This window comes from Mustela erminea, chromosome X, assembly GCF_009829155.1.
Source record: "Mustela erminea isolate mMusErm1 chromosome X, mMusErm1.Pri, whole genome shotgun sequence".
NCBI lineage: Eukaryota > Metazoa > Chordata > Mammalia > Carnivora > Mustelidae > Mustela > Mustela erminea.
Window position 1 is genome coordinate 12,100,157 of NC_045635.1, and position 288,358 is coordinate 12,388,514.

The following is a 288,358-nucleotide window of genomic DNA, read 5'->3' on the forward strand; positions in this document are numbered from 1 at the left end:
TTTGACCATTTTGATGAATGAAAAACACAGTTTTGAATTCTGAAGAATAATTTGCTGATACCTATCACACACCAATAATTATGCTTAAAAATAAAGCAAGCTGTACTTTGTTATTGTTTTATCATATGTGAACCCTAACTGATTGATAAGTAATGATTAGTTATCTATAGCTATGTACAGATTACCCAACGCTTAGTGCCTTACACCAACACACATTTATGACCTCACAGTTTCTGGGGGTCAGGAATCTGGGCGTGGCTTAGCTGGATCCTCTGCTTTAGGGTCTCACTGACTGCTGTCATCTCAGGGCCCCAACCAGAAGGGATCTATTTTTCAAGCTCAAGAGCGAGTGGTTGATGGCAGGATTCAGTTCCTCATGAGTTGCTGGGCAGAGCCCTCCGTTCCTCACGTGGCCTGCCTTGGTTCCTTGCCATGTGAGCCTCTCCATAGAGCATATCATACATGGTGATTGGCCTCATCAGGGGGAGCAAGCAGATGGACAGGAGAGGGTGCTAGCAAGAGAACGTGCCCAAGTCACGGCATTTTATGAACTCATCTTGAAAGTGAGATCGCATCACTTTTACTATATTCTGCTAGTTGCTAGGTCCAACCTTCACTCAAAGGGAGGGGATTACACAAAAGTATGCATGCGGGAGACGGGAATCGTTGGATGCTGTATCAGAAGCAAAACACACTAGTGTGAGCTACTAACAGAATGGGTATATAGAGGACGCAAGAAAATTTAAGCCCGAAGTTTTTATTGCTTTATTCTTTTTTTAAAATGCTTTATTCTTTTTTTTTTAATTTTTTTTTTTTATAAACATATATTTTTATCCCCAGGGGTATACAGGTCTATGAATTGCCAGGTTTACACACTTCACAGCACTCACCAAAGCACATACGCTCCCCAATGTCCATAACCCCAGCCCCCTTCTCCCAAAATGCTTTATTCTTTATAAGCATTAATTTACTGTCTGCTTGGTGCCAAGCATCACAATACACTCTTGCCAGCCCAGAAAGGAATAAAACTTTGGTAGTGACTGAAGAAGCTTAAAGATTAGTGAAAGAAATAAGCACAGAGAAAAAAAATCATTAAGGAAAATTTTGTAATGTAAGTACTTCAATATTGTTTTTGGAGTATGGTAGTAGAGTAGATTTCAGGAAATTTACTGAGAGTTGCTGAAAGTTGTTTGGGGAAGTGAGTGATGAGGAAAAATTTCCTAAGCAGAGAGTGGTGAGAGGAAGAAGAGCTTGTGTAAAGGAAGAAATATTGCTTATTTGAGATTAATGAAATCCAAATTTTGCTGATCATATAAATACATAGAAAAAAAGTCATTAAGAATCTGGAAGAGAAATTATTCTAACTATCCCCCAAGTCTCAACCTCAGTGCCAAGGGAAGCAGAGGTGGTTTAATTCCCAGAGTGGGTAGAGATGACTTTGTGAAGATAAACTTTGGCAACCGCTCTGGTCTCATGAGAGATTAGTTGTGCTGGATTTTTCTGAATCCATGACTGGTTCTTGATGAGACTTTGAAGCATGCACGTTTTGTCATTTGGGACCTAGTTGGAACCCCTCTCCTGCTCTGTGGTATTTCTCTAACCCCAGGAACTTGGTCAGTTCTGGGTGGCTTCTTGACCTGGTTCCACCAGGCCAATCTTGACTGGCAGTTTGCCCACTGGACTCCCTAGAAAGGCCTCCCTCCTCTTACTCATCGGAACCTACTTAACATGTTTCCTCTCCAGAGGGAAGTATAAGAGGAGACTTGGGGTCAGCATCCAGACCGGCAAAGAAGGTGATACCCATGTCACCTGATCTTAAGGCCAGTATCTAAAGTAGCAGCAGGAATTACCCATAGTGATTTGGGTGAGAGATGTGCTTGACTGTAGAGTATATAACTGACCCTTGAACAACTGGGTTTGAGCTGTGCGGGTCTACACTTATATGTAGGTTTTTTCCGATAAATGCAGTATATCATGTAAATTTATTTTCTCTTCCTTGTGATTTCCTTCCTCCCTTCTTTCTGTTTCCGCTTCCCCTTCCCCTTCCTTCCTTCCTTCAGGAAGAGAGAGAGAGAGAGTGAGCTGGAGGGAGAAGGAGAAAGACTCTGAAGCAGACATACCACCCTGAATGCGGAGCCCAACATGGGCTCAGTCTCACAACCAGGAGATCATGACCTGAGCCAAAACCAAGAGTTGACTGCTTAACTGACTGAGCTGCCCAGTGATTTTCTTAATAACATTTTCTTTTCTCCAGCTCATGTTATTTTGAGAATATAGTATATAATATATATAACCTATACCAATATAGGTGGGGCCACCCAGACACCCCTTCCTTGTGATTTTCTTAACATTTTCTTTTCTCTAGCTTACTTTATTATAAGAATATAGTATATAATACATATAACATACACTATAGGTGGGGCGCCTGGGTGACTCAGTCTCTTAAGCATTTGACTCTTGATTTCAGCTCAGGTCATGAACTCAGGGTCAGCATCTCAGGGTCATGAGCTCAAGCCCCACATCAAGCCCTGCATCGAACCCCTCACGGGGCTCCACACTGGGCATGGAGGCTGCTTAGGATTCTCTCTCTCCCTCTCCTCTCCTCCCCCAACTCTCACACTCTTTCTTTAAAAAATAAAAAACAAAGAAAAGAAAAACCTAAAAATATAGGTGTTAATTGATTGTTGATATTATCAGTAAGGCTTCCGGTCAGTATTAGCTGACTAATAGTATTAGGCTATTAGCAGTCAGAAGTTATATGCTGATTTTTGACTGCACCCCTAACTCCCATGTTGTTCAAGGGGCAACAATAATTGCGTTGTTTTGCTCTTATTTTTTGCTTTTGCTGTCACCTCAATTATATTTGTACAAATACACCTCTTTTCTTGTGACAGGAGCATGTTTATTTCTGAGTTTAATTGTTTTGAGCGTCATTCAATTTCATATTCTGCAAAATAATAATTCTGGGAGTCATTATCTAATGATTGATGAATCCTCTACTCTGTCAAGTCATTATTTCATATTTAGGTTTTTGGTTCTTTTTAAAGGTTGGGTTATATATATAAAAAAAATTCTGTCTACTAGAGAGAAACTGTACATCAGAGAGGGTGACAGAGCTGACATATGAACCTAAAACCTGTGTTCTTTACACCAAGCCCAGCAAAAGAGCAGTAGATGAAATTATTGTTTGGAATCTTTGGGAAATATGCAATATCAGCAGAACTTCTGGGTGGTGAGAGTTGGGCAAATGGTCTCTCTCTTTTCCAATAAGGAGGAGCACTCTTCAAACTATAGGTTGATTACCTTGTTGACAATCCTTGGAATGAGTTAGATTCATAAAATAAGCTAGAAGAACTTATGAAAAGGAATGACATTGACCTTCTGCACAGCTATCAACATTCCTTTCTGTAGCTTTTTGAATTTGCCATTTTGTGACACCAGTGTCCCCTTGCCTACTCAATGGTCATGAAGATACACCAGTATCTCCTTGCCTCCTCAATGGCCATAAAGATACACCAGTATCCCCTTTGCCTACTCAGAGGTAATGAAGATACACCAGTATCCCCTTGCCTATTCAACAGTCATGAAGACCCTCTTCCATATCAGTCACAACATAGTTCTCAGAAGGCATCTTATTTTATATATGAATATAAAAGAAGGCCTTAAATTTCAGTGTTTTTAGGAACTAGGATGGGTTAACCCCAGCCTCTGATTGTTAACATCTTTTTTGCCCCTAAATCTCTAAGGGTCATAGATTTATTTTTAAACCCTGAGTCACAACAGCTACATGTGTGGAATTACACCATAAGTATGTGCTTACATATCTCTTTCCTACTAAATTTGGAACTCTGTGAAAGTTGGAGTTCTGGGCCTTCATCTATGTATACATTTATTTAATACATTCATCTGTATATTGAAATATATATATATATATATATATATATATATATAGCAATGCCTGGCACCTAGCAAACTGTGAGAAATGCTTGTCCGCATGAAGTCATTCATTCATTCATTTAGATTATTCAATCTCCCTGAACTTTACTTTCTTTATTCTTATTAGGATAACAGTACAAATAAATCACCTGGAAAATTGTCAGACACATAGTGGGTATTCAATAATAATGTGATAGTCTTTCCTCCTACTTAAAGATGCAATCATGAAACACAAAGAAGTAGATATCATTTAGAGCAGTCAAGTGTTCTGGGACCATGTTCTTATCTGTCCTAAACTCATCCATGTTACCTTCCAGGTTATCAGCCTATACTTAGTAGGAGAGCAGAAGAAAAAAGCCTTCCTGGTCATTGTGCTTTCTCCCTCTTGTGTGCAGACTGTGAGTCCTGTTCCTTTTGCTATGTGAACACAGCTATAAATAACAGCAAATCATCCAGACATGATTTGATCTGGTCCAGGTACCTTTTTTATTCATCCTTGATTAAACATCCTGCCTTTTAATTTTTGTATGTGACCTTTTTTATCTGAATTCATCAATGACTTTATCATTCATTTTCCACTTTGATCATGAGAGCTCAGAAATATTTAATGCTGACAAAATAGAAACATGATAAAATATCACACATCATTAACATAGTCAAATTAGTACATGTCATTTGAAATCTTACCTGTGCATTAAAGAACTTCATTTTGGCCATGTCTATTTTTAAAAGAGGCCAAACTCATTAACAGAAGGTCTTTGAAAAGTTTTTTTTTTTTATAATGGTCCTCCTTATCAGGATGCTGAGGGCCTAAATCTTGAACCTGATGAAAGAAGTTCAGGTCCATAGTTTCTTATCTGCAGTCCTGAACATTCCTAAATTCTGACAAGCAACAGTTTTTTGTGACATATTTGGTGACAAAGTTTGGGCTAAACTGAAGAAAGATTAGTTATAGTCTCTATCCTATTGTGTGAATGTTCACGTGTCATGGCAAAAATGTCAGCATTTGCTTCTTGTGTGCTATCCCAAGCCCATTGCAAATATTATTTAATATATAGTTTACATTCTCTATGACCTTCTTAAGATCTGAAAAGTCTGGATCTTGAAATATATTTAATCCCAAGAATTTCTTTGGAGGAAGGGATTATGGGCTGGTAGTTACCAAACTTGGTCCCTGGGGTGTTAGTGTATGTATATAAACACTTGTGTGGAATTAAGTTCCATCATCTTTGATTATGATAGTTTCAAAGAATGTTCAAAATAGTTTTTACCTACCAAAATATTTATGGATGAAATAATGTAGCATCTGGGGCTTGTTCCAAATAATATGGGAAAGAGGAAGTGGATGTCAAGAACTTTGAAGGGTCTTAGGTTTTACCCTAGTTGTAGGCTTACAAATTAGTCTGTCACAGTTTTATGGAAGCTGGCAGAAGACATGAAACCCTTGGGCCAGAGGTAAAAGACTTTATTATTCACCAAATAGCAAGCAGTGTGGCTTTCCTGTTCACATCAGATCCCTCTTGCTTTCCAAGTCTCACGGGGCAAAGTGAAGCGGTCCAGGTGGATGTTGTGCAAGCAGTGGGTTTGCATCACAGCTGGGGACCTCTGACTTTAGAGAGCCTGAATCTTTTATAATGGGAAGTAAGTATACCTGTCTGACCTTGCCCCAGAGGGAGATGCTATCTCTGTTTTACTGGTCTGCCCTCTGCTCTGAAGAGAGACACTATCTTTATTGTCCAATACTGTTTACAAGCATCCTTGAAGAGAGTCTGTAACAAGGCAGTTAGCACCTCTGGTCACAAAATATGCAGAAACACAAGAGACCCGTGGAGAACTGTCCCCCAACAGTGGTGGTGGTAAGGGGGAGATGAAAAAAAAAATTAACTGAGTTGATAATTATTAAAACTAGATGATGGATTCATTGAGGTGCAGTTTACTCTTATATATTTTTTTAAATTTTCCATGAATAACAAGTTAAAAAATAGCCACTGTAAGTGAAATGGTATGTGACACTCTCCGTATAAATCACCGTAGAAATGACGAAGAATGACTGTGTTAACTCTGCACTCTGCCTGAGCAAATGCCTAAGGTCTGTTCAGTACATGTTCTTGGAGGCTAATTAAATTATTGGTTTGCTAGAGTACTGATGAGTTCAGTATGAATAAATGAAATCTCTATAGGTTAAGTAACCACCAACTATGAAATTTGGGAATGTTGGAGAATGGTAGAAAATGATTTTTCAGAAACACCATATACATATCACACATATATGTGGATATACACGTCACAATATGCATATTAACATACATATTACTTGTATCTCAGCAAAAAAGAAGTAAAGGAAGCTTCATTTATCTGCAAGGCCTTTTATTTGCATAAATCATAATCAGACTGTCAAGAAAAATCTTGAAAATCATGCTAATGTAGGTGTTTTTAGCAAATATATGTTTTAAATATATATATACTTTAGTAAAACATAAATACATTCCTGTTCTAAAAACAGAGGTGTCTAGACTAAAAAATGAATGTCTTATTCCCCCACAGAGCAAGCACCGTGCCCTCTGCATTTTCCCATTTGCCTCTAGAGAGGTAATTACTGTTAACAGTTTGGTGCGTATTCTTTCAAGCTAGTCTTTATAAATTTACATACATTAATATGTAAAAGTACAAATATAGTTTTAAAAAACATAAATGGGATTATACTGTGCATACTTTAATATATCCTGCTTTTTTCACATGAAAGTTTCTTGGAGATATTTCAGTTTCGATATATATAACACTATTTCCGTTTTTGAAATGGTTGCATAGCATTCCATAGAGTGGCTGTATCATATCTGAAATATCCAATCTAAGATCATCTTTCATGCTGCTAAAAATTTTTCATTGTAATTATGAACACATAATCACTATTGCATTCTTAACCAGTATGTTTCACAGTCTAGTTCCCGCCCTCCAAAGTCTGTATAATCTAAGACAACTTTAATACCAACATGTAGCAAGAAGACAATTTCTGTACATGTCAAGAGTTTTAAGACTCTTTTAATTTTTCTTGTTAACAGTGTTATGTTTTAATGTTTCTTGTTACAGTGTTATGTTAGTTTCAGATGTGCAATACAGTGATTCAGCAATTCCGCACATCACCCAGTGCTCATCCAACAACTGCACGCGCTAATCCCCATCACCTCCTCGGGCCATTACCCACCCATCCTCCTACGGCTGGTAGCCATCAGTTTGTTCTCCAGAGTTAAGAGTCTCTTTCTTGGTTTGCATCTCTCTCGCTCTCATTCTTTTCCTTTGCTTGTTTGTTTTGTTTTTGAAATTCCACAGATGAGTAAAATAATATGGTAATTGTCTTTCCCTGCCTGACTTATTTTGCTCAGCATTATAGACTCTACCTCCATCCATGTCATTACAAATGGCAAGATTCCATTGATTTTTGATGACTAAACAATGTCCTACCATATATGCATACCACTTCTTTGTCCATTCATCTATTGATGGACACTTGAGCGGCTTCCACAATTTGGCTATTGTAAATGATGCTGCTACACACATAGGGAAATAGGCACCAAGTGCCCCCAGATATGAGACCCTGAGAAAGACACATCACTTATGTAGTATTTCAGCCAGATATGCATTACTTGGACCAAATCACGAGAAAATATTAGACAAACCCATATCAAGGGATATTCTATAAAATATGGCCTATACTCTTTACAAATACTGAGTTAAATAAAAATATTTATGATCTTGGGGCACCTGGGTGGCTCAGTTGGTTAAACATCTGCCTTTGGCTCAGGTCTTGATCCCAGGGTTCTGGGAGTGAGCCCTATGTCAGACTCCCTGCTCAGTGGAGAGTCGCTTCTCCCTTTCCCACTGCCCCCTTGCCCCCTGCTTATGCTCTCTCTGTCTCTCACTCTCTCTCAAACAAAAAAATTAAAAATTGGGTTGCCTGGGTGGCTCAGTTGTTAGGCAGCTGCCTTCAGCTTGGGTCATGATCCCAGGGTCCTGGGATCAAGCCCCATATCAGGCTCCCTGCTCCACAGGAGGCCTGCTTCTCCCTCTCCCACTCCCTCTGCTTGTGTTCCCCTCTCACTGTCTCTCCCTCTGCCAAATTAATAACTAAAATCTTTTTCAAAAAAATTTTAAAAATAAAAAAATTAAACAAATATTTATGATCTTGATGAACACTGAGAAGTGTATAGAATCATTGAATCATCATATTGTACACTTTAATATAATGCTCTATGTTAATTATCTTTCAATAAAAAATAAAAATTAAAAAATACTGAAAAACTTTTGATGGAATACAAAACTAAAAATAAAAAGCTTAGGAATTGTTCCAGATTGGAGGAGACTAAATATACATGACAACTAAGTGCAGTGTGTGATACTGGACTGTATCCTGTACTAAAAAGTTGCCGTAAAGCACATTGTTGAAACAATCAGTAAAATTAGAACATGGACTATAGATAATATACTGCATCAGCAGGGCGCCTGGGTGGCTCAGTGGGTTAAGCCTCTGCCTTCAGCTCAGGTCATGATCTCAGGGTCCTGGGATCGAGCCCCACATCGGGCTCTCTGCTCAGTGGGGAGCCTGCTTCTCCCTCTCCCTCTGCCTACTGCTTCCCCTGCTTGTGCTCAGTCTCTGTCAAATAAATAAATAAAATCTTTTAAAAAACATACTGCATCAATGCTAAATTTTCCAGTTTCAACAACTGTAGTGTGGTTATATAAGATTATATGTTGGAACTGTGTTAGGATACATAGGAAATCCACACTGGAGGATTGAGGGGTAAATGTGCACGTTATCTGCAAAAGGTTCAGGAAGAAAAGGGGGGTAGAGGGAGAGAGATTATGAAAAAGCAAATGTGACAAATTATTTAAAATTAGTGAATATGGATACAGATAATGGGTACATAGAAATTCTTTTAGTATTTTTTTGCAACTTTTCTTTAAATTTGAAATTACTTCAAACTAAAAATTGAAGAACGTGTCTTGGTTTCCAGAGTATACAGAGACCCGAAGTAGGTGAGTCACATGTTCAAGTGATGGTCATGCTGCCTGTTCAATCTCTTGCCTGCTTGTGAGCTCTGGTTCTAAGAGTTTAGGGACTAGGTCCTTCCTTCCTTCCTTTTTATTCTTTTTTTCTTTCTTTCTTTCTTTCTTTCTTTCTTTCTTTCTCTTTCTCTCTCTCTCTTTCTTTCTTTCAGATTTTATTTATTTATTAGAGAGAGAGGGCACGAGTTGGGGCATAGGGCAGAGGGTTAGGAAGAAGCAGGCCCCCTGCCGAGCAGGGAGCCGGATGCGGGGCTCCATCTCAGGACCCAGGGATCATGACCTGAGCCAAAGGCAGACGCTCAACTGGCTGAGCCATCCAGGTGCCCCAGGAATAATTCTTTTTCAATAGATTTTCTTGAGATATTTATTCCATATATCTCATAATTAGGAACTGTCAAAACACTTTAGTTTCAGAAAAACAAATAGCTGAATAGCTGTTCATTTTCAGAGGCAAGAGAGGAACTTGTATTTTAAAGAGTATGTTATTATTTTTGGGGTGCCTGGGTGGTTCAGTGGGTTAAGCCTCTGCCTTCGGCTCAGGTCATGATCTCAGGGTCCTGGGATCGAGCCCCGCGTCGGGCTCTCTGCTCAGCAGGGAGCCTGTTTCCTCCTCTCTCTCTCTCTCTCTGCCGGCCTCTCTGCCTACTTGTGATATCTGCCTGTCAAATAAATAAATAAAACCTTAAAAAAAAAGTATGTTATTATTTTTAATAAAACAGTGTCTTGCATCAACCTATTGTACTAATTCTTTGCCTGAGGCATTTCACGAACTGTGCTTGTACAGATAAAATTGCTTTCAATTTTAATCCTTTACTTTTTGTAACGCTAGTGGAGTTAGCAGTGGGTCATAGCTTTAAGTTTAGAGATGCATAAAAAGAAATTATTTTAGCAGTTTTATTGAGATATAATTCACATACGTACATTTTATCCATTTAAATTGTACAGTTCAATTTTTATTTATTTGCCAGAGAGTGTGTGTGTGTGTGTGTGTGTGTGTGTGAGAGAGAGAGAGAGAGAGAGAGAAAGAGAGAGTCGAGTACAAGCAAGGGAGTAGCAGGCAGAAGGAGAAGCAGGCTCCCTGCTGAGCAAGGAGCCTGGTATGGGACTTGATCCCAGGACCCTGGGATCATGACCTGAGCCAAAGGCAGGTGCTTAACTGACTGAGCCACCCGGGGTCCCTACAGTACAATTTAAAAAATATATTCACAGAGGTGCAACTGCCACCACAGTATTTCAGAATATCTTCATTATCTCTTAGAGGAACAATGTGCCCATTAGCAGTCACTCCCCGTTCCCTCCTCCTCTCATCCCCCAGCAGCCACTAATCTATTTTCTGTGTCCATGGATTTGCCTATTGGGGACATTTCATATCAATGGAATCATACAATTGTGATCCCTTGTGACTGGTTCTTTCACTTAGCATCATATTTGAAAGGTTCATCCATATTACAGCATGTATTCATACTTCCTTTTTTAAATTGCTAAATAATATTTTATTATATTGATGTACCCCATTTTGTTTATCCATTCATCATTTGTCTCTTCATGGACATCAGGGTCGTTTCTATTTTTAGCAACTTAGAACAATTCTGCTATGAATATTTGTGTGGATGTATGCTTGAATTTCTCTTACCCATGTATCTAAGCGTGCAGTTGCTGGGCCATGTGGTAACTCTGCGTTCAACATTCCAAGGGACTACGCAACTGTTTTCTAAAATGGCCGCACTATTTTACATGCCCTCCAGCAAGATATGAGGGTTCCAATTTCTTCACTTGTTATTGTCTATCTTTTTTATTATAACCATCCTAATGGGTGTGAAGTGGAATCTCATTGTAATTTGGATTTGCATTTCCCTAATGACTAATGATTTTGAACATATTTTCATGTGTTATTCGGCCATTTTTACGTCTTCTTTGGAGAAATGTCTATTTAGATCCTTTGCCAGTTTTTTAATAGGGTTATTTGTCTTTTTATAAATGAGTTGTAAGACTTCTTTGTATATTCCAAATACAGGTTTCTCATTGGCTATAAAATTAACAACAGCGGGGCGCCTGGGTGGCTCAGTGGGTTAAAGCCTCTGCCTTTGGCTCAGGTCATGATCCTGGGGTCCCGGGATAGAGCCCCGTGTTGGGCTCTCTGCTCTGCAGGGAGCCTGCTTCCTCCTCTCTCTCTCTCTGCCTGCCTCTCTGCCTACTTGAGATCTCTCTCTCTCTCTCTCAAATAAATAAAATCTTAAAAAAAAATTTAACAACAGCACTTTATACAGGTTGACTGTATTTGGCTGCTTTTTTCACTTAAAATCTCTTGGGTATATTTTACTTTCACTATGTGTGGGCAAGTCTCAATTTTTATTTTATTTTATTTTTTATTTTAAAATTTTGAGAGAGAGAGAGTGCGCACACATGCACACGAGCAGTAGGGGAGGGGCAGAAGGAAAGAGAATCTTAAGCAGACTATGCACTGAGCATGGAGCCCAAAGCAGGGCTTCATCTCACAATCCTGAGATGGTGACCCTGAGATCATGACCCAAGCCAAAACCAAGAGTCGGGCCTCTGACTGCGCCACCCAGGTGCCCTGCAAGTCTCAATTTTTTAAAAAACTGAATAGCCTTCCACATTTAAAATATGCCCTAGTAATTGCCACCTGAATGAGGTCTTCTGTCTGTATATTCTTATAGGACATATTGTGAAGCACACTCTTCTCTTGTCCTCATTTTGGAGGTATTGGTTAAATCCACCCTACTAGATGTATGCTCAGATTGAGGAACATGTGTTCTTGCATCTTTTTATTTTTGTTTATTTTTTTTTAAAGATTTTTATTTATTTATTTGACAGACAGAGATCACAAGTACACAGAGGCAGGCAGAAAGAGAGGAGGAAGCAGGCTCCCCACTGAGCAGAGAGCCTGACACGGGGCTCAATCCCAGGACTCCAGGATCATGACCTGAGCTGAAGGCAGAGGCTTTAACCCACTGAGCCACCCGGGCGCCCCATGTTCTGCATCTTTTTAAATGTATGTGTGGTTCTGCACCACAGCACTTAGCATATACCACTCTTCTGATTGGTAAATTTAGAGTAGATGACTTCCACTGGCTCATTATTAACTCTCAAAGGAGAAGATTTTACCCCTTTGCATCTGGATTCTAATGCTACAGAATACATAATCTTCAAAATGAAAGAGACCTCATGGATTCTCTACTCCAGTGGAACTCGAAGTGTGATCCATGGTGCCGGTCCACAATCTCTTACTGGACCATAATGATCAAGTATAGGAATGGAGAATAAGTGTTTAGAAACTTTTATTCTACTTGATATCACAGTGAAAATCAAGTATGGGGTATTGTGTTGGACAAAAATATGAGACCATGATAGATAGGAAATTTTTTAAAGTTCTGCCAAATGACAACTGAGAAATAATTCTGTAGTCTAATCTGTCACCCACAGCCGAAATCCCTTTTGCTTTCAATCAGCTAGAATTTGCTTAATCTGTTTAGTTTATTAATTCAAGAGAGATTTATTTAGCCCTCATAACACGTTGTGAGCTAGTTGAGCTTGCATGTCCGTATCCCGGTTTTTCACTTACTAGGTATGTGAACATGGGAGGGTTCTTAATCTGTCTGGGTCTTATTTTCCCAATTTCTACTTCAATAAAATGGGAGAAAAACAACCTTATACTCATAGGGTTGTTTTGAGGAAAATATGAATGTGTGTGTGTGTGTGTGTGTGTGTGTGTGTGTGTGTGTATTATATATATTACTTATAACAGTCCCTGGTACATGATAATCATTCAATAAATGTAAGTGAAGTTATAGATGATGTTAACGATGTAATCATTAGAAGTTGATGGTTTGAATTGAGGTAGTATCAGTGGGAATGGAAAAAATTAGATGGATCTGGAGAGTGTCCTCAGGACTTGCACACTGATAGGCCAGGGAGAAATGGTAAGAATGAGAGTCAGGACCAGGATGACATCTTGCCAACCGTTCTCTGAAATGGGGAGCCTAAAGGGGGAGAGTTTGAGTTGGGGGTGGGCCACGGTGGGGGAATTATGATTTCAAGTTTGGCCACATTGAGTTTCAGGTGACTCTGGAGTTTTCCAGGGAAGCCCTCCACTGGTCTTTGCAGATAGAGACATAGATTTCAGAAAAGAGAGAGTTACCCTGGGAGTAAGGTCTCACAACATGTAAATGGCAATTAGAACACTAGGAGTCATTGAAACAGCAAAGGATACCATGTAAAAAGAGAACAGAGTAGACCCAGGACAGAGCCTGGTGGAACATCAGTGCCCATCAGTGCAGGTTAGATGTGAGGAAGACCACAGAGGAGGCTTAGAAGAGTGGCCAGAGGGGTCTGAGAAGTGCCAAGAAAGTATAATATTGGAGAAACCAAGGAAAGATTACTTTTAAAAGGAGGATGTAGTCAATAGTGTCATGCAAGAGAAATTGCAAAGAGTCTTTATCTACAGTGACATTACAAAGATTTGTTTGGGTGGCCTCACAGGGCCAAAGCCGGACTGGATGGACTGACAGGAGGGAAGGCTATGGAGGGCAGGTCACAAGCGCATCCTGCTCTCAGAAGGCCAGGCTTCAAAGGGCCTGGGAGAAGGAGGCAGGAGTTTGGTGGAATGTGAAGCCAAGGAAGTTTACTTTACGTCCGTGATGGGAAAAACCTATGCACGATCACCAAGGAGAAGATGGGCTGGGTCAAGGTGAAGGTGAGAAAGGACATAATTAATGAAGGCGGGAAAGGAATCAAGAGCATCCGTGGATGGCATCAGCTTCGAACATCAGTTCCCTTTCCCACAAGTTATTTCTTTTGTCTACAACTCCACAAATTAGAACTGTATTTCTTTTTTAAAAACTTTTTTAAAGATTTTATTTTTATTTATTTGACAGACAGAGGTTACAATTAGGCAGAGAGGCAGGCAGTGTTTGGGGGCTGGGGGGAAGCAGGTTCCCCGCAGAGCAGAGAGCCCAATGCAGGGCTCGATTCCAGGACCCTGAGATCACGACCTGAGCCGAAGATGGAAGCTCAACCCACTGAGCCACCCAGGCGCCTCCAGAACTGTATTTCTTATACTGAAGGGAAATATGTTTTCTTGTAACGCTTATCTGTGAGTCTTACTTCTGTTTCCTCAACTTGTACACAATTGCAATTCTGTTTCCTCTTCAGTTTCTTTTATAAACATCCATAGTTCCTTCAGGCATTTTTCATACGATTTGATTTCAAGGTTTCCTTTGAGTAATGTTCAGCTTAAAATGTCAAACCTGGAACGGCCAAAAAAATTTTCCAGATGTGATACCAAGCTCACTGTTGATGTTTTCTTTCTTGATCTGGATGCTATAATTTATTATTGCTCTGTAAATTACAGTTTTTAAAAAAAGATTTTATTTATTTATTTGACAGACAGAAATCACAAGTAGGCAGAGAGGCAGGCAGAGAGAGAGAGAGGGAAGCAGGCTCCCCCCGAGCAGCGAGCCCGATGTGGGGCTCGATCCCAGGACCCTGGGATCATGACCTGAGCCGAAGGCAGAGGCTTTAATCCACTGAGCCACCCAGGTGCCCCTGTAAATTACATTTTGAGCTTGAAAAAAAATCACATTATACCAACATTGCTTACTTTGCTTCTAAACAATTAAAACCCAAGTCTTTTTTCCAAGAAGTGCTTTTAAGCTAGTTCTCCTGTGTTAAAAGCTAAGTATGGGTCTCAAGTTTCTTTCTGATACTTTTTTTTCTTTAAAGATTTTACTTATTTGACAGAGAGTGACACAGTGAGAGAGGGAACACAAGCTGGGGGAGTAAGAGAGGGAGAAGCAGGCCTCTCACTGAGGAGGGAGCCCAATGCCGGGCTCGATCCCAGGACCCCGGGATCACAACTCGAACCGAAGGCAGACACCCAACGACTGAGTCACCCAGGCATCCCTCTTTTAGCCACTTTTGACTTCTTATTCTAAGCTGTCATCCTATCGGATTGGATATGAATTCTGACATACAACATATATACTCTTTCTTAGTGCGGTCAGCTTCAACATGCACGAGTCTGTTGTGGGAGGCAGTGTTCTAAGGTGATTCCCATGATCCCCATCCCCTGGAGTCCACAGCTGGGTGTACTCCTCTCCCTTGAGCATGGGTATGGCAAAGGTGAAGGGATTTTGCAGATGGAATGAGGGTACCCAAGCAGTTGTCTCTGAGTTCATCAAAAGGGAGAAAATCCACGGTGGTCTTGCTCTAACCAGGAGAGCCCTCTAAAAGGGGGTCCAGGCCTTGCCCTAAAGAGGAGACTAGAAGCAGGTGAGATGTTCTCCTCCTTGCCTTGAAGAAGCAAATACCCGTATTGTGAACAACTATGGAAAGGGATGCCCTCTAGGAGTTGAGCGCCTCTGTCCTCCAACAATAAGGACCTGAATTCTACCAGCAACCCAAGTGAGCCTGGAAGAAGTCCTTGAGTCTCCGGTGAAACCCCTTTTCCTACCAACAGTCTGATTGCAGGGGACCCAGCTAAGGACCCATGAAAACTGTGGGATAAAAAAATGTATGTTGTTCTAAGCCACTAAGTTTGTGTTCATTTGTTCTGCATTGTACAAAATAGATGCCCTTGTCTTTAGCATTTTACCCCCAAGGTCTTGGGTAAGAGAGTTGGACTACACAGGGAGAGAGCACCATCTGTCAAGACTCCCTCCTCCGCTCCTCACCTGTGGCTTCCGTAGCATCCCTATGCTCCTTGCCCCCAGGTTTATGCGCTATGCTGGTGAGGGGTAGAAAACATCATCAGAGCGGACCACATGTCAGCTTCTGAGCCAAGAAAAGTGCTTCCATGAAAACAGAGAACACACTGAAAGCCAGTATTGTTTGCGCTGCATCCTGCTGCAGTGCTTATTAACAGCTCTGCTGATTCACTCTGTGACAAAGCATCTGAGTCAGACATTAGTGGATCGTGTCTGTTGTTGTGATAGTGCCATTTGCCTCAGAATAAAAAATGTCTGTTAATATTCTGGGCACACTTGAGACTCTTGACTAACAGGCCAATCCTGCCCTCTCATTAGTACTTTGTGGGTGTCAGGACCTTCATTAAGATTCCCACTTCCTTTAATGTGGTCACCTTGGCATGTGTTTTGAATGACCTTGGTGGCTTAGGGGAGACTGGTTTTTCCAAACAGTAGGCAAGAATGCAGAAAGTAATTGGATTTGGCATACTTTATAGCATCTTATTGGATTGCTCATAGAAGAGCCCCTTTAAAAAGGCTTTATTGAAATCGGAACAAAGAGGAAGATTTGGCTGGAGACACTGATGAGCTTCTGTGAGATGCAATGACTAATGCTGCATGTCAACACCATCCTTCCATGCAGAGGGGTATTACGACATCAGTGTGTATAGACTTCTTAATGCTGAGGGGGGAGGGGAAGTAAAGCCACCTCACCCTATTCCAGAACGTTAGTAAGAATATGGTGGGAATCTAGAAAGCTGAGAGGATTCTATGTTGGTCGATGGACAAATGAGCAGAAAACTTCAGTTCCTGGGGGGATTCTGGATCTCAGAGATGCCCTGACTGACGGCAGGCCAGGGCTGTTTTAGTTTCTTTTTTCTCTTCTGCCAAAATGTTTAATGGGGTAGTCAAGACTCACATGTAGATGCTCATCTACGGAGCACAGGACCCCAAATTCAGAAATTACCACATTGTGACCTTTTCCAATTCTAAGCCTTTAAAGGAAAGGGACACCCAATAAATGTTTCATTACTATCACTTGTAAGAACTTGATGAATTGATCAGAAAGCCATGGGCTACCTCTTCTTGTTTAGGGGAATGAGTGGTATTTCAAAGTTTGAGAACAGTATCCTGTAGGGAATTACCTAATCACAGAATAATTTGCTTTTAATCTGAGTCAGTTTTGTTTCATAGAAAACCCTTTTCCTTCTCAGTCATAAGCAAATACATGTTCATGAAACCAGTATGAAAAACATAGAAAAGTATTTAAATGCAAGTAAAAAATACTTGTGGGCCAATGTTACCCTGTGTACCAGTCATTGCTTCTCCTTTCCTTCCAGGCACATGTTGCATCGTATTTCCCTACCCCCTTGAAGTTAGGCACTGTCATGTGACTTGCATTGGCCGATGAAAATGTGAGTGTAAGTTAATGTGTCACTGATGTGTAAGGGCATTTAATTGCCAGTGTCTAAATCCCCACCTCTCTCTACCCCTGCCTCAGTGATCATGGAAGCCCACGTTGGTATGGCCCATGTAACATTGAGGTTTTGGATAGAGGGCAGCTATCTGAAAGAGTCACCTAGAACTACAAACAGAACCTGGATGATGAAGAGTAAACCTTTGCTGTTTAAAGCCCCTGAAATAGCAAAGTTATTTGTTACTGCAGCAAGACCTAGCCTATCCTATCTGAAATGATATCCATAATGCCACAATTGAGAGATAATTTTTGTTAATATTAAAAATTTTCAAGGATATTTTAAATGTGTGATTTTATACAGTTGGGATATTAATGTTTTTATAGTCTAACTTTTACCATTAAACATATTATGGAAAGACATTTCTTGCTTTCTAATGCTTCCAGCACACCACATTTTTTCCTTCTTAGCACTTACCGCTTTGTGAAATTATCTTTATTCACTTACCTATTTACTTGGCTTTTGCTCTTTTCTCTTTTTCTCCTTTGGAATGTACATTCCAAGAGGGCAGGGATCAGAGATCCTTCTGGTCTTGTTCATCTTTGTTTTCCCCAGTATCTTGGCCTATAACAGGTGCCTAATACACATTTGTTGAAAGAATAATGAATGAATATTCCATATGAATTTGCCCTAAGTTATCTAACAGCTTCCTAATTGCTGGGCATTTTCACTGTTTTTGTTTTTTCCCTTTGAAGACCAAACTTTTACAGAAAGCTTTCTGTTCAACCTTCCTGTGGGAAAGATGTGATTAAGAGCATGATTGCTCAAAGGTTGCTACCGCACAAAAAAAACGGGATTGAATTGTCATTGAAGCAATTGATTCTGCCAATAATTGGCAAGAGCCTCAGATATCAATAAATCGAATACATAGAGAGAAGGCTGGAAAGCAAGATCTTTCCAATTTGCCCATGGATGTTCAGTTAATTATTTACTCTGAGCAGTAATTTCAAATTCTTCAAAAAGCACTATATGTGTTCAAAAGGATATTCCTCTAGAGGTGGTGAAGTACCACATTCTAATGAGGAAGCCAGCCTGGCTAAGCTAGCAGATGGAAGTAAGAGGCCAAATCCATTTAAAGAACTTAGTTTCCTACTGTTCATTCCATGGTGCCCAAGCTTCCTGATAGTAATGAAATTATCTTCAAGTGAAAGACCAAGACTTAGAAGAGAAATTGAGCACGGAAAATCAATACTAAGTTTCAGTGGTTCCTGACCAGAACATTAAGCTTCTTTTTATAGCACAGAGAGAGACAGATCCCAGTGACTCAGTCCTACCTCCCCAGTTGGTGAGCAACATGACAAACAGTACTAGATTTGGGTTTTTTTAGAAACTATTAAAAAAATCATTCAAGTCTGAGAGGTGAGCCCTTTTTTCCAATAGTGTCAATACTAACCTGAGATTTTCATCTTTAATTGAGTTGGCATTTTAATTAGTATTAACTTGGTCTGTGAGAATGAAGATGAAAAGAATTATTTGGGCTGCAGCCTTTTGAAAAGAGAACACTTGTCAATAACATTGGAGAATGCTGGCAGAGGGGAAGGTGAGAAATGATCCCCTGGCCTTTTCTCATGGTGTGTGCTTTGAATCTGATGTTGTTATATATAAAAGAGAAACGAATGTAGTATAGTTTAGAAAAGGTTTCGGGGCACCTGGGTGGCTCATCATTAAGCATCTGCCTTCGGCTCAGGTCATGATCCCAGGGTCCTGGGATCCAGTCCCACATCAGGCTCCCTGCTTGGCAGGAAGCCTGCTTCTTCCTTCCCACTCCCCTGCTTGTGTTCCCTCTCTCGCTGTGTCTCTCTGTCAAATGAATAAATAAAATCTTTAAAAATAAAAATAAAAATAAAAGGTTTTATTTCAGTCCATCTTGTAAGAATATGATCTTGATCTTTTTTCTTCCTCAAAATTGCTAAAATGAGTTTTATAGCTTATACATATGTATATATTATTTACATACATATATTAGTATGAATATATATACTTGTATTTATGTGACTCTATAGCAGAGGTTGGTAACCTGCAGCCTGAGGGTCAAACACAGCCTGCTTCCTGTTTTTGCAATAAAGTTTTGTTGAAACGTGACCATGTATTTTGTGCTACAATGACAGGGTTGAGTAGTTTTGTTTTTGTTTTTAAAGATTTTACTTATTTATTTGTCAGAAAGAGAGAGAGCACAAGCAGGCAGAGCAGCAGGCAGAGGCAGAGGCAGAGAAAGAGAAGCAGGCTCCTGGCTGAGCAAGGAGCCAGATATGGGACCCGATCCCAGGACTCTGGGATCATGACCCGAGCCGAAGGCAGCGGCTTAACCGACTGAGCCACCCAGGTGTCCCATGGGTTGAGTACTTTTGACAGAGACTGTATGGGCCTTTATAGAAAAACGTTTACTGATCCCCATTCTAAAGCTGGATCTTTGTATTTGGCACATGTTTCAATCAGAAGAGAATAAATATTCCCATAAGAATACCTATTTATGGAGCATATGCTATGCAAGGAAGGTGCTTGTTGACAAGGAGGTTAAAATGTGCAGAAGAATGTATAGAAACTCAAGAAGAGGCTCTTAGAATGTTATTAGAGACCTCTAAACAAAAGGAAAGAAAAAGCATTCTCATATATCAACGTAGAATTAATTAAAACTTTATCAAAAAGCCTATGAAAATGCATCTATCAGAAGATTCAGTGTAATTCAATGTAAGAAATTAAGCCGTTATTATGTGGCAGGCATTGTACCATGCTACAGTGATTATAAGATGGATAACTAATGAGCCTACCATATGAAGAACAAAGAAGTAGGGGCACCTGGGTGGCCCAGTGTGTTAAGCATCCAAATCTTGGTTTCAGCTCAGGTCATGATCTCAGAGTTGTGAGATCGAACCCCACATTGGGTTCTGTGCTCAGCATGGAGTCTCTTTCTCCCTCTGTCCCTTGCCCTGCTTGTGCTCTCTCTCTTTCTCTCAAATAAATAAATAAAGGGGCACCTGGCTCAGTGGGTTAAGCCTCTGCCTTTGGCTCAGGTCATGATCTTGGGGTCCTGGGATCAAGTCCCGCATCGGGCTCTCTGCTCAGGAAGGAGCCTGTTTCCCCCCCACACACACTCTCTGCCTGCTGCTCTGCCTGCTTGTGATCTCTCTCTGTCAAATGAATTAAAAAAAAAATCTTTTTAAAAATAAAATAAAATAAATAAAATTTTTTTAAAAATTTAAAAGAATTAAGAAATATTTTTGTTGGGTTTCATTTTCCAGAGCTGTTGCTAGCTAGAGCAGAGTCAGAGAGAAAAACATGGACCAAATGATATAAAACTGCTCAGCCTTGGGAAGGGTGTAGGTTTTATTCAGACTGTGACAGGGATGGCCCCTGGAGGATTATGAGCAGGAGACTGACATGGTTTGATTTGGTTTTACAGAGTTCTTTAAGGTTACTCTGTGGAGAACAGCCCAGGGAGCTATAGGAAGAGAAAGTGGAGAAACCAGTTAGGAGACTCTGGCAGTTGGGGGGCATTGATAGGCGTGGACAGTGCTGGTGGCAGTGGCAGGAGTGAGAAGTGGTCAAATGTGGGATCTGCTTTGAAGGTGGAGTTGCCATGGTCCATTGAAGAATGGATTTTGGAGATGAGGAAAATGGAAGAGGCAGTCATGGATTGCTCCAAGGGTCTGGTCTGAACAGCTGGATGTATGAAGTAGTTATGTATACATAGACACATCCCAGCCATGTCACTGAGCTAACTGACTTACATGAAAACTACTTACTAAAGAATTTAAATAGGGGTGCCTGGCCAGCTCAGTTGGTTAAGCATCCAACTCCTGATCTCGGCTCAGTTCTTGATCTCACAGTCAAGAGTTTGAGCCCCACACTGGGCTCCATGATGGGTGTGGAGCCTACTTAAAAAAAATAAATAAATAAAAAGAATTTAAATAATATTATACACAGATTTTTCAATAAAGGTTAAAATTTCCTCCACTACTTGGCTTTTATTTTATGAAACAATAGTATCTGAAGAAAAGCTTGGTCCTTAGGCCTTTCTTTTAATTTAATTTAACCTCTTCCTATCATAGAAATGCAGGGGGAGGTTCAGAGGTTCATCCTAGGTCTCGGTGTCGATGTTTCTGAGAAGAGGCAGTAGAACCCCCTATTTGTATTTCCTGTACAAATTTGCCATAAATTACCTTGACTTTTACAAAAGTACCATTTTCTTTTTGTGTCTATAAAATGATATTTGAAGCTCAGCATGAGAAACCAACTTTGGGGAGTTGTTTTAAAGTAGTGACTTAACAGTTTAAAATTTTTCTCAATTCATATATACATACTTTTTAAGCTTTTCCATAGCTCCATGCTTGTCGAGGTTATGCATTCAGTTATGCTCCCCTCCCCCCCAAGTAAAATCTGATCAATCCTACTTTGATTAAATTTTACTTTCTCTTCTGCTTTTATTTATTCTAAACGGAAAACATGTACTGAATTACTTTTTTTCCCTTTACAATACAATGATGTATTTTATCAAAGTTGTTTTCAAGTTTTTATTAATTAATTTATTTATTACTATTAATTTATACTTAAATTCCAGTTAGTTAACATACAGTGTAATATTAGTTTCTGGTGGACAATTTAGTGAGTCAACACTTACATACAATACCTAGTGCTCATCACAAGTGCCCTCCCCAACCCTCATCTCCTATTTCACCCATCCCCCCATCCCCCTGCCCTGCTGGTAACCATTTTCAATGATGTGCTTGGAGCTAGAGAGTATTATGCGAAGTGAATTACTTTAAAATTCTCTATATAAATTTTTTTCCTCTATAGACTACCTTTAGCCTTGAGTTTATAATTTTTAGCACACAAATGCACAAAATATACCTGAATATATTACATTTTCTTTCCTCAGAGATGAAGGGAAGAAGTTTAAACTATGAGGGTCTTTTTTTTTTTTTATTGCTAAAGTGAACATAATGTATTCTTATTAATAATTTTCTTGTCACTCAGCACATCTTGTGATACTTAACAGTCTTTAATAGTGTTTTTTATTTTGTGAATTTCTAATATTTTCACTATATTCTGTAACGTGTGGTTTTTGTGTAACAACTTAGAAAAATCTACCTCTTTGTAATGTTTCCTATCACGTATAAAGTGATTCACATGATACATTGTAAAAAGGCAGCAGTGATGGTTACATTGATTTAAAAAATTTTCACTTGAAGAAACTATGAATCTCTTCTCATCTCTATGACATTTTAGGTTGTTCTAGACTGGAATGAATATTATTTGGCACTAAAAGTGAAATGTTATGTCCTTGGATAAGACCCTGTCTCTTTAATTGTGGCCCATAGGAAGATGACCCTTCCCAAATTAACACAATTCATAGTGCACTAAGTTAAGGTATAACATATAAACATTTGTATAAGTAAATTCTCCTCAGTTCTAAAAGAGTTAGATAAATGTGCCATGTACCATCTTTTTTTCTGAGATGTCTTCTCTTATAAATTAGCCTGCAGTCACTGTCCAAAGCTCAGCCCCCATTGTTCTTAAACAAGAATAATCACCCTTGTTGCCCAAATCAGCAACAAGTATATTTCAGAGATGAAGCAATTTAACAATAGTCTCCGTTTTTTGTTATTTTGGTATTTTTTTCAGATTGCTTATTTCATGAGCCCTGACACCTACCTATGCTTCACTGGTCCCTACTTTGATCATCTCATTCTTATTTGGTTTTAATTTTTGAATTCTTACCCCACAACCCCATCAAACTCCCCCTGCCACACACATATACCCCAATGCACAGTTTTGACATTTCCCCCTTACTCAGGCAAGGCTGCTATCTAGACTCTAGAGACAGGACTACAAGCATTTGCATCTGTTGGGATAAGCCCAGAGGAGTTAGATTACCATGATCCTATCTTTATATTAAAATCTACCATCATAGCCTCTGATTGCTCATAAACAAACCGGGATATTTTTATGTCTAACCCCTTTCTTTCTGCCATTTCCCTTCAGAGACTCAGTTGGGCCACCTGTTTGCATTCCCTCCATGGTCTGTCTCTCTTTATTTGGGCCTTATTTTTTCCTATAACTATACCAAACAAGTCATTCTTTTGCACATAATTGTGTATTTAAAATAATAGCAGTTTTGTGAGAATATTGCATTATCAGTTTCTCTCTGAAATATGGAGAAATTGGGAGAAACATAGGGAACATGTTAGGTTTTTTATTAAACGCTTTCTAACTAATTAACTAATTCACTAAAGGTTATTTGATCCTAATGACTAATGAAGATTTTTTATGGTGTTAATTAGCTAAAAGGTTATTTAAAGTTATTTCAGATCAGCCCTAAATAAATATACCTAGAGGTACCTGGGTGGTGCAGTTGGTTAAGTATCCGACTCTTGGTTTCAGCTCAGGTCATGATCTCAGGGTCATGTGATCAAGGCCTGTATTGGGCTCTGTGCTCAGACTCTCTCCCCTCTCCCCTTGGGCCTCCCCCACTCTCTCACTCTCTCTCTCTAAAATAAATACAAATAAATCTTAAAAAAATATATAAAATAAATATACCTAAAGCAATTGATCTGAGGGTCCCCAAGCGGTTTGTCTGAGTTTACAAGTATCCAAGAGAATGCTTGACTTCCCCAAAGCACTTCTGGAAAATTGGCAAATGGAACATGGGAGCCAAAAGCCAAATGAGAGGTAACAGCTGGCTTCCAATCTTAGGAACAAAAGGAAACCCACAAGAAGCAGAAAGTCAAAGGACTCATTCCCAACTCTTGGCAAGAAAATGAAACAAGTGATTCCTAGGGTTGGTAGAGTCTTTGATCATGATCTGTCTTATATCAGAGTTCTTTGAGGTTTCCCTATTTCATAAAGTAAGGCTCATGGAATTTGGGAGCTGGAAGGAACTTGGAGAGCGTGTGTTAGGCAAAGCCATACCTTTGTGTTATTATTCACTACTAGAAGTGGGGAGAGACATCTCAAAAAACTTAAGGTTACACATTATGTTTAAAGGAGTTCAAAATTTGTTGCTTGATTTTTACTTCACTGTCCTCAGAATCTTGATTTTAGATCTCTGAATCATGCCCTCCAATGCCTTAAACTCAGTGAAAACAAACTCATTACTCTCTGGCTCTCCCTGATCTTTACACACACATGGAGAGTATGAAATTTAAATTAGACCAGATTCTGAAGGAGAGAACGGAGTTTGATCGTTTGGGAGGGAAACGAAGGTACTATGGCTGAGATGGCTACTTGTCAGTCAATAGTCAGTCTTTCCTTTCAAATGAAGAGAATCGACTCCTTGCATTTAGCCCTTCACATGGCCTCCCAGAATGAAGACTACATTTGTCCCAGCCTCCCTAATTGCTAATTGTGTTCATGTGATAAAGCTCTGGCCAATGAGATGGCCAGAAAGACAGAAACTTAGGCAACCCATCCATAAAAGGAAAGAGGCATGCTTTTCTCCATTCCCCTACCCACCTTTCTTCATCTTATTGATTAGAATGTGATTATAGCATCAGATCACCTTAGACCATGATGATAAGGACAGCACAGAGTGTCAGAGATGATAGCTCGAAGAGGACTGTTGTTGGGTGACCTCATGGAATAGATCTGCTACACTGTCCTTGGATCTCCTACCTACCTTTGGACTATTTCATGCGAAGGGAAAAAACTCCTATTGTGTAAGCCACTACATGCATCCAGGCCTATCTACTAACTAATACAGGCATTTTAGACATAGGGAATAATAGGAACAAAAGCCTAGAACTATGAAAACAGGAGCCAGATGAAAAGAAGAGTGGGAATTCTAAGTTCTTCCTCGATACTTTTTGTACTGCCCAGGGTGATTTCTTAATAATCCAAATCTGATCAGGCCATTCTCCTGTTTATAGCCTTTTGGTCACTTCTCACTCCATAGCATGGATTCTGAAAAGGGGGAAAATGGGTTTTCCTCCGAAGAAAAGCACAAAGGTACCCAAAGATCAAACCCTGGACCATAAAACAAATCCCCATAAATAGAAAATGACAATTATGGTAGTTGGGGAAAATAGTACGTTTAAGAATTATAAAACTCCTGCCCTAGATATTTTGAGTTGGAACAGTTCAAGATAGTTTGTGCATTCCAACCTTCTCTTTCCAAACAGTACTGTTTGTTTTTCATTTGATGGTCTGTTTGGCCATCCTCTGTCCTTCTTTATGTCAGAATGCCTTCACTGCTGACTCTTTCATCAAGTTTATTGCAAGTCTGCCGTATGCTGGGCACTGTTCTATGTCCCGGAAATACCGTGGTGAGCAAAACAGACGTTGTCTTGCCATCACAGAACTTTCAGTCAGAAGGGCATGACAAACAGGACACAAATAATTACATAGCCACTTCATTGATTACATTTGGGGTGAATCCTTCAAAGGTGAAGTTGTGAGAGCATGTCTAATGCTCATTTTTACTTTTTCATTCTCAAATGAACTGTTGTACAGGGTTCTCTTATATCTCCTTATAAAACCGATTTGGAAACTGGTTATTGTCATGAGGGGCTCCTCTGGTTTCCTTCTCTCTACAAACCTCATCTTCTGCACTACACACAGGATTTGGTACCAGCTCACTTCACAGAAGCCCTAGGTTGCTTTTGGAGGGCAGGATATAAAGGCCCCACTGCATGGAATGGGACATTGAAAAAATAAATGTTGGTTTCATAGGAGGTCTCCAATGCCTCCTATCTATCCAAAGGATAGACTTCTGTCCCACTCATCTTTAGAAATAGCCAAACCACTTAGGTCAGAATACTGAGAAAAGGAATTTTTCATGAGTCTGAGTATACATTTATTAATCTCTAACTTGATGTTAATCTCATCAGTAGTTATATATATACACATATATGTATATATATACACTTGATATATATAAATACTTGATATATATAAAAATATATAAATATTTGATATAAATAAATACACACACACACACACACACACACACACAGTACCTCACCTAGCACTCTCAAAATCTTCAGCAAACTAAAAAGGTCAACCAGAGACAACCAGAAAACATAGTTTTTAAGTAGTAAAAAAACTAAAACAAATATAAAATCAAGTGGTGAAAATATACCAGACATTACATTAAAGCAGCTCTCACACACGGTTTTGGATGGACAATTTTTATAAGACCATCTTCCTAATAATCATATTTCATGACTCACGAAGAATTAGATCTAAAAATTGTATGAAATCCCAAACTGAAAGGCTCTTCTTTCTGAAATGAGAATTCACAGTGCGGTTGCAATCAGGGTGCTAGCGGGGGCCACTGGACACAGCAGACTGCAGCAGCACGTTTACATACTCCACAAATCATCCCATTGTACGTCATTCCCAGTAATTGGTTGTACTAATTCTCAGGCATTCCTAGAAAATATCCAGAATCTTTTCAAAGCAAAGCAAAACTGGAAAATAACTGAGTTCTGATTCACTAATATGCATACTCAATTCCAGTTGGATCTAGGGATAAGGTGTGCAGATTATTTGCATGAAATAAATGTCCCATCTCAATGTCCTATGTCTTTATCCCTAAGTGACATTCATATTGATGGACACTTTCATTTCAAGGAGCAAGGAGATTTGTTTTCAGTGCAGGAGATTAGAATCTCTTATCTTTTCCCTAATGCTGCTACACCCCTTTCCCTCCCCGCACTCTTAGCTTATGACCTCTCATACTTAATTGGGAAAACTGAAGTCATTAGACAGAAAGCCATCTTCTCCATATTTGCCATTCTTCACCCAGCTAAGATGGGTGTCTTCTTATGTCTTCTTCTTTCAAAGATGATCTGCCTCCATCCCCAAGGACTGCTTCCTCCATTATGCTTTCTCTTTTATACATCATTTTTCCTTCTCTACTGGATTTCTACCATAAGCATACAAATCCACCCTAGCATCCCCAACTTCCCCAAACTAAAATCTTTTCGACCCTGTATCTCTGTTTACTCCTCCAACATTTTTGTTGCAGGGGCTGTCTCTGTGCTGTCTTCACTCCCCACCTCCCATTCTCTTCCCAGCTTACTCCAAACTAGCTGCCAAACTACTCCCCACCCCCAACCAAATTGCTATTGTCAATGTCACCATTGGTCATAATTTATGAAATCTTATAGTTATTGTTTGGTCTTCATTTTACTAGATTTCTCAGTAGCATTTTAAAGAGTTGAATACTGCTCTATTCTAGAAATACTTTGTCTTTTGGCTTCTGTGAACTCTAGTGAGTCTCAAAGTGTAGTCCCTGGACCAGCAGCAATAGCATTATTTGAGAACTTGTTAGAAATGAAAATTCTTAAATCTTAACCCAGACCAGCTGAATTAGAAGCTCTGGGGGTAGGGCTCAGCAACCTGTGTTTTAATGAGTACTCCAGGTGATTCTGATCCAAGGTAAAGTTTGAGAACCACGGCTCTATTGATTTTCTACATACCTCAACTATAATTTTTTCTTGTTGTCTTTTTTTATTATATCAATTAGCTTTTGTTGCATAACAACAACACTCCAAAACGTAGTGCCTTAAAACCACCATGATTTATTTAGCTTATGAATAGATCTCCAGTTGCTTTGTGTATTTCCTTAGGTCAGGCTCCCCAGAAGTTGGTTATCAGGTGAGGATTTGAATACAAGTGGTTTATTTGGGAGAATACCAGGAAGTACTGGAAGGGGTATAGGAAAGTAAGATAGGAAAGGAGGGGAGTTATATGACGTATATTAATGAGCAGGTTATCCCATGAACATCCAGGCTCTATCCCTCAGGGGACTCCCCATCCAAGGTGAAGAAATTGGGATACTTATCCATAAGATCCCATTCTCCACTGGTTGAGGGCTGCTGCTCACAGCTTTAACTCCCTTGTTCTCCCCCACCTAACTGGTGTGAGGGACAAGCTTGCTCTTGTGGATTGAGAAGGCCCCAAAGCAGAAAGTCTAGGTCCTTGCACAAAGAGACCATCTGCACGGGATGACAACCAATGGATGTGCGTGGCGTACCATGAGAACTGCTCAAGAAATCCTTGTTTGGAACTCAGCAGTCTCAAAACCTGGGAAGCTTCCCCTGACCCAAAGGCAGAATTACAGTCTCTCTTCCCTGCTTCCCTATCCTCTTAAGTGCATTCTGCTAAGTTTCTGTTCCCTTGTCTGCCCCCTTGGACTTGACTTATCAGGTCCTTGAAAGTAGTGATGGCATTCAGAACACACTACCACAAAATACCGTGGTTTGGCACACTGAATATTTTAAATCAAAAGAATTTGAGAAATGTCAGGACTCTCTGACCTCCCCCTTCTACTCTGAGGTGGGTAATACGACTCTCAGGTGATGGCAGGACACCAAGAGGAGTTTGAATGAAGAGGCCTTGCTAAGGTTCCCCCAGTTCATGCCCTTTTGTCCTATTACATTTTCTCACAACTTTCCACTCATCAAACCTAGTATAAAAGCACTCAACTTTAACTGTTTCTTCCTGTCTTCATTTCCTTATGAAGGTTCTCATGTCATATAAAACTTTTATTACATGAATTTGTGTGCTTTTCTTTCATTAATCTGTCCTTTGTCAGTCCCGTTTATAGGGCCCGAGACAGAGAATCGAGGAGGGTAGTAGCAAGAAGAATTTTTCCTTTTTCTACAGTGAATTACACACACTCATTTTTTTTTCACCCTTTATTCCTATCTCAGTGCCTGGGACAGAGATAATACATTGATTGGATGCATGAATGGGTGCCTTATCTTTTTATCCCTTAAAAGACCTGACTTGGGGAGAGTCAAAAAATATGTATTGGGGCGCCTGGGTGGCTCAGTGGGTTAAGCCGCTGCCTTCAGCTCAGGTCATGATCTCAGGGTCCTGGGATCGAGTCCCGCATTGGGCTCTCTGCTAAGCAGGGAGCCTGCTTCCTCCTCTCTCTCTCTCTCTCTGCCTGCCTCTCTGCCTACTTGTGATCTCTCTCTGTCAAAAAAAAAAAAAATATGTATTGATTGATGGGGCGCCTGGGTGGCTCAGTGGGTTAAGCCTCTACCTTCGGCTCAGGTCATGATCCCAGGGTCCTGGGGTCGAGCCCCGCATGCAGGCTCTCTGCTCAGCAGGGAGCCTGCTTCCCCCATCCCTTTCTGTGCCTGTCTTTGCCTACTTGTGATCTCTCTCTCTCTGTCAAATAAATAAATAAAATCTTTTAAAAAAATATATTGAATTGAACTAAAGAGACCTTGCGATTGATGTGAGTATAAATTGAACCATTATTATCTTTAAACTAATTCTACTATGTCATAAATAATGCCTGAAATATTAAAAATTCCCTTTTAAAAAATAGCCTTATCTAAAAAATTGCATTAAATGAGTAGACGTAAGGTGACTCTTGCTCAAGTTTCCAGGAAAACAAATATTCTGTTCTTCCTTGGCACCGAAGAGCAGTATTATTAGACTCTCCTTTTTCAACATGTAGACTTGGTTGTGCAATTTAAATTTGTTATGTATTTGCCTTACAAAAAGTCATGAGAAAGTTTAAATATAAATAAGACCTCCTTCCTTCAAAACATTTGTATGTGTGTGGTCTTCTGGCAGTAATATTTTTTAGTTCGATTCTCTTATTTTTAATGAAGTGCATTTTGATGATTGAAGGGAACTCCACTAGTGCATTTAACTTTGAAGGAATATGCAGTCAATGTCATGTTGAAGGAGTTATATTGAGTAGAAAATGAAATTTTCCATGAATAAGCAGTCATTCTTCATGGAAAAAAGGTAATACACTATATTCTTCCATTTTAAAAGTAGAAAAATGGGCTATTATTTGTATTTAGATACTACTCTTTCCAGTGAAAAGAATGCTGGGTTGGATGACAGATCTATGTGGTCCATGGATGACAGATCTTGGCCTTTTTCCTTGCAAGCCTTGGGAGTTGTCCTGACACAGAAATCCCCAGACCCAAGCTTCCTCTCCTGTAATATGAGGAATTGGAAAAAGGGTCTCAATTAGCTTTGAAACTTTGTGATTCAGTATTCCATTTCACCACTGTAGCTCTGACTACAACATGGAAATACTAAGTTTTATTACACTTCTACTAATACCTCAGCTTTCCTCTTTTAAAAATGATACTTTGGGGTATAATTATAAATAAAAGGCATCACTAGGTAAATGGTTTCATACTATTGCTGTCAATGATTGAATGTGGCTTGCCCTCAGGAATAAACATCCTTTAATAATCATCCTTTGATGGAAAATGTCTAAGACCCAGGTAGCTGTTGTTCTCATCTGCCCATGATCCTTCCATATTCCCCTTCCTGTTCAGCATTCTCTTCCCTTTGGAGAATTTCCCTTCCCCTTGGGGAATTTCTCCTCCCCATTCCATGCATTCTAGTAGGATTTTCAGTTACAGTGCCTTGTTTTCCCTTGCCACAGGAACGGGCATTTGACACAGTGGCTGCAATGATTGGTCCAAGGGATAACCATGTGACCCAAGCTAGGCCAATTAGAGTTGTTGTTGTGTTTTAGAATTCTTTAGATTCAAACTGCATGTGCATGGGAGATGTCTCTTCCTTTTTTATTTTGCATTGGGATGTGTGTCAGGGACTATTGAAAGGTGTTCAATTTACCATATACAGCAGGACTATTTCTAATAGAGAATGAGAACAATTTACAAGTAGAAGCAGAGATCAGTAGAGGTGAGGGATAGATGGAAAGCTAGAGGCCATTGAGTTCCTCATTCTAGCCCTTAATTCTGGACTTCTTCCAAACTCTTCTCATCTGCCTGTTGGATCATGTTCCTTTTCATTTCCTCATCCCTGGTTCTTTGACTTTGTAACTCTCAACCCTTGCTTTATATTCCCTGGCTCTGACAGCTCACCTTGGTATTGGCTTTTTTATCTCCTCATTCAGTTCTGTGAGCTATCTTCAGAACTTTCTTGCTTGATGAGCTAATAAATCCCTTTCTTTGTTTATGACAGTTTGATTTAGATTTTAGTTTTTTGTAACAAAGGCAGTTTTGACTAATAACCAATATGGATGCATAAATGGTCTAGAATGATTCATTCTAGACCTAGAATCTAGAATGATTCATGAGGGGCACCTGGGTGGATCAGTCGTTAGCATCTCCCTTAGGCTCAGGTCATGATCCCAGGGTTCTGGTATCGAGCCCCACATCGGACTTTCTGCTCACTGGGAAGCCCACTTCCTTTCCCCCTGCTTTTGTTCTTCCCTCGCTGTCTCTCTCTCTCTGTCAAATAAACAATAAAATCTTAAAAAAAAAAAAAAGAATGATTCATGAATAAGTATTGTTATAAAAGAAACAACAGGCCCATGTGCTAAGCTCATGTCACCAAACTAAAACTTAATATTTAACCTAACTGCAGTTTCAGCCTCTTTCCGGAATGTCCTCTTAAACCAGTAAATCTGGAATTTCCTGGTGATGTAATCCACCTGCCACCTGGTAGACCCCTTCCATCCCCCAAAGAAAGAAGAGGTAACCAAATCTTTCCTTATTCTCTACCCGCTTCTGCCTATAACTCTTCCATTTTGTTTACCTCTTCAGTGTTCTTTCTATCTAGTAGACCATAGTGAGTCACTATTCAGTGATCCATGAATCACTGAATAAAGCCAATAAGATCTTTAAAGTTTACTCATTTGAATTTTGTTTTGTGACAGTCTCTCTCTTTTTTTTAAGTTTTTTTTTTTAATTTATCAGAAAATTAGAGGGGGAGAGAGCGAGCACAGGTAGACAGAATGGCAGGCAGAGGTAGAGGGAGAAGCAGGCTCCCTGCTGAGCAAGGAGCCTGATGTGGGACTCGATCCCAGGATGCTGGGATCATGACCTGAGCCGAAGGCAGCTGCCCAACCAACTGAGCCACCCAGGCGTCCCTTGTGACAGTCTCTTGATGTTGTTGATACCCTCAATTCCTAAGTTCCATGGTCTTTTAAGTCATCTTTTGAACCCAACTAGAATGAGCAATTATCCACATAGACATTCGAAGTCCCCTTAGGTTTTCTATTTACCTATCAAATGGAGCTGTTCCACCCATTCAAACAGGGCCCAACTAGGGCATTCTACTCCTCTTTCTAGACTTCCAGACTCTTCTCATTTGCCTGATGGGACCTGTTCCTCATGTTTCATCATCCCTGCTTCCTGAGTTCTTGCTTTGGGTATCCTGGCTTTGACAAACTATCCTGGACAAGTTTCTCTAGACTGACACTGACATTACCTCACTTACTGGACTCATAATAGATAAGAAACATTCTCCTTTCCATCAGCCATCAGATAAAGAAGGGCCTTCAAGCAGTAGAAGGGACGGTACCTTACTGGGTTCACTTTACTGGCTTAAATTAAAACTACTTATCAGACCCAGGAACTTTCTCTGTCCTTTCAGAATATATTAAGTAATCCTTATGATCACACCATGAGACCATTTATCTACTCTCTTCTGCTGTCTTTTTGCCCAAGAACTCAGCCTGGCTTCTGATTCCTTCAACGTCTTTAATCTCTCTGTTCCCATGTTGAGGGTGGTCTTATTCCTGGTCCATAAATAGCCTGACTCAGGGCCAGAGTAAAAACGGACAGTTAGATGGGGAGATAAACAATGAGGAAAAAGTAGAGAGGAAGTGAGCCTGGCTGTAAAATGTGTACGTGTTAAGACATGACACCTGTTGCTTGGGGACGGAGGGAAGGCTCTTGATTCTTAATTATGGAATTTTTTCCAGTGTAGAAGCTTTTTAAAGAGAGTGATAAAAACTGAATAAAAGATCACAAACAATACACCCGAAACTAATGTAATGCTGTGTGTCAACTATACCTCAATTAAGGGAAAAAAAAAAAGATCTCCAACACATTCAGCAGAGTTGAAAGATCCTAAATTGGTCTTTCAGTTTTCTTTGAGGTAAAAAGAAAACAAAATTTAAAAAACCTTTGTTATAGAACTATGTGGAAGGTGGTGGTTTGCAAATGTTCCTTTCTTCTCCCAAATTAGTTCAGATGTTAATCCATTGATCCATTGGTTAAAAACAAATAACCTTTCACTTTCCAAACAGAAGGTATTAGTAATTTGAGATTGTCATATTAGTTCTTTTGCTCTTCCAAATTCTCCCAAGGCTCCTCCTGGCTCTTCCTAAATTAAGCAGAACAGTGCCAATCTGGTGGCTATATTATGTTTTTGTAAACTTGCTAGTCCACACACTTTGCTAAAGCTTCTCAAGTTTAAGGATATTGGGGTACCTGGGTGGGTGTCTGCCTTTGGCTCAAGTCAGGATTCCAGGACAGAACCCCTGCATCGGGCTCCCTGCTCCGAGGGAAGCCCGCTTCTCCCTCTTCCACTTGCCCTCCTTGAGTTCCCTATCTAGCTGTTTCTGTCTCTGTCAAATAAATAAATATGACTAAATTAAAAATGTTTAAGGATATTGCTTATTATTGAAGGGGAGCAAAACATACCACCCCAAAATATACCTTTTGGCATAAGGATTATTTTACGCTGAATATTTTAAAGAAAGAGCTGACATAGGAAAAGCTCCGAAAGCAGAGCCGTCACCCTTTTGTAAAAGACTTTGACATTTGTGAGGCAAATCCTCATTTGTAAGGGTGTCTTCCTCTCTGTATCAGGAAGGGAAGGATGACTTTAAATCTCTGGAAACTCTTATCAATAGAGAAGGCCGGGGCTTCAATTTGTATAACAACCAAACCCTTGTTTGCTTTACTTTGCCTGATAACCTCACTGACAGCCTCCCTCACCCCCCAAGTCTCCTTTGTCTTTAGCTGGAGATATTTAAAGGTGGCAGCTTGGGACATTTTAGGGAGACACTCAGTTTTCCTGGGTGTTTCCCTTGTATACAGGAAGTGTATATGTTGTTAAACTTTTGTTTGTTTTTCTATTAATTTGTCTTTTTATTACGGGGTATCTTAGCCACGAACCTAGAAGGGTGAAAGAAAAATGATTTTTCCTTCCCCACATTAGTCAAAAAAGAAAATAAAATTCTTAAATGTTGGCTAGATTCCCAGCAAGTGATATATAAGAGACACTCAGGAGAATCAGTAAGCCAATTATGAATATTTCAAAATGAAGCTTAAACAAAAATCTGTGCTAGAAAATAGCATGATTATTTGAGTACAGAGAATTCTCATATAAACCATAGTAATTTAAGGAACTAATTTTATGGATATTCTGAAACATGCAGAACTTATCATTTGCGAAGTTGTCTTTTATACTCACAATTCCTCTGTATAATGTCTTGAGAAAGCCGTTATGAAATTTCCAGCTGGAATCCCCATGGCTCCAGCAGTTGTTCTGGGAACTTTTTATTTTCCATCTTAATGATGCCCATGGAACTGTTAAGGAGGAATTTCCTCTGCCTTTCAAGATCCTTCTGGGTGGACTATTGATATGAAACACATGAGCAGGAGAAGATAAAATTTACTTCCGTAAGTGTGGGGAATCCACACAGCAATGAAATTCTAAAGACACCGAGGTGATGGAGAGGCTTATCTGGGCCAAAGAGAGGGGGTAAGAGATTGGGGATTGTAAGGGGAGGAAGACTATTGGCAGGAAGGTGAAAAGAGATGTTTGGAAAACAAAGGTTGCCCTATTATGCAGATGAGTTCCCTAGGTGAATGGGAGTCTCCTCTGTGCAGAGCTGTTTTCTTGGTCCGAGCAGACAGTTGAGAGGGAGGTTAAGAGCTTTTCCTGACTCTGCTGGATTTTGATTGCTTTTAATTCAAAATGATCTTCATGCCAAAGTGGCCCATCTTGGGGTGCCCTGCCCTTAGCCCCAACAGTACAGTGAGGGGAAAAAACCTTTTCTTCTGCTTGACACTTCAGAAAATACTTTTGTTCTTATATCATATATGTTTTCTCACATTTTATCTTTTTCTTCTAATTTATCTTTAGAGATTAAGGCTTTTTTGAGGCTTTTTATTTTATTTTAATTTTAAGATTTTATTTATTTATTTATTTGACAGAGAGATTACAAGTAGGCAGAGAGGGACGCAGAGAGAGAGGAGGAAGCAGGCTCCCCGCTAGGCAGAGAGCCCAAAGCAGGGCCCCATCCCAGGACTCTGAGATCATGACCTGAGCCGAAGGCAGAGGCTTAACCCAGTGAGCCACCCAGAGGCTTTTTTAATTAAAAGATAATATATTATTAAAGGGAATGTTATTGGGGCGCCTGGATGGCTCGGTGGGTTAAAGCCTCTGCCTTCGGCTCAGGTCATGATTCCGGGGTCCTGGGATTGAGTTCCGCATTGGGGGGGGGGTGTCTCTGCTCAGCGGGGAGCCTGCTTCCTCCTTTCTCTCTGCCTGCTTGTGATCTCTGTCTGTTAAATAAATAAATAAAATCTTTAAAAAAAAACTATTAAAAAAAAAAGGAATGTTATTGAAAAATTTAAAAACTCCTTATAAATCACCATAGTAACAAAACTGTCTGGTTCTCCTTTGTGAATTTTGTTTTTGTCTTCTTATTTACATACACATATTTTACACAGTCCTTTAGAATGCACATGGGGAAAAAAAAGAGGAAGAAAAAAGAATGCACTTGAAATTTGCATGTCTGCCCTTTTTACTTAACCTTCTATTGTAAATTTTCAAAATAATACAGTTAATATGCAGATCTATAGTGAACATTTTTTAATTCCTGTTGTTAGACATTTTGGATGTTGGTAATTTTACTCTTCTAGATATGTTTAGTAGAAGCTCTTAAAGATTTGGAGCCAGCCCAGAGGGAGGGAGGGCTAGAATCCAGCATCCTGGATATTTCTGCCAAACTAACACTACTTCTCACCTGCATCTTTCCTCTAAATATTTTAGACAATGTCTTTTTACCTATTTGTGATCATCCACAGTCATTTTGTACAGGCTACTGTTACAGATCATGGCCATGCTCACTGTTAATATTTACTGGATTGTAGTGGTTTTTCAAACGGGGCTCTGAATCCCCCAGGTCCAACCGGAGCAGCTTGGTTTTGTTAGAGTCTAGTATCAAACAACAGTTTGAATACAGCTAGACTAGATCAGGGAAGGACAGTGTGGGAACAAGTCCATCAAGTCGGCAGCACTGAAGTGTTTGAAGGTTCAAAGACCTTGGTGGTAAGTTAGGGTGTGCATCGCAAATGCAAACTTGGATGTCTGTGACCGGCATGGTCTTCCTAAACACCCAACGCCCTGAGGAGATTTTATGTCTCAGAGTCTCAGAGACAGGGAGCATCTGAGTTGGAGAAAAAACATGCTTACTAGTCTCCCATTTTGGCTTTCCTCCTGGCTGTTCTCCAAAGTGCAGGCAGATGGATCTTACTGAAGACAGGACACAATATATTGCTATATATAAGAGTCACAATATCCGGGGGCACCTGGGTGGCTCAGTCGGTTAAGTGCCTGCCTTCTCCTTGGGTCATGATCTCAGGGTCCTGAGATCGAGCCTCACATCTGGCTCCCTGCTCAGCGGGGAGTCTGCTTCTCCCTCTCCCTCTGCCTTACCCCTCTCCCTTCTCATGCTCTCACTCATTCTCTCTGTCTCTCTCAAATAAGTAAATAATTTTTTTAAAAAAAGAGTCACAATATCCAAAGAACTAGTTCTAACCCTGAATTTTCCCTTGTAAATCTGAATTTTGGAAAAATCTCTTCTAGAAAAGAAAAGGAAAGGCTCCTGCTGCCCTCAGTTGACCAGACCTGAGCAAAGATTTGGGAGAAAAGTGCACAGTTTTATAAATTATCACGAAGTGAATACCCTCATGTAACCACATCCAGGTCAAGAAACAGAACATTAAACAATATCAAGAAAAGGGAAAAGACAACCCACAGAATGGTGAAAAATATTTGCGAATCACTTATCTGATGAGGAAGTTATATGTAGAATATATAAAGATATACATATATATCTTTATGTGTAAAGAATATATAAAGAGCACTACAACTAAATAATAAAAAGACAGCACAATTAAAATATGGGCAAAGGAGGGGCGCCTGGGTGGCTCAGTGGGTTAAGGCCTCTGCCTTCGGCTCAGGTCATGATCCCAGGGTCCTGGGATCAAGCCCCACATCAGGCTCTCTGCTCAGCAGGGAGCCTGCTTCCTCCTTTCTCTCCCATCCTGCCTCTCTGCCTACTTGTGATCTCTCTCTGTCAAATAAATAAATAAAATCTTTGAAAAAAAAAATATGGGCAAAGGATTTATATAGACATTTCTCCAAAAAAGATATACAAATGGCTGATAATCACATAAAAGATGCTTACCAGCATTAGTCATTAGGTGAGTGCATGTCAAACCACAGTGACATACTATTTCACTCCCGCTGGGATGGCTATAATAATAATTTAAAAAATGGATAATAATAAATATTGGTAAGGATGTGGGGAAATTGGAGCCCCCATATGGGGTTGGTGGGAATGTAAAATGGTATAGCCACTTTGGAAAAAGAGTTTGAGTTTAAACTTTGGAAAAGTCTAAAGTAAGTTACCATGTGACTCTTCAATTCCACTCTTAGGCATATGTCCATGAGAAATGAAAACGTGTATCCACATAAATGTTTATAGCAGCATCATGTCTAATAACTAAGAAGTGAAAAGAACCCAAATGACTATTATCAGATGAATGGATAAATAAAATATGGTATATGTGTAGAATAGACTATTATCCAGCAATAAAAAGAAATGAAGTGCAGGTATATGCTACAACAGGGATGAACCTTGACAACAGTTGTTATTGTCAACAACAACATCACTGTCCATTGTTTTTTTATTGAAGCCATTATACTTTGTGGAAGGAGCCAGTCACAAAATATGACATATTATAATGACACTTACATAGAATGTCCCGAATAGAAAACATAAATAGACACACAAAGTAGAATAGTGGTTGCTTAGGGTTGGGTGGGAGGGGTGTTTGGGAATGAGGAGTGACAGCTAGTAGGTACCAGATTTCTTTTAGGGGAAAAGAAAATGTTTCAAAATGAGATGGTGATGGTGGCTGCACAGCCCTCTGAAAATGCTAAAAAATCCTGAATTATACACTCTACGTATATGAATTGTGTGGTACATAAATTATATCTCCTAAAGCTGTCAAATGAGAAAAAGAAAAAAAAAAGGGAAATAGAACACTGCCAGCATCCAAGAAGCTCTTCTGTCTTAGATTAGGTTTCCTAGAAACAGAACCTAAGATGGTGATTCTTGTGTGAGCAGTTTCCTGAAAGGGTGCTCTTAGGAGAAAATGAGTGGGGAAAGCAGGTAAACACTAAATGTGGTGTCAGCTGAGGACCAGCATTTACATGATCAAACAAGGACCTCTGAAACATGAGTAGCACCACAGTGTGGTCCCATATGCCATATCGTAGCAAAGGACTTGCCTTTTTAAAAATAGATCCATGGGGCACCTGGGTGGCTCGGTCGGTTAAGCAACTACCTTTGGCTCAGGTCAGATCCCAGGGGCCTGGGTTCGAGTCCCTCATCGGGCTCCCTGTTTAGCGGGGAGCCTGCTTCTCCCTCTCTTTCTGCTCCAACCCTTCTGCTTGTGCTCTCTCTCTCGGTCAAATAAATAGATAAAATCTTAAAAAAAAAATAGGGGTGCCTGGGTGGCTCAGTGGGTTAAGCCGCTGCCTTCGGCTCAGATCATGATCTCAGGGTCCTGGGATCGAGTCCCACATCGGGCTCTCTGCTCGGCAGGGAGCCTGCTTCCCTCTCTCTCTCTCTCTCTCTCTCTGCCTGCCTCTCCATCTACTTGTGATTTCTCTCTGTCAAATAAATAAATAAAATCTTTAAAAAAAATTAAAATAAAATAAAAAGGTAAATAAATAAAAATAGATGCATGTCCGTGACAATTATCGGCTGTCTCTCCTTCATGAGTGTCTGTCTGTCTGTGTGTGTCTGTGTAAAACGTCCTGCGTAAGTCAGCTTCCTTTTGACCAAAACCTTCTAGAAAGGGGAGGCTGTGATGTATTTGCAGCTGATAGTCGTAACTGCTGGAGGACTGATGCCCCAGCCAATACCTAGGATCTGGGAGGGGTACTAACACTGTCCACTCCGTCCCATCAGGCCCCCTCCCATTATTAGAGTCTTGACCCTCTGAACATTCTGCTTTGGCTGGATTGTTACTTCAGCACATGACTTAGGGACAATCTGATTTATCTCATTGTTTTACTTCTTAGAAAACTCTGTGCTTCATGCTGGGGCTATTGTGTGCCTGTTCTGTGTCAAACTATGTATCAGATAAACTCTAGTCTTCATTGGAAATGAATAACACTGGCCTATTTACTTAGCATTAACACAAGTAATTTCAGACATGATTGCCTTTAAGAAAACCAAGAGAGCCCCCAAAGCAGAGAGCATGAGGATAAGAAAAGAGAAAAGCACATTCTCACAGAAGAATGTTGAAATCTAGATACGGTCTCCCACTTCTGTCACCAGTGTTCCTTGCTGACAATTTCTCTGTGGCAGTAGCAATATTCACAAGGAAACTGGGGGTTATGAGAAGCCAAGAGGGTTTTTTTGATGGTGAACTGGTTAATGTTCCTGAGCTCATGAACAATCCCCAAAAGAGAACTGGCTCCAGGAAAGTTGGAAAAACAATTTTACTTAAACTAAAGGAGAAAACCAAGGTTAGAGCATGTATTTTGCTTTCTCTTGCTGTAACAAAATACCACAAACATAGGAACTTAAAATAAGCCACGTGTATTATCTCAGTTCCCAAGGGTCAGTAGTCCAGGTCCTACCTAGTTTCTCTGCTCAGCGTCTCACTGGGCTGCCATCAAGGTGTCAGTTGGTGCAGAACTCCTTGGGAAGAGAAACACCTGGAGTTTGTGGTCCTATTCCAAGCTCTTGTATTGTTGGCAGAATTCAGATCCTTGTGGTGGTAGGACTGAGATGCTCAGCTTCTTACTAGCAGCTGGAGACTGGCTTCAGTTCCTAAAGGCCTCCCACAGTTCCATGTCCCCTGGCCCTCTCCATAGGCAAGTCACAAGGTTACTGCTTCCTCAAGGCCTGCAAGAGAGTCTCTCTCTCCACTCTGCTAAGTTGGAGACTTCTCTAACAAAAAGTAGTCATAAGAGTGACATCCCAACACATTTGTCATATTCAGTTTAGTAGAAGCAAGTGACAGTTCCCAGTCATACTCCATGGGGTGGTGGTAGAGGGATTATACAAGGGTGTGACTCACTAGGAGTCACGTTAGGTTGTTTGGACACAGATGGAAAACACTAAGTTTCTTCAGCTCATTTAAAACTTTCTCTAAACATTATTATCTTAAAAAGAATATAATCAGGGGCATCTGGGTGGCTCAGTGGTTAAGTATCTGCCTTCCACTCAGGTCATGATCACAGGGTTCCTGGATCAAGCCCGTCATCAGGCTCCCTGCTCAGTGGGGAGTCTGCTTCTCCTTCTGCTTCTCCCTCTGGCTCATGCTCGCTCTTTCTTACTCTCTCTGTCAGATAAATAAATAAAATATTTAAAATAATTTAATCATTTTACATTTTACCTTAAAAATAAAAAGCTTTTCCTTTCTTTCTTTCTTTCTTTTTTTTTTTTTTGTAAAAAGGTAATTGAATATGGCTTCTCATCTCACTCTGAATAACCGTGGACTAGAAGGAGCCCCGACATGGTCTAGCTTCCTGGTACTTTCTGCTCCCTCTACCTGAAAGGACTCTTACATCAGATACCAGTATGTCATGATTTCAGGTGCATAGTAGGTGCCCAGTAAATACCGGTTGACTAAATGAACAAATGCATGAAAAGGAATATTTTTCATGCATATAATAGGTACCTGCCTTTTTTTTTTTTTTTTTTTTTGTACCAAAGATACCTTAAGTTTGTGGTCTCAGTTTACCTTCCCTGGTGATGGAGGATCCAGGAGGAAGTCCATAGTCCCTTGAGTGCAAAAGTGGCAGTTGTGTCAAGTCATATCTTGGTTGTAGTTTGTGGCATGCACAATCAGATTCAAGGTCAGGTACCAACTCTTCTAAAAAAAAAAAAAAATTAAGTAACATTTGGTTAACAAAAGCATAAGCAATATAAGTGCCCAGAGTGTTACCTTTCTGAGTCACCACTTCTTGGATTTAGAACTCTGTGTGGTTTATATCAGGCTGATTGCTGTTGGAATGTAATATGCACGTATGAGTATACTCCTACTGGGCCCAACTGAAAATATAGATGAGCCTCTGAGACCAGTGAGCACATCTCCAAGTTATTACTCAAAGCAAAATATATTTGAATTCAATTAATTTTTTGCTCCTGCAGAAAGGATGGCTGGCCTGAGTGAAAGAAAAAAAAATTATCATCAGGCTCTTTCAGTGACCATATCCAAGGGTTTTATTATTCATAGTATCTCACTATGAGTGAAACAAAGTAATGGGACATTCAACTATTGATTCGGATGAGTTACTCCTTGGTAAGAAAAATTTGCATTTCCATAATTGTGATGGTTAATTGTATGTGTCAGTTTGGGCCACAGGGTGCCCAGATATTTGGGTGTATCTGTGAAGAGATTTCTTGAGATTAACGTCTGAATTGACAGACTGACTGAAACAGATTATGCTTCATATATGAGTGGGCCTCATCTAATCAGATGAAGGTCTGAATAGAGCAAAGAGGCTGACTCTCACACAAGTAAGAGGGGACTCTGATTGTTTTGAGCTGGGAAGTTCCTTCTAGCCTTTGGACTTGAATTAAAACATCCAGTTTTTTTTGCTCTCGAGAATGCCAGCTTTCAGACTGCAGTTTACATCACCAGCACTACTAGTTCTCAGGCCTTCAAACTCAGACTGGAACTAGACATTGGTCTCCAGTTTGCCAGCTATAGGTCTTAGGACTTCTCAGCCTCTATAATCACATGAGCCAATTCCTTGTAATACATCTTTCTTTGAGTCGGTTTCCCTGAAGATTCCCAACTAATACAGTCATATAAGGCTTTTGAGATTTATTACTGCTTAAAATATGATAACAAATGTGTTTGGTAATTATTCACTCTTCCGAGATTGACTCCTCGTAAAATCGTACCCTGCTTCATAAATTTCCTTCCAGTGGCTATTCCAAACTTTACAATTCTTCTCATGCCCTCAGACTAATTTTGATCAATTTCAGACAATGAACCAGGGCCCAGTTTCAATGAAAACCATGTCTTAGCCCACTTGACGTCCCTTGTCTCAAGGTCACAGCACCTGTCTGATAGCCCTTTTCATACAGCTTATGTTCATTCATTCTCTCTCTCTCTCTCTCCCTCCTCCCCACTCCCACTCCCAATGACTCCTTTTGTTTTTTCAGGCCTGGGAGTGGGAAACTGGGCCCAAATGTTCAGTTCTGGTTGCTACAGCATCCCTTGTGTGATTTTCCTGCTCCTCACTTACATCCTTATGTACGGCCTGTCTTTTTAACTCTTTATTTTGGAAAAATTATAGACTCACAAGAACTTGCAGAAATAGCACAGAGAGACTCTGTGTACCTCCCCCCAGCTTCCCCCAAAGATAACATCTTGCAAAGGAAAGAGTATCAAAATAAGGAAATTTACATTGGTATCATACTATTGACTGGACTATAGACCTTACTGGGAGTACATCAGTTTTCAAAGTACTGATTTTTTTTTTTTAATATAGTCCTACAAAATTCTATCATATTTGTAGATTCTCATGAAATCCCCACAACAACCAAGATATGAATGGTTCCATCTCTATGCAAACTCCTTATTAAACCTTTCTCAAACTACCCAGTTTAAGCATGCATTCTGTTTTCTGCCATCAGCCCTACTGAGGGACGCTTGAAAGATTTTCAGCATTCTGAGAATGGAAAAGATCTGTCCTTTTGTTTGTGGGAGAAGGCCACGAAAGCAGCAAGCCTCTGAGAGAGGAAGGTGGCAGCTGCAAAATAAAAATGGCAGTTGGGCCCCTCTTGGCAAAGAATATCTGAAATAGTTTCCAGAGTAGGGATAATTCAAAGGTTTTATTTTGTGACAGTTTTCTCAAGTCTAACCATGTATCAGAATCACCCATAGAGCATTAAAAAATATTAATCAATCAACCAAACAAAAAACAAAGCAAAAACAGAGATTTGGGCCCCATCCCCAGAGGTTTGCATCATTTTGTCTGAGGGGGAGTTCAAGAATTGAAAGTTTTTACAAGATCCTCAGCTGAGTGCGGCCAAGGTTAAGGGCCACTGTTTTTTGACATCAGGGTTTTGCATCTTAATTAGAAAATCCACTCCTACTCAAGATTATGCTTTTTAAAAAGACAACTTTGAGTTTTCTGTATGTTTGTTTTCATTTTTATTAAATTTAAATCTTTAATATATCTTAGATTTATTTTGTTGTGGGGAGTGAGAAAGGAATTCATTTTATTTCCCCCCTCCACAGGTATCTTGTTGTTCTAATATTTATTTATTTATTTATTTTTAAAGATTTATGTATTTATTTATTTGACAGACAGAGATCACAAGTAGGCAGAGAGGCAGGCAGAGAGAGGGAGAGGAGGAAGCAGGCTCCCTGCAAGAGGGGCCCAATTGCCATTTTTATTTTGCGACGAGGGGCTCCATCCTAGGACCCTGGGATCACCACCTGAGCCGAAGGCAGAGGCTTTAACCCACTAAGCCACCCAGGCGCCCTGTTCTAATATTTATTGACTAATACATAGTCTCTCTGCTGATATAAAATGTTACTTCTATGATTTAGTAAATCCCTGAATTATTTTACTCTATTTCCATATTCTATTTTGTATATGTGCTGCCGAAGCGAGCACTCCATATTCTATTTTGTTACCTTGATCTATCTTTCTAAGTGCCAGAATCAAACATTTTCATTATAGTCATTTTATCATGCTTTGATTTCTGATAGAAGTAGTAGAGAATTGATATTTTTAAGATATTGAGTCTTTCTATTGCAAAAAAACATATATTTTTAAGTTGACTCCAATTCTTTCTCCTTTTTTGTGCTTTACAGTAGAGTTTTAAAGTTTTCTTCATATAGACTCTGTAGTATGTATAAGTTAAAACTATATTTAAAGAAATGGATCAGGGCACCTGGGTGGCTCAGTCAGTTAAGTATCTGCCTTTGGCTCAGGTCATGATCTCAGGGTCCTGGGATTGAGTCCCCCATCGGGCTCCCTGCTCCTCAGGGAGCCTGCTTCTCCCTCGTCCTCTGCCTGTCCCCTCTGCTCCTGCTCTCTCTCTCTCTCTCAAATAAATAAATAAAATTTTAATTAAAAAATAAAGAAATGGATCAGCTCCCCATCCACTAAAATTAATTTTGAGCCAGAGTAAAAAGCCTGTGTAACTTACCCTTGATCATAAATGATGGAAATGAGTTCTGTCTTGTGTAATTTCTTATGGGAATACAACACTCAGTTATTATCTGGGATTATTAGCAAATGTATGCTACATTATCAAGAATTCTGATATATCATACATGGAATAGTAATTTTCAAAACCTAAAATCCATAAAATACTAAACAGCTGACACAGTAAAATTTAAAAAAAAATTTTTTTTGAAGACTGAGAAGCTACATGTCTTTATAATGAACACCGTACATGGTAGATGTTAATGGAAAGTTTAGATAAGAAAATGCCAGATAAAAATGACTTTTCAGAAAGCAGAGACTCCCTGCTCAGGTCAGAGACTCAGGATAAAAACTATTCATTTTTATTAGCTTTTTCCCTGAAAGATAAAAGTTCTATCACTAGGATGGCCAACCGTGAGATACATAGAAATTTGGATTTCTGAAATAAATGATGGGATGAATCCATCTCAAGGTCTGAAGGCTCCAATGTTTTCTAAAGTTTTAAATTTTCAAGACAAACTGATTTAAATCCATTTGCTGACAGTCTTCTTCCATATCCAAAGCTATACAAAAGGAAATTCTAGACTAACTACTTTTTGTCAGCTACGTCTTTTAATTAGTTAAATGGACACTATTTATGCTTTCACAAAGAAATTAACATTTTCAAGTAAATGGTAAAAAATCTGGAATAAATTTTAGAAATGCTACTTAAGGGGAAGGCTGCCCTCAGCTCAGGTCATGATCCCGGGATCCCGGGATCCTGGGATGGAGCCCCACATTGGGCTCCCTGTCCAGCAGAGAGCCTGCTTCTCCCTCTGCCTCTGCTGCTTCCCCTGCTTGTGCTCTTTCTCTCTGTGTGTCAAAAATATAAAGAAAATCCTTTTTAAAAAAATGCTACTTATGGATATTCATATGGCAAGCAGTGGGAATATTATAAATTGTAAAGAAACAGCCATAACTGAGAAATGCTTTTTATATAATATGGTCAGGAAAAATTAAGAAATTCACAGCTACTATGTGTGAGCATATGTGTGTATATATTTTATGAATGTGTCTAAATATATATATATGTCCATTTATGCATATGTGCATATTTGTGTACAGTGTCTGTAATTAGGTTAGGTCATTCTTCTAATAAATAGCCCAGAGTGAATCTTGGGTTGAAATTTCTGGGGCTACCTCACCAGCAAATATTGGCTTACCTAACTATAGAAACTTAATTTTAAACAACTTCCGTTATGAATAAAACACTACTGAAGCCATATTTGTTTTTTCTTCCCTTGACTTGTAAGTTACTTACAAAAAGTGGATGGGTTCATTGTATCTAAATATGCTTTCTTTGAAGAAAGGGTATTTTATCCCCATTATAAATAAATCAAAAAGTAGCCCTCCCTTTAAAAGAAACAATGCAGTTCTCTGTTTACTTTTAAATACCTCATTGTAGAGTGCTGGAAACTGGTCAGTGTGATTTCGAAACCAAAGGCAGACCACTGAAACCTTGCTGCTACTCTTAGGCAATGTCTGTGTCCCACTAGCAGCTAGAGACAGTCATTGTTCACACTTTCTGGGCAAACACAATCAACTGATGTGTGCCAGACAGTATCAGTGTAATACTGAAGTGTTTGTTGGAGAAGAAAATTTTTTCCTTTACCTTTCTAGGTTCTTTGTCTGGTAAACTGATGTGAAACTGATTAACAGGAGAAAAACCAATTGTGTATGTATGGGAGCCCCATAAGAGCATGAGACCCAAGGACAAGTCAGTCAGTTCAGGCTTAGAATGAGGCTTAGTCATCTGAGCTAAAGAATGGCATGGGAGGGCGCCTGGGTGGCTCAGTGGGTTAAGCCGCTGCCTTCGGCTCAGGTCATGATCTCAGGGTCCTGGGATCGAGTCCCGCATCGGGCTCTCTGCTCAGTGGGGAGCCTGCTTCCCTCTCTCTCTCTCTCTGCCTGCCTCTCCGACTACTTGTGATTTCTCTCTGTCAAATAAATAAATAAAATCTTTAAAAAAAAAAAAAAAGAATGGCATGGGAGCCTGGGGCTTCAAAGGGGGGGAGGATAATTCACAGATTGATAAGAAGAGCAGATGTTTGTTAATTAGATGTTTGCCCTGCCATACAGATCTTTCAGATAAAAAAAAAAAAAAGTTATCTCTGGTTGTAACTCTCTTTCCGGGCCAGGCCCCCTATCTAAATTCTTTTAGGTAGTTAAGGGAGAGGTAAAGATTTCTTGAGTCTTCTGTGTGTCGATTGCCTTAAACTCAATATAATCCATGTGCCAAACTGGCATGTTTTAGGGTTACATATGTTGAAAAGCAAGAATTCCTATCTCTTCAAAGGTCCTTCTAGCTGGACCAAGAAATAAACTGACATGGGACAGATAACAGGAGAAAAATCCAATTTAATAGGTATAGGTATGGGGAATCCACATAGATGGAAATTCCAAAGACAGGCAAAATGAGGTATGTACATCATTCTGAACTAAGGAGAAGGGGGTCGGGGTCTGGGATTTCAGAGGAAAGGAAGGCACTTCACAGGGTGATGAGAGCAGATGTTTGGTAATTAGGTGTTTGCCCTATCATACAGATGGGTCACTCTGATAAAATTTATCTCTCTTAATGACCCTTATTCTGGAAAAGACCCCCAGTCTGCTGCTTCTCTGTGGTAAAGAGAGGACAAAAGTTTCTCTTGAGCCTGTAGGGTCTCAAGGGCCTTCAGCTCAAAGTAACACACATGTCAAAGCGGCACATTCTGGGGAGGATCTGTCCCGAACCCCTATATACATTTTGTTGTCCCTCACATTCAAACCAGAACCCTTTTGTTTTCTATATGAATAGCAAAGTGAATTCCTAAGAAGAGTTTAATTTAGTACTTTAACAGTATGTACTTGCATTTTGACCACAAACTATGTTATTTATAACTATGCAAATAGTATATAATTATGACTTGATTTTAAATTCTCAATACTATCAGGGCGCCTGGGTGGCTCAGTGGGTTAAAGCGTCTGCTTTTGGCTCAGGTCATGGTCCCAGGGTCCTGGGATTGAGCCCCACATCGGGCTCTCTGCTCAGCAGGGAACCTGCTTCCTCCTCTCTCTCTCTCTCTCTCTCTCTCTCTCTCTCTCTGCGCCTACCTGTGATCTCTATCTGTCAAACAAATAAATTAAAAAAATATTTAAAAAATAAAAAAAAATTCTCAATATTATCATAACGGGAAAAACCATTTATTGAGATCACCTTTATGGATCGAGTATTTTTATATCTCTGGTAAGAAGATAAAAATAACCTTTCATATTTCTAGCTAAGCAACTGTAATCTGTTATTTTATTTCTGCCAGTTTGGGGGCATTCCATAAGTCTAACATAATTTAAAGAGCTTTCCTTCTTTTTGTTGAGGTGGACTAGACTCAAGAGATAAAAGAATATAGGAAACATTTCTGTGGAGCTATCCATAGGAATAGAGGTCATTTAAGTTTTCTTATCATCAAACATTTTGTGGCTTGAAGGTGTTATAAATGTGGAATGGGAAGTTAATTTTTCTTCCTGGTGTGTAAGAGTAGGACTAGCTACACAATTTGTGAAAATGCAGGGTCCCTTGTTCAAAAATTAAGAATTTAAAGACAGAACATTAAACCAGTGAGGGGTGCAGAATTTGCCACCCACAAATATGCCTCTTTGGCATAAGGATTATCTTCAGCTGAATATTTTCAGTAAACAAAAAAATACAGGAAAAGCCCTGCAACTGAGTAAAAGTTACCCGTTTGTAAGATACATTTACCTTCATAGGGTAAATTTCCATTTGTAAGCGTATCTCTCTGCCTGTACCAGGAAAAGGAAGATGACCAAATCTCTCGAAACTTTTTTTTTCTTTTTAAAGATTTTATTTATTTGACAGAAAGAGAGAGACAGTGAGAGAGGGAATACAAGCAGGGGGAGTGGGAGAGGGAGAAGCAGGGGGAGTGGGAGAGGGAGAAGCAGGCTTCCCAATGAGCAGGGAGCCAGATGGGGGCCCACCCCAGGACCCTGGGATCATGACGTGAGCCAAAGGCAGATGCTTAAGGACTGAGCCACCCAGGTACCTCTAGATAGTCTTCAATGGAGAAGGCAAGGATTTAGATCTGCATAATGACCTTACCCTTGTCCACTGTCCTTTGCCTGGTCACCTCATGAGACCAGCTTCCCCCTCCCTTTGTCTGTAGCTGGAGGTGATGTTTAAAGTGGTATTTGAGCCATTCTGGGGAGTTACTGAGTTTTTCTGGGTCTCTCCCATATATACAGGAAGTATATATGGTATTAAACTTCTGTTTGTTTTTCTCTTGTTAATCTGTCTTTTATTATAGGGGATCTCAGCAAAGAACCTGGAGGGTAGAGAGAAAATTATTTTTTCTCCTCCATATCAAACATGAGGTCCTTCTATGCATAAGTTGTGTGTGACCGCATTGCTCTACAAATTATAAAAATGGGAATAATCCAGGAATGATCTGAACAGGGTAACTTTTTTTTTTTTGAGGATGACTTTTAGCTAAGACTTTGATTAAACTCGTGGCTGCAAGACTGTGAACAAAGACTGGCATTGGGTAGAATGATTTGGGAATGTTTAACATGCTTCTCAGACAGATAAATGCCTATCAAACACCTACCTTCAGAGGCAGGTCTCAAGACTGGAGTGAAATAAATGTAATGATAGAAACACTTGGAAATGATAAAAGCAGGCTATATTTTTATATCATTTAGTGGCTAATTTACATTCACATATGCTATTTAATTCACATAGTAATAAGATGAAATAGGATAGAAATGTTTCTCAAGACTAACATTGTAGAACCAGAACATAAGAAGATCGCCTTCTCTTCTAACAACAAGGATAGACAAACAATAGCCATGGGCCAGATCCAGCCTGCTCCCTGTTTTTATAAATAAAGTTTTATTGGAAATAAATGTCCATTTATTTATATAGTATATGTGGCTGTTTTCACAGTACAATGAGTACTTGTGATAGAGATATATGCCTGCAAAGCATTAAAATATGTATTTTCTTTTCCTTTGTAGAAAAAGTTTGATGACTGTTCCCAGATAGAACTACAACATAAAAATGTGGGAATTAAAACTAAAATGTGGGAATCTGGACTGGTCAAATTGCTTTTTTTAATCCCCTAAGTTGTGCTTTTGCTGTCAAGCTGAATGTACTTTATAATTAACAGGTGCGCATTGATGGACATTTAAGGCTTTACCATTTTTTAAGTATAAATAATACTATAGTGACTGCTCTTTTTTTTTTTTTTTTTCATTTGACAGAGAAAGAGAAAGCACAAGCAGGGGGAGCAGCAGGCAGAGGGTGAGGGAGAAGCAGGCTCCCCACTGGGCAAAGAGCCCTATGCAGGGCTTGATGCAGGGCTACGTCCCAGGACCCCCAGGATCAAGGTCCTAGCTGAAGGTAGATGCTTAATAGACTGAGCTGCCCAGGCACCCCTATAGTGACTATTCTTGAATAACAACTTTTAACACTTGTAAGGCTCTTATTTCCCCCACAGAATTATTCAGGAAGAGTAATGTATGGGTCAAATAGTATTCACTTTGTAACACTCTTGAGTAGTTGAGTAGTCTTATACAAGTTGACTAAGTTGTACAGTTCAGCAAAATTCTTTGGGGTGGCCATAGAGAACAGGTTCACCAGGTCACTCCATGGTGGTGTATGTGGATCCCTGGATCCTACTTTTCTAGGCATTATCTAGCTTCTTTATTGTTGCTGGTGATTGTGAAGCCGTAGAGCATTGTCCTACTGATTCACATTTCTCTGGTTACTAATGGGTTTATACATCTCTTCCTATTGTTTTTTGGCCCTTGGTTTTTGATTTTTATAAGTTGTTTCCTTTTTATAATTCATTTTTAGGAGTTTCTTGAAAATTCAACTATTCCTTTCTTCTCAGTGTTCGATATTGCACATATCTTCCATTTTGCCATTTGGTCATTGATGCTGTTCTTCACTGAACAGATACCTTAAATGAAATTAATCAACTTGTTTTGTCTTATGGCTTATGATTTTGAGGTTTTATTTAAGAAGCTCTCTACTCTTCATTCACAAAGATTTCCTCTTACTTTTTCATCTACTGAGTTTATAGTTGAACATTTCATGTTTGTTTATCAATCTTTGTATGTATATTAGTACTGTTCTATTTTTCTTCATCAGTGAGCCACTTTTTCCCAGTGTCATCTATTAAACAGCTTTCCTCTTCCCATTCACTTGTGGTGCCATCTTTATTTATTTATTTTTTTAAAGATTTTCTTTATTTATTTGACAGAGGAAGAGCAGGAGAGTACAAGCAGAGGGAGTGGCAGAGGAGGATAAGCAGACTCCCCACTGAGCAGGGAGCCCAAGGGGCTTGATCCTAGGACCCTGGGATCATGACCTGAGCTGAAGGCAGTTGCTTAACCAACGGAGTCATGCAGGCACCCTGTGGCACCACGTTTATTGGATATTGTCTTTATATAAGCCTCTGTTGACTATTAAATTCCATCCTTAGCCCATTTTCCTTCTAAATTTCTACCTTGGGAATCTTAGCTACTTCCACAGTTTTGCCAACCCTTTAGTATCCTGATGCATTAATATCTGTATCTCTAACTTTATCCTTCCTTCAAATTTCACACTCTTGTATTTATACCTGCCTGCCGGCTAATTCCCCTGCATGTACCATAGGGACCACAAACTCAAAGTATTATAAAACAAACTCATGATCATCTGTACTACAAACCTGCTCCTGTGTTCTCTGCTTCAGTGGTTGACATCACCATCACCCATAAACCCATTCTGGCTGATAGCCTTGATTCTTCCCTTACTCTGATCCCCAGTGTCCCATGAATCGCCACATCCTGCTGCTTTTATTTCTTGATTCCACACCCTCCTCTCTGAATCTATGATGGCTGCGCTAGGTCAGGCACCAATCATCTCTTGCCTGGACCACAAATACATCCTAATAAAGCTCTCTGCCTCCAATCTACCCTTAATTCTATTTGCCAGGCAAGTCGTTGTAAGAGGAAAATGTAGTTCATGCCACTCCCCTGCTTAAACCCTGAAATGGCTCCAGAAAACCAGCAAGTAAAGGACCGATTCATTGAGATGGCTTTCATAGTTGTCCTTGATCTAGCCCCTGCCTACTGCTTTAGGTTCTGCTTTTTGCTTCTCCTTGCCTTACATTTAACACTCCCACAACACCAAATTGTTTATAGTTTTCTCCACATGGCATTGCACTGACTTCCCCTTCTATGTCCTTATTTCGGCTGTTCTCTGGAGTGAAGCCTCGTCCTCTGCTGGTCAGCACTTGATGATTCCTCAGAAGCCTTCTCTAACTAACGCTCTCCCCCAGTCAAGTTTAGGTTCCCTTTGGCCTCCTGCTGCTTTATGAACTTACATCAATCATTAACTTACTGCCCATATTAGCAACTATGTTATATGTATCTGCATGTAAAACCCAACTGAACCCCCACAGGTAATGCCTTAGTTCTGGCTTTCCTTATTTCTGAACATTATTACTCACTGGTTTTCTAATTTTCCCTCCCATCTCCAGTTTCAGTTTTTACTTCCAATGTATACCCCTGTCATGGGTTGAAATGTGCCCCCCCAATTCATGTCCATCTGGAACCTCAGAATGTGACCTTATTTGGAAATACAGTTGAGGATCTTGAGATAACCTCATACTAGATTTGAAGCGGGCCCTAAGTCTAATGACTGGTATCCTTGTAAGAAGAGAAGAGAGCACAAAAACAGAGGGAAAGATGCTGTGAGACAGAGGCAGAAGGTGGAGTGATGTGTCCACAAGCCAAGGAACACTTGGAGCCATTGGGAGCTAGAAGAAGCCCAGAAGGGTTCTTTCCTCAAGCTTCTGCAGTGAGTGTGGCCCTACTGGTACCTTGGTTTTGGACTTGTGGCCTTCAGGAACTGTGAGAGAATAGATGTGTGTTGTTTTAAAATATGAAGTTTAGACGAATTTTTTTATGGCAGTCCTAGGGAACTAATACAACCCCCAACACACACAAAATTGATCCACACTGCAACAAGGGTATTTTCTTTCTTTTTTCTTATTTCCCTCCTTCCTTTTATATTTTTCTTTCCTGTGTTTTTATTTTTTATTATGGCAAGTTAAAAACATATACAAAAGAAGACAGCATGTCTAATGAACTCCATGTACCCACTGCCTCAACTTAAGCAACGATCAGACTCATTGCCAATCTTGTTTCATTTCTACTTCCATCAACTTCCCCAATTGCTGCCCTTATTTTGAGGAAGATTACAGACATTGTATCATTTCATTTATGAATATTTGAGAATATCTCTCTAAAAGGTGGAGACTCTTTGTTTTGTTTTGTTTTAAGTGAGCCACAATAAAGGGTGGTCTTTCCGAGTTTCCTACTTTTATTCTTCTTAAAAGACTTAATGTCTCCTCCGTTTAAAAAGCAGTCGAATTAGCTTGACATCAAGGAGACTTGGGTTTTGTTTTTGAGTCTGAAATGGCCCTGTTTATCTTTCCAACCCTATTGTCCAGTATCCTCCCTGTTCGTGCTGCGTCCTAGATAGACCAAAGTAGTAGGTGAAACTGAAGTAACCATATTTGTAGATCAAAACCAGCTGAACCTTGGCAAGTTCCTCTCATTCAGACTAATTTAAGGGACACCAGGCTCTTCTTTCATCCTGCTTCTGTGGGCCCACACTTTGGATTTTGGATTTATCCCATAGTAATGTAATTGTCTACCTGCCTGTCTCTTCACCTAGCACGTAAACAAACTCCTTGATGGCGGAAGGGGACTTTTTTGGTGTGTGTCTCCAGATTTCTAGCACAAGGTCAATACTCGGTATCATTAAACAAATCAATGGCTCTCTCTGCCAATCTTCCACAGGTGGTTTTTTTCCTGAGGCCATCTCTGAAGTTGCATAATTCTGACAATTCAATGTGCCCTCTTCTTTTTGTCAATGAAACCTAGTATGGGCTCTTGGGGCTACTGCTTTTCTTTCCAGTGCTGCTGCCAGCCTGCCCTGCAGCAGAGCTCTGATAATGTGTTCTGTGCTAGGGGCTAAAATCTAGTGTCTTCATTTACTAGATTAGAGGACATAAGGAAAAGTGAAGTCAAATTACGCCAAAGAAGCAATAATTCTTCTAATATTAATTTACTAGTCCACAGGAAAAAAAAATCCAATTTGTACATAATTGCCCCTCGCTTTAAAGGTTAATTTAAAGCTGAGCTTTCAGTAATGCAAAAGGAATCATCTCTTAGTTTATCCATTTGTTTTAGCAAACCACTGTAAGACTTAGAGTTTTAAAACAACCATTTTATTTTGATAATGATTTTATGGGTCAGGAATCCAGCAAGGGCTTAGCAGGACAACTCCATTGTACTTTGTGTGTCCAGCCAATGAGGCAGGAAGGAGTGGAGGTGGGGAAGGGGGATGTAGGAGAGAGAACCCCCTCCCAAGAGAGCTTCTTCATTCACACATCTGGTATGTGATACGTTGGGGCTCATTGGTCCCCCTTTTTATATAGTATCTTATCCTTTGGAGTTTCTCCACGTGGCTGGGGATTATCAGAGCATGACAGGCTCAGCGTGGTCATACTTCATACATGGTAGCTAGCTTTCGAGAGAGAACCAAGCTGCCAAGTGTCTTAAAGGCTTAAGTCTGGAATGGGTACAGCATCATTTCTTCTATATTCTGTTATTATGTTGGTAAAGGACTTCCAGCCCAGTGCATATCCGGGAGGGCCGGGGTGGGGGGGGCAAAATGGACTCTGTTTCTAGATGGGAGTGGTGGAAAGAATGCTTGTCCATTGTGAATTTGACGGTCATCTGTCAGGTGCTGTTTGGATATATGAGGCCTGAATCACATTTCTAAAGCCATTATGAGCCCCTGATGAAACCCTGCTGAGCTTATATTTGTTGGCTATGTAATTGCCTTATTTTGGCTTAAGATCCTTGCTGAGTTCACACAAATATTGAGCATTTTGAAAATAATAACTAATGAAAATTATATCACCTTTTATTTGATTGAAAATGCCAGTTTTTTAGTTGTACAAAACCCATATTTCCTCTTAATACATCCAAATATTCACTGGAAGAAGGCTAGAAAATAATTATTTAGTAGAAGTGTTGATTTGAGAATTAGTAGGATGAAATCTTACAAAAAGCAAAATTTAGCAAAAACCAGGTTCTTCTTGGGAGATATATATATTCGTATATATCATATATACATGTATATATATTTTTCTTTTAACTCAGGGGCACCAGGGGATGCTATGGTAAGTCTGTTTCATCTGTGAGTTATCTTAATATATACCTTAGGTCTGTAGGTAAGCCTTAGGAGTATTTGCTATCATATATGACCAAGATAAAAGTGATTGTTTAATCTTGGCATTTTTACATCTCTGGGTAAAAGCAAAGACCCCTTGAAGCTAAGGCAAGTCCACATTTATATTGGAACCTGGGAGACTTAAGGAGACCTACCATGCCTGTCTATTGTTCTGATATTTAACATTTAGAATATTATTTAATACTAAAAGCCTTTTTTCTTTTCTTTTTTAAGATTTTATGTATTTGGGGTGCCCGGGTGGCTCAGTCGGTTGGGTGTCCACCTTCAGCTCAGGTCATGGCCCGGGGTCCTGGTATTGAGCCCCATGTGGGGCTTCCTGCTCAGTTGGGAGTCTGCTTCTCCCTCTCCCTCTGCCCTTCTCCCCCCCACTCATGTTCTTTCTCTCCCATGCTCTGCTCCCTCTCTCAAATAAATAAATTTTTTTTTAAATCTTTGAGAAAAAAAAGAATTCATTTATTTAATTGACAGAGAGAGAGTCAGCACAAGCAGGGGGAGCAGCAGAGGGAGAGGGAGAAGCTGGCTCCCTGCTAAGCAGGGAGCCTGATGCAGGGCTTGATCCTAGGACCCCGGGATCATGACCTGAGCTGAAGGCAGATGCTCAACCGCTCAACTGTCTGAGCCACCCAGGGACCCCTAAAAACCTTCTCTTGTTTATGATTATTTTTTGACAATTGCAATCTCATTGTAGGCTCATTGCTCCCAGTTAGTCCTGTGATTATAACAGCATGTCTCAGTTTTCAGGATTATAGTCCACAGAGGGTAGAATGGTGTTAGAACTTTCAATACCAAATCACATGTATTTCCAGTTTGTTTTTTGTTTTGTTTATTTTTAGTCTGCAAGACCTTTAATAAATCAGTATCTATTTCTACTACAGAGGAAAAGATAAGATTTTCCCCCCTGTCTTTTCATTTTCTACCATATGTTAATTTAATGTAATGGATGCACTACCTTCAAAATGAACACATTCAACCAAGTGTAGGTTGAACCAAAGTTAATTTCATTTCCCAATTTCTTAAAAGCTTTCCCAACACACCTTGAAGCAGTTGGAAAAAAAGAGGAAGATTGAAAAATTGAGGACTGAGAATCACTGAGTTAAGGCTACCTATTAGATAAGGCAAATGTTCTATGTTAGAAAGCTTTATAGATCACTTATCTTTTCTTGAAGACAGCAAATGGACACAGGCTGCTCCTCTGATGTCAGCCAGCTAACAGGCACATCTGTATATCTTTATCAGAAATGGGCCCAAGCAACTGTTTGGCAGGACAATATGTATGTATTGATGGTGAATCAGCAGCATGGTATTGAAAAACAATTTCTTTTCTTTTTCTTTAAAGCAGAAGATGCAAATAATCCCTTAACAAAAGACAAGCAACAGGGGCGCCTGGGTGACTCAGTGGGTTAAGCCTCTGCCTTCGGCTCAGGTCGTGATCTCAGGGTCCTGGGATCAAGTCCCGCATCGGGCTCTCTGCTCAGCCAGGAGCCTGCTTCCTCCTCTCTTTCTGCCTGACCCTCTGCCTACTTGTGATCTCTGTCTGTCAAATAAATAAATAAAATATTAAAAAAAAAAAAAAAGACAAGCAACACCTTGGTGTTTATCAGTAGTAACACGAAATTTCCTGTTGGGATCCTTTGCTTATAATCAGACTAAATGCTTTCTCTTTAGAACCTTTGTGTTTTATGTGTGTTGAGGAGAAATGAGAACACTCAACAGGAAGAAACTATGCTACCCATTGAGGGAAGGGGGAAAATCTAAAGAAATTTGAAGAAGAATTGTATATATTTCTAATAGGTAACCAGTCTGAAAAATGAATCTGCCTTAATTTGTGAGTTGACACATTTCAAAACTAGAGCAACTGAAGATTTTGGCTCTAAGATATAAGACTATCACATTGAGAGATGTAGAAAAAATTTTTAACAGCAAAATACGTGTTTTAGGAGAAGAAGAATAACTTGATAAATTATTGTTAATAGTTCTGTAAACTTCAAATTTCGCTAGAGTATTTTGCTTGTTTAGTACAACAGTCAAATGTCAGATGGAAGCTAGACAAACGTCACAGAACTAAAAATAATCCGGTTTCTCTCTACCTGCTTTCTCCAGTATTCTACAACAGCTACACCTGTTAGAGCCTATTTCATTGCATGGCTGGGAAGACTGGCGTTTAGCAATGATCTGAGAAGAAAGGAATTAATGAAGAAAAGCAGAGCAGCCATTGAAAAGGAAATAAAAGATAAATAACAGCAGCAGAGCAACTATGCAGGCTGTCTGAGGACACATGCTTTTTTAAGACACAGTTAAGGGACTCACATGCGCACCCAGGTACACAAGTCATTATGTGCCATTAGGTCTGTTTCTTGATAACATGATGCTACACTGAGGCTTGCAGAAAAAGGGTCCTGGCGGGGAAAGGGCATGATCTAGCTGGTGTAGAAGGCAAAAATCTTCAGGAGGAAAAAAAAAAAAAAAATAGGAGAATCTGGTTAAGGTGGCAAAACTCAGCCTACCAGTCTCGTCTCTCTGCAGTTACTTACTGAGACTTACATGAGTCAGCGATTTTGACTGCCACTACATACTTTTGGTAGGTTACATACTAGTGGTATGTAATCCAAATAGGGATAATTCCTATTCCTGGGAAATATTGTCTTAGGTGGCTGACTGGCGATTTTTATTCAGCACGATGATTGGATCACCCACTAGGAAAATTGAATTACTTTCAGAAGATGTTCAGCACTCGTTATTGAACCCTTGTACTCACAAGCTTTTCTGTTACTGAATTTAAAGGCACACGCTATGATATGTGTCAGGGCAGCTTTGCTAGATCCAAAGCAAGTTAATTACACCTACTTCCAACACGTGCCAATTGCTACCTCTGGTGTTGGCCAACTGCCTTTGAAACCCTAAGTGTTTACTCGAAGAGGAGTTGCTAATCTAGCCTCTGGTCTATCTCTCTATTTCTTATCCCACTTTTAAACATTTCAGTGTGGCTCTAGCCGTGAAGGACTATGGTGGGCCCACCTGCACTTTCCCTCATTCAGTTCGTTTCTTAGGTACTTAATACATGCCGGCCACTTTTCTGCATGCTTTACAAATATTTGCTCTTTTAATCCTTATAAGGACCTTCAGGCGGGGTGTCTCTCTATTTCCATTTTACACGTGGGGTGACTAAAGCACAGAGAGGTTGAGTAACTTGTTCAAGGTCACACTGCTAGTAAGTCATGAAGGCAGGATTTGAACTCAGGAAGTCTCGTTCTAGAATCCGAGCCTAAACTCTGTGTCCATTCTCCTTTTCTTGTCTCTTCATTCCTTTACTCACTTTCTCACAGCCACACTTGACAGAGCCAGTCTGCCTTTCATAACGCTGTCGTTAGTTTAGTATTTTAGTTAGTTTCATCTGCATGACGGCTCTTGGCTTCTGGCCAGACTGGGAGGGTGGAGGTAAGATGGGCGCATTGCAGTGGGAGAGATGTGCACTCAAAGTGACCTTCTGGAAGAGCCACAGTCATGTGGTCATCGCAGCATGCTTTCCTTTCTAGATTTCTCTTCCATGTGGAGTCAGAGGCCTGGATCCAGATCCTCACGCCACCACTTACCAACTCTGTGACCTTGTGTTTGTTGCTTATCTCTTCAAGCCACAAACTCCTTTTCTACAAAATGGAAACAAATTGTAGTGCTTACCACATAGGGTTGTCTTGGGGATTGAAGGGGACAATGCACATAAACTGTGTACAATATGCCTGGCACATAATAATTGCTCACTAAACATAAGCTAGGATTGCGAGTATTGTGACGGCTACATCAGTGTGGGGCATGACCTGTCACAGAACACCCAAACATTGGAGAGTAGGTGTGTTTAGTTTTCAGCTTACGCCACTCTCAGGCCAAATTTTCTAGAAAAATTTGGTAGCTTATTGATAAGGAAAATGGAAGGCATGTAATGTTAGGAGAAGGAATACTCTGCCTCTATATTTTATTTTAATATTATTTTTTAAATATTTTATTTATTTGAGAGATTGAGAGCGAAAGTACAAGTGGTTTGAAGGGCAGAGGGAGAAGCAGACTCCCCGCTGAACAGGGAGCCTATGCTGGACTCCATGACCTGAGCCAAAGCAGACGCATAACCGACTAGCTGCCCAGACACCCTGCCTCTCTCTAACATGTTGACTTGGGGAGTAAGGAATAATATCTGAAATTGGCATTGCAAAATGAGTCTCAAAAGTGCCTGACACATTAGGTACTTGACAAATGTTATCTTCTACTTACGTCATAGAACCCAAACTCCTTGCTTGTCACTCCTTTTTGGTTTTCTTAGAGATTTTATTTATTTATTTGTTTGTCAGAGAGAGAGAGTGGGAGAGAGAATAAGCAGTGGGAGCTGCAGGTAGACGGGGACGGAGAAGCAGGCTCCCCGCTGAGTAAGGAGCCCCATGTGGGACTTGATCCCAGGACCCCAGGATCATGACCTGAGCCAAAGGCAGAGGCTTTAACCCACTGAGCCACCCAGGTGTCCCTCTGCTTGTCACTCTTAATTCTCACATCCCCAAACCGTGGTTCTAGTCAAGCCACAGTAACTGCATTCTTGTCCTCACTCTCTGCCTTTGGTCACCTTATTATTCCTACCTGGAACGCCCTCAACTCTTCTCTCCATGCTTCCAAGTCCTACACATACTCCAAGGGCCAGGTCAAGCATGGCCCCTCCGTGAAGTATTTCTGAGCCACACAAACCTGCTTAGGCAGTGAGGTGAATTGAGAGAAGGCACTATGTGAGCAGAAACTGAATGTACAACCTTCCACAGCCCCCAAGGTCAATTGTCCTTTCAAGAAGAACAGATGACAGGCGGTCGACAGTGAACACAGAGGAGCTTAAGGCAGGCTGACTCGAAGGTAGACCTTATCCTCCCTCTGGAGACACTCGGCTGTAGCTTTTCACTGTGTCCTTCAGTCTTTGGATTCGGTGGCAGAAAAGCGAAGGGAGGCAGCTTGGAATTAGACTGGGATTCAGTTAGTACCGAATTTGATGACGGAGTCACGGGATTGGAGTGAGTCTACCCGACACCATCTAGAATAAGTTCATTGCCAGGAGCTGGGTTCTAAGTCCACAGTCATAAACCAAAGTAGGTTCTCCCAAGAATACTTTTACTCATGGGAATCTGGAACTGGAACTGAAATTCTATGCCTATTGCTAATGAATAAAAGTACTGTAGATATAAAATAAATTTTATTTTATATATATTTATATATATCTACAATAAATATATTGTAGATATAAAATAAAATATGTTTGGAAAAATTATCTAAAACTTGGACATAAGGCAAAGGGATGACTGTGTGTCCTTGACATATGGAAGCTTCTCCCAACAGGCTCATCCCAGGATCATTTCATTCCAGAGGGAAGCAAAAAGCATACCTTTATTTGATTTGCCGTTTACTCTTGACTCGAACCTTGCCACTGAGATGTCATGTGATAACTTGAACTTTTTTTTTTCATCTGGCTGAGAGGTAAATCATTTCTGTCCAATAAAATACATAACCCCAAAGACTACATTTTTGTTGCCTGTAGGACATTCCTTTTACATCTAATTTAGTACTCTTACTCCCTCATTCCTTCTTTCGGTGCCTGTATATACGGAGTCTCTCGAATTCTCCTTCGAACCAGCTTTACTACTTTGCTGTTCTCTGATTTCATGAGATAAATAAGCCTGTGATTCGTGCTCACTTGATATTTGCAGGAGAGTCACGTTTTCCACATTTAAAATATTATACTTTGAGAAACCCTGACACTGACTTTCCTAAGTCAGAATCTTTATGGAGAAATATTGGGCCTTTGAGAAAGAATCTTAAAAATAACACTCAGTGCGAAAGTCTTTCCGACTGCTTTTAGCAAATCTGGAAGAACCAGAGGTAAATAGCAAGAACACTTCGTTGCTGATGAGAGACAGTGAGTCTAGGCAGGGCTGCCGGGAATGACCCGGACTTGGTAATCAGGAAGGGGCACGGGGGATACAATAATGCATAACAAAGATCTCCACTCGCTGATTCGCCTGCCTGCGGGCTGTTTTTTCCTCCTTAGTTTGGGTTCAGTTAATGCTAACAGTCTGTGTCAGTTTTGAATTTAAAATAAACGATTATTCGATAATTCTTCTAACTTAACAGAAACCCAGAAAAATGATTAAAATGAAAACAGTAGAGCCCTTTTGTGCTCTTTTCAGTAGAGCTTGTAATTTTTAACCACCCTCTTGATCGCTTTTATTGTTTGCCCCGCGGCCGCGGGCAGGCAGAAAGGTCCAAAACTTACTTGAGATACTACTTTCTTTTGCTCTGAGAGATTTGACAGTTTAGGGCTGTATTTTGCCTTGCAGACCCCGGGAAGAGACATTGGTGTGTCGGAGATGCGTTGGGGTTTGGGGCCTGGGAAGAGTATCACGTGGTGATGGAAAGTTCAAGCTCACTGGGTCAACTGTCGGGGTTCCGATCCCAGCCTCTCTAGTCGGCAGGCCCTTCTCCTATAAAATGGGTGTAATAACAGGACTTGTAAGACAGTGTCCCATGAGGCGCTTGGCATAGCAGGTGGCAAACAGCGAGCTTCTAGTAAGTGGCAGCTGGTCTCATGTTAGCGGGAGGGGCGTGCACCTGTGCAGAGCTTCCCCGCCTGTCCATGGCTCCCTCATCACTGGGTTACGACGACTTGAACCACCACTTCCTCTTTCTCCTCCTCACCCAGTGGCGCCACAGTCTTATAACTTGAGATTTGAATATCTATTTGCGTGTAGCCAGTGAAGTTTTTGCCACCTTATTTGAAAACAAAACAAAAAAAGAGGAAAATTGAAAAAGCAAAACATTTCATATTTCTGAAGGAGAGAGTTGATGAAGTTACATTATTTCCTAGGAGTGTATCTGTATTCTTGTTCTTCTCTCTCTCTCTCTTTTTCTTTTCTTCCCTTGTGGATGGCAGTGCTTCCCCCACCTTCCTTCCTGGCATTGTTGGACTTTCCTGGACCCTGAGGTCCAGGCAGGAGGAGGTCTCCGCTCTGCCTCCTCCCCCGCAGCAGCCGTCCGGGTACAGCTTGGTGCTGTAATGTCGCAAGAGATAGGAAGGAAAACATCCACATCAGTCACGCTTTGTGCTGTGTTCCCAAGCCCGGTTTTAAGTATGACAGCCTAATTACAAGGCTTCCTACACAAGAGACGTAGGCAACCGAGATCCGCGCCTGCTTTCCTGCCCTTGCATTGTACTGCAGTTCTTGCCTGGGGAAGTTGCAGAATGTATTTATCTGAGACTAATTTTTCAAGGATCTTGGGAAAATTTCACCCCAAATTGTCCAAAATTGTCTAAGATAATCTACTCGTAATGACGACGCTAAGGACCATAGGCGGCTTCTCTTTAGAAGAAATGTTGCTTAGGGGGAGTACTGTGCTAAGGTCAACAGCTGGGTGAGGGCGCCCAGGGCTGAGTTCACTGGAGAAGCCCTAGCCCGCCGGGGCAAAAACTAGTTAAAGCCACAAGCCCAGTATAAGCCCACAATGTGATTCAGCTGGGGAGGCCGGAAAGTGGAAAAAACTGGGCGATGATTTTGTGTTTTCTCTAGTTGAAGTTTAGCGGTCATCTACTTGGGCTGTTGTATAGAATTTTCTGGCATCAAAATGGAGGAAATTAAGGTGAAATGATCTTTAAGATCCCTTACAGTGGTAAGTTTGGATGCTGCTGTGTTTTCTTCTTTTTCTCAACACTTTTTTTTTTCCCTAAGTATAATTTACCTCTAATGAAACGCACAGATAGGAAGTATAGTGTTCGATGGGTTTTTAACAAAGATGTACCCCCGTATACCTCCTGCCCCATTCAAGACATAGAACATTTCCACATCCCATGAAGTTCTTTGTCATCCTTTACGATCAAAGTCCCCTCTCCATAGGTAACCACTGTTCTGATTTCTCTGAACACAGATCCTAGGTCTTCATAGAAATGGACCTCTGTGTTATGTACTTACTTATATCTGGCTTCTGTCATTTAACATAATGTTTTCGAGATTCATCCACGTGGTTGTGTGTATCAGTGGTTCATCCTGCTTTGTTGCTGAGTTAAAATCCATTATACACATAGACCACAAACCGTTTACTCACTCTCTTGTTGTTGGATGTTTGAGTTTTGGCTAGTATGAATAAAGCAGAATAAATATTCTTGCGAAGATTTTCAGGGGACATATGGTTTTGTTTCCTCTTGAGTAAATACCGAAGTGTGGAATTGCTTGGTCATAGGACAGGTGGATTTTAACTTTATAAGGAACTACCAAAAGTTTTCCGTATTATACTCCCACCAGCCCTATATGAGAATTCCATGTGCTCCACAGCCTGGCCAGTCTGGTTTTCTTTTCATCAGATGCATTCATTTTCCTTGAGTATGTTCCTAAGGAAACCAAAGAGATGATCCCGGTTACTAGCAACGGTTCACTTAAAAAGCTACTCTAAGTTAATAGGATTACCCAAACACAGACCACATGGATCACATGCAGAGGTGACTTTTTTTTTTTTTTTTTAAGATTTTATTTTCTTATTTGACAGAGAGAGATCACAAGTAGACAGAGAGGCAGGCAGAGAGAGAGGAGGAAGCAGGCTCCCCGCTGAGCAGAGAGCCCGATGCGGGACTTGATCCCAGGACCCTGAGATCATGACCTGAGCCGAAGGCAGTGGCCTAACCCACTGAGCCACCCAGGTGCCCCGAGAGGTGACTTTTGATTAAGGATTAACCATCCGGTGCCTTGGTGGCTCAGTCGGTTGGGTATCTGACTCCTGATCTTGCACTGGTGGGTTTGGACCCTGCTTTGGACTCCATGATGGGCCCAAAAAGATTAGCCATAAATCATCATAAAGTAACTTAAAGTTACCATGTGATTTTCAAAGAGCTATGGAGGGAAAAGCATACATGATAGTTTATCATTTCCTCATAACTCCTTAAAATGGTTAAGAAAACTCTGGTTTCTGCTGTTTTTACATTTAAAACTTTGGCAGTTTGTCATGGCAATGGGCAGACAGGAGGAAATTAGTGATTTGCTCGTTCATCAAATGTTGAAGTACTTTTGGAAAAAGAATCCTTGGCAAGCTGCTAGTTTGTGTTAGGGATTCTAAGAATAAAGATGTAGGGCTGGATGGACAAAATAAGTGAAGGGGATTAAGAGGTACAACCTTCCAGTTATAAAATAAATAAGACACAGAAATATAATGAATAATATTGTAACGATTTTGCAAAGCAACAGATGGTAACTAGGCTTATTGTGGTGACCATTTATTTCCTAATGTATGTAAATATTGAATCACTATGTTGTACACTTAGAACTAATACAATATTTTGTGTCAGTTATTCTTCAATAAAAAAGAAGGGTTGGCCAAAATATCATGGATCTAGTATGTATGAAAAATGTTCCACTGGGTGACTCTCTTATATGCTGAGTGGAGAGGTATTATGTGTAGTAGATTAATACTTTGCCATCCTTTATTAAATGTTTACTGTACACTGGGCACTGAACTAAGTATTTTAATATACTGATTCATTTATTCCTTGCAACAACTTAACATACAATAGGCAACATTAATATCCCAATATTATGGAAGAGATAACTGAAGTTCATAGAGGTTAAATAAGTTACCTAAATATACAACTATTACTCAATAGAGCTAGAATTTGAACCCAACAGTACCATGCCTCAGCTAGACTTTGGTGAAAAAGATGAACTGGAGTTCAAAAAGTACGTGCGTGTGTGTGTGTGTGTGTGTGTGTGTGGTACAGGATGACAGGATCTTTCAAACATAAAAATAAACTTTATTAGGATAAAATTCTATAGGAGAAGTGGACTGGAAATATGAGATTGAGGAGAAAAGGAAATACTGTAAAATGTCTGTATTTTAAAAAATGGATGATGGTGGGTATCAAATGGTATTAGATTCTGTTGGACACTTTATTTATTCAAAAGATTTTTTAAGGGACGCCTGGGTGGCTCAGTTGGTTAAGCAGCTGCCTTCAGCTCAGGTCATGATCCCAGCGTCCTGGGATCGAGTCCCATATCGGGCTCCCTGCTCGGCAGGGAGCCTGCTTCTCCCTCTGCCTCTGCCTGCCATTCTGTCTGCCTGTGCTCGCTCACTCTCCCTCTCTCCCTCTGATAAATAAATAAAATCTTTAAAAAAAAAAGATTTTTTTAAAAAGATTTTATTCATTTGAAAGAAAGAGAGAGCACGAGCAGGGAGGAGGGGCAGAGGGAGAGGGAGAAGCAGACTGCCGCAGAGTGGGGAGCCCGACTCCAGGCTCCATCCCAGCACCCTGGGATCAGGACCCGAGCTGAAGGCAGACCCTTAACCAACTGAGCCACCCAGGCGCCCCTTAAAGATTTTACTTTTAAGTAATCTCTACACCCAATGTGGGGCTTGAACTCACAACCCTGAGATCAAGAGTTGCACACTCTTCTAGCTGAGCCAGCCAGGTACCCCTGTTGGGTACTTTTAAATGTTCATATTTAGAATGCATTGGTAAGATTCAGATATTACAGATATTTAATTTACGATGAAAAATTTGAGATGTCAACTTAAAAATGGGTGAGGAAGTTAATTGGGTTTTTAAGCTTCTTTTAAGTGACAGGGCAGTTAAATTTTGAGCACTATGACTTGTGAAGGGCAGGGGTCATGACTGCTTAGTCACTTTTTAACCCTTGCACTCTCCACAGTGCCCAGAACATATGAAATCAAAGTCCTCAATCTGTGTTTGAACTTTCCAACCTTCCAGCCTTATCTCTTCTGCTCGGAAAATAGCATTCTGAAAGAGTCACCCAATGCCGACAAACTGAAAGAATTCTAGTGACGATAATTGTGATCATGGTTATTTTATAGCTGAGAAACCCTTCTATAGTCATCAGCTCATTATAATCCCAGATGGGGAGTGTGGCATTTCCTTACTTTTTTTTTTCCTTTTAAAAATTGAGATATAACTGGCATATAACATTATATTAGTGTCAGGAGTATAACATAATGATTCGTTATTTGTATATATTGTGAAATGATCACCATAAGTTTAGTTAATATCCATCACCACGCAGTTACCATTTGTGTGTGTGTGTGTGTGTGATAAGAATTTTTAAGATCTATTCTTTTAATTAGCAGTAATCGCACCTCAGATAAACCTCATTGGCTACGATACGACCACTGCACAAAGCTTTTTTAGCCACTTTTAAATACGCGATATAGTATTGTTAACTGTCGTCAACCATGTTGTACATGACATCATGGACTTATTTATATTATCCCTGCAAGTTTGTACCTTTTGATTCCCTTCACCCATTTTGCCCACCCGGGGTAGGTGGTTGACTCTGGCAACCACCAATCTGTTCTCTGTATCTGTGAGCTTGAGGTTTTTTTTGATTATACATATAAATGAGATCATATGTTTTTTTTTTTTCTTTCTCCTGACTCATTTCACTTAGCATTTTGCCTTCTAGTTCCATCCATGTTGTTGCAAATGGCAAGATTTCATTCTTTTAATGGCTGGATAACATTCATATCTATATCTCTATATCTCTATATCTCAGATCTTCTTTATCCATTTATCCATCAGTGGACACTTGAAGAGAAAACCGCAGGCCCAAGACAGCATCCCTTAGGCTGAGTCCCCAAATAGGGTTTAATACCTAATCTAATTGCAGTTTCAACCTGCCCCCAAAATGTAGTCATAACTGGTCAGTTAGGAATTTTCTGCTCAGCACCAGTGAGTCTGCCACATGGGCCCTCTCTATCTCCCAAAGAAACATGAAGTAGTCTGCATGATAAAACCCTCTTCTCTTGTCTCTGAGGGACAGCGACCTTGCCTAGAACAGTCCTTTTCTTTTACTAGTAACTTTCTTAGTAGTGTGCCCCCCCACCCCCTTTTAATAAAAGCCTTCCGTTTTGTACAGCTCATCGAAGCTCCCCTCTGCTTTGCTAGGTGGGATGATGTCTTATTTATGAATCATTTATTTTATTTTTTTAAAAGATTTTATTTATTCATTTGAGAGAGAGAGAGAGAGAGAGCGCATGAGAGGGAGAAGTCAAGGGAGAAGCAGACTCCCTGTGGAGCTGGGAGCCTGATACAGGACTCGATCCCAAAACTCTGGGATCATGACCTGAAGTGAAGGCAGTCGCTTAACCAACTGAGCCACCCAGGTGCCCCTTTATGAATCATTTAATAATGCCACTTAGATCTTCAAATTTATTCCATTGAATTTTTTTTTTTTTAACAACACTTAGGTTGCTTCCATGTCTTAGCTATTGTAGATAATGCTGCAGTGAACTTGGAGGTACAGATCTCTTTTCAAGTTCACGTTTTTGTTTCCTTCCGATTAAATACCTGCAAGTGGACTTGCTGGATCCTGGGGTAGTTCTGTTTACATTCCCTTTCTTTGGGTTGCAATTGGCCGTAGACTTTCATCAGGTTGAGATATTTGTCTCCAACAAGCGGCATAGGGCTGGAATGCTACAGTGTCTTGTGTAGAACTGACAATTCAGTGAAGGAAGAAAGACAGGGGAGGGAGGGAGACGAAGAGACTTTCCAGCTCAAGTATGCTTTAGTGCCAAGACTTACGGGGTTCAGCATGAGGTCATCAGTTTCTATCCATACTGGGGAAAGAGGCAATTTCTCTGTGGTTCATCCATCCATCCATTCACTCAATAAATATCTATGAATCATCTACTTTGTGCCAGATCCTGGGATAGAGAGGTAAATAATACACTCTAAAAGAGGGAAACAGGTCAAAAAATAAATGCATGTAAGTGGGAGGAGCGTGTGTTTGCCTTACAGTCTCCCAGCCCTAAGATAAATGCTTGGCCCTTTTCATCGGGAGGGAGCATACAGGGTCAGAGCCTTCCCCTTCCTCATCTGCCCAAATGAATCACGAAGGGCCCCTGCATTCTATACAGGATATGCTGGCTGATCTTATAGGCGAAGGAATGGGATAAAACTTGATTGGATTAATGTGAGCCAGACTCCTGGACTTTTTCCATTTGCTTTAAAAGGTCAACTAGTCTAATGTGGGGATGGATGAGCTTTGGGTTTTGCAAGGGTGAAGGGAAGATTCAGATAATATCCAAGGGTGAACAAAATGACCTAGCTCTGTTTTATCTTCAAAGAGGCCATATAACTGGGGTCAGCAATCATAAGGGGTGGGCATAATATGTCTGCCAGCCACACACAACTGTTTAGTGAACAATTTGAATTCTAATGACATTCAAACTGGTCAGGGCAACTGTTCTTCCCAGTTCATGCCGATCCCCCCGGTGTGGTTATTAATAGCTTTCCCTTTTGCTTTCAAAAGTGTCCTAGGTTAGAAGATAAATTATGTGGCCATGGTAGTAACTCAAGAAGAGAAAGTCAAGCCCCATCTGCATTCCCCATGGAAAAGTATGACCAAAATATGGTTGTTATTAAAATCTTTCGTGTTAACATTTTGCTGGTGTAGGAAGTTATAAATCTGCTGGAAAGAATACGGTTCAACAAACATTATTTCTGCAGGGCTTGTGTTAAGAGAATAAGAGAGACAGAAAAATGAATAGGACAAAGGCCTCTTCTGAAAGAGTTTATGACCCGATAGAGGTGACACATAAAAAAATAACATATGTCTGAAACAGTAAAGTCTTACGTCCCTGAAACTAGGATGCTAGAGCACAAAGGGGCCTGGGGCTAATTTTATCACCTCATTTTATAGAGGAGGAGGTTGTTTGCCCAGGTTCACATAACCCCGGGGTGCTGAGACTAGGGGCTTTGCCTGGAACTATCCCTGTTTATGTGTATCCTCCTGGCATAGCTACTAACAGCATACCCTCTTGATCTCAAGTTCCCCTGCTATACGGGGCTGGGCCTCCCAACTCAGACCATTGTGGTCTCCATTGTGGCACTGCTGACATGTGGTACCATGTAACTCTTCCTTGTGGGGGGCAGGAAGCTGAGTCCTATGCACTGAAGGATGTTCAAGAGCTTCCCACTAGAGACAAGTAGCAGCCCCACTCCTGGCTGTGACAGCCAAATCACCTCCAGGCATTGCCAGATGTCCACTGGGAAGCATAATCACCCTGGTTGAGAACTTTGGCCCTAGACAATGACTTTGACAGTAGTTGGCCAGACTTTACCAGGCTGCCACATAACTCCAAAATATCACCAACCAAGAATACTTTCATTCACTTCCCCCTGTTTTTGAACTCTTAATATGACGATCTCAAGAACACTATTTCAATGGGAAAATATTCATTTCCAAAAGGTGTCAGGCAGAATTATTGTTTATCGTGTAAATTAATATTTTCTGTGGACAGAATACCCACTAAGAAAGGGTATTAAATCTGAAATGTTGGTCCATGGCTTCATGACAGGTTACAAACTGTATGGATTACTATTTTAACCTGTTGCCCAAGTGGAAAACAAAAAAGAGAGAGGATATTAAAATTATTTCTGTAATACTTAGAACCCACTTTTTTTTTTTAAGTTTTAATTTAAATTCCAGTTAGTTGAGGGGAGAGGGAAGGGAAAAAAATAAATTCTAGTTAGTCAACATACAGTGTAATATTAGTTTTGAGCATGCAATATAGTGATTCAACACTTCCATATGTCAGCCTATACTTACCACACAACAAGTGCGCTCCTTAATCCCTGTCATGTATTTCACCCATCCCCAACGCGCCTCCCTTCTGGTTACCTCTAGAACCTACTTTTTTTTTTTTTTTTAAAATATTTATTTATTTATTTATTGGAGGGAGAGAGAGAGAGAGAGAGAAAGAGAGCACGAGAGGGGTAAGGGTCAGAGGGAGAAGCAGACTCCCCGCTGGGCAGGGAGCCTGATGTGGGACTCGATCCCTAGATGCCAGGATCATGACCTGAGCCGAAGGCAGATGCTCAACCAACTGAGCCACCCAGGTGCCCCTAGAACCTACTTTTAAAGTGATATTTCTGAGTGTGCTTTGTTGTTTGTTGTTGTTGTTGTTAAAGAGGAAGAGAGAATGCTGGCCCAGACTGTGAAACTGGTATTCTTCTCACAGCCCCCACCTTCCATACTTCCTTCTTTCTTCTTTCCAACTTGGCATTACTATATTACACTGTGCTGTCATGAAAAAGACCTACCTATTCCCAAATAAGAATAATTATTGATTCAAGCAATATATACTTAGTGGTTCCATGCCAGCCTGCTCCGGTGCGGGAGATGCATTGGTGATCCCTGGTCTTGGCTCTTGAGATGCCCGTGGTCTAATGGGAACTCACTTGCACCCAGGTGGACACCCCTGATAACATTTAGTTCACAGTGTTCTCCAACTTGAGCATACATCAGCATCACCTGCCGGGGTTGTTTCTGATTCGGTAGGGCTAGAGTAGGGGCCAGACAACTTCTTCAGTGGTGCTGATACTGCTGGTCTGAAAATGAGAACTACTGGTTTCATCTTGGAGATTTATGCATTGGGACGGAGGAGCATTCAGGCAGCGAGGTAACACAGCTTCATTGACTTCAGCTCCCTGCACTTGCCCCGTCTTTGCCCCTTTCCTTCCTCCTCTCATTCCCCATTTCACTTCATTTACCCAGTATCCTCATGCTTCCTTGACCCTCCTCTATCAGACTTTGCTCTTAAGGAAGAAGTTTATATGAAACGCTAGCATGACATTAAGGTGACGTCTTACCTCTTCCAACGTAATTGGTATTCGGACGTGGAATGGGACACAACATCTATGTCAACTTTTTAGGACTGATTTAGGCAAATCTCCTCTATATATGCATTGTTCCTGCACCAGATCTATCGGCATAAGTGTTGCACACATATCGTCTCTGCCGTATGGTGTAACCTGTACACAAACATCACACAAACCATCTGTATGATGAAAGTGTAATTCTTAAGGCACCTTTAAGCCCTGATCTTTTATGATGATTTAAGCAAATCCAGGGTCTAGGTAAACCTTACTAAAATGTCCCCAATTGTACTTTATTTTGTTGAGACACCACCATTACCGCTTTCTTCTCAGTTAGCCAAAGAACAAAACAGGTATCCACACTCCTATTTACTGAGGTTATGAAAATTAATCTGAACAGGGCATTATGTGCAGAATTAAAATTTTTAAATGACACCTTCAACTTGAGAGCTGTTATTAAACTTAAGCCCTCTCACATTCAAAGTAACCATTAGTTATTAAACAATAGGAAAAACCACTTCCTTTGAACAGTTTTGATGGTAGCTTTCTCTTCACCTCCACATTGCTGGGGTTCATCTTTTATGAATGAAGGGAGAGAACCTATGATTACTTCTAGTGTGTGAAGTCAAGGGAAATTCAACATGAACACTCAACCACCCAATGAGTTTGTAACAGGTCATGTGCCTGTTCATCTGGGTTAATGTCACATGCAATTAATGACTGAATATTCTTAATTGATAATTGATCTAGTTAACTTTTTAGCTGAGTGGTTGGGCCTGAATCCCAATGAGAGCAGTGAGTGGAAAAGAACATGTGTGAGTGTTACAACCAGAGAATTTGAGGAATAAGAACGTGGTGCAGACAGAAACTGGCTTGCTCTTTCCCAATGCCCTACCTCCATCCTAAGGAGGTGTAGAGATGAGCCTTAGTGATGAAGGGACAGGAAAGGAAACAGTTTCCATGTGGTCTACAGGTTATACCTTGGGCAAAATATTCTTATATTGCTCTCCATTTTCCCTTCATATTTTAAAGAGTCCCATCCACTCATCCTCTTAATTAGACCAGTGTAGAAACCTGGCACATAATAATGATGCAGATTTAGCAGCCTGATGAAAGCAATACTGGGTACAGTTCCAGACATATTATTGGTAGTCTTTTCATTCTTTGAAACCGTTTCCAAAGTTACCAAATATTTAAATGAGGGTGAACTGTATAATCAGAATGAGTTGAAGCATCCTAGAACAAATAATGATAATTGTATGAGCTGCTAATTATAAAACTTCACAATGTATTCCCTCTGTGACAAGTATATTTTACCCCTTTGGTTCATCAGAATATTACATCAAAACACTGTGATAGAGCACCTGGGTAGCTCAGTGGGTTAAGCCTCTGCCTTTGGCTCAGGTCATGATCTCAGGATCCTGGGATTGAGCCCCATGTTGGGCTCCCTGCTCAGCAGGGAGTCTGCTTCTCCCTCTTCCTCTTCCCCTCTCCCCTACTCATGCTCTCTCTCTCTCTCTCAAATAAATAAATAAATAAAATCTTAAAAAAAAAAAAAACCACTGTGATAGATGGTGATGCTGAAAGCGTAATGAGTATACTAATTAGGAATGTGTTTGGCTGTAACAAAACTCAACTTGTATATGATGGACAAATTGTGAAGTTTTGTTCTTTTCTTTTCTTTTTCCTTTCTTAAAGATTTAGTTTATTTATTCAAGAAGGAGAGAACCAGAGAGAGAGTACAAGTCAAGGAGAGGGGCAGAGGGAGAAGTAGGCTTCCATTGAGCAGAGAGCCCAATGTGGGGCTTGATCCCAGGATGCTGGGATCATGACCTGAGCCAAAGGCAGATGCTTAATGACTGAGCCACCCAGGTTCCCCTTTTTTCAGACATAATATATTATCTTTACAGCAACCCTGCTGTATTAAAGAAAAAATAATATATTATTATATTATATATTAAATTTTTATAATATATTTATATAATATGTATAATATGTTATCTTTACAGCAACCCTGCTGTATTAAAGAAAAAAACTAAGCCCAGAGTAGTTAAGTAACCTGCCTAAGGACACAATGTTAAAATAATAGCTTTTCCTAGAATTTTTCAAATCACTAAAAGATATAGCTTTGCTGGGCACCTGGGTGGTTCAGTGGATTAAAGCCTCTGCCTTTGGCTCAGGTCATGATCCCAGGGTCCTGAGATCGAGCCCCACGTCGGGCTCTCTGCTCAGCGAGGAACCTGCTTCCTCCTCTCTCTGCCTGCCTCTCTGCCTACCTATGATCTCTTTCTCTGTCAAAAAAAAATTAAATAAATAAAAAGATATAGCATTGCTTGAGAATATCAGAACTTTTAAAGTAATCCAGAAAACTCAGGATCAATTTCTGTGTGGCCTGATAAAAACCTCAGATGTGTAAATTCCTAAGCGGAACAGAGGCCCCAGGGCAAGGTTTTTGTTTAGTCAGGGGGTACCCATCGGATGTATATTTTGCGCTTGTTACAAGTGGATACGTGAAGGTAAAGATTGCTTAGGGATAGGTAGGGCTGGTTGGGTATGGGGATCATGTGTGTCCTCTTGTGGTAGATACTATAGATTGTCTCAACACCCCTTTTCAATGGCTTCCACCCTTGCCTTCTTTTGTTTTAAAGGCTATAAAGCTTGAAACCTTATATTCATTTTCGAATGAGATATAAGTGGTCATCTACTGGTGGCTTTTCTGGAAAAGTTTTGCTTTCTGAATGCAAGGGGAGACTGTCAGCTGCCACTGTCCTCTTTCCTTTCTCTCTGCTTGGAATATAAACTTGACATGTAGAGTTGCACCAGACATCTTACAACCATGATGACAAAAGCCAATGTAACTTATTTCATCCATGGAGTAGAAAGAACTGGGTGTCTGATGATGTCATTCACCCAAGATTATATACTTTTGAACAGTTTGTCACGAGAAAATAAACTATTTGCTTCGGCAACTATAAGCTGAATTTCAGCTACTTACTGTTAAATGCATTCCCAAGTGACACCCCCTCCCTGGTATATGCCTCACTAACCCCCATAATGTTTTAATATGATAGCCTGATGGACCAAAGGGGAAAATACGGTACCTGTTAGCAGAGTGATAGAAAGTGAAGCCTTATAATACATGTAATCGACTTTGTAAATTGTGAAATGTAAGTCATGCTTGCAAATTGTGAAACATAAGTTTGTATTTGTCTACAGTGGTATAAGAAGAATAAATGTATACAGACAAGAAGAAAACCAAAACACAACCTGGAGATTAGGCTGTTGTTAGCCTGTATTCATTCCTTTTACTCATTTCCCCAAAACTTCATGGGAGGAGTCTATTTCCTTTCCCTACTAATGTTGGGCTTGGCTATGAGACTTGCTTTGGCCAATGGGATATGGGCAGAAGTGACAGCCATAATCTAGGTCTTAAGATGTGTTTCCTTCTGCTTGCACTGTTGCGCTTCTGCCATAGCCATAAGAAGAGCAGGCCTTGGCTAAGCTGCTAGCCTAAGGAGGGCAAGAGACGTGTGAAGCAGAGATGAACTGAACGCACGTCCTGGAGCCGTGCCCAGCCAAGATCAGCCGAACTCTAGCTGGGATGGAGTCATCTGATGGTTTGACAGGGGCTGGAGGATCCACTTCTAAGGTGGCTTTCTCATGAGCCTCTTGCCATGTAGACCTTTCCACAAGGCTGCTGAATGTCCTCATGGCATGGCAGCTGGGCTCCCTAGAGCAAGTAATCAAAGAAAGCAGTGTTTCTGATGACCCAGCTTAAAAGATCACACTCTGCCAGTTTCACAATATCCAGTTAGTTACATGGGTCAGTTCTATTCACTGAAAGTCATCTTGGAGGCTGGCTACCACACTTTCTAATAAATGTTTTTGGTTTTTTTAAAAAAAATTTTATTTAATTATTTGACAGACAGAGATCACAAGCTGACAGAGAGGCAAGCAGAGGGGGTGGGGTGGGGGGAAGCAGGCTTCCCGATGAGCCGAGAGCCTGATGATGTGGGGCTCGATCCCAGGACTCTGGGATCATGACCTGAGTTGAAGGCAGAGGCTTAACCAACTGAGCCGCCCAGGCGTCCCTCTACTATATGTTTTCAATGCAATCTCTGACTGCTCCAGGCATCTTCTCAAAATGGATTTATAATTAACAACAGTGAAAAGGCAAAGAAACTGCACTGAAACTAACATAGTCTGCTAGAATTTCCAAGTTTCCTCTTACAGATCCTTCAGTATATCATATCAACACTACTTTTCATTTTCAGTCAGGTATCATCAGATTAAGCACAACTGAGTTATTATAGTGCACAATCAGATTGCAGGTGCACAACCAAAAGGGAGTGAGCAAGAGAAATGAATTTGGCTAAGAAATCATGCACATGCCTTCCCAGAAGATCGGGGGTGGGCTTTTTTGCGATATACTTGCTGACTTTGCAAAAGCAGCACCAAATAATTGCTATTTCATGGAGAACTCCCTGCCTACAATTAGAAACAGCCCTAGCTGGGTGACACTGCGAATTGAGAAAAAAAAAATCAATTGGGGATTTTAAAGACAAGCAGAAGAATGAGAGAGTGAATTCAGTAGAGTTTTATTGACAACGTATAGCTTATAGAGCTTTCTCTATAACCCCTGACAAGTCTTTTTTGCATCCAAGGTTTATTTGAGCACTTAAAGGGGGGTAAGAGAATAAATCCATAACACAGTAGCTGGTTCTGTCAGAGACTGATCTCCTTCTTTCTCAGAAGTGCTTAGCAGCCGAGGAGGAGTGATTATCAAACAGACTGCTAGATTTGGGGACAGCCTCAGGACTCTCTGTGCCTTCTAACAATTAGGGAGAGAGAGAAGATCAGCCTGGACTGTAATCTTCCTTGCACAAACCAGGAAGAACTGAATGGGCTTCTGGGCAGTGTTAGAGCTACTGGGACAATGAGAAAAGTCAGATTACACTGGATTTCCTTAGCGTCTCTAGGCTAGGACATGAGTAATGGTTCTCCAAAAAAGGAAAAATATCACCGTATCTTTGCATTGAAAGTTCTGCTTGTTGATGAATATATATGCGTATATTCTTAAACTTGTCTTGGAAAATATGACTTAATAAATAACTATAATGTATAGATTATGTATAGACCATATGTAGTATTCTCTGTATAACACATATCATATGAATATATAAAACTATTTTTTTCTTTCACATGGGAAGCCATGGGAGGAATAAAACCATTCGTAGAGAATGGGGAGGCTACAATGAGGAGAAGCCATTGTCTCATTCCCCAATTTAGCCTCTGCTTGGGCAGTAGGCGGTTGGTGTGGGGTGGGGGGAGAGAGAGAGAGAGGGAGGTGTTACTGTATCTGGAAGCAGGATCTTTGCAGATAGCCTTGACCTAAGGATATTGACAGTGTCACTGGGATGAAATCAAGGTGTCAGCAAGGCTAGACTCCCTCAGGAGGCTCTAGGGCTGGTCCGATCCTTGCCTTTTCTGGCTTCTGGTGGCGGCTGGCTTCCATGGTTTGTGGCTCTGTCACTCCAGTCTCTGCCTCTATGGCTACATTGCCTTCTCTTCTTTTGTCTGTCAAGTTTCCCTCTACTTTCCTCTTATACGGACACATATGACTGCATTTAGTGCCCACCCTGGTAATCCTGGATAATCTCTCCATCTCAGGATTCTTAACCACATCTTCAAAGATCTTATTTCTCTATAAGGTAACATTTATAGGTTTCAGAGATTAGAACCTGATATATTTGGTGGGGGGGACATTTTCAGCCTACCACACCCAATATCTTGTTCCACCCCTACTTCTTCCAGGGTTCAGCAGAGCCCTATACCCTATTTACCTATTTATCACACACACACACACACACACACACACACACACACACATACCTACATGCCCACATGCACGCACCTCTCTCTCTCTCTTTTTTTTCTTAATAAAGCTTGGTAAACCAAATCTTTAGCAACTTAAAGCTTATTAGCCTGGAGGGCTCTGTGTCTGCATTCTACCTGTAGTAGCAGTGTTAGTGGTGAAGTAGGTTTTTATGGATACTTCTAATGCAGCAAAAAAGAAAAAAAAAGGCGGGGGAAACAAAGGGGAAAGTTAACTTTCTATATAGAAAGAGGTTGCATACTGTTATTTTGCCCTGTGACTAAATCATATGGTATAGTCAAGAATCTGTTATAAAAAATGAGTAGAGAAATACCTTACCAGAGAGGAGGCTAATGATTGCTGGTCCCCAAAGGTAAGCCTTGACTGAAACTCTTGGTTGGAGTTCTATAAGCCAAAAGTGTAAATGCTTCCGAGGAGTCTGGGAGATGCTGAGTTTTCTTCTCCTCACACCTGTCTGTCCAGGAGATGTACTTCTTTTCAGTCAATAAAGAAACTTTCTGAAACTTTTACTTTGAAGCTCAGAAATTAAATGTATACTGTGTATCTCGGGCTCACTCTCTGCACATTTCATGTGGCTCTTTAGCTACATGGTTTAAAGACTTTGTATTGCCCAGTGAGTTTTATTAACACACACCTGACATATCCAGCCAGGGGAGCAGCACTCACTGAAATCAATGCGCTTTAGAAGTACAAGAAAAGATAAAGAAAAATATTTAACTATAGAGAAACAAAGAGAAGTTTATTTTAGGGAAAAAGTTAAAACTAGAAGAGACCTGAGGTTATGTACTTCACAGATGAAGAAACTGAAGCCCAGAGAAATTGCAAGATGTATCAGTCAATGATGGCTGCATAACGAACAAGTATAGGCTCTTAGCAGCTTGCAGTAAACATGTATTTAGCTAATGCATTTCTGGGCATTCACTTATTCAGAGTTTGGCTGATGGAGGTTTCTTGTGGCCAGAGTGGTTCTGTTTTCACATTTTAGGTCACTGGGTTTACTCCAAATAACTCTCCCCTTCCTTGAACCAGTAGCCACCTTGAGGAGGTTTTCCTTTGGTCATGGTAGAGGTGCAAGAAAGCGAGTAGATGCACAGGAGGTTTTTAAGGCCCAGACTTGGAACTGAAAGACTGTTATTTCTAACCCCATGTTATTGGCCAACTTCAGTCACACAGCCAAGCCCAAAGTCATGGGGCAGGGAAATATTCTCTGGCCATGATAAGGCCCTGCCAAGGGTATGGACTGAGGAAGTGATGGAGAGATAGAGCCAACCATTTAATCATCCATGCAAAATTTGCCTGTGGTCAAAGAGCTGCACAATGGCTCATTCAAGACACTAGATTTTAGGTCTCCTGACCCACCCCTGACCCATCCAGGGCTTTTTCCAGTAACCAGGAAGGCACTCAGTGGAGCGTACAATAGATATATTTAAAATATCTCTCTGGAAATGTAAGTTATCAAAATGATACAACACTGCTCAACTGGTTACATTTATATTATGTTTTTTTTCTATTTTCTGTTCACATCATTAAAAGCCATTCATATGTTCCCGTAATCACTATCTGCGAAGGCATATGACATTGATGCATGTTCAGCATGGTACTGTTTTCATTCGTTGCCAACCCAAGTTTCTCCAGCCTGTGGGTATTAAAGTGGTCACGTTAGGAAGAAAAGTTCAGATTTCACTGGTTTTGCAAAATCCTTTCTGGTGGCTCAGGAGACGCCTTCTCATCTGCCCCTCAAGCCCCTCAAGAACATCTGCGGCTTGGTGCTACTCATCATCAAAGCCAGCCTCTCGGGGACACACAGGTGCCCCAGAGCTGTGACTCGTCAAGTTGCTGACGTGACACTGTGTTCCCTGCAGTCTTCTTCCACATCCTCAGTAGAGCGACAGTACAGTACGTCCCGGACCTTTCAGACTTTCTCATGCAGATGGGTTCCTAAGTTTTTGCTGTGATCCTGTTTCTCCAGAGAGCTCAGACATGAGTATACAGAGCCAGACCAGGGACCTGTGTTCAAAGGACCATTTTTGACTCTTCCCTAAGGTGAAACAGAGCAACTTTCTCTTCATTCAGCCAAGGGTGTTTATGCAAATCAGTTTATAGATATATATTCACCAGACATATCTGAGTCATAGTTAAGGCCTAAACTCAGATTGTTTTCACATATTTTGTTTGAAGAATGAGCCCACAGATTATCATAAAAAAATTATCGCCCCAAATGGAATTCAGCAAAGGCGTGAGTCCATCATTTCCATTAGGAAACGGAAATTAATGATAAATAGCTGGTTTTAGTGACTCGCTTTGTAATTCTCTTATTTTTTTCTCCCTTAGAGATTATTACTTGACATTTTTAAGTGGTATCTAAGATGCAATTTATAGAAAACTTCTCAGTTTCATGGGGCATAGCTAAGTTGAATTGGAACTGGCAAACCCATTTAATTTTGCTGAGAATGCATTTAGAAATGGAGTCTTTCTGCTAAATGCTTGTAAATATTCCCAAAGGTCATTTTTTTTTTCTTTGTTGAGATAAACTCTCAACATGGCCCTAAAGATGTAGATGAAATGGGGATTTAAATCTCAGCTTTCTGTTTCAGTTGAGAGATCTGAGCCTTCTTTCCCTTTGGCTAGAAAAACGAAATGGAAAGTGCACATTAGCAAATGCTTTCCTCCTTCAGTACCACTTCACCATGAGGGATCTGGTTTAGCCCTTCTCAAACATTTTAAGCCAAAAAACACTTTTGAGGCTCATCTATCTCAATGGTATACTTTTACGCTGAACTCTTGAAAATTACTATCTTCTCTATATATCCACCAAAGAGATAAAAGCAAAAAAAAATTGTTTTTATTTTCTAAATATAAAACCATCTATTAAATATGGCTTTACAAACTGTACATGCCTCCCAGGTATTCTGATTCGCCCATGTGGAAAAGTACTTAAGTCCTGTCCCAGACTACCAGTGAAGCAGTTACTGTCTATACCTCACCTATATCTACCTGGGTCTTACCATTTTAGTGGACAGGTCTGATGTCTAGCTGACAAAATCTCATCTCTTTCCCTGAGAATTGTCTCTGGCCACTGAAGCCCTCTCTAACAACACAAGGCAGGCCAAGAAATTAAAACCCCCCAACTCCCCTAGCAGTCTGAATTGGTGTGTAAATACCCCGGCTCCCGTGCCCCTTCAGTAAGATCATTCTGAGCCATGTGTTTTACACTGGGTCCCAGACTTCCCAGTGTGTTTGGTAGTGTATGTTTTATTTCTTCTTTCCCTTCCCTGACACACCTCCCCACCCATCTGCCTGAACTTCCTTAATTATCTCACAAATAAATTATTTGCCCTAAAATTCATGTCTCCGGGCCTGCTTCTGGGGAAATGAAACCAATCGGATAAGACCAAGAAACACATTACAGCCTGATAACAGCATCAGGTACAATACTCTGGACCCTGGAAATACAAATATATGTATGATATAGTCCCTACTCTTGGGTTCTTTAGAGTCAGTTTGGGCGAAGATGTGCTGAAGCATGTAAGCACAGTGTCCTCTGATATGTATTAATAGAGGTGCTACATAGGATTAATGGGCAGTTTCATCACTTTTCAGCTCTGGACCTTAGTTTCACCATCTGAAAAATGGGGCATTGTGAGGATTAAATGGGGCATTGTGAGGATTAAATGAAACAGTGTATATAAAATGCGTAGGAACAGCACCTGGCAATTAAATATTGAATTTCTAAGTCATGCACTGAGGTACTCTGGAACACTGCAGGAAATTCACTATGAGTGCAGCAGGATATTCTATTTATGTGTTTGTCTGTTTGTTTCCAACTTTATTGAGGATTAATTGCCAAAAGTAATTGTATATATTTAAAGTGTACAGTGTGATGATTTGATATACATATACATATACATTGTAGCATGATTACAGAGATCAAGAGAATTAACACATTCGTCACCTCACATAGTTAACTCTTTCCTGTATGTTTGTGTGTGAGTGGTGAGAATATCTATTCTCCACAACTTTCAAGTCTACAGTACCATTTATTAACTAGAGTCATCAGGCTGTATATTAGATCCTCCAAACCTACTCGTAACTGGAAGTTTGTACCCTTTGACCAACATCCCTCCATTTCCCCCATCCCAAGGCCCCTGGCAACTACCTTTCTATTCTCTGTTTCTATGAAATTAGCCTCTCTCTCTCTCTCTCTCTCTTTTTTTTTTGTTCTACATATAAATGGTACCGTTTAGTATTTGTCTTTCACTACCTGGCTTATTTCACTTAGCAGAATAGCTCTCAGTTTCATCCATTTTGTCACAACTAGCAGGCTTTCCCTCTGTTTTACGGCCATATTTTGTTGTATGTATGTGTATGTGTGTTGGTGTGCATATGTAGTGTGGATATACATTATATATAATCACATTTTCTGTATCCATTTTCCTGTGAAAGGACTTTTAGATTGTTTCCAAAGCTTCATTCTTGTGAATAATGCTGCAGTAAACATGGCAGTGCAGATATCTCTTTGAAATACTGATTTTTTTTTCCTTTGGATACAAACCCAAGAGTGAGATCAGCAGGATATTTTACATTTTTGAGGGAAACTTGGGGCTATACAACATCTTTTGGACACTATGCAAACGACAAGCTTGAGGTTAGATCTGGTGACATTACTTTTGATAACATGATGTCTTTGCAAACCTGGTGTTCAGCAGTTGTTGTGGTAAAAACCAAATACCAAATGAAAATCAATGCAGAACAGAAAGTGGGGGAGGTGGTAGCTGATCTGATTCCAAGGTTTGAGAAATTGTACAGTGCCCACTAGGTGCCCACATCCCGCTGGGAAGTAACTGTGGTTATTGAAGACTGAAATTTTTGAAAATTATTTATATGCATTATTTTTTTTCCAATGGCTGCTAAATTGTTAGGATATAAATATTCAATAAGTTACTTGGACTTAGTTACTTAACAAATGGAATTGTTAGGTGTTTCTTTTGGCCTAGAAATCCCATGAAAGAAACTACAAAGACACAGAGTACTGTGAACTGAGGAAGTTTTGGAATCTCCAGTTTATTATATTTTAGCTACTTATATAGCTACTTAAAAATTGAAATTCATTAAAAAATATTTCGCACATGCAACTTTGACTATATCAGTCTACTACTTAAAAGTCTCTGTGTCCTTACGTGGTTACCAAGAATATACGAAATTTCTCAGACCTTTATTGTAGACGTCCCATGTTCCCAACCCAGCCACCCAACATGCCTTTCAGGTTTAGTCTTCTATCACTATCATCTGACTAAAGCAATATATTCACCATTCCCGGAGTTATGACTTGCTCTCTCTACCACCTTCTTGGCCCAAGATGCACTCTCCTTCTTCAAGAATCTTCAAAACCCAAAATAAATTCTACCTCTGCCATTGAAGAAATGTGTCTTTCTCCTCTGTCAGATGTCATTTCTCCTGCTTGAGACATCTGCAGACTTATCGTACAACTTTTGCAAACATTTATCTCATTCCCCCCTCCTTTCTTTTCTCCCTATTAAATGGGAAGTTCTCATGTGGTAAGGATCGTTTCTTACATGGGCTTCTATACACTGCAGTGTTAACTACCTCGAATGGATTGTTCGAATGGGTTGGTGAACGAAAGCAGGGATGCATGGGTAGATGAATGGCTAGATAACAAGCTGATGGAGGACACGTAGCTAATGGATGGGTAGATGAAGACGTACACGGATGAGTGAGTGGGTGTGCGAATAAATGTTACAGCAGTTTGAAAACCCATTTTTTAAAAAAGATTTTATTTATTTATTTGACAGAGAGAAATCACAAGTAGATGGAGAGGCAGGCAGAGAGAGAGAGAGGGAAGCAGGCTCCCTGCTGAGCAGAGAGCCCGATGCGGGACTCGATCCCAGGACCCTGAGATCATGACCTGAGCCGAAGGCAGCAGCCCAACCCACTGAGCCACCCAGGCGCCCCTGAAAACCCATTTTTCCTGATATTTTAGTCCCTCATAGTTGTAAATTAATGTTAATTGGTTACCTCCAATTAACAATCCTTTTACCATTCCATGCCTTATTAGAACTCTTACATCCCTTCTCGTCTTATCATGAATTAGAACAAAATCTCCTAGTAACCAATAAGATCTGCTTCTCCCAGTCAGTTTTACACATCAAATCATTCTCCCTATCAAATCATTTGATTTGTCTGTCCAAAAAAATAAGTATATTGATTATGACATCGAATTTTTATTATATATAATGTATTTTGTATTCTATAGTCACATAAAGACAGCGTGCTTATAGCAAAAAATCAAGTATCCCCATAAAATGTGGGAATTAGCTAATTGTATACAAATATGGCTCAAGAGACTATAATGGAGTGGAGTATGAAGATCAAACACAAAATTTGACAGTGACCCTGAGAAAGGGAACTACTGTTCATTGAGCACTGCTGTATGTCATTTAATTTTCACAACTACTTTCTGAATTAGAGATGATTATTCCTATTTTCTAAGTGATAAAATAGAAATATACAGAAGTTGTGAATCTAGCCGAAGGTGGCACATTTCTTATATGGGGAAAGCAGTACTAAGAGCTGCACAGTTGTTACCACTTGAACACGGCTCAGACACACACTTTTTGCTCTCGCCACATCGGGGTGCATACGTGGACACACGGCAGTGAGAGCTAGGAATAAAGCTTTAAACAGAGAAAAATTGGCCTAGGTTTGTCCTCCACTCCCCAATCTGCAGATCCTAATGACATCAACTGCTTGAACCCAGGAGCCATAACAATTATAGTTGTCTACTTCCCATTTCAGAGAATGAAGGAGTAAAAAGGAGAGGAAACTCAGGAGAGAGGAACTCCTTGTACTGAACATACTCCTTGCAGCTGAACAACACATTTTGTCTGGAAGGAAGACCTGAGAAGTGCTTCTCCCTGGCTACCATAGTTCTTCGGATGAAATGTCTCCTAGGAGAACACCGTGGACTGGAGATGGAAGAAGAGAAACAGGTAAGCTCACAGCAGACCTGATTTCTGACTGACCCCCACTCAACCATCTCTTAACCTCTCTGGGTCTCAGTTTCCTTAGCTAAGAAAGGGAGAGGGGGTTCTATGTGAAATCTAAGGAATATTTGATTCCAGATAGCATGAGTTCTTATCTAGAAATCCCATGGAACTAACATGGTATTAAAAGCATGGACTGCAGGGCAGATGGCCTGAGTTTGAAATCTGGCTTTAGCACTGATCTTAGGTAAATAGTAAAATCTCTCTGCTGGACGCCTTGGTGGCTCAATCATAAAGCGTCTGTCTTTGGCTCAGATCATGATTCCAGGGTGCTGGGATCCAGCCCTGCATCGGGCTCCCTGCTCCCTGCTCGGCGGGAAGCCTGCTTCTTCTCCGTCTCCCATTCCCCCTGCTTGTGTTCCCTCTCTCTCTGTCTCTCTCTCATCAAACAAATAAATAAAATCTTAAAAATTAAAAAAGAAAATTAAGAAATAAAAATCTCTCTGGACTTTGGTTCCCTCCTCTTTAAGATGGGACTAATAATGGTACATACCTACCTAATGAGGGTGAAAATCAAAAGAGAAGGAGGCATTTATTGACACAGGGAATAGGCAACAGAGGCTAGTAATGACTCCCGTCCCCTTGCTGCACATCTCCCCATGCACAAATACTCTTGAAAGGACCCCAAGCTTAGAGTGAGAATTTCAGGGGCAAATGGTCCAGGTTAGGCTGGGCTGCAGCTGCGTCTAAGAACATTAGCCCTGCTTTTAGAATATCCTCATTTTTGAGAAAGGGTAGAGAGCATTTTTCTTCCCAGAGTACAGTGTGTGTTGCTTCTGGGCTGTCTCTTCTCATTCATTCTCTGATCTGATTGTTTGCACCTCAATGATTTTTTAATTGAAGGTCTTCAAAAATTGTTAATTGAGTTCTGCTCCTCTGACCATTCGAAGTCACTGAGTCTCAAACAAACACTGAGTCTCTTCTGGGCTTTAGAAGCCCATAAACATCATCATGTGCTACAACCTGCTCAGAGCTATTAACTTTCTATTCTTTAATTTTTTGGATGCTTGACAACCAGCCTTCCTTTGCTACGGCCTTAATGAGGCATCACCCGGAAGGCAGCCTCACAGCAGGGGTTGGGGCGGGGGGGGGGGGGTGTCTGGCCAATCTCTTTTTAAAGGCAAGGCTCCCATATTTTAAAAATTGATTCCAGTGATGATACAGACCCCAAAGAGAAAGACTGTTGCCAATCATAACCATCAAACGTGGAGCTTCCAAGTGAACGAAGAGGATTGTATGTTTGGATGATTGGAATGATGTCTTTTTCATCGCTGTAGAACGGCAGGGCTATTCCTTCTGAAAGGACATCCTCATTGTTGGCAAAAGGATACAGAAGTGGAATTAGGGCAGGGATGAGGGTGTGTGAGGGGGGAAATAAAAAACAACACATCAAGTCTTGCTCTGATCTTACAAGTAGCCTCTTTGCCATGGGATCAGAAATGGCAAATGTTCATGGTTGTTCAGAGTCAACCAGGGGGCGCCTGGCTGTCTCAGTCAGTAGAGCCTGTGACTCTTGATCTCGGGGTTGTAAGTCTGAGCCCCATGTTGAGTCTAGAGTTTACTTAAAAATAAAATCTTAAAAAAAAAAATAGTCATCCGGAAGCATAGCAGTGCCTTCAGAAAAATGGTGCATAATTTGCTTTATGTTTTCATAAAGATGTTTCATTTCATTTACTGAAAGAGGGAGCACAGTTGAGGTCCTTTCATGCCTGGGAACCAGTGAGCAGAATCCCTTCTCTCTATTCTACACGTTAAATTACTTTGATATTAAAGAAATGTGCCTGAAGTCATGAGACAGGAACTGAGCATCCTGTTTATGTCCCTAGAGGCAAAACAAAACAAAACAAAAAGAAAAGAAAAAGAGGAAAACAAAAAATACAGGACGCCATTGCTGAGGAAGAAATAGAGACCACAGCTGCTGGACTCTGTGTTTTTTCCCATTTGTTTTTCAGCTCCCTAATTTTTTATCCCTAGTTTCTACTCACTTGTATTTCAGCAGACTTTTTCCTTCTTCCTGTCTGTCAATTTCACCTCCTAGGAGAACCTCGAAGTCTCTTCAGTTCTACCCTTTGTCCCCTGAGAGGCATGCTTAAGTACCCAGTTATCAGAACACACTTCCTAGCCCATGTAAGTTCAGGCAACTTGCTTCCCCTCCTCTTAGCTTGTGCCCTCATCTGTAAAAAGCATCCAAATCACTATCAGCTCTATTACATATCTTCTGTCCTCACTCCTTCCCATAAATCCAGGATCACTCATTAACTAGCAACTTAAGGAATTTAAGGATTATTATTAATTATTATTAATTGAGTAAAGTAAGGAAAAGGAAAGGAAAACTGGCTAAAAGAAACAAAAAGGTGAATGCTGGTATAGTAGCTTTCGAGTTAGGGGGATTAATTGTCAGTGAAGTATGAGAAGGCACTCTCTAGAATTTTTGCATAAGGGTCTAGAATAATCATTTGAGCTCATATAACTCATATAGAAAAATAGGGATGTAGGCAAAGCCATATCTAGTCTCTCTGACCCCATGATAGAGAGCCCCTTTATTACATCTACTTGGAAAAGAATTTGGACTAAAAATGGATCGCAGTCTTTCAGCTTCTGTAGGACAGAAGCAGAATTTAAAATGCATTAATACAGCTGTGGGGAGGAATGGGAAAGGATGACAGAGAGAGAAGGTAGTAAAAAAAAAAGCAAATCAGTCCCTTTCCCCACTGCGTTAAAGAGGTGTTTTCCTAGGCTGACCATCCGCTGGCCAATCTGAAGTCAGTTCCATCCCAAATCATGGGCGCTCCATGGCACTTCAATCTTGGGCCCCCAGATTGATATAGACCAAAAGAAAGGCATATCTGAAAGGCCGGAATGATGCTGCCAACCTTCTGGAAAGCTCCAGTGTATGCCTCAAGCCAAGGCCTCAAAGACATGTGCAGAGTTACTTGGTTGGCATTATTAATCCTGTCAATCCTAGATTATGTTTTAGACATTGTACAAGCTTTTAACAGTGGAGGATTTAAAACCTAAAGAAAACAGACACAAGCATAACACGAGCTGCCTCGTACCCTGCATCTATCATTATCATCTTGCGGCCGGTCCTGTTTCATTTTTACCCCAAACCACTTCTCCACTTCCCATATGATTTTGAAGCAAATCCAGGCTCTCATATCATTCCATCCCTAAGTATTTGAGTAAATTTCTTTGAAACAGAAGTTCACAAACTCTGGCCCATGGATCAACTTCCTGTTTTATCAGTGAGGTTTACTGGAATGCAGCCATGCCCATTCACTTACCTCTTGTCTGTTGCCATTTCCCAGAGACCCTATGGGACATAAAGCCCAAAATATTTACTATTTGCCCTCTAAGAAAAAGTTTGATAAGCTGCTCCATCCCTGCTCTAAAAGACATGGACTTTTAAAAAACATAACTAGAATACTATTATCACACCTCAAAAATTACCAGTAATTTACTATGCAGTAACTTGAAATTGTTTAGGAATTTATACCTTACTAAGTGCCTTCCTATTTGTTACTTCATTTGAATCTGCAACAACTCTCTGAGATAGAGCTGGAAGACTATAATGCCACCTAAATCCCTTTTCTATATGAAGAAACATGGAAGCATAGAGAATTTAAGTGATCTCATCAAAGCCATGCAGCTAATAAGCAGTTTGAATAAGCCTCTGCCTCTGATACATTGTGGTAGGTCAAGGGGAAGTTTGAATTCTGCAGTATGTGACTGATAAACTCCTGTGTACTTCTCAGTTCTATTTCATGAGCACGTGACTTGAAGAACCTGGGGTGGCATATATATTTCAGACATGACTTGGAGTTAATTTAAGGCGAACCTCCTCCAAGCAGTAAAAATAACCGAGTTTTTATACTGGGTGATGAGTTCCCATAGAACCACTCTGTGTTTGAAGAGCTACAGTGGCGTCTGGAGAAAAATCTATGGGTAATCCTGTTTCCTTGCATCTTCCTTAGAGAAGAACATGGTGTATCATTTTACAGGCCAAAGAAAAAGGGTGAAATGTGAGGGGTGGAAATTTACTTTAGTTATGCGAGTACCCAGAGTCCCAACTTTTTCTGTCCCATAAAGCTGGCTGGAAACATAATAAAAACTAGTCTTTCTCATGAGAAACCTGATGGCATTTTTATTGGTTTGCCTTTGAGATAATACTCCACCTTTGGGAAGAAAATCCAAGGGAGCTTGTAATAGTGGGAAATAATCATATAAAGTCCAACTGTATTTCAGAAACAATAAGAAAATTAGTTACCATTTTCACATGACCTGAAACTCTCTATAATCGAAGGTCATCACCCAAGCAGTGTCCGGATTATTTAAAATGAAAGCTTGTTTATGTTTACAAATTAGCTTTAAGAAATTGAAAATGTTGTCCTCATTAGGCAGTTGGCTCCCTGAGAGTAGGGACCATTGCAGGGCCTTGAACTGGGTCTGGTGGGGTAGGGCGCTTCATGTAAGTGGTGTTGAATGGCTACATGGTATCAACGTCATTACTTCACATCTGAGCACAGTCACACTTCTGGTCACCAAAAGGAACCTTTCCCCCAAATAATAACTCTACAGTGGAGAATCCTGATAGGTACCACCTTAACTAAGTGATCAAGGTTAACATCACCACTGATAAGTCATGTAGATAGAACATAGCCTGTGGTAGGCTGAATAATGGCCCCCAATGATATCCAGGTTCCGATCCCTGGATCCTGTGACTGTGTTATATGGCAAACCTTATGTGACAAAAGGGACCTTGCAGTTGCAGTTGAGATGGGGAAATTATCCTGGATTATCTGGGTGAGCCCAATGTAATCTTAAGAGTCCTTATAGGGGCACTGAGTGGCTCAGTTGGTTGTGTCTGCCTTTGGCTCAGATCATGATCCTGGGATCCTGGGATCAACTCCTGCATTGGGCTCCCTGCTCATGGGGAGTCTGCTTCTCCTCTTCCTCTGCCTGCCGCTTCTTCTGCTTGCCTTATAAGAGGGAGGCAGAGAGAGATCTGGCTATGGAAGAAGAGAACGCAACATGATGACAGAAGTAGAGACTGGAGTGCTGTACCACTCCAGTCCACTGCCAAAGAATGCTGGGAGCCTCCAGAGGCTGGCAGAAACAAGGAACAATTCTCCCTGGAGCCTTCCAAAGGAAGCAGGCCTGCCAACATTGATTTTAGCCCTGTAAGACTCATTTCAGACTTCTGGCCTTCAGAATGATAAGAGGATAAATTTCTGTCACTTTTAGCCACTAAATTCATGGTAATTTGTTACAGCAGCAACAAAGACATACTCTCAGATACAATGTGATGAGAAGAGCACCTACACTCTGTGGTTTCTCTTTCCTGTCTTATAATGAAAAGACATCAGACAAACCCAAATGGAGGCATGCTCTACCCAATACCTGACTCGTGAGTGCTCTTCTAAAGTGTCAAGGTCATGAGAAACAAGAAAGGTGGAGAAAGTGTCATAGAAAAGAGGAAACTAAAGAATCTTAAGTACTGAATAGAGTGTGACATCTTGAACTGGATCCTGGAACAGAGAATGACAGTGATAGACTGGTGCGATCTGAATAAAGTCTGTAGTTCAGATAGTCTTACTGTACCCATGTTAATTTCTTAGTTTTGTAGACACTGACAATAGAGGAAACTGGGGGAAGGGTATATGAGAACTCTTCATACCATTATTGCAAATTTCTGTAAACCTAAAGTTATTTCAAAATAAAATGTTTAAAAAGGAATCCTGCCCGGTAATATTTATCTCATCAGATCTGTTATGGGGGGGGGGATAATACAGGGTTGTGTTTTAGGGATTTGGGGGCTATACTGATTGGATTCTCCTGGAAGAAAGGAAGACATAGCTGGAAAGAGAGATGGCTGAGGGTAGAAGGAAGCTGCCACTGAAGGAAGCTGCCACTGTCCACTGCATTGGGTGCCACTGGGTGGTACTAATACCTCAGGTCATCCTGGAGTTATAGGTAAGGGGAAAATGCCCCTGTATCTAACGGAGGGAGAATTAATGGCACAGAACAGTTCAGTGGCAAATAATGCTCACTGAATTAATTTGATTTGCCCAAGCTCACAGCAAAGAGGGGAATGGAATATTAGTTGTCTAATTTCCAGGTACATGGTGGCTAGATAAGAAAGATCAGCTCATTCACAATATTTTAAAAATCCATCTATTTCATCCAGAAAAGAAGCTTTGGTGTTACTGAATAACAAGTGGATTTTAGTCTCCATAACTTTCCTAGGTTCAATCGTACTTTTTCCCCCCCTCATACTCTGCCTCACCACTCAAGGTTCAATTCAGGTTTCTAGCACTTGCCTTCTCTGGTATTTCTTTTCTGTTTTGTTTTGTTTTATCTTTTTGGTGTTTTTCTTTTCTCACCTTCTTCCTCCATTCTACTTACCAGGTATTACCTATTGCTGCATAACAAATGACTGTAACACAGTGGAGTAAAAGGAAAGGCATTTATTAACTGACAGTCTCCATGTGTCAGGAATTTGGCTGTAGCTTCACTGGGTGGTTCTGGCTCTAAGCATCTCTGGAGGTTGCAGTCAAGATGGCAGCCAGGGCTGCAGTCATCTGAAGGCTCGACTGGGGCTGGAGGATCCAATTCCAAGACACACATAGCCGTAAACAGGAGGCCTCTGTTCTTCACCCAATGCACCTATCTATAGGGCCATTTGTCCTCACGACACAGTGGCTGACTTCCTTCAGAGCAAGTGATTCGGAGAGTGTGCACAGAGGAAGCTGCAACATCCTTTGTCTTCTAATTTTGGAAGGGATGCACTATCATTGCTGCCTCGTTCAGTTTGTTAGAGGCCAGTCCCTTAGTGCAGCTCACACTCATGGGAAGGGAAATTAATCTTCACCTCTTGAGGGAAAAAGTACCAAGAAGTGATAGATATATTTTCAAACTACCACACCAGGTGCCCTCTTAGATGTGACTCCGACTGGAAGTTTGATTTTCTACCCTAGGCTTTCTCTGGGAAACCGCATTTCCTCCCACAGTTTCATGTGGCTCAAAGTGAAACTTGGCTTTCTTTCAGAAGACTCCCCCCATTGCTCTTCCGAGTTTCCAAGCCCCATGAAAAGTCACAGAATGCTAAGAAAAGAGAAAGGAACTTGAAACAATCCCAACCTTTCACGATCTGGTTATAGTCACCTGTCTCTTTTGTTCTTGCTGCCGCACTAAAATGTGACATCTCTGATTCTTCTCAAGCAAGGGTTGCTGCAACGTTCAGCAGCTTCTCCGTGGTGCTGCCACTGAATGACATTGAAGTTATGTTCAGTATCCACTGACTTTCACCACATGACCTTGTCCTTGAACCCTGACTTTACTTGATTCTTGGCAAGTCCTTTTCTATACATTGTACTACTCGACATTCAGTGTGCTAGTTCTCAGGAAGTCCTCTTAATTATTTACCTCTTTGACTTCAGACTCCAGTTCTCATTCCTTACTTTCCCTTGTTCAGCTAGTGAACTCAGTATACTTAAACCAGATTTAGCATTTTTCTCCACAGTAGCTTCTTCCTTGCCTTTGCTCTTTACTCTAGGAGTCATGAGCCTATCGAGAAAAATTCACCGCCTTTGGCTTCTTTATTGCCTATTTTCCCTATATTTGTAATGACCTTCTTGCCCCTGTATTGTGTCAAAAAGAGCTCATCTGCCGCTCAGTCTGGGAGGGTTTCCAGCCATTATCAGGGACATCAAAAAGCCTCAGTTCCATAGCTCTTCATTAGCTTCAGATTGGTCCAATTGCTGGCTCCGTTTTGAATTTGAGATTTCAGTTTCCTCTCTGTCCCCACTTCCTGCCCTGGTTTCTTAAATTAACGCTTTCTGCCATATCTCCCTAACATTTAGATCATCACTTCTCAGACTATTACAATGTCCACATGAAAACCTGAGGATCTTGTTAAAATGCAGATTCTGATCCAGGAGGGCTGGGGCGGTGCCTGAGGCTCTGTATTTCTAACGAGCTCCTGGGTGATACCAATACTGCTGGCTCCAGGGCCACACTCAGTAGCAAGGGCTCATAGCAACCCTCTCCTAAATGTGCTTCCTCACTCACCTTCTTCCTCCACAAAGGGGGAAAACACAAGTGCTGTCCGATTGCCAGGCTTTCTGGATCTCACACCACCAGCATCACTAGTCTCCAGCATAGGACAGTGCTCAAATCCCCTGCAGAGGTCATGAAAAATACTGATTCTTGTGTTTCACCTCTAGAGATTCTGACTCAGTAGGTCTTGGGTAGAGTCTCAGAATCTATATTTTTAAGAAGCACCCCAGGCAGTCTTCATCATTTTTTAAGAACCAGTGTCTTACAGACTACCAAACTGAAGTCTTAAATACAGTCTTCCCCAGCAGATCCAATCTCCTTTATTTCTCATAAATGAGTCCCCTCCAAACCTTTGTTCCAGGCAGGCTGTCTCTTAAAAAGACCCAAAGCATTCCTTCCTCTTTACTCTGGCTCCACCTGTAAATTCTACCTACTCTAGAATTACTCTGTCTTATCTGTGTATTGTCACAGATTGTCATTCCACCAAGAATGCCAACTCCTGGAAGACAAACCGCTACGCGCACAGCTGGTAGGAAGAGACTGTCTCCACTCTCTTTAGCCTTGTCAAGTCCAAGTGTCCTCCCAAATTCTACCAAATCACTGCCTCCACCCCCATATTCAAGTCCCATGGGAAACGCATTTTTCTGGAAGAATGGAAAATGTGACTCTCTCGACTGAAATAGAAGTGACACCCTGTCCTGACACATAAGAAAGGATGCTGAGTCACACTTCAGTCCTATCTGGAAACAAGTCCCTGGGGACAGGGACTTTGTCTTATGTTTGTTCTGTGTTATTTTCATAAATCAAAAGCATCTCATGTTCACCATTAAATGAAATGCTAAGCAAATGTCTGAGTATGCCTGGTGATCTGCCAGAAGGTGACACATAATGGTAGGGTTGGAGAGAGTCATTACAGCTAATTAGTTGAAATGACATCAGAATTTTCTAATTAGCTTTTGTAAACATCCTTGTGCCAGGAAAACATGAGGTGTTGTACCTCAGTACATCTTTACTGCTCAAATATGATTAGAACAGCCTACAGTGCCATGGAACATGTAAGGCTAACACCAGCTGGGAGAAATCAGAATCTACCAGCATCCGCTTAACTTACTTGGGAAGAAACACTTCTGGCTCAATTGGAATTAAGAAGTAAGGACGAGGGACGCCTGGGTGGCTCAGTTGGTTAAGCAGCTGCCTTCGGCTCAGGTCATGATCCCAGCATCCTGGGATCGAGTCCCACATCGGGCTCCTTGCTCAGCGGGGAGCCTGCTTCTCCCTCTGCCTCTGCCTGCCATTCTGTCTGCCTGTGCTCTCTCTCTCTGATAAATAAAATCTTTAAAAAAAAAAAAAATCCTTAAAAAAAAAAAAAAAGAAGTAAGGACGACTCAGCATCCTGGGATGTCTAAAGACAGAGAAACAACATCCAGGAGTCCTCCTTTTTAAAAAGATTTTATTTATTTATTTATTTATTTGACACAGAGAGATAAAGCTAGAGAGCACACAGAGGGGGCATGGGATGCAGAGGGGGAGAGAGGAGCAGACTTTCCAGGGAGCAGGGATCCTGGTGCGGGGCTTGATCCCAGGCCTGCGGGATCATGACTTAAGCTGAAGGCAGATGCTTAACTGACTGAGCCACCCAGTTGCCCCTCTAGGAGTCCTCTTTCTCAACCAAAAATATGCTCTCTGGACCAAGCCTAACAAGAATACATGATCTATCATGACGTCACCCAAACCTGCCTCTAGCTCGTTCATCAACCCCTCTCTTCCAATCCAGGTGACTTTCCCAGACCTAAAGCTGTCCCCTGCCCACTGCCATGCTCTTTCTCTTATGCCTCTGTTCTAGGCACATACTATTTTCTTTGTTCAAGAGGACTTGCCACACAGTAACTCAACCTTTAAGATCAAATGTCACCTCTGGAGAAAAGGTAGTGGCTTCATTCTGGGAAGGGAATGGGTTCTGAATTGCTGCCACTTTTTTTTTTTTTTTAAAGATGGAGTTTATTTCTGTTAAAACAATACTCAAGGAATTTTTCAGAAGGTCAAAAGGCCCAAAGATAGCTGGTTTAATATAATATTATAGCCAGGTGCCAGTTTTGAAATCTTCAGGACAACTCCGGGTGGTCTGACAACTCACTGATTCTCCCAGTCCACAAGTGGCGAATTCTTCTGAGTTTTGGTGTAATTCACACGAGGCTGTCCCTCCAGTTATGATGACCAAAAACAATGCTAGAAGCAGTCATCGTCATTGAGAGGAAGAAAGGTAAATGACAAGAGAAGAAAGCCACCATAGCAATTTCAAGAAGCAAAGTTATTAATTCAGTATAAAACAAACAGAAGCATTTGCAAAATCTATATGAAAACCCTTCTTGCATTATTCTTTGAAACCAGGTCCTGTGACTATGAGCCAGAGTAGCCGGGATCATGACAGATCTTGTAAGAACCTGTATCTTCATATTCTTTTTCTCAGGCTCTTGCATGGTGCATGAAAACTGGCAGACGTGGGATCAATGCCTTTCAAGTTAATGGAGGAGCTGCTGACTCACCTGTATGAGTAGGCCCTTCTGCCAATTAATGCAAGGTCGATCCCTCTTCTGACTTTATTGGGCTTTTCCAGAGTAAACACACAACACTAATCTCTCTCAATCACAACAATAACAACAGCTTTATAGTAAGAGCAGCTAATATTAATTGAGCACTTCCTATGTGCCAACCGCTGTGAAATCTTAACATGGATATTTTCAGTGAACGTCCCAAATTATCCCCTCTTTTCAGATTAGGAGCTTGAAGTTGAAGACACCAAGTCCTTTAATTTGCCTATGTCATTTGCCAGGGCAGTAGGTGAAGAAGGCCAGATGGAAGCCCCGAAGCCATAGAGAGAGCATTATGAAGGTATAGTGCTAACAAGTAATCAACACTACCAGGCTCGTGGTTATTGACTCGTTACCGGTGATACTGAGCAGCTCTTCCCACTCCAGGCATGCGCAGTCAGACTCTCTACGGCCGGCTGAGGGGACCACAAGCCCTTCGGATTTTGTGGAAGAGCGTGGCGGGCATCTCAGTGTTGTCACAGGCCGTTGGAAATTACCATGACAACAAGCTTGGAGGCTTTTTGGGTGGCCTCTGGCCTGGTGCTAAGTAAGTGCAAGCTTCTCGACTCCTTACGGATCCCAAAAAGCCAAACCTTCAATGGCAGGACCCGTCAGTAACTGGCTTCCTGTGATATTCCCGGGAGAGGAGCCTCCTCCGAAGTCTTGAAGATAAACCCTCATCACGTCTGTGTGAGTTGTTGGCTAAAGGTCCAAACTCAAAACTCGTTACCTCCTCGGCAGAGCCTTTTCTGGCCCCCAGGCCACTCTGAGTTCTATCTTAGCATTCCCCCATTCCTTGGTATTCTCTCCGTAAGCCCTTTTCAGTTCATTTCCCACTCAGGGCTTAAGAGGACAGTCGCTAGAAAATATGGCAGGCAGTCGATAAAAAATTGCGAGGAACTGCATCAAAATGCCAGTTGATGTAAATTTTAGGTCCAGTGAGAAAAATCCCATTTTTCTGGAAAAGACTACTGATCTTTGAGATTTGAGAATGCAGCCGGCTCCCGATTTTATTTCTCCCTGGTAAAGGGAACAATAACGGCCTGTGGGGAAAAGCGTGTGTGTGTGTGTGTGTGTGTGTGTGTGTGTATTCTGCTTCGGCCCTCCCAGATGTCAGTTACTGAAGGTTTAAGGCACAAATCCCTTGGCCCATTTTTTTCCCTCAGCAGCCGGCCGCCTTCAAAGGGCCCTGGGGAAGGCCGGTCGACAGCTCCCACATGGGCATTCCGCGGGCGTCCGTGTGCATTTAATTCAGATACAGAGCGCATTTTATAGCAACTTGAACATGCCATTCTAACGTACTGGAAGAGATGAGAAATGGGGCTGTGAGTTCTCTCTGGGTTCACGGGCTCAGCATGAGCAAGGTTTGCAGTGCCTTTCAGAGGGGGCCACATCCGAAATGAGAGGCCCAGGACATCTGCGGGATGGAGTCTGCGGGCCGGTTCCCGTCTGGGAAGAGCCGGCTGCCGGGCAGTGATGGAAGCGTCCAGCAGGGGGCTGGCATTCTCTGTCTATAAGTAGCCCCGGTTCCCCCGCAGAGCCCCGGCTCAGCGCCGCTGCTGTTTGCTGGTGAAGTCAGTGACGTGCACAGCATCCTGCCCAGAGGATTGGAGGGCTTCTCAGTGCAGTTTTTTTTCTACCCACTTTAAACCTTCAGGTTCGAAATATCAGGAAGGATAGGGCATGCCGTATGAAAAGAGCCGGCCAAAAGTTCCTAGTAAACTGCGGCCAGAGAGACTCAGCCTCGAATGGAGGTAGAAGGAGTTGATACAGAGTGGGTTTAATTCCGGCTGACTTTTTGTTGTCGTTTGGTTGCGACTTACTGAATTTAGACATGTATTCCGTTGGCCATGTGAGGACCAGAGCAAGACCAGCATCCAAATAGCGCCAGACCCTTCCGAATGCCACAGTGCATGTGTCCTCAGAGTATCTGTGTCAAGGAAGATAAAGAGCCCAGCCTCGATTTTAGCCTCATCTTTGCCCAACTACAAAATCAGAGTTAAGCAACAGCACCTGAGAGTCCTTTTCAGGTGGCAAGGAACCCAGAGGATGGCTCTGAATGATTGCTTGCTTTTGAACTTGGAAGTGGAGCACTTCTTGTACTGCAACGTCTCCAATCACAGTGCAGATCTACCCGTGAACGACGACTGGTTCCACCCAGGGGTCTTCTATGTCATCCCGGCCGTCTATGGGGTCATCATCCTGATAGGCCTCATCGGCAACGTCACGCTGATCAAGATCTTCTGTACGGTGAAGGCCATGCGGAACGTGCCCAACCTGTTCATCTCCAGTCTGGCCTTGGGAGACCTGCTCCTCCTGGTAACGTGCGCTCCTGTGGACGCCAGCCGGTACCTGGCCGACAGGTGGCTGTTCGGCAGGATCGGCTGCAAACTGATCCCGTTCATACAGCTCACCTCGGTGGGGGTGTCTGTCTTCACGCTCACGGCTCTCTCGGCGGACAGGTGAGTTCTGGAAGAAAGTCACCTTCTCTCTGAGGGTAGCAGATGCCTTGGGAAATGAGCCACCCGCTTGGGGCAGGCAGAGCTGTTTGCACAAAGGGAAGTTTCACTCAAACTCAGATTCCCTTCCAGGCACATTGTTCTGGGGATTCCTTCTTGAGTTTGACATGTCGGCTTAAGAAAGGAAAGTGAGGGGGTCGTGGGACAAAAGGGAACAAATGAAAAAAAAAAATCTCTGAGCGTAAGATTGACATGTATTTTCTGGAGGCAAATCAGTTTAGCATTGCTTTTTCCTACCCTCTCCCTCCCTGCAAAATTAATTGGTGAGAAAAAAAAAAAAATCACACCTAATAGCGTTTAAACCCCAGGCAAACATTTCTTAGAAGTAATTCAAAGGCTTCAGAGAACAGAAAAGTCCCACTGAATTTCTTCCTCAAAATATTCTTTCAGAAATAAACAAGAGGAGAAAATAAGCAGCATTTCTTTGAAATTTAGTTTCCTCAGACCATTTAACTTTTCTCATAGCTGATTCTGTATTTGGCTCTCTGTAACCAGAAAGCTGGTTTTTGTAAGTGTCCCTTCAGTGAAATCAAGCATTATGTGGATTTTTTTTCCCCCTTGAGAAAGTTCCATTCAAGTTTGATTTTGAATTTTAATATCTTTATTGATGTACTTGCACATACAGTGCCTTTGGGGAGGGGGGTCGGTAGGGGAGAGAGTCCAGCATTTCTTTCTGGGCAACACTCATATCTGTGAACTGCATTTCTTGTGTGAACGTGTTGGTTAAAAATTCACATTTATTCATTCTTAAAGATTCACAATCATTCCACGAACATGTACCAAGCATCTATTTTGTAAAAAAACACTTGCTTGAGTGAGCCAGTTGGGAAATATCTGCAGGTTGTTGGCCCACATTGCTGCCCAGATCTAACATGTTTCTGAGCTCTAGAAACTGGACCCAGTAATGTCTAGACTCCAGAAACATCACGGGGCATACGGTCAAATTAAGAAAAACTAGAACAATAACGAGAGACTCTTAAGCTTTGATTTGAAAATGCTCTGTATGTGATGCTGTGAAAGATGTATGAGGATCTGAGCATGTACCAGGAAAGGCATAGAAGCAGCTCTTGAAAGTTGATGCTCTGAAGAAAACTCCCACATTTTAACACAGACGGTAGTGGATTTTCATTTTATAGAGGAGCAAACAGTCCCCCGGTGATCTGGCTTTGTCAAGTAACGGCCGAATAAAGATAGTGTTATCAGTATTTATAGACACATGTTTATACTTAGCTGCCTGAAGTACACTGTTCATTTTCAAAGATGGAAAAACGAGAGCCCTGAGGCAAGGTCTGCACATCGTACCGGCCGGAGGGGCTTCCTCCATTCCCAGCTTTGGCCCACCAGGTACTCGTGGCCACAGGCAGCCTCGCCGGTTGCCCCGGGCCAGGCGGACTCTGGAGCAGGCAGAAGGTCCATAGCTCATTCCACAGATGCTAAGGGCATCTCAGGATAGCGGTGAATTTTCCTGATGGGGGGGGGTAAGATTCTGGACTCTGGACTGGTGGGTACAGTGGTGTAGAGGGTGTTTACTGGCTTCTTGGGGCTGGGTGGGGGACAGAGAGGAAGGCGAGGCTGCGGAATGTAAAGAGGCAGCTGCAGGGGACCCCTTCCCGAGTTGCCGAGCAGACCGAGTTCCCTGTGGGCAGAAAGGCTCTTTCCAAAGCCCGGGTACAGCATTTGCCAGCTGCCGTGTGTTCTCAGCAAGTTTAGAGTTCCTGCGTGTCCTTCCCCTACTAGAAGCTTCCCTGTATCTAACCTTCTGTGCTTTGCTGAGGTTTCAAAAAGCTGACGAGTCCCGTGAATCACAGGTAGTGCGTGTAATCCATTTCAACCAGAGTTAAGTACTGAGCTAGTTAAATCATGTAAACCTGTACTTATCTGTTGAATCTCATTTTTAAAAGCTATCAGGGTCTTACAGTAACCTCACGAGGATGGCAGGGCAATCACAGAGACACACATACTCCATTTTTCTCAACAAGTTACTATCTATATACAGTAAAGTGAACAAGTGTGTAGCTCAATGGGGTTTTTACTTATGTCTTCGTATCCACATAACCGCCACCCAGATGGAGATACAGTCCACTTCCGGCCCCCCAGGAGTTTCTTCTGCGCCTCGTTCCAGTGAATGCCCACCCCCAGAGAGGAGCAGTCACTCTTCGGAGTTCAGTTAACACAGATTATTTTTGCCCGTTCTTTAACTGCTTATAAAGGGCATCATGGTTCTTATGCTTATCATGTCTGAGAGAGTCACCCGTGTGGGTGCGCACGACAATGGTTTCTTCTTAACTCTTGTGTGGTATCCTGCTGTAGGAATATGCCTCCGTTTCTGTATCCATTCGAATACTGATGGACCTTGGGTTGTTTCCATAATAACCCACTCTGGGTGTTCTTATTCTTGACTTTTGCGGAACATACGTGTTTATTTCTCTTGGGTTTGAGCCAGGGAATGGACCTGCTGCATCACAGGGGGCACGTATTTGTTTAGTAAGCATCGTCAAAGAGTTTCCTAAAGTGCTAGCCTGTATTTGACGGGGCGGGAGAAGGGTGAACCAGCAGACCCTCCAGACTGGATGATCAGCCCCCACCCTCAATCTACAGGCTCAGGGGTGCCGAGGTGGGAAGGGCAGTGGGGTCAGGCCTCCCTGCCCCCCGTAGGCTCACCTGCAGTGCCGGGACTCATCCCCACCTCCCCGCTGCAGTCCTCCCTCGCCCCAGACCAACTTGAATCTTTGTTAGTATGACGGGAATAACAGTTTTATGGAAAAGTTGATGCTGCTGCCAGCGTGTCAGAGGGAGACTTCAAGGCAGTCCCAGAAACCAGAACGCTGGGTTTCACACAGTTGGCTAATTGCAGATTTACATTCAAGGCCTTCACTTCTGGTCCCTGCCCTCCGTCTCCCTCCGTGCTTTCTTCCCCTGGACACGCACCGATGTCCCCATACCGCACACTGAATTCCTGGCTCTGCTTCCTTTGCTGATGCTGTGTCCCGCCCACTCTCCAGACCCCTTTCTCCTTCCCTGCATAGAAGACGCTACGCCCCATGTGACCTACAGGCTGGGAATGAGCATCAATTGTCCTGCATTTTAGGCTATTTGATGCCATTACTCCCCATTGAAAGGAGTCGGATTGAGTCACTTAGCTCTCTGACCTTAAGTTGAATCATCTGTAAAGAGAGTTGAGCTCGATTATTTCTAAGGTCCCTCCAAATTTTTTCTTATCTATCATCTTGCCTATCTTTCAGAATATGGTTCAATCTTCCTCCTTAAAACCCTAAGTTGGAGCATTCTAGCCCCAAGTTCCTAGCACTCCCCCAAACATAAAGCTTATTATCTGAGACATGAATTACCTTATGACTTCTTTCATTTTGCTCTTCGGAAGTATTTCACTCATTTGTCTCTTTTTAGCCTTTCATATATTCACTGCATTAACTTTTCAAGTAGGTTATTAATGCTGAGGGCAGGGGCGCCTGGGTGGCTCTGTCGGGTAAGCGTCTGCCTTCAGCTCAGGTCATGATTCCAGGGTCCTGAGATCAAGCGCCACATCGAGCTCCCTCTTCAGTGGGGGGCCTGCTTCTCTCTCTCCCTCTGCCTGCTGTTCCCCCTGCTTGTGTGCACCCACTCTCTCTGTCAAATACAATCTTTAAAAAAAAAAAAAAAGGATGCTGAGGGTGGAAATTTCTTATATATTCTTCTGTCTTCCACATGATTCTATCTCCTCACATGATTCCTTGGCACCAAGTGCGTGATCTGTAAACACTGGTGGATTAATTACTTTTAATCATACTTTCTTCTTCTCATTCTCAAAGCATACTTTTCTGCTCATTCTTCTTCTCCTTTTTCAGAATTCATCGGAAAGCATATTCTTTAAAATGTCTCATACAGTCACCAGCTTATCTCTTCCTCTCTATGAAGCTCACCCTGTTTGAGTCAATGTGAGAAAAACCCTTCCGTGAATGCATTCAGGGGATGACGATGTGTGGATGGACGGACAGATGAAAAGACAGGTGGTTGGATGAGTGGATGGGTAGAAGGATGGACAATGATTGGATGGATGGATATACTTTCTATATACTGGTCTTTCCTATGAGATGCCCATTTCCGTACTAGGTGCCTCAGTGTTACGTAAATGGAATTTAAGACCAAAATTGGGCCCTCACCTGGAGAAGGGTTGGGAGAATTTGTGTCTTCTTTTCCAATAAATGTAAAGTTTAAAACTAGATGTAATGTTGACAGCCTATAGTGCCCAAGTTATACTGTGCCTGCTTCAGGTTCTGCTGGAATGGAACTGGCCGAATGAATCTTAAAGGCAGACGGCTAGAGGACTTACACTAGAATTGTGATCCTTCCTTGATTTCATGGAAAAGGCTATTCATACATCTTCCCCTACCTTGTGATTGGCAGTGTATAAAGAAAGAGGAAAAAGTTGCATTTACGTAAACTTCATAGATTCTTTGAATTAATGGCAAGGAATTTATGAGCTAATGGACTTTCGGCCTTTCCTGCCATCTCAGGCTTCATGGTCCAGCATCTTAGCCCCTAACCAAGTAACACTAAAAATTCTGTTCTCCAGTCACACCAGCCATGTGTCAAAGGCTCAGTAACCTCATGTGACTCTACTGGACAGTACACATACAGGACATTTCCATCATGGCAGAGAGTTCTGTTGGACAGAACTAGTTGAACTAGCTGCATGGGCTATTCCTGTCTGTCAAATATCTTCTATTAGAAGATACCAAAAATAAAGAGGGGAGAAACCAGGCAGCCTAACACAATCCCAGTCACAGACTTGGGGGATTGGGGCATCCCACTGATGAGGGTTTGAGACCTTCTGAAGAATACATGTGCAGTTCAACTTCCAGGTCTGCTTTACGAACTTCTCTCTGATCCTTCCATTTTCTTGTGCTGGGTCCTCTTCCATCTGCCAGTCTGTCTTTCCCAAGGCTTGCCAGAACACGCTGTTGCAGCTAAAATCCTTTTTTTTTAATTTTTAGAGAGAGAGAGACAGAGCACAGGTGTGTGATCGGGGTGGGGGTGGGGCAGCGAGGGGGGCTGAATTTTTTTTTTTAAAGATTTTATTTATTTGTTAGAGAGAGAAAGAGAGAGCAGGAGCATGGGCAGACAGAGTAGTAGGCAGAAGCAGAGGGAGAAGCAGGCTCCCCGCCGAGCAAGGAGCCTGATGCGGGACTCGATCCCAGGACGCTGGCATCATGACCTGAGCCGAAGGCGGACACTTAACTGACTGAGCCACCCAGGCGTCCCAGGAGAGAGGATCTTAAGCAGGCTCCAGACCCAGCATGGAGCCCAACAATAGGGGGCTTGATCCCACAACCCTGAGATCATGGAGCAGAAATCAAGGGTTGGACACTTAACCGACTGAACCACTCAGGCGCCCCTCTAGCTAAACCCTTCTCGTTGCTTCCACATGTGCCTTCTGACTTCGCCCCTCTCTGACTTTATTTCCCTCTCCTTAAGAGCTGGCTTCCATTCCCTCCCTCTATCCAAATCCTGTGAGTCATTGAAGGCACAGTTCAGGTCTCTTCTCCTCCATGAAGCATTCCCTGACCTTTTGCTTTCACTGATTTTTCCCATTCTCAAGATGTTTTTGCCTGTACTATATAACACCCAATCTGTCCCGCATTGTATTACTGGGTCCTTTGTGTAGATGTGTTTTCTATGTCCTTAATCATGTGGGAAGCTCCTTGGGGTCTATGCCTTCTATGACACCTGGGCCTACCTTACATCTAGTAAGAGGACGATAACCACAGCTTGGTTGATGTTTGAGCAGTGACAGGTAGAAGTCATCTTAAAATTCAAACCCTTGTTTGACAGAGACCAAAAGATGGAATTTGGCCTTGTCACAGCAGATTCAGAGTACAGTCAGACTGTAATCCTGCTCTCCTCATTTTAAGTCCTAGTGCGTTCAGGGGAACTGGAAGCTTTTCTTTACGCACCATCAAAACACAGAGTCTGATTCCATTTCCCTGGACAGTGGGAGCTTCTGATTCCAAACCCTACTGTTCTGAGGGAGGATAACCTGAGTAGCCCCAAAGTGGTGCCCTCTTAAGGAGGTCACCCCAGTGATGCCGGAGGCTCCTCTAATGTTCTAGAGGCCCAGCTTCATTGATTTCAAGGAGATGGGCACTTTCGCACAAGAGAGGACAATTTAATTTCTTGTAAAGCATCTTTTCCAGAAAGTCCCTCTGTTGGAGGGGCTTACATGAGTCACCAGTTCGTCACTTCTCGATAGTATGATTGTTCTGAGGCATATTGCCTCTCTGGAAGGAAACTCATCTTGTGTTTCTTCAGGGTGATGGATCTGCCACGGCTGCTGACAGACTCTGGGGTGCCCAGAGGGCAGGTGCAGCGGAAGTGGAGTTTCCCGGCAAGGCTCTTTCAACTGGAGCGCTGTGGACAGAAGGGCAGAAAAGGATTTTGACCTTGTCTCTCACACATTATCTTCGAAAGTGTTAAACTTACGTGTGATTAATTAAGTATCATTCCTGGCAACTTAATATGCATGGAGGCAGAAAGGAAAAAAAGCACAAACTTGATCGTGAAACATACTGAACAGCCTGAAATGGCTTCCTGGTGAGTTTTTTGAACTGTGCTTGTCAATAACATCCTTTGAAAAATAGACTAAATTAGCATTTTTGCACTTGTAAATCCTCCTGGTGTGTAGGGTTTGCATAAATTCTCTCTTAATTAAAACACATGTTCTGCAGAATAAAAGAAAAAAAAAATTCTCCATTCCTCTCTTTCTACCTCCCAGTCATGGAACAAGGGATTTTGTTTCTTATAGTCATCTTTGAAATTCTGCTGATTAGTGTCTGATATTTGCTGCTACCTGAAATGATCTGATTTGTCTAGGAACCTCTAAGAGGCTGCTAGTTCATTTTACACAGTAAATATCACTTTCTATAGGGGTGTCTTGGTGGCTGAGTCAGTTAAGAGCCTGACGCTTGATTTCGGCTCCGGTCATGATCTCAGGGTCATGAGATTGAGCCCAACATTGGGGTCTTGTATGGGCTTGGAGTCGGCTTGGGATTCTCTCTCCCTCTCCCCCTGCTCCTCTATGCCCTCTAAAAAAATAAATAAATATCACTTTCTAAGGAAGGTCTTCATTGGCCATTCATTCTAAAGGAATGACCAACACTGCTCCATCATCCAGTTTCTTTTTTCAGGATGATTGGGTGTAACTTACATACAGTAAACTTTTAGGTGTACATTTTTCTGAATTTTGACAAACTTATGCAGTAGGTAACCACCACCACTAGAGTCTGGATGCAGAACATCCACCACCCCAGATACTATCATGTGCTTGTGTGGTCTATCCCCTTCCTTCACCCTCAGCTCCCAAAACCCACTGATCTTTTCCAAAATAGCGTATGAACGACATTATACAGTGTATAGTTGATTAAGTCTGGCTTCTTTCAGCTCCCATTGTTGTGTGTATCAGGAACCCATTCCTACTTGTTGCTGGTAGTGTTCCACTGCGTGGGTATACCAGTTGGCTTATCTCTCCTTCAGTCAGCTGGCATTAGGGTTGTTTTTGAGTTTGGGTGATTATAAACAAAGTTGTCATCAATGTTCACATAGGATTTTGTATGGATGAATGTCTTCATTTTTCTTAGGTAAATATCATCCAGTATTGTTTTCTTGAGAATTCTTTTGTTCATTTATTTGCTCACTTGTTTATTTTCTGTCTTCTACCACTAGAAATAGAACCCTCCCCAAAGCGGGAGGCTATCTCATTCAGTAGCATATTCTCTGATACTAAAACCATTCCTAACCTGCAGTAGAGGCTTGGTAAGTGTTCAATACATGAGTGGATGGAAACATGAAGGAAGGAGTAAAGAAATGAATGAATTCTGGTAGGTCCTACTGAGAGAACCTGAAAGGCTGGATTATGGTTTGTGAATCATGTTCACCTCCTTTTTTTTTTTTGAAGATTTTATTTATTTGTTTGACAGACAGCAGGAGAGCACAGGTAAGGGGAGCAGCAGTCAGAGGGAGAGAGAGAGAAGCAGGCTCCCTGATGAGCAGGGAGCCTGATGCGGGGCTCAATCCCAGGACCCTGGGGTCATGACCTGAGCCAAAGGCAGACGCTGAATAACTGAGCCACACAGGTGCCCCGGAGGATGCTTTTTAAGAAAAAACAAGTAAAATTATGAATGCAAAGTTGGGTAGAAATGTGGCTGTTTTAAAAGATCTAGAAAAATATGAGATTTCGAAATCACGGTGTTAAAAATGTAAATAAGTTGATAAATTCTACAAACATCACAAAATCCAGAAAAATAACATAATATCTATTATTCATTGCCTGACACGCTTGACCATACTTGTTTTCTTACGTATTTTGGCTTCATCCTCATTTGTCTCCTCTTAAAATGGCAATGGATTGGTGATGTCCTTTTCTATAGAGATAAGAGAAAGACGAGTCAGACTTGTAGCATGGTTGATTAAAATGGGCTTATTATTAAGAAGTTAGAAAGTTTCTTTCAGCTCCATAAGTCATTACTGGTTATGTCATATATGTTTAGTATTATTTAGGATTATTGTTTTAAGATTATTTGAGAAACCCACTATCAAATTTCTTTCCTATATGGGCTATACAGTTTCACAGTATTTAAAATTTTGTGCCTTGAGTAATCTTAAGGGCTTGTTTAATTAACATCCATTAACCTGTTTGCCACGAATGCCATTGCATTATAAGTTTTAAGTTTTCCTCATCAATGTTGGTATTTTGAGGATATGCGTAACATGAGTCACTTCACACAAATGTCTTTGCTCTTTGTAACTTGGCTACAGGTTTCTGTCCTATAAACACAGACACTCTGGTAAATTTGACTTTGCTGATATATTTGGATTTAGATCTACCATGTTATATATATTATTTGATTGTTACTGGTCTCACCTGTCTCATTATCCTTTCTCCCTTTCTTCTTGCCTTCTTTTAAATTTGTGAAGTCTTTTAATTATTCTACACCTCCCATGAATTTATTTATATAATCTCTACCCTAGAGTTTACAAACATGTATCCTTCACTTATTAGAATTTGCTGTAAAGTAGTACTTTCCCACTTCCAGGACAATTCAAAGATGGCCATGCAAGGACACTTTAATTTTAATTCCCTCCTGCCTTTTGTGGGAGGTAGGGTGGAAGGAGCTATGGTTATTTTATATTTTAATTCTCTTTGTATTTTAAAACCCACAACTCATTATGTTTATTGTTTTCACACACTTTACATTTACTCACATATTTACCTTTAGATTTAAATTTATTCCTGTATTTACCTTTCCTGCTGTTCCCTCTTTCCTCCTGCAGCTCTGACTTCACCTGAGATCATTTTACTTCTGCCCAAAGAATGCCCTTCAGTATTTTACTAAGTGGAAATCTAACGGGGATACATTTTCTGGTTTGGTGTATGAAAATGCCTTTCTTTGATGTCAGCTGGGGAGGAGATTTTCACTGGGCATAGAATTCTAGGCCAGTAGTTCTGAGCCTTCACACTTTGACACTGCGTTTATTGTACGTGGATAGATGTCGGTTTTGTTGGTTAGAATTACTGACTTGCCGCTCTTTGAATGATTTTAAGATTTTTTTATCTTTGGTTTTCAGCAGCGTTACCATGATGCACTTAGCTGTGGTTTTCTTTGTATTTTTCCTGCTTGGGAGTCATAGCCTTTCTTAAATCTGTGATTTGCAGATTTTAGTCAGTGTTGTCAAGTTCTCAACCATTACAACTTCAAATATTGCTTCTGTCACATTCTCTTTTTCCTCTCCTTTTTTATGCTGTCTACATATTAACAGACTACTACAGGTGAACTTTACGCTTTTCAAATTTTCTTCCTCCTTTGCTTGTTTTTTGCTTTTACTGAGGCAGAAAATGTCATCCTAGGGTCAGGCCTCTGTTTCTAGAAACTGTTTTAAACACAATCTCCTTCAGCATGTCCCATAAATTTCCTATGTTTTACTGTGTTTTCCTTTCTTCTTTTCTCATTGTTCTTCACTGTGGCCATTTTCACTCATGAATCCTCTATTCAGCTGTGTCTAGTCTTTCCATCTGGTTCCATCTTGTCATCTTAATTTCTTGAACGAGTCCCAGTATATTTTAAAATCCCTCTCTGGTTAATTCTAACCCGCAGAAGCTCTACAAGCCGGGTTCTATTACAAATTTTCTTCTCTTGTTTATTGGCCATTTTGTTTTGCCTCCTGGTATACAAGGCAACTTTGTTTGACTACTTGATTTTGTAGATGAAGAACTGTAAATAATTTGAGGCTCTGGATATTATCATCTTCCAGAAAAGATTGGCTTTTGCTTCTTGCCGATAATCAGAGGTGGCAGCATATCTGACCCAATCAGGGACTGAGCAGATTGGAGGCCGGGCTTTGGTCTTTGCAAGATTTAGTTCACCCCTCCTACTAAGGTGTCCCCCTTTGGGAATCCGAACTGAGAGCTTGGAGCGTTTACCTGGCCTCCTGTCCTTGGCCTTGAACTCCATTGACTGTCCTCCTTCCTCCTAAAAATGCTGGAAGCTCTGCTCAACTTTATTTCTCTGCTGCTGTTGGCCACTTGGTAAATGCCTTACAGGGAAAATGGTACTAATGGCTTCATCTCTTTATGCGTCCCTTCTTTCCAGGATTCTGGCCCCTCACATCCTTACTGCTTCGGTATTTCTCTGATGTTTTCAAAGAGATCTTCTAACTTTTCATTGTAGGACAGTTACTCAGCAACAAGCTGCTTTGCCATCATCAGAAGTGGAAAATCCCATCACAGTATTCTGCTGCCCTCGAAGCTATTCATATCCCAGTTCCTCTAAAGAAGGGTGCAGAACTCCCCAGTCGGGCCTGTGGGACCAGCACCCACAGCCTCACATTGTCTTAGCAGTTTAGATTCAGAAAAGTGAGCTCTGGCTAACTTCAAAGTGATTAAGTCGCGACTCTCGGCTGAGGCCCGCCGCACTGGACACTGCCAAGTGGTGGAGGTACCTCAAAGCCTCTGGAACCTTTCAACAAGCCAGGACTCTTAGGCCCAATAAGCAAGAGCTAGAGCCGACATTGAGTTATGCAGTGATTGATAACAGCTAAAATTTCACGGCAAGGAAAGAGCCAAAATGTTCCTGAGGTACATTTCTTTAAACTTTGCTTCTTTATTACTTTTTTCTTTTTTTTTGTATTGTACTCAGACCAATTGACCAGTGCGAATAGCTAAAGGTACACAGCAAAGAAGCAGGAAGAAAATGTGAAGTGCAGCACAGAAAGAAAGTTATTTCCAGTGTGAGAAGAACGTATTATGACAATAATAATATGTCCATGTGACTCACTTATTTCTTTATGCTGTCTACATATAAATAGAATGACTACAGGTCGACTTCAAGCTTTTCAAGGTTTCTTTTTTCCCCCTTTGGTGGTGTTTTTTGTTTGTTGTGTTTTGCTTAATTATCAGACAGTTTCATCATGGCAGGGTTGGGCCTCTGAGAAATATGTTAGACACAATTAAAAAACAATACAAAATTATGTAAGAACAAAATTACAGTAGTTTCTCCTTGAGAGCCTATGGGAAATGCTTATTTCTTTTTAAATAAATGACAATCAAAACAGATTTTTAAGAATTTCATTATTATTTATTCTTTTCCCCTTCTACTTTATTTATTTTTTTAAAAGATTTATTTAGGGGCACCTGGGTGGCTCAGTGGGTTAAACCTCTGCCTTCGGCTCAGGTCATGATCTCAGGGTCCTGGGATCGAGCCCTGCATCAGGCTCTCTGCTCAGCAGGGAGCCTGCTTCCCCCCACAGCCCCCCGCCCCGCGCCTGCCTCTCTGCCTACTTGTGATCTCTCTGTCAAATAAATAAATTAAATTAAATTAAAGATTTCTTTATTTATTGGAGAAAGAGAGAGAGCACATGTGTGTGCATGTGTAGTCAAGCCAGGAGACGGGCAGCAGGAGAAGGAGAGAAGCAGACTCCCTGTCGAGTGCAGAGCCCGATGTGGGACTTGATCCATGACCTTAGATCATGACCTGAGTTGAAATCAAGAGTCAGATTCTCAACTGACTAAGCCATGCAGTAGAAGCCTCCCCTTCTACTTTAAATGATCACAAGCACTACAGAAGAATAGAAAAATCAGAATTTGACATCTTTTCTTTCCTAGGTCTTTCAGCAGAGGTACAATTGAAGGTTGAAATGATGGTTGGAGGGAGACAAGTACCACAGGATGAAGATAAGCATAGTAAATATTTAAAGTATTCTTGACTGCTGCTTTAAAAAGACCTGAGACTGAAGAGCTATAGTCAAATATAACTAACTAGGGGATCCAGAGACGTAGGTTAAAGTCTTGGTTCTCAGCTAACCAACCGTGGGGACCTCTGTGGGCACTAGTTTCCTATTCTGTAATATGAAGGGAATGGGACTTAATGACTCCTAAGTTTTAAATTCCATATTTCTACAGAAAACAGGTTTGTCATTAAACATGTACTCACATATCTGCACCATGGTAAAAGCACTTCGCAGACTGACCCCGCATCGTCTGTTCTAAGAGCGCCTCATGAAGGGGAATGTAATATGTTAAGTATCATTCTGTTCTTTCAGGGCTCTACCTGGGCCTAGCTTGCTTCCCCAAACAGATTTTAAGTCCCTCGTGGTCAAGGATTTTTATGTCCATAGTGCCAAGGAGAGCCCGACGTACTAAATTAGCACTTACCTGTGCCGATAAATTGACGAAGCATCCTGGACAATGAGCGTTTAGCACTGGAAGACCCACGGCAAAGGTCAGTGGCCTGTTGTCTTATTATCACCAACTAATAAGCCTAACAGGCAGTGCGCTGTGTAAATGAAGACAGATTGTCCTCCATTAAAGAAGGAAACAGCAATTTTCGTATAAACAGGCAGAGAACAATAGAAATGCTAGCCGTGTTCACGCATTCAGTGCACACAGGCTGGGGACCAGTAAACATTTTTTGTCAAGGGGCCCTATAGTATTTTCAGCTTTGTGGGCCAGAAGGTCTCTGTTGCAAGCACGCGACACTGCCTTTATACCATGAAAGCAGCTCTAGATGTTATCTAAGAAAATGGGCATAGCTGTGTTGCTGTGAAACCTCACCAACCGACCCTGAAGTTTGAATTTCATGTACTTTCCACATGTCACAAAATGTGATTCTTCTTTTGATCATTTCCCAACCATTTAAAATATAAAAACTAGTCTTAGCCCAGGGTACCTGGGTGGCTCAGTCGTTAAGCATCTGCCTTCGGCTCAGGTCATGATCCAGGGGTCCTGGGATCAAGGCCCACGACGGGCTCCCTGCTCAGCTCATTGGTTCTCCCTCTCCCACTCCCCCTGCTTGTGTTCCCTCTCTCGCTGTGTCTATCTCTGTCAAATAAATAAATAAATAAAATCTTTAAAACAAAAACAGAAACTACTCTTAGCTTGTGGGCCATATGAAAATGGGCAGAGGGACAGAGTTGGCCCATAGATCCTTGGTTTGCTCTCCTGATGTAGAAGTGTGTGCATGCTTGCTGACGTGGTCATTAAGCAGTGAGTCTTTACTATACGTTTTCTGAGTAGAGTTGACACACAATGTTACATTAGTTTCAGGCATACAGCTTCGTGATTTGACATGTTTCTACATTATACTATGTTCACCACAAGGACAGCTGCATACCCGTCCCATTATAACACTATTACAGTATCAAAGTAGAACCTAGGGGAATCCATGACCCCTGTCCAGTTAGCCAGGATGGACTACCCTAGGGGATCTGAAAAAAACAATACGAGATGAATCACACAGCTCTGTGGTGCTTTAAAGTATGAGGCACTGTCAAGTCATGCGCATTTGCTTTCGAATCAAAAACTTGAGAGTCTTCAAGTCTTTAAGATATGTGTCTTTTCCAGCATGTCCACTGGATACTAACTAAATGAAGAAAAGTAGAGAGGTTTTTTAGGTAGAGAGTTCTAACTCCGGGCTTACCCAGATCCCAGCTCGCTTGGTGGGTGGGCATGGTGAGGGGTGGGGGGGGCGGGGGCAGAGGGTTCCTGTTGCTCCTGGCAGAAGGGAAGATGTGACCAGATGCTGCACTTCTCCCAACCTCCTCCAGATGGTTTCACCGTCATGCACAGTGCTGCCTCCTCTAAATTCTTCTCTTGTAAGCAAGGCCCTTTAAAATGATGTAAAAGGAGAATTGTTCTCAGGGAGAATCATTTCCTCAGTACATCCAGGGATGTGTCTGGGCTTGAAATGGTTAGAGAAATAGGAAGTGTTTGGGTCATGGCAAATGTCTTGGGAGAAGGCTGTTAGCACTTTAATACTAAAATTTTTAACTGAAAAACGTCATTCAGATGCACTGTCTAGACCATTTTCTTTGATGATAGCTTTGCTGACTCAAAGCAAACTTTTTCAATTGGTTCTTAGTTAAGATGCCCCCAAGTTGCCTGGGGACAAACTTCCACATTTTTCTTCCCTCCCGCCTTCCCTCCCCTCCTCCTTCCTTCCTTCCTAAGTGTATTGTGGTAAAATATACATAACATAAAGCTGACTATTTTGATCACTTTTAAGTGCTCAGTTCTGTGGCATTCTGTGGTACATTCACATGGTTGTATAACCATCGCCACCATGCACCCCCAGGATTTTTTTCATCTTCCCAATCTAAAACTTCCTATTAAATAATCACTGTCCTTTCTTTCATTGTATTTTTTTCTTTGTTCTTTCTTTTATTATTAATTTTTGGAGGTCACATTTAGTGTAGCACTATTCATAGTGAGGACAAGTTCAAAAGCACTAAATTTGAAATGACATCTGAGTTGGGAGTCCTGGCTCTTCTCAACTGTGTGACTTTGGGCAAACCACTCTACGGTCTCAGTTTTCTGATCTTATGGGGACAAGGATATTTACTTTTAATATATCACAGATTCCTGTGATATATTAAATATAATTTTTATAATGATGAAATGAGGTAATGTTTTGACTTCTTTATGAAATGTTAGAATTCCTAGTCAAAAAAGTGAGTGTACCATTAGCAGGATTTTGTTATTTCTGTTCATAACGGAGCTGAGAGTATGTTGTTGAAATCTCAACCAGCTGTTCAGGGGACAGTCATTTCTTTTCATGGAATGCGATAGCCTTTTATTTAGATCATGCTTCCTAGTTTCCAAAGTGCTTTTGAAACACCTTATTTAGCTCCTCGTTATAGCAAGTAAGGTTGATACCATTATTTAGGAAATGGAGATCTGAAAGTCTCATGGGTTAAGGACTGGGCCCAGGACCTCTGTTGAAACCTGCACTCTGCCACCTGCTGGCTGCGTGAGCTCCGGTGACCTAGTTCATCTTGCGCAGCAGATTCTCCATCTGTAAGAAGATGATGACCACCGTAGTACCTACTTCCTTGCACCATTATAAGGGATTCAGAAAGTTAATTCCTGAAAAGTGTTAAGAGCTATATCAGGCACATAGTCTAATACAAGTTTTTGTTAAATAAATAGTATAAAATAGTTAAATAAATAGTATAAAATAAAATAAACTGAGACAGCATGCTTCTGCAAAAATAGCAAATTATGGAAGTGGGTGTAGAAGCCAGGGCTCCCAGTCTCCCTCCGGTCCCTCCATCTCACTGTCTGGGGCTCCTTTACCACCCAGGGGTACCTCGCGAACACCATCAGAATCAACCCTCTGGGCCAGAGGACCCAAAAAGCTACAAAGTTAGGTCAACATTTCACCCTGTATGAAGCCTCTCATAAAAGGTTATTTAAATATAGAGCCATTAAATTTTTTAAAAAAAATTTTATTTATTTATTTGACAGAGAGAAATCACAAGTAGGCAGAGAGGCAGGCAGAGAGAGAGGGGGAAGCAGGCTCCCCGCTGAGCAGAGAGCCCGATGTGGGGCTCGATCCCAGGACCCTGAGATCATGACCTGAGCTGAAGGCAGAGGCTTAACCCACTGAGCCACCCAGGCTGCCCCGAGCCATTAAATTTTTATACTTAGATACAATGACTCATATCCCATGATGCTATTTTTGAGCTTTAATAATAATTCCTATTTTGAAAAAAAAAAAGATAATGCATTTTATTGAGATAATTTAGAAATTCTATTTTTATCCCCCCAAATTTGAAATATATTAAAAAACCAACATTCTCTCTGATATTTCATTTTCTGTGTATGCATTTGGTAAACTGCTGGGACCGGGAGAAGATTCTGCATCGTGGTTGCTGTTGGTGGCCCACCCATATCCCTCGCACTCCCTGGAGGTCCCTTACAGACCTGGACTTGCTGTTTTTCCCGGACCAAGAGCGATACCTGGCCATGGGAGGGTTTGAAGCAGGCGGGAGTGCTCCAGAATGAACAATGGAGGACCATTCTCAACCAAAGAGAGAGGGGAGTCTGGGAGAAACACCTCGGCCTCCTCATGCCTTGGTGGCACAGTTCTGGAATGGGCTTGCCAGTCTCTCACGGTGTCCCCAGCAGGCCTGTACTCCAGCTGCCCAGAATGGCACCCTTCATTGGCTTCTAGTCCCTTCCATTCCCTCCCTGTGCTTCCTGGGATCCCCCCTCAAACAAACTACTTCCCCCTAAATCCTTGTCTCGGGGCCTGTTGGGCCGTGAATGACCATTTTTGAAGACAGTTTTTTGCCCCGAGTCTATTTTACCTTCTGCCCTGGAGCACGGGTGACTTTTCTCTTTTCCCTGTTCTCTCGCTTCTCTGTTACTCGGTTGAGCTAATGCAGGCCATGTCTAACTACAACTCGCAAGTGGGATTTATAAACGTTCTTCAAACTTTTGGGCTTATAAATTGCCGAAACAGTCTAACAAGTTATAAATATATGTTCTTCCCTCCCTAACATTTGTTAAGGAATGGCCTACGAACAGCTTGTGCCAGGATGTGTGTGCGGCGACTGAAGTCGCACTAGGTGACTGCTCTCCTTTGTCATTTGAAACATACCCCCGGCAACTGTAATGTTTCATCCTGCTTAGACCCCTCTGACAGATTCCCTTAGAGGATTAGCACGGAGCTTTGGAATTAGGTCATCCTGCTGAAACTCATTTGGGCCCTAAGCGTCAATATTTTCCCAGCTCCTTCTGCCACGGCACCATGAGATGTCCAACAATTATTTGCAGCTCTCTTTCCGTTTTAGAACTCAGCCTCTGCATCCCTCGTAGCCCAAAACCAGTACCTGCACTTCTGAACTTGCCCCGTGTCAGCCCCCCTTTCTCTAGCCCCGTGCCAGCCTCTGGATTTCAGAGTTTCCCTGATGCCACTTTCACCTTGGCTCCCAAGTCTCATTTGGATGGCCTCTGACTTTATGAAAGAGCTCAGACCTCACTCTAGGCCCAGGCCACAGCGAACCTGAGGGTGGGCACATGGCAGTGAGAGAGGCCGGAGAGTCCGTGTAACAGACTCAAGGAAGAAAGGAATTTTGTGTCTGTCTCGAACCACCATGTTTTCACCATGGATGGAGCAGGTGGGGAATGGACATTCTAATCATTTTTTTGCTCTCCTTTAATTTCAATACCAGCCAAAGGGCAGAATTTGCCACTTCAAAATGTGCCCTTTTGGCGTTAGGTTTATTTTAGGCTGATTATTTTTTAAAAAACAGCGGACACAGGACAGGCTCTGAAAATCTTAATCAAAGTTACCCTTTTGTAAGAGACACTGACATTTATAAGGGAACTCTCATCTGTGAGGACTGCAAAGTGGGGTTCATGCCCTTCAGCAGAGGCACAACCTGCTTTAACAGGTAAGGGAGGAAGGTATCAAAACTTCTATTTATACTGATTTTTATTTAATAACAAAGATGAATTAAACATTAGAAATATGTACTCTTGAAATTGAGGTTCACTGTCTCCCTGAGTCCACATCAGAGGACCTCTTATCCCGTGCAGCTCAGGCAGCAGGAGTACAAGGCGCAGCATGGAGAAGGGTCAGCCATGGCACCTTCTTCTCCCCCGCACTTTCGGGTTTTGAAGAGGCTTCCCAGATTGCTGGGTTTTGGCATGATCTACTTTTAATTATAATAACATCCCCACATGGATAAGCAGCTTTAAAATATTCCCGCAAAACAAAACAGAGCAAAACAAAACCCCACAGATTGTCAATGATACTAAAATTGCAAGCCCAAGACAACAATATGAATATAACAAAGAAGCTAGTTCCCTCCTTCCTGGTACAGGCACTAATCAGATATGACACATTCAATCACATTAGAATTACAATAAAGTTTTTCTGATGACAAACAGGTTGACAGTTAATAAAACAGAATAAATTATATAACCCATTATTTTTTCTTTTTCTATGTAAGTAGGTTTCACACCCAGCATGATGGAGCCCAGCACGGGGCTTGAACTCACAACCCTGAGATCAAGACCTGAGCTGAGCCACCCAGGTGCCTCTAACACATTATTTTGAATTTGTTATTTTACTGTTAGTTTATCTCTTTTTCTAGTTTATCTTTTTAAAATTCTGTATTTTAGCATGTTTTCTCCCTTGTTTATGAACTTCTGTATAATAGCCACCCAAATTCAACAAATAACATTTCCTAGGCTTTATTCTTGGCTATCCAGTGTGTGTGGTATGTATGTGTGTGTGTGCATGCGTGTGCACACACATTTGTTTGTTTTGCTTTATTTTGTTGAACTCTGGAAAGTAAGGTGCAAATATCCTGAGTATTTCAGTGTGCACTCCCTAAGAACACAGACAGTCTTCTGCAGAGCCCCAGTACCATTATCACACCTAACGAAATTAACAATGAATTCCTTAATATGATCTATGTATTAAAGAATATTACATAAGTAATATCATACATACATACATAACATTACATAAGTAATATGTAATCACATTTCCCCCACTTTCAAAAAAAAAGAAGATATTACTTTTTTTAAAAAATCCAGGATCAAATTAAGGCATAAGCATTGCATTTGTTTGTTATATTTCTTTTCTTCGAGTCCTATGGAGATATAAGTGACACATAACATTGTATACGTTTAAGATGCATAATTCGCTGTATGTACATATTGTGAAAAGGATTACTTGTTATATCTCTTTTATTTCCTTTAAGGTGTTAACAGTAGCTCCCCTATATTCTTCTAGAAAATGATGTTGACTATTTTGATGACTCTAAGCGACTTATCTTGTAGAAGGTGCTAGAATTGGATTTGTCTGATTATTTCCTTATATATAGATTCAGGTTAAAAATTTGGGGCAAGATGACTGCATAGGCAATGTTGTGTTCCTCCCGTTGCATTTTATGAGGAGGCACATGATCTCAGATGGTCCCATTATCGGTGATGCTAAATTTAATCAAGGCCATATTATGAATTTCATGGGCCCTTGGCACTTTTACCTTCACGGGACCATATTTTATAATTATCTCAGCATAAAGATAAATAGAATCCAAGATGGATTATATTCATCTTTTTTTCTTTTACTTCCAAAAGAAATTGAAACACCCAAGTATCTTGGGCCATAGGCCTTGTGCCTACTCTAACTAGTAGAGAAGTTCACCCAGGGTTTGGCCACCTGGTGAAAGGACTGACTTCTGGATCTCCCCAACACAGAGGTACATTTTCCTCTTTGCAATTAGATAGTAGTCTATGGGGAGACTCTTTGAGTCTATGTGAATATCCTGTTCCCCTGAAACCTCTCCTTCAGTGGTTTTATCATTTTTGCCAGAATCAGTTATTACATTGAAGACTACAGTTATTATCTCCTGTGGAGGGATGAGAATACTGCAATACAGAGTCTATGATTTGTCCAAGACCGTAAATCTACTTGGTAGTATCACCATTAGGAACCAGATCTCTGCTCCCAAGTCCACATTAGAGGCCAGAGAAAACCAGAGTATATCAAGAAGGGTGAAAAAAAAGAGCACTGGAGCTATTTGGCCTGGAGAGAACAGAAAAGGATAACTATAATGTGTTATACACTTAAAGATAATGGTTGGCTGTGCACCAAGGACCAGCAAGTTCTGCACTGGCAGAGTAATAGCTCAAAGGGAAATAAGATGCCATCGCTCTGGATTATGGTCATTTTACAAGTCAGCTAATAATCGCCTCACATTTCTTCAGAAAACTTCCTGATGTTATTCTCAGGACAAAATAAAGCTGATGTTTAATAGCCTCATCAAATCTGATTAGGTGTTAGCATTCTAATTTAAATGCTGACAATGTGCCAATGACTTAGACCATTTGATTCCTTTACTTTTCTCTTGCCCTCAGTCCGCTCCTCAGGAGATTTTAAAATATTGTTGTTCAACAATTCCTACAGACTTCAGTAGGTAATTATGGACAAATGAGGGCTGAAATGCTGCATTCTTAAAAATAAACACACTGCCCATATTTGAATAAAAGACATACGCTTCTGTGGGCAAAGGTTTCTAACCCTGGCTGTGGGAGTCCACTCCCGCTACTTGCCAAAAATGTCTTTGAGACTTTAATCTTATGACACAGGAAGTTTCTGACCTTTCTGATGTTTGCATAAGAAAAATGAAGCACGGATGTTTTTAGGAGTGGAAGCAACTGTCTCGAGCCCCATGGTATCAGAGGAATGAATCTGTCAGTCTGTAGAAGAATGATTCTTACTCAATATGTAAAAGTGAATCTACTCTTATTTTTGAGAAGTTGGGCATAAGAGACACACCTGCAAGTCACAGATTATTAATTAATTAGCAAGTATGCACTGAGCCTCTACTTTTAATTAAATGGTACGTAGAACAAGGAACCTGGAGCATTTTTAGTGACACAGGAAGAAGAGGAACAGATGTTTAAGCTTCTAAACTCAGGACATTTATTAGGAGGTCAGGTAGAAAAGACATACCCATGGAAAGCTAGCAAAGAATTTAAGATGGTGCCTAGTAAACATAAAATGAAAAAACATCCATAATCCTGTCATAAAATTAGACAGGTTAGGAGAAAGAACAGGAATTATGGAGGCCTAGATTGGGCAGCAAAAGCTTCATCAAGATGATACTTATCAGCTAGAATCTGGAAGGATAGGATTCCGATGAATGAAGACTCTGGGACTGGGCAGAAAGAAAGGAGGAAGGCAGGAGAGTGATGGACAATTTAGGAACAGACCATAGACTAGTCCATCTCTTGGGTACAATTAAGGTTGACAGCTCATTCTTTCAGAGGGCAGCAAGTGGGGGATAATGCATGCAAAATGATGCTGGAAATAAATCTGATGATAACTTTAAATGTCCATCATGTCTAACTGTTCTAGATAAGGCTCTTGTGTTGACAAAGAACAGAAGCCACTCAAACTGACTCAAGTGAAAAGGAAATGGAAGAGTTTAAGACTGTAACAGGAGACCTCTTGTACATTCATAAGCAGTTCATGGGTCAGGAACCAGAGGTCCTCCATTTGACTTAGAGCCACATCATCTCAGCTTCTTTTTTCTTTTCTTTTTTTGGAGGAGGGAGAGGAGCACAGTGAGAGGGAGGGAGGAAGTCTCAAACGGACTCCACGCTGAGTGCAGAGCCCAACACAAGACTCGATCTCACAATCCTGAGATCATGACCTGAGCCGAAACCAAAAGTCAGACGCTCAACTGACTGTGCCACCCAGGTGCCCCTTGGGAGAGAAAGAATCTTAGGCAGACTCCACACTCAGGGAGGAGCCTTATTTGGGGCTCAACCTCACAACCTGGAGATCATGTCCTGAGTTGAAATCAAGAGTTGGACGCTTAACCGACTGAGGCACCCGGGCGCCCCATCAGCTTCTTTCAAGTATGCCTCATTCTTTCTCTTTCTCTCAATCTACCTACTCTGCTTATTTATCTTGCACATGGTTAAAATATGCCCACTCCCTTTCTTGACATCAAAATCTTTTATTTCCAGCATCTGTTATTGACCAACTATATCCTCTCTCTCTTTTTTTTTCCCCTTCAGTTTAAATGCTTAAGAGAAAGAGAGGCTCTTTAGTAGCTGGTCAGGCAGTTCACTGGCTGGTTTAGATGAAGTATCCACCCCAGTCCAACCAGCCATCACTCCTAAACAATAACCACCACCCCTGCTCCCGCCCCCACCCCAGTGGTGTCTCCCTGCATTGGGTGCTCTGGGGAGAGCTATCTAAACCAGAGAAGAAGCAGACTGACATGTCCCAAGCTCTGTAGAACCGTAAGACTTCCAGGGAACATTTGGTGTGTTCCATACCCATTTGGGAAACTTCTGGTTTGTTTCTCTGCTTCAAAGAAGGATTTACCCGGAGCTTTCTTCCGAAAGAGCTATGATATCCTGAAAGGAGTTGGTCGTCAACTGAATGCTGACTCTACCACTTCTGAAAGTGAGCCTCAGCTTGTCACCTGCACAATGGGGGTCATGGCATCCATCTGTTGTCTGAAACATAAATGAGATAATGTGGATGCTCTTCTTTGCTTGGCATAAAGCAAGAGCTTAGTAAATGGGATTTATTTAATTACTTTTGATATTTTATGAATATGCCATTAACAGAAAATTGTTTGCAGTGCATCTTTTCTTGTTTTTTAATTGCACAAGTGATACAGAAATGTGTCTGGATATTTAAAAGCAATTCCTAGATACCTTATTATTTCACTGTAAATATATTCATGGTAATATTTTAGGGTGTGCTTCTTATAAATAATGTCTTTTTATTTTAATTAAGATTTTACTTATTTATTTGACAGACAGAGATCACAAGTAGGCAGAGAGGCAGGCAGAGAGAGAGCGGGAAGCAGGCTCCCTGCTGAGCACAGAGCCTGGTACGGGGCTCGATCCCAGGACCCTGGGATCATGACCTGAGCCAACGGCAGAGGCTTAGCCCACTGAGCCACCCAGGCATCCCAACAAATAATGTCTTTTTAAAAAACACAGAATCATAATACCATTACCACACCCAGTACATTAAAAATAACTTTTTGATATTACCAGTAGTAAATCTCTATTTGATTTTCCTCAATAATCTCAAAGATATCTTTTTATATGGTTGTTTGGTTTGAATCAAAATCCAACAGGAGCCTACACATTGCACTTAATATGTATTACACATCCCAGTAGGTCTATAAACATCCTCCTTCCTTTTAAAAAATTCTTTTTCTCCTTTTTTATGGCATGTATTTGTTGGGGGAAAAAAATGGAGTCATTTCTGTAGAATTTTCCAGTTTGGGATTTGACGGTATCTTCATCATTTAGCAGATTCTTTTATCCCCATATTTTCTGAAAACTGGTACACAGATATAGAGGCTTATTTAGATTCAAATTATTTTTCTGGCAAAACTAGAAAAGTAATGTTTTTTATGCTATCTTTTTTTAAAAATAATTTTTATTTATTTATTTTTTTGACAGAGCGAGTGAGCACAAGCAGGTGGAGTAGCAGGTAAAGGGAGAGGGAGAAGCAGGCTCCCCACAGAGCAAGGAGCCTGATGTGGGGCCCATTCCAGGACCCCGGGATCATGACCTGAGCCGAAGGCAGACACTTAACAACTGAGCCACCCAGGTGTCCCTATACTATCTTTTATGTTTTAAAAGTTGTGAATTTGAAATGGCAGCTCAACAGTTCCCATGGCATTTGCACTTGGGAGTACAAGATTCCCAAGAGAAAAGGAGGTAAGCCATTCACTCTGGTTTCTGCCTCATGCAGAAGTGAGTCACTCATGCAGGAGTCAATCACCTTCACTTGGAGACTTAATAGTACTTATGACTGCTTTCTGCCAGAAAATGCAGATAGAAGTCATAATTACTACTTTATCTATAATTGATTTATCAGCGATAGCTTTAGTCATGTACATCTTTGGCTGAAGATGTTGACATACCTTTAATTAAAGATAAATTCCTTGCCTACATTCTAAACTAGGAACAAAAAGGTTTGAGATGACTAGTGAGTAGAGAAAGTGCCAAAAGAAAATAAAACTTCCTCTGAAATTTTTATGTTTTTTCTGTAATTGTTTTAAATGAACTAATACAGGGGCACCTGGGTGGCTCAGTTGATTAAGCAACTGCCTTCGGCTCTGGTCATGATCCTGGAGTTCCAGAATCGAGTCCTGCATCAGGCTCCCTGCTCAGCAGGGAGTCTGCTTCTCCCTCTGACCCTCCCCCATCTCAGGCTCTCTTTCTCATTCTCTTTCAAAATAATAACATCTTTTTAAAAATGAACTAATATAGTCTGTGAATGGAAAAAGCAAACTGAGGTACACTGAAGCAGGACTATAGTATTGTTTTGGAGTGCTGGGGGTGCCCATGAAATAAGAGCCCTCTCTTCTCTACCTGAGCTGGGAACGGAGAGCTAGATAAAGAAATCGAGAACAATAAAAATAATTGCTTCTATGCCTGATAAATCTATTTGGAGACTGTGACTTAGGTCCACAGCAATAATGAATTGCAAACACCTGATCTCCTATATTACATGTGCCACTGCCCTAGTCAGGGACAATTAGACAACCATGGGCCTCTCTGAGCCCAGTATACAGGCCAGGTTATTTTTCTCAAACTAACCTTAATAACTCACTCCCCGTTCCCTGGAGGGAGGCAGAGAGTGAGTGAGGAATCAGGGTGCAGCAAAGAGTGGTAACCCAATGGAAGTTTAATCAACACAGAAGCAAGTAGAAACAAGTGTTCCCCCATCACTAAAGTCCATCACATAAAAGAGTATCAGTGGTAGAACCAGTTTTAACACAGCATTTTCATCAGTGAACAGTCTCTCACTTAGTGGGTCCCAACTCACAACTTCCTCACGATCACGGCTCACGTTCGAACAAACATTCGTGGAGTGTGCGCAGATCACAGTACTAGCAGATGCCAAGATGGAAGACACTCTGCCCACCAGAGGCTCATTCTCTAGTGGGTTCTCTGACAAGTGCACACAAGACTGGTGTTGTGTGCTAGGTGTTGGTGCTAGGTGTTGTTCGGGGAGTTGTGGCAGACATTGAGATGCTCTGCTCAGACCTCCCTTGAAGAAAAGATTCACTATCCCGCTGCAGGGACTGTGGTGAGCTGACAGCCTCCAGCTTCTGCTTTCAAGCTATGGTCATGGTCTTCTTGGTCAGTTCCTGCCCAGTGACTAAACCACATAGTAACTAAGGTCGCACTCTTGGGGTGGCCCCAGCCCATGACTAAGCAAAGTGGTGATCTAAAGGCCTGGCCATTTCCTCCGCTGGGCAATCTCTGTTACCAAGCTCCCCATTAGGCTGGTATAGGGTGACCAGCTGTCCTGGTTTGCTGGGACTGAGAGATTTCCCAAGATGTAGGACTTTCAGTGCTAAAATTGGGAAATTTCCAGGCAAATTAGGATGGTTGGTCACTTTCCCTGGTGTAGACCTTGTCGGGTCTGCATCAGAGCCTGAAAGCTCTCTACCATCCAGTATTACTTCCTTCCCTTTGCCTTTCACAGGTATTACTCCCCAATAAATTTTTGTCCCCCTGGTTCCATCTCAGTGTCTGCTTCCCTGAGCACTCAGTTTAAAACGGGGCACATATAGCACAGAACCCAGGAGGGACCTAAATACTCCAAGAGAAGATGAGACTGAAAGGCGAGCAGGCGAAGATTAATTTGACAATTACAGGGATGCTCCTGGTATAAGTTTTTCTGTGGGCTGTTTGTTCTGCACCCTTTGAAAAAGCGAAGAGGGATATGTAAATACTCGGTGACTTCAGGTTTCCTAAACTGCATTTGAATACTCAAAATGAAGGCTTTGCTGAAAACCAAACAAAAACAAACAAATCCCCCAACCTTCTTGCCCCTGTGTCCTTCTTTATATTTTTTAAAGATTTTTATTTACTTTTTTAGAGAGAAAGAGAGAGCGCAAGCAGGGGGAGAGCATAAGGAGAGGAGAGGGAATCTCAAGCAGACTCCATGCTGAGTATAGAAACTGACTCGGGGTTTGATCCCTTGACTCTGAGATCATGACCTGAGCCAAAACCAAGGGTCAGATGCTTAACCCACTGAGCCACCCAGGTGCCAGGTGCCTGCTGTGTCCTTCGTTAAACATGCTTGTTAGTAATTTCTATGATTTAAGAAGAGAAATGAAAGGAGCGGGGCATGTGGGTGGCTCAGTGGGTTAAGCCTCTGCCTTCGGCTCAGGTCATGATCCTGGGGTCCTGGGATGGAGCCCCGCACTGGGCTCCTTGCTAAGCAGGGAACCTGCTTCCCCCCTGCTTGTGTGCACACTCTCTCTTACAAATAAATAAATAAAACCTTAAAAAAAAAAAAGAAAAGGAGCTTCAGTTTTCCTGAGAAGCATTCTTAAACTCAGGAGGGACTGTGGGAAGAAAGGGGAACACATCCTTCAGAGCCAGGACTAGGATAAGGAGAGCAAGGTACTCGGGTATAACATTAAACGAGGCACTCGCTGTCATGGTTGTATGAATACAGAGTCAGCACCTGCATGAACCTGAGAGTGAGCACACCCTTAAATTCTGCACCCAGCTGCCTGGCTTGCTTCACCCGAGTCCCAGCCCCGGCATCCACAATAATATTAGGCAACTGATACATGACATTGGCTCTTTTCTGCCCCAGGTACAAAGCCATCGTCCGACCAATGGATATCCAGGCCTCTCACGCTCTGATGAAGATCTGCCTCAAAGCCGCATTGATCTGGATTATCTCCATGCTTCTAGCCATCCCAGAGGCTGTGTTTTCTGATCTACATCCCTTCCATGAGGAAAGCACCAACCAGACCTTCATTAGCTGTGCCCCATACCCACACTCTAATGAGCTGCACCCCAAAATTCACTCCATGGCTTCCTTCCTGGTCTTCTACATCATTCCACTGTCGATTATCTCTGTCTACTACTACTTCATTGCTAGAAATCTGATCCAGAGTGCTTACAATCTGCCTGTGGAAGGGAATATACATGTCAAGAAGCAGGTGAGTGTTTAGGGTTGATTCACTTCCTCTTCGGGGCTTTGGTCCCCTTTGCACTCCACTGACAACCACATTATTTAGGTGGTCACGTCACCTGATTCTGTAATTAGAGGAGGTGGGTGGTGGTAAATGGAAACTCCTCCATCCCAGGACCCCAGGATCATGACCTGAGCCGAAGGCAGAGGCTTAACCCACTGAGCCACCCACATGCCCCGCTCCTTTCATTTCTCTTCTTAAATCATAGAAATTACTAACATAGAAGCCCAGGAATTCAGGTGTTCTTTATAATCTTGTTTTCTTACTAAAGACCTACGCTAGGGAGGTGTTGAGAATCTGGAAGAGTTGAAGTGTGGGCTTCTTTTTGAGAAACAACTGAATAAATATTGTTTAACAAAATAAAATATTGAACTCCTAGGGATGTGACTTCTTTAAACTCCAGTCAAGTTCTTTGGATAGGAAGACGGTTGCCACATGGGAACGAAGCAGAGAGAATAGGAAAATGAGGCCGGTTGAAGAAACCGAAGTAGTTTGGTTAAGATAGGCTCACATCGATCTGGGTTCAAATCCAAACTTAATGACTAACTTGCTTACACACTCTGGCCCTCAGTTCTCCCACCCACGATATAGGGTGATAAGCCCTGGGCTGTGAGGCTGTGTGACCTGGAGCGCAGAATGCAGACTGCCCTCCGTACGTGTTAGACTCCCTCCCCATTCCCCGTAACACCGCATAATGTCACACTTGAGGTATGAATAGCAGAAGCCAGGGGTTCCAGCTTTCTCCACTTTGTCAGTTCTTGCTTTCTTGTCAAAATGTAGATCATGTGGTATTTATGATAGAAAAAGCAGAAAGACTCCCCATCTGTTTAAACGTACAGCTGACTCGGTGGCTTTACCCTTTAAAGTACCCCTCTTTTCCCTCCTCCGTTATGAGGAGAGAGTGGCAGTTCTCAGTGAAACTGTCTCTCTACATTTGAAAGACCTCTCAATACTGAACATCCATTGTACCTCAAATGCTTAAATAAGAAAGATGTTTCCCCTTGTAGTAATTAGCAGAGGGCGCTGGGAACAGAAAGTTCTAAGAACCTTCCTGTATCGTATAGCCCAGAAATAACTTGAGATTAAAAAAAATAATAATAGGGAAAAAAAATAATAACAGGAAGTTATTTTGGCTTGGCCAATGAGAAAGAACAAAGCTGGCTGCTTTTTTGAGCATCAGAGGAAGTAAGAAATGATTAACTGTGGAGCCAAGAAAGACATGAAATCATATGGCTGGTAAAGTGCACCAGGGCTCTCCTGAGGAAAAAGAGGTCACTTACTAAAATTTCATTGTGCAATCCATTCAAGCATGTAATCAACTTTGTTTAAAGATCTGTTCTCAGCGGCACATTCTAACGATATTCTACTTCATGGGTTTCTGCTTCCTGGCTTTTCCATCTCTGCGTTTCTGACTTTCCCCCCTTCTCTCCGTCTGTCTCTGTTGCTCTTCTCTCGTTTTGCTGGATTTTCTCCTGTCCTCTTTCTCCCATTGAACTCTTTTTCTGTGCCTTTGTGAGCTCATCTATTCCCCCGATTCTTTTTCCCTGTTTTTTTTTGTTTTTTGTTTTTTGTTTTTTCCCTATGGCTGCATCTTTGTCTCTCTGCATGCATCCCACACTGTCCCTTGGTCCCTCTGTCTCCGTGTGTGTGACTCTCTCCTTAGATTGAATCCCGGAAGCGCCTCGCCAAAACAGTGCTGGTGTTCGTGGGCCTCTTTGCCTTCTGCTGGCTCCCCAACCACATCATCTACCTGTACCGCTCCTACCACTACTCCGAGGTGGACACCTCCATGCTCCACTTCATCACCAGCATCTGCGCCCGCCTCCTGGCCTTCACCAACTCCTGTGTGAACCCTTTCGCCCTCTACCTGCTGAGCAAGAGTTTCAGGAAACAATTCAACACCCAGCTCCTCTGCTGCCGGCCTGGGCTGATGACCCGCTCTCACAGCACTGGCAGAAGTACCACGTGCATGACCTCCTTTAAGAGCACCAACCCCTCTGTGGCCACCTTCAGCCTCATCAACGGAAACATCTGTCATGAAGGGTACGTCTAGGCTGATCCTTGACCCTGGCACTCGGGGGCCCCGCTTTTGCTTTATGGCTAGTAAAGAACCCCTCACATCTGTTGTCTCTGTACCCTCCAAAGAGCCTTCGAAAGGCTATGAATTTGTAGGCAAGTTGCAGAGAAGCCCAAATGGATTGCTGTGGTGTTTGAAAGGCCCATCAAGGCTTATATTTTCCATTTCAACTTCTGAATGTTCTTCTGATGTTGAGCCAACTGTCCCTTTTTAGAAAAGGGAATAAGAAATTATCTTTTTTTAAAAAGATTTTATTTATTTATTTGACAGACAGAGATCACAAGTAGGCAGAGAGGCAGGCAGAGAGAGAGAGGAGGAAGCAGGCTCCCCGCTGAGCATAGAGCCCGATGTGGGGCTCGATCCCAGGACCCCGAGATCATGACCTGAGGCAAAGGCAGAGGCTTTAACCCACTAAGCCACCCAGGCGCCCGAGAAATTATTATCTTAAGCAACAAGCCCTGATACGAGTATGGCGAATTAAGTCATAGAAACTATATGAACCGCCAGATTTATATAGCAGAACAATTATATATTAAATGTTCACTTTTAAAAGTGAAGTGAAAGACTTCACCTTATCGTTTCTTGAAGCAGAAACTAGTGCTTTAAAAATAGGATTTGAGTAATTTTTCAGGAATATTTATAATCACAAACCAAGGAACTGTTTTTTTACACACCTAACATGAAAGCCAACCCTGTGAAAAAGTCCCGTGTAGGAGGGACCATTCCCAAACTGGTAACACTGGAAGCCAGTTTAAAACAAATCCCTGAGTGTCGACTGTTTTTAAAAGATGTTACTAGGGACATCGGAGAAACACTCAACACATCATTTTAAGGCAAAAACACAGCCAAACACGTAGACACATATACCAAGATCCGCACGAGGCTATGGATTGATATCTCAGACTCTGAATTCTAACTCAGAGCCATGCTATAGTTAGTTCTACCATAAAAGAGAAGTCCTTGTAGGGAAGAATTTGATCATGCTTTCAATTCGTCATTTACAAGTACATGAAGTATAATATTCACTTTTGGTATACAGGTTTTCAGCCAAATGTATTTACTTAGATTTGGCTGTCCTTGTCCGCTACACTGAAGCAGTAATTTCTTATGTAAAAAAAAAGGGGGGATCACATCTCAGTGGAAACAGAAACATGTTTACATTTAACATATGCTTACCTAAAATCTGTGGGAGGAAATGAATAAAAGGTATGTAATATATATTTCTGTTTGAATATGTCTAAGTAATTTACAGAGGGCTTAGCTTTCAGAAAGAGTTATAAAACACTACAGATACATTAAGTTTCTAGTTAAGAGGAGCATTTATGAAAAGGTCATGTGCAGAAAAATACTGGACTGAAATCTTACTATTTTTCTGAGCAAAGAGATTTGACGATCTTACTTTGGAAACCCTGAACCAAGTTTTTCTTGACTCCAGGAAAGGGCTGATTCTGACAGGTGGCAAACATGTTAACCCACATTCTGCAAAAATGTGCCCCAAGGTGTATCCCTCACATCCAAAGATGACTTTCGTTCTGGTTTTCTCTGTCCAAGTGAGAAGGAACTGTCAGTTGGACTGAGACCTCTTCACTTCTGTACCCACCTGCTTTCCTGGTCCTCCATAACAACACTGGACAGTTTGAAAAGAACCAAGATTCTTAGCTGGGCATCCCAACTCTGTCTCTAGCTATGAGTTTACCTATCAGTTTCCCTTGTCTCGACTCATGTTTTCATCTCTAGCACGAGAGGTCAGTATTAAAGCCCCTCTGTTGCCAACATCCTTGGGTCTTGTTGTTGGTTCTAGTTCTGTCTCTAAAGCCTTTATACAGCCCTCCTGCTCACAGCTGCCCCGCTTCTGTTACCTTTGCAACAACGCGTCTTGGGAAATCCTTCAGCCCGCATGCACAGACCTGTTTCCGTTAGTGGAACGGAAGGAGACCGACTATTCCATCCTTTCCAGGGGCTCACTGGAACCATTTGTGTGAAAAACCTCCCATTAGCTTATTACATTTTGGGATTAAAGCTGAAAGACACATAAGAAAGCATATTGGTCGGTCTCCTCCCTGCACAGAGGGTAGTCTTCCTGCCCACCCCTCCGTTCCCCCATCATCGTGAACAAGCGCTCCACGATTTTACCCTTGGATTTCTTCAAAACTGTATGTTTGAAGCCACTTCATACCTACTAGTTAGCGGCTGCAGTGTCTAGCATTCTGGGTGCATAGTGTGACTTGTTCAAGCGTCTCTGATCGACCTGCTTTCAAAGACATTTTGGGAGTAGGACTCGTCTTAATGTCTCCTTCAGGGAACACCGCGGCATCGATTGCGCCGGTCTCCTCCCTGGCTTCTGCACAGACAGCAAGGAGACTGAAGTGTCCGTCAAGTTCTGTGTCCCGGGGCTAATCTCACCACCTCTCTGGGACCTGAAATGAAAGGGTCGGAGAAGGCCTCTGCCCGCCGGTGAGCCAGGACTGCTAAAACGTCTGTGAATCCACTGATGGAGAGACCCAAACCTTTTTATTGCGAGGGACTGAGCCGGGCCCTTCTCTGGAGACAGCAACTTCTTATTCCACCTCAAGAACCTGAAATTATGGTGAGAGACACCCTGGCCCCCAAGTGATATCACCTCCCTGTTAGGCCAGAGCATGGGCCGGGGCTGGAGCTAAGACATTTCACGCCTGGCTTCCAAAGATAATCAGGTTTAGCGCTTATGTCTTTGGCGAGGAAAAAAAAAAATCAATTTTTGCTGTGGAAAACCATCTGTGTTTATTCAATTGACAGACACTACCTTTCAATCTATCTTAAATTGAGCCTCCCTGAGGCAGGCAGCTCAACAGTGATAGATTAAGCAATAAACAAGGCAGCCTTCCCACCAACGGCTGCTGCCGGCAGGGAAGGCGCTGCGGCTGTTAGGAGCGATATTCCACAGCGAGACGATGCGTCCCGCTTGGTGCAGATGAGGCCCCTCCCTGCTGGCGATCTGATGAGTCCCCATAAATGTGGACGGCTAAACCCTCTTCCTCTGGCTGCCCTCAACTCCCCGCACTGCACCTGGCTTTCTGCCTCATTTATGAGCCCTGGGTTTCCCTCTTGGCCACACAAACAATTTGGTTTCATCCTGAAGGATGGAGAACCCTTAAATGAAGAATCAGTTTAGAGGCTGCTTCGGATGACCCAAACTCAGCTTGTTACGAAAACGTACACTGAACAGAAATAAATGAACTTGGCCATGGGACACGGGCACACTGAAGTTATAGTTTTCATTTATTTTCATTCATTTCAGTAGTAGTACACTCTACTACCAAAGTAGAGGTGGTGAGTGGTTTCAGAGTCTATCCTGTACCCGATGTCTTCTAGAAATAGAGTGTAGCTTTGTTTGGGGACTACACGTTGAATGACATCTTCAATCTGTGGACTAAAAGGTGGCTAAGTCACTTTCCTAAAAGCCGGATAGAAATGATCACCCCGGGACCGGGACCGTATGAGAGCTGAATGAGCTGAGCGGTACTCACTTCTGTGGTGGTGAGTCTGGGGGGGGGGGGGTGGGGTTGGCGGTGGCAAACTTTCTTGCCATTTCTGCCCTTCACATCCAGGACCCAGAGGAGCTGTTGTTAGACGCGGCTCTGAAGTAAGCCTGAGTTGCTGGGAGGACTGGAGCACATTTTGCACGTTGTCTCAAGTTCAGCTCAATCTTCATAAGATGGATTAACAGCTGAAAACAAATCAGTCACTCTCCTGGGGCCAGGTTTTGTGTCCGCTGTTCAAAGAAACCAAGCCCTAACAAGCTCAAGTTTATTCTGCCTGCGACGGTCATTCCTCTTGGCCCCCACCCTGACAGAGCCCCCAGCCCCCAACCCCCAACACAAACACAATCACTTTTAATATCAAACCACCTCTCACCATAACTTTGTTCTTCAAAGACACCCTTTTGTTGGGTAGGGGCCGAGTGTGAATGCCAGCGGAATAGACCCAGCACAGTCAACAAACCGCGCACAGGAACAGACCTTTCTGAAACCACATTAGAAGTGTACTCAGTGGAATTTATCTGGTTTTTTAGAAGTTTAAGAGCCCCTGGTTAAAATATTGCAAGTCCATGATTGTTAATCCAAGCCTTCCCTGCTCACCAAAGAGTTGCTTAATATCCTTCACTATGGAAATCTGTAAATGGCATTTACTAGTGACCATCTAGATTAGATGAAAAGACCCAGGGACGATGAGGCTACAGATGTTGAAGCATATTCCACCTACAAAAGGGTGATTTCACATGGTCCGCCGTCATGTGATTGCATCTGTGTTCACGGCCATTCTGTGATACCGAAGACCAGCGCCGATGACACTGAAACGGAAGTCTAAGAGACCAAGGGCGGGAGCCTGGGGAGTAAAAACACAAGCCACAGCACACATCGGATCTGTGTGGCACCTCAGTGGAGCTCTGTGGCTCGAGAAGTGCTGGAAAGGAGGAGGCTCGACTTCACCAGGCCCCAGTGATGTGCCGAATGCGGTGCTGAGCCCATTCCCATTCTCGCTCCCGAGTACCCTGGAGAGGGTTCAGATGACGAAGCTGAGGCTCAGGGAGATCCCGTCACCCTCCCGAGGTCACAGGGCACAGCGGAATGGCAGAGTATTAACGGGGCCCTGGATCTCTCTTAAGACCCTGTCCGCTCCACTGCTCAGCACCGCTTCCCAAATCCAGCCCATGCGAGAAATTAAGCTCACAGTAACTCACAGCCCCATTCCTTACTCTAGCTTTGTCCAGAGGCACGAGCTACCCAGGAGGCTGATTCAGGGATGCACACAAAGGCAGGGAAGGTGCTTCTGAGCATGAAGTGAAGGATTCGCTGCAGGCAGAGGCTGAAACGTAGCCCGGAGCAGGTGGGCGAGAAGTCTGTCCGTTCGGTTTGCCCCCGAGACACAATGCAGTTGCAACTGGAAGCCCTGGGAAGAATTTCCCACTTGGTTCGGTGACTAACCAAGGAGAAAAAAAACCTTGGCAAACAGCCGTATACAGAGACCCAAGGGAGAACAGTCAATCCAGACATCCTTCTTTGAATTCGGATTCTTTGGAGAACAGGTATCAGGAAGGGTAGAACCCCTTCCCCATTCCCACCCTCCCCTCCCAAACAGTAAGATATGACAGCAGATGGTCTTCTGGAAGCCTGGAGACCCAGGCTATAAGATTAGCCTTTAACAGAAAATAGCTCCTGGACTAAGTTATGAGCTCAGGTATGCACTTAGGCATCTGAGTGCCTAGCCCTAGGTGCCCTGTTAAAAACATAGATACCATCGTCTCTCTGCCCGTTCTGAGCTCACATTCTAGAAGAGAAGATTATTTCCTTTTTTCCTCCAAATTTAAAATTCATTCCCAGAGCCATATAATGACATGGCAGGACTCGCATAATTTTATGGTCTTTTAAAAGGATCATTTTAATGGACAGTAAAACTTCACACATTCAACACCTCATTAATTCCCAGATGAGCTTGAAATTTTGGTATACCTCGGGATTTCAGTGTTCAAGGTACATTATATAATTTAGGACTGTTGTGAATCCGTATTTTTTCATCACTTTGCTAAAGTTTTAGCCAGTACTATTGATATATCGATACTGATAATGTATAACATTATGAAAGTAAAAGTGATAAAAAAAAAAATCCACCCTCACGCCCATAACCTGGGGTTAACAGATTCAAACACAACCTTTCTTGCATCCAAGTCAGCAGAATTTTGGGTAATAAAATTTGTTGAAAAGGCCTGAGTTGTAAAAATACATGGCACAAACTTCTTTATGTCATTTTCTGTTTTGTTTTAAATATTAGGCTCATATTTTGTAAATTATAATTGTACTTGTTACTATTAACTGTAAATATTTATTGCATCAAAAATGTGCTCTGTGTTAAATAAGTCAGAACAAGTTCCAGGTGTGGTACTTTGTATAAATAATGTCATGGCTTGGCTTTGCCTAGACTCCTTAGACTAATGAATTATTTATAAGAAATTCACAATATTAATATGAATGATTCAGGTTCTTTTAAATGTGCAAACTTAACTGTGTGACCATGTGAAATTCTCTGAAGTGTGCTCAATGACTGTACTCTAGTTTTTCTGAGACATGTTTCCAGTGCTTCTATTACATTGTATGTGATCTGTGTGACATTAAGTCAAATCAGTGTAGCTGAATATTTAAGTCATAAAAGATAAGAAATGTGTTTTATTTCTTAATATAATAAAGCATAATTTATTAAATGGACAGATGCATGTATTCAGTGTTCAATAAAAATAAAGCTCTTGCATGGATATAGTCAGTGGCCATCTGCTCCCGGGCTCTTCTGTTCCAGAACCGTCTACATTAGAATCATCCAGGCTGCTTGTTGCAAAATGCAGATTCTCCAATTCCCAACTGATGGAACATCTGGGGGTTTGGCCTAAAAATCTGCATTTTAAAACAAGTTCCCCAGGTGATTCCTCAAAACGCAGGTGTTTTGTTTCATTAAACTTTTAAGATATATATTTAACTTTTGAATAAGTAAGCTTTTCTCATGATTCAAAATCAAAAGCATAAGAAAGCAAATTCAGGGAAAAGTCCTAAGGCTACTCACCGTTCCCAGCCGCCATCAGCACTCCCCCTCCATGGGTGACCACTGTGGCTACGCTGTGAGATGTGTATGCTACTGGCCACTTCTTATGCACCTGCCAGTAAATACAATACATGTTTTCCTGTAGCCCAGCACCATTTTACAGACATAGTAGCACATTATATGCATTGTTTTGCCCCTTGTTTGCTTAACTACACACTCTATCTATCTTGGAGAGCTATCCACATCATTATACAACATTCTTCCCCATTCTTTCTTCTATCTGCATAGCATCTCCTACTTTTTTATTCAGTCCCCCTTTGACGAACACTTAGGTTGTTTCCAGTATTTAGCTATGATGAACCGGGCTGCAAAGAATACCACGTAATCATACACATGTAGGAAAACATCTTAAATGTGGAATTGCAGAAATAAAGACCATATACTTGTATTATTTGACGGATACTCCAAATCGCTCTTTTTAGGCCTTAAATACCAAAGTTTGAGAACCTCTGCTTTCTGGGATAACCCTAGCCGTCAGAGGGCAGGAAAGCACGAAAGAGAGAACACAGTTGATTGCAAATGGGGGCTGTTGAAGCGCCCTGCATTCCAGGTGAGGAAAGCACGCCTATCAGATACAGTGAACAAGTTCCTCGAGGGGCACACTGACAGCCATGCCAAGGAGGCCCCAGAGTGCAGGGGTGCCTATGATCACGACCACAGGGTCATCTTGGGAGAAGGCTCTCCGGATGGATCCCCCACCGTTAAATTGTAAGTGCTGTCTGAACGTGTCAATGTTTTAAATAGCTAAAAGAGGTGACTCGTGATTGTGCCTAAAGGAGACCCTGCATCTCTCGCTTTCCTGGGTTACATGGGAAGATGAGCAGACGAGTATCTCTGAGACACCTGGGGTATAAAAATCCAGTTGGCATTTAAGGTTGGTCCATGTTAATAGCTGAGAGCTCTATCCAAAGCCCAGGTGAATTTTCTTATCAGAAACTCTGACTTCTTTGTAAGCACACTGCCTGCCATGTCAGAAAAGTGGCTTCATTGATGCATAGATTGTAATACTGAGAATTTAACGTTCTCCTTAGAGTTTTGGATTATTGAAGGTGGAAGATACCCCAGAGAATGCCCAGACATAACTTCACATCTCACCAACGAGGAAGTTAAAGAGAGCATCGTGATTTGGGTTTCCACATGGTCATCAGACTTCAGAGAAATGAAAACAACAGGCTTGGAGCTGGCATGGATGAGGAGAGGTTCATCACGCCCTTCTGCTAGAGGGAAGGGAAATCTATGCACGGCTATCTGGGAACACATCAGGCAGAGAACCTTCCTTCCTGTTCACTGGGCTCAATATTGAAAAACTTTGGCTTCTAATATAAGAGATATCAGATAACATCTTATTAAGAAAATGACACAAAGTAGGCATCTTGTCCCCTGAATATGGACTGAACTATGTTCAATATTATAAAAATCAGAGAAGTCAAGCATTTTATCTAGGTCACTTGATATTTATGACATTTATGTTTCCGGGGGTCCCTTCGCACCTTCTGTGACAGCCCAGTGCCCCTCCATGTCCCTCAGAGGGACTGGACTAGCTCTGACTCCCCAGTGTGCTGCTTGCTAGAACAGTCTGTGTTCGTGGGTCCACTCCTGAGGAGTTTTCCAGGATATTGCTGCTTAAAGTATTGTCTGTGGACCGGCAGTGTTGACATCACCTGTTAAAAAATGCAGGCTCGGGGCGCCTGGGGGGCTCAGTGGGTTAAAGCCTCTGCCTTCGGCTCAGGTCATGATCTCAGGGTCCTGGGATCGAGTCCCCCATCAGTCTCTCTGCTCAGCAGGGAGCCTGCTTCCCCCTCTCTCTCTGCCTGCCTTTCTGCCTACTTGTGATCTCTGTCAAATAAATAAATAAATAATCTTTTTTTAAAAATGCAGGCTCTTGGGACACCTGGGTGGCTCAGTGCGGTAAGTGTCGGACTCTTGATTTCGGCTCAGCTCGTGAAATCAGACGTGTAGGATCAAGCCCTGCATCAGGCTCCGTGCTCGGTACATTCTGCTTGAAATTCTCTCTCTCTCTCCATCTGCCCCTCCCCCCACAAGTGTTGGCTCACTCTCTCTCTCTCTTTCTCAAATAAATAAATAAAATCTTTTAAACAAATGCAGGCTCTTGGATCCTGCCTCAGCCTTCTGCATTTTAATTTTGACAGATTCCCCAAGTGAATCCTATGCATATTCAGACAAGTGCCACTGTTAGTTGACCTCATTGGTAGACCACAAGAAAGGAAAAATAATCAGTTGTGTGATGAGTCCTTAAACTTTTCTTAAAAAATTATTTATTTATTTGACAGAGAGAGAAGAGAGGGAGAGAGGGAACACGAGCAGGAGAAGTGGGAGAGGGAGAAGCAGGCTGAGCAGGGAGCCCGACGCAGGGCTCGATCCCACGACTGGGCTGAAGGCAGACGCTTAATGACTGAGCCCCCAGGCACCTGTGTGATGAGTTCTGCGATGACTCCAGGCCTGTAAGACCTAGATAACCTCCTTGCCCTGGAGAGCAAGGAGGGGACACTGGGGGATTTGGCCACTCTGTATGGACGGAGTTTGGCCCAGATGACTAAAGTGGTAAACAGGCCACATGAGGAAAGAGATTCCAGAAGGTTGGAGGAAATGTGTGGACACCACCAGATGGCATAACAAAAGTATCAAGAAGAGGTTGTTAAAAGCTCCACTGGACCTGCCCTCTCAGAAGCAGAATGGAGACTGCAGGCAAAATCTTGCTTGCTGTCCCTTTAAAGCAGAAGGGTATGGTTCTCTTTGGACAGATGAAAAAGGAAAATCTCTTACAAGTGGAGGGTGAAAACCAGTTAGGTCCTACCTGAATGTTGTGAAGGGAACAAAGGGGCATCAACCCCCTAGTGGTCTCTAGCTCTCATGGTGTCTTAAAGTTTCTGCCTTGTTGCACAGTTTAAGAGAATACAGAAAACGGGTCACTCCAAATTGTGCAGGTGCCTAATAATCAAAGCCAGTCCCACTTACATGCTAACTGGTCATTTATATTCAAAACTAAAATCGCTCTCTCGCAGTACCCTTCCCCTCTTTTTGTGTTCCCTTTGCCTTGTAATGGCTGTCAAAATTCTCCCGTTCATCTAAACTCAAAACACGCTTAAGATTCTCTCTCCATCTCCCTTTGCCTCTCCCCTCCTCTAGCTCTCCTGCTCTTTAAGAAGAAAGAAAGAAAGACAGAAAGAAAGAAAGAAAGAAAGAAAGATCGATCCTGATGCCCAGCATCCTGCCTGAACAACTGCATCAGAATCTCCAGGAGGGGAGAACCAGGCAGTCCTAGTCAGAGCTCCCCAAGGGATTGCAGTGAGCAGACAACGTTAAAGACCACGTCAACTGAGATGTCCTCTTACATCTCGGCTGGCCTGAATCCAACCCATTCCTCAAAGCTCAGCTCAGTCTGTGAAGCCTTCCTGCTCGCCTGTGCTCAATCGGCACTTTCTGCGGGGGTCCTAGCTTTAATCCTAAGCTGCCTTGAATCATATTTACTTGTGTGAATGCTGGTCTCTCCCCCTAGATCAGGGACTGGCAAACATTTTCTGAAAAGGGCCAGGTAGCAAATGTTTTAGGCCTTGTGAGATCTACAGTCTCTGTCAAGACTGCTCAACCCTCTCTTTGTAGCATCAAATCAGCCATAGATAACATGTAAATGAATGAACGTGGCTGTGTTCTAACAAATCTGTATTTGCAAAAGCCGACGGTGGGCTCGATTTGGCTTGAAAGCTACAGCTGCAGACTTCCCAGCACAAGACTGAAATAGCGCTTTAGGGGCTGGAATCGTTCAGTCTCTCTCAGTTTCTCCTGCTCTCCCTCCCTGCCTCTCTAGCCCTAGTGTCTATCACAGTGCCTGAATCAGTGCCTGAATCAGTGACAGACACCCACAAAATTCCGTTTGTCGGGGTCTATGTGCTCAGTCTCTCACAACCAAGCCCAAGCCTGCATAAGGCAAAATGAGGCAGGAGGAGTCAAAGTTGTTGATTCTGCCTTTTAGGCAAATGTTAACATTTACCTTACTTATTATCATTCCCAGCGGAACTGTCCAATAGTCTCCATCTGCAGTGCACAGAGGCACTCATCAACAGGGAAAGTGTGGGAGTGCTTGGGTGGCTCAGTGGGTTAAAGCCTCTGCCTTCCGCTCAGGTGATGATCCCAGGGTCCTGGGATCGAGCCCCGAATCGGGCTTCCTGCTCAGTGGGAAGCCTGCTTCCTCCTCTCTCTCTGCTTGCCTCTGCCTGCTTGTGATCTCTCTCTGTCAAATAAATAAATAAAATCTTTAAAACAAAACAAAACAAAAAACAGTGAAAATGCGTTCCTGGGCCAGGACTACCTTTCCAGCTGCACACGGCATCCCTCCTACCATGCTCTAGGCTGGTCAGCACCTTTGAGAAGATTCATGAGGTGCGAGCATCTGAACACAGGTCAGTGTTTGTAAGAGGTAGCTGTCCAGTCTGCAAGCCCAGACTGTAAGAAAGCGCCCTGATCAGCAGCACCAAGTAATGTTGACAGAACTCATCAGTATTGAACAACCGCGCCTGGTCTGGCCACTAGTGACAGCAACCAGAGCTCCCTGGCCCGCAACCACAGACAGGTGAGCCTTTGAGAGCTCCTGAAGGTACATCCCTGTAAGTGCTCACACTTGTTTTAAGGTGTCTCAGGCCGTTTGGGCTACTATAACAAATATACCATTGACCAGTAGCTTATGAACAACAGTGATGTATTTCCCCCAGTTCTGAAGGGTTGGAAGTCCAGGATCAAGGGGCCCGCAGATTTGGGGTTTGGTGAGAGCTCACTTCCTGGTTCAGAGACGGCTCCTTCTTGCTGGTCGCACACAGCGGAAGGGGTCCGAGGACCTTCCGCAGGGCGCTTGAAGGACAGCGCCGCTCGCATCCCTGAGGGCTCCGCCCTCACGGCCCAAACCCCGCCCAAAGGCCCCAACTCCTAATACCATCACCGTGGGGGCTAAAACTAGAACACATGAATTTGGGAGAGACACACTCAGTCCACGGCTTAGGGGTTCATTTTAATAAGGAAATATGCCTTGTATCTCCTAATTCACGTTTCTTCTCCCTGCTCTAAAGTGTATCTGTGGGGCGCCTGGGGGACTCAGTCAGTTAAAGCGTCTGCGGTTGGCTCAAGTCATGACCCCAGGGTACTGGGATCGAGCCCCGCATCGGGCTCCCTGTTCGGCGGGAAGCCTGCTTCTGCCTCTCTCTCTGCTGCTCCCCCTGCTTGTGCGCTCTCTCTCTCTCTCTCAAATAAATAAATAAAATCTTTACAGTAAATAAATAAACATTAAATGTATCTCAGGCAATGAGAAGAAAAGGCTGTGTACAAACTGCTGCATTGGCGCACACTACCAGAGCAATAAGAATTCTAAAATAAATGAAGAGTGTGAATAAAGAAAAAAGAGATAATATCTGGCAATCAGGTGATCATCTCCATATGCAGTGTCACAGCACGTCTAAAGAACAGGGGCTCCAAAATCCTGAGGCTCTGACCCTTCCCTGTAGAAAGTTAAGAGAGTCAAAGTCACAGCCAAAGTTCTCTGGCTGGTGAGAGCACATCACCTGCCCTAGGACTCTTATCTTAAGCTATAGCTTCTTCAGGTCTCATAACTCTGGGGCAAGGAACTATTTTCTGCAAAATTTACAGCTGGGAAACTGCTCAGGACTTTGAACGGATGTGGCATTTCCCAGAAAGCCTTTAATCAAGGAGACAGGAGCTGAAATGAGGATCCCTATGTAGGAGGACTTGGGGAGACTAACATTCCAGAATATAGACAACGCACAGAGACTGGCATGCGGCTGCATGAAGACCTACAGGGTCCCAGGCAGGCGTGTGCAGCTACGTATCCTGATACCCTACAGCACTGTCAGGAACACTAGACCCTTGGTCTAAGGAGGGCAGCAGAGGGGGTCAGCAGAGGGGGGAGTGTGAGCCTCTAACAGTCTTCAAGGGGAGGATCTGGCCAGAAGAGTGGGGTCCTGTGGAGTTCTGCCCTGGCTGTCGGTCATGGGAAGTCTCGATCTGGCTAACCTCAACTTCTAATTCTGTAATCCCAGGAGATAAAGGTCTTGATCTGAGAGGGAGAGCCCCACGTTTCCTGAGAGTAAAGTCCCAGGATTAGCCAGGTGTCAAGGTGATGGAATTTAAGGAGCAATGAGGGAATTACCCCCACGCTAATGGAGGAGACACCACAGAGCCTACCCTCACCCCCACCTCGCAACCTGAGAGGCCCAGGTTGAGGCAGAGTTGTCAGGCCGAAGAAGCCCCTCATTTCTGCCTGCAGGGCCTCAGAAAGAGGAAGCCCTTAATCTAGGGGGACTGGGCCCCAATCCTACAGAGGGAGGAAACCCGAGAACTAACAAGAGCCAATGCGAGGACTAGTGATACGAGCTAATTCCCGCCAGGGGAGAGGGTCACACATTCCCAGCGCCCTGTTCTTTGTAGCAGGAAGCTGAGCGCTCAGCCCAGGAGCTCCTTGTTCCTGTCCAGAGGCCTTGGTAGAAAGGCAGCGGTGACAGTCATGACGAGGGACAGTTCTAGCCCTAACTGGAATTCAGGTGAGGACCCTAAATACTACAGAGAGGACCTCTACCCAAAAGAGGTGGGGGGTGCCCGGAGTCCCACGCCTGCTGCCAGGTCTGGGAGTCCATAGCAATGGTAGTCACATGTGGTGCACTCCGACTTGCTCTTCTAGGGACTCAAGAGATTGGTGGACTCAAGTGGGTACAGGAAGGAGTCCTCGGCTCGGGTTGATATCACTGGGTTGCCGTGGTACCGCCCCTGCTGACAGCCCTCAGGAACCCCTAGGGCACTTGGCCGGATGTGGCTTACTCTGACTTCCGCTTTGAAAGTTCTGGAAGGTGAGGAACTTAGCCTGACAGACGCGAGCTCGAGTTAGTGGAGAGGGAAATTTCAGGACTGCTCAGGTATCAGGGTAAGGGCATTGGATGTGGACTGAAGGAACCACTGCCTAGCACCAAGGAAGCCCCACGAAGTCCCGCGCTGGCCTCAGCATGGGGAGCCTCGGCAAAATTATTTGGCTTTTCTGTTGGGCGCACCACGGAGGAGAGGGCCTAGGGCGAAGTGGGGGTGGCAACAGTTCTGCTACAGGAAGACTCATGGGCCCTAATTGGAGTCCTGGTAGGACCTTGAGTGCTAATGAGGGGACCTTTCCCTCATAACGGGGGAGGGGCCATCCGCCACTAGAGCAACAGGCAGGGATAAATGCAGTGCGTCCGTGCTCCCTGTCGAGCGACGGAGGGAGGTGAGGACTTGAGTGTGAGGCCGAGAGACCCAGACGTAGGAGGAGGCCCAGGTTTTGATACATCAGTGGGGTCCCAAACAGTCCTGCCCCTGCTGTCAGCCCTCGGAGGCCCCATACAGCCTTGGCTATACCAAGGCTCACCCTGACTTCTACGTTTGGGAACTCGGGAGGGGAGGACCTTGTTCTGAAGGGCATGAACTCTAATAAGTGGAGTGCACAGTTCCAGGACTGGTCAGGTATGAAGGTGGAGATCCTGAATATGTACTGACACAACCACCCAGTGCCCTTGCCCCCCAGCTCTGAGAGGTCCCAGCAGAGCCGGGAGTGGGGGCTGACCTGCTTGAAATGTCCCAGGGAGAGGAAGGCCTCATCTACGTGGCCCCAGTTCAGCAGGAGGACACCAACACCCTAGTAGGATTCCAGATTGAGGCCCCTGAGTGCTAATGAGAGGACCTCCCCCCAAAAGAGGGGGCAGCCCAGAAAGCAACTCATGCTTTCAGCTCCAGGAGGCTCAAGGCAGTTATATCCAGATGGGGTGTGGCCCAGCTTCCTCTCCAGTGACTCAGAGAAGACCTTGATCTGAGTCTGGGTGACTCAGCTCAGTAGAATGGGGATTCAGAAGTCCAACCCTGAGCCACACAGTGGAGAGCTATGGGATCCCACAGAGTCCCCATCCTCTTCTCATCCTTTGTAGGACCCAAGCAGCATTGGTGGGATGTAATTCACCCTGAACTTCCAACTCTGAGGTCCCATTTAAGCAAAGACCTTGGGTGAACGGCATGGGCTCAGGTCCACTGAAGGGGGAGCCCCAGGATGGGTCAGGTGTCAAGGTGAGGATATCGAGGGAGGCAGTGGGAACCAGTCAAGCCCCCAATGGGGAGGGATGCACCAAGCCTCACCCCTGGGAGGCCCAGGGCAGAGCTGACAGATTCAGGTGCTCCCTGAGTTCAGTTTGCAGCGTTTCAATAAATGAGAGCCTTGGTTTAAGGACTGGTTGCCCCAGTTTAGCAGAGAGAGGAATCCCAGGCCCTGTTGGGAATGAAGGTAAAAATCCAGTGGTTGCCCCAGTTTAGCAGAGAGAGGAGTCCCAGGCCCTGTTGGGAATGAAGGTAAAAATCCAGTGGGAGAAACCACTCCAGAACAGAGAGGCTGCAGAAAGTCTTCCTGTGGTGTCAACGGGGAAAGCCATGCGCAGAGCTGTTAGGGCGAGATGAGACTTAGGGGGCAGTGGCGCTGGATCAGAGACGGTCTTGCTCCCAGCTGGGGCTGGCAGACTGCAGCCCAAGACAAGCTGACTTCCTCCACCGGGCCCTCAGGAGACAGACTGACTGACAGGACAGAAGCGCTGTGGGGTCCTACGGCAGCACCCTCAAGGACACCTCCAGTGGAGCAAATTTAAAGCCACAAAGACATCTCCCTGCTGAAGCGACTCACACCCTTTTATCCTCCTCCTCCAGGTGCCCACCCCAGGCGCCTTCCTGTCACAGTCCTGCCTGCTGTTCCTAACCACAGTCATGCCTCGAGGTCAGAAGAGCAGGCTCGGTGCCCGTGAGAAATGCCGGCAGGCCCGAGGTGAGAGCCAGGGTCTCGGGGGAGCTCAGGCTACTGCAGCAGTGGAAGAAGAGTCTCCCTCGTCCCCCATGCCTGTTCGCGAGGATGCGCCCCCAAGTCCCCCTGCAACGGGCCCTCCCCGAAAGTCTCCGAGGGCCCGATCCACCGGCAGTCCTGACGCAAACATTTCAGGCTCAAGTTCTGACGAAGGTGCCAAGAGCCAAGGGGAGGAAGGTCCAAGCTTCCCCCAGTTCCTGCCTTCCCCTGGGAGCTCTCACAGAGATCCTCTGACCGAGAAGGCAGGCGTGCTGGTGCATTTTCTCCTGTACAAGTATAAAGTGAAGGAGCCCATCACAGAGGCAGAAATGCTGAAGGTTATCACCAAACAGTACAAGGAGCGATTCCCTGAGATCCTCAGGAAAACCACTGAGCGCCTTCAGCTGGTCTTTGGCCTTGAGCTGAAGGAGGTTGACCCCAGCAGCCACACTTACGCCCTTGTTAGCAAAGTGGGCCTTCCCACCGAAGGGCGTCTGAGTGATGGCGTGGGCTTTCCCAAGAATGGGCTCCTGATGCCTCTCTTGGGTGTGATCTTCATGAATGGCAACCACGCCTCGGAGGAGGAGATGTGGGAATTCCTGAATGTGTTGGGGGGTCTACGCTGGGAGGAGACACCTCCTCTTTGGGGAGCCCAGGAAGCTCATCACCGAAGATCTGGTGCAGGAAAAGTACCTGGAGTACCGCCAGGTGCCCGACAGCGATCCACCTCGCTATGAGTTCCTGTGGGGTTCAAGAGCCCACGCGGAAACCAGCAAGATGAAAGTCCTGGAGTTTTTGGCCAAAGTCAGTGATACTATCCCCAGTGCCTTCCACAGCCGGTATGAAGAAGCGTTGAGAGATGAGGAAGAACGAGCCCAGGCCAGCCTGGCGGCCAAGGCTACCCCCGATGCCCCAGCCAGTGCCTGCTCCAAGGCCACATCCAGCAGCCCCCTTCAGCCTCAGTGAAGTCAAAGCCAAGGCCTTCACCTTGCCCTTGGAAAGGGCTGCCAACCTCCTAATGTAGCAGGGAGTCGGGTGGAGCCAGAGCAGAATGTATCTTTTCTTCGTCTTCTTGTTACTCATAAATAACGTAGAGGTTTACCTCTTTTTTTTTTTTTCTTATCTTTCCAATGTGTTCTTTTTAAAAAGGTTTATTTAAATTCAGAATCTAAGTTTATGAATAACGTGGCTCACATGTTTATTGCTGGTTATCAAATTTGAGAGTAATGCTTCTGTATTTTGTAAAACAAATTGAAAATCCTTGCATCTCTTACTGTGATCCAGTACAAGAAAAACATAGCACCAGAAAAGGGATTTTCATTAAAATGTAAGAGAACCACACAGAGAGAATGTTGGGATAACAAGATCGTGAAAAAAAAAAAGTACAAAGTGGTTAATTCTTGGTTTTTCTTATTTCTTCTGCTCTTTCTTTTGGTTGAAATAAAAGAAATATACTTTTCAAGAATGTGGGAGAAAATAAATCGTCATGAATTAGAACTCTTGTTCCCCATCTCTTTCGTTCACCAGACACGGATGGAGCATCTGCTCTTTGGAACGCTTCTCACTAGTTCTAGGACGTGTACACAAAGACCCAGCCCCTGCCTGTAACATTTTAGAGTCCAAGAGAAGCTATCAGATAAGGAACAGGGTGAGAACACTCCTAATCCTGAAGGACAGTAAACAGAAGGCAGAAGGAGGGCGGTGATTCTACATAAAAGCATTCCAAGGTCAATCTCCCGAAACACGGCAATCTGGGAGCCCAGGAAGCTGCCAGTCCCTCTCTGGGAGGGAGTTTGAAGTGTGTCTGCACCAAGAGTTAGCTGAAGCTGTTGAAATGCTGAGCAGGGACCAGGGCCCCAGATGGTGGGTTTCACGATGGAAAGACTATGTCTGCAATGGAAAACTGCTCTTAACAGTTCCTTAGGGATGCAGTAAACCAGAGAGAAGTCCCCAGACACCTGGGGCAGGGCTAGAAGGACTCCTGGGCTCCGTTCCCGGGGAAGGTGAACACAATCTCTCACTAGGTGTTTTGCGCACTCAGAGTCCAGAGAGTTTCCGAGAACAGGGTGAGAGTCTGCAACCATTTTGTCCTGGCCTGGGGCGGGGCGGGGGATTGGCCACGCCATTAAAAGGAAACCTAAACTGGGCATTCTTCCGTCACATGGCAAACTCTAACTGATGTCCAGATTTTTGGCGGTGGTGAAATGAGTAAAAACAGAGATGGGCTCCGTGCAAAGGCGGCTGAGGGGGAAGCAAGTCACTGCCCTTTGCACACCTGTGCCAGCTTCACGGCGTACTCAACTAGGAAGCCTACCCCACACCCACATCAAATGACATCATCTTATGGGGAAATATTACTTCGTTTTATTCAGTAAGCAGCATTTTGGCTGATTTGGGTTTTTTCTTTTCTCCCTAGAGCATTGCATTTTCTCTGACCTCCTCCTCAATTAAAAAAAAAAAAAAAAAAAATCCCAGTGTGGTATGTAGTACCGTCTGGGTCAAAATAATCATGGTATTAATTGCTATTCGAAAATATCTCAACAGTTGTCAGGCTGTGTGTTGGATTTTCAACATATACTCCATATATCCATCAGTCCTGGACAACAGGGCTTATCAAACGTGGCCCACAGATAAAGAACCTGAGGTTCAGAGCGTTTGCCAACGTGAATGAGCTCACACTGCTGGCAAGTTGCACCGCTGGTGCTGGACCCATGGCGTGGATGCATCTAGAGGCCACGCTACCTCTCAGCCAGAGGCAGATACTGTGTCCTAATTCCCATTTCCCTTCACGACTCTAAGATTGATAAAAAGAGGGCTCTGTGGACAAACCACTGGTTTGGAATACATAGCTAGCACAGTAAAATACCAAGATAAAAGAAAATGAAAATAGTTGGGAACCAGATGACCATCCACATATGCAGGGTCAGATCCCCTCTAAAGACAGGAGCTCACACAGCTCCATCCCTGCCTGAGATAAAATCAATGTGTTAGAACCAAAGCTACGTAGGAGGCAAAGTCCAGGTGGTGAAGCGAAGGAAGAAATCGGCTGGCTTTTTCTCTGTCAGCCCGACCTCTGTCCCAGGCACGCTGCCTTGAGCTATAGCCTCCCCGTCTCCCATCGCCCCTGCCACACCGATTCTAGCTGCAGGGTTTGCAGCAGGAAAGGGGCTCAAGTGTTTGCAGGGATGTAGCATTTCCTAGGAAGCCTGTAATCGAGGAACAGGAGCCAAGATGCAGAACCCTGTGTTGGAGGACAGGGAGCTCGACACCCAGAATACAGATGGGCTCACAGAGACTAACCTGCATCTGCCCTCCGACCTATAGTGCCCCAGGCAGGGCTGACCATCCACTCATCCATCCTTCAGGATTATCTGCAACATGAGAGCCTTGGTCTAAGGAGGGTGACCTCAGCTCAGCAGAGGGAGAACTGCGAGCCACTGAGACTCACCAAGGGGAGGACCTCGCATGAGGAAGGAGGGAAGGACTCAACCAGAACAATGGGATCCCATGGAGTCCTGCCCCGGCTGTCCGCTCTTGAGGTTCTGGAACAGTTGTGGCTGGATTTGGCTCACCCTGTCTTCCAATTCAGTAGTTCCAGGAAGGTGAGAATCTTGATCTGAGGGAGGGGGCCAGGTCAGCTGAGGGTGGCTTTCCAAAAATGGGCCGGACGCCACTGTGTTTGGTGTCAAGGTGAGGACACTGAAGGGGTGAGGGAGACAGACACCCACCTGAGAACCCAGGAGGCCCCACAAATCTCCCCTGCTCCTACCCCAGCTGGCAACCCTGGGAAGCCTAGAGAAGAGTTGTTCGATTGGGGTGCCCCCTCATTTCTTCCTGCATGGGAGCAGGAAGAGAAGGGCTTTGGTCTAGTGGCGGTGGCCCCAGTTCTGCAGAGACGGAGACCCCAGAACTAACAGGAACTTAGTGATACGAGGAACTCAGTGATACGAGGGCACTCCCACTGGCAGAGGTTCCCACAGGACCCTGCAAGTTCTTACCCTTGAATTACAAAGGGTAGAGCACTTAGCCCAGGAGCCCTTCATTTGTGCCTGGAGAGTCACAGAGATGGGAGGGCCTTGGTGTAATAGGTGGTTCTAGTGTCACAGAGGGAGGATTTGGGGCCCTAACTGGTGTCCAGATGAGGACCCTGAGTACTAATGAAACTCTCCTCAAACTAAGGGACTTCTCCGAATCCCAACCCTGCTCTTGGCCTTGGGAGGCCTGAAGCAGGGACAAGTAGACAGGTTACACCCCATGTTCTAGGCATTCAGGGAGGTGAGGACTCGAGTGTGAGGCTGACAGACACAGATCAGTAGCTGGAGAAGTCCTAGGCTAGGATGCATATCAGTGGGGTCCCCTTAGAGGTGCCATACAGCCTCGATTGGATGCAGCTCACCCTGACTTTCTTCTCGGGGAATCCAGAAAGTGAGGGCATTGGTCTGAGGGGCACAGACTCAAAAAAGATGAAGTTCTAGGTTGGGGACCCTGAATGTGGACTGAAGACCTCACTCTGCCTATAACCAAGGGAGCTGCCCAGTGCCCCCCGCCCCCCACCCCTGTGCCCTCTCCCAGCACTAGGAGAGTGGAGAGAGCTTTGGGCTGACTTCTGCCCATAGCTTCCTCCCAAACCAAGAGAGGAGACTGGGCCCTAACTGGAATCCAAGTGAGGAACCCACGTGCTAACCAGGGGACCTCTCTCCAAAAGGGGAGGCCATCCAGAGCCCCACCCCTGTTGGCAGTACTGGAAGCCCCATGCAGGGGTAGGCACATGTGGTGTACCTCAAGTTCCTCCTCTAGGGAGGCAGGGAGGTAAGGGCTTTATTTAGAGGCTGGTGGACTCACATCAGTAGAGCCCAGGCCAGAGAAGGCCATCACTGAGCTGTCAGCCCCAGGTCCCTTCTCCTCCTCTTCGGGATTCCAGGAAGGAGAGGGCCAGGTTTTAGGTGTCAACTTTAGAAGAGCAGAAGGGAGGGGCCCAGCACCCCCCCCCCCAACAGTTGATTAGGATGGTGTTGACTATAAACTGAAAGGCCTCCACCGCGGCAGAGAGGATCCCCAGTACCAGTACCAGGCCCTCCTGTCACCCCAGACAGCCCCAGGCAAGGCTGGCAGGCTGCAGCCCAAGACACATTCTAACTTCCTCGGGGCTCCTCAGGGGACAGGCTGACCAAGAGAAGGAGGGCCCCGTGGGGTCTAAAAGCAGTGCCCTGGCAGAGGGGCTCACAGCCTCTCCTCCTCCTCTTCCAGGAGCCACACCACGGGCCCTTCTGCCACATTCCCTTCTGCTGTCCTCAGCCACAGTCATCAGATCTCCAGGTCAGAAGAGTCCCGCCAGGCCTGAGATGAGTCCCAGAGTCTGGGGGTGTACAGGCCCCTGCCGCAGTGGAAGAAGAGTCTCTGTCCTTTTCTCCTTCTTTAGGACATATTCCCCAGAGCGAGGGTGATGTCAGGTCACAGAGCCTTCTCCAGGAGACTCAGTTCCAAACACCACCATTGCTTTCTGTCGGTGTTTTATGCACAGATTCTTAAGCAGGTGCTAAAAATAATGCTGGGGAAAGCACAGGTTCCTGCCAGGCACAAGTCCCATTATTAAAAATGATGTGAATATTTTTTATATCATTGTTCACTAAAGTGGGGTCCCCTTAAGTCAGTGATATGGAGCCAAGGAAAGCAGACACACTATGAAATGGATTTTCTATTCCAAATCAATCCAATATGCACCCCCAAAAGTGGCAAAGCTAAGTGGGTTTGGTCGACATACCCACAAATACTCAAGAATAGGCAAAATGAAAACCGAGAAACAAGAGCGGGAAGAGAACCGGAGAGGCAGAGGTGGCCTCACCCTAAGCTCTGAGAAGAACTCATACAAGGGCAAAGCTATGAGCAAACGCTTTGAAGGATGGCAGATGTGTGAGGAGCTGGAGAGGAGTAAGAAGGACCTCTAGGGCAGAAGGGGTCTCTCTCCACACCTCCCCATTGAACACTGCCATTCAATTCTGTGCACTGAATTACTGGGGAGCCAATGGGCTCCAACAGGGTAGCTCCCGGCACAGACAGCAGGTAGGTGAACAAGATAGTTCCCCTCTTTTGTGGACCAACAGGCTGGGGATAAAAGATCTTAGCATCCTTTGACATCTAGATTCTCTAAGGAATTAGAACCCTCAAGCACAACACTAGCAGGGAAAAAAAACAAGAGCTTGATAAAAATCAGGAACGTCTGTCTTTTCTGGGTTCAAGTTAATTTTGCTTCTTTCACCATGAGTCAGAAATTTCAGGACAACAACGCACTGAGATTATCCAGAGAACTTCTGATATCACTCTTCCTTCCCCCCCCCCCCTTTAACTCTGAAATCTATATTGCATACAAAAAATCCTATAAAATATGCATGTAGAGTCTATAGAATAATTCCATGAACACTATATGCCCACATGTAGATTAAGAAACAACACTGTCAACACTTCAGTGACCCCCCACTGGTCCTTCCCTAGTGATCTACCCCTTCCTACCTGCTATGGACTGAATGATTGTACCCCTCACCCCAGTATGTGGAAGCCCCAGGGGTGTGGTATTTGGAAGTGGGGCCTTTGGGGGGATAATAGATCATGAGGGTGGAAGCCCCATGATGGGATTCGTGTCCTTAAAGAGGAGAGCTAGCCCTCCACCTACCCCTAAGAGGACAGCCTTCAACAAGCCAGGAAGAGGGCCTTCACCAAGACCAGAATCTGCTAGGGCCTTGATCTCGGATCTCTCCGCCTCCAGAACTATGAGAAATAAATGCTTGCTGTTAAAGTAACCCAGTCTATGGTAATTTGTTTTAGCAGCCCGAGCTAAAACACTATCCCAGAGGGAACCACTATTCTGAATTTTGTGCTGTTTTCTTTACTTTTCCCCCCACTTTGAATATATCTTTACACAATCTAATCCTTTGTCCAATTTTACCTGCTTTTGAACTTTATATAAATGGAACTGGGGCCCCTGGGTGGCTCAGTTGGTTAAGTGTCTGCCTTCGGCTCAGGTCATGATCCCAGGATCCTGGCCTCCGATCCCGCACTGGGCTCATTGCTCAGCGGGGAGCCTGTTTCTCCCTCTCTCTCTGCCTGCCACTCTGTCTGCTTGTGTGCTCTCTGTCAAATAAATAAATAAAATCTTGAAAGGAAGGACGGAAGGAAGGAAGGAAGGAAGGAAAAAAATGAACGACACTGCAGGTAATCATCTGTGACTTGTTTTTTTTGTTTTCCATTATATCTGTGATATTCACCCATGTTGAAGCATGTGGTTCTAGTCTGCTCATTCTCGCTGCTGTGTAAATTTGTTTTGTGCCGGTCTCCGCCTATCAGTAAGCATTGTTATGGCTGGACTGGCCCTTGTGGTTCTTACCATGATCATAAGGTGCTCCAATGACCAATAATTGTCATTATTTTTCAAAACTTTGAAAAATAAAGGTTTATTGTTTATAGGACCTGAAAATGACACAGCACACCTGGGGCTACACAATGAGGTTGCAGGTAAAACGGAGAACCAGCTGACTTGGGATTCTGCTTTTATTAGGGTCAAGGATGGGGGCCTAGGGTTTCTGCAAGTTCACTTTTTATTGGTACGTTTAAAACATAAAAGCAGGAATTCAAAGCATAGGAAGAGAGGGAAAAATAGTGGCCCAAATGTTCAATTATCGAAATCAACCGAGATCTCTAAAACAAAGAAGTCTGGGGTATAGGCAGTGGCATGGCTCTTTATCTAGTCTACTGTGACTGGCAACCTATTTATTTGAAATAGTCTTCTTTGAAGTAGATCCTAAGCAATCAGAACGTAAATCATGTATTTGCATAACAAAAGGAAAAGCCAGCTGTCAGGGCTTACAATACTCATTCCAATGCCTCAATGTATTTATCTAGTTTACTTTGGCTAATATTTGAATTGTTTAATGCTTCTATGAAAACTTTTGTAGTTATCTCCCGGTTCACTTATACAGAAGGTTTTCTAAGTTTCACATACAGTACTGGAATTACTGGGTCATAGGACGTGCACATGTTCAAGTTTACTAGGAAAGTGATGCCCAACTCTTTCCGAAGTGGGGATTCTAATTTTCACCATAAAGGAGGAAACAATGTTGATCTGTACCTTTCACCAACATTTGGTACTTTTCCACTTTTAAATTTCTGTCCATGTGATGTGTAGCGGTATCTCCTGGGGTTTTAGTTTGCATTTCCCTGTTCACTATTGAGGTTGATGGCCTCTCCATGTATTTACTGCTCATTTGGATATCGTCTTCTGAGACATCTATTTAAATTCTGTACTTATTTTTCTGTTAGGTTGTTTCCTTAATGATTCTTATATGAGTTCTTTATATAATCCTCACATAGCTAACATGTTTTTTACGTATCTTACACTACCTGTTTTTTCATAATTTTTATGCCGAATTTTAAAGACATCTTTAATTTCAAAGATTTCTTTCCAATTTATCCTCCCTTAAAATTTCATAGTTTTCATTTCTTGCTTAAGAAATCCTGCCCTACTTGAAGAGGATAAAATATTCAGGGCGGCTCAGTTGGTTAAGCATCCAACTCTTGATTTTGGCTCAGGTCTTGACCTTAGCATTGGGAGCTGGAGCCCTGCACTGGGCTCTGCACTGGGTGTGGAGCCTGCTTGAAGTTTTGACTCTCCCTCTCCCCTATCCCCCTCAAAAAAAAAAAAAAAAAAAAAGATGATAAAAATATTCTCTCACATTGTCTCCTAGAACTTTTGTTATTTTGCCTTTCCTATTATTTCTTTAATTCAACTGGCATGAAGCTTGGGGTAAGTTGTGAGAAATGTGTGACATTTCTTCTTTATCCATATTCAGTGCCAATTACTGAAAAATGCTTCCTTGCCCCAGTCCATGTTCCATGCCTCCAGTCTTGTACTAAAAGTCCACAGATGAGCATACTTCCAAGTTCTATGTTGTTCCATAGGCTTATTACTCTATCCCTGAGATGACACTACATTATCTTAATCACTATAGCTTTAATAGTAAGCCCTGCTGTATAGGAGGATAAATCCCTGCATCTTACTCTTCTTTCTTTTTTCTTCTTGGTCCTTTATAATCTTTGACATAAATTTTAGAATCAGCTTGTCGATTTCCATAATTATTGGAGTTTGATTGCTATGAATTAAACTACAAATCAGTTTAAGAAGACTTTATACCTTGACAATACTGAGTATTCCAATCTATGAATGTGGTGTACCTCTCTAATGAATTAAGTCTTTTTAAAAATTTTCACTAAAGTTTTATAATTTACTCCACATTGTTTGTTAATTTAATTTAAGGTACATATATTTTTGATGTTACTATATGGAAATCCTGTTCCCTTTCAAATTTTAACTGACAAAAAGAAACATAATGTATACATGTACCATAATAAATGTTATATATACATGACCAAGTAATCTTATTAAATTTCTTACTGATGTTCTTTCTAGGTACATGGTTTTTCTATAAACATAATCACATTGCTATGAATAATAATGGTTTGTTTCTTCCTTGACAATTCTTCCTTATATTTCTTTTTCTTGCCCTACTTGAGTCCTTTGTGCTGTATCCAACCTCAGACAGAAGGCACTCGGGATGCCCTATTGACTATGATGTTTGCTCTTTTTTTTATTAGGTTGAAAGATATAAAAATTGGTGACATTTGACCATTTTTGACTTATAAAAATAGCAATTTCATATGTTTTAACTTAACAGGTGCTCTTAGCAGGTTAAGGTAGGTCCCTCCTTTTCTGATTTTTTTTTTAAGGTTTGAGGTAATTTTATATTATGAATGACACTGGAGGTTTTTTTTAATGCTTTTTTCTACATCTGCTGAGTTAATATGATATTCTAATGTCTACTTATTAACAATTGACTTCTAAATACTAAATCTTGTGTTTCTGGATTAAACTCAACATTCCTTATTTAATATTTGGTAGTTATGTTCTAGAATGAACATGAATTATAAATTGTGTCCTGTGATTTTATTTTATTATACTGTGTGTACAAATACTACCTGTGCCCATTTGTTCTATCTTTGGCATCTATAATTTCTGATTAGATGTATATTAGTCTTCTCATGCAATTCTCATGCAATTCTTTTAACCTGTTTCTGAGTTTTTCTTTGTGTTTGTCTTTCTTTGATGCATTCTGGTTAATCTCTTCAGCTATATCTTCCACTTTATTAGTTTTTTCTACAACTGGATCTAATTTTGTTAAACTGTTCTTTTTGAGTTTGTTATCTATTTTCAAGTTCTAAAGGTTCTATTTCAAATCTATGTGGCCATTTTTCACAACTTCTTGTCCCCTGCACGTATTTTAAAAATTACCTATTTTTTCTTTAAGTAATTATTAGCTATTTTATATTCTGTGACTAATATGTGAAATCTTTAGAAGTCTGTTTCTCCTTGCTCTTATTTTTTCTGCTCTCACCCATGGTGCCACATTTTCTTCCATTTTTTTAAGTTTCTTTTCTTCTTGCTTGTATTTTTTTTTTAATTAAAGATTTATTTATTATTCGAGAGAGAGAGCGCACACGTGTGTGCATGAGCAGGATGGGCAGAGGGGGAGGGAGAGAGAATCTCAAGCAGACTCTGCCCTGAACACATGACCCATGACCCTGAGATCACAACCTGGGCCTAAACAGAGTCAGATGTTTAACCAACTGCCACCTTGGTGCCCCTCTTGCTTGTATTTCTTTTAAAAAATTCATTTGCTGGAATCCTTGGAGATTTGAAATGAGGTTCCTAGTATAGAGAGAACTGGCTTTGGCTTTTGCCTACCAGCTGTGGGCACTAAGCAAACCTGTCTAAAACCACTACATTATTGGTTTCAGGTTTTGTTAACACTCGAGAAATGTGAATTTGGGATGCCTGGGCTCTAAAGAAGCAGTTTATGATTATATCTTCCTGAGGACATCTCTTCCCTCTCTTCTTGGTACAAAGGTTCAGAGAGCAATTTTCATGGCAGTCCCTGACCCTACAGCCCTTCAGGCTCCCAGTGTTTTGGCTAAGACCTTTTGTTAGGCTCTTCCTCTTAGGCAGGCCCTTGCTTTTTTTCTGAATCCATACCACACAACAACGTGACACTGAAGTTCAAGTTCACATCGGTTTTACCAGTACTTTCAGTATCAAAGACTGCTTCAGGACACTATTTACCTCTTTTGGTTTCCATCTTCATACAATTTATTACCTACATGTTCTTTTCTTCCTAACGATCAGCTCTTCTAATAACTTTTTAAACCTAGTATTTGAAACTGTTTTCAGCAGGAGGGTCAATCTGGAAACTTGACCTGTGCTATTACTGGAAACTGAAGTCCAAAGGCAATATTTTTTACATAATTACTTTGTAACTAGTTACTTTTCTATTGTAACACCTATCATGTAGTCAGTGAATGTAATGAGCAGCCCTTAGGCTCAAACTTATTTATTTCCCTGGGCAAGCTGATGCAAGAAACAGAATGAGATGCCTTCTAGTACTTAAGAAAAGGTGGCATCCTATTCCATCCTGGCTCATCTCACATAGAAGTAATGAAGATCACAGCATTGACTTGGCATATTCCTACCATCTCTTTAGTCTCTTCCCCAAGCAATATTAAGCAGTATTCAGATTTCGCCCCCCATGACGTAAGCCCTCCATTTGTGAGACTTCTTTGCCCTCCCACCCACAGTCCAAGTGTGTCTCAAACAAAATGCTCTGTGGTTTCAATCTGGGGTGATTCTGTCCCCCAGAGCAAACCTGGCAGTTTCTGGTTTTGGTTGTCACAACTCAGTGTGGGAGTGCTACTGGGATCTAGTGGGTAGAGGTCTAGGATGCCACTACACAGTCCCCCACAACAAAGAGTTATCTGGCCCCAAATGTGTATAGTGGTGTGACTGAGACATGCTGGGAACTGATGAACCTAGAGGGCTTTGCCTATTAGAGGATCAATTCCTTAAAAAGTGCCAGAAAATATAAACATTATATATATTTATATATAACATTATATATAATGTTGGCAGAAAATATAAACATTATCAGCCATATGCAATTCTACTGCCTCACAAAAAGAAGGTCTAATCGTTAGGTCTCCCTCTAATGTAAAAATGACGTCATTATAGCAAACTGGCACTATCTCTTCTGGGCTGAGTGAAAACTTCCACAAAAATATTTAAGCAGGGGGTGCCTGGGTGGCTCAGCTGGCTAAGCATCTGACTCTCAATTTCTGCTCAGGTCATGATCTGAAGGTCATGACGTCAAGCCCGGAGTCAGGCTGCGTGCTGGGGGTGGAGCCTGCTTGAGATTATCTCTCTCCCTCTCCCTCTTCCCTACCCTACTGTGCCTTGTGCTCTCTCTCTTTAAAAAAAAAAAAAAAAAGGAATAAAAAGAAATATTTAAGCAGTCCAATTTCATTCATCGCAGTACATAAAAACTGTCTTTGGGGACATGCATACAGTGGGACTCAGTTAACTGTAAGAGAAAAAAGTCCCAATTTCTAGTCCTATTTGTTTCCAACAAGAGTGGACTCTAGACTAGGGTGCCTGGTTAGCTCAATTGGTTAAATGTCTGCCTTCGGGTCAAGTCATGATCCTAGGGTCCTGGGATAGAGTGCAACATCAGGCTTCCTGCTTATTGGAGAGTCTGTTTCTCCCTCTTCCTCTGCCCCTCCCCCCTGTTCTTACCGGCACGCGCACGCTCTCTCTCTCGCTCTCAAATAAATAAATAAAATCTTAAAAAAAAAAAGAAGAATGGACTCACTAACTGTATATTGAGTATTAAGACAAATCAGGGTGAATCAGGACAATTTGAACTCTCACAAGAGGGAATCTGACCAATGGTGTCCCAGGACAGCCATGTAATAATTTAACTAAAATATGATTATTAGATTTGCAGAATCAGCATGCCTTACCAAAAATTTCAGTGGCTTCCATTCAGGAAACCACTTTCCCTCAGAAAAAAAAAAATTTACTAGCACTTGAGAAGCAAGGAAATTTTCCTCAAGATGATTCAGTTACATTTTAGTATTGATGTTTAACATATGACAAAAAATATATAAAATTTCAATGACTCTGCATGAAATACTATTGTACCAGAAGACTTCCTAAAGTCACCAATGAGAAGGGGTAAAATAATTTCTAATTACTCGTTTCAGAGAAAATGAATCAATCAGGGTTCAACAGAGAAGCAGAAACACAGTTTGTGTAGAGTAAGGGATTTATTACAGGGTTTACTGTAGGGACGGTAGAATAGTTTGTGTAAGACTGTGTTCTCTGTACCCAGTGTTGAGCCAGAAGTCACTATAGTTCAAGCCGACCAGCAACTGGATGTGAGCTGTGCACAGATAAAAGCAAAGACACACTGGAACGTGCATCTGTCCCTCACTACCTCCAGCCTCAATGCCATGGGTAACCTTCACGAGAAGCTGGCTTTGCCACAGCACAGCACATGCACTTGTCCCATAGAATTCTAAAGAGGGAACTTGTAAGAAGGGGGATGAGCTCTGTGTCCAGGTACTGCCCCCTGCTGACAAGGTCAGCTAGCTGACAACTTGCCTGACACTCTAGCTTAACATGGCTGCTTAACTTCTGAACTTCTAAATTCCATGCAACTTTTCCTTCTGACCAACCCAGCTGGAAGCATACAGGGGACGGACGCATGGGAAACACAATAGAAAAGGCATCACAAATACCCTGCTTTCCAAAGGAAGAGCAATACTCATGGATAAGCATTTCCCACCATGAAGTTAGTGGACGATAATATGAGAGACTGGCAGTATCCTTGAGAATGTGGATGTCAGAGAACAGAATTCCAGAGGATGATAAATTAAAATGACACATTGGGTCTTCCCAGGGAACCCTGTGACCAAGAGGATGTGAACTGTAGAACAGACCTTGGGCATCATGTTTGAACTGACAGCCAAACTATGATCAGAACTGAGCAACAGTGAGGACCAAAAGTTAATTCCTTAGAGACTATGATTCTACCTGAGAAATGAGGGACTATAAAAAACTTGTTTGGGCGACTAAGTAACCTGGAGATTGGAAGGTTAATTAATTAAAAGAAAAGGACTTATAATACTTTTCTATAGAATCAGAGAAGGCATTTGATATATTCAACACCTGTTTAAGATTTTAAATGAGCTATTAATAAAACAGAAATTGATTGATTTACTCCCTTATCATGACAGAGCATAACCAAAGTCAGTATTATATTATGATTTATGGGAAATGCTAGAAGCACTTCCCTTAAAACAAGGACAAAACAAGGACAGTTTTTATTACATTATTTAATTTCTTTTAAAATTAGCCAAAACAATTAGACTAGAGAAATAAAAGGCATAATACTGGAAAAGCAGAGATCAAGTTATCATTATTCATGGGTAAAATGATATTTCTTGTAGAAAAACCAACAGAATGAACTAAAAAACTTACAAATGTTATAAAATTTCAGTAAATTCTGGTTATAAAATCAATATACAGAAAATAATTGCTTTTATAAAAACAAACAACAACCAATTACAGCCCTACTTGAGTAGCTGTGATGCAAACCATATATGCTGCAAAGGTGAAAATATTTATTATCTGACCTTTCATAGAAAAACTTTGTTGTCTCCTATTCTAGATGATGAGGAAACATTAGAAAACAAAACACCCAAAACAAAATGAAACAAAAAATCCTTACCCTCATGGCAACTACCTATTAGACAAAGAAAAAAATGAGTTAAAAAACTAAATACCTTTACAAAGTCTATGAGACCTAAAGCAAAATTTAATAAGGGTATTCCAAGCATTTAGTGCTATACAGAGAAAAGGTATCTGATCAATTGTCAAATTCTTTTTAGTCCTTAAGAAAATACCACCTCTTGGAGCACCTGGGTGGCTCAGTCTGTTAAGTGCCTGCCTCTGGCTCAGGTCATGATCTTGGAGTCCTGGGATGGAGTCCAGCATCAGACTCCCTGCTCAGTGGGGAGTCTGCTGCTCCCTCGGTCTCTCCCCCAGCTCAAGGTCTCTCTCTCAATTAAATAAAATCTTTAAAAAAAAAAAAAAAAAGAAAGAAAGAAAAAGAAAATACCATCTCTTCATGATTAATCTATGTGAAATAATTACTTCCTATCAAAGGCCTCTTTCCATTAATACTATTTATCTTATGCTGATCTTCTGCGTTGATTTCAGTAATATATCCTGAATTTCAAGTTTGTCATCCATTAACTTTAAAAATGTACTTCTACCTTGTACTTCTGAGTTCTTTTCCTCAAAGAAACAAAATTAGGGCCCTTATTAAATAAGTCATGGGAATATAATCAATAATTTAAAAAAATGAAGGTACTTAAAATACACATGATGTTTATAGTAATAAACATAAATATTTCCTCCTCTGATCTCAGCAGATTAGATTTAATCTATGAGCAAAGTTTTTCAATCTTGGCATTATTGACATTCTGGACCAGGTGTTCTTCTTTGTTGTGGGGCCTGTCTTGTGCATTTTAGAATGTTTAACAGCATTCCTGACTTCTACCAACTAGATACATGTTAATGATCTCTAGTGAAGACAGCTGAAAATGTCTCAAGACATTGTCAAATGTCCTATAGATGGCAAAATCTCGATTAAAATTGGTCTCTTATGTCTTCCTATTACTTGTTCATCTGCAAAGACTCAACCACAATCTTTGACATTAGACACTTCTAGGAAAATTATTTTACATCTTCAACTACTAAGTGTAGTTTGGGAACGTGCCTAAGAAAAGCTTTTCACTAATATCTTAAAACCATACCATTTCACAGAAGCAACCAAAGACAAGGGTACAGCTTTACCAGACACCAAAGTGACAAGTGCAAGTTAAGTAAGTTATTTTATTAACAGTGATGTTGTCAACCTAAAGAAAATCCTTGTTCTTTGAATGCATCATCCTAAAGCTATTTTCTATTCAATTAACAGTAGTGGAAAATCACTTCCAGAGTAGTAGCATAAGGACCTCTGAAAATTCACTCTTAAAAGTATAAGCAATGCTCTAAACCAACTAGACCTAACATATATCCATAGAATATTCTACCCAACAAGAGCAGAATACATACTCATGTCAAGTGCACATGGAACGTTCTCTAGGACAGACCATACTTCGGGACACAAAAACACATCTTGACAAATTTTTAAAAAACTGAAGTTATACAAAGTATGTTCTCCAATTACAATGGAAGGAAATTAGAAATCAAAAACAGAAGGAAATTCAGGAAATTCACAAACATGTGCAAATTAAAAAACACACTTCCAAACAGCCAACAGGTCAAAGAACAAATCATAATGGAAATTAGAAAATAAATGAAAATGCAACATACGGAAACTTGTGAGACATAGCTAAAGCAGTACTCAGAGGGTGGGAAAGAAGAAAGATCTCAAATTAATAACCTAATCTTCCACCTTGAGCAACTAGCAAAAGAAAAACAAACTGAACACAAAACAAGCAGAAAGAAAGGAAGAAGGAAGATCAGAGCAGTAATAAATGAAACATGGACTAGAAAAGCATTAAAGAAAACTGATGAAACCAAATGTGGATTCTTTATAATACCCACAAAATTGATAAACCTTTAGCTACACTGATGGTAGGGGCCAAGGGCAGGCTCACCCAAAGCCTCCACTTTGGTATATTGATTATTTTAAATAAAAGTGACTTAAGAGACAGCCTGTGCGAGAAAGACCTTCAGACCCTCTGTCCTCTGAAAGCAGGATAAACCTCCCATGTGAACATGGTCCTCCCTGTACCAAAACGTAAAGAGAACATTCTTATCACCAGCGACAGGAAATTCAGAGCCAAAAAGGCTGTATAAACAACCCTGGTTACTTTATTATTTTGTTAATAGTGACAACCTAAATTCTGTTTAGAATTCTTTACTAAAAAAAAAAAAAAAAAAAAAAAAAGAATTCCTTACTAACTGAAGCTCCCAAGGCTTTTTCTTTGTCCTGTCAATTCTCACAGATTTATTGTTTCCTTATCTAAAAAATAATAACGACATCCTGCCTTGGTCATTTCTTTAAGTCTCACTGTCATTATTTGGTCTCCTTTTTTATTAATAAATAAATGAAAGAGATCATAAGAGAATTCTATGACAAGTATATACCAACATTTAGATAGCCTAGATAAAATGCACATATTTTGGAAAGACACAAACTACCAAAACTGATTTCAGAAGCCATAGAAAATCTAAGTAGACTTCTAACAAGTGAAGAGATTGAAATAGTAATCATAAACTTCCTTTAATCATAAACTGAAGAAAAGCTCAGGCTCAAATGTCCTCATTGGTGAATACTACCAAACATTTAAAGAAGAATTCATGCCAATCCTTCACAAAATTTTCCAAAAAGTAAAAGAGGGAACACTTCACAACTCATTCTATGAGGTCCTGATACTAAAACCAGATAAAGACATAGGAATTAAAGAAAAAGAAAAGTGCAAACCAATATCCCAAATGAATGTGGAAGCAAAAATCTCAACAAAAGTCTAGCAAACTAAATCCAGCAACATATTAAAAGCCTAATCTATCATAGCGAAAGCGTGGTCTAACATGTGAAAACCAGTTTAATGGGCTATATTACTAGACTGAGAGACAACCACATGATCTTCTCAATAGAGATGAAGCATTTGACAAAATCCACCACTTTATGATAAAAACACTCAACAAACTAGGAACAGAAGAATATTTCTTCATGCTAATGAAGGGCATTTACCAAAAAATGAAAGTTAAACTATATCAAATGGTGAAAGACTGAACAGTTTCTCTTGGAACAATACAAGGATGTCTCTCTGCTCTTCCCACTCCTGGTCCACCTCGTACTAGAGGTCCTTGCCAAGGCAGTTAGTTAGGCAAGGGAAATAAATAAAAGGTATCCGCACTATCTCTATTAGCAAATGACCTTGTATAAAAACAAGGTCAACAGAAAACAAGGAAAACAACATAAAAACAAGGAAAACAGAAATCGAAAGAGAAAATAGAAACCTTGTATATAGAAAATCCTAAGAAATCCACATTAAAAAAACCTATTAGAAGTAATAAATGAGCTCATCAAGGCAGCAGAATACACGATCAATATACAAAACTCAATTGTATTTCTATACACTAGCAATGTACAATCCAAAAATGAAATTAAGAATTTTATTTATGTAGATCAAAACTTAAAAAACACTTGGGAATACATTTAACAAAAGAAATGCAAGGCTTGCACACTGAAAAACACGTAACATCATTGAAGGAAATTTAATGGAGACCTAAATAAATGGAAAGGCAGGCCTTGTTCATGAATTGGAAGACTTAATATTGTTAAGATGACACTACTCCCCAAATAGATGCAGGGATTCAAAACATTCCACATCACAACCCAGCTGCCGCTTTGAAGAAACTGACAAGGTGATTCTAAAACTCATATGGAAATACAAGGGATTCGGAGCAGCCAGAAACAATCGTGAGAGGGAGGAACAAAGCTGGAGGGGTAGGGGCCAAGGGCAGTCCGCCGCAAGATGGGCCACTTTGGCATAAATCTAATTCTGAGTTAAAAGTGAGCAAAACCTAGCAGATTCAGGAAAAGCTCTTTACCTGGCCTTCAACTGCCAGCTTGGACCAGAAAGAAAGCGATGAATAGAGATTCTTCTTTACCTAAGAGACTTATATGCATAACAGGGCAACGTTTGTCTTCCAAAAATCTCCTTTCACCTTCTTGATAATGCTCGTCCTCCCCTTTGTATCTTCCGACTGCTCTTCTTAGCTCAATACAAGCCTCCCGTCGCCTCATTGTCTTCGGAAGTTCATGTCTGTGGATTCCCTGTACATTATTAAATTTGATTTTCGCCTGTTCATCTGTGTCCTGTCAGTTTGATTCTTAGTCCAGCAAGAAGGATCTCGAAGGGCAGAATAATTCTTCCTCCCCAACAGTCGCTATAGTCAGCAGAATACTTGAACTCACTGGACACCACTCACCCTGACGATGGTGCAGCCGAGAGATCTTTGGGAAATCTGACATATAGCAGGCAGAAGGTAATATTTCTTGCCATGTCAGTCTCCTCGAATCCATATCTGCACAGTCTGATGGAGTGAGAATGAGGAGATTCCTTTTCCTCTCTTTCTAAATTTATATTAGCAGAAAAAAAGTATTTGTTGAACTAGTTCCTTGGGCGTAGCAACTATTTGGTTAAATTTGGTAGATTAATCTTGGTTACTGATCCATTTCATCCAAGAGGTGGTCTCTTGTTTTCTTCTGTGTTTTGTGTCATGTTTCATAAAAAGGAATTTCCATAGGGCAGAACACAGGCATAGGCACTACAGCCTGCTGTCTGAACTGGTCTCACAGGCTGATGAGCTCCTGGTTCTCGTCAGACTGTCTCTGTTTACACAAACTTTGTTGTGAATTAAAGGCTGTTGCTCAGGGACATCTTAGAAGCCAAAGCCACAAAATTAGTGGGCCCAGGTTGAGCGCTTAAAAGCAGTTAGAGCACTTGCCACCTCAGGAAGACTTCCATGTTAGGTTAAGTTGGTCACGGAATTAAGTTACATTGACACAAGTTGACCCACCAACCTCGAGAAAACTTCTGCACAATGAAGTATACTATAAAACAACATATAATCCCCAACCCTGTAGCACACCCCTCCTAGGTATTAACGTGGCTCCAAGAGACATAAGACTTAGCAAAAGAGGAAGCAGATGAAGTTTTCCACTATGTCCTAAGAACTTGGCTTTGTGACCCGTGAGGACGTTGTCTTCAGTCTCCACCATTCAGAGGGTGCACTCACCGGGGTCCACCCTGGTGGCCAAACACACTGGGAATTCAACTCTCTCTCTTTCTCTCTCTGTCCAGCCAAGCCAGCTCTCAGGAGTGTTTGTCTTGAGAGGCTCTAGCCCACAGGAAGCCTTGTCGAATCAACCTTCATCATCTGGTAGTGCTGGACAGTGCCATGCCAGTAGCAGCTGCCCAGTCTCACAGAGGAGCAGGTCTCTGACTGGCCATGTACCATGTTTTCGTGACTGACCAGAAATAGCATTTGCACTATACCACTCTCACCACCTATGCAACAAAGCCCTCTGCTTTCTTAGACTCATTTTGGGAGTTGCAGGAATGCTGGCAACAATGGCCCCACCTTTGACCCTCCATCTTGTTCACAGACACACAGTGACCTCCCTTGGGGCCACAGGTTCCAGGCCTTGTAGACGTTAATGTATGCCCTGAACCGAATGCAGGACGGTTTCTTCTGATCTTCCCTAAAATGGTGCACAGAAGGCCCCACTGTGGCTACCTAGTAGACAGTGTCTGGTCACAGATGGTGCCACATTAGATAAGTGCCCTATGACCTCACCGTCTTGCCCCTTGCTCTACGAAATCAGAGGATTAAGGCCCAGGAGGGGCAGAAGATGGGGGTGGAGAGTGCCTGCGCACTGCCTAGATCATCTGCCTGCCTGACAACCCCTCACCAGCCCGTCAGTAAGTCACCCTGAATACAAGTGGGTATAGAGCGGCTTGCTTCATTTTTCAGTCTTAAAGTGTTTATACATTATTGACCCTCCTCCAGCTTCTAACCAGGAGTTATCTATGCCTCCTCTAAAGGCCACTTGCATCTTTGGCTAAGCCATTAAGTTGCCCTTAATAGATGCTACTCCTCAATGACCAGATGATGCATCCTTTAAATTGGCGACATTTAAAAGAAAAAGATTCTTTATAAAGAGCTCTCAATTGTCCTATCACTATAACAGTTAGCCTTAGGGACGCCCTTGATAAGATGAAAGAACAAAAATTAGACTTAAGACTTAAAAATAAATGTCCACATCCAATGTAAATTCTCCTTAAAACCTGGCCTCATCTGCCTGTTTCCCCTTTCCTTACAAGACTTAGAGCACTCATGCCTAATCTCTAGGTTCAAAGTATACAGGTTGATCATATAAATGCTGAAAGCCAGGAAATGAAATGAACAAAAGCACGTAAAACTGGCAATATAGTTTACTTTGCTTCTACCTCTCAGGGATCAGTAATCCGGTTTTGCAAGCTTCAGGCACTGCTGTGCCCTGTACTTTGCAGGTGTATCCTAGGACACCCCCTCCCCCTGCCCGGCTCCGCTCCCCCGCCCACCCCACCCCCGCACTGCAGAAGAATTCATGTCCCTGGACAGCAGCAGAGTTTTCAATTGTAAAATTTAAATTTAAATTTAAATTGTAAAAGTCCTTTTGCCTCTACTTTTAGAAGATGCTACCAAATTTAGAGAGGAATTAAAAGATTAATTACTATTCATAGCCCCTCCTTCACAGAAATAGGACCAAAATTTCTCCTAACCCCTCCTACCAGTGATCTCTGAAAGCCCAATAGTCAGGAGCTAATAAAAGCCACTGTTTAACTGTGTACCCAGAAAGAATGCTTTCATTAAAATGCCTTATACAGACTTTACAAAGACATAAATTTTTTTGATTCCCATTTTTGTTAAAAATTTCCCTGATAGAAAGAAGCAAATTTAGTTTAAAAAGCGAAATAGTCCCTTGATAATCAGGCTGTAATCTAGTTCTTTGGGGGAATCAGAAACCATTCTTTGTCTTACAAGTATCTACGAAACCAGAAATGCAGTGCTACAAGCAAGCCCACCTATCTTAATCATACCCAAATCTCGCTTATTCTTCTTAAAATGTTTGTAGACATTATAACAGATCAGGATATCGGAACAAAACTGTCCTATGTTTGAGAAGAAGACATACATTTAAACAGCAATTGATGAAGTCCCAGAACCTAAGTCAGGTTCGGTGGGGTGAGGAGGTTCGGAGCCGACGACTAAAGAAAGAATTCTTAAGACGTCGTTGGTGCAAAATGGTGGTTTATTAAAGCACGGGGACAGGGCCCGTGGGCAGGAAGAGCTGCTGCCCCGGGTTGTGAGGGTGGGCATGTTATATACCCCACGGTTGGGGGGAGGTGGTGAAGGAATGGGAGATTTCGACAGAGTTCTCACATGCTAGGGAGGGCCTACAAGGTGCCGGGGTCGGGGGGAGTCTTTGCCCTTATGGCTTGATCAATGTCGTCTTTAGGTCAGGCACTAACATCAAGATAATGGGAGATTCTTGGTGGGGTATTATGATCTGGCTATCATTTACATTCCTTTCTACCCCAGTCTCCTCCAGTTTATGGTGGGAGGGGGACATTAGGGCTTCAGGAACCAAGAGTTATTTGCCTCTGGAAATTTGTGCTATTGATAAGGTAACCTCCCTGTTTAGGTCTCTAGGACATCTGTAGAGCAAGGGAGATTCCTGTTCTGCAGGATTGCGATCCCTGCAAGTTAACTATTTATCGTTGTATGGCAGTCAGGGGTGCCTGAGGAATGCTACACATATGGAGGGGGGCAGGTGGAGAGGGGTGCAAGGCGCCAGCTCTTGCTCTGTCCTCAGCCAGCCTCCTGCTCCCTCATCACAATTACCCTCAAACACTTGGTGGGGGGATAGTTTTTGCATTCTTTCTCTGTCCATTAAAATTATAAATCTTATGTCTTTAAAATATAAACACAGCGCACAATCACCGGAGAATGAAGGCAGGAAAAAGGAAACATAAGCTGCTAGAAAGGCTCTTGTGCCCAGACTCATACCTCTGATAACAAGACAGACAATGTTCCAGATCTCCACCTTGGAGAAAACTTGGGCACTTTCTCTGTGCCTTTGTGATGCAAATTTTCTGTCATCTTCTCTAGGATCTAAGAACTTTTTTTTTTTAATATAAACTTGAAGAAGAAAAAAAAATTTTTTTAAAGATCTTATTTATTTATTTGACAGACAGAGATCACAAGTAGGCAGAGAGGCAGGCAGAGAGAGAGAGGGGAAAGCAGGCTCCCTGCTGAGCAGAGAGCCCAGGAAGAAGTTTTTCATAAGAAAAAAAGGAGGTATTTGGAAATCGGGCCTTTAATTTCCTTTCCACAAGTATTTGTAAGCACAAACGCTGTAAGACTGTTTGCACTGTGTCTGTGTGTGTGGCCATATAAAAGGGGGCTATTTCCTCTATCTCCAAATGGTACTGCTAAAAGAGTTCTATTCAGTAAGATTGAAGGCAAGTGTTTCTAAGGATTGGGCATTCCAAAAATTCAAAAAGACAGAAACTAACCCAAATGTTTTTCAAGTTCACGTGATCTGGGAAAATATTCACTATTAAAGCTAATTTGAGATTGTTGGTTTAATTAAAATAACATGTCTTTAGAGTTACCAGCGTTTAATATTGAGGTAGATGGAGGGATGAGTAAAATAGGTGATGGGGAATTAAGAGTGCACTCACCATGAGGAGCACTGAGTAATGTATAGAAGTGCTGAATCACTGCATTTATTGTACACCTGAAATTAATGTCACACTCTGTTCACTATACTGGAATTAAAATAAAAAACTTACTGAAAAATTTATTCTACCTGTATTTGCTAGAAATCATGTAAGTTCGCTTTATCTCTGTTGCAACATTTATCATAAAAAAAACAATAATAATAGACTATTAGAATTAGACTATTAGAATAATAGTTGACTAATAATAGATATAGAATAATAGTTGACTAATAATAGCCTGTTAGAATAATAGTTGACTTTGTGTAACGCCTCAAAGTTTTGTGGGTAATTTAAACAAAATTGTTAAGAACAAGTAAATTAAATAGATGTAAATAAGATTTAAAGGTTCATAGGTAAACCTTAAAACAGCTTCAAAATATTTGGCAGCCTGAAACTTTAAAGTTTTAGTACATTAAATGATAAGTTAAATTTGCTGAATATATAGATCATTTCCAAATAAGATAAAATAATGAAACAGTAAGTGCTGAACATGGGTTTACCTACCTTTGTCTTGTTACAGAAAGACTGAAGATAAACTTGGTTCTTGCTTTATTGAAAGACTGTGCTATGAAAAAACACATTTCTAGAAATTATAAAATGTATTCATAAATTTGCCAATTGAAAGAATACTCGTATAACAGAGTTCACAATTGCTTACTACTGAGCTTTCATTAAAAATTAGGTGTCTAATGGTTAAGAATTCCAATAAATGTAATTAAAACAGGTCTTTCAGGCCCCTGGGTGACTCAGTCCTTAGGCTTCTGCCTTCATCTGAGGTCATGATCCCAGGGTCTTGGGATGGAGCCCTGCACTGGGCTCCTTGTTCCTCAGGGAGCCTGATTCTCCCTCTCTGTCTCTCATGAATAAATAAATAAAATCCTTAAAAAACCAAAAAACAAAAACACATCTTTCACCTCTTTGGTTAGGTTTATTACTAAGTATTTTATTTTTGGTGCAATTGTAAATGGGGTTGTTTTCTTAATTTCTCTTTCTGCTACTTCATTATTGGTAGATAGAAATGCAATGGATTTCTGTACACTGATTTTGTATTCTGCAACTTTACTGAATTTATCAGTTCTAGCAGTTTTTTTGGTGGAATCTTTCTGGTTTTCTAAATATAGTATCATATCATCTGCAAATAATGAAAGTTTTACTTCTTCCTTACTGATTCGGATTTCTTTTATTTCTTTTTTTTTAATTAATTAATTTATTTGACAGAGAGAAAGAGATCACAAGTAGGCAGAGAGGCAGGTAGAGACAGAGAGAGGGGGAAGCAGGCTCCCCACTGAGCAGAGAGCCCGATGTGGGGCTCGATCCCAGGACCCTGGGACCACAACCTGAGCCAAAGGCAGAGGTTTCAACCCACTGAGCCACCCAGGCGCCCCTCTTTTATTTCTTTTTGTTGTCTGACTGCTGTGGCTAGGACTTCCAGTGCTGTGTTGAATAAAAATGGTGAGAATGGACATCCTTGTCTTGTTCCTGCCCTTAGGGAAAGAGTCCTCAGTTTTTCTCCATTAAGAGTGATGTTAACTATGGATTTTTTTTTATAGATGGCCTTTATTATATTGAGGCATGTTCCCTCTAAACCTACTTTTTTGAGGGTTTTCTACCATGAACGGACGTTGTATTTTGTAAATTGCTTTTTCTGCATCTATTTGAATGATAATATGGTTCTTACTCTTTTTCTTATGGATGTGATATATCATGTTGATTGATTTGTGATTACTGAGCTACCCTTGCATCCCAGGAACAAATCTCACATGATAGTTTTAATGTCTTGTTGGATTCTGTTTGCTAGTATTCTGTTGAGGATCTTTGCATCTATGTTCATCAGAGATACTGGTTTTCCCTTGTGAGTTACTGTCTTCATTTGTCTTTCTTGTTTTAAAATTTTTTATCACTATTTTGCCAATTCAATTACAATGTCTTGGTGTTGGTCTGCTTTTGTTGACTTGATGGGAGTTCTCTGTACCTTTTAGATCTGGATGTCTGTTTCCTTCTCCAGACTGGGGAAGTTCTCAGCTATTATTTCAAATAAATTTTTTTGCCCCATTTTCTCTCTCCTCTTCTGGGACTCCTATAATATGAATGTTATTATACTGGATGGAGTCATTGAGGTCCCTAAGTCTATTCTCCTTTTGCATAAATCTTTTCTCTCTTTTGTTCAGTTTAATTACTTTCCATTACTGTCTTCTAGGTCACTAATTCATTCGTCTGCTTCTTCCATCTCGCTATTCATTCCATCAAACGTATTTTTCATTATTTTTTTATACCTTTTATCTTGCTATGTTTTTCCTTATCTTTGTGTTAAGGTTCACATTCACGTCTTCCACTCTTTCCCCAAGCCCAGTGATTATCCTTATGATCATTACTTTAAATTCTCCATCACGCACGTTACTTATATCTGTTTTGCTTAGATCTCTGGCCGTGGCCTCATCCTGTTCTTTCATTTGGGTAAATCTCTTTGTCTTCTCATTTTGTCAAAGTCCCTGTGCCTGTCTGTGTGTGCTAGGAAAGTCAGCTACGTCTCCTGTTCTTAAGGGTAACTGCCTTATGAAGAAGAGGTGCTATAGTGCCCTGCCATGTGGTGTCCCCTTTTCCCCAGGGCCTGGTACTCCAGTGTGTGCTGTGGAGGCTGTACTGTTGTGTCCTGGCCACTTTTCCCTTCAGGCCGGTCATCTACACAGGCTCTCTTTGCCTGTTGTGGGCAGAGTTTGGTCCCTGGCCTGAATACGGCACATTTTAACTAGGTGTGCTCTGGTCTGTTTGCAAAATGAGACCTTTCACCTCCGTTGCCAGAACTGAGGCTCTACAAAATCCCAAGGTTGAGAGAGATGATTCTGGCTGGGGGTGGGGCGGCGGTTGGGCTCCCTCCCTTCTGGGGGCAAGGAGCCTTCAGTGCTGGGACTGAGGGAAGTGTGAACGGTGAGTGTGGTTCCACTGGAGCTCAGGGCGGTGGGGCTCGGTATAAGCAATTTGGGTAGTGAGTGTGGCTGCAGTACTGGTTCCTGCAGGAAGCCCTGTGCGTATGCTGAGGGCCCTGGCCAGCGCCATTTCCTGTGTTCCTGGAGGGGTCTCTCCATGAACGCTGCCTCTCTTGGACACACTCCAAGATGAGCAAATAACCTCCCTGCTGGGTGCCTTAGGTGCTCTTCAGATCGCTGTTTCTGCACCATGTGTCCATGGGTTGTCTGCCTGCCTTCTCTCTGAGAAGAGGCAATATGCTCTGGGCTCTATCCTAGCCAAGCACGCTGACCTTTTAAGACACTAGGCTTGAAGTCCTGCTAGTTGCCAGGAGTCATGAAATTCAGCCCCTCTCACTTTCCAACCCAAATGCTATGGGGAATTATTTTCTGCATGTGCTCCCCTGTGTGCTTATCTGTCAGCTGTCTTTCTCTGCAACTGTGGCTCTCTCCCCACCGCATCAGCCACGATCTGTTTCTCTTCCAAGCCACACCTCCACACTTCCTACATTCCTCAATGTGGCCTCATCTCTACCTTTAGTTGTAGGGTTTGTTCTTCCAAACTTCAGGTCAATTTCTGGAGCATTCCAGATGATTTGACAGTTACCTAGTTGTATTTGTGGGATGAGACAAACCTAGTGTTCTACTCTGCGGCCATCTTCCCATACTCTGTCATCTTTTGAGTACAATCTAACTTAGTTGCTCCCTAGAGCTCCTGGAACATTTCAGATTCTATGAGAAATTAAACTAATTACACTTAGTTGCTACATTGGTTACATGAGAAGCACTGTCAAATAGGTGGTACTAAACCCTGTTAGATTATATTTATGTAGATATGTTATTAAAGTAAGTGTCCTAAAAATTATATAAAACGCCTAGATCTGATGTCCTGGTCTATTATTATCTTCAACCATTGTGTGTCACATAAATAACAAAATTTCCTCATCAACTGCATTGTAGTGAACTTTAATCAGCTCTTTGACAGCTACTGTTTTACTCTGATGCTAGTGTCATCTTCAGTGAGATTCAGAAAAAACTCTGAGTACAAGTTTCTAATAAAGTATAAAACTGAACTAGATAAGAATTTCTGAACTAGTAAAAACTGGATTCAAGCCGAACAAAAATCAGTAAATGGGACTAAATGAACTGACGAGAATAATTAGAATTCTCATGACTTTTTTGTTTGAAACATTGCTGACTCTTTAAAATGTTTTATTTCTCCAAATTTAAGGAAAGTTCTTCTCTTAAGCTGACTTACAACAATTTGTTAAAATATACTTTTGTGAACAAACTGAAGCATTTATCTTTTTCTCCCTACCTGATCCTGCCAAACTTCAGAAATTCAGTAAGTTTCTTTTTTTTAATAAAATTTTATTTATTTATTTGAGAAAGAGCAATAGTGAGAGAGAGCACAAGCTGAGATCAGGAGAAGCAGGCTCACCAGTGAACAGAGAGCTGATGCCAGGCTAGATCCTAGGACCCTGGGACCATGACCTGACCTGAAGGGACATGCTTAATTCACTGAGACACCCATGCACCCCAATTCAGTGAATATTCTTTTTTTTTTTTTTTAAAGATTTTATTTATCTATTTGACAGAGATCACAAGCAGGCAGAGCGGCAGGCAGAGAGAGAGAGGGAAGCAGGCTCCCCACTGAGCAGAGAGCCCGATGTGGGGCTTGATCCCAGGACCCTGGGATCATGACCTGAGCGGAAGGCAGAGGCTTTAACCCGCTGAGCCACCCAGGCGCCCCTCGATGAATATTCTTATATTTTCATGTTAATATATATATTTGTAAGTTCAATAAGAATGTTTTCCTCAGTTAACAAAACCAAAAGACAAATGACAGAATGGGAGAAGATATTTGCAAACAACATATCAGATAAAGGGCTAGTATCCAAAATCTATAAAGAGCTTAGCAAACTCAACACCCAAAGAACAAATAATCTGATCAAGAAATGGGCAGAGGGGGCACCTGGGTGGCTCAGTGGGTTAAGCCTCTGCCTTCGGCTCAGGTCATGATCTAGGGGTCCTGGGATTGAGTCCCGCATTGGGCTCTCTGCTCAGCAGGGAGCCTGCTTCCTCCTCTCCCTCTCTCTGCCTACTTGTGATCTCTCTCTGCCATATAAAGAAATAAAATCTTAAAAAAAAAAAAAAAAGAAATGGGCAGAGGACATGAACAGACCTTTCTGGAAAGAAGACATCCTGATGGCCAACAGACACATGAAAAAGTGCTCCACATCACTCGGCATCAGGGAAATACAAATCAAAACCACAATGAGATACCACCTCACACCAGTCAGAATGGCTTAAATTAACAAGTCAGGAAATGACAGATGCTGGCGAGGATACGGAGAAAGGGGAACCCTCCTACACTGTTGGTGGGAATGCAAGCTGGTGCAACCACTCTGGAAAACAGGATGGAAGCTCCTCAAAAAGTTGAAAATAGAGCTACCCTACAACCCAGCGATCACACTACTGGGTATTTACCCTAAAGATACAAACGTAGTGATCCGAAGGGGCACGTGCACCCGAATGTTTATAGCAGCAATGTCCACAATAGCCAAACTATGGAAAGAACCTAGATGTCCATCAACAGATAAATAGATAAAGAAGAAATGAGACACACACACACACATACACACCCACACACACACACACACACACACACATACACCATGGAATACTATGCAGCCATCAAAAGAAATGAAATCTTGCCATTTGCGATGGCGTGGATGGAACTAGAGGGTATTATGCTTAGTGAAATAAGTCAAGCGGAGAAAGACAACTATCATATGATCTCCCTGTATGAGGAAGTGGAGATGCAACATGGGGGGTTGGGGGGCAGAAAAAGAATAAAAGAAACAAGATGGGATCAGGGGGGAGACAAACCATAAGAGACTCTTAATGTCACAAAACAAACTGAGGGTGGCCGGGGGGAGGGAGTTAGGGAGAAGGTGGTGGGGTTATGGACACTGGGGAGGGTATGTGTTATGGTGAGTGCTGTGAAGTGTATAAACCTGGTGATTCACAGACCTGTACCCCTGGGGCTAATAATATATTATATGTTTATTTAAAAAATTATTTATAAAATAAGAATCTGTTTTCTGTATGACATGACACAATTGGAAACGTTGGTTATATTACAAGGTTTTGACTGGAATGTCATATCTGAGAAAGACATGCATAGACTCAGATATGACCAGACAGCTTTAAAGAACTGAGGTTGATTTTTATGGAGCCAATAAAGCTCCTTGGAGATATCAGCCTGATACCTTGCCTACAGAGTTCCCAGCAGCCTTACCAAGTTAGTAAAGAACGTCACTTTCTGGCAGGTGCAGGAACCTGAGGATACTCTGGGGGACCTTGAGAAGAGAGGCATTAAACCAAATCTATAGAATCTAATATTTACTCAGTGTGTTAGTGAAAAATTTCTCACTATAATCACCCTCATTTCCAAAGATAGCCAAATTAATACTAATCTGTTTGCAAAAGAAGTCTAGTTTCAAAAAAACTTGGTCTCATTATGTATATGAGTGCAGCAAGACTAGTAGTTCACCATATATGCTGTTTAAAACCGCTTTGCTGAACTCTCATAAGGAATCTCCAGACTGAACTTCTAATAGCCTCTCAAGGCCAAAAGCTAAGCCCAGCAGCTGCCATCAGACTTGGCCTGCAATACCTGTTCATTATAAACTGGATGAGATTCTGAGTTCTTCTGGTTTCCTCCAGTGTCTGGCTATAACTCTCCAAACTAATGTTGATTTTTCTCCCTCCTTTCTGCATTGGATTCATTTGAGAACTAAAGTTTCCCTTTGCCCAAAGCCCTGCAAACTAAATAGGAATGATTTGAAATAAACTTCAGAGAAATCATCACAACAGCTCACGTGTAGACAATCTTCATGTCTGTTGTTTTATGAGCCACTGCAAAGATCACCAGGGACACTGGAACTACAAACCAGGAAGTTCTGTCAGACTACCACTGCCTGCTCTCACTCTGTCTGAAGATGTTTGGAGCTTAAACACTTAGAAATCTTCTCTACTAAGCATCCTCAGAACTCAAAAACTGGTTTCTAACATGAGTCAATCATTAACCAATGCTTTTCTTTTGTTTCCTTAAGCAACAGGCATTTCTTTCTCTCTCTCTTTTTAAAGATTCTTTATTTTAAAGTCATCTCTACACCCAAGGTGGGGCTTGCATGCACAACCCTGAGATCAAAGAGTCGCACGTTCCACCAACTGAGCCAGCCAGGTGCCCTAAACAATAGGCATTGCTAATACTGGATTACTTGAACCACAGGCCTAACTTTGAGAACACAGGTGTATCACCACCTCCTGAAATGAGCTTAACTGAACTTACTTATCGCCGGGCCTGGTTCAACAAGACGGAACAATTTACCCACTCAAATTTCAATGTGTGAAACTTCAGGGGAGTTTCAGGGGAGAAAATTGTGGAGGCCAAGGGCAGGCTGCCCCAAGATAGGTCACTTTGGTATGAACATTATTTTGAGTTAAAAGCAAACAAACCCCAGAAGATTCAGGAAAAGCTCTTCACCTCCCCCTCAACTGTGTGCCTGTACCAGGAATAACTCTATTAACAGATTCCTCTTTACCTGAGAAACTTGTCTGCATGATAGGGCAACCTTTGCTTTCCAGACCTCTTTTGTCATCCTCCTGTTAATTGTCTTTCTCCCTTTTGGGTCCTCAGACCCCTACCCCTCTCCTTAGCTCATATAAACTTCATGTTGTCTCCTCGTCTTTGGAATTTCATTGTCTGTGTGGATTCCCCGTATGGATGCTATTAAGTTGGATTTTCTCTTGTTAATATGTTTCATGTCAATTAGCTTCTTAGTCCAGCTAGAAGGACCCTGAAGTGCAGAGGAAGGTCTTTCTTCCCAACCAAAACATAGGAATAAATCTTTAGGACATTGGATTAGACAGTGGAGTCTTAGATATGATATCAGAAGTATAAGCAACAAAAGAAAAAATAGCTACATTGGGCTTCATCAAAATTAAAAACTTCTATGCTTCAAAGACAGCAAGAAAGTCAAAAGACAACTCACAGAATAGGAAAAATATTGGCAAATCATATATCTAATAAGGTACTTGTATCCAGAATATATAAGTAATTGCTAATGGGTACAAGGTTTCTTTTGGGGGCGATAAAGACAGTCTAAAATTAGATTGTGGTGATGGTTACACAATGATGTGAATATGCTAAAAACCACTTACATTTTAAAAATGTGAACTTCATGATATATGAGTTATATATATATTTTTAAAGATTTTAGGCAGAGGCTTAACCCACTGAGCCACCCAGGCACCCCTATTAGTTATATTTCACTAAAGCTATTTTTTTTTTAAATGAAGGTTTTCTTCCCTATTTTTCTAGCTGCCCAGAGCCAGTTTGTCCAAATACTTAAAGATCACCCCTTCTCAGAGATTCTAAGCTGAAGATGCAGATATCTTTATTTCCAAAATTCCTACAAAGGGACCTGTTCTTTTTCCCTTTCCTGGTTGCCACTTAGACTGAAAAGATGCCAGATATCTTAAAGCTATGACATTTGTGCATCTAAAATTACAGAGTTGATACTGCTTTTTCCCCCCCTCCTTCAAAATTCAATACCAAGGCAAGCATCTGTAGCATTTGTTTGCTCCGCTCCTATGTCCCTGTGGCAAAAGATAGATAAGGATTGGCTGGGATTGGCTGTCCCATGACACCCCCTCTCAAGGTATCTCTCGGAGTGCCTGAGCTGGGATCCAACATGACCCTCTGTACTCAAGTCACTCCCAGGGCTCTGTGAGGTCACTGGAACCCAGGGCAGAAGAGAAACAAACCAACCAAACACACACAAAAAACTGTAGTAGTTCAATTAATTGCATATTCTAGAAATCTTTGTAATTGGCAAGTTTATAAAATATGGCATCTCTACCTTTCTGTCAGAGTAATGGTTCAGAGAACAAAACTCAAAAGCCAACTTTTTCTTAGCTCTGTGTTTCCTGGTTCCCCAGCCTCACTCTGTGTTTATGAAATAATTTTAAGTATTAGTCTAAAAATTCATCACCGAGCAAACAGAATAATATACCCAATTCCTAAATTCAGAGACCTAGATAGATCAGGCCATTCTGCTTCTCCAAAGATTTGTTTTGATAAATGCAAATACCCAAAGGGGACAGATCTTACCTTTGCTGGATCGACTGCTGTTAATTCAGACTTTGGGAAAGAAAGGCTTCCGATGATTAGGTTCTCAATACAGCAAGACTTGAAATAGCAACTTCTTGAAGATTCTTATCCCCCACAACCTGTAGGTAAGAAACAAAACACTTAATGTAGCAGGATTGTTAAGTGTGAGGGCTCTGATTAGGCAGACCTAGGATCTGAACCCTTGATCTACCACTAACTAACATTACTTAATCTTTCTGTATATAATCCCTAATTTACAAGGTTGTTCTAAGAATTGAAAATGATATGAACAGACGCACAACTTAACTACTCATCAAGGAATGGAAAGACAAGGCTGCAAAGAGATTCCATGTTATACTCAGATGAATGCAAAAAATAGGAAACCTGACAATACCAAGTGCTGAAAAAGAGGGGAACAATGCATCTCTTACGTAACATATCTCTCATGCATTATATATTGGTCTAAATACTTTGTTCAGCTTTATGATATGTTTTATTATTTCACATTCTCAAACTCAGTGAACTAGAAATCCCACTCTTAGATGCATACCAAAAAAAAAAAAAAAGAAAACTTGCACGTGGCTGTCCAAAAATATGTACCAAACTGTTTATTTAGCAGCACTGTTCAAAGCAAGAGCAAGAAACCTGAAATAACCCAAATGTCATTGACAGAAGAATGGGTAAGCAAATTACGTATATTCACACAATGGAATATTAAACAGAAGTGAAAAATGATTGAACCACAGCTATTTGCAACAATATGTTGGGTGAAAGTAAAGTTCAACATCCTATCACAAAGTTCATTGCAAGTCAAAAACAAAAAGCATACATTGTTAAAGCCTATAACATATATGTTATGAAACGAAACAAAACAAAACGGCAAGGAAGCAACAAACATAGAATTAATACAGTGACGACCATCGAGAGGCAGGATGGGAGAGGGACAGAACGCAGAGTAGCAGGACTATTAGCAATACACATGAAGGTTGGGGTGGATGCCCGTTTCGTGGAGGCACTCTTTCAGTAAAACAACCCTAGATTACAAGCATACAATGTTCCTGACCACCCCACTGTTCCCTAACATGAGGGGGAAGTGTGACGGGGAGAAAGTCAGAATGGCAAGAATGGTCTTAACTGATTCTGTTGGAAACCTCTTTTGCAGCGTCTACAAATACCTATGACTATGCCAACATGTTTCTCAGGCACTGGTGGGGATGTGGAAAAAGCCTCTGCAAGTCAACATCCCTAAAGCTTAAGCTTCGCTGGCTTCATGCTAAATGCACCACTGCTTGGATAAGGAGGTTAAATGTCAATGTCATTAGACAATGTCATTAGACAGGTCAAGTCTCAGTGCTACAACTACAGCTATTGTGTCCTCAGGTCACTTGTCCTCTTTGGACCTTAGCTTCCTTCTTTTTCTTTTCTTTTCTTTTTTTTTCTTCTTCTTCTTTTTTCTTTTTTCCAACCAGAAGCCCACTTGAATGTGTTTGTTGTATCTCCTTTGACATGTATGCATCTTTGCAAACCACCAAATATATGTGTTGACATGTTTACATTGGCACTGTTTTGTAGATCTCTTCTGTTTCTTTTTCTTTTACTTCAGAATGTATTTTAAAGATCCTTCCGTAATGCAATTGCTTCTAATTCCTGAATAGTATGCATTTTATGTATCCGTCCCTCCAAGGGTGGACAGCCAGTTTGCCTCCAACTGTTTATGTTTCCCAAACAATGCTTCAATGAACAGGCTTTGTCAGATACTATGAGGGTGTGTCTCTATCCTATACAAGGAGTGGGATTGCCAGCTCATAGGGAATGTGCATAACTTCACTTAGGACACCACTGTTTTTGCCCACTATAGCTGCACTACCCTATATCGCTGCTGGCCTCGCAGAAGTTCTTCCCCTCTTTACAAACACTTGGTATTGTGGACCGTTTTTGTTTTGTTTTGGCAATAAAATGAGAAAGGTGCATTGCTGTTTTACCTTGCATTTTGCTGATTACCAGGATGGAACATCTTTTCCTGTTTACGCATTTAGCATTCTGTTTCTGTGACTTGCCTTTTCATATAATGTGCCATCTTTCTAGTTCCCCTTTTTCTTGCGTATTTGGATGATTTCCTTGTATATTTAGGTATCAGTCATTTGACTCTAGTTGTTGTTGTTGCAAAAATCTCCCATAAGCCATTCACCTATTAATTTTATATGTGATGTCTTTCATTCCAAAAAGGTCTTAGTGTTGATGTAAACAAGTAACATCTGTCAACTAGACAATAATTAATTTTTTAATTGAAATGCCCATTTACTAGAAGAAAATCATATGGAAAGTGTGTGATGTTGGTATTTGCAAAGTGAAGTTCAGCCCATGTTTCCTGAAATCAATTTTGAGCTACTTTCAGGTTTCTGTGAAAATCAAACACCATGTCTAAATGCAAACACAACTCTAAAGCACAATGAGTGAAATAACCATATATTTAGGTCATAGAACTATGACAAAAGAGCAGGATTCTGTTTAAGAATGATGTTAGGGGCCATCCGGGTGGCTCAGTCGGTTAAGTGTCTGTCTTTGCCTCAGGTCATGATCCCAGCTTCCTGGAATGGAGCCCCCTATGGGCTCCTTGCTCAGCAGGGAGCCTGCTTCTCCCTTTGCCACTCCCCCTGCTTATGCTCTCATTCCCTCTGTGTCAAACAAATAAATATAAACTTAAGAAAAAGAGAAAATGATATTAAGCTCTTTTATTTTATTTGTTTAAGTATGGCATGGAGTCCAACACGGGGCTTGAACTCACGACCCTGAGATCAAGACCTGAGCTGAGATCAAAAGTCAGATGCTTAACTGACTGAGTCACTCAGGTGCCCCAAGTTCTCTTTTAAAAATCTTTTATTAGTTTGTATATGTTTAATTTGTATGTATTTTTCTACACAATGTTTGATTCATATTATATAATAATAAAAATAGATGTGATGTTTTTGTAGGTGTTTAATACATCTTTATCAGATTAAAGAGTTCCTTTTTTGTCTTCATCTATTGTTTCTCGTGGATTGTTTATTATTATAATCTTGGGTTTCTCTTTATTTCTAGCAATGCTTTTGAATTAAATCTCATTTTATATATTGCTATTACTACCCAAGTTTTAATCTGAGTAATATTAATCTAATGTTTATATTACACCTTTATGTGTGGTTTTGTTTTAGAAGTTTCTTTTATTTTTTATTTCTTTTTAAAAAGATTTTATTTATTTATTCATGAGAGACAAAGAGAGGCAGAGGCAGAAGGAAAAGCAATGTGGGGCTCGATCCCAGGACCCCAGGATCACAACCTGAGCTGAAGGCAGACACTTAACCAACTGAGCCCCCCAGGCACTGCAAGGAGTTTCTTTTGTATATTAAAGGTAGCAGATTTTGGTTTTGTTTTGAATCTAATATAATAGTCCCTGTCTTTTACAGGGTGAATTTAATTCCTTTAAATCTATTTTTATCATTTTGTGTTTGGACTTATCTTTTTATATTCTTTAGAGGTTATCTATGCACTTCTTAAAACAAAATATTTAAGTATAAAATTTTCTAAGTGGAAGTTATTCAGTTTTACTTACCCTCCTTCCAAAGGCAAAGATTTTAGTGTGTTCTCAGTATGCACTGGACAGTCCCGTCATTTCATTGTTGTTCTGAGATTTCGTTTCACTCTTGTTATAAAAAACTATTGCTCTTTTCAGTCATTAATTAAACTTACTGACAGATTTTATCAATTTATTTGTTCGTTGTTATCTCACATATCTTAAGCATTCCCTCTGCATTCTTGCCAAAGTATAGGCTCTAATATTTCTTTCATTAAAGTTCTGGGAGTCATAAATTCAGCCTTTGTAAATCTGAAAATATCTTTATTTTCCCTCACTTTTGAATAAGAATTTATACACACATAAATTTGTAGCTTGAATATATTTCTCCATTGAATTCTTACAAGTATTGTTGCTAATGATAAGTCTTCTCTTTTTCTAATTGTTCTGTTATGGTGGTCTCTTCTATTTGGTAGCGTTTAAGATATTTTCTCTTTATCCCTGCTGTTCTTTATTTCCACTACAATGTGTCTAAAGGTAGGTACCATTTTAATTATCCTTCTCAGTCTCAAAGTGAACTTTGTCCTGCAGACTTGAGTTTTTCTTCAATTATGGAAAGATTTCATCAATACTTCCTTAAGTATTGCTGCTTCAACTCCGCCCTTTTTTTTTTTTTCTGATGGAACTTGTATTATACCTGTATCATTCTCAGTCTTTTTCCATTATCACTGTTCTTTTATTTTTGGTATCAGTATCTGTGTGCTATATGCTGAATGAATTATTCAAGACTGCTTTCCAATTCACAGATGTGTCTAGATTTCATTTTATCTTATCTATTGAAGATCTTTCCTGTCCTATCTTTAATTCCAGTAACTTTACTTTTCATTCTGTGTTTTCTATTTGGCTCCTTTCATATCTACCTACTCTTATTCTTTTAAGTCTGCTTTGTTTTATAATTTCCTGTTCACTTTATGAAAATTTTTTAACATATCATCTTAGACATACTTACGAGCGAGTCTCTTCTATGCTGTTCTATTAGTTGACCTTGTGTGAATTTGTGTTTTGATCGATGATTTTGTCAACTCTTCTTCTTAGCATACAAGATAGTCACTTTCTTTGTAACTTTAGTTGGCAAGATCATTTTGAGACTTTGAGAGGGAATCCTCTTTCTCTCTTCTTGCTGCTTTCCAACAGGTGTTTAGTACTTCTGCCTTTGGGTAGAGAATTGGGATTATGTGAAGGTTCCAGGTCTCAGTCTTGGCGATACGATGAGGAGTATCTCAGATCCACTCGGATCTAGCTTGTGGACATCCTGGCTCCACTGTGGTGTGAAGGCTGCCTCTTCTCTCTTTTCACAGGCCCCGGATGAACCGCAGCCAATAAACCACAGCCCCAGGAGGCAGTGATGGAACAGCAGACAGCTGACCTCTACAGCTGCCATTTGCCTTTTACTACTTTTTCTCCTGCCTCTCTAGGCAAACAGAGGAGACAATACTTGGCACCAATTTCTAAAGGTGGCTGAACTTTGTGCTCCCCCACTGCCTCGGCAATGTTTAGCGTGTACAGCAGGGCTTCGGTAAAGACAGAGAAGCAGAGAGTCTATCCAGATGGGGAACTTTAGGAGTCAGTCTTTTAAAGATCATGAGGGAATTTCACTTAAAAATGAATCTGATTTTATGTTGGGTTATTTAGCCACAAATGACATAGAAAGATTTTGAGCATAACTGCTTTTCTTTGGGGTATTATAGCAAGGACTCAATACGTGAACCTACTTTAAAGAATGCCAGAACAAAAGAAAATGTCCCAAGGACAAAAAAAAAAAAAAAAAAAAAGTTCGGGGGGACCAGAGCAGAGGAAGTAGTGGGGGAAAGGCACAGAAAGAGAGACTCTAGGAGAGAGAATCTAGAGAGAAGCAATAGAAAAACAAGGTAGAGACAGAGAGATGAGGCAGGACTGGGTGGAGGGCTGGGGGGGGGGGTGAGGTGGGGGGCGAGAAAGAACCAAAGATAGAAGGAAGAGAGAAATACAGTCGGTGAGAGAGATAAAGGTAGACATAACCGGAAAAAATTTGCAAAAAATACACTGTGAATACATTGAAAGGATTCAGTTGTCTCGCTTTTTAGAAAAGAAAACAAGGCCACAAGCACAGGAGTACCTGTACCCTACTTGCTTGCTGAGTCTGTTGAGGGGATGAAGCAGAAAAGAGGAAGTAGTAAAAATGACTACTCTTCCTATGGGCGGAATGACCCGGTCCGAGCCGGGGGCCGCTCTAGGCTAGCCGTTGCCTGGCACAGACAAGGCGCACTCTGACCGCCTCTGGTCCCTTCTTAGAGCCGGGCTGATTCGATAGTCTCTTCAATAACCCATTCATCCACAGCCTCGTATTCGTTTTCATCCTGAGTAACACTAATTGCCCTTCGGCTGAGAGCACGTGGGAGGCACTGATTGATGACATTTGTGCTGTTTTCCACTAAAGCAGCCAGTGCGTGTGTCTTGGATGACGCACACATCCCTCCCCACAGGCCAGGTGCCCTTATTCCAGGACCACAGAGAAAGGGAGCCCTCGTCAGCGAACTAGTAGCTGGGCTAATAGAATGAACCGCAAGAGATTAACCCCATCCCAATGACTGATCTTCCCCACTTCGAAACAGCATGGTCAGCCATCAGCATGAGGCCAAATATTTGCTTTTCTCTGGGAGGGCTCCCATTTATCCAAACCTGTCTTTACTTGGGTTTCCCCAGACGCAGAAGCAGAGAGCGAGTAGTTGATATGCGAGGCGCAGATAACCCTAGGAGGAGAGTGGGGACATGTGAAGAGTGACAGGCAGAAGGCAAGCCACAAAGGTCGCAGCATTAAGCCAGCTTCCACTGTAGGCAACTAGAGCTTAATCCTACAGGGAAACTCGAAGACATGGTGTAAACCTATGCCTTAGGTTGTTTAGCTGAAGGAGCAAGGGAGTGGGGTGTGTACCCACGAACTCCTCCCAGACATGGCCTGCTCCTGCCAAGTATTCTAGTCTGGCCTAGAGTTGAGCAGGGAGGCCTTCCCCTTTAAGAAATGCAGACATTGGCTGCTGAAGCGGGAGTACACTTTCCCTCGGGTTTGAGGGGTGTGGGGGGCTCCTGTGACACTTGCCCAAAAGCCTTGGGAGGAGGCTCCATGGGGAGACATTGAGGCTTGCTTCATTTAATGAGCTCATCTGAGAAAAGCTTTCATGTCTAAAGTTTCATTACATGGGCCCATTTACATGTAGCTCAGCAGCCTTCACTTGTGGAGCACCCGAAGTAACCCAGCGCCGGGTTCAGCTTCTACTGTCCACTTGCTATACAGCTCACCAGGCAAAAACACTTCACCTCTCCAAATCTGTTTTGCTTTTCTTTCCAACTGTCAAGTGAAAATAATAATACCCGATTTCCCTCACAGGAATGAAATAAAACTCAAAATCAAAATATATTAATATATGCCAGGAGCCAACAAACCTTTCCTACAAGGGTCAGACAGTAGACATCTTGGGCTTTCGGGATCTCTGGTAAGAAGGGATGTGGTCTCTTCTGACGCTACTCACCTCTGCTGTGGTAGCGGCAAAACAGTCTAGACAATAAGTAAACAAATGATCATGGCTGGATTCCTATAAAACTTTCTTTAGAAAAACAAATGGGGGCGCCTGGGTGGCTCAGTGGGTTAAAGCCGCTGCCTTCGGCTCAGGTCATGATCCCAGGGTCCTGGGATCGAGCCCCACGTCAAGCAGGGAGCCTGCTTCTCCCTCTTTCTCTGCCTGCCTCTCTGCCTACTTGTGATCTCTGTCAAATAAATAAATTAAATCTTTAAAAAAAGAAAGAAAGAAAGAAAGAAAGAAAAGGAAAAACAAATGGTGGGCTAGATTTGCCCCCTGAGTCCAAGGGCTCTGGTTTGCCAACCTCTTACATATAAGAAAGGCCTTTGCACACTTACAGCATCATTTATTCCTCATTCAGTAAGTCACTTTAGTTCACCATCCCGGTCTTCCTGAAGGTGGAATTCATATGAAGCACAAGTTTACTGTGAGTACCTCTTCTGTGAAAGGCTTTATACTAGCGCTGGGGATTCAGTGCTAATAAGACAGACACTGACCATGCCCAACACCTAGAAAGGGAATCCTAACCCTATTCTCCAACCAATATGCACCACTAAAGAGCCATTCCTTTTGAACAAGTGACAACTGTAGCTGAAACTCTCTTAATGTCTGTGAGTTGGGGACAGAGGCAGCATTACTAAAGAAGTTTAAGCTTCTGGGTGCCACACTTGAAATGACTCCTTTCAAGGTCCTGGAAGGGGCCCTAGCAATGATTCCAACCGACATACACATTCATCAAATTCACAAATGCAAGCTATTTGAATCACAATTGGTTAAGGCCCCGGTTTTTCCACTCTGAAGTCCTCCATCACACTTTCCCTCTATTAGGTGGTTTTTCTGACCTTCTCCTTTGCAAAAGCGCAGTAAACTACTCAACAGCCATTTTAAGCTACTTTTAATGAAAAACATTCACTGTTTGGACTTTGAAGTTAGGGCCTATTGGGACTTCTTTAAAAGAGTCCCTCTTTTAAGAGGCAATAATTAACAATAGATAAATAATTATTCAGTCTGGCTCTTTGGTGCCCCTAGGGCCAGAGCACTGTTGGATTTTCCCAAGCTGTGATCAATTCTGGTCCAAGAACTAGCGTGAAAATGTAAAATGACAAGAAACGCTGTCAAATTTTTAAGGAAGCAAACTACCTACGCTTAGGAAAACAGCTAGGGAAAATCCAAATAAAATTAATCGTCACCAAGATTTAGAAATTTACAGGGTCACTTTCAGCACCTGGACTCTGTGATTTGATAGCATTTACCCAGCTAAGTATAGTATCTATGAAAAACTACATGTATGCAAGTATTTATCTGTGGGTGGAGAAGGAGACACACCTATTTGAATGTATATGTGCACATGCAACTACGTAAGTATATGTGACATCTATGTAAAACTCTCCCAAAACAAAATTTAAATATTAGAACGAGTTAACACTGCGTTTCCAAATACAAACTAGTAATTAAAACAACCACATTTTATTGAAAGCTGACCATGTGCCCAGCACTACGCAAGCCCTCTAAATACACAAAACTCTATAGTTACTGTCTCCATTACAATGATGAAGGAACAAAAACATAAAATGTTAAGAAACTTCCCAAAGATCAACTTGTAAGTGATGGGGTAAGAATTTAAAATCAGGTATTTCTGAATCCCGAACCCGATTTTTAATTACCACATAGTTAGTATAAATGTAGGTGTAAATGCCCCGTCAAAAAGATGTCTTGGCAAAACTACCCAGAGCCTTGAGAATATAGCTGTTCACCAAGAGTCTGTAGGAACTTAGCGCTTGTATGTCTGAGCTGGAACAAGGGTTCAGGTACAAATCACATCTTCTCCTGGTGTAAATGATAGGGAAGGGTTCCAGGACTCAATCTTACCCTGCCTTTCTCTTACACTTTTATCCTTTATGGTGGTGATCTATTTGTCCTTCTCCAGCTTCTGTGAGCCTCAGCTCTGACAACAGTGTCTATGCTCTCGGCCCCATTAAAGGTGGGCATCTAACACTTCTTCCTTGCACATCTTTAGAAGAGACACATAGGCTATACAAGGTTTCTATAGGAGGTAGACAAGTTTTGTTTGTTTCTGTTTCTAGTAGCAAGGACATCAAGCTAAAAATGATTGAGATGCAAGAAATCTCATTAAGTGGCACAAATTTGACTTTGGGTACTGACTTAGTATGCAGGTAATATACAAGATGTGATTTTTCTTGGTATCCGTGCTGTCTTAACAATTCCACTCCATTTCTAGGAACAAACCTACAGTCAAACAAAGTTGACTTTATGGACCTACCACATGAGAGTGAATGTACATGATGGGGAATCATAGGGCATCTCGAGAGGAGGGTATTAAAAAGAATTTATTATAGTATTTGGTTGTAGTGAGTGGTTTAGAAGAAAGCTGAGGAAGTAGGACTTTATTCTGGGTTAGATGCTATCAGGAACTGGGGATAATTCTATGATTGGGTATCTTAACAAATCTTACCTAAAGGAGGGAAGACTAGCATTAGGCCAAAGTTATAAATGATACAGCAGTAGCAGATACTTATGTGAGCCAAGATAAGAGGAGGTTTGGTCATTTTTGTGGTTTGAACAATATTCATGGTTTTTGGTCTGTGTTTGGACATGATTAAAGGGTGGTTTTGGTTTTTCTCTTGATCCATCATGGTCACATAGTGGACTTATTTTGTGATAATGTTAATGTTCATGAGGAAAGCATTGTGGCCTAGCTGTGAGTAACAGACTAGCGACACCAAGGATTAGCTGACAGTTCTAAGCCAATTTCTGACCATTAGGGATGCTTTACTCTTTCTCAGTGTTCCTATCTTTAAGTCAGTATTTCTGAGTTTCACCTTTTGGATGTATGAGTCTCCATGCCTACTTCTCCTGCATGTAGAACACATAGGTAAAGAAAATATCTCAAACAGGCTAACAATGGGCCTTAGGCCTCCTAAAAGATCTTTCCACATAGCAGCAGAAAACAGAGATACCACATTTTCGTTTCCTATTTCCTTATAACATGGAAATAATTCCATCTGTAGTTGTACCTAGAACACACCAAAAGATGATGCACCAAGGCCTACGGTCTAACTAAAGTAGATTAAGGAATGGGAAGTAAGTGTTAATGTAAGCTGAAACCTGAAATGTCACACAATGGCACACACTAACAGTGATCAATAAGGATTGGGTTAATCTGTGTCATAGGTTAATCTGCGTCATGGGGTGATTAGTCATAGGGGTGATTAGTCGTGGGGTGATCAGTAGGTTAATCTGTGTCATAGGGGTGATTATAGTTAAGTGGTAAGGGAGGCTGCAGAAGACGACTTAGAACTGTTCTCAGAACGCTGGCTTTGGAAGCCCTTTTTAACCTGCCTCTCGCTTGGATAGAAAGGGGGACCCTCCCCCTTCCTTTCGTCTTGAGCTCTGTCCCCTCTCCAGCCCTTTCATCCTCTTGACTGTCACCTTTCACCTATACTTTTATTTCCCCAACAGTCCCACTGACCGGTTTCCTCTGAGCAATAAGCTTCCAAATGACCTTCTGTGCTGGAGAATGAAGCATCTGACAGAGACACACATGGTTTATGTTTTCTGGGCTGTTAATAATAACAGTTGCCATCTTGATACTCTCCAATAGAAACTGAAGCTGCCTGCCAGTAGGACTTGGATTTGTGCTTCACACAATACAGTTCGTACAGTTCTTCTCCTTGAATGGTTCGCATTCTCTGTAGGGTTTTCCCTGCAGGAAAACTCTTCGCTAGAACTGTAAGTTGTTTGCTTCTTCTGATTTCTACGACCCTATATTAATATGCAAGTTCTAGAACTTCATATAAATCAAATGAAGCAATGCAGTATGTGCTCTTTGTGTCCGGTATCTTTCACTTATGTTTATGAGACTAATTCATGTTATTACTTGCATCAGAAGTTAATTACTGCTTTTTTATTGCTGAGTAGTATTCTATTGTATTAATTTACTACAATTTGCATATTTAGTATGTTGATAGATATTTGAGTCATTTTAAATTTGGAACTATTATAGATAAAGTTTTTATAGACACACGTCTACAAGGCTTTTTGTGGACATCTGTTCTCAGTTCTCTTAAGAAAATACCTAGAAGTAGAAATCTGGGGTCAGAGGGTGGGTGAATGTTTAAATTTATATGAAACTGACAACTGGATTTCCAAAGTGATTTTATTTTACAGTCCCACCAGCGACGATATTTCTAGTTGCTCCATATCTTCACCAACATTTTATATTGCTAGTCTTTTAAATTTAGGCCATTTTACTGGGTTTTATAGCACTTTAAAGTTTTCTGATTATCCACATCAATAAAAATGTTGGATTCAATTCTTATAGATTTTTTGCTTCTATTTTTTAATTCTTATATTTTGTGAATGAAGCTAGAAATGGTTCAATTTTTTTTCTTTAAAATGGCATAAAACACACACCTATAAAAGAAAAGATTGATAAATTGGACTTCAGTAAAATTAATAAGTTCTATTTATCAAAAGACACCTTTAAGATAATAAAAAGGCAAGCCACAGGTAGAGAAAAGATTTCACATAAACAGAAACATTAATCATGCCCAAAATACATAAAGAGCACCTACAAATCAGTACAAAAAGATATATGACTAAATTTAGAAATGGGCAAAAGACTTGAATGGACATTTTACAATGAAAATATTAAAATGGTCTATTAGCACATGACAGAACGCACAATTTCTTTAATCCTTAAGAAAAGAGAAACTTAAACTACAATAAGATATTACTATACACTAAATAGAATGGCCAAAATTAATAAGTCTGAAAATACCAAGCGTTGACAAGGATGTAGAGCAATTGAACTTCTCATATACATTACTGGTGGGAATGTAAATTGGTAAATCCACTTTGAAACATGGACAGAATCTACTTGAGCTAAACATGCATCTACTATATGAGCCAACAATTCAACTCCTAGGTATAGTACAAGAAAAATGAGTGCATGTGTGTTCCAAAGATGTGCAAACTTGTTCATAGCAGCTTTATTCATAATAGTCCAAACTGAAAACAACTTAAATGCCTATCAATAGGAGAAAAAAATATATAAATTGTGGTATATTCCTATAATAGAGTACTATACAACAGTAAAAAGAAAACAAACTATAACATGCAATGACACAGATGGCCCTCACAGATTAATGATGAGTGAAAGAAAGAAGCCAGAACCAAAATAGTACATACTGTATAACTTTCTTTATATGAATTGTATGCACAGGCAAAGCCCAGTGCTACTAATGGCTGGCAGGAATACTGATTATCTCTGGGAAGAGAATACTGACTGGGAAGGAGCATAAGGCAGCCTTCCATGTGCTAGGAATGTTCTATATCTTGACCTGGGTCATAAAATTCACCAAGTTGTATACTTGTGATTGGTGAACTTCACTGAATCTATGTTATACTTCAGTATTTTTTTTAAAAATCCAGCAAAGATTACAATAGACATATTTGAGAACTAGAACTCAAACAGTAAGGAATTAGTCCCTTAAAAATACCTAACTTTTAGGGGCACCTGGGTGGCTCAGTGGGTTTAAGCCTCTGCCATGTCATGATCCCAGAGTCCTGGGATCGAGCCCTGCATCAGGCTCTCTGCTCAGCAGGGAGCCTGCTTCCTCCTCCTCCTCTCTCTCTCTCTCTCTCTCTCTCTGCCTGCCTCTCTGCCTACTTGTGATCTCTGTCTGTCAAATAAATAAATAAAATCTTTTAAAAAAATACAAAAACAAAAAACCTAACTTTTAGAATGCTTGGGTTATCATTCCCTCTCAAAATACCAATTATTTATTTGTTTCCTAAGTTGAGATGGAAAATATCCTGAATGGAAGCTATCTAGTTTGTAACCACTGCCCAGAGATCCGGTTGTTAGGATCGTCTATTAGCTCTAATATGTCATGACCTCGTTTGGAAGGATTAGAAGCCCTTAAGTGCCATTAACATCCCAATATTAGATTATAGCCCCCCAAATTAACTCATATTTCTCTGGCCACTTGGTTTCACCAGTATAAATCTGGAGTAAATTACATTATAAACCATGCTTATGAGCTGTAACCACAATACTGAGATGCCAAACGGGACAGAAAATGGCAACCTGCTCAAGCATCCTGGTCTGTAGCAGCATGATTTGATGGTCATCTAGGTTTACAAGTGTGTGTGTGTGTGTGTGTGTGTGTGTGTGTGTGTGTGTGAAAGGGGGGGTGTGTTTCCATAGTCTGGCCTGTGGCAGTATGCTTTTCTTTCATAATTAGTGTTTCACAATTTTAAAAATACTTCAGTTTCTGTTGTCTGAGGTCCAAATAGGAGCAAAACCAATCTTCAAAATTTTACTCAGTTTTTCTTTTTTTTTTTAAGATATCACTGCCTGCACTTACCCTACATTACATTAATATTAATATAAGATACACACACTGGGGGTGGGAGGTTGGAGTACCAGGTGGTGGATACTAGGGAGGGCACGGATTACATGGAGCACTGGGTGTGGTGCATAAACAATGAATTCTGTTACACTGAAAAGAAATTTAAAAAAAAAGGAATAAGGAAAATATGACAAAAATGTTAACAATTGTTGCATCTAAGTAGAGGGTATATGGGTATTCACTGAAGTATTCTTTCACCTTTTCTGGTGCTTAAAATTTTTCAAAATAAACAGATATGGGGGAAAAAAAGAAATTAATTACAACTTCGTAAGGTAAAAAGTACATAAGACTACAGTATCTCATACCACTAATATGTTTATTTCAATGACAGTAATTCATTTTATCCTGTTTTCCATCAATACAAAACAGCAATAAATGTGAACTTTAAGAAAAAAAAATACACACACTGATTTGGTGGTGGGGCATGGCGGAAGAGTCAGAACAAAATCCTACTAGAGTAGCAAAAAGCCCTTTCGAGACACTAAAATGCCAACGAGAGGATTACGACTTATAAATTACAGGAATACTCATATTTAGACACTTAACCATAGTATCAACATGAGACTGTGAATAAGTTTTATTTTTTTTTAATTTTTCCGTAGAGGAAAAGCTAAAGGCAAGATAAATTACATATGCATAATGAAATTTCAAAATCACTTTTTGAAAATGTAAATTTTCCTTCTCTTGTCACTAAGGCAGCTAATTCTGCTCAGAATGTTCACTCAAGTTTACCATGTAAAGTCTTCCTCTGGAGTAAATATGGTACTAAGCAAAGCAGTTTCCACACACAATCAGTAAGCTCATATCTGTGCAGAATAACATAAGGTCTAGTGATGAAATACTCACTAGCTAGAAACAAATCTTCCACCTGAGAAATATGTTCCTCTTTGACTTCTGACAGCCCTTTCTTGGGATGCCTGACCAGAGAACACAGTATTGGTGTGATTGGTTGGGGTGCAAAAGTTAAAAAGTAAATTTTCTCTCATGGGAATCACAGGCTTTCCAAACTGAACAGCCAACCATACACAGAAGATCTCAATTCTGGTGACTCTGCTATGGACATGTGAAGTGAGCCCTGTTTATATCTGATATAATGCATATAAGAAAGGCTACCATTAAGCAGGAGAGAAAAGTGGATTTCATCAACTTCTGACTATAAAACCTGGATTAAAAAATTTTTTTTTACACAAAAATGTCCAAATGTGGAGGAGTGGGGGGAAAAAATCTGTATCACAGTACCCCTGATAACATTCCTCAAAGCCACAAAAGAAACATGTCAGTTAGTTGAAAGAGGACTCTTCCTTTGGCTGGCCATCGCCACTTACTTTGAAATGGCTAAGTCTGATTTGATTTTATTTTATTTTTTTAAAGGTTTTTATTTATTTTATTTGAGAGAGAGAGAGAGATCACAAGTAGGCAGAGAGAGGGGGAATCAGGCTCCCCGCTGAGCAGAGAGCCCGATGTGGGACTTGATCCCAGAACCCTGAGAACATGACCTGAGCCGAAGGCAGACACTAAACCCACTGAGCCACCCAGGACCCCTAAGTCTGATTTTCTTACACGCTTTGCTTTTAGTAGATTTTAGATTTTTAAATTCATTGCTTTGGTGATTTGGTGATGGATCTTCAGTAAACCTTGAGGATCTGGAGTATAGTGACACTGTTAAGCATACAAGTGCAGGAATTCATATTAGCCATCTGAGCTAGCCAAAGGGAGCATTTTGTCAGATGGGAATGTGACACTAAAGTATAAAGCCCACATATATTTCAGTCCACAGTCTTAAAGGTAGATGAACTATCAATTCTATTATTAGTATTAGTATTATGTACTTCAACTTAATTTCTGAATTCAAATTCCCATTCTAACAGGCCAATGGATTATTAAGACTGTACTTCCTCACCTTCTCCATAATATATTAAGTTTCTTTTGTCTTGGAACAAAATATTGACTGGAGGCAGGGGGTGAAGAGGATTTAGAATGACCATCTGATCTCCAGTTACGGTCCATGAAGTCTCCTGTTGAGACATGCCCATCTCTAACAGCATGATCACTCAGACAGGAGCACATTTTCTGCTTTCATCTGTATGAGGCACCACTGAGCCAATCAGCTTTGGGGTCTTGCCAACAGAACAGCCAGGAAGCAGTTTGTAGATCCAAGCCGTTCCAAGATCCTTGGGTTCTTTTTCTCATCCCATTTCCCAACCCCAAGAAAATTAATTTCTAGTCCAGTAGAGAGGAAAATCTCTCTTCTGCTTTTCTTAAACTCTGACTACACCTGAAAACTCACAGTAATTCCTTTTTACCTTATCTGATAGCCCTCTAGGATAGCCCAGTGATATCATGGAGACCCAAGGGGCTCAAGCTCTTAAAGAATTAAAGTCAGAAAAGTGTATGAACTACGTCTTTCCATATTCATCCATCAAAGAAGTGAATACACAGCTGCCTATGTGATTGAATAGGGAAGAAAAATATGAGAATTAAAAAGAAAAAATTTATGTTAATATGTAGAAATATCATCCATCCAAAATTACATGGATTTTTTTTTTTTTTTCTTGTGCAATTGCAAGCATCAAGAGGGTAGGTGGCTCAGTTGGTTAAGTGTCTGCCTTTGGCTCAGGCAATGATCCCAGGGTCCTGGGATCGAGTCCCACATTGGGCTCCTTGCTCATTGGGGAGCCTGTTTCTCCCTCTGCCTGCTCTGCCTTCTGCTCCCCCTGCTTGTGTTCTCTCACTCTCCCTTTCTGACAAATAAAGTCTTTAAAAAAAAAAAAAAGATCAACAAATTAATGAATGAACCAAGAAATAATGTTTCAAAAGCTCAATTTCCTAGTTAGCCTGTCTTGTACCACAGAGCAAGTTTATCATCTCTGCTGTTCTATGACATTAACCTAAACCTTATAGGAGTCTTCTAACTATTACTATTCTATAGTTAGTATAACTAACTATAGTTCTATAACTAACTATTCTAACTATACTAAAAATTCAGCGTTTTATACCAGGATTTGCGAGTGGCATAAAAGAAACTACTACCTTCCTTGTTGCCCGCAAAGAGCCTCTTGCCTAGTTAGAGACAGACTTACATCTATATACCATTAGAAAGCAGTACAAGGCAAGGATGAAGAAAGTATTCTGTTACGGGAACATCAGACACGAGGAGATCACTTACAGACTATAGTAGATGGCAGATACCACAAGGAAACAAGAGGTCCTGAGATGGACCACAAATGTCTTTGACAGCTGGAAAGGAAAAGAGAGAAACAGCATGAATAAAGATGGAAAGGGTTAGCATGGCATATTTGGGAGCAAGGAGTCTAAGCTGTCTTGAGAAAAAGATGGGCCAAAAGCAAAAAGATATGGTAGACTAGCTTAAATAGAAATAGAATATATTTGAATGTGATAGAAGAACTATAGCAGAACTTTGGACATCTGATCAGTGGACACCCATTAACTACCACAGCGGGAGGTGCTGTGAAATCTAAGTCCCACAGATTTGAGAGCTAAAAGAACTTTGGATTAAAAAAAATATATTTCTCATTTCCCTTGCTATATCTGAGCTCCATAACGGGTTCTACCTCCAACTGAAAAGATACTCAATAATGCTGTGTTAACTGATTGATTTTAGGCATAAAGGTTTTCAAATCTGGAATGAGGAAACATGGACTCCAGCTGTAGCTCTGCCACTAACTGGCTGTGACTCCACCAAGTCACTGAGCTTTTCTTGGCCTCAGTTTTCTCTACCATAAAATGAGGAGACTAGATTTTAAAATACTCAATTCTCTTTGGGCTCCAAAAGCATGTAAGTGATTATTAGTCCAACTAAGGAACCAAGTTGCAAAAGTTTTTCTGGAAGAAACTCAGCCTGAGAGGACTTTTTTTTTTTTTTTTTAACAGATTTTCTTCTAAAGCTTATTTTTTTTTTTTTAAAGATTTTATTTATTTATTTGACAGAGAGAGAGAGAGAGAGCACAAGTAGGCAGAGAGGCAGGCAGAGAGATAGAGAGGGAGGCAGGCTCCCTGGTGAGCAGAGAGCCCGATGAGGGACTCAATCCCAGGACCCCGAGATCATGACCCGAGCTGAAGGCAGAGGTTTAACCCACTGAGCCACCCAGGTATCCCCAGCCCAAGAGGATTTTTAAAAGGAAAATAAATATCAACAAAGATGAAAAGAGGATCAATGAATCTTCATTTAATTACAAGAGTAATACACTAATGAAATTACATGGTAGGTTAGAATTTCTATTTTAAACAGAAGTAGGGGGCGCCTGGGTGGCTCAGTGGGTTAAGCCGCTGCCTTTGGCTCAGGTCATGATCTCAGGGTCCTGGGATTGAGTCCCGCATCGGGCTCTCTGCTCAGCAGGGAGCCTGCTTCCTCCTCTCTCTCTCTGCCTGCCTCTCTGCCTACTCGTGATCTCTGTCTGTCAAATAAATAAATAAAATCTTAAAAAAAATACCATTAAACAGAAGTAGGGAAATGTAAAAATATGTTGATTCCTAACTGAAAATAAGACTTTTGATCATTGAGGTATTCTCCATTTTCACTCCAGAGTAAATATGTTCTCGGTGATCTGGATTTTCTGCTGTGACTTCCTTTTTTTTTTTTTTTTTTTAAAGAGTTTATTTATTTGACAGACACAGCGAGAGAGGGGACACAAGCACAGGGAGTGGGAGAGGGAGAAGCAGGCTTCCCACTGAGCAGGGAGCCCGACGTGGAGCTCAATCCCAAATCCTGGGATCACGAAAGAAGCCAAAGGCAGACACTTAATGCCTAAGCCACCCAGGCACCCCAATTTTTTTTTTAAGATTTTTATTTATCTGAGAGAGAGAGAGAGCACGCACGAGCAAGGAGGAGGGACAGAGGATGGGGGAGAAGCAGACTTCCTGCTGAGCAGGGATCCCAATGTAGGACTTGATTCCAGGACCCTGGGATCACGACCTGAGCCAAAGGCAGATGCCTAACTGACAGAGCCACCCAGGTGCCCCCGTGATTTCCATTTTAATTTGGGAAGTCAACAGGAATTTATCAAAAGTTTCAATTTTGCTGAAATCAATTGGGAAGTTTAAAATCAATTAAAGTCTTGATTGCTGAAATGAACGGAAAGCTTCTCACAAGAGAGAATTCAGGTAATTCTTTGCCCAGTATGCTGCTCGTGGTGGGGTGAGGGGAGGCTGGGAGGGCCACAGTTTCCAAAATTCACCAGCAGAACAAATCACTCAAGACATTGGGCCAATTTTTCTATCTTCCTTCCTTCCTTCCTTCCTTCCTTCCTTCCTTCCTTCCCCTCTCTTCCTTTCTTTGTTGTTACGTTAGTCACCATACAGTACGTCATTAGTTTCTGATGTGGTGTTCCAGAGTCATTGTTTGCATACAACACCCAGTGCTCATTGCAATCCGTGGCCTCCTTCATACCCATCACTGGGCTAACCCATCCCTTGACTCCTGAACTAATTTTTCTTGTTCAGATTCCTATCTTACTATAGAGTCTAGGGCACAGATAATATATTTGTACTTTTCCCGATATTTTAAAAATCTCATTGGGCACTATTTTTTCTTTTATCCATAAAAAAGGGGAAGAAAGTTAAGATGGAAGTGGAAGCATTTTGGATTCACCAGAGATAATCTTGGATTTGTTCCTCCATATATAAGGTGTTCAAAACACCAGAGGATTGGTATACAATCACTTACAGTGAGACTGTCTTGACTTTCTATACCTTGAAAATATGATCTGGAACCATACAACTGCCTTTCTCAGGAATTTACACTAGGAAATACTGAATGCATCAATTGTTGAAAGGATGTATATAGGAGATGTCAGAAAGTAAGGTCCAAGTCATGAGGGACCATGGCAAATTAAATAGTTAGAAAAGAGAAACTGAGTAAGATATACGTTGAGGGAAAGACAGAAGGAGGCAGAAAGAGAAGAATGGAGTAGACTCTAAGAGCAACGTAAAAATGCCATGACAAAGGCTCCTCAAAGAGTACAAAAGCAGTGAATTTTTGGAATCACCTGTCACCTCCCATTTCAGTTCAGATCACCTGGGTCCTAACTACAAATGATAACTTTCCTTGCAGTAACCTGAGGAAGACCCTACTCCTTGAAGCCAAAAAGCTTAACCGACACAATAAAGAATATTTAATGCTCTATACTTACATCCAACAAATCAATCCCAGAAGTAGGATATACTTATATTAACATCTTGTGAACACAAATGGCAATTCAGTCCAACCCCTACATTTTACAAATGAGAAAAACTAAGGGCCAAAGAGCAAAATAAGTAGTCATTGTCACAGTGCTAGTTACTGTCACTTGACTGAAATCTAAGTCTCCCATGATAGCAGCTTCTAAAATGGTTCCCCAATGATCTTCGCCTTGTGGCACTCATGTTCTTTTTTTTTTTTTTCTTTTAAGATTTTATTTATTTATTTGACAGAGATCACAAGTAGGCAGAGAGGCAGGTGGCGGGGGGGGGGGGGAGCAGTCTCCCCGCCAAGCAGAGAGCCCAATACCGGACTGGATCCCAGGACTCTGAGGTCATGACCTGAGCCGAAGGCAGAGGCTGAACCCACTGAGTCACCCAGGTGCCCCGGCACTCATGTTCTTATGTGACCCCTTCTCCTTGAGCATGGGCTGAACCTAGTGATTTGTTCCTAATATAAAGAATGTGATGCAATGTCACTTCAGTGATTAAATTATAAAAGACTGCTACTACCATCTTGTTTGCACTCTCTCTCTGGCTCTTCTTCCTCGCTTGCTCTGATGAAACCAACTGCCATGTTGTAAGCTGCCCTGTGGAGAGGCCCACATGGCAAGAACATGAGGGCTGCCTCTGGTCAAAGCCGTGGAAGAACTTGAAGCCCTCAGGCCAATAGCCCATGAAGAATTGAATCCCACCAACAACTGTGTGAGTAAATTTAGATGCCATCAAGCCTTGAGATGACTACAGTCTCAGTCAGTAGTTTTTGACCTTGGGAATTATTCTGAACAAGACCCAGCTTAACCATGCATACTCCTGACTCACAGAAATTTTAAGGTAATAAATATTTGTTTTATTAAGCTGCTTAATTTGGGCATACCTTGTTAGGCAGCAATAGATAGATGATACACTCCCAATTCTCAGAACTTTTTGCTTTTCAGCAGATGCCTGCAGAGTCAACAGCAGTCATGTTTGCCTCCACCTGAATGAACGCTCTGCCTGTAACTAATCTTTGATCCCAACATCAAGTGATTTTCACTGCTCACCTTGGCAAAAAAAAATATTAAAATATTGTTGGTGCAAGTAAAGCTCAGCTGTGAGATTAAAACAAACAGAAACAAAATAGAGTTGCTGTTTCTAGAGTGACTGCAGATTTCTGTGATCTGGAAGCACTAACTCAAATTATCTACAGCTGCCCCTTAAACATTTCATCAGTAAATGCACAGCAACAATCTGGTTCCTGGTGATGTTCACAGTGAAAACAAACACTCTTGATTGATTTTTCCCTCCAATAGAATGAATTATCCATGTTATTTGTCAATGTGGGCAAACATGAGTGCTTGTTTGTATGGGGAAAGTGCACATCTTTATCACTTGTGCAGTAAAGAGAGTTACGGAAAACCAAGATTTAGATTCTACATTCAAAGACTTTGGTAGCTAACAACACCACAATATAAATTAAGGAAATGAAAACTGCCCAGGGAAAATAACTATATTATTCCTTATTCATCCATTTATTTATTCATTTATTCCCTCACTTACTTGATAAATACTTATTATGCATCTACTATATATCAGGTGATGTTCAAGGTCCAGCAGATCAAACTATGAAAAAGATAAATTCCCTGACATCAAAAAAATTATGGTTTAGAGGAGAATGTAGGTAAGAAACAGGTTCTTGGGGTGCCTGGGTGGCTCAGATGATCAAGCCTCTGCCTTCAGCTCAGGTCATGATCCCAGGGTACTGGGATCAAGCCCCATGTCTGGCTCCCAGCTTAGCAGGGAATCTGCTTCTCCTTCTCCCTCTACTGCTCCCCCTGCTTGTGCTCCCTCTGCCTCTCTCTCTCGAAAATGAATAAATAAAATCTTTTTAAAAAGAAAGAAAGAAAGAAAGGTTCTTCCTGTAAACATGATCAAATGACCATTGATTCTTTAAACTGCTGTAGCTTTCCTGAAGTCTAAACTAGCTCATTGGAATTTCACAAAACATTAGTTCTTATCTTTCTAGATGAAATTCTAGATCATATTGTGTAATGTAAGCCTAGCCATTCTGTCAAAACTTCCATAATGCTTGGTGATTTGAGCCTGAGATCTGCAGTCAGTCTACCTTGTAATAACTCTGATCTGGGGTAAATTATTTGAAACCTCCATGCCTCTATTTCCTCATCGACATGGTAATAATTATATCCACAATGCATATTTCAAATACTTGACTAAACCACTTATTAATAAAAACTCTGCCAGTCCTTGACAGCATCATCTAGGAGAGGATTTCAAAACCTTATCACTGTTGACATTTGCGGCCAGGCAAATCTTTGTCATGGGGGGCTAACCTGTGCACTGTGAGAAGTTAACTAGTATCTCTGGTGTCCACTTACTAGATGCTATAGCATTCCCTCTCCTCACTCTAATAGTTGATACAACCAAAAATGCCTCCACATATTGCCAAGTTTCCCCCTGGGGGTCGAAACCACACCCAGTTAAGAACCACCGAACTCAAGTTCTTGGGGCCAAGGAAAAAGGAAACTAACATCCCAGAAGTGTTTTTAAAGTTTCACATTAATTAAACTCATCAGTGGGGCACCTGGGTAGCTCAGTCGTTAAATAGTTACCTTCGGCTCAGGTCATGATCACAGGGTTCCTGGATCAAGCTCCACATGGAGTCTGCCTCTCCCTCTCCCTCTCCCACTCCCCCTAGCTCATGCTCTCTCTCTGTCAAATACATAAAATCTTAGGGAAAAAAAAAACTCATCAAGAAAAAATAGGATTAGTGCTTGGGCTCTCTTAATTCAAATATGTCCATATTACTCTTCTATGGTATGATTAATATAGAAAGGTTCAGCTTTTATAGGATAAATAAATCTTTAAGCAAATTTAGTCTTGGTTGTGACTTCCAGAATGTAAAAATTCTGAAGTGTTATCCCAAAGCTGTATACCTTTCTCGGTCTTAAACTTTCCCACGTCAACTTCCACTTGCTCAGTTTACTGCACTAGAAAAAACTTAATGATCTATAAATGCACATGTTCCTCTGGTATTTGTCTCCTTTTGCTTTATGATAAATGACCTTTTTTGGTAGCAAACTTCCAAATATTTCTGAAAAGTTGATGCATTATTTGATTATCTAATATGGAGATTTATCTTCAGAGGTACACTCGTGAGCTTTTAATATTAAATGTCAGTGATAACTTTTTTTCCTTTAATACCTCTATTCTGGGAGTTTTTAGTCTTGGCTTTGTAGGTGCCCAGATGAATCCATTAATTAGAAGGGGCTTGGGATAGAGGGAAGTAAAAAAGATCCTGAGTAGTCAGTGGGGATACAAAGATGAGAAGAAAAACCACTGAGTTAGATGTAAATGTGGCAAAAGAGAAAATAAGTGACCTAGAAAAGCGTCCTGGTGAACTTGACACACCCTTCCTTCCACACTTGAACCTTTGGGTATTAGGCATCTGGGCTTCCAGCCAAAACCAAGCCTGGGTAGCTGGTTTTGTATGATGTCTTGATATAATCTCAAGAAGCTTCAAAACTTGTAAGAAGCTAGAAGTATCTTCCTTGGATCACATACTCATTAGCAAGGTTATTTCGTCTTTAAATCCAGAAGTCCTAAGTATATCTATTCGCTCATTAATTTGTACCCTGAAAAATCCCTGCTGCTAAGTGAAAAGCTATTAAATTTTTTAAAATTTAAATTCTATTAATTTTAATGAGCATGATATTGCCTTACATCCCAATCTAAGATGCCCAAATACAATTTCACAGATGGAAATATTTTTCAGTTGAATAACAAAAACTTAACACAAATAACATTTAAAAGAAAAATATTGTTTGTATATAAAATGTTGTAAAATGAAGATTTATTCAAATCTGTTCTTTATGAAATTTTCTCACTATGGAAACTATAGTATCAAGTAAAATTAATAAGTGCATTTTATTTATTTATTTATTTATTTATTTTTAAAAAAAGATTTTATTTATTTATTTGACAGAGAGAGATGACAAGCAGGCAGAGAGGCAGGCACAGAGAGAGGAGGAAGCAGGCTCCCTGCTGAGCAGAGAGCCCGATGCGGGGCTCGATCCCAGGACCCTGAGATCATGACCTGAGCTGAAGGCAACGGCTTAACCCACTGAGCCACCCAGGCGCCCCTAATAAGTGCATTTAAAAAAAAATTTTTTTTAAAGACTTTATTTATTTATTTGACAGACAGAGATCACAATTAGGCAGAGAGGCAGGCGGGGGGCGGGGGGATAGGCTCCCTGCTGAGCAGAGAGCCGAATGTGGGGCTCAATCCTGGGACCCCAGGATCATGACCTGAGTCAAAGGCAGAGGCTTTAACCCACTGAGCCACCAGGCACCCCAACAAGTGCATTTTTGTCTGAAATTGTAATGCTGAAACTTACTTCTAATGTACTTTTTATTTATTTTGGGGGAGTTTTAAAAAAGTCATTCTGGGGGAAAAAGGATATTGTGTGAATGGTAGTATAACTGAAGAAAGACTATTATGATGTAAACTAAACAGTCATTTATGTGCTGTAAGCCTGCACATAATTTTCTCCATTGATGATCACATAGGTACTACTCAGTACCTCTAGTATGTAATGCAAGAGGACCCAAATCTTTGGCTCATGGACAGTCATCCATGGGGGAGGGGGTTGTATCTGCCCTGTGATGCCTGGGATGCATTTGACCTTGCCCTCCACACTTTATCTGATTATCAGTTGCTTAATAACAACCAAACTACTCAAAAGGTTAATACCATAACTGTATTTGGCCTCCTGTTGAGTGGTCATAGGTATGATTATTAAAGCATCATAAGCAATTCTTTCATCCAGTAAATCAAGATAATTCTAATTCATGCCTCTGATCTTTTTTTTTTTAAGTTTTTTTGTTTGTTTGTTTGTTTGTTTTTTGACAGAGAGAGATCACAAGTAAGCAGAGAGGCAGGCAGAGAGAGAGAGAGGGAAGCAGGCTCCCCGCCGAGCAGAGAGCCCAACTTGGGGCTCGATCCCAGGACCCCGAGATCATGACCGGAGCCGAAGGCAGAGGCATAACCCACTGAGCCACCCAGGTGCCCCACCTCTGATAATTTTTTAGCAGAAATTCAGACACTAGATAAAAAGTGACCAATTTTGAGTTGTAAACATCAAAGCAACTTGAAAATCAACTTGAGGAATAGCTTCCTTCTCTAATAGATATTGCTATTACCTAATACAGATTTTGTTGGTTTTTTTTTTTTAAAGATTTTATTTATTTATTTGACAGGTAGAGAGCACAAGTAGGCAGAGTGGCAGGCAGAGGCAGAGAGAGAAACAGGCTCTCTGTTGAGTGGGGCTCAATTCCAAGCCCAAAGATCTGGATCATGACCCAAGCTGAAGGCAGCTGCATAATCAACTGAGCCACCCAGGTGCCCCTAACACAGATTTTGTAACCACGATTGTTTCCCTTCTTCTCTCTTCATCAGCTCCCTTCCATTAACTGAGTGCATTCTATTACTAGACATAGTAATAATAGACTAGTCTATTACTATAATAGACTAGACTATTACTAGACATCCAAAAACCTGGATTTTCCCAGCCTTTGCTATTGGATCTAAGATGTCATTGATTCTAAGATGCACTATTACCTTATGTAACACTAAGAAAGAAAAAAAATGGTTCAAATTAAATTATGACATAATGCTTCCTAATTACTTAGAAATTTTAATGTGCAGTTTCTGAAAGAACATTTTAGACTTAGATTTTAAACATAAATTTTAATCATGGTTCACTATTAGGTATATATCAAAAGAGAAAGGTGAATGAAATAAACTGATTTAATTCCCAGAACTTTTTCAAGCTCCTTGTCCAACTCTTTAAATTAATTTTCAACACAAAATTTCCATGTCTGTGTTTTGTTTTTATATCTGTGCTATTCTGCAGGTTGCATATGATCTTGTCCTCTGTGGCACTGAGAGCTTCAGCAGTTAATACAGCATTTAAGATGGTGCTCCACTATTATCCTTGAGATTTTCTTTCAAGTTGCCAGCACCCATTCTGCGAGTGCTGATATAGGTACTGTTTTGCTTGGTGAGGTACAGGCAAAGCTTTTTGCATAAACACAAAAACAAAATGTAATAGAGTTTCATCTACCTGTGATTACCTTCCTTTCCTAGATGCCATAAAGCACTTGGTTATTGCATTGAAGAAAAAAATATATATATATAAACTTATTATTTCTTCAAAGACAGCTATTTGTTTCACAGAAAAAAAAATGGTTCAAATTAAATTATGACATAATGCTTCCTAATTACTTAGAAATTTTAATGTGCAGTTTCTGAAAGAACATTTTAGAATGTTGGGGAATGTTGGGGAAGAAGAATTTCCTCTGGCCTTCAAGATCCTTCTAGCTGGACTGAGAATCAAACTGATATGAGACAGATTAACAGGAGAAAATAAAATTTAGTTTTATACATATAGGGAATCCACAAAGACATGAAATCCCACAGACAGGCAATATGAGGCTGATATGACATCCTGAGCTAAGGAAAGGGGTAGGGGTCTAGGGATAGACATCAAGGGGAGAAAGATCATTTGCTGGAAGATGAGAAGAAATGTCTGGAAAACAAAGGTTGCTGTGTTATACAGGTAAGTTTCTTAGGTAAAGAGGAATCTCTGTTAGCAGCTCTCTTCTTGGTTCAGGCTCTCCTTTCCAATGTAAATTTAAGCAATGAGGGGGAGGGCAAGAGTTTGTCCTAAATCTGCTGAGTTTTAATTGCTTTTAACTCAAAATAATGTTCATACTAATGTGGCCCATCTTGGGGTGGCCTGCCCCTGGGCTCTATAACTAAGATCAAATTTAAACCCTGATGCTGTTTCTATGCCACTTTAATTCCCAAAATCTTGATGTTTCAATACCAGATCATGGAATAATGCATGAAATATATTTCAACTGCCAGTTAAATTTAACACGTGGTAGTAACAGTGTAAATAGGTCAGTTGAAATGACAACAGAACCACAATGATCCAGCTGGTGTGCATTCGTGCAATAACTACATAACAATGACCACCTGGTTGCCAGTGATTGTAAGACACCACCAAACATTAGAAACATTTTGACTTCAGAAATTTTAAAATGGGAAGGGGGAAAGTGCACATTGGCATTGATGAAATATGCAGATTTCAAATGAATTCAAGAATGAGTTTAGAGGGGCGCCTGGGTGGCTCAGTCATTAAGCATCTGCCTTTGGCTCAGGTCATGCTCCCGGGGTCCTGGGATCGAGCCCCGCATCAGGCTCCCTGCTCTGTGAGAGGCCTGCTTCTCCCTCTCCCACTCCCCTGCTGGCGTTCCCTCTCTCGCTGTCTCTCTCTCTCTCTGTTAAATAAATAAATATAATCTTAAAAAAAAGAATGAGTTTAGATTATTTCAGCTCCAGTTTCCTCTTCCCTCTATGCGGGAACATAAACAGTTACAAAATGAGACTGAGGAGGAAATCCAGGGGTTCTACCCACATTGTGCATGAAACTATTCAATATAGCTGTTGCTTGCTAAGAACTGCTACCTCTGTAAAGCGGAGGTTTTAAACCTATAAAGGTTTTAATCCAACTTCATCTCAAGTGTGGGTGAGGCAGCTGGATTTGAAAAGAAATGTCTCATTTCAGAACTCTTTTCTCCTGGTTCTGCTTCTTTATTACAAAAGAGCCTAGAGGGAATCTTTCTCTGAGGGAAAACCCCTGACATATTAGCTAATAAACATCTTAAATGACTCAAAATGACGCTTTTAGGATTATGTGCATTTTAACAGAGAATTCTGAAAGAATGAAGCCTTCAGCACCCAGAAGAATTAATCTCCCCAAAAGGATATGCACAGGGGGATATTTTTGTTGAGATTTTGTAGCACACCTCTTCCTTTTACCTCCTCTTGACGATGACTCAGCTTCCTAACAAATATTGAGTGTGTAAGCTACAGATGCCCTCAGTGAGTTGTCTCACCAGGGTCAGTCCCTTGGACTAGAGATTTACTGAAGTACTTCTTACTCTGAGACCCAAAATAACAAGCAGTCCCCTCTGGGATGTTTACTGGAAGGCCAAGAATACTAGTCATTCCAGATTCCCAGATTTCTCTGGCATGGGTTTCTTGTCTTTAAAATAATCTGGCCAGATCAAGTGATCTCTGACACCTCTTCCTGCTGTCCCATTTCTGACTCTGGGGCATGATGCAGTAGGGGAACTGGGAGAGAAGAAAAGGTTATTAAGTCCTGGTCCCAAATCGGCTACCACCTAGTTATATAACTTAGGGCAGGTCACTTCACTTTCAGTCTCAACTGCAAAAGGATCAAGTTGGAGAAAAGTTATCTAAAATTCTATTTAGGTCTACATTCTGTTTGTAACCTTCATTTGTAAGTGACCATACCATTTCTACTCTTTGAAAAACCTTGTTCAGAGGCACAGATCAAAAGTTACTCCACTTCAGAGAAAGAGAAGTCAGAAAAAGAGTAAATGAATAAATGGAAACCAGTTTTAGATTCTCTAGATGAGTATTAGAGTAAAGAAAGGGGAAACTTTAAAAGTCTAAAAGAGAGAGCGATTATGGACCTAAAGTAATATGAACATAATGTACAATTTTATTGTGAAAGCATTTTAATGACATCCTTGGAAGGAAAACAAATGATTATTCCACTCACAAAGGGAGGGTTAATAGTGTGTTTAATTTAAAAAAAAAAAAAAAAAAAAAAAAAAACACATGAAAAACTAACTCAAACCCCTGTGTGGCAGAGCAGTGATAAGTGGGAAGAAGTAGCAGGAACAGTAGCAGCTGTACAAAGTCTAAGGTGACTGCACTTATGGAACAGCTCATTTTGAGTGTGAGATCTCAGGGAAGACATAGAGCTGATAATAAGCTCTTCAAACATAGCTCCAGTCACAAAGAAGGGGCCGCTCTACAATATACACCATGAGAAGCAGGGCTAAACTCTTCAGAACACCAAGAGCAATGACCAGCAACTGTGGCCAAGCCAACCAACAGGTCTGAAAGATCATACCAAAATATCTACCAGGTACTCTGTCTGGAAAGAGATTCATATGTTTATATTAAATATATTTATATTTATAAAATAATAAGTAAGTTTAAAATAAAATTCAGAAAATAATTTCAATTGACTGAAGCACATGTTAGTGCCTGCTGATGGTTCTTTGTGATAAAATAAAATCAATATCAACACAGCAATTAATGCAAGATAGGACAGAGTTCTTCAATGTTAGTCAGTTATATATGAGGGTGTGATGTGTTCTCTGACCCCAAACAGGAGAAGAAGATTGGAACATAAAATTAACTTATGATAGTTGCAGCCCTACAAGCAGAGGCTACGTTTTGATTATCTGTTTTCTCTCCTCACCCATAAATTCACCCTTTGAGCAATAGCTTGCTCACATACAAGGCAATCTTCTTCTGATTAGTTTTCACCTTGCTCCCCCAAAGCCACATCAAAAAGGTACCAATTTAGATGATGAAACCAGACCTAATGGCCTAGCTGCATCATATAAAGGTTCCACACTGAATGAGCTATATGGTTTCGAAAAGCTAGAAAACCAACTCCTGGGTTTAGGTTTTCCATTAAGAGTTTCTTTTTTTCCTTTTAAAAATCAGACTCAAAATGAAGACTCTTCATGATGTTATTCCTGTTCTGCTATGTGCCTGAAATGGTGACTGGATTTGTAGCCCATTAGATAGCACCTGGGCTAAAACTTCAAAGCAATCATAAAATGGCCCCAAACTTTGAGTAACAATTCATTTAAAAATATATTTTGAGCTCATCTTATACTCTGGGCACTGGCACAAGGGATATAGAGGAACACGAAATATAGTAGTCAGGTGTTTTTGTTTTTGTTTTTGTTCTTCTGTATAACCAATAGCTTCAAAAATTTCAACAGCTTGCTACAATGAACATTTACTTAATACTCCAGTGTTTATAAATTGGCTGCCAGCTCCACACACGGCTCACGTCTACTCTACGTTGTAAGACTCAGTCTGAAAAAGCAATGCTTTTTTGGGCCATGCTGTTCTCATGGAGGGTAGCAGCTCAAAAGAGCAAGTAGAGGGGCGCCTGGGTGGCTCAGTGGGTTAAGCTGCCGCCTTCGGCTCAGGTCATGATCCCAGGGTCCTGGAATCGAGTTTTGCATCAGGCTCTCTGCTCCGTGGGAAGCCTGCTTCTCCCTCCCCCCCCCCACCCCCCTGCACCTCTGCCTGCCTCTCTGCCTACTTGTGATCTCTGTCAAATAAATAGATATAATCTTGAAAAAAAAAGAAAAAGAGCTAGTAGAAACTTGCAGTGCTTGCCAGTTATCAATTCATTGCCTCTCAACTCCAGCTTCACCATTTAGTACCCGCTTTGCAATAGCAGACTGGACTTCTTAATCATCTGTCCTTTACAGTGATCATGTTCTGTACAGTAAGCCTTGTCAGTGGAGGGACGTTTCAAGAGAGGCTTCTTTTCCCAGTTCTAGTGTGCTGAGTTTTTCTTTTTCTTGCTTCTGTTGCATGGTGTATATGTGTGTAGGAATGTATAGTGGTGCCTGTCCAGCTATGTGCTGAAAGTACACCATCACTGAGTGATCTCACAGGCTGGCACAGGGCTAGTGACCTACATGCCATAACCCTCCAGCGGTGGACATTGGTGTACTCTAGACCTAACGCTAGCATTAGCATTCCCTAGGTCTCTTTATACCTACCCATGAGCCTTGGCTCACTTGTGCCTCAGAGGCTGTTTCCTGTAGCCTTCCCAGCACAGATACCACGCATCACAGGCTGTATACCATCTTGCTCCAGATTCCTTGACTTCCTCTGCACTCTTGTCCATCAGCCTCAGATCACCTACACCCCAAAGGGTTATTTTCCTGATACCTGGTGACTGTGGACCAGCTCTGGCCAGGGCAAGCCAGCAAAATTCTCCACTGAACACTGTGCTACACCCATAACCTCTCCAATGAGGTTTCACTGGGGAGGTAGCTCCCTTCAAAGCTTGTTCTTCCTTGAGTACTCTCTCTCTCATCCCTCGGGTCTTTAGTGTTCCCTTTGTGTCAATATCTATCATAGTTTAATACAGTCATTCATTATACTAAACTATTCAAAATACTCTGTGGTTTGTATCCTGATTAGATCCAGACTGATATACTGTGCTTTTTAATGCCTCCATTCAGGACTCCTACACTGTCATTTCTGCCCATATTTCATTGGCCAAATCAAATCATACAGCCAAACTCAAGTTAATGAAGCAGAGATATATCCTCCACTTAATCCACTGGCAGCTACCACAAAGACACGTGGCTAATGCATGGATGTATAATTCTATTATAGGGAGTTACTAAAGAACTGGAAATAATAATTCAACCTGCCATCTGGAACCTGCCTCATGGAGCATACTGGGGTAGTAAGATATTAAGAAACTTCTGGAAAAGTAAGAGTTATGAAAGGAAAATATACAGCCTTTTGGGAGAATATAATCTATAGCATCATAGATCTCTTAAGCAGAATCATTATCTCTTAGCTGGTCAAGGAGTTGGAAGAAAAGATTTATAAGCAAAGGGAATAGCATAAAGACCTGAAGTCAAGAGGACAATTCAGCAATGTTGAAAGAAATTGTATGTCACTGAACAATGATAGAGAAAAATTTAGATTTTCTGCAATAATTGCAATTCACTGATAGATGGTGATAAGAAATTACAAAAATGTCTCTAAGAAACACTGTTTTTAAAATGTAATTAGGGGCGCCTGGGTGGCTCAGTGGGTTGGGCCACTGCCTTCGGCTCAGGTCATGATCTCAGGGTCCTGGGATCGAGTCCCGCATCGGGCTCTCTGCTCAGCAGGAAGCCTGCTTCCCTCTCTCTCTGCCTGCCTCTCCATCTACTTGTGATTTCTCTCTGTCAAATAAATAAATAAAATCTTAAAAAAAAATAAAATAAAATGTAATTAGATTTTGATGAATCACCAAATTCTGCTCCTGAAACCAATATTACACTATATGTTAACTAACCAGAATTTAAATAAAAACTTTTTAAAAGAAAGTAATAAGATTTTAAAATTCCAGTATTTAATTATTTTTGATGACAGTTCAATCATATATTCAAACAAGATATTATGTTATAACTAACCCCACAACTCACACCTTTTTATATCAGTTGGGTTACTTGAAACTATGAGTGATAGAAAACTGAATCCAAAATGGCTCAATATCAAACTGAATTTATTGGCTTATATGACTGCACAGTATAAAATATCAAACTGAATTTATTGGCTTATATGACTGCACAGTCTAGAGTTAGGTCAAGTGGCCCCATGATATCAGTAAGAACTGAATATCCTTTGGTTAGTTCATTCTACTCTATCTTAACGCTTGCCATGATTGTGTTCATGGAAAGATTACTAACAGCTTCTGCTTCCATTTTCATCCAGATTACATACAAGCTTAATTTTATATCACGTAAAAACTGTGAGAGGGAGTGTCATTTATAAATGCTGTATTTAAAAATAATGAAAAATAAAAAAGAAATTGCTGTATTTATTTCCTAAACTCAAAGAATAGTAAAAGAAAGTTTTCTGGGATTTAATTGTTTTAACTAGCCATTAACATTAGCTGATATGAATAAATTAATTTCCCAATATATTATATGTTGGGGTATAACTTTGGCTTGTCTATAGGAGAAACAGATTATTTTCCAGAAGTTTGTTTAGATAGAAATGATATACTCTATGACAATAATGTCCAAACCAGATTTAATAAAGATGACTGGGCAGAGACCAAAGTCTATTTGGCTGAGTGATTCACTGACATCCTGACCATATTGCAACATTTCATCATGTGTGTTGTGTCAGTCAATGAACCTAGGTCTGAAAGAAATATCAGTCATAGATTGTGAGATATTACTGTACTATTAGAGTAAAAGTATACATTTTGTGAAACATAAATTTGAAGTACAGAGCACGTAGTAGGAAGAAAACCAAGAATAGGCTATGGTAGGTGGCTAACTTTAGCGGCTACCTTAATCAATATAATGAAAAACCAAAAGGAAATGTCAACAACTCTACTGAGATTTCCTATCATTTAATTAATTGTGATTATATTTTTCTTTACCTTATTGAGATTGATTATAAAGCTACATTCAAGTTCTCATCTGATAATTCCAACATCTCAATTATCACACGGTTGGCATCTACTGATTGCCTTTTCATTTAAGAATGAGTCACATTCAACACCCAAAAATCAAATAACCAGGTTAAGAAATGGGCAGAAGACAAGAATAGACACTTTTCCAAAAGACATTCAGAGGAGGGGCACCTGGGTGGCTCAGTAGGTTAAGCCTCTGCCTTCAGCCCTGGTCATGATCTCAGGGTCTTGGGATCGAGCCCTGCATCAGGCTCTCTGCAGCTTCCCCCTCTCTTTCTCTCTGCCTGCCTCTCTTCCTACTTGTCATCTCTCTTTCTCTGTGTCAAATAAATAAATAAAATCTTTAAAAAAAAAAAAAAAGACATCCAGAGGGTTAACAGACACATGAAAAGATGAGCAACATCACTCATTATCAGGGAAATAAAAGCCAAAACCACAATGAGATATCACCTTGCACCTGTCAGGATGGCTAAAATTAACAATGCAAGAAACAACAGGCATTGCCAAGGATACAGAGAAAGGGGAACCCTTTTACACTTCTGGTAGGAATTCAAACTGGTGCAGCCGCACCGGAAAACAATATGAAGGTTCCTCAAAATGTTAAAAATAGAACTACTCTACGATCTAACAGTTGCACTACTAGGCATTTATCCAAAGAATACAAAAATACAGATTCAAGGGATGCGTGTGTCCCAATGTTTATAGCAACATTATCATCAATAGCCAAACTATGGAGAGAATCCAAATGTCCATCAAGATAATACAGTATATACATACACACACAAATGGAATATTACTCAGCCATCAAAAAGAATGAAATCTTGCTATCTGCAATGACATGGAAGGAGCTAGAGTGTATTATGCTAAGTGAAGTAAGTCAGAGAAAGGCAAATACCACATGATCTCATTCATGTGGAATTTAAAAAAGAAAACAGCCGAACATATGGAAAGGGGGGAAAGAAAAAAAAGGAGAGAGGGGAAACAAACCATAAGGGACTTAACAGAGAACAAACAGGGTTGATGGAGGGAGGTGTATGGAGAATGGGCTAGATGGGTGATGGGGATTAAGAACGGCACTTGTTATGATGAGCACTGGGTGTTGTACGTAAGTAATGAATCACGGAACTCTACTCCAGAAACCATTATTGCACTGTATGTTAACTACCCCAAATTTAATAATTTTAGGTAGTTAACATAATAAAAAAAGAATAATGAAAAAAAGAATGAGTCATATTTTCCTAACATTCTGTATATTGAGGGATTTTTGGATAATAATTTAAAGTTATGTTCTAGAGGCTCTGAATTTTGTTAAATTCCTTCAAATAGCATAGATGATTTTATTTTTTTGAACATTTAATTGAAAATTCTGTTCTGCCTGTGGTAAACTCTTATCTCGGTTCAGTTTCATTAACCTCAGCTGTAAGGTTCTTCAAGTCTTCACCACGTGTGTGATGTATGGAGTCAGATTGTGAGTAGGGTAGAATTCTAAATGTAGAATTTGAAGTTCACCTGCCCTGGCCATTTCCTTTCTGGGCCTGCCTGAACTTTTCAGCAGCCCTGTTCTCCTTGAGTTCTGTCCTTGGGAAGCCCAGACCTGAAAAAAAGCAGGTAAAGATAGCACCATGCTGTGATCACAGCCTGCCACAGTGCCAAAGTTGCAAGAACCGGTAAGTTACATTGGAACAGTTATTTCTTCCAAATTTGAACTTCCCTGAAAAATATGCCTATTTTGGTTTATTCTCTAGAGTGTCCATGTAGTTGTTTTTTATAATTTGACCGAATTTATATGTTAGGAGTTTATGCCAGCATACAGGAAGTGAAACTCCAGCACGAGATATTCAAGTATGAATTTTAAAAGTCATCACATGCCTCAAAGAGTTCAGAGCCTAAAAGGGGAAGCCTCCATATAAACAAGTAATTTATAACACAAGATTATAAAATTCAACACTGGACATACAAGTGAGGTATAGGGTTGACCAAAAAAATAAATAAATAAAATAAAATTTAAGAACGTTTTGGAGGGAGGACATGCAATCTGAATGGGAGTCAAGAATACCCATGGTGAACAGCAAAGTTGTGTGTGAGTCAGAGTAAAGCAGGTAGGAATGGGAGAGGCTGTCGGATTCAAATCCTGACCTGACATTTGTATATTTCCCACATTTCAAGTTATAATCGTATCTATTATTTCAGTTGATTTTTAATGAACCCAGTAAAGTCAAACTATTGTGCCAGTGCACAAAAACATTTTCCATTTTTTTAAATGAATCTAAGCTTAGATTATTTCTACTCCATGTAGAACAACAGTTTAAAATTGACTTTGTCTGAGAAAAAGAATGTATATATTAGCCCCAAGTGGGAATTGGGAAGAATAATATTCTATCCATTCAAATTGTTCCTAAACATAAATTAAATGTGACATTGGCTCCCAAGATAATATGAGCAGAATCATATCATACTAGTTTCTAACAGAGAAATGTTATGTTTTAAAATCCTGCCAAGACTCCTCAGAGAATAATATTTCCGTTACTTTGTATTTTTTTTCTCACTCTGGAAGAAAGTTTTAAATAATAACATTGTCTTACAGTCTTGTTTATACACACACACACACACACAAATACATTGCCCTCTTTCTGCAAAACTGAACCCACATTTTAAGGTTCAATTCAAGACCTACTCCTCTGGCCATTACAGCTTCTTCTTGGAAGTCTCACTTCTCACACCCAGCAGTGATTTCCAAACCTGGATGTGAGCTATGATTACCTGGAAGGCTCCTTAAAAATAAAATATACAATCTCTGGGGCTGGGTTTGCATTTTGAAGTTCTCCAGATGATTTTAATGTGTCTCACCACCCATCAAATGGAAACCATTAATTAGTAAGCATCACAAAATTAATACTTAACTGTTGTCTCAATGATTTATGTAGTATGTTGACCTGTGTTCTATGTCAGGACATCTCAACTTTTTTTTTAAGATTTTATTTATTTATTTGACAAACAGAGATCACAAGTAGGCAGAGAGAAAGAGGGGGAAGCAGGTTCCCCGCTGCGCAGAGAGCCCGATATGGGGCTTGATCCCAGGACCCTGGGATCATGACCTGAGCCAAAGTCAGAGGCTTTAACCCACTGAACCACCCAGGCAATCCCCGGACATCTCAACTTTTAAGGGGCACATAAATCACCTAACATCTTGTTAAAATGAGGATTCTGACTCAACAGATCTGGGGTGGGGCCTCAGAGTCTATTTCTTTTCTTCTCTCTCTCTCTTTTTTTTTTTTTTAATATTTTATTTATTTATTTGACAGAGGGAGACACAGTAAGAGAGGGAACACAAGCAGGGGGTCTGGGAGAGGGAGAAGCAGGCTTCCCACCAAGCAGGGAGCCCGATGCAGGGCTCAATGTGGGCCTCAATCCCAGGACCCTGGGATCATGACCTGGGCCACCCAGGCACCCCAGAGTCTACATTTCTAACAAGTTCCAGCTGATGCTGATGCTGATGCTGCTGGTCCTTGCACCATATCTCGCACAACTAGCTTGTAAGTGTTGAGCACTCTGGTATCAGGGTCTCTGCTTTCAGATTTCTTTCAATTCAAGGCTGTTATTTTAAATTATGTAGATTTTACCATGAGTTCATTCAACCCTTGTAGTTAGTTCTTATTCTGATGGATCTTCGGTTAGTAATGTCATGAAGCCATCTACTTTTTTTTTTTTTTTAAGATTTTGTTTATTTATTTGACAGACAGAGATTACATGTAGGCAGAGAGGCAGGCAGAGAGAGAGGAGGAAGCAGGCTCCCTACTGAGCAGAGAGCCCGATGCGGGGCTTGATCCCAGGACCCTGAGATCATGACCTGAGCCAAAGGCAGAGGCTTAACCCACTGAGCCACCCAGGCGCCCCGAAGTGATCTACTTCTTGCCTAAACAGTTCTGGAAATCTTGACTCACTCCCATGTTCTCCAGTTGTCTAAATGATACAATCAGAAGCCAATATCCAAGAATCTTTCTTTCAAAGTCTCAGTAATTTGAATTACCTGTCATAGTCCTTTTTCACAACCTGAGATGGTCCTTTTTATTGAAGACAAAAACACAACCTGTAGCTTACAGAAGCCTTCAGGCAAGAATTAGAGTAAAACAAAAACTATCTGCAAAGCAAGAAACCTGTGCTGAAAACAAAAGTTTACTAAAGGTTTTCATGTGTAAAAGGTCTGATGAGAGTTCATAATAATAATGCAACTGACAAGAAAATTAGATTGTTTCTGGGCCATAAAAAACAAAGATAATAAAGTCATTTGAAAAAATGTACACAAAATGTCTTTCTTTTAGCACAATGATTACGCCTGTTTTCAACAAAGTTGATGAATGTTACATTTGATGAATAGAAATGAATGCAAAAAATTAACATAATTATTCAAAAGGAAAGTATCTTAAAATGTATAATACTCCTGCAACATAATATGTATAATATACCAGGAATATTATAAGACATACTAAGAGTATATGAAGAATATCAAGTTAAAGAGATTCAGTAAGGGGCGCCTGGGTGGCTCAGTGGGTTAAAGCCTCTGCCTTCGGCTCAGGTCATGATCCCAGGGTCCTGGGATCGAGCCCCGCATCAGGCTGTCCCGGGGAGCCTGCTTCCTCCTCTCTCTCTCTCTCTGCCTGCCTTTCTGCCTACTTGTGATTTCTGTCTGTCAAATAAATAAATAAAATCTTTAAAAAAAAAAAAAAAGAGATTCAGTAAGTCTGAAGTAGGTTCTTGGTATCTGTATTTTTATAAAACTCTACACATAAATCTGATGTGAATCTCCAACTGAAATTCACTGGACTAGAAAGTGCTAGATTCAAATTAAAGAAGTAAGGCTGTGACTTAAGGCTGTGTAACTGAAAATTATGACTGAAATAAATGAAATTATGACTGATAACACTATTACTGTTATAATACTATCAGACAATATCAGACAAAGCACCATCAAGACTCTGAGAGGGGCGCATGGGTGGCTCAGTCAGTTAAGCGTCTGCCTTCAGCTCAGGTAATGATCTCAGGGTCCTGAGATGCAGCCCCACGTCTGGCTCCCTGCTCAGCGGGGAGTCTGCTTCTGCCTCTCCCTCTGCTCCTCCCACCCTGGCTCTTGCTCTCTCGTGCTCTCTCTCTCTCTCTCAAATAAATAAAATCTTAAAAAAAAAAAAAAGAGACTGAGAAATAGCAACATACCAAAGGATAGTGAGAGCATTCAGGAATCCCCAGGAACCTTCTATAAACCTCACAATTTTTATTTTATTTTTTTTTAAAGATTTTATTTATTTATTTGACAGAGAGAGATCAGAAGTAGGCAGAGAGGCAGGCAGAGAGAGAGAGAGGAGGAAGCAGGCTCCCTGCTGAGCAGAGAGCCCAATGCGGGACTCGATCCCAGGACCCTGAGATCATGACCTGAGCCGAAGGCAGTGGCTTAACCCACTGAGCCACCCAGGCACCCAAACCTCACAATTTTTGAAATACTTATATTAATGAGTGACATTTATTTACACAAATTTAACCTCAGGAAAGTGGAGTATCTCTTCTTATTTAACTACTCTTCCTATGTGACTCATCAGTAATAACTAATAAATAAACTTACCATTTCACTTTGGAAAGTGAAAGAACACAACTTTGTGATTTCCCAGGAGCCCTCTAAGAAATGACAAAGATAGATTTTGGTGAAAATATATTCTGAAAGATTTACTGAACTTCTTTTATATATAGGATCCGACTTAGAGAAAGAAAAAACAAATAAACTGGCACAGGAGATGTGAACACTTGACTAAGATAAGACTATGGGCTGGGGCACCTGGGTGGCTCCATGGGTTAAGCGCCTCTGCCCTCAGCTTAGGTCATGATCTCAGAGGCCTGCAATCAAGCCCCACATCGGGCTCTCTGTTCTGTGGGGAGTCGGCTTCCTCCTCTCTCTCTGCCGGCCTCTCTGCTTGCTTGTGCTCTCTCTCTCTCTGTCAAATAAATATATAAAATCTTCTTTTTTTAAAGATTTTATTTATTTATTTGACAGACAGAGATCACATTGCTCTCTCGGGGCTGGGCGGGGGGGCACCTGGGTGGCTCAGTGGGTTAAAGCCTCTGCCTTCGGCTCAGGTCATGATCCCAGGGTCCTGGGATCGAGCCCCGCATCAGGCTGTCCCGGGGAGCCTGCTTCCTCCTCTCTCTCTCTCTCTGCCTGCCTTTCTGCCTACTTGTGATTTCTGTCTGTCAAATAAATAAATAAAATCTTTAAAAAAAAAAAAAAGAGATTCAGTAAGTCTGAAGTAGGTTCTTGGTATCTGTATTTTTATAAAACTCTACACATAAATCTGATGTGAATCTCCAACTGAAATTCACTGGACTAGAAAGTGCTAGATTCAAATTAAAGAAGTAAGGCTGTGACTTAAGGCTGTGTAACTGAAAATTATGACTGAAATAAATGAAATTATGACTGATAACACTATTACTGTTATAATACTATCAGACAATATCAGACAAAGCACCATCAAGACTCTGAGAGGGGCGCATGGGTGGCTCAGTCAGTTAAGCGTCTGCCTTCAGCTCAGGTAATGATCTCAGGGTCCTGAGATGCAGCCCCACGTCTGGCTCCCTGCTCAGCGGGGAGTCTGCTTCTGCCTCTCCCTCTGCTCCTCCCACCCTGGCTCTTGCTCTCTCGTGCTCTCTCTCTCTCTCTCAAATAAATAAAATCTTAAAAAAAAAAAAAAAGAGACTGAGAAATAGCAACATACCAAAGGATAGTGAGAGCATTCAGGAATCCCCAGGAACCTTCTATAAACCTCACAATTTTTATTTTATTTTTTTTTAAAGATTTTATTTATTTATTTGACAGAGAGAGATCAGAAGTAGGCAGAGAGGCAGGCAGAGAGAGAGAGAGGAGGAAGCAGGCTCCCTGCTGAGCAGAGAGCCCAATGCGGGACTCGATCCCAGGACCCTGAGATCATGACCTGAGCCGAAGGCAGTGGCTTAACCCACTGAGCCACCCAGGCACCCAAACCTCACAATTTTTGAAATACTTATATTAATGAGTGACATTTATTTACACAAATTTAACCTCAGGAAAGTGGAGTATCTCTTCTTATTTAACTACTCTTCCTATGTGACTCATCAGTAATAACTAATAAATAAACTTACCATTTCACTTTGGAAAGTGAAAGAACACAACTTTGTGATTTCCCAGGAGCCCTCTAAGAAATGACAAAGATAGATTTTGGTGAAAATATATTCTGAAAGATTTACTGAACTTCTTTTATATATAGGATCCGACTTAGAGAAAGAAAAAACAAATAAACTGGCACAGGAGATGTGAACACTTGACTAAGATAAGACTATGGGCTGGGGCACCTGGGTGGCTCCATGGGTTAAGCGCCTCTGCCCTCAGCTTAGGTCATGATCTCAGAGGCCTGCAATCAAGCCCCACATCGGGCTCTCTGTTCTGTGGGGAGTCGGCTTCCTCCTCTCTCTCTGCCGGCCTCTCTGCTTGCTTGTGCTCTCTCTCTCTCTGTCAAATAAATATATAAAATCTTCTTTTTTTAAAGATTTTATTTATTTATTTGACAGACAGAGATCACATTGCTCTCTCGGGGCTGGGCGGGGGGGCACCTGGGTGGTTCAGTGGGTTAAAGCCTCTGCTTTCTGCTCAGGTCATGATCCCAGGGTCCTGGGATCGAGCCCCAAATCAGGTACTCTGCTCAGCAGGGAGCCTGCTTCCCTTCCTCTCTCTCTGCCTGCCTCTCTGCCTACTTGTGATCTCTGTCTGTCAAATAAATAAATCAAATCTTAAAAAAAAAAAAAAGTGGGCAGAGGACCTGAATATACATTTTCTCCCGAAGAAGACATACAGATGGTCAATAAATACATGAAAATATGCTCAACACCAGTAATCATCAAGGAAATGTAAATCAAAACCCCAGTGAGCTATCACCTCACACCTGTCAGAACGGCTAAAATGAAAAACACAAGAAACAACAAGTGTCAGCAAGGATGTGGACAAAAAGGAGCCCTTGCACACTATTGGTGGGAATGCAAACTGGTGTAACCACTGTGGAAAACAGTATGGAGGTTCCTCCAAAAATTAAAAATAGAAATACTGTGGGGCACCTGGGTAGCTCAGTCCTTAACCATCTGCCTTCAGCTCAGATCATGATCCCAGAGGCCTGGGATTGAGCCCTGCCTCGGGCTCCCTGCTTGGCAGGTAGCCTGCTTCTCCCTCTCCCACTCCCCCTGCTTGTGTTCCCTCTCTCACTGTGTCTCTGACTTTCTGTCAAATAAATAAATAAAATCTTTAAAAAAATAAAAATAGAAATATCATATGATCCAGTAATGCCACTAATAGGTATTTACCTAAAGAAAACAAACACGCTAATTTGAAAAGGTATATTCACTCCTATGTTTATTGCAGTATCATTTACAAGAGCCAAGCTATGAAAGGAACCAGCTGCCTATCCACAGCTGAATGGATAAAGATGTGTATATACATAAAATGGAATGTTAATCAGCCATAGAAAAGAATGAAATCTTGCCATTTGCAATAACATGGTTAGACATAGGGGGTATAATGCTAATTGAAATAAGTCAGAGAAAGATAAGTGCCATATGATTTCATTTATATGTGAAATCTAAAAAAAAAAAACAAAGCAAAGAAACAATCAAAACCAGACTCCTAAATATGAAGAACAAATTGATGGTTGCCAGAAGGAATGTGGATGGGGTCACGGGTGAAACAGATAAAAAGGATTACGAGGTATAAGCTTCCAGTTACAAAATAAGGAAATCACAGAGGTAAAAAGTACATCATAGGGAATACAGTCAATAATATTGTAATAACTTTTTTGGTTGACAGAGGGTGACTACACTTATGGTGAACAGGGAGTAATGTACAGAATTGTGGAATCATTATGTTGTACACCTGAAACTAATGTAACACTGTATGTCAATTACATGTCAATAAAAAAAGAAAAAAAAAGATTATTGGTGCCTGAGAACAACATTTGGTTATATATTTAATCAAAGTGTAAGTAAACATTTTAAAATTTAAAAAAAGAGGTAACACGATTGCAAAGAATCTCAGTGAGGAATAAGAAACCTTTTTTTTTTTCCTTTGTCAAGAATATAATAAAATCAACATAAAGCATAGGAAATTATTCCGATTAGACACAGAATTTCTGATGTCAAGAAAGTAAAATATAACCTATATTGTAGGCAAAGGCAATAAGCAGTAAACCAAGAAAATCATGCCATCAAAATTGAGCACTTTGCTAGGATTTTCCCACATGTTACGACTTTTTTTCAAACTCAGTTTTATAAACCAGGAAAAAAAAAATTCACAATCCAAGTTTTGTCCTTATTAGCTTTTTCATACTCCAGAACACAGCCAACACTTCAAGACAGATCTCAGGGGCTCTGCAAGATCAGCAATAATTTCATTATAATATTAAGATGTTGTTAATATGTAATATGTTCATCATTGCTATCTATAAATGAGTCAACAAATAAGTGTCCTAAAATTTCCTCATTTTTATTTCTAATGCAGTAAATAATAGTTAATCCACACAGGTAAGAGTTCTTTGGCATCCTCAAGAAAGCCCTAAGAATATAAAGGGGTTCAGACACCAACAAAGAAAGAGATGGAATACTACTACGTCAAAACAAAATTGCCTTTTGTTCTTGAAAAATAAAGGCACACACACAACTGTGTTTTTCTATCACTATTTCTCCCAGTGTAGTTTGAACTACTTTTTAAATTATAACCCTAAAAAAAAAGTAACTAACTTGTATTTCATGAAGAAAAGAGGGATGAAGTAGATAATTTGTTTTGCAAACATTTTAGCAGACAGGCAAAACCCATAAACAACTTTCTACAGCCACATACTTCCTTTTTATTCCTTCTCAAAGAGGCAAAAATGAATACATTCATTGATATGATGCAAGGATACAGCCTCTCTGTTGCATATATATAGTAAGAGTACATCTTCGTAAACATAAAATTATGCTTGGTAATTATATGACCTAGGTATCCAACGGTGAATCATTAATGAACTCAATCTAATATCAATCCAAGATTTCGAGCTACTTTAAGATCTTGGAAATTATTTTTAAGCTGACATACTTCAAAACATAATTGTTGCTGAAATAAAAAAGTTTTCAGAATAACTTTTCAGTTATAAAATAAAGTTTTCAGAATGACTCAATGTAGTTAACACAAATTTATATTTTTCATAACCTTAGACATTAAGTAGGAGTAATGTTAGCTTACTTGATCTGGATACATTTAGGAAAAACATATAAGTAGAATAAAAATGTATTTAACACTGATGAATCAGAGAAGACATAGAAATTTTTATTAAACCAAAATTATTCAACTGGTGTCATTTGCCAAAATTATGTGAAGTTAGATTCTCAAACATTTTTTGTTTTTCTAAAAACTTCCTAGCACATTTAAAGTATTAGAAGTTCAATTTCCTTATTTTCTGAAATTTAGGGAATATTAAATTTTCATATGTACTTATTTATACCTATAAGCCAATACAGATTGAAAACTCTAGGAGATCAAAATAGAACTCTTTTAATTTGGAGATACTTTATAATCTAATTGATTAGCATTCTTCAAGACAGGAAAATATTGAACACTCAGACATAGACAAGTAAAGACCTTCCTAAAGTCTAGACACATGGACAGGAAGACACACAGAGAGCTTCTAGCTTCAATTCTACAATTGTAGCCATGAATCAAAGGTAGGTACAGAAACACAAAACTTTACTGGTCTAGATATCAAAGAGCTATTCTTTTCAAAGGGCATGAAATTCTTGGTTTCTAAAAAATATTTACTTATTTATTTTAGAAAGAGAGAGAGAATGAGTGAGAGTGGTGGGAGGAGGGGCAGAGGGAGATGCTCTTCAAGCAGTTTCCCCACAGAGCTCAGAGCCTGATGTGAGACTCACTCGCATGACTCATGAGATCATGACCTGTGCCCAAATCAAGAGTCAGACACTTAACTGACTGAGCCACTCAGGCACCCAGAAATTCTTAATTGATTTGATCTCAATATAGGCAAATGGAAAAAACAAAGAAAAACTATAACCTGATGTCTCTTGTCAGCATAGACTAGATTTGTACCAGCCAACCTTCCCTTTACAGAAATCACCAAAGGGTGAGGTCATAGAACAAAATTTCCAATCACTGTAGCATAGCACAGTGTTTAAGAATCGTGGGCTCTGGGGCGCCTGGGTGGCTCAGTGGGGTTAAAGCCTCTGCCTTCGGCTCAGGTCATGATCCCAGGGTCCTGGGATCGAACCCCGCGTCGGGCTCTCTGCTCAGCGGGGAGCCTGCTTCCCTTCCTCTCTCTCTGCCTACTTGTGATCTCTGTCTGTCAAATAAATAAATTTTAAAAATCTTAAAAAAAAAAAAAAAAAGGATCATGGGCTCTGAGGGCACCTGGGTGGCTCAGTTGGTTGGGCGTATGCCTTGGGTTTGGATTGTGTTCCGGGGCTCCTGGGATGATCAAGCCCTGCATCAGGCTCCTCGCTCAGTGGAGGGTCTGGTTCTCTCTCTCCCTCTGCTCCCCCCACCCACCACTCATGCTCACTCTCTCTCAAATAAATTAATAAAATCTTAAAAAAAAAAAAAAGGAATAATGGGATCTGGATCCAAACTGTCTAAGAATGGAATTCCAGCTCCACCATTTACTAGCTATGTGGCCTTGGGCAGGTCACATTTCCTTGTTCTAGAAATATGAGGATAATAATAGTACATACCTTTTGCATTGTTGTGAAGGTTAACATATTATTAAGAATAGTGACTGGCACATTGTAAGTCCTATTCCTATGTTAATTCTTATTATTAAACACCAATTTTCAAACATAAAGCCCCAGCTTACAAGTCTATGTCTTCAAATACAGTGGGGCTCTCCATGATGCTCAGAAAACACCTTTATTATTTTTCAAGTTTCTTCCTATTTTAATTCCCCAAATGGAGTCCCCCAAGGGACATATATTACCTTTTTCTACCTTGCTTATTAGCTGTCAGTTCCTCCAACTTAGTGACAAAATGAGGGCATCGGGTGGATCCAATCAGCTTTTAAGCCACACCAACCACCTTCCCCAACACCACTCTTATTCTCTTTCTTACTGTGTCAGAAGAAATGAATCTCCTTTTCATATAGAGGGACAATTCTGTGTTTATATCCTGGATCCTATACATTTCTATCTTCTCAAGATTATCACCCCAAATTTGCCCTTTTTTCTGTTGCTATCAATAGCTTCCTCTACACAATCTTCTTTTATCACGCATGTGTGGTAAAATGACCCCATCCTATTAAAAACAAACAAACAAACGAACTGGCTCAGTCAGTTAGGAGTCTACCTTTGGCTCAGGTCATGATTCTAGAGTCCCAGGACTGAGTCCTGCATTGGGCTCCCTGCTCAGCGGGAAGTCTGCTTCTCCTTCTGTCCATCACCCAACTCGTTTTCTCTCTCTCTCTCTCTCTCAAATAAATAAATAAAATCTTGGGGAAAAAAAAACTCACAAAACTTTAATCTAGCCCTCCCAATGTCTGTCTTTCCCTCCTTTAAAAGCTGTATTTCTTAAAATACTGTAGAGTGTTCCTTCTCACCACTTTCAAATCACTCCTTTACTTTTCAACCTACTTCTTTTTATGTCCATCTTCACTAAGCCAATAAAGTACTCTCACTGTGACCACTGAGGGCATTACTAAAGCCATATCCCATGAGCATGTGTCACCTCACTTATCTTCAAAGTGTTTTTGACACTAATGACCACTGGCTAGGTAAGAAACTTATATCCTACTTTGACTTCCTTTGACAGTATTTGTCTATTCTTGACCCTTTAGGTTCTCACATAAATTTACAATCACTTTGGCATGTTCTCAGAAAAACAAAGAAACAAACAAACGAAAAAAACCACAATTGGGATTTTACTGAGATTACTTTGAATCTCTATAGCAATTTGAGAAGAAAAGAAATTATAATACTGAAACTTCGAACACTCAAACAAGATACATCTATCCATTTCTTTAAGTCTTTTTAATGGTTCTAGAAAGGTTTTATATTTTTCCTATGGAATTGAACATCTCATCTCTAGTTAGATTTATTCTCAGGTACTTTACATTTTCATCCTATCATATATGGTATCATTTTAAAAATATTTTATTTGACAGGAGTTTGTAGTGGTACATAGAAAGTCAATTTATTTTATATGTTAATTTTATACAGAAATACTACTAAATTTACTTATAAATTCTAGTAACTTATTTGTATATTTTTATAGATTAGCAATACACACAATCATATCATTTAAAAATGATTATATCATCTATAAAACAGTTGTTTCCCCTTTTTAAAATCTCATACCGGGGTGTCTGGGTGGCTCAGTCAGTTAAGCAACTGCCTTCGGCTCAGGTCATGATCCTGGGGTCCTGGAATCGAGCCCCGAATCAGGCTCTCTGCTCAGTAGGGAGCCCGCTTCCTCCTCTCCTTCAGTCTGCCATTTCCCCTGCTTGTGCTCGCTCTGTCAAATAAATAAACACAATCTTTTTTTTTTTTTTTAAGATTTTATTTATTCACTTGACAGAGAGACACAGCGAGAGAGGGAACACAAGCAGGGAGAGTGAGAGAGGGAGAAGCAGGCTTCCTGCCTAAGACGAAGCCCCAGGCAGGGCTTGATCCCAGGACCCTGGGATCATGACCTGAGCCAAAGGCAGAGCCCAATGACTGAGCCACCCAGGTGCCCTTAAACAAATAAAATCTGGGGCATCTGGGTGGCTCAGTGGGTTAAAGCCTCTGCCTTCGGCTCAGATCATGATCTCAGGGTCCTGGGATCGAGCCCCGCATCGGGCTCTCTGCTCAGCAGGGATCCTGCTTCCCCCTCTCTCTCTGCCTGCCTCTCTGCCTACTTGTGATCTCTGTCTGTCAAATAAATAAATAAAATCTTTAAAAAAAAAAAAGAAATTAAAAAGTCAGAAAAAAAATCTTTAAAAAATAAAAAATAAATAAAACCTCATACCTTTTCTTTCTTATTTTGTCTTATTGCACATACAGTGTTAAAAGAAATGGTAATAGCTGCATACTGGTCTTTTTTTCCCCAATCACAATGAAAAAGATCCCCCCCCATTTTATTGAGAAATAATTGACATGAAAAAGCTTTTCAGCACTAAATGTTTTCCTCCCTTTTTCCCCCCTCAAATGTCATCTCACTTGGGAATATTTCCATGATGCATCAGTCTGAGTTAGATTCCCCTTCTCTGCCTGTGCATTCCCCTAACACAGTAGTTATTCATACACTATTCTGAGTGATAGTTTTTCTGACTTCTCCAAAGTCAGACAAAGCCAAACAATCCCTTGGAACTAGCAAAGTACTTAGAACACAGAAGGAAATCAATAAGTATCTGTTGAATGAGTGATTAAAGTGGAACATTGTGGTTTTCTTTTTTTCTGAATGGCTTTTAAATTATTGCTACATTCTTGTAGTCAATATTTTCATTAGTGGGGAGAAAAATCTATGAAATAAAATGAATATAATTCATTATAAAGTGTTATATACACCAAGGAGAAAAACTAATTTTCTAAAAAAAGATTTTATTTGTTTATTTGACAAATAAACACACCAAGAGACACACCAAGCAACACACCAAGAGACGGAACACAAGCATGGGGGAGTGGGAGAGGGAGAAGAAGCAGGCCTCCTGCCAAGCAGGGAGCCCAATGTGGGACTCGAGCCCAGGACCCAGACAAAGACATTTAAAAACTGAACCACCCAGGTGCCCCAAGAAAAGCTAACTGTGGTTGATTGCATTTGGTTTCCCTCCCTCCAGTGCCCCTCCTAGTGGGAGGAATTATACATCCCCACACTGGTGATTTCAGAGGCTTGTGTTGACCAACAAAACATGGGTGGAAATTACATGGGTCACATCCAAGCAGAAGCTTTTAAAAAAAGCATATGATGTACCATAACTTGTCTTTTTGCTATCAGTAGTCATGTCTAACAGTAATTTTCTTTTTTTTTAAGATTTTATTTTATTTTATTTTTTATTTGACAGACAGAGATCACAAGTAGGCAGAGAGGCAGGCAGAGAGAGAGGAAGGGAAGCAGGCTCCCCGCCAAGCAGAGAGCCCGATGCGGGGCTCCATCCCAGGACCCTGGGACCATGACCTAAGCCAAAGGCAGAGGCTTTAACCCACTGAGTCACCCAGGTGCCCCCTAACAGTAATTTTCTTATGAATAACTCCTTCATCAGTTTGGCTTCCAAAGTAAAGACAGCATGGAACAGAGCCAGAGATAACATATAATGGACATGTAGCATGGGTGAGAACAAACTTTTGTAGATATGAGCCACTGCAACTTGGGAGTTCACTTATTACTACAGCGTGACACCGTCTAACCTGACTAACATACTAACATACTTGAATTCATACCTGACTAACATACTACCATACTAACATACTTGAATTCAGCTTCTCAGCACTTTCATAGTGCACGATAGTTAATACAGTTCATATTATCATTTCTTAAATTAATACACACCCCTGAATTTTACATAATGATACTTCTATCTATTCCTCCAACTGAAGAAATGGACACTCCTCAGTCTTCTAAAATTCGTTTCAAAGTGTATAGGTGAGGCAGACATAGTTAGCTTATTCTATTCAATATATGTTCTATTCAATATATGTTCACATTTGTCCTTACAAAGAGAGCTTCAAAATTGTTGAAGGAGACAATATGCCTAGCTAACACTATAACTTTCACAGATTCCTTTGTTGTTAAGGGTGACTATGAAATTCCACTCTGCCTACTAAGAGAAAAGGTAACAATATGCTACCAAGTGGAAATTCTAGGAAAACTACTATCTTCTTGACAAAATGGGACAAACTCTTGATGAGTGGTGTCTTTTGCCTTTTGATCCTCTTTATTATTCTTATATGTTGAAACCTTGTGTTCATGACAACCAAACGTGCAGAGTCCAAGCTATGGGATCAAAAACCAAAGAGTCAATCGGTGAAATAGTTGGTATAATAGAAAGAAGAGACACCACCATTCCACTCCTTGATTCCTGGACTTAGACTACTGTTATGCTTCTGAGAGAAAAAGTAGTACAGAATTATTGCAGATTTGAAGCATGTACCACTAAGGCATAATCCCAGTCTCTCAAGGATTTTATCTCCCAATTGGTGCCATAAGAGTCTTCAGTGGGATATTCTACTTTTTGAACAGGCCACCACTTTTGGGTGATGGGATCTTACCAGTGTATTCCATAGGTATAAACTCAATGCTGTACTTCTTTCTACTGTGAAACGAGTTCCATGGCAACTGAAAACCTTGGTAGTGGATAAAGTCTTAAGTCCACTGACTACTGAACTGGTCGGCAGGAAAGGCAAACCCATATCCAGAAGATATATCTATTCCAATAAGAACAAATCGTGTCCCTTTATGATGGAAGGAAACCAAAGTAATCAACCTGAAGGACAACTGGTACCCTAGAAAATGATGTCATATTAGAGATCCAGGATTGGCCTCTAGCTTAGTAGCTAGCACAGAGTTTACAACTTGTTAGAAATATTTCATCTCTAATCTTCTTGTTCTTCTTGTTCCCCCAAGGAATGTCATAAAACTCAAACAAAAATTATGCTTAGTAGAAAAAAATTGTGCATGGCATACATACAATACATAGCAATATTAATTATAATGCTTTTATAGTTCCCAATAAAGTTAGTGTTTTCTAAAATTTTAATAATGGACATGAGTTATTTTCAAAATAAAAAAAATAATTTTTTAAAAAAGAAAACTGATCATAATAAGTTCAAATTTAGGTTGTGCATCTCATCTCCCCCACCAACACCAATGAAGAGAAATACTTAGTTGCCTTCCTTGTTTCTCCCCATGGTAATTATTTGCTCCACTGAAGAGTTAAATTTTGCCTTTATTTTGAAGATTTACCCATGCAGCGGCACCGGTGGCTTGGTTGGTTAAGCATCCAACTCCTGATTTCAGCTTAGGTCATGATTCAGGGACATGTGATCGAACCAAGCCCCACATCAGGCTCCTTACTCAGCGGGGAGTCTGCTGGAGATTCTCTCTACCTCTCTGTCACTCATCTGTGCATGCATGTTCTCTCTCTCTCTCTCTCTCTCAAATAAATAAATAAATAAATCAAGATTTAGCTGACAAAATATACATTTTTATTTCATTAGGGGAAATAAACTTCTTGTGTAAAATGAAACTTTCTGTGCAATGGAAATTAGAATTAAAAATATCTATCCAGGGGCACATGGGTGGCTCAGTGAGTTAAAAGCCTCTGCCTTCGGCTCGGGTCATGATCCCAGGGTCCTGGGATCGAGCCCCGCCATCGGGCTCTCTGCTCAGCGGGGAGCCTCTTCCCTTCCTCTCTCTCTGCCTGCCTCTCTGCCTGCTTGTGATCTCTGTCTGTCAAATAAATAAATAAAATTAAAAAAAAAATCTATCCACCTATCTTCTATCTATTTATCTATCTGTTATCTATTTCTTTTTGTCTGTCCATCTCTTAGAATAGTGGTATTCAGTCCTGACCAAAGAAGCACCAGAAATTTTATTATCATTTGTTTGTTTGTTTGCACCCCTTTCCCTCTATGGAAAATACATCACATCATTCACTACTCATTAAGCATGAATTTATCAAGTGCCAACTCTTCAGAAATTAGAGATATAGCAATGAACAGGGTACGTTCATCTCTGGAGTTTATATTCTCCAATTACATATAATAAACAAATAAATGTGCAATAAATATATTAATATATTTATTTATAAATATATCAATATATATTCATTTATAAAATTTAAAAAGCAAGTATTTTTTAAAAAGCAGGGTGCAGAGATAGAAACTTTCGTAGGTAGAGGATGGGGTTGGAGGGAGGCCACATAGGGTGACCAGGGGGAGGCCAGATGACATTTGAGCAGAGACCTGAATGGAGGAAATGCACCATGAGACAGTCTGAGGAAAGGCATTCCGGCCTGAGGAAACAGCAGGGGCAAGCAGACTCTGAGGTAGAAACAAATTTATTTGAGGAATGGTAAGAAAGATGGTAAGGCAAGAGCAGAATGAGTGAGATAGAAACAGGCTGAATATCAGGTCAGAGAGACTGGCAGAGGCCAGCTAATGTAGGGTCTTTTAGCTAAGAAGAGGTCTGAATTCTATCCCAAGTGAGAAAGGAAGCCACTGGAATGTTTTGAGCAGGGTAGCAGGACTGTGCATGGGTGTGTGTCTGTGTGTGTCTATGACATTCCTGGTGCTGTGTGCAGAATACTGAAGCTGAACAAGGGTGCATACACGAAGGTCTGTGAACCAGCTGTTTTCAATACCTTAGTCTAAAGATGATAGTTTGGATGAGCCAGGTTGGGGGGTGGTGAACAGAAATGATTAGATTCGGATTGTATTTGGAAATGCGATATAAGGAAAGAGGGGGGTTAAGGTTGACTTCTAGATCTTTGCCCTGGGGAACCAGGGAAGTGATATGGCATCAAATAAGTGGGAGAATGCCCAAGGAAGAGTGGATTTGAAGGCAAGTAGGTTTGTTGGGAGTTTGGACACGATGGGTGTGACACACCTATTAGTCGCTTAAGAACAAGTGGAGATGCTGAGTGGGCTGTTGGATGTATATGTCCAGAGCTCAAGGATACTTGCATACATTTGGGAGTCCTAAGTTTAAATGGTATTAAATAATAGGACTGCCTAAGAAGTAAGGATATGTAGAAAAGAAGCTTGAGAACTGAATCCTGGGGATGCTCAATATTCATTGTTTGAAAACCACAGCAAATCAAACACAGGACACTGACAGGGAGTATCTGGTGAGGTACGAGGAAAACCAGGCCTGTGTGATGTCCCAGAAGTCAAGTGAGGGAAGTGTTTTAAAAGGGAGTGAGTGGTGAGTGTACTTAATGCCACTGAATTACACACTTAAAAATGCATAAACCCGCAAATTTTATGTTATGCATATTTACCACAATATAAAAAAGGGGAGTGAGTGATCAGTTGTGGAAAACACTGCTGAGAGCAACTAAGATGGGTATTGAGAATTGACTGTAGGATAGCAGTGGTTGTTAATTTGGGTTGATTTTGCTCCCACGGGGACATTTGGAGACATTTCTGTTTATCACAACCAGGAGGGTGATATTGCCATCGAGTAGGTAAAGGCCAGAGATGCTGCTAAACATCGTATAATGTGCAGGACAGTTCCCCAAAGCAAAGAATTATCTGGCCCCAATGTCAAAGGTCCAAGGTTGAGAAACTCTGGGATTTCCCAGTATGAGAATCGTTGAGGATGCTAAGAAAAACTGGTTCAGCAGAATGTTGGAGAAGAAAGCCTCACTGACGACGGTTGAGGAAAGTATGCTAGCTGAAGGAGTGGAGGCAACTGTTCCAAGGAGTTCTGTTCTCAATAAGAGAAATGAATGGACTACTAATAAGGATATAGCATCCAGAGAGGTTCTCATTCTAAAGACTGGAAATACGTCTATAAATTTATGTGCTGCTGGGAAAGGACGAGCAAGAGGAAAAAGAAATGGGGATGCCTGAGCTCAGTCGGTTAAGCATCTGCCTTCGGCTTAGCTCATGATCCTGGGGTCCTGGGATCCAGCCCTGCATCTGGCTCCCCGCTCAGCGGCAAGTCTACTTTTCCCTCTTCCTCTCCCTCCGTGATCTCTCTCAGTCTCTCTCAAATAAATAAAATCTTTAAAAAAAAATTAAAAAAGGAGGAAAAATAAATGATATAAGAGCAGGAGGGGGAATTTTGGCAGAGAAGGCAAGAAGGCACGGGATGCCATGCACACGGATGGTTTGGTCTTGGGCTCAAGGAGGTTTATTCATTGTGGGGTGAAGGAAAGAAGGCAAGTTTGTGGGTACAAATAAAGGTACACATAAAGACATGGTGGTGGGAAACTGAGCAGTTATCTGTGCTTCTACAGTAGTAGTCCAGTCAGTACATTTCTAAATTCGATCTCTACAGTGGTCATTAAAGTATCGTTCCCACTTTACAGATGCAGAAGAGTGGTCACCCGATATTATAATTAGTAAGTTTAGAGTCGGGGCTAGAAGGATTGTGGGCATTTTGATTCCCAGCCTGGGCTAGTAGTTCTACTGCATGCTACCTATTTAAAGAGTATCACTCCAGACTCATGCGTCTACACTGTCACTATTGTAAATTCCATATCTGTTAAATGAATACTAATATGACATTCCCTAAAATAAATATCCATTAAATTTGTAACAAAATTACATCAAAAAAAATCTAAAACAAAACTGTATTTCCCTTAAAAAAATAAACTATTGCCTTATATAAGTGCTTGAATACCAGCTTTTTTATTTTTTTATTTTTTTTAATTTTTTTTTAGCTAGCTAGTTGGCCCAAAACAATCCAGAAAAGTCTGGGTGAGAGAGAAAAAGAATAAGTATGTTTTAGTCTCAGTTAAATTTTAGCAGCAATTTACTGGCTAATTATAGTAATAGTGCCTTATTATGAAAATGTCCTAACAGAGTTAATTATATAAAGTACTTAAGTAACTAGACAGATTATTTTCTCAGAACATCTCGAAATCCTCAGGTAAGAAAACTAAAATAGTAAGAAATGTGGAGTTCCTGCTGAGAAATATCATCAACAGGCATTCTTACCAAATTCTCAATTACCTACCTGGTTATCTGCTTTGTGAGTTCCCTGAGGGTGAAGACCGGCACTGCTAATTTGTGCATATCAACAGCAGGCTTGGCACTTATAAAGTGCTCAATACATATTTTAATCTATTGTTTAATGGTTTTCAATCACATTTTATTAACTTCCTTACATGATACTTCCCTAGAAACATGTTTTATGGAGTGGCAGAGGAAGAATATAAAATTAGCATTGAGGGGCGCCTGGGTGGCTCAGTGGGTTAAGCCTCTGCCTTCGGCTCAGGTCATGATCTCAGGGTCCTGGGATCGAGCCCCGCATCGGGCTCTCTGCTCAGCAGGGAGCCTGCTTTCCTTCCTCTCTCTCCACCTGCCTCTCTGCCAACTTGTGATCTCTGTCAAATAAATAAATAAATAAAATCTTTTAAAAAAAAATTAGCATTGAGAGGAGGCATGTGAGAGGAAGGAGATGCAGAACAGTTTTACTGCTGTTCTTTACGGGAACCGTGATACAAGCTTTTTAAAGAAAATTATTTAAAGATATAATAACAGGGGCGCCTGGGTGGCTCAGTGGGTTAAGCCACTGCCTTCGGCTCAGGTCATGATCCCTGGGTCCTGGGATCGAGCCCCGCATCGGACTCCTTGCTCAGCAGGGAGCCTGCTTCTCCCTCTGCCTGCTGCTCCCCCTGCTTGTGCTCTCTCTGTTAATCCGTCTGAAAAATGAATAAATAAAATCTTTAAAAAAAAAAAATAAAATAAATAAAAAGGCCTTTTCAGGGGCAGCTAGGTGGCTCAGACAGTTAAGTGTCTGCCTTTGGCTCAGGTCCTGATCTCAGGGTCCTGGGTACAAGCCCCACATCAGGCTCCTTGCTCAGCAGGGAGCCTGCTTCTCCCTCTGCCTCTGCTGCTGCTCTCCCTGCTTGTGCTCTCTCTCTCTCTCCCCGTCAAATAAATTTAAAAAACTTTAAAAAAGTAAAAATAAAAAATAAACAAAAAGGCCTTTCACTTGAGGAAAAAAAAAACCTCATTCTTTTTTTTCCCATTTTTAAAAAAATTATTAACATATAATGTATTATTTGTTTCAGGGGTAGAGGTCTGTGACTCATCAAACTCCTCATTCTTAAAAATAAATTTTGAAGAATTTCTAGAAAACGAAAGTAATAAAGAAAATACTACATACCAGCATCTATATGCTAGCGTTAAATCAGTGTTCAGAGTAAAATTCATAAATAATGATATAAAAAACAATAAAATTTAATTAAACATCCAACTAAATAAATGGAAGGAAGTGATAGAGAAAATTTTTTAAATAAAGCCAGAACCAAAATAAAACTAGTATTATTAACAAATAAATTGCCCAAGGGCACCTGGGTGGCTCAGTCAGTTAAGCATCTGCTCAGGTCATGATCCCAGGGTCCTGGGAGCGAGCCCCATATTGGGCTCCTTGCTTGGTGGGAAGCCTGCTTCTCCCTCTCCCACTCCCCCTGCTTGTGTTCCCTCTCTCACTGTATCCCTCTCTGTCAAATAAATAAATAAAATCTTAAAAAAAATTAATTACCCAAAAATATTTTTATTAAAAAACAGAATAAAATGAGTGAACAAAAAGCTAACCTAATTAAGACAAATCAGAAAGAAATCATAAATCCATAAAACAAGAACTGACAAATTACAACCAAACAAGGATTACAAAAAAGAAAGAGATTAAGAGATTGCTTTGCCAAACACTTTGCAAATAAATTTGAAAACCTACAAAAAACCCTAATATTTTACAAAAATTTAATTTACCAAAAACTGACCCCAGAAGACAGAGGAAGTTTAAATAGATTGATTTTCCTAGACCAGCTAAAGTTATCAATGATTTTCAAAGTCCACTAGCTTCACAGGGGATTTCTACAAACACTTGGAAGAAAAGATTATTCTGGTGATGTCTGTACCAATCCTGTTTGTAATATAACCACACTTCCAGAGTTTGATTTTTGCCTTGGCTACACTCTGGATTTGTTATCACAGATAAGGGACTAATGTCTCTGTGCCTCAATTTCCTTACCTGTAAGAAACTTTCTAAGTCACAGACCACTGCTTGATACCATGAGGGCACTTACCAGGCCCTGGCCTGGACTATCACCTAGCAATGCAGCACGTGTAGGAGTGGACACGTGACTATCACCTAGCAATGCAGCATGTGTAGGAGTGGACGCGTGACATGCCCCGAGGAATTTCAAAATACACTTGGAACTAGGAGGCTTTGCTTGGAAGTGCTATATTACAAAGGTAGAAGCAATGAGCAAATAAATTATGGGTTGTCATGACTTCATCTGTGTAGGTACAGACTGGTGAAGCCAATGGTTATTTGAGTTAAATTTGAATATGCAAAGATATTCTCACAAATACTCGGGTTCAGAGAAAGAAACAGAGCTCCGTCTGTGGAATCTGAAAAGGTTTGTCACGGTGGCATAGGAAGAGTGTGGTTCACCTTGGTAACTTCTCTAAGTACCTCACCAAGTAGGTCACTTCACATCTCAGAAGCTGTTTCTTCTTCTTCAAAGTCAGGCTGGTTAAACTATTTACCTGAAGGGTTGTTATTAGCATCAGATGTGGATGATCTTTGTCTTTCTGTTAGCTGCCAGTGGTCATCCCACTGCTGGCCTCCCTTTCTTCCCTATCTAACCTAGACCAGTACCTCAGACTTCCTCATATACCCCTTCTATAATTATTCCTATCAAGAAATTCTTAAAAACCTCTGGATTAATACTACAATTTGTATTTTCTGTTTATACACTCAGAAGGAGTACACTATTGGTAGAAATCACACAACCATAACTAGACACTACTACTACCTACTCACAGGTTCAATCTCAGTTAGGTCCACAGTACCATCCCTTAAACATTTCATTGTTCTTTCTTGTATTCCTCTCATATTCTCCTCAGTAAACACCATAAATCTTCACCATTCTCCTCACACAACTTCTCACTTTCAGCAAATAACAAAGCTGCTTTCTTTGTGGAGACTAATTAAGGCCATCAGGCATGACTTCCTTTAACTTTCAGCTCAGCCTCCCTGTAAACATACCCTTAGTCATGCACACCCTTGACTTCTACCCTCCAGGGTCAGAAAGTGTTGCCTCCTATCAACAAATGAATGGATAAAAGTGATGGGGTAGATATACACAATGGACTATTACACAGCCATAAGAAAGGAAAATATCCTCCCATTTACAACAACATGGTTGGATCTTGAGCACATTATGTTAAGCAAAATAAATCAGACAAAGACAAGTACTATATGATATCACTTATATAAACCCTTAAAAAATAGTAAAATGGTGGTTACCAGAGGATGGTTGGGGTGGTGTTAAGATTGATGGCATCTAAGAATACAAACTTACAATGAGTAGAAAATAAGCCATAGAGATCTGATACACAGAATAATGCATACAGATGATAATATTGTACTGTAATTATATAATATGATAAATATTGATACATCAGGAATCTTATTACAATATATAAATGTATCAAAATAACCTGCTGTATACTTTAAACTTACACAATGTTACACATCAAATGTATTCAATACCAAAAAGAAAAAAAGTGCTGCTTCCCTTCTTTTGTTACAACCAACCAACACTCCTACTTTAGTGTCATCTACATGCCCTCCATCTCCTCCCTTTCCTCAAGATTTTTCTCCCTCAGTTATAACTCTCTGGAAAGCCTTTGCCTTTCTTCTGGCTCCTTCCTCTATCCTAAAGTCTCTCTCTTCCTAAAATCCCCTTCTGAACATTTGTCCCTTCTATTTATCATCCAGGCTCTCTCGCTTCTCCCTCTCATCTTTCCCATTGGCTATTTACATGACGCACTTCCCATATAGGGGCCAAAGACAGACCATCTCAAGATGGGCCACTTTGGCTTGAGCATTATTTTGAGTTAAAGGCAATCAAAACCCAGGAGAGTCAGAAAAACTCTTCACCTCCCACTCAGATGCCTGCTTGTACCAGGAATAGAGGTATTAACAGAAATTCCTCTTTACCTAAGAAATGTAACTGCGTAATAGGGCAACCTTTGTTTTACAAACATCTCCTCTCATCTTCCTCTTAAAGGTCTTTTCCCTTTGTATCCTTCCACCCCCCTATACCTTGCCTGAGCTCATAGAAGTCACTCACTGCCTCTGAATTTCATGTTTGTGTGGAAACTAAATTTGATTTTCTCCTGTTAATCTGTCAATTTGAGTCTTAGTCCAGCTGGAAGGACCTTAAAGGACAGAGGAAATTCTTCCTCCCCGACACCATTCATGTCTCAACCCACAGCAATCAGGCTTCTGTCTCTACAAAACTGCATTATATAAAGTGATCAAGGATCTCCAAATGGCCAAATCAATTGGACACTTTCCATCCTTTATCTCACTAGAATACTCAGCTTCTCCTATTTTTCAATGGATTAGAAGACAAAACAATCAGCCAAGAGTGAGACTAGAAATAGTGGCTTCTGAAAAAAACAGGTTTCTGAATCCATTTGTCAAGAGTGCATCATATCGAAGAAGGTCTTCTAAGTCAGAAATGCAAATAGCAACAGAAGCCATGAAACATGCATTAAATGGACTAAAATGATGCCATCAATTTAATGATAGTTTCTTTGAGTGATTTAAGTGACAAAACTACCAGTTAGCTACTTATTTCTAACAATAAACAAGAGTTAAATGATGGAAAATGCTATTTAATAGTCCCTGTGTTTTCAGTATCATTGAAGCCACAATAATTTCTCCAAAAATTTTATTTAAATAATAGGAGCCTTTTTCAGAAAACCAGAACAAGGTAGTGTTAGTAACTGATGAGGAAGCATAGACAGCATTGTTCTTTGCTACCAATGTTATAGAATTCACTAAATAACTTATAGACCTGAATCATAAATTTCTACAGCTGTAAGAGAAATCACATGAAATTGGAAATGACAACCTCTAGAACAACATGAAGTACAAATTAGGAATATGCCCAAGGATCTGTCCATGTTGTATAAAAAAATGAAAGTCAGCCATTGGATCTACTTGAGAAAAGATCAGTAACAGATGCAATTAAGGGAGAATATAATCAAAGGAAAGGTTGTTTAGGGAAAAGAAAAAATAAAAGCATCATTCTTAGGGGCACCTGGGTAGCTCAGTGGGTTAAAGCCTCTGCCTTTGGCTCGGGTCATGATCCCGGGGTCCTGGGATGGAGCCCCGCATCGGGCTCTCTGCGCCGCGGGGGGCCTGCTTCCCCCCCCACCCCCCCACCCCCCCCACCCCCCCCCGCCCCACCACCTGCCTCTCTGTCTACATGTGATCTTTGCCTGTCAAATAAATAAAATCTTTAAAAAAAAAAAAAAAAGCATCATTCTTAGATGAGCAGTTTAGACGTCCAGAGGAAGAGAACTGTTTGATTTCCATGTGTTTCCCTACCATGATCTCCAATATAAAATCCTAGAGAATAATCACACAAATGAAAAAGGGATATTAGCAACTCATGGAATTAAGGGAGGCAAAAGTGCTAGGTAATTGTATTCTAAAAGGATAGCTGAGGCTATAAACTGGATAGACCGATATTCTATTGTTTGTTTATAATGTCAAGTGGATACAGAACAGACATGTTAGATGTCAAAATAACAAATAGATTATACCACATCTCAGTCTACGGCCATACCACCCTGAACGCGCCCGATCTCGTCTGATCTCGGAAGCTAAGCAGGGTCGGGCCTGGTTAGTACTTGGATGGGAGATTATACCACATCTCAGAATTGTTGAGGATATTTCAGGGAAATGTGTCTACAGCTTCTGGAAGTGTCTGGGGAAAAAACAGGCAAGAGGGCAGCAAATGTCAGTCTACAGACAATAGGGTATCCCCCAGGGTAAAGACAGTGAGGACACATCACACAGAAAGAAATAGGGAGATGCCTGAAAAAAACATCTTTGGATTGAGCCCTAGCAGGATCCAAACTCTCACTTTTAAGGATTTTCAAGACCAAGTCTCTGTATCCAATGATGGAAATTGTATTCATTTTCTACAGCTGCTATAACAATTTACCACAGACTTAGTGGCTTAAAACAACATAAATTTATTCTCTTACGGCTCTGAAGTCCAAAGTTTGAAAAATGCATCTCATTGGGTTAAGATCAAGGTGTCAGCAGGGTTGCATTTCTTTTGGTAGCCTCTAAGGAAGAATCACTTTCCTTGTACTTTCTAACTTCTAGAGGCTGCCTACATTCCTTAGTTTGTGGCCCTCCTCCTTCACCCTCAAAGCCAGCAAGAACAGGTTGAGTTTTTAACCACATCACATCACTCGAATGTTCTTTTCTGCCTTCCCTTCCAACTTAAAGACCCTTGTCATTATACTGGTCCCATCTGGATAACTCAAGATAATATCCCTATTTTAAGACGGACTGTGTTACAACTTGAATTCTATGAACATAATATATGTTATAGGACTGAAACAAAAACATCTTTGGGGGGTCACTACTCAGCCTACAACAGAGAAAAATTTCCCCGGATGACCCTGATATTAACGTTCCATTGCCCCAGTTAGGCAACATAGGGGGTTGGTAGAACTAAGCCTATAAAAGTACTTGCCATTAATAAGACCCCAAATTACAAACTGGTCTGAAACCCTGAAGGGGGAGAAGAATTTGTTATCCCAAAATACGCCTCTTTGGCATAAGGATTCATTTAGGTTGATTTTTTTTTTAAGATTTTTATTTATTTATTTGACAGACAGATCACAAGTAGGCAGAGAGGCAGGCAGAGAGAGAGAGGAGGAAACCGGCCCCCTGCTGAGCAGAGAGCCCGATGTGGGACTCGATCCCAGGACCCTGAGATCATGACCTGAGCCGAAGGCAGAGGCTTAACCCACTGAGCCACCCAGGTGCCCTAGGCTGATTATTTTTAAGAAACAGCAAACACAGAGGAGGCTCTGAAAACCGGAATAGAAGTACTTTTTTGTAAAAGACATTAACATGCATAAGGGAAATCTTCATTTGTAAGTGAGTCTCCCTCTCTGTACCGGAAATGGAAGAATAACTCTGTAAATCTGTAGAAACACTTACCAGTGGAGAAGGCATCTTACCCTTGTTTCCTGTGTCTTTCCGGGCAACCTCCGACAACTGACCTCCATCCCCAGCATCGTCTTTTGTCTTTAGCTGGCGACGGTGTTTAAGGTGGTGGCTTGCGTCACTTTGAGGGGTTACTCAGTTTTCATGAGTCTTTCGCATGTACACGGGAGGTATAAATGTCTTAAACTTCTGTTTGTTTTTCTTCCTTAATCTATTATTTTAGGGGAGTCTCAGCAGAGAATTTAGAAGCATAGAGGGAAAACTATTTTTCCTCCCCTGTAACCCCACTGGGAAGGGGACAGAATGGTTGTGCTTAGTTTGCCAGCAAGATGAATGGGAACGTTACTGTGATAGTTATTTTGAGGTTTAGCCTATGTTCTTTATCCTTCAGCTGCTTCCCCTTTCTCACCCTCGTTTACACTCTTGACTTCATTCAGGGAGAAAGACTGTCTCTGCTTATTCTCAGGAAAGAGGTGAGGCAAGAAAGAATTTATTTTTTTTTAATCTATAAATTTCTTCCTGGGTTTTCTGTTTCAAAAGCATACACTCTCAAGACATAAAAATAAAAGTATTTGAAAACATCATTCGTGAGAACTGGAGATTTAAGAGGAAGGAGATTTCCAGCAGAGACTTAGGATCCCTCTACATTGTGTGAGAGAGAGGCAGAGGAGAGGTGTAAGAGTGTAGACATATCCAGTCCTGGTGTGGGCAGGAAACGCATTCATGGTGAGTCCAGGCAGGGATTTCCCCAACAACCTGATGCGGGAGATGCCATGTCTGTGTCCCAGTGGAGTGAGAATGGACAAAATAACTCCCATGTCCTAAACATTGAGCCACAAGTAACAGATCAGCCGGATGAGAAAGAGTCAAGACAGAGACATTACAGGATCAGATTTTTCCCATTTCTAACTCCTTGGTAATATTTAAGAACCTTCAGTCTTGGGGCGCCTGGGTGGCTCAATGGGTTAAGCTGCTGCCTTCGGCTCAGGTCATGATCTCAGGGTCCTAGGATCGAGCCCCGCATCGGGCTCTGTGCTCAGCAGGGAGCCTGCTTCCTCCTCTCTCTCTCTGCCTGCCTCTCTGCCTACTTGTGATCTCTCTCTGTTGAATAAATAAATAAAATCTTTTAAAAAAAAAAAAAAAAGAAAAAAGAACCTTCAGTCTTAAAAAATGTGCTTCGGAGGAAAATCTTGAATTGACTGAGATTAGAGTCCTGTCACTCTCACAGAATGGAATCTGAGTTGGGGGGAAGAGATTCCTCAAGACAATGAAAAGGTATTCTAGGCAAAATTAGGATAATAGCTCTCGCAGGGAAACTCTTGAATGGGGACTAGAAGTAATAGGTATGTATCTAAATATATTCCTTTAATTTCAGTTTTCGTTACTAGAGAGATCAATGCAGACAAAATTAGATATTAACATATTATTGCATACTGCATATGGTTGATTAAATTGGGGTTTGAAATCTGCAGAAAAGGCAATTGAAAACAGTTAGATGACGTTGAAGTCCCTCTAGAAAGGGGCGTTATTCTTTTCTACTGCTCAGAAAAGGATGGTGGTGTTCCCTGCTGCTTGCATTCAGCAAGATTTTATTCATTTTACCTTGGCAATCATCAGAAGTGAGTAATTTCATATCAAATAAACAAGTGAGTAACTTCATATCAAAAAAACATTCTTCTCAAGCAGGTATAGCACTGATACTTAATAAATAAACAAAAATAATTTACATTTACCCAACGTAACCCTAGAGGCCCCTGATGAGGTTCGAAATGTTTTCTCTCACAGCTTTAAAATATCTGTGAGAATCCTAAGAGCTGTGAGCACCTTCTGTGCTGCGGGTTAGTCAGTCTGATGTGGAAAGGGAAGCGAGCAGCCATGCTACAGAGGAGATGGGTAAGAGGCATCTCTAATACGCCTGTCACTTCTGCATGCACCATTCAAGCTGTATGTCTCCCAAGAATCCTTTTTTTGGGGGCTTCCAAACTTGTTTATGCCATTCTTACTCGGATTTCTTGATTCTGTGACTGGACTAAATATTACATAAACCAATGGAGTTAATATAAAAAGAAGAACATTGTTATGGTAACTCGAATCCCTTTGGAAAGACTCAATACATGCAAACTGCTTTAAGAATTGCTGCCAAATTAGGGGCACCTGGGTGGCTCAGTGGGTTAAAGCCTCTGCCTTCAGCTCAGGTCATGATCCCAGGGTCCTGGGATCGAGCCCGGTATCGGGCTCTCTGCTCAGCAGGGAACCTGCTTGTCCTCTCTATCTGCCTGCCTCTCTGCCTGCTTGTGATCTCTGTCTGTCAAATAAATAAATAAAATCTTTTTAAAAAATTTAAAAAAAAAAAGAATTGCTGCCAAATTAGACATGGGTGGGAAAAAAGTAAAAGAGTGGGTGGAGTAAAACAACTTCAAAGAGTGCTTTGGTGAGATTGCTTCCCTGGAGTCCAAGATCTCAAGGGAGAAAAAAAAAAAATCCACCACAGGAAATAATGGACTATGCATTTAAGGAATATATTATTCAAGTACAATTTTTTTTTTAATGAAAATTTCCACAGGTCAGATATAAATGTGAAATAATAGTTTTCATTTTGGAGTAACTGCCACCAACCGTGCTCTAGCAACCCCCTCAGGAGTCTCATTTTTATGGTAAAATGTCTTAATCACGTTTAGCTCATAGAACTATCTCATTGCAGTTTTTTAGGCAGTCTTTCTACAACTTCAATATTTTACTTGTTTTAAAATTGTCCTTTTCCTTGTCTTGTGGCTCTCAGATTCCCAGGCTGCTCTCCCCAGTTTTCTCTCTGGCATGAGAATGGGGAGGAGTGGCGTAATAGACACTGGAGTCAATTACATCAGTAATTATGACCAACCAAGGGTTGAGTCTTTAAAGGCTCAGCATGAACAGATGTGGATAAGTGAGGATCTCAAAAGATCTTACTAAACAGTGTAGGGGAGGAAAAATAACTTTCCCTTTATCCTTCTAAGTTCTCAGCTGAGGCTCCCCAGAAATAAAAGACAGATTAACAGGAGAAAAACAAGCAGAACTTTAATAAAATGTATACCTCTTCTATACATAAGAGAGACCCAGGAAAATGAAGTAACTCCCCAGAATGGCCCAAGCCAAGAGTTTCTAGAGACTTGGTCATCCTCCTCCTGTCACAGAAAGGAATACACCCTTACAAAGGAAGATTTCTCTTATAAATATATATGTCTCTTATGAAAGGCTAACTTTTATCTGGGTTTTCAGAGCTTTTCTTGTGTTTGCCATTTCTTAAAAATAATCCGTATGCCAAAGAGGCATGTTGTGGGGTGGCAAATTCTCCTCCCCTTCAGTGGGATCTCAATCCAGACAGCTCCTATACAAACAGCCAAAATTCATCATCCACTATTCATGGGGAACTCAAGAGGGTGGCCCATATGACCATTTCCTAATGTTCCTTCTCTCACCTAGTTACCAGCAACACAGGTCAGTGAGCTAAACAGACATCCAACTCAGGAATGTGATGTCGGCTTTCTTTCCTGCAAACAGTCTCCAGTTGTTCAGGGCATAGCCTCCCCTCACGGGGAGAAGAGGAGTGTACCTCTCTTCTTGAACACTGTTCCTCTCTCAAAGTTCACCTCTCTCCTTCCAAGTCATCCACTTGCGTGAAATGGGGTAGAGGAAATAAGGAAATAAAAGCTAGTCCTGCTGGCTCCTCTCTGCAGCCCTGGAAGCAGGTGGCTAGTCCCAGTCGTGGCTATTTTTGTAAATTTAAGGTTTGTCCTACTTAATCCCTTTTGTTTTCAGCGATGCAACCTAATTTTCAAGGCCTAAACAAAACAAAACTAGAGAATTTCCCTCTCAACACCTAGCAACATCATCTCTTTACATTAGTAAGACAACTTGGAACTCCCATCAGACTTACACTATAGGAAGAGGGCTTAACTCCTACAGCAAAGGATTGGCAAGTGAATGTCATGTTTCTAATATGTATGTTTTATGATTCCTTACTTTATTAGTTTACAGATCGTTCAGATCAGTTCAAGTAAGAGGGTTTATTTGTAATGCAAGGACCCAAATGTGAGATATCTAAAACTACAGTTTCTCCTCAAATATTCTCTCCTCTTATCTGTTATAAATAGTTCGTTGTCTACACTATTCCACTACACTATTCCAGATATAAAAACAAATAAAAGACACTCAAATAAAAGACAATTCAGCTTGCTACTGGTACCTTTTAAGAAAAACTATTCCCGGGGGCATCTGGGTGGTTCTGTTGGTTAAGCATCTACCTTCAAGTCAGGTCATGATCTCAGGCCCTGGGATCTGCGCCCCTCCACATCAGGCTTCCTACTCAGTGAGGAGTCTGCTTCTCCCTCTGCCCCTCTCCACCTCATGTTTCTTCTCTCTCAAAATAGTCTCAAAAGACTATTTTTTAGTCTTTTAAAAAATTAAAAAATAAAACAACTATTCCTGAACAAGCTCCTTAGGTTCTGCCTTTAAATAATTTGCTTCAACATAGTTACTTACCTTCTCACCACTTGTTCTCTAAAATAGTCAATATGAAAACTTTTTTAAGCTACAGAAGATTCTAGAACAGAGACTGTAGTTTTTCATGCCAACCTTGCCCATTCTTTCAAACTGTTCTAACTTGCTGTCTTCACTGAGTCTGTTATATCAAATAAAACAGATCCCTTCAAATCACCAAAGTGGTTTTCAGATTTTTTTAAACAAATTTATTATTCACCAAGTGTTAATCCTACTTGTAAAATGCATTTAAAATATAGGTATGCATTATATTAACAAGTAAGAAGCTTTAAGTTTGCTTTTGGTTTATAACTTATTGCTCTCAAGGCCATTTGTGTAACAGCAACCCAATAAAATCTCTGAGAAAATACTATCCTTGAATAAATAATTTCTACTGAAAAAAATTTTTTTAGCTGGTCCCATGTTTTAGCCTCTTTTCACATACACACTTGCCAAAATATTTAAAGACTCCATTTCATCCTTATTGATCTAGTAACAGTAAATCATATGCTAACTCAGTAACAATTAGAAGACCTATTATAACTGACCTACTAATTTCAACCTCTCTTAAATCTTTATTCATCACCATTAACTTTATGTGGTCTCACATACTGTAAGAGCCCTGCTTATCACAGCCTCGGATAACTGAAAAGCCACTTTGCATAAATGATGATTTGTGCTTTTGAAATCTTACTTTCTGTTTTTAAAATTATTCTAAAACCAATGGTATATATTTTTAATTTAGAATTTTATTTATAAAGACTTTGGTGAAACACTGAAGATCAATGTGCCTATGTATACTCAAAACTAGAGTCTCTTAAAATATCATCTGCAGGTACCTGGATTAGGATTACCTGGAATGCTTCCTTACTAGTCCAGGCTCTCGAACAGAAATTTCAAAGGATGAGGATCTGAGAATCTACGTAAGTGATTCTTATGGATATGAACTTTAAAATGTCAGAAAAACTTCACTTTCCAAAAATCCTAAAATAATTTAAAAAACTACCCGGGCAATCAGGGATAACAAGATATCTCTAGCGACCCATATGGGAAACACATGTCTACCTACCATTTAAGGACAATATATAAAGAGCCTATTTCTCTCAGTATATATAAAATGCCTGGGATTATTTAGAAGCCACTTTAAATCACTTAGTTTTTACTGCATACATTCATTCAACAGATACTCATTGAATGCACACTGTATGTCAGGCACTGGCAGTAAACTATGTTCTGCGGACCTAAGAACATACTGACCTTGCCCTGGCAAACAGTACACTCCGAGAGACTTGGCTAGGCATCTATCTGGGAGCACTGCAAGATGGGCTATTAATTTAACAGCCAGGTCCAAGGTGAGGGTTCTCTGGAAGACAGTTTGCAGAACTGGACTGAAGTCTTATCTCATTAATTAGGTTAAATTCCTTGTAATGGAAAGGCTGTTTATCATTTATTTTTGTGCTTCTCCATCCCATGGTGCCCAGCATAGTTCTTCCACACGGCTTTTGCTTGCACATGGCAAACAATCGATAAAAAGGTTTCAAGTGAGTGTAACTAATATTTGATATACCATTCTATTTTAATAAAATTTGAAATATACTATGCATTTTACTGGGATAAGTTAAAGTTAGAAATATAATTTCTTAGGTTTGTGCCATACCTGTATTTTGAAGATAATTAGGCTCTTAGTTTTGAAAAACGTTTTGGTAATTATATCCTAAAGATGCTTAGGTATGTCCAAAACGAACAAATGCATTACGACTATTAAAAAGAAAAACAAAACAAAACAAAAAAAACCAGGGCACCTGGCCGGCCCAGTCAGTTCAGTGTCTTCCTATGGCTCAGGTCATGATCCCAGGGTCTTGGGATCAAATCCCACATCCCGCTCCCTGCTCAGTGGGGAGCCTGCTTCTCCCTCTCCCTCTGCCTGCCACTGCCCCTGCTTGTGTGCTCACTCACTCTCTCTGTCAGATAAATAAATAAAATCTTTAAGATAAATAAATAAATAAAACCTTTTTGAATGGGACAACTAAAAAAAAAAAGTAATTTTTGCCTTAAGGAAGTAATGCTGAACTGAATCAACCAGTTAAAACAAAGCATACAAACAAAAAAACCCCTTAATCTACAAACAGTAATCCTCATGGAGCCCTTCTGGAATTCCAACTTTCATTATCTTCCACAACCCCAAAATTCGACAAATGTTCTGAAGCTGCTTTGTCTTCCGAAGGAAAGTTATTGCTTAAAGTTATTGTGGATTTTGAGAAAGTTCAGGATCAAAAATAGAGGTGAGAACATATTTTCCATGTGTGTTACGAAGTATTGTCTGCTTCAGCCAGCCCTGGATCCTGGCAGTGGATTCTGAAAAGCATAGTAAAATTAATGCTCTGTGAACAAGTAAATGCCTTTAAATCTTCACTTAGCTCTAAGTTACTTAAAAAAAAAAAAAAAAAAGAAAAGAAAAGAAAAGAAAAGAAAAAGACACAGAAATTAACACTTTTAAAGTGGAACTTGAAAGAACTTGAACTCTTCCACACAAATTTGAGGAGCCTTTTCTTTTAACCTTTCACTCTTTCTCCTAAATGTAAAATAAAACTACATATAATGAGAATTCTGGATCATTGGTTCTAGTTAAATAAGGTTTTACTGTAGTTTGAAAACTGAAGGCATCATTTTTGCTCAGGTAGCACAAGTCAGCAGACATCTAGTCAATGGAATACTATGAAAAAAATGCTCTGTCCTGGTCCTTTACATGTTTTATTTTATTTGGTCTCTGATACTTATTTTATGCCTGACAGAAGAAGGATGAGGGGTTTTACTCCAGCCACTGGCCTCCTCTGATTTTTCAAGATTGTATCATCTCTTCTGCTGGCAAATTTACTTCCTTCTATTGTGTTCCTCAGATGACTTTTAGAACTATAACATCAAAACAAGGACTTTTTATGTCAAAGTTCCTAAAACAATAAAGGTAGAACTACTGAGAATTGTAAGGAAAGGAGAGATCTTTAACATATATATAAAGGATTACTGGCACTTTGATTTCATATTTTTCATAACAATGAAGAAAATTGTCTAATGTTAGAATTTAAATATTATTTTAAAAACACAACGAAGGGAGCGCCTGAATGGCTCAGTTGGTTAAAGAACGGAGTCTTGATTTCAGCTCGTTATGATCTCAGGGTCATGAGATCCGGCCCTACACTGGGCTCTGAGTTGGGGGTGGAGCCTGTTTAAGATTCTCTCCTTTCCTCTCCCTCCGCCCTTCACTGCCCACCACCCCCATTCCCCCCACACACACACAAGGCTTACTTTTTTGGTTATCATAAATGTAAGATGAAAATCTCTCTCTCATTTTTGTTAAATGAAATACAAAAGATAATTAAATAACCTACAGTTAGGAAGACTATTTAAACAGAAACTACTTCCAAACACATAAATAAAGTGAAGACTCAAATTTCCCTCTTGCAAAATAAATATATGAAGAAGAATAAAATTAATGGGAAAATTTATATTTTGCTGAAATAAATACACATGCAAAAATATTCAGTATTTTTGGTTTGAAAACTATAGTGCTAGCTCACACTGCCTCCTTCAACAATGTTCTTTGCTTTCTAAGGCTCCATTTCGCAGGATTACAAGCATAGCTTAAGTTTGAACCTGCTGGCCATTCACACCAAAGTGCTATCATTGGACCCACATCCAGCTAAAACAGTTTCCAGAGAACAGGAGTTTGAGTTTGGGTAAAAAGAAGGAGAAGAAATTGTGCACCCTGCTTTTGGAACCAATGAAACTACTTTGATTCTGAGGGTAGAGCATTCAAGGAACACGGGAGGAGGTGGACAGTAAGGAGTATGTCTGCCATTTTTCTCAGAGCCTAGCAGTAGTGATGAAAACTATCTCTATATTGTTTTCAGACATTTTTAGTAAGATACCATTTTCAGGTTATTGATACATAATTTCCTCTTGGCCTCCATGAAACACACTCTTCTGGTTTTCCTCCTACTTTACTGGCTTCCCCTTCTTAGTCTCCTTTGCTAGCTCCTTCTCTAATCTAAATATTAGATATCTCTTGATTGAGTCTCTGACTTCTTTTCTTCTTTTTCCTTATTTAGGCTCATCCAAAACCCTGGCTTCAAATACCATCTAAAAGCCAATGCCCTCCTTCAGTAAGTGTCCAATTCCAGATTCTCACCTTAAATCCTAACTCTTATTCCAAATGCCTGCTGGATATCCTCAGAATAAATAACTGAAAAGTATCTCAAACTTTAAAAGCTTGTCCAAAATAGAATCATTGCTTTTCTCCCTCAACTCTATCTCCTTCCTACTCTTTCCCATTTCAGTTAATGAGCCAGCCATCCACTCAGGTGCTCAAGACACAAACATTGGCATTTCCTATTGGAATTGGCATTGGCATTTCCTATTGGTTCTACCTCCAAAATATGTCTCAAGTCCTTCTCCTTCCTTGACCATGTCCTAGTCTATGCCATTGTCTGGCATATGAACAACTGCAATAGTCCCCCTAAATGGCCCGTCCTCTTCTTTTCTGGCTCCCCTTCAACACTGTATTCACAGAACAACAACAAGTTTCTTTAAAAATATACATCAGGGGTGCCTGAGAGGCTCAGTGGGTTAAAGCCTCTGCCTTCGGCTCAGGTCATGATCTCAGGGTCCTGAGATCGAGCCTGGCATCAGGCTCTCTGTTCAGCAGGGAGCCTGCTTCCCTCCCCCTGTCCCCCGCTCTCTGCCTGCCTCTCTGCCTACTTGTGATCTCTGTCTGTCAAATAAATAAATAAAATATTTTTTTTTAATTGATCTTTAAAAATAAATAAATAAAAATAAATAAAAATATACATCAAGGGGTGTCCAGCTGGCTTAGTTGTTGGAGCATGCAACTTCTAATATCAGAGGTGTGGGTTCAGGTCCCATGTTGGGTGTAGAGATTACTTAAAAACAAAATCTTTAAAAATATATATATATACACATCAAGTCAAGTCACCTCCTTTGATCATATTTTTCTTTTTCTTTTTTTTAAATATTTTATTTATTTGACAGAGAGAAATCACAACTAGGCAGAGAGGCAGGCAGAAAGAGAGGAGGAAGCAGGCTCCCTGCAGAGCAGAGAGCCCGATGCGGGGCTCGATCCCAGCACCCTGGGATCATGACCTGAGCCAAAGGCAGAGGCTTTAACCCACTGAGCCACCCAGGCGCCCCGATCATATTTTTCAATGACTCCCCAAAGCACTTACAAAAATGTCTCAACTCCTTTCCTAACTTGGCTTTCTTGGTCTTACTCCTACCTCTATCTCCAACCTCATCTCATTCCACAGTTGCTCGATAAACAGACTGCAGACACAGTGGCCTCAGACATGCCAATCTGTTCTCCTTTCATTGCCTGCTCTCTTCCTAGAATGCTTTTTCCTAGATCTTTGCATGACTAGCTTGTTCTCATTCTTCAAAACTTAGCTCAAACATGACCATAAAGAAGCTCCCCTGACCTTCTTCACCCTAAAATAGTGGCTCCTACCATACCACATAGTTATTCTTGATACACTTCCCTGTTTGTTTTCTATATACTTGAAAGTTGAAACCATCTTTATTTATTTCTTTTACTTTTTCTTTTCTGGTTTCTTCACAGAATGTGAGCTTCTTTAAGGCACACACTTCATAAAGCAAGAAACATTCTGCAAGCTGAATTACCCCATATAAATGTTTTGAGAAAGAATTAGTTCATGGTAGCAAATGTTTTCTATTGCTCATCACATTGTATCCGATACAGCTACTACAGTTTCTTTCTTTTTTTAAAAAAAAGATTTTATTTATTTATTTGACAGACAGAGATCACAAGCAGGCAGAGAGGCAGGCAGGGGGAGAGAGAGAGAGGAGAAAGCAGACTCCCCGTGGAGCAGAGAGCCCAATGCGGGGCTCGATCCCAGGACCCTGAGATCATGACCTGAGCCGAAGGCAGAGGCTTAACCAACTGAGCCACCCAGGCACCCTGCTACCACAGTTTCTGACATAAGTTTGGCATTCGGTGAATATTTTTTCACTAAATGGATGACGTAATGAATAGAAAAATGGAAGGAAGCCTTCACTCCTTAGATTCTGGTCCTGGAAAATCTAGTCTCCTATACTTCAGCCCAGTGTCCCTTTGCTTAACCCTACCAGTATCCCTCCAATCTTGGTAGAAAAAAGAAAGAAACAGTAAGGATAAAGAAGAACGTAGAAGAATTAACATTGTCTTCCATGGAGGGAAAGCCAACTTTTTACATTATCACAGGACCGTCTGCTCTTTGTCTCCTCCCTCTGCATCATTAAATGTCCCCCTGGAATCCCTTGAACAAAAACACCTCTAGAATTTACCCTGCAGGAAAGCTAGAGGTCCCCTTTAGTTAGTACAACTGTTTCTTACAAATAGAAAGACTATGGGGCACCTGGGTGGCTCAGTGGGTTAAAGCCTCTGCCTTTGGTTCAGGTCATGAACCCAGGGTTCTGGGATCGAGCCCCACATCGGGCGCTCTGCTCAGCGGGGAGCCTGCTTCCCCCTCTCTCTCTGCCTGCCTCTCTGCCTACTTGTGACCTCTGTCTGTCAAATAAATAAATAAAATCTTTTTTAAAAAAATAGAAAGACTATTACTGCACAACTTATTGCCACCTCCTTTTGAATAACATTTTTAAGTAACTGAACAAAGGTATTTATTTTACAACGAAAAGTTTGAAATATGAAGTGTACTCTTTACGTTATTAAATTTTTTAAGTAAAAATAAGTGAACTATCCAGTTCATCTCTAATTAAACAAATAAAAAGGTCTCCAAAGGATCACTTGTAACAAAGTGTTATAGTCAAGAGCTGAAAATATTGCATAATCCACCACAGAAACAGGATTATCAGTTAGTTGATAATATTCTCAAATGAATTTCATTATTTTAATATTTCCTTTGAACAATTCAAAAGCACACCTGTATCTCAAAACCAAAACTAGAAATGGCAATACAATTTAAATTAGCTAATATGAAAAACAAGGTGGGGGAACATAATTAATAAAGAAATTCACAGGGCACCTAGGTGGTTCAGTCCTTTAAGCACTGGATTTTTGGGGCACCTGGGTGGCTCAGTGGATTGAGCCTCTGACTTCAGCTCAGGTTGTGATCTCAAGGGTCCTAGGATCCAGCCCCACGTCAGGCTCTCTGCTTAATGGGGAGCTTGCTTCCCCCTCTCGCTCTGCCTGCCTCTCTGCCTGCTTGTGATCTTACTTGCTGTCAAATAAATAAAAAAATAATCTGTTTTTAAAAAAAAAAAGGCATTTCACTCTTGGTTTTGGCTCAGGTCATGATCTCAGGGTCATGAGATTGCGCCCCGAGTTAGGTTCCACATTCAGGGAAGAGTCTGCTTCCCCTCTCCCTCTCCCTCTGCCCCTCACCCCACTCACACACTCTGTCTCTAAAATAAATAAATAAAACTTGGAAAAAAAAGTCACAAGTAGTCTGGTAATTTCAAGACATTATACCAAAATAGCCATTAGCATATTTTATTACATGAATTTATAGAATTTGAATGGTCTTGCTTATGTATTGACTAGTGGTAGGCTGCCCCAAAATGTGTTTCAATAACATACTGATTATTTCAAATGAAAGCTACTTGGAAAAAAGCCTATGTAAAACGCTTGGAACATTCGCCATCCCTTTGAAAGGAGGAAATAAATCTCCCATATGAAAGGTACCCTCCGTATACCAGGAGGTAAAAAGACATCTTTATCACCAGAGATAGGGAATTTAGAGTCAAGAAATCTGTATAAACAATCCTTGTTAATTTTTACTAATTTACCACCTCAGCCCAAATTCTGTTTAGAATTCCTTACTCGTCCTAGTTCCCAAAGTTAAGTTTCTCTTTGTCCTGTCAAGTCCTCACAGATCTATTGTCTCTGTCTATAAAGTATAAAAACTGCCTGCTTTGGTCATTTTTGGGGGTCTCAATTCTATTATTGGGCCTCTGTGCACACGTAATAAAACCTTGGGGTTTTTTCCTCCTGTTACTGTCTCATATCAGTTTAATTCTTAGCCCAACTAGAAGAATCTTGAACAGAGGAAAACTTCCTCCTCCTCTTCCCTTACTTTCCTCTATGAACCAGCTGTGTGGAGGGTACAAATAAAGCACTAGTAATCCCATCTTAAAATTTCTTAAAAAGCTGGGGTACTGGGGTGGCTCAGTGGGTTGAAGCCTCTGCCTTCGGCTCAGGTCATGATCCTAGGGTCTGGGATGGAGCCCCTCATCAGGCTCTCTGCTCTACGGGGAGCCTGCTTCTCCCCCCCCACCCCCCCCACTTGTGATCTCTGTCTGTCAAATAAATAATAAATAATATCTTTTTTTAAAAAATTTCTTAAAAAGCTTTTCTAGTTAGGCAATTAGCTAATCCAACACTGAGAATGTACATAATGGGAATCCAAGAGATACATATTAATAACTTTGACTTGGCAAATATTTATTGAGCATACCCTATGGGCAAGGCAACATGCTAAGTGCTGAAGAATACAGTGGTAACTAAGAGAAGGGGCAATAATGTTCAGTGGAATAGAGCATTGAATTTGGAAATATGGCACCAGGTTCAAATCCTGAGTCTATCACTTGATAAATGAATGATATGGGCTTGGCAAATTACTGAACCTCCCTAAGCTCATTTATCTTATCGATAAAACTGAAGTATTACTTGCTTATGTGGTGATTTTAAGGAATAAATGAGGTCACACATATAAAGGGATGATAAATGCTCACAAATGCTGCTTCTTTTGTAATGATTAGTATTACAAGGTCCTTGTCTTTAAGAGCCTAAGATCTAATGCCATAAGCATGCATGCAATTATTAAATAGAAGAGCAAAAAGCAGGGTGCCTGGGTGGCTCAGTGGGTTAAAGCCTCTGTCTTTGGCTCAGGTCATGATCCCAGGGTCCTAGGATCAAGCCCCACATAGGGTTCTCTGTTCAGCAGGGAGCCTGCTTCCTCCTCTCTCTCTGCCTGCCTCTCTGCCTACTTGAGATCTCTGTCTGTCAAATAAATAAATAAATAAAATCTTTTTAAAAAAAAAAAGGGGGGGAAGAAGAAGAAGAAGAAGAAAAGCAAAAAGCATGCCATCTGTATTTGTTCTTGAATCAATCCAGGGCTCTAAATGTACAAACCACTCTTTAATTACTAGATGATTTTTGCCCACACAATAAAATGTCAGTTCTGTCTAAACACAAAAATCAGTTTGTTGTCTTAGATTAATTTGGACAACGTGATTTTCTGAGTACAGAATTTAATCTGCTCAGTCTGAGCTAAAAGATGATTCTTCTTCCATTCCCTTTATAAAAACAAAGGCAATGTTCCTTTGTTAGCAATTTTCTACATGTTCTTATAAAATTCTGAGCAAAACTATGAAATGATATCATATAATATTTAAATGTGAAATATTATTAAATTCCAACTTCCATTTTTATACTCAACATTCAACAGGATATTGTTAAGCCTCAGTACTAGAAAAACAAAAAATGAGTGACATTGTTAAATTTAAAAGAGAGCAGACTGAAACGTTTTAAAGAAGCATTTTGGATAAGCCCTGGCAATGAGCAAATTTTTTGTCTCAATGGTATAATTATCTGGATAATTCAGCTCAGCAAATATCTATAAAACATTTCTATATTTTGGGCACCATGGATACTCAGAGCTGAATAAAACACTGTTCTCTCATTCAAGGACCTCTCATGCTACTGGTAAAAACAAACAAGTAAACCATGTTACCTCTCCTTTTATTCTAAAATGTAGATTATTTATTCACATTTATCATTTAAAAATTCAGATGTATCTTTCAATCAATAGTAATTTATAACTGCTCTCAGCCAGGTGACATTCATGATGTAGTTGCCATCGTGTATTCATAATATATTGCCTGCCTTAGTTATGTATTGACATAATAAATTACCACAAAATTTAATAGCTGAAGACAACAAATTTTTTATACGAAAGATTTTTGTAGGGGCCCCTGGGTGGCTCAGTCGGTTGGGGCCTCTGCCTTCAGCTCAGGTCATGATCTCAGGGTCCTGGGATAGAGCTCAGCATCAGGCTCTCTGCTCAGCAGGGAACCTGCTTCTGGCCCCACCTCCTGCCTGCCTCTCTGCCTACTTGTGATCTCTCTCCATCAAATAAATAAATAAAATCTTTAAAAAAAAGAAAGAAAGAAAGAAAGAAAGTAGATCAGGTACTGGCTCCAGGACTCTCATAGGCAGCAATCAAGGTGTTTTGGGGGTTGTGATTATCTTAAGGCTAAACTGGGGGTGGGTCTGCTTTCAAGCTCATTTAAGGGATTGTTGATTGGATTCAGTTCCTCTCGGGCTTTTCAACTCAGGCCCTGGCTCCTCAAGAGCTGCTGGACCAGAGATTTCTGCTGATTCTTTGCTTAGTAGTCTCCTGACAGGGTACCTCATGACATGACAGATTGTTTTTATTAGAGTGAGAAAGTAAGAGGGAGAGAGAAACAGAGGGAGAAAAGGGAAGAGGGAGAGAGAATCAGACAGCCAGAGAGAAGTCACAGTCTTCTGAAACCTAATCTCATCAGTGTCATCCCACTTTGCAAAATTCTATTCATTTAAAGCAAGTCACCAGGTCCAGCCCGTACTCAAGGGGAGGACACGGTCTATACAGGGGTGTGAATGCCAGGAAGTGAAGATCTTTGGGAGCCATTTTAGAAACTGTCTACCATATTGCCTATGGTTATTCCTAGGGGTATGACTGGCCACAACACTCTCTTGACATTTCAGTGGACAACCATTTAAATATAATTTGAAAAAAGAAGATGAATCCTAGTTGTCTGAAAATGCCTTTTCAGTACCTATACGTAGTAGAACGGATGTCAGGGGCTTGGGAGAAAATCCAGAGACACTAGCAGGGCATACTTAAAAGAAATGCATCAGCAACAATGCTGTTGATGGGACAATACTCTGTGAGGGAAAAAATGGACATGAATGCCTCTGAACAACAAATGATTTAGAAGATTTGGAACCTGAATGAAAAAAGGTTTTAGGAATGCTCAATTTATTTCATGCATATTTTTCATTTTATGAATGCACAATAGTGATATATGATAAAAGCTATATCTAAATAAATCTAAAACAACTTTTAATAAGATTAAAATTTAAAAACTAAATAATGTTGAAAGTACTGTGTCTGAGTTTAATAGGAAACATTTTTTCATCATAAGCATTACATGAAATAACTTCTTACAATTAAAGGCATCTTTTAGAAAAAAATGTTATTTATCTATTTCTTTTAGAAAAAAATGTATTTCTCTATTTCAGAGAGAGAGAGAGAAAATATGTGTGCGTGTGCATGTACATAAGTTGGGAAAGGGGCAGAGGCAGAGGGAGACAAGCAGACTCCCCCTTGGGCTGGGATCCATCCCGGGACCCTGAGATCACAACCTGAGCCAAAATTCAGAGCTGGACGCTTAACCAACTGAGGCACCCAGGTGCCCCCAATTCAAGGCATTTAAAATTCAATGCATTCAGAGACAATTACAATACGTGATGAATTTTTAAAAAAATAATAAAAAAGAAAAGAAAACAAGGTAAGTTATTCCTGCCTATCGACTTGCTCAGTATACCTGAGAGTCTGGAATCTAGCCAAAATATGTCTTCAGTGGATCACAAATCTGGATACATAAAAACTTCATTTAAAGTCCAGTAAAGTCCAGAAAAAGAACAACTAGAACTTCTAAAACACCAAAAAAAAGAGTTAAAGATGATCATAAACAATTTCATTTATTTGTGCAACTGAAAAGAAGACTTAAGAGATGATAAAAGCATCCTGTGAAGCACAGTAGAGGTAATTTTCATGAAAATGAGATCACTTTTTAGAAGTCCAAACCTCCCAGTTTGCAATTACAGACCCCCAAGAGTTAAGAATTATTCCAAAGGGGGCAGGGCACCTGGGTTGCACCATTGGTTAAGCATCAGACTCTTGGTTTCAGCTAAGACCATGATCTCAGGATCATGGGATATAACAAGCCCTGTGTTGGACTCCATGCTCAAAGCAGAGTCTGCTTAAGACTTTCTCTCCCTCTCCCTCTGCCCCTCCCACTCCCCAATGCATCCTCTCTCTTTCTCTCAAATAAATACATCTTTTAAATAAAAGAATTTAGGGGTGCCTGGGTGGCTCAGTGGGTTGAGGCCTCTGCCTTCAGCTCAGGTCATGATCCCACTCTGCTGGGATGGAGCCGCGCGTTGGGCTCTCTTCTTGGTTGGGGGCCTGCTTCCCCCTTTCTCTCTGCCTGCCTCTCTGCCTACTTGTGATTTCTGTCTGTCAAATAAATAAATAAAATCTTTTAAAAAAATAAATAAATAAATAAATGAAAGAATTTAAAAAAATAATTATTCCAAGGGTTCATGAACCCATATGCACATGAAACATTTTATGTAGAATGGCTAAATAATATCTCAAACATTTGAACCACTGTCTTTTGTTGGGTCCATGGTCAAAGGAAGAAGACTGATACAAAGCGAAGGTCAAGCAAAGCTTTATTTCGCACCAAGCATCGAGAATCAAACCTACCATTCGGGGCCGTCTCTTGCAAAGAAGCGACCCCTCTCTGCCTTACAGAATAGCTTTTAAGGGCAAAGGCCATGTGGTTAGTCCTGGCCACGCACAGGTGGCCAATGAAATTGTAACACACAGAGAAAGCTGCACAGTCATGCTAGGTCACACACGGGTGACCAACTGAATTATAATTTACCCTAGTAGATATATGAACTAGCCTATCACCTTGGTCAGAACTGGGCGCCCAAAAGGCGGGACCCACACTCCTTGGTAGCTAGGGAGACAGTATGCGCGCCCCACTGATTGGATGTCTCCACCTGGCCTGACCCACCCTTGTATTTGGGCTTAGTTACCTGGGACTGGTTTGGGGGTGGGGGGCAGGGTCAGTTTACGTTTTACTGCATAAACAACAAAATTACTGTTTAACCGGATGGAGCTGCTCTGGCTAAATAGGCCCTTTCATCTTTCAGATGTATTAAAATTTAAAATATTTTATTAATTAAATACATACTATTCTCAAGTAATTTGTTACATCATCTTAACTTTTTTATTATGATTTATTTAATCAACAATCGAAATACAACTACTTTCCCTGTGGAGAAGAGTTCACAAAATTTTTTTACTGTTAAAAAATACCTTCTATGACAAAAAATTCTGGAAACCGCCATCCACAGGCTTCCTGAATTGCAAACCTAAGCATGTTAAAAATGATTCATTTTCTACATCCCCATACCCTTAGAAGTATCATTTATCTCCATGTTACTGGATAAAGACCTATCTTTTGCTATCAGTCTTCCTATTTAAAATTTCATACCCATAGATAAAAGTTGTCATGATCTTAGAAAGAACTCCATTTTTATTCCAACGCATTGAAAGGAAATCCATTTTGTTTCTGAGAATAATAAACTGAATCCTAAAAGGATTTCTTTTTCTCTCTTGGTTCCTTAAAGTCAGATTTTTTTCTTTTAACTAATGGCAAGCCATCTTTCATTTTTTAATAGCATTACCCTAAGAATGTTGGTTTAATTTTTTTTTCAATTTAAATGGTGGAAGCACAGTGTAATGATTATTTTATTATACTATTAGGAATTCAGAATACCAAAAATTAGACAAGACAGTGAAAGTATTAGTGCTGTCACAGCCAAAATAATTCATTTGCTTAAATTAGTCATAATTCTACTATATAGTCAATAGAATGGAAAGAGAAAATTTAGTAAGTATATACTTTTCAATATGTTTTCTTTTTATTTATTATCATTTTTTAAAGATTTTATTTATTTATTTGACAAAGAAACAGTGAGAGAGGGAACACAAACTGGGAGAGTGGGAGAGGGAGAAGCAGGCTTCCCATTGAGCAGGGAGCCCCATAAGGGACTTGGTCCCAGGAACCTGGGATCATCACCGAAGCTGAAGGTAGATGCTTAATGACAGAGCCACCCAGGTGAATCATGTTTTTTATTTATAAAAGGGTTCAGGTGTCTCTTGATATGAGATCTAGGATTAACAAAAAATTCAAATATATGCTCATATTTTTCTGCACATAGCATGACCATAGTTGCCATTTATTTGTAGGTTCAAGACCAAGAGAAGTGATTTGAGTACGTGTTGTTTTGAATAAGCAGGCTTAAGGACATAAAGATAGAAAATTTTTCCCTTCTTCTCCGTTAGGTTCTATAACTGGTCTAATAATTCAATTGCCATAAAGCAGATTAACAGGAAACAAAAATAAAGCTAATTTTTTATGTGCAGAAATTCCATAAAAATATGAGACCCAAGACAGCCAGGTAATTGAGGCTTAAAAAACATTCTGAGCTAAAAAGAAGGGTAGGGGTTTGGGGATACACAAGGGAGGAGGGCCACTGAGAGGAAATGAGAGATGTTTGGAAAACAAAGGTTGCCCTGCTATGCAGATAGGTTTCTTAGGTAAAAAGGTATCTCTGGTATTAGCTACCTTTTCAGAACAGACCCCCCCTTTCAAATGTAAATTTAGGCATTTGATGGGGAGATAAAAGAACTTTCCATAAATCTTCTGGGTCTTGATTGTCTTTAGCTCAAAATAATCCTTATACCAAAGTGATATATTTTGGGGTGGTAAACTCTTCTCTCCAAGGGTCATGTCCTTTCTGATACAAGACAAACTAAAAGATCTCTTCCTACACTCATGTTTATTTGGTAAATTTCTCAAATACCACCTGATAAGGAAAATGAAAGTAAATGTTTCTACAGGTGTGGACAGCTGGAAAATCCAATATTTAAGTCTTCAATCAATATTTACTGAATACCCTGTATGCTCCCAACATGAGGCTAGGACTGGGCAGGCAAGTATGAATGATACGTGATGCCCCTGCCTTCAAGTAGTTTGAAATCTACTGGGGATTCAGAATGGAAATAAACCTTTAAAAATTAATATCAAAGGCACTAAAAATGGGTTAATCCAGGATGCTTTGTAATCACAGGAAAGGTTCCCAATCCAGTGACAAAGAATCAAAGAAGACTTCTCAAGGGAAGTGAGCCCAGCAAACGGTGTAATAACGGGTGGTGAAGAAGTAGAAAAATGTTCCAAGGAGACAGAGTAACATGTACGGAGGTCTCCAGGAGACAGAGCATGGGTGGGATCAGGGAACTGAAAGTAATGGTTCAGCCTATTGCTACTGCAGGGGATAAGGGTAGGCCACCCCAAGATGCCCCACTCTGGCATAAAGATTATTTTGAGTTGAAGACAAACAAGAGTGACGGGCTCAAAGGAAACATTTGCTTCTTCCTTAACTACATAGAAGAGTGTAAGTTGAGGGTCTTTCCTAGAATAAGCATTACTACCAGATACAAATTTATCTGAGTGACCCATCTGTATTGCAGGGCAAACATCTGCCCTTCTTATAGTCCCATGAATTGCATTCCTTTCCTTAGATGTCCCAGAATCCTACCCTCTTCCCCTTGGTTCAGGATCACATATATATCTCATTTTATTTATTTTTTAAGATTTTATTTATTTATTTGACAGAGAGAGAGAGATCACAAGTAGGCAGAGCAGCAGGCAGAGAGAGAGGGGGAAGCAGGCTCCCCGCCGAGCACAGAGCCCGATGTGAGGCTCGAACCTAGGACCCTGAGACCATGACCTGAGCTGAAGGCAGAGGCTTAACCCACTGAGCCACCCAGGTGCACCTATATCTCATTTTAGTTGACTGTCTGGAATTTCCATATCTGTGTGGATTCTCTGTATATATGCTATTAAATTTGATTTCCTTCTGTTAATCTGTCTCATGTCAATTTGACTCTTAGTTCAGCTAGAAGGACATTGCAAGGGACAGGAATTCCTGTTCCCTGCCACTATTAAGTGAAATAGAAAATAAAATCCCCAAAGGACTTTACTGGCTTTTGTGATCACCTCTATTTCAGAAAGAAAAAGTCATTGTGATATTTTACATCCTCCAGAGACTTTAAAGTGAGTGATAACTTCTGGTAAAATAGGGGTGAACAGTGCAGCAACTCTGAAGACATGAATATCTTTAAAGGACAACACATATACTGTGTTGGATTACCAGCTTGAGAGACTGACACGCCCTTCTACCAGCTGCAGGAAAATTCTTTACGGGAATGCCGAGATGCCTCTGTGGATTTTTCTTCTTACATTTTCTGCTATATATATTTTTGTGTGTATATATTTCAGTCAGTAATAAAATATGATCCAGACAACAAATATTTTTTAACACAACTAATTTTCTTAAGTCATCTAGGGCCTAAAAGGAGATTAAACTGTGGTCAGGGAACCCAATATAATATTAGAAGATCCATAAATGATGCTTTCATTTAAGATAACATGTCAATTTGTCAAGATGTCTAGTTAATTGACATTCTTGTGGACATTCCAAATTTCTTCTTTTCCCATCAGAGTTCCTACTTCTGTCATTATATAGATTTTAAATTGAACACTGAGCCAGAAGCAGCACACCTACCAACAGTCTCCTGGCATGTTATTTCAATTTCTATTTGTCAATTCCAACACAAATGTATGCAAAGCAAGTGTTACCTTACCAAGCCCTAGACAGTCTATTGCTGAGGGACTTGAGGAGGGGAAATTAAGCTATGAGTTGTCGGCAGATCAGGTAGTTGCCCATAATGATCATATCAGAATCCCATATTCTGGCACCTGGGTGGCTCAGTTGGTTAAGCGTCTGCCTTTGGCTCAGGTCATGATCTCAGGGTCCTGGGATGGAGCCCTGTATTGGGCTCCCTGCTCAGTGGGGAGACTGCTTCTCCCTCTCCCATTGCCCCTTCCCCTGGCTTCTGCTCTCTCTCTCTCTGTTCTCTTACTCTCTTAAAATGAATACATAAAATCTTCAAAGAAAAACAAAGAATCTCATATTCCCTGCTTCAAAGTATTAACAGTAAGAAGAATAATTCTTCAACATATAAAGCATAAAAATTAAAAATGGTAGAGCTATTTGATACTATTGGGGGATATCATCTACAAGATATGATTGCTGACTGACCAGTGAGCTGGATGCCAGCACTTGGAGGCTCTTCGTACCCTCCCCTGTCCTTGGGATGTGGGTTCCCCTTGCCTTTCCAGATCCCAGAGGCTGCTCCAAGGACATATCATTGACAGGATGATGTGGTGTGGAAAACACCTGCACAGAACAGGTAACCGAACCAGCCCAGTTAGAGCCTCTTTATAAATTTTTAAGATTTGGTAAGTGGATGCAGGGATCCATTCATATAGCCGCCACCCAAGACAAGCTGTATATGTTAAGTTCCCTTTGCTTAGGGGCACCTGGGTGGCTCAGTGGGTTAAGCCTCTGCCTTCGGCTCGGATCATGATCTCAGGGTCCTGGGATCGAGCCCCACATCAGGCTCTCTGCTCAGCGGGGAGCCTGCCCCCCCGCACCCCCCCCGTGCCCCCCACCGCCTGCCTCTCTGTTTACTTGTGATCTCTGTCTGTCAAATAAATAAATAAATTCTTAAAAAAAAAAATTCCCTTTGCTTATTAAAACTGCTGCCTACCAACCTGGGGTGGCCTGCCTCTTTCTTTGGTCTCTCCCTAGCCTCTGACCATAGGGACTGGTTTCAGACCACACCTGGGAAGCTCCTGAGAGGTTTGTGAAGTGACAGAAACATCTGTTAGGATTATAGTTAAATTATAATAAAGGTGTTGAATCAAGATTATCTTCCTAAAATTCAATTTTAGGATTTCATTTGCATAAACTATGATGTAAACTGTACCCCCAGAAATTTTGAAGTGGGGTCATCCTATTAAGAAGAATATTTAGATAATTTACACCCGTCTGCAAAGTGACTGTAAGTGTTAACACGTTTTGGTGGTGGTACTTGTTTTTTCTTTTTTTCCTTTTTTTTTTTTTTTTTTTGATTAAGGTGGTAATTTATGATTACCCCTAGAAGGGGGTGGGGGGACTCAGTGACGAGATGAAGAGATCGATTTCCCTATCCCTTTCTCTCCGTTCTCCCCTACCTAAACATACACCTAGCCAGATGGGTTACTTTTAAGCCTCACTGGAGAAGGGAATTGGGCACATAAACCAAAAGAGTTGTGTTGATGAAAGGTTTTATGACTGGGTTGTTCCTGAGCCAAGTTCAATGAAGAGAGATGGAGGAGTCGTTCCTTTCACTTCAGCACAGGGACCCAACAGTAGCAAACAAGAGATCATGCAACAGCAGTTATGCCCAGCTAAGAAGCCACGGAGGTATGTAAGGACTAGAATGGCTACAAGAGGCACCGATAGCTATGACTGAGCCAAAGCCAACCAGGGTCAGCTTTAGAAAATGATGCCACAGGAATTCATCCACATGATTTTGGAGAGCTTTTCAAAAAGACAAAGGGTCTTGGGGCAGAAAAAAAAAAAATCGTATCTTACTATTAATGTGACTGTATACTTCCTCACAGATTGGAGCAGCCTGGAATATTTAGGTTTCAAAAATGTAACTTTGGGGCACCTGGGTGGCTCAGTTGGTTAAGTGCATATGACTTCAGCTCACGTCATGATCTCATGGTCCTGGGATTGAGCCCAGTGTCAGGCTCCATGTCAGTGGGGAAACTGTTTTCTCTCTCAAATAAACAAAAATCTTTTTGAAAAATGTAACTCTAATTTAAAAAGCAACTATATGTGGGTGCATCAGATGGCTCTGTCAGTTTAGTGTCCGACTCTTGGTTTTGGCTCAGGTCAAGATCTCATGGGCTGCCTCTGCACTCAGCAGGGAGTCTGCTCGAGAGTCCCTCCCTCTGCTTCTCCCCCTACTCATGCATGTGCCCGCACTCTATCTCAAATAAAGAAATAAATCTTTAAAAAATATGTAAAAATGGGGGTTTCCGGGTGGCTCAGTCGTTAAGCATCTGCCTTCCGCTCAGGTCACCATCCCAGGGTCCTGGGATTGAGTCCCATATCGGGTTCCCTGCTCGGCCGGAAGCCTGCTTCTCTCTCTCCCACTCCTGCTGCTTCTGTTCCCTCTCTTGCTCTCCCTCTCTCTCTCTCTCTCTGTCAAATAAACAAAATCTTTCAGAAAAAAATAAAAAATAAATAAAAATAAAAATAAACTATATAAACTTAAGGCCCTGTTGCTTTCTAAGATCCGAAAATAGACAGTGGTTGAAAAATGAATGAGAAGGCAAAAATGAAGTTTAATGTTATTTAATTATTATTGCAAGTGATCTTTAAAACCCACTGCATCCTTATTATCACAAATTTAGTACACTAGCTTGCAGCTGGTGGGGAGAAGGGAGTGGAAACAGAAAAAGAGATGAAGAGATCCTGGATGAATGAGAAAAGTGAGGCCGAGATCCAGCCTCTGCCTCCTAGGGCCGCCATATATGACTCGGTTACTTCTCCCTAAATAACCCTTCCTAAAATGCTTTCAACACCCACCCCCATTTGTCTCAGAGATAAGCCCTGCAAAACTGGCCTAAATAGCTATATTGATTGATCTTTACTTCTGTAGGTATTTGCTCAGGTCACCAGCAGCTTTTCTTAGCCTCCAGGACAGCTCAGGCACTCAAGAGTAATCCATGTGTGAGATGGTATTGCAACGTGATGAGTAATTCTGCTGGCTAAACTGAACCCCTCGGATAACAAAGTATTTATTCAGCTTCTCTTGCTGGGTGGAACTGAGCCCGGAGGTTAGAGCTGAGGGTTTCTTCTTTGTACCAAAGCTCTAACACCCAACTGGGACGTGATTAAAAATTCTTCCACTAAGCAAAAAAGTAAACAAGCTAAAGCAAGGATGAGATGCATGGCTCAGGAAATGGTTTGAAAATAATGATGGAGCGCAGAGCAGGCCACTCTAAATTATGCTGAAAGTGGCATATTGATTGTTTTGAGTTAAAATTACTTGAGAAACAGTCAGTGCAAGAAGGATGCCCTGACCCTCTTCTCTGTCCTAATGAAAGCAGGAAATAAATCTCCAGCATGAAAGTTACTTTCTCTGCACCAGGAGGTACACATCCTTATCACCCAAGATAGAGAATTCAGAGCCAAGAAGGCTGTGTAAACAAACTTTGCTTAGTTTCTTCACTAATTAGTACCCAAACCTAAGTTTGTCTTCTCAGTGCTTCACAAATCTACTGCTTCTTTGTCTAAAAGTTATATAAACAGCTTGCTTTAGTCATTCTGTAGGTCCCATCTCTATGAGGTCTTTGTACCTATAAAATTGAATTTATTTTTTTTTCCCCTGTTAATGTCTTGTGTCAGTTTAATTACTAGACCAGCCAAGAAACCCAAAAGGGGTAAGGGAAAATTTCTACCTCCTCAACAATAGAATCTCCCTTGTTAGCATTCTTTCAATGCCCAACGTTTTCTGTGCTTGTTTTATCCCATTCTCCACCTAGATTATAGGGTTTCTCAACCTCAACACTACTAATATTTTGTGCTAGGTAAGTCTTTATTGTAGAGGCTGTCCTATATACTGTAGGATGCTTAGCCTAATGTCTTTTGGGGGCTAAATAACCCATGGCTGAGAATCAATGATCTAAAATTAAATGTCTCCAAAAAATTTTAAATTAAATTAAATGTCTCCATAACTGATAGCCAACGCTACATCAACAACAGCACACAAAAACAAAAACAAAAATCCTGCCAATGAAAATGATTTACAGGATTTTTTTTTTTTTTAACAAAAAGGCCAAATGATAGCTTACTGTGTTTTTCTTCTCTGTTAACAAGATTTTTCATGGTGTAAGTGGAGTTTTAAGGGCTCTGGCTTTGATGGTAGATGAAATGAGAAACTGTCAAAAGCGTGGAGTGCAGGAATGACGTAGCATCTTACTAATTCACAGATACTACATGAAAAAGAGATTGGTTCTATGCAGAAGCAAAACCAAAGCAGAAACTGTCATTGAGAGGCTACCCCAGGGATCTAGGTAAGGTCTGCTATGGGCTGAGACCCAGGCAGACACACCAGAAGTAGTTGGGTTCTAGATATATTTAGAAAGTGAAGAAAATGGGATTCCAGAGGTATCAGATATGCAGAAGATTAGAGAGAAAAAGAAGAGTCAAGAGTGACTCTAAGGTTTTTTTGGTTTGAGAATATTGCTCTAAATTATAACTTCAATAAATGCATAGCTTATAACACTTTACAAAGTATGCTCATTATGTGGGCAGTTTCCTTTCTTTTTTCTTTCTTTTTTTTTTTTTTTTAAGATTTATTTATTTTAGAGAAAGAGCATGCACAAGCTGGAAGGACTGGCAGGGGAAGGAAAGAACCCCAAGCAGGCTCCCTGCTGAGCACACAGCCCCGAAGTGAGGCTCGATCCCACAACCCTGAGGTCATGACCTGAGCCAAAATCAAGAGTCAGACACTTAACAGACTAAGCCACCCAGGCACCCCTGGCAGTTTCAAAATAAAAGAGAAGTAATCAGACTAACCATCAAGTTATCTTTGTTTAAATAGAAGTTTGACAACTAGAAAGCAATAGTGTAAGTTCAAACACACCAAAAATATCCAACCCCTTGGAAATGAAAAATAATTCATTTTAAAAAAATGGATAAAAAGAAAAATGGTTTAGTAGAAAATTCAAAACCAATATCATCAAAATCTATAGGGTGAGATGAGTCTTGAAAGATGAGAGAGAGTTCATGAAGAGAAGAGACACAGAAGATTCCAGGCAGCCGGGATACCCCATGCGAATGCAAGACTAGTAAAAGAACATCATTGCATTCTTAGAGAACGTTAAACGTTCAGTGCAGCTAGAACCTTCATTGTAAGGAGGAAACAGTGAAGGGTAAGTTCGGCTCCATAATCCAGTGTATTATATGCCATGCCAAAAAAGTCACACTTTATCCTGAACATAATGTGGGAACACTGTAGGATTTAACACTGGTCAGGCCTGGTTAGTACTTGGATGGAAGAAACATTTAAGCAACAATGAGTACTGGCTTTTCATGAAAAAATCTTTATTTAGTATGTAGTTTTGGGGGGGTGCCCTCAGGTTATTAAAAAAACAAAAAGCATTATTCTTACGTACAAATCTATGTTAGAAGATATAAAATTCAGGGGTGCCTGGGTGGCTCAGTGGGTTAAAAGCGTCTGCCTTCGGCTCAGGTCATGATCCCAGGGTCCTGGGATCGAGCCCCGAGTCGGGCTCTCTGCTCAGTGGGGAGCCTGCTTCCCTTCCTCTCTCTCTGCCTGCTTGTGATCTCTGTCTGTCAAATAAATAAATAAAATTTAAAAAAAAAAGAAGATATAAAATTCAGGGTGCCTGGGTAGCTCAGTCAGTTGGGTCTCTCTTCAGCTCAGTCGTGATCCCAGGGTCCTGGGACTAAGTACAGTGTTGTGCTCCCCACTCAGCACGGAGTCCGCTTCTCCCTCTCCGTCTGCCCCTCCCCAGTGTTAGTGCTCTCTCTTACTCTCTCTCTCAAATATATAAATACAATCTTTAAAAAAAAAAGAAGAAGATATAAAATTCAAAAGTAGATCACCTCTACATTGTTTTCCAGGAAATTTCCCCTAATTTTATTCAAACTTGGTTTCATTCTAACCCACTTTTATAATTAGTGTAAACAACTTCAAATTAAATATAATCATTGCTGCATTATTTTGGTCATTTACACATCTCATCTCTTCTTCCATTAAGGTTGAAGTAGTCTGAGGACAAGAACCCAATTTTCAAGATATATTTGTTATCAAAGAGAAATAACATTTCCCTCAAAGACCCCACGTGGGTGTTACTCAATAAACTGCACTGAGAATCTCTATCATTATGATTCTTTTCATTGATATTTTATTTATTTGTTAAGGATACACTATGATTTCCCAAGAAATTTTCATGAGAGAAGACTTCCTCAATCAATTTTGAGTATGCCAAACATTCATTAAATATCTCTGCTACTTTAAGGCCTTAATTAAGCTTCTCTCAACAGATTAGCCCCATTCACACAAGTATCCTCTTAAAATAAGTATGAATACATTTGTTATTTACCTATCTCTGTGATCCCTGGTTCTTCACACTACATATCCTTCGCCTACAGTGACTATATTCTAACATTACAGTAACATATTCCTTTTTGAATTCAGAGCCATGTATGTATGTACATACATACTCAGCTGTGTATGCAAATTAAGGACTTTATGTACCAACCACAATTAGTTTATTTTTTTTTTCAGCTCAGCTACAGAGTTTAGTGAAAAATGTTCAAGTTTGTCTTTGGATGATTGTCATATACCTCAACTAGCTCTCCTTATTTTCTATATATAAAAATAACTTGAATTATATACCCCCCCCCCCCCCCGTTAACTCCAAAATTGGCAAAGTAACACAAGCCAGTAAGGATATGTCCTTAATTTGCTTTATTATTATCTTGGAAAGAGGTAAGACAACAGAGCAAGACCTTGCTCCTTCCTAAAGGAAGTAGCAGGATTCCATATAGATTCCCTCCACCAATTCCCAGACCTTACGTAAGATGGATACTCCTCCACAGTTACTTTTTGAGTACTGGTGAGGCAGGAGGGAAAGGAGACCAGGGAGACAAATTGACTGAAGTAAAGCCATTTTGGTTTTAGACTGACCCTTAACATAAAAGTCAGCAGGTAATAGAATGATGTGGTTTTGGAATATAGGCTAGGTTCAGGGGAGTGGAGTCCAGAGCCAAAGACCAAGAAAGAATTGAGATGTCTTTTGTGCAAAAATGGTGGTTTATTAAAGCCTGAGGACAGGACCCGTGGGCAGAAGGAAGGGCTGCATCAGTGTCAGTGTCCTGAAGAGTGGCTGGTTAGGCACTACTACGGGGTTGGGGAAGGTAAGGAAAAAGGAAGGTTTTCAAAAGAACTATCATATGCTAAAGAGGACCTACAAGATACCAGAGCCCTTGCCATTGCCAGGTTAAGGTTGTTTTTACCCTCTAGCAAGGCATTAACATTTAAGACAGCTGGGAACTCCCTGGAGTGGGGGGCAGGGGGAGGCTGCAGGGTTTTGGCTTGTGCTTTGTGTTCATGTAGGCTTCCGTCCCCTTGATGGGGTCCGTGATCAAAGGAGTGAGACTGATACAAAGCGAAGGTCAGGCAAAGCTTTATTTCTCACCAGCACCGAGAATCAAACCGACCGGCCAGGGCTGTCTCTTACAGAGAGAGCGACCACCCCCAGCCTCACAGACTAGCTTTTATAGAGCAAAGGCCATGTGGTTGAGCCTGGCCAATGAGATTGTAACACAGAGAGAAAGTTGCATAGTCATGCTAGGTCACACGCACGTGGCCAACTGAATTACAATTTACCCTATAGTAGCTGTTTGAACTAGCCTATCACTCTGGTCAGAATTGGCGCCCAAGTTTGGCACCCAAAAGGCAGGGTTTACATTCTTTGGTGGTTAGGGAGATTTACTGATTGGATGTCTCCACCTGGCCTGACTCGTCCTTGCATTCTGGGCTCTGTTATCTCCACCTGACCTGACCTGTCCTTGTATTTGGGCTCTGTTATCAGGGACTGGTCGACCATATTTTACTGGTTTCCCAGACTTACTTTTAAGTAAGCTCCTCGGGGCGGGGGGGGGGGGGGGGGGGGACTAGGTCTTTTTAAGTTTTACTGCACAAACAACAAAATGGCTGTTTAACCGAGATGGAGTAGCTCTGGCTAAGTAGGCCCCTACAACCTCATCAAGATGTGACTCATGAAAAACTAGAAGACCCCACTCCCTCTGTCAGTAAAAGTCACAAAGTCCAGACATTCTGAAAATTGCTCCCTAAGACAATGGGGAAAATAACTGCCCAATGTAAATAAGTTAAAGACTAAGGCCTCCCTATATAGTCAGCTAATTAAAAAAAAAAAAAAAAAAAAAAAAACACCCTTCATTAGAGGCAAAGGGGATCCTCTTCCCATCTGGGAAAAGAGACCGTTACTTTGTGAAGTAGCTCCTTTCTTACTTCCATACTTAATAAATCTTTGTCCCTTTCTCTAAATGTGATGCACTTGAATTCTCTCTTGTGCAAAGCCAACAATACTCATGATGATGGACCTAAAGCCCTCCTTCTTTGTGCTTCAGCCCTTGTAGCAACACTGGGACTTAGAAGTACTGTCTTTAGGCTCTATCTGTTTTTCTTACTCCACTTAGACACTTAACTACTTCATTTGTCCCGACAGAATTTGCTGGAAGTAGGAAAAGGACCTATCTCCTTTTATAAGAACTATACTGGAGGAAAAATCATTTTTGCCCTACAGCTTCCACAATACAAGATGGATTAATGGGGGGGGAGATGTTTAATAACATGTATATCTGCTATATACATAGAAGAGACCCAGGAAAACTGAGTAACTAACTGAAATGGCCTAAGCCATCACCTTTAGTACCATCTCTAGCTAAGGACAAAAGATAACTCCTGGAGTCGGGAAGGGAGGAGGAACTAAGCGAGTTCCGGGCAAACACAGGCAACACACAATTAACAAGGATAAGGTTGTAAAGCAGATTTAAGTCCCTGCCTTCTCCATTGATAAGAGCGTCTAGACCTTTAGAGTCACCTCCCTCTTCCTGGTCCGTAGAGAAAGGCACCCTTACAAATGGAGAGATTTCCCATACAAATGTTAATTTCTGTACACCATCTACTCAGTTTTTAGAGCTTTTCCTGTGTCCACTGTTAAAAATAACCAGCTCAAGATAGGCCTTATGCCAAAGAGGTATATTATGAGATGGCATATTTTGCTTCCTCTCAGAACCCAAGACTGCCCCTTAGTAAATCAAATCCCCATGGGCCATTCACTCCAATTATGCTCAGGAATGCTCCATGGGAAAACACAGTAAATTTTTAGCATTTATCCTCCATTTAATAATGCAATGTAGACTTTTTTTGAAAGATACTACCAGAAAGGGTTACGAATGTAGCTCCAAGATCTTTCTCAGTTCTCTGGAACAATGATAGTCTTTGTTCCTTCTCTGGATGCATTAGCTCTTACTTTTAACCCAGGCCAAATATGTATGTTTACACAACAGCCCTCTGAATAAACTAGAAAAATGCATTTTTTGGTTTACAATTTATTTATACTTTTTTCCCCTTAGGTCTATTGTATAAGAAGCTCAAAGTTCTGTTAAGCAACCTTCAAAGTGATGAGGGAGCAGAAGGCCACAGGCTTGATACCCTGCAACCTCCCCCGACCCCACTCCTGAGTGGGACTTGTGTGACACTCTTCTAGGATGCTCCCAACTGTTTTCATGTTAATGCCTTGCTAGAGGGGGAACACAACCTTGACAAGGTCAAGGCCTCTGGTATCTTGTAGGTCCTCTTTAGCATATGATAGTTCTTTTGAAAACCTTCTGTTTTCCTTATCTCCCCCAACCCCACAGTATATAATCAATTGCCCCTCAGAACCCCAGTGCTGCTCTTCCTGCCTACGCACCCTGTCCCTGTGCTTCAATAAAGCCACCATTTTGCACCAAAGATATCTTAAGGTCTTTGGCTCCGGCTCACCCACCAAACCTCACCTATACTCCAAAACCACATCCAAAGGATGAAAAAATATATATAAAGCTTTGCATTTCATTATAAACCTGAGTACTCAAAGGCCCCAAAGAGTCATGCTCTCTATATTCACAGGTAAATAAGAAAGTCAACTTGCATATTTTTTTTATAGGAAACCAATCTTATTTTCAGGATCTATTAAAATCTTTGGATTCTAGAAGATTAGCCTGCAGTGGAAATTAAACTTCCCAAGTGCTTACTGTAGTTTAAATGGTGAATGGAGTCTGGCTTAGGCAACAAGGAGTTGATGCAACATTACTGAATCAGGGAACAAAGGCAGAGGGAAATGCAGATAAAATTAAATTTCCGTAGAACCTGCGACCCATTATCAAATTCTTGAGGCAGGCGGAGGATCGCACTCCTCCAGGAAACTACAAACTGTCTTAAGGTTAATGCCTTGCTGGAGGGAAGAACAGCCTTAGCTTAACAATAGCTAGGCCTCCAGCATCCTGTGAGTCTTTAACCTATGAAAGTCCCTTTGGAAACTTCCCTTTGTCTCTACTCCGCCAACTCCAAAGTTAAAATCAGTTGCTCCTCACACTCCCAGAGCTGCAGCGCCCTTTCTGCCCTTGGATTCTGTCCTTGTTCTTCAGTAAAACCACCTTTGTGCATCAAAGACATCTCAAGAATTCTTTCAGGGCTGTCAGTTCCCCAATGCCACCACCTCTAACCACATCCCTACCGTCCTTGCTAGCTTCTGCCTTTCCCGGCCTGGAGCTATTCTGAAGAGGGAGGACAGGGTTTTAAGGCTCTACTAGGCTTCAGGCCCTAAAGTCATGCACTTAAGTGCATCTCTGTCGGTCCTGCCCATGGCCAACGATTTTAAGACTTGACAGAGATTTAAGAAAAGAAAAAAAAAAAAAGGCAGCAGCAGCCGCAAGCTTATCTCTACATGAGGAAACAGCACTCTGCCCTAGCCGAGAAGGGAAGCCTTGTTTTAGTACCTAGTAACTGAGAAACACATGGCGGGGGGGGGGGGGGGGGGGGGGGTGTGCGGGGGGGGGGGTGTCGGGGGAAGAGAAGGATATTGGTGAACAAGTGACCGAGGAATGAAACCGGTAATTTGGGGGTGGGGGGACTTTTTAAAAATGGGGGAAAACTGGGTATTCAAACTAGTTATAAATCATGAAACACCAAATAAGGCCAGCCTCCTCCATGACATCACACACACCTTGTTTTCTGTGTTGTCTTCTCATTCTTGACTTCCATTTCCTTTTTTTCCATTTACTGCTCATACTGAAACTCTCTCCATTAATATATTTTCATCACATCCTCCAAGGGCAAGGGCAAGTCACCTTATTTGGAAAGGCTTCCCTGATGCATTTTCACCTTTCTTTTGGGCCATGATGCATCTCATACATCAACCTTTGCATCTTCATCACATTATAGCAGCTAACTTCAGCTGAACATCATGAACTTTGCAGTGTGGTATTTTATAGAGATTTTCTCACAGAATCCATGACCTTATACAGTAGGCTTTTATAGATGAAGAAACGCAAGGCCCAAGATGACCTATATTGAAGGGCAGATCTGCCATCCCAAAATATGCCTTTTAGGCATAAGGATTATTTTAGGTTACAATTTTTAGGAAACAGCAGACACAGGAGAAGCTCTGAAAACTGCGTAGAAATTATCCTTTTGTAATACATTCACATTTATGAGAAATCACCATTTGGAAAGTGTCTCCCTCTCTGTCCCAAAAAGAAAAAGATGACTCTAAAGTTCTAGAAATTCTTATCAATGGAGAAGACACAGACTTCAGTCTACATAACAATCTCACCCTTGTTTCCTGTGTTTTGCCTGATTACCTCCCACAACTGCCCACCCTCCACCTTCCTTTGCCTTTATGAAGATGGTACTTAAGGTAATGGCTTGGACCATTTCAAGGAGTGCGTGTTTTCCTTGGTATCTCCCATGTATACAGGAGTTATACATGTTATTAAATTTCTATTTCTTTTTCTCCTGTTAATCTTTTATTATAGGGGGTCTCAGCCAAGTACCTGGAAGGGTAGAGAAAAATATATTCTTCCTCCTCTACAGTATAAACACATCTTCAAGTATACTTGTCTCACTAGTGCTTTAGCACATGCTCCTTGAATTTTTTCCTCATTTAATTATGAAAAATTTCGAACATACAAAAATGAGTGACTTGAGGTAAGCATTCAGCCTAACTGGCGAGGGAAAATGTTCAAGAGTGAACACTCTCTTGTGTGTGCAAGAGGGAACGGAGGTTGGTTTGATGTGGGAAACAAAGGCAGAAGGAAAATTAAACTTCCTTATTACTTAAAGCCCACTGACAAGCCCTTGAAACAGGAAGAGTGACATTCCTCTAGAACTTAGCTGCCTCAATGCTAGTACTTTGTTAAGGGCAAGAGGAAATCTTAGCCTGACCCCGTGGTTCCTAAAACCCTACTTAAACATGTAAAGTTTCCTCTGGAAATTTCCTTAATCTTTATACCCAAGATAGTGGACAGTCATCCCCCAAGCATATGGCCCACCGATATACATCTGATATACATTCTCATGACTTTTCCTAACAACAGCTAGCCCCCTCAAGGTCCTGGAAAACTTGCTTCCAAAATTCCGTACAGACTTACACTATCCCTAAACCCCTCTCAACTTCAAAGTATATAATCAGCCACTCCTCACCATCCCAGTGCAGCTCTTTCTGCCCATGGGTCCCATCCTAGTGCTTTAAGAAAACCACCTTTTCGCACTAAAGACGTCGCAAGAATTCTTTCATGGCCACTGTCTCCAAACCCTAACATCTTTCCCTCATCAATATTAACAGTCAATACCTACCCTCCAGATTTTATCAGTAATATTGTACTCTATTTCATTTAGTACATATCTGTCTACCCATCAATCCATCTTATTTCCTTTTTTGATTAATTTCACAGGAAACTGACACCATTACATTTCCCTCCCATAGGTGAGCATGCATATCATTCACTCAACTCCTTGCATTTTAACGCTAAACGGAAACACTGATTTGGAGAGAATAAGCACACTCCAATCTCTGGACTATATAGGACTGGCCAAGTAATGTGGGCCCCTTTTGTTTCAAACAGTAAATAAACATTTTTCAAGTCTATTTTTCTTCAAAATGCCTTTCAAAGTGAGACAATACCTTCCATGATCCTTGGGATACTATTTTTATTAATATGAAGAGAAATAAATTCCCTCAGTAGACACAGAAGCCGAGGACAAGCATATACCGGTAAAGCTCCAAATTTCCGGGCTGCAGAACAGTCACTACTTCTTAGTTGGATAGAATCACTGGGGTGTTATTAGATTTAGATGAGAAAGAACAGCACATTAGTGCAGGGGATGCCTTGGGAGAACACCCGTAAGCAATAAAGTAAGAAATCCAAGCTGGTGACATTAAAGAAGATTGTGCATCTATTTGAGTCAGAGGAAAACAAACTAGATGTGCTTTGTTCTGAATCACACTGCACTGATTTTTAGTTCCCCAAAGGGCTTTATAAAAAAATATATATATATGAATTCAACAAGGTCGATATTTAATTTTCTAAAAAGACATTTAACTTGACTTAATTACAATCTGGTTTAATTTTTTTGAAAGCAGTACTTCATTTTGAAAAAATGTCATGCAAGCAATACAAGTAAAATTCCCCTGAAATTTAACTCAGCTCAAGGATCAAGTATATGATTATAATATTTGAAGTACATCTTTAAATACACTATAGCTTTTTTAATGCTGGAGACAAAATGCTAAACAATCTTAGTTCAAAGCGTTATCAAAAATGAAGAAGGCATTGCTTTTCTTGTGAATTATGGAAAGCAATTAAAAGAAATACTGATGACTGAAGAAAGAAAACTATGAAAGTTGTTTTTATAACCATGATATTTAATAAGCAATATTCTTCTACTCTAACAGATAAGAACTCATCATTATGGAGTTTGAAGTTAAAATTAACTTTTTTCACTTAACAACAGCTTTCCAGATATGTCTCCTCTGGGCGAGGGAAACAAAAACAAAAATAAACTATTGTTACTACACCAAAATAAAAAGTTTTTCTACAACAAAGGAAACCATCAACAAAAAGAAAAGATAGCCTACTGAATGGGAGAAGTTATTTGCAAATGATATACCCAGTAAGTGGTTAATATCCAAAACATATAAAGAACTTGTACAACTCAACACCAAAAAACCCCACAAATAATCTGATTAATAAATGGGGGGCACCTGGGTGGCTCAGTGGGTTAAAGCCTCTGCCTTCAGCTCAGGTCATGGTCTCAGGGTCCTGGGATGGAGCCCTGTGTCGGGCTCTCTGCTCAGCAGGGAGCCTGCTTCCCCCCTCTCTGCCTGCCTCTCTGTCTACTTGTGATCTCTCTCTCTGTGTGTCAAATAAATAAATAAAATCTTAAAGGGGGGGGGGGCAGAGGACCTGAACAGACAGTTTTCCAAAGAAGACTTACAAGTGGCCAACAGATGCATGAAAAGGCACTCAACATCAACAGTAATCAGGGAAATGCAAATCTAAACCACAAGACCTGAACATGTCAAAATGGCTAGTATCAAAAAGACAGAAACAAGTGTTGGAGAGGATGTGGAGAAAAAGGAATCCTCAAGCACTACTGATGAGTTATAAATTGGTGTAGCCACTGTGGAAAAGAGTGTGGAGTTTCCTCAAAAAATTAGAAACAGAAATATAAACACTAATTCAAAAAGATATATGCACCCCTATGTTTACAGAAGCATTATTTACAATAGTCACAGTATGGCAGCAACTGAAGTCTCCGTGAACAGATGAATGGATAAAGAAGATGTGGTATGTATATCCAAGAGAGTATTACTCGCCATAAAAAGAATGAAATCATGCATTTGTGACAATACGGATGGACCTAGAGGGTACTATGCTAAGTGAAACAAGTCACACAGAGAAGGAAAAATATTGTATGATTTCACTTATATGTGGAATCTAAGAAACAAAACAAACAAAAGCAGAAACAGGGGTCCCTGTGTGGTGTAGTAGGTTAAACACTGACTCTTGGTTTCAGGTCAGGTGGAGATATCAGGGGTGTGAGATTGAGCCCCAAGTCAGGCTCCTCACTCAGTGCAGAGTTTGCTTGAGATTCTCTCTCTCTCTCTCCTTCTGCCCCACCCCCACCCCTGCACATGTGCACATGTGCACATGCACTCTCTCTCTTAAATAGATAAATAAATTTTTTTTTTAAAAAAAGGCAGAAACAGACCTATAAATACAGAAAATAAAAGGTTGCCAGAGGGGAGGTCGGGAGGGGGTTGGCCAAAATAGGTGAAATGAAGTATGAGATCCAGTCTTACTATAAACAAAATGTGTAAGTCACGGGGATAAAAGGTATATATTGGGAATACAGTTAATGGTATTATAACTGTGTTCATGGTAACAGATGGTAGCTACACTTATAAGCACAGCATAACATACAGAATTGTCAAGTCACTATACTGTATACTTGCAAACTAATGTAACACTGTGTCAGCTATATTTCAATTTAAAAAAAGAAAGATTAGTTCTATTCACAAATGGATAGATGAGTAGTTTCTACACAGAGCTGATAGATTTAGGAAAATATAGAGCTCCCAGTTATATTTGAATTTCAGATAAACAATGAACCATTGCTTGGTATATCTCATTGAATTTTGGACAAGTATTTTTTATGTATTTCCCAAATATCATATGACATATTCTTATACTAAAACATATTCATTGTTTATATGAAATTCAAATTTAACCAGGTGGGCGTCCTGAATTTTATCTAGCAACCCTCTATCTAGAAGAGTCTGGAAGACTCCCAAGAAGTTCACTTACTTAAAAATCTCTCCCAGTGAGATCTTAATTCCTCATATCAATGATTATATCTTCATTAAACTAAGCATTGATCTCTTCCTTAAGTGAAGAAAGAAAAAACTTTCCTATTAAAATTCATAATCTCACCATGTAATTCTTTTTTCCCACTCTGCAATTCTTAAAAGAAAGACACAAGTCTATATGTTCTGATGTAGAATTATCTCCAAAATAAATTATTAAGTGAAAAAAGCAAAGTTCAGTAATGTATGCATACTGGGTAATCAAGGTTGTCTCCAGGGAGGGGAACAGGGTGTGAGTGGAGAGTGGGAAGGATTGTGGTAAGAAGGAGTCTACTTTTTAAATTCTACTATTTTGTACATTTTGAATTTCTATCATGTGCATATATTATCAATTTAAAGACAAATAAGTCTAAATGAACAAGCAAAGAAGCAAAAACAAAAACAAAAAACCCTATATATTCCCAGGCAAAACAGAACAAAACATCCCAAGAGATGTCTAATATTTGGTGGAAATTACTCCTGTGATTCTCTATCTGACCTTATCAGGTCACCTTAACAGCTCTAGGAAACTGGAGATAAACTATTTTACAATCATGCATGGATTCTGCCTCGCTGAAATGAATCTGCTATTTTAAAGTGAAAACAAAAATCTTTCTATAAAGGTACAACTTTTATCTTCAAGACTATGCTTGTATGCTTTTATATCGTTTATTCTCTTTATTCTCCACATATTACTCCACTGTTTTTATTCACTATGAGCTTAAACACACACACACACACACACCCCTCTTAGCATACGAAAGGGTCCCTTTACGAATAATGGGAAACAGTGATCTGTGTTGATCTAAGTTTCTTCGTCCACATTTCAACACAAACTTCCATTTGAAAATCAATTTTTAAGCTACATGGATAGGGGTTATTTTAAAGGAAAGACCAAATTCATAATTATATCTAATGTTCTATCTAAGAAAAGTCAATCAAACACACATACACACACACACACACACACACACACACACACCCCATTAGCAACATTTAGGACAAATTAAAAATACACTGAGATGTTTAGTAAACACTAGAAAACTCCAGTCAAGAGTATATTCAGCCTCTCTGCTTATATTCAACACAAAGTTTTGCTTACTGACCTGAGCTTTCTCCTACGGGAAGTTCAATACCTCAGACTTCTGACCGATCTCCTCCCCTTTCTGGATCATGCCACATACCCTTTCCCCCAACTCTGGTAGCTCCTGATAACCTGCTTTTCTCTTGAAATCCTTCCCAGGTAACAAAGGAGTTATGTGTCCCTCCTTCTGCAGTTGGACATGCAGCTCCCTCTTTACTTGGTTATTCCTTCTCAATCATTTATTTAGCATCTATTATGTGCCAGACACCGTTCTAAGCAAAATCTCTTGTGAAGTTTACATTCTATTCTGGGGAGACAGAGCGGGAAAAGGCAAAGGAATCAAAAGTAACAGGAGCAAGATTACATTTTAGAAAGGGCAGCCTGGAAAGGTCTGACTTTCCAGAAGGGTAGAATGGAGCCCTGTAGAGATCTAAAGAGAGATTTAGACAAAAGAAACAGAAAATACTAAGACGTAAGTCTGGAGCCTGCTGGGTATGTTTCGGTACAATAAGTGCCAAGGTGAATAGAGCTGAATGAGAAAGCGAGATGAAGTTGAAGGAAACGGAGTCATAGAGGTCAGAGGCAGCCAGATCGTGGAGGCTTTCTAGCCATGGTAAGAACTTCAGATATTTGAAAGGACTCATCAAACTCCACAGAGAAATCACATCAGGCCTTTACTTCAAGGTAAAAGATATGGTGCAGCAAGAGAAAAAGAGTGCAGGTAAGCATTAGGGTCCAGAGAGATCCCAAGTGTTAATGCCCCAGCAGCTAGGTGAGGCCATGTGACAAAATCTGGCCAATGAGGTAGAGCCAGAAGCCATGGGGATATGAATATGAATATGCACATGAACCTTGGACGTGCACCAAAAGCCACCCTGGGACAATGAGGATGACACTACGGATTTCAGAGCAGGAAACAGAAAGAGCCCCAAACAGGATGAACATGGTCCTGCCGCCACACCAAACCCACGTTTCCCACCTCTAGTTATTTTGTTGCAGAAGACCAATTCACTCCTGAAGGAGTGCTGGTAACGCTGACTCTGTTTGGTCCTCCATCATGGTCTTGGCTGTGCAATGACCTCCCTTGGAGCTATGTGTTCCAGGCCCCACGCAGGTTGATGTACGCCCTGACCAGAATGCGGGAAGACTTGTTGCAATCTTCCCTCAAGTGGTGTACACTTGATAACTTCAGATAACTAGTAGAGAGCCTCTGGTGCGCAGATGGCACCACTTCAGGTAACTCCTCTGTGACGTCACCACCATGCCCCACACTCCATAAAAGCTGGGGGATTAAGGTCCACACTGGGTGGGAAAATTAGGTAGAGAATAGCTGTGTGCCACCTGTAGAGTTTGCCCGATCCCTCTTTTTAGTAAGTTACCCTGAATACAGTTCTATGTAAATGGTATGCAGTGGTTTGCTCTGTTTTTGGTCTTAAAAGTGTTTTCTCAGTTCTAGAGGATACTTTACAGACCCTCTTCCACCTTCTAACAATTCCTTTTCTGTTTATGCTATTATAGTAGGATTTTCTGTTGAACATATCACTAGCTGACATACGTATAACACTATAGTGTCTCCAAAGAATGAAGTTTAAGCTCCTTGTATAGCAGATGCAGTACTTATAACCTGGCTTTATCTTCTGTCACTGTTACCCACTCTATGTTCATAATACCTTTTTTTTTTTAAGATTTTATCTATTTTTATTTATTTGACAGAGAGAGACAGCGAGAGAGGGAACACAAGCAGGGGGAGTGGGAGAGGGAGAAACAGGCTTCCCGCCGAGCAGGGAGCCTGATGCGGGGCTCCATCCCAGGACCCTGGGATCATGAAGCTGAACTGAAGGCAGAGGCTTAACAACTGAGCCACCCAGGCACCCCATAATACTTTACTTTCTAGGAATTTCCATCATATATCTACTGATTCAAACCTCAGGGCTTTTGCTTATGACGTCTCTTTTGGCCTGCTTTACACACAACACTTTTCTTTGCCTGGTTAACTCCTACTCATCCTTTAAGATTCACATCTCAAGCCCAAGATTCTTCCTTCTCCTTACTCCCACAGCACACCCTGAATTCTTTTACCTTGGCATTGACCATATTGCATGACTTTCTATTCATGTGTCGATCTTCCAAACTAGATAGTGTGTTCCTCAAGAGCCTGGTCCATCATTGTTTCCTGAACCACCCAGCACAGTGCCTGGCACACAACTGAGCACAAAAGATGTCAGTTAAGCTAATATGAAGTAAAGGCAGTCTTCCTTATGTGTGGCAGGAGTCCAAGAGAAAAAAGTCCCCAGTTTTAAGTATCGGAAGACCCTATTGTGCAGTTCCAACCCTCCTTTCATGCTTGAGAGTACAGTCCTGTAAAAGAAAAAGCCTAGGTGGTCCAGAAGCTCAAGGATGAATAAAAGAAAGCCTTAGGACAGGGTTGCTTCTGGTATCTTTCATCAATAAAACCAGAGATTTCAGGGCACCTGCGTGGCTCAGCGGTTAAGCATCTGCCTTTGGCTCAGGGCACGACCCCAGCGTCCTGGCATGGAGAACCGCATCGGACTCCCTGCTCAGTGGGGAACCTGCTTCTCCCTCTCCATCTCCCCTGTGCTTGTGTTCCCTCTTTTGCTATCTCTCTCTGTCAAAAAAATAACACCTTTAAAAATCATAAAAAGGAAAAATAAAACCAGAGATTTCATATCAGGAGATTCACTTGTAGTGGCCTTGTCATATATTAACCTGGCTAGGCTGACCTACATTCCTAGACTTTTCTTTCCTGCATGTTTCTGATTAAAGTGAACCATGGGAGAAACTCGTAGGGGTTGAAGAGCAGAAGAGGAGCCGTAGCCATTTTGTGGTTCACACAGACTGTCTCTAGGCAGTGAACTCACTCCACTGGCACGGCTGCTCCCCTTCCTGCAGGCTCTTCTTTCAGCTTCTCTGACGTCTGTGCCAGGTGTGTGTGTTTCGCTCCACGATGAAGGGCCCCGGCTCCTACAGGATAGGCACACTACCAGGTTAGGGGCTACGAGAACTGTCATGGCTTCCTCTCTGTTCATGCTTGTGATTCCCCAAACTTACATCCATTTTCCCTTCCTGAATGCTTGCCCTCAAGACTTCAAGGTTTAGCATCAGATGTAATAGCAGCAGCCTTACAAAGACTGCTTAGCCAGCTTCCTCTGTAATAAAGTCCTTAAATATACATAGGAGGAGAAAAAAATATATATACACATATATACAGACACACACAACGGGATTTTATAAAGAATTTCCTAGTTGCCTCTCTGAATGAAAACGAACTGAAATGGCATCAATTCTTTTTTCCTTTTTTAACTTACTTGAGGGAGAGAGAAAGAATGAGAGAGAGAGAAAGAGAGAGAGAGTGTGTGCAAGAGAAGGGGGGAAGGTCAGAGGGAGAAGTAGACTCCCTGCTGAGCAGGAAGCCCGATGTGGGATGTGATCCTGTGACTCCAGGATCATGACCCGAGCCGAAGGCAGTCGCTTAACCAACTGAACCACCCAGGTACCCTGAAATGACATCAATTCTTAAAACTTTCCAATACTTATTTTCTTAATCCCTGGTCTCTCAACCTGAAGAGATTTGCTACACAGCCTTTAAGCTCAATTCCATTATTGTGTTTTCCTGGAAGAGGTCTGGGAGACTGCGTCCCACCCTGAAGACTTCTCCTCAGTTTAGAATATGCTGTGGCAGCAATAAAAAAAAGAATCCCAGAATCTGTAGGAAGGGAGAGAGGGGAAAAAAAGGTTGCCCTGCACGGGGATGAGTCTAGGGTGTTAAGCTGAAGAATTCACACGAGGTCATCGATACTGAGGAATCCATTGTATCGTCTGTGTCCTGAGCTGGCTCACTCGGACTGTGCCCAGAAGCCAGTTGCCAAAGAGGCAGGGAGAGAAGTGATGAATGAGACCCTTACAGCAGTACACCCAGAGAGAAGCCAAATAAATATTTTTCACAGGAGATTTTGATGGCGGGAGCCTAGTGCCAGAATACACTTCATAACATGTCCAACTCTAAGAATATCTGGAGTATCACAATTGCTAAAATGTCAGAGGATTCTTGAAAAAAAGAAAATGAGCAAGATAAAGGAGTCTTACTGAATTCCCAGCATCCCTACAAATTAGCCCCCTAAAAGTCTGAAGGATTGTATGCACACCCTGGTGACTTCAAAGGTAGCTCTAGTTTAACATTTGTTCCTGGGGCAAGATGAGAGAAATGTGAGCCAAAGGAAAACACTAGCCCCCATATGAAATGAAATATTCTGGGGCACCTGGGTGGCTCAGTGGGTTAAACATCTGCCTTCAGCTCAGGTCGTGATCCCAGGGTCCTGGGACTGAGTCCTACACCAGGCTCCCTGCTCAGCAGGAAGCCTGCTTCCCCCTCTCCCACTCCCCCTGCTGGTGTTCCTTCTTTCACTATCTTTCCCTCTCTGTCAAATAAATTTTAAAAATCTTTAAAAAAAAAAAATAAAAACTTTAATTAGGGTGTCTTTTGATTAATAGAAATTTTTAATTTTGTCTTTGAAAAATTTGAGAGTGGGGGTAAGAGAACAGAGTAAACTTCCTGGGAGGTATAGGCCCAACTGTTAACACTTTAAGGAAGACTCTGAACTATTATTGTTTGCACCTCAGACTGGTAAAGTCAAAATGAAGTTTGCAAGTTTCAAAATAACAATGTACATGCACATGCATACATATATATTCACATAGAAAAATACCAGGGTGTGTTTTTTTTTTAAAAGATTTTAGTTATTTATTTGACAGAGAGAGAGAGATCACAAGTAGGCAGAGAAGCAGGCAGAGAGAGAGGGGGAAGCAGGCTCCCCGCCAAGGAAAGAGCTCGATTCGGGACTCAATCCCAGGACCCGAGATCATGACCTGAGCTGAAGGCAGAGGCTTTAACCCACTGAGCCACCCAGGCGCCCCATACCAGTGTGTTTTTACCTTATGGTTAACATTCAAAAATGGGTAGGCAGTAAACAAACAGCATTCCTATGGTTGTTGAAATCCACTGTTAAAAGAAAAGGAACAGGTTGTCCAATTAAAATAAAAAAGACTTTTTATTAAAAATATTCAAAGTTCAGTAAGGTTTACTAGCCTGGAGTTTGATAGCCATTTCTCTGAGGTTTTGTTTTTGTTTTTGTTTTTTTACCACAAAGGATGAAAACAAGAATCAGAGGATGGAAGAGTCCATGAAAAATAGAGGATAGTTTGTACATTTAAGGGCAAGTTGATTCATCAGAATGTGAGATAAAATGACTAATATTATTTAGATGGAATCTGAAGAAACAGAATGTTTTCCTGGCTTTTAGAGCACAGTATGACCAAAGATGTTCTTTCTACAGTGCTTATGCTATTGACAGAGAAATTTTATTTTATTTTTTTACAGATCTTATTTATTTGACAGACAGAGGTCACAAGTGGGCAGAGAGATGGGGGGGGCAGGCTCCCTGCTGAGCAGAGAGCCCGATGCGGGACTCGATCTCAGAACCCTGAGATCATGACCTGAGCCGAAGGCAGAGGCTTAACCCACTGAGCCCCCCAGGTGCCCCAACAGAGAAATTTCTAATGAAACAAAAAGGGCACCTAAAACTAGTGTCTCAATAATTTCTCAAAAAGTGGTTTAAAAAAAACCTCAGAAATGCTTGTCACTTTTAACACCACATACTTATCTTTTTCCTCTTATTGGCAGAAATTAAAATAAGGTGGGATCATAAATCTGTATACTGTACATCGGTATATAAGAGTATATTTAAGGGGTGCCCGGATGGCTCAGTCAGTTAAGCATCGGACATTTGGCTTCAGCTCAGGTCATGATCTCAGGGTTGTAGAGCCAGGCCCATGTTGGGCTCCACACTGAAGGCAAAGTCCTCCCTCTCCCTACCCTTCTGTCCCTGCCCTAGCTCGTGGACACTTACACTTGCACTCCCTCTCATACCTGCTCTGAAATAAATAAATAAATAAATAAATTTTTTTAAAAAGAGTTATTTGATATGATTTTATTTGACTGAGTAATTATAATCTATTTGTACTTTAGAACGTTTGCATCCTTTTATGTCTAGCTTATATACACATTTTATCAATAAGATAAGTTTTTAGTCATAATGTATAGCATTTATAGACAAGCTCTCTAAAAGCAGAGCACTGGGCCCCTGGCTCTGAAATTCAGCCTCCCATTTCCCATTATCCCCATGGGTAGGGTGAAAGAAAAGGTGGTGGTGGAGGATTTCCGATTTAAATCTTCTACATTGACATGATTTCTTTGTTTGGGGAGATAACCTGTATTTTGATTTGAAGATGCCACATCAACCCCACATCCACACCACCCCCCATATACCTTCCCCCTGCCCCCCACCCCCCCACCCACACATAGTCCACCGACTTCCTGGACTTCTGAAAAACAGACAGCTGAATTTCTCTGCATAACAAACAAAGAGAAAATCAGAGTTTCTGGATACTCCTTAAACGCGGGTGGTAGGGGGCCTAGGAAAAGACAAAATAGAGAAGAAACAAAGGCTCTTAAAAGAGAGAAGCTGAACATCTTAACAAGAGCCCAGGAGCAGAGAAGAGAGGGTTTTCCCAAGGATTTTAATGGGAGGAACAACAAACACATAATCCTGATGCAGTTTTATTTTTGTCTCCTATTAGCCCAGTGGTTCTCAACAGTAAATTTTACCCCTCAGGGGACCCTTGGAAAGGTCTGGAGACATTTTTAGCTGTCACAAGTGGATGCGGGTGTTACTGACATCTAGTGGGTAGAGACCAAGGATACTGCTAATATCCTATAAAGCACAGGAGAGTCCCCGAAACAAAGAATGACCAAGACAGAATGTCAGTAGTGCTGGGGTTGAGAAACTTTTAATTCACCCCTTAAATTTGCTTAGCAGGGTTGGTTCTTCCCCTGACCCTATATGAAAACAACTCCATGAATTTTCAATTTGCTCTCAGGAAATGCAGAGCACTCTTAGTCTACCACTAGAAATGTCCATTTTCTTGTGGAAGCAATGCTCAAATTTGCTTTCAAGTTGAACTCCTCACCCAGCAGTGGTAGAACGATACTAGGTAATGTTTTTGGTTTCTCCTTACGTTAACATTCTATGGAACACGAGATTCACTTGAAAGTATACTGATTCCCAACCCACCCCGGAACAAAACACTGATTACATCCCAGTTACTATCTTCTTCATAGTTGTCCTTGCTCTTGTTTTGGATTTTGCCTCTTTGAAGTGAGAGCACAGTTGCAGAGCAGTTAAAAGCTTATTGTCTAATAAGGTCTGCCACAATAAGCTTTTAAACGCTGCCAGGGTTTGAATGTGTAGGAGCCCAGGACAACCCAGCCCAAGATGGGCCAGTTTGGCCTGAGCCTTATTTTGAGTTAAAAGCAATCTAAACCCAGCAGATTCAGAAAAAGCTCATTACCACCCCCTTACCTACCTTCTTTACCAAGAAGAGAGCTATTAACAGAGATTCATCTTTACCTAAGGAACTTGTCTGCATGATAGGGCACCTTTGTTTTCCAAACATCTCCTTTCATTTTCCTGCTAAAATTCTCCACTTTGTATTCTCAGGTCCCTACACCTCTCCTTAGCTCATATACGCCTCATGTTGCCTGACCGTCCTTGGAATTGTCACGTCTATGTGGATTCCTGTACTTATGCATTTGATTTTCTCCTGTTAATGTGTCTCTGATCAATCTGATTCTAAATCCAGCTAGAAGTACTCTGAAAGGCAGAGGAAATTCTTCCTTCCCAACAAATCCCAGCTCTGCCGCTATCTAGTTTAACCTCTCAAGGCCTCTCATCTATAAAATGGGATGAAAATAACTATATCTCATAAACTTATTGTTAAGCTTAAATGAGTAAGCATATTTTGTCAGGAGGAAAATTGGTATTTTAGTATCCTGTTTTGTGAATTTCTGATCTAACAATGATTAGCTTAGGCCAGAGGAAATACCGTCTACATTTCTATGAAACGCTCCCCAAATTCTACCACACTATCCTGCACATAGTTGGCCGAGAAATTTAGTATTTAATAATGTGAGTTCAGCACAATCACCTTCAGGTGATAAAATTCCAAGAAAAAAGAGAAATAAGAAATATGTCTAGCTCCCTAGCCTCTTCATTTTCACATTATATATGGAAGAAAGTGAAAAGTTCCTGTAAATTTTATAACTATTCCTGGAAGTAAATACTAATACTATTAATAATAAAATGTCACATCATTGAAGAAAAAAATAATTCTCATCAGGATTACAAAACACATAGCCAAAGTTGTGATTGTTCTTGCAATCATAAAAATCACTGGCTCTGGATTCTTATTGAAACTTAGAAAATGAAAGTATATATGGAAAGGTCCATGGACAGGAGCTCTACGGTTATCATCTGTTTAGGAAGTTGTCAAGGGTGACTCTGAGTCATAACTAAATAGATGACCAAGAAACCACAGATTTGTTTCATTTTGTTTTTTGTTTTCAGTTAGAGAGATTTGCTTGCCATAAATTCCATCAAGGGGAAAGGGCCCATTATGGAAGCAAAAACATCTTCCTCTAAATTAACATTTGCTCCTTTGCTCACTGTTATTTTCTATGTTTATATAATTGTGAGTGATAAGGTCTGGTAATGATAAGACTACCTATATAGCACCATTTTCTTGGAAACATATATTTCATTTTGAATTATGGTTGATTCTAAGAAAAGCACTTCTCTCATTTCTTAGCAACCGAAAAGAGCATGCTAAATGTTTGATTTCATCCATCTTCACCTAAATGGGATACTGAAAACCAGACAGAAAGGGGTTCTCAGTCCTGTGAAATTTGGGAAATGTCTCCAAAATATAGACCCATTAACCCTTGAGCTGACTGTATTATGAGGAAAGACTTCTTGAAGTAGGGAGCTGAAAGGTAGCAAATTGACTTTTGAGTACTCTGGAGGCCAAGAACAAGCTAAAGAAGGAGGCATATGCTTTTGTCTCAGAAAGATAAGCAGGAGCCAAGAAGGCCATGCCAGTGCCATGGGTGTTATAAGCCTTTCCTTCCCAACTGCACTAACACCTCCTAAGCCTCCCAGAAACATTTTCACTTTTCCTGATCAGTGGAAGCAGCCATGGGCCTCCTCTCTCTGTTCAGATTTCCTATTTCTTCCTGTTTCAGTTTTGATAGTTTTTTTAATTTTATTTATTTATTTGACAGACAGAGATCACAAGTAGGCAGAGAGGCAGACAGAGAGGGAGGGGGAGGCAGGCTCCCTGCTGAGCAGAGAGCCCGACGCGGGGCTCGATCCCAGGACCCTGGGATCATGACCTGAGCTGAAGGCAGAGGCTCAACCCACTGAGCCACCCAGGCGTCCCAAGTTTTGATAGTTTTTAAGTTTCCAGAATGCATCTATTTCTTCCAGATTGCCTAATTTGTTGGCATATAGTTGCTCATTAATATGTTCTTAAAATTGTCTGTATTTCCTTGGTGTTGGTTGTGATCTCTCCTCTTTCATTCATGATTTTATTTATTTAGGTCCTTTCTCTTTTCTTTTTCATAAGTCTGGCTAGAGGTTTATCAATCTTATTAATTCTTTCAAAGAACCAGCTAGTTTCATTGATCTGTTTCTACTGTTCTTCTGGTTTCTATTCCATTGATTTCTGCTCGACTCATTATTATTTCTCTTCTCCTGCTTGGTTTAGGGTTTATTTGCTGTTTTTTCTCCAGCTCCTTTAGTTATAAAGTTAGCTTGTATATTTGAGATCTTTCTAATTTTTTAATTAGAGGCTTGTATTGCTAGGTACTTTCCTCTTAGGACCACCTTTGCTGTATCCCAAAGGTTTTAAAAAGATGTGTTTTCATTCTCATTAGTTTTCATGAATTTTTTAAATCCTTTAATTTCCTGGTTGACCTATTCATTCTTTTTTTTTTTTTTTAAGATTTTGTTTATTCATTTGACAGACAGACATCACAAGTAGGCAGAGAGGCAGGCAGAGAGAGAGGAAGAGAAGCAGGCTCCCTGCCGAGCAGAGAGCCTGATACAGGGCTCCATCCCACGACCCTGAGATCATGACCTGAGCCGAAGGCAGAGGCTTTAACCCACTGAGCCACCCATGCACCCCTGACCTATTCATTCTTTAGTAGGATACTCTTTAATCTCCAATTGTTTGAGTTCCTTTCAAATTTCCTCTTGTGATTAAATTCAAGTTTCAAAGCACTGTGTTCAGAAAATATGCAGAGAATAGTCCCAATCTTTTGGAATTAGTTGAGACCTGATTTGTGACTCAGTATGTGATCTGTTCTGAAGAAAGTTCTATGTGCACTCAGGAAGAATGAGTCTTCTGTTGTTTTAGGATGGAATGTTCTATATACACCTGTGAAGTCCGTCTGGTTCAGTGTGTCATTCAAAGCCCTTGTTTCTTTGTTGAGCTTCTGCTTAGATGATCTGTCCATTGTAATGAGGGGGGCGTTGAAGTCCCCTACTATTAATGTATGCATTTCTTTACTTTGGTTATTAATTCATTTATATAAATGGTTCCTCCCATGTTGAGGGCATAAATATTTATACTTGTTAGATCTTCTTGTTGGCAGACCCTTTAAGTATGATACAGTGTCCCACTTCATCTCTTCCTACAGTCTTTGGCTTAAAATCTAATTTGTCTGATAGGAGGATTGCTACCCCAGCATTTTTTTTTTTTTTTTTTTGAGGTCTACTAGCATGGTAAATGGTTCTCCACCCCCTCACTTTCAGTCTGGAGGTGTCTTTAGGTCTAAAACGAGTCTCCTGTAGACAGCATATGGATGGGTCTTGCTTTTTTATCCAATCTGATACACTGTGTCTTTTGATTGGACCATTTAGCCCATTTTTATTCAGAGTAACTACTGAAAGATATGAATTTGGTGCCATTATACTGCTTGTAAAGTCCCCGTTTCTGTAGATTGTCTCTGTTTCTTTTGGGTCTATGTTACTCTTGGGCTCTCTCTTCACTTACAGGATCCCCCCTTAATATTTCTTGCAGGGCTGGCATGGTGGTCCAGTTTCTGTCTGTCCTGGAAGCTCTTTACCTCTCCTTCCATTCTGAATGACAGCCTTGCTGGATAAAGTATTCTTAGCTGCATTTTCTTCTCATTTAGTACCCTGAATATATCATGCCAACCCTTTCTGGCCCACCAGGTTTCTGTAGCTAAGTCTGATGTTAGTCTGATGTTACTCCCTCTGAAGGTATGGTGTCTCTTGTCTCAAGCTGCTCTCGGGATTTTCCCTTTCTCTCTAAAATTTGCAAGCTTCACTATTCTATGTTGGGGTGTTGATCTTTTTTTTTTTTTTTTAAGATTTTATGTATTGATTTATTTGTCAGAGAGAGAGAAGAGAGAGAGTGCACGCACACAAGCAGGCAGAGTGGCAGACAGAGGCAGAGAGAGAAGCAGCCTCCCTGCTGAGTGAGGAACCCGATGCGGGACTCAATCCCAGGACCCTGGGATCATGACCTGAGCCAAAGGCAGTGGCTTAACCGACTGAGTCACCCAGGTGTCCCTGTTGATCTATTTTTATTCATTTTGGTAGCAGTCCTCTCTGCTTATTGGACATGAATGTTTGTTTCCTTCCCCAGATTAGGGAAGTTCTCAGCTATGATTTGCTCAAATATACCTCCTGCCCCCACCCTCTGCCCTCAGGTATCCCAATAATTCTGACATTGGTATATTTTATGGCATCATTGATTTCTTGAAGCTTCTTTTCCCATGGGCTGTTAGTTTTTTTTCTCTTTTCCTCAGCTTCCTTCCTTTCTATCAGCCTGTCTTCTAGATCATTTATTCTCTCTTCTGCCTCATTCACCTTAACTGTTAGAGCATCCAATTTAGACTATATCTCAGTTATAGCATTTTTTAAAAAGATTTTATTTATTTATTTGACAGAGAGATCACAAGCAGGCAGAGAGGCAGACAGAGAGAGGAGGAAGCAGGTTCTCCGCTGAGCAGAGAGAGCCCGATGTGGGGCTCGATCCCAGGGTCCCAGGATCGTGACCTGAGCCGAAGCAGAGGCTTTAACCCACTGAGCCACCCAGGTGCCCCTCAGGTATAGTGTTTTTAATTTCAGCCTGATTAGACCTCATTTCTGCACTAAGAGATTCTCTAGATCTTTTATGCTTTTTCCAAGCCCAGCTATTACCTTTATAATTGTTATCCTGAATTCCATCTCTGACATCTTACTTATACCCATATTGATTAAATCTGTGACGAGAACATTACCTCTGGTTCTTTCTTTTTTTGTGAATTCCTCCCTCTAATCATTTTGCCCAGAGAAGAATGTATGAACGAATGAGCAGAATCAGATATATCAACCATGACCCAAGCAAAATACACCCTAGACAAATCTGAAGTAGTCAGAAACTAAAACAAAAAAGCAAACAAAAACAAAACAAAACAAAAAGGGGGTGGTGGTGTTGGTGGAAGGAGGGAATATAATCTCACAAGGTGGATAAAGCAGGGTGATCCACTTGTTCCTGAGTAAATTTTGGTCTGTGTGTAAGAAGACACTAAATCACAAAACTGCAAAGAAAGCAAAATTTATATGTATACAAAAGTAAAATTAAATAGAGTGAATAAAAGCCAAAAAAAGAAGCATATATCTATAAAATGTAGATGTGAAAAATTAAAGTTAAAAAGCTACTTAAAAACAAAGGGATGATTGAAAAAGTTGAAAAGGGAATAAAGAAAAATAGAAAATTTTAGACTGAAAGATAAACGAATCCTGAGAAAAATCCTCAAGTTCTATATGCTGTTTTCCCCTAGCACTGGAGTTTTACAGTCTTGTGGGTTCTGTAACTAGTTGTGCACCTGTTCTTCTAGTTGGTTTTCTGGGGAAGGGGCCTGCTCTGGTGCTTCTCAGGTGTCTTTTCCTGGGTGGAATAGAACCACCCCTTGCCAGGGGTCCGGGCTCACTGTAAGCAGGTTCTCTGTGTGGCTTTTGTTCCCTGAAGGCTTTCTGTGCTTAGCAACTACTTACTCAAAAAGGAAATTAAAAAAAAAAAAATCCCATTTACACTAGCACCAAAAAGAATAAAATACTTACAAATAAACTTCACCAAGGCAATGAAAGATCTGTACACCAAAAACTATAAAATAATAATGACAGAATTTGAAGCAGACACAAATAAATGTAAAGACATCTCGTGTTCATGGGTCAGGGAAAAAAATTAATATTGCTAAAATGTCCATACTATCCATACTGAATCTACAGATTCAGTGCAATCTCTATCCAAATCCCAATGGCATTTTTCACAGAAATAGAAAACACAGTACTAAAATTCATATGAAATCACAAAAGACCCTGAATACTCAAAGCAATCTTGAGAAAGAAGAACAAAGCTGAAGACATTACACTTCCTCATTTCAAAGTATTTCAAAGCTACGGTAATCAGAATAGTATGGTACAGGCAGAAGAACATATAAACCTATATAACAGGATAGGGAGCCCAGAAATAAACATGTATATATATGGTCAAAAGATTTTAGACAAGGGTGCCAAGAACACAGGAAGAATAGTCAGTCTCTTCAATAAATGATATTTGGAAAACTGGATATTCACATGCAAAAGAATGAAATATACCCTTATCTTAAGCCATATATAAAAGTCAACTCTAAATGGATTAAAGACAAAAAAAATAAAAGAAAGAAAAGAAATGGATTAAAGACTTAAATGTAAGACCTGAAATCATAAAACTAGAAGAAAGTATAGGGGAAAGCTTCTTGACATCGGCCTTGGCAGTGATTTAGATAGGCTACTAAAGGGGTTCTGACACCCAACTCCAGTGTGTGTGGAGGAATCACAATCAAGCTATTCTTTGGATACTAACTATCTGGGTATCGTACAATTTAACACAATTCTGACACACTCAGTCAAGAGATGGCATCAGGTCTCACAGGTTAAGGGCTCAGTCCTACAAAACGGACTCCCACCGACTATAAACGGCAGTCACAAGCCCAGGTTATCACCTGTGCTTCTGACCAACTGGCTATCGACTGGAGGTTCCAATGACCTCCTCCAACTCAGGATGCCAATTACAAGTCCAAGTTGTCACTAGTACTTCTGACCAATGGGCTATAAATCCCATGACCAGGGTGCCCCCCAACCTCCTTAGATTCAACTAATTTGTTAAAGTGGCTCACATAACTCAGAGAAACATTTTACTTACTGGATTACTGGTTTACTATAAAAAGGATATAGCTCAGGAACAGCCAGATGGAAGAGATGCATAGGGCTTGCAAGAGGTATAGGAAAAGAGCATGGATTTTCCATGAACTCTCCAGGTATGCCAAGCTCCCCATTCTCCACACATTTGCCAGTCTGGAAGCTCTTCAAATCCTATTGTTCTGGGTTTTATGGAGGTTTTATTACATAGGCATGACTGATTAAATCATATACCACTGGCTACTGATTAAACCCCTAGCCTTTCTCTCCTCCTCAGAGGCCAAGGGGATCGGGCTTGATGGAAGTTCCAACACTAATCACAAGACTGGCTCCACTAGCAACCAGCCCCATCCTGAGGTGCAGTCCTAAGGTAAGCTCATTAACATAAGACAAGACATTTCTGGTGTTCTCAACACTCAGGAAATTCCAAGGGTTTGGGGACCTGTGAGCCAGGAACTGTGGATGAATACATTTATGAGATATATATGTACATAATACATATATGAGATACATATATGAGAAACACATATACATATGTATTTCCAAAATACATATATGAGAATACATATATGAGAAATATATATTTTTATCATCTGAATGACTAAAATGTTTATTTCTTATAAATCACCATACTGTAGACACCTAAAAGCACAGGCAACAAAAGCAAAAATAAACAAGTATGACTGCAAAAAACTAAAATGTTTTCGTACAGCAAAGGAACCAATCAGCAAAATGAAAAAGCAACCTAGAGAACAGGAGAAAATACTTGTAAACCATATATCTGATAAAGGGTTAGTATTCAAAATATATTTAAAAATGCCTACAATTCAATAGCAAAAATAAATCCAATTTTAAAATAGGCAAAGGAATTAAATATGTATTTCTCCAAAGAATACATACAAACAGGCAATATATGAAAAGGTGCTCAACATCACTCATCAGCAGGGAAATGCAATCAAAATGACAATGAGATATCACCTCGCACCTGTGATACCACCTCGCACCTGTGATAGTGGCTATTGCCAAAATATTTATATGTGCTGGTGAGGATATGGAGAAAAGGGAACCCTTGTACACTGTTGGGAATGTAAGTAAGAATAGTAACTATGGAACCATTTCCTCAAAAAATTAAAAATAGCTACCATATGATCTAGCAATCCCACTTCTGGTATATATCAAAAGGAAATAAAGTCACTATCTCGAAGAGATATCTGCACTCTCATGTTCCCAATAGCCAAGATATAGAAGCAACCTAAATGTCCACTGGTGGTTGAATGAATAAAAAAATGTGCTATATACATACAATGGAGTATTGTTTAGCTTTAAAAAGGAAGGAAATCATGCCATCTGCCGCAACGTGGATGAACCTGGAGGCTATCACACTAAGTGAAATTAGTGAGACACAGAAGGAAAAATACAACATGATCCCTCTTGTATGTAAAATCTAGTCAAGCTCCTAGAAGCAAAAAATAGAATGGAGGGTGCAGGAACTCAGGAGAGGGGTAAATAGGTATTAGTGAAAGAATACAAAGTTTCAATTATACAAGATGAGTAAGTCCTAGAAATCTACTGTGTAGCATAGCACCTATAGCTTAAAATACTGTATCATATATTTAAAACGTTACCGAGAGTCCGAATATTCTGTTATGTCACAAAAAAATAGCAATAAAGAGGGTAAGAGGAAACTTTTGGAAGTTATGGATATGTTTACGGCGTAGATTGTGGTGATAGTTTCATGGGCATATACTTATTTCTGAACTCATCAAGTTGTATATAATAAATACAGCCTTTTGCATATCAACCATATCTTATTAATAAACTGCTTTTTTTTTTTTTTAAGTGATCAAAGGAGCACGAAGGACACTGGACCCCTGAAGGATAAGGCAAGGGATGGTAGAATATGGGGACTGGACACAGAAAGGAAGTAACAAACGATGCCTATTGTTTTGCCATTTTTTCAAGGTGTATCTTAAAGCAGGAACAAGAAATAGAGTTTCTCAACTGATTATCTATAGATATATTCTCAGAAGTTGGTGAAATCTTTGAAATTTCTCATTGCTGATTTTCATTTCAATGGGATTTTTTTCTTTTTTTTTTTACATTTTCTTAGATCGACTTTATTCTTGTTAGGTATAAATCACTATCTGAAGACTTGTACATTTGGTATCTGTACTAAACAATAATATAAACAAATCTTGTAGACTACTGGAAAACAGGAGCTTTAGAAACATCTTTGCCTTTCT

General features: G+C 40.9%; 2 protein-coding genes and 1 pseudogene across 2 annotated transcripts; 2 read left to right on the top strand and 1 right to left on the bottom strand.

Annotated features, from left to right (window-relative positions):
- Positions 1-257: 257 nt before the first annotated feature.
- On the top strand, positions 258-125,695 carry GRPR (gastrin releasing peptide receptor). Its single transcript, XM_032331210.1, has 6 exons — positions 258-563; positions 4,254-4,413; positions 83,081-83,274; positions 94,159-96,436; positions 122,947-123,298; positions 124,995-125,695. Exons 4-6 carry the CDS (start codon positions 96,024-96,026, stop codon positions 125,382-125,384), a joined length of 1,155 nt encoding a protein of 384 aa, XP_032187101.1. The 5' UTR covers positions 258-563; positions 4,254-4,413; positions 83,081-83,274; positions 94,159-96,023; the 3' UTR covers positions 125,385-125,695.
- On the bottom strand, positions 65,742-65,894 carry LOC116583728 (annotated as a pseudogene).
- Positions 125,696-140,798: 15,103 nt separating the features above from the next.
- Positions 140,799-141,858, top strand: MAGEB17 (MAGE family member B17). Its single transcript, XM_032331285.1, is given in 2 exon segments — positions 140,799-141,503; positions 141,505-141,858. Coding segments are annotated over 2 exon segments (1,038 nt in total). The 5' UTR covers positions 140,799-140,819.
- The last annotated feature ends 146,500 nt before the right edge of the window (positions 141,859-288,358 follow it).

Excerpts from the sequence above, each read along its gene's own strand:
- GRPR (XM_032331210.1), top strand. The coding sequence starts at position 96,024 with ATGGCTCTGAATGATTGCTTGCTTTTGAACTTGGAAGTGGAGCACTTC. Across the intron at positions 96,437-122,946 it reads ACGGCTCTCTCGGCGGACAG|GTACAAAGCCATCGTCCGAC; the intron begins GTGAGTTCTGGA and ends TTTCTGCCCCAG. Across the intron at positions 123,299-124,994 it reads ATATACATGTCAAGAAGCAG|ATTGAATCCCGGAAGCGCCT; the intron begins GTGAGTGTTTAG and ends CTCTCTCCTTAG.